This window comes from Jaculus jaculus, chromosome 1 (genome assembly GCF_020740685.1).
Source record: "Jaculus jaculus isolate mJacJac1 chromosome 1, mJacJac1.mat.Y.cur, whole genome shotgun sequence".
NCBI lineage: Eukaryota > Metazoa > Chordata > Mammalia > Rodentia > Dipodidae > Jaculus > Jaculus jaculus.
Genome location: NC_059102.1, coordinates 12,116,189 through 12,404,546, shown reverse-complemented (window position 1 = coordinate 12,404,546; position 288,358 = coordinate 12,116,189). Strand labels below are relative to the sequence as shown.

Here is a 288,358-nt window from a genome sequence, read left to right as displayed (position 1 = left end):
CCTCCTCTCTCTTCTCAGAGTAGAAAGGATGAATGGACCTGAATTGCTATTACAACATCTCAAATAAAAGAGCAGTGCATCTTATTTTTATACAAAACCCAGATGAGTGTGGACATACAGTGCTTTTAAATGTATTTTTTAACAACATTTTATTTATTTATTTGCAAGAAGAGAGAGAGAGAGAGAGAGAGAGAATGGACATGCCAGGGTCTCTAGCCACTGCAAGTGAACACTGGATGCACGTGCCATTTTGTGCATCTGGCTTTATGTGGGTACTGGGGAATCGAACTCAGGTTGTTAGGCTTTGCAGGCAAGCACCTTAGCCACTGAGGCATCTCTCCAACCCTGGTCATATAGTGTTTTTTAAATACTGATGGAACACAGACCACAGTAGTGAAAGGACATCTCCTGATCTCATAGTCCTTGGAGGCAGGGTCAAAAGCAGCCATGTTGGCACCTCATTTATGAGACGACCCAGCCAGCATAGCCGGGCCTCATCCAACCAGTGCAGAGCCGGCTGGCAAATCCAAGCAGGGAGGGGCGGAGAAAGGGGGTGGCACTCCAGCTGAAAGCGGGCTAAAGAGGTAGGGAAGTCATCTCAAGCACCAAGACCATGGCTGTGAGGGTGACAAATGAAATTGAACTTGAGTCCAGCAAACCCTGGCCACCAGCAATGACCACAGTAAGGGCAGCAAAGCCCACGTTCTGCCAAGTGCACAGCCATCTGGGTGATGTCCTGGCTGTATATCCATGCATGAGAGCATGGTTCCTACTCCTTGAAAGACACCGAGAGCCGTCGTGAGAAAATGCAGACCGATGGCCCCAGAAGCTGGGCCATGAGAGGTCATGGTGGGGACTGTAGACAGAAGCAAGAGCGGGCCCTGGGGAGACCCAGAGTCGCTAACTCTTGATATCTCAAGGAGCTAGAAATCCCGACGTTGTCTACTAACATCTCTATACTGTGTTGTTTCTTAAGCCATCGACACACTATGTAACGTAAACACAGCACCCAGGATCCATCCAGGGGAATGGCCACAGCAACAAAAAAGTGTACACGTGTTCACTTTGAACCACTGTTCATCAAAAAATTAAAATAGGGCTGGAGAGATGGCTTAGCAGTTAAGCGCTTGCCTATGGAGCCTAAGGACCCCGGTTCGAGGCTTGGTTCCCCAGGTCCCATGTTAGCCAGATGCACAAGGGGGCGCATGCATCTGGAGTTCATTTGCAGAGGCTGGAAGCCCTGGCGTGTCCATTCTCTCTCTCTCCCTCTATCTGTCTTTCTCTCTTTGTCTGTCGCTCCCAAATAAATAAATAATTTTTTAAAAAATTAAAATAAACATTTAATATTGGCCATCAAGTTCCTCACAGAATTGTCACCGTATAAAGACACAGACAAAACATACTTGACGACTACTGGACTTCTTTTTTAAATATGTTTCAATTTCTTTACTAGTGTGTGTATGTGTGGATCTCTATATGCATGTATGTCTGGGCACGTAAGTGCCAAGGCATGAGTGTGGAGGCCTGAGGAGAGCCTCAAGGTGTCTCTCCTCCAACCTTCTTTGAGGCAGGGTCTCTCTTGTTTAGTGGCAGGGTGCACCCGCCTCCACCAAAACTTCCCCATTCTCCCGGCTCTGCCTCCCAATAACATAGATGCGATGAGATTGCAGAAGCATGTACCTCTTTGTATCTGGCTCTGTGTGGATTTGGGGAAGAAGGAACTCAGGTCCGCAGGCGTACAAGTAAGTGCCGTTAGCTGCTGAGCCACAGCCCCAGTCCTGCACCCATAAGAGCAAAAGCGATATCAGTTTATTTAACTCTCTAATTGGAGACATGCTTGTTTACAGAAAACTTCATGAAGCAAATCAGTATGTCCAGAGAGCGTCATAAAGTTAAACATGATAGGAAACGCCGCACAGTCGATCACTGGGCCCCACCATCGGAATGAGGGTGGTCCTTTCCTTGGCTCCCTCCCGCCCCCACATATTTCGCAAGTATGAGCTGTACTTGAGCAAATGGTTTCTGTTCAGCAGCCCTATTCCAACACCCTCATCAGCCCTGAGGAAGAGCTTTATTTAGAAGTTCCCAGAGAAGGGGAGCGGGAACCTGGGTTCAGAAAGGCAGAGGACATAAAGGGCTCCCTGACCGCAGCTGCCGAGCCTGGAAAGTCAACAAAGCCCGACATTGTGTTTGACTCGGACCTGTTCTCCACCACGCACTGATAAGAAGGTGCTTGAAGCTCAGACGCTCACTGGGCTCCAGCCTTCAGCCCCTTATTGATCCTGAAACAATGCTCCCTTTCAGGTCACACCCACAGAGGGGAGTAAGAACAAGGCAAGACAGGGTGCAGCGGGAACCAGACTGTGCACGTGGAGCCAGCACCCAGGGGCTGAGGTCCAGTGCTACCCACAGTCCTGAGGAGCGGCTGCGGCCAATTCACTGACTCTCGGCCTCCGTGCTGTTTGCACACTAGGGCGGGAGCGCTTGCTGACAGCCATACGACTTGAAAAAAAAAAAAAAAGAATTACTTCATTGATTACGACTGACATAAAAAACTGCACATATATGACATATGCTTCTTAATGAACTCATGGGTAAAAATCCACCATGACTAGATGTCATGGGGCACATCTGTAATCCCAGCATTAGGGAGGCTGGGGCAGGAGAATCTTGTCAAGTTCAAGGCCAATCTTGGCTATATAATGAAACTTTATCTTTAAAAAAAATAAAATTCAAATAGGGCTGGGGAGATGGCTCAGTCAGTAATGAATTTCCTCGTAAGCATGAGGACCCCAGTTCGATCTGGGGAACCCACATAACAAAAGCTGGCCTGGTGGCCCTTGCTTGCAGTCTCAGTGCTGGGGAGGCAGGAGCAGACCACACTAGCTCTCTGGCCAGCCGGACTAGCCTACTGGGTGACCTCCAGTGAGAGACCCTGTCTCACAACACACAGACCGGGCCTGAGGTGAAACAACACCTGAGGTTGACCTCTGGCCTCCACATGCCAAGAACATACACACACGGACACACGTGAACACACGTGCGTGCATACATAAAAATTAGAAAAAGTGAAAATAATGACAAAATACACTGTCAAGTCGTTACACGGTCAAGGCTATCAGTGTATCTACCGCCTCCTGCCACGTCCTCCAGCTCCTTTTTCATAGTCAGCACTGTCCTTCTCCACTCTCTAAAGACATCCGCAGGATGCTTGGTGGCCAGTCTCGACATTGCCTGTGAAGGTAGCAGCCAGAGGCTCAGAGGCAGGTTTGAAAGGGATTGCAGCAGACACCTAAGCCAGCCTTGGAACCCACCCCAGAGCCAGCTCCAGACCCCTCCAGTGGCTTCCACAACCTGCTCCCAACCTCCAAGCACTGCTGCAAAGCGGTCGCCACTTGCCCCGGCCAGCGGGGAGTCGAACAAGGACTCGGGGAGAAGCTAACCTGAATGGGGGGAGGCAAACAGACACAAGAAGGAGACCAAGCTAGGTATTTGTCAAGGTCTCGAAGTTTATTTTTTACACATAGGTTTTTATAGGGTTGTAGGGGGAAGGAGTCATAATCAGGCCAGAGATCACAGGGTTACTGGCTAAATGCAATTTCTTTGTTTCTTCATCAATTACCAGCAGCACCAGGAGAGGCTGTCACCGAGGCGTAACGGCTCCTTCATTTCTGGTAATAGATCATTAGATGAGGAAATAGAAACTTAACTTGCTATATGGCGGTTTCTGTCAACATGGCCGAGGTTTGGTTCATAGCTCCCAACCCCCAAGGACCAGGGCTCTGCTCCCATCTGTTCTCCTGTCTCCTGCTGTGGCCCCACTGGACAGCTGAAGTCCTCTCTCAGCCTCCTCACTGTACTGGTCCACGTGCCTGGAAGGCTACTTGGTTGAAGGTCACAGGCTCAGTTCCAGGAACCCCTCGCTGTGACGGCCTCTCATCACCCTTACCCATTCCCATCTACAGTGCTACCTCCGCATAGTTTCTCTCAGAAATCACCTCAGACACTGTAGAGATTTGGCTTCAGACTTGCCTCCTAGCATGAACCCTTCATGAAAGCCTAATCCTGCCCACGACGACATATCCCCAGTGACGAGAGGATTGCGGTACCTCAGATGTCTTCAGAAGCCAGACAGGTGGCACTGGTAGTGACAATGACTGGGTGTAAGGCCAGGGAAGAGTGTGATAATCTCAGTCCATGCTCCACTGGAAACGTTCCAAGAGTGAGTCCTGAAGCACACTGTCCTAGGTTCAGCTCAGTGAGACTTTGCCCCACATGCAGCTCCTGCCAAGCCAGCCCCAAACTATAAGTCCTGGACGGGCATCTCACCCCAGAACCCAGCATCCTCCTTGTCACTGAGTTCTGAGATCTTGTTTTGTCCCACTCTCTCCATTAGCAAACTAGGTCAAGCAAAGGGCAGGGTTGGTCAAATCTGACCCCAAACATAGCTATCTCCTTTGAGAAAATTCCACTAAAATTATAGCTCAACCAAAAGTAAAACTGCTGGTGGGACAGAGCATGTTACCTGGTTTGCTCCACAACTTGATTCATGCTGAATCCCTCTCCTGTTAGGCTATCAGGAGACAAGATGTCTTTCCTTAAGCTCATGAGCATGCACCCCTGACGTGCTGCCCAGGAGCAGAACATGTGGCTAACACGTCTGCAATGACCCGTCTTGCTGTCGGCCACCACCGTCAGTGCCATCCCCATGGAGGTCTCAGAAACAGACCTTCACATTCACCAGGTGAATGTGGGAATCAGGGAGTGAGGAAGGTGACCTTTAAGCTAAGAACAAAAGGACAAGGTTGGAAAGGTTCCACCAAACACAGGATACACAAATGCAAGCGAAGGTAACGAAACGCAAGCACGGGCCAGCACAGATGGGCCTGTTAAATGCAGCCCAACCCACGTGTTGTTAAGCAACAAATTGGATAATTACCTATAGTTCTACTTTATTTATTTATTTATTTGAGAGAGTGGGAGAGGAAAAGAGGTAGACACACACACACACAGAAAGAGAGAGAGAGAGAGAGAGAGAGAGAGAGAGAGAGAAGGATCACACTGGGGCCTCTAGCCACTGCAGGCAAACTCCAGATGCATGCGCCACCTTGTGCATCTGGCTACGTGAGTCCTGGGGAATCGAACCAAGGTCCTTTGGCATTACAGGCAAACACTTTAGCTGCTAAGCCATCTCTCTAGCCCCTAGTTCTACTTTTGATAACAGCCAGAGTAAGAAATTCATTGGCTTCAAGCATGTCCCTCAAATTTTGAACAGATCTGAATCTAAATATCCTTTTGAGGTTGGAAAATTTGTTCATCTCTCTAGCCTGGAAAAAAAAATAAAAAGTGGAAGTATATGTCATCAGAAAGACTGTTTGCTAAGGTTTTCTGTTCAGTCCAAACCAAAAATCTATGGAAACACATCAGAAGCAGGGCTATCTGTTTCATTCCAGTTTCCACTGTGGTTGGATTCTTTAATGCAGGCACAAACCTTTAAAGTCTTGGGGGTCTGTTGGTGGCTCTTCCACCCACCAATCTCTACAACTCAAGTGGAATTAATCGTTAGTTTCAGCTCTCTGCATTTCTTAAATCAGAAATGAATGTGGAGCGAGAAAAGTTAACTCACCGAAATTGAAAATACTGATAAGCCCATAGGATGTCCTGTCCTCCCAAATTCTTTTGAGGAGAGGGTTGAGTGTGGGCTCTTTAATGAGGATGATCTGGGACTACCACGAGGCCCCTGTCAATGCCGCCAACATTGAGTGAGGACTAAAGGGATTTTTGATCTGCAGACTTCAGTCCGCTTCAAAGCAATGCCTTTCATGGCCTGCCGTGGCCAAGGCCTAAAAGAAAATCAGAAACTCTTAGGATCAGAATCGTTACTCACTGACAAAGCCATCAACCCGTTTCATGAGATGACTCTATGCAGAGACCCCCCCCCCTCCTGCCCCAGCAGCCTCCCTCCATCTGGAAACAAGGCTTTAAGTTACAATGATAAACCCTGGCAGAGCTGCTTAGATGTTGGCATTCCCACAATTTCATTGTTTGGCCCAATTTAGGGAGGTCAGAGGAGAAGACTTGAGAGGGGCACCGGGCTCTGAGTTACAAAGGCTTGAGCCCCATTGTTCGCTGAGCTGGCTCCCTCCCTCCTTGTCCTCCTCTGAAGTGGCCAATCCCCCCCCCACCCCCTCCAGGCCTCCTGCTCTGAGAAGGGCTTAGCATCCATGCCTCATAATGCAGTGGGAGGAATATTTATGTTCCTGGGGACAATCGTCCCAACAGCTCCCCGCCCTCTCCCCAGGGCTGGACACCAGACAAGAACGGGGCCAGCCTGTCCCAAAGCCCTCCTCCCCGCAGAGACTGTTCAATAAAGTTCTCTGGTGTCCCCAGGCCTTTGCGCTGATTTAGGTAAATGGGTTAAACATTCCTGGTGTTTTTATTACTCTCTGATGCTCTCCTGGGCAGCAGCCTGGGGGGACGGGGAAGAATGGGACACGAAACCCCAATTCACTTCACCTCCTAATGGTAGAAAAGACAACTGGAGGGTGCCCGGTGCCCCATTGTCACTGGGAGGTTTATAAGGGGGGCAGGGAGGGGGACTTGAATGGAATGGAGCAGCCAATAGGAAGGGAAGACAAACCAATGTACAGACCTAAGACTTCCCATAGAGGTGCAGACGATAAAAAGAGGACCCTGTTAGGGGTCTTCCTGGGAGGGGCTCTTTGCACGCTAATGTTGAGTTCGAGCCAGATGTTGGAAGCTGGATTGAGTCTTTACAAATTTTTAAATTGGAAATGCAGGCCTGAGGAGGTGACTGGGTGAGTAAAGTCCTTGCCACACGAGCATGAAGCCCTGAGCTTGGAACCCCAACCACCACCACAAAGCCGGATGTGGCTGTGCAGTCCCTGCGCTGGAAAGGTGGAGGAAGAAGGAAGGGCGCCCCAGGACTTGCTGGCTCGCTAGCCTAGCTGAATCAGTGAGTTCCAGTGAGACTCGGTCTCAAAAAACATGAAGTGGAATGATGAAGGAAGACATCTGTTTTGTACCTTTGATCTCTACACACACCCATATATACATGTGGACACATACACTTGCACACACATATATGAGCATGCACGAGCAATGCACACACATACACATGCCAAAAAAGACTAGAAATAGTTACTGGCTTCTGAAAGCACTTTCAACACCCCCCCCCCCATTGCTAACCAGGCACAAATGCATTATTGATTCTCAAACATCATCTTCTGGCAAAGAAGGCATTTTCCCTCTCTCTCTCTCTCTCTCTCTCTCTCTCTCTCTCTCTCTCTCACACACACACACACACACACACACACACACACACAGTCCACAACTGAGGATGGCTCACCAACAGCTTTTCAACCTTGCAACAGTGCCTATCAGTGGTCCCCAGCATGGCGAGGGGACAAAGGCTCTCCGCAGAGTGCTGCCCACTGGTATGGGTGGATTAAGCACATTCTCAGGCCATGGCTTTCCCAGTTTACAATGCTCACCATTTGAATGTCACCCTAATAAACTCATCACAATTTCAAGGTTGTACATCAGGCTGCAGAATCCCTATGAAATAAAAGGCAAGCATTTATGTGGTCATACGGAAAACTGAGGGGTCAGGCTAACTCTCTTGCCAGGTGATCCTCTAAGCATTCCCAAGTCATTTTCCCCTTTATCTGGGGGAGACCCTAAAAAACTGTCCCCTGAGAGAGATTCTGAGGAGGTCTTCTAGGGTATAAATAGACCCTGAGCCTGTGAAAGTCCCCCTGGGCCAGCCATGACAGCCATCGTTAGTTTGAACGACCTGGGTGCCTGGGTGATGACACAAGCCTAAGCAAGCTGTGAAGGAAAGGCTAGTTTGAAGGGACAGGTAGATGCATTCTGCAGTCAGGTCAGAGGCCAGGGCACTGCTAAGCCCGAACCCGGAGCGTGTAAATTAGTTCCAGAGATGCGGTGCAGCGGGAGAAAGTCAGTCACAGTGATCAAAAGCAGGAGGACTCAATGCCAACGGACACTTCGGTAAAACAATCGTAAAATCTGAGCCAGTGCCAGGAGCCCCGAGGTATCTGAGAAGCCAGGCAGACACACGTCCTGCCCGGGAGGGACAGACCGCGAAGACAGCTCAGCTCCTTCGCATGACATCCTCAGCCAGCCAGCGACAACGTTCTTTAGGAAACACTCCACGCTGATCCGTTGCTCGTTTTAAATTTGGGGAGTCATCCGGAGAGTGTGACTACATCAAGCCGCTCCAGGTTGTCCACACTGGTTCCACAGTGTGAATTCAAGATCGTCATGGTGAAGCAGGTATTTGAATGATGGGAGTGGAACCCATGAAACAAAATGCTTATTTGATTTTGAATTATTTGATTCTTCAGTGTTGTCTAGAAAGGAACGGGTATACGTGTAGAAAACCAGAGCCCTCGCCTGCCTGTGACAGTGGGGGCTGACCCTATTGGGAGCCTGGGCAGCCACTTCCGGGGATCGAGTCCACTGAGCCAATGTGAGATGAATTAACTGTTTAAGCCGAAGCAACCTGATACTGTGAGCTACTTCTCACATCGAAGTGGGCTGTCAAACTGGAGTTAAGGGCAAGGCAATGACCCTTATAATTTAGCGATGGGAGGGGCTACACGACTTGGGTATATATTTTATGCCTAACTACCAAACAAAGACGACTGAGCAGGACCACATGTAACAGCTCCAAATTAATGAATGAAGAATGTTCGTTATCCCCTCCTATTCAGAAAGATAATGATGTCTTCAAGGAAAGCATAATCTGCTGATTGTAGACATCAGCACTTGAGAATGTTGACTCAGCCTGCTAATTTTAAGGCTGTAATCCATTTCTGGGAAGACAAATAGGTCTTCCCTTCACTGGGAGCACTGTTGTCCTTAAAAAGAAGCCCAAGGAAAAGTCAGTCATTTCTCAGTTTCGTGGAGACTTTCCCTGGAAACAAAACAAGAGGTATAGGGCTGGGGAAAGGCTCAGCAGCTAGTTAAGGGTGCTTGCTGCTTAAGCACAAGGGCCTCGTGGGCCAGAGCCTATCCTGAACCCAGGAAAAAAGCAGCCAGGACCTGGCCATGCACATACGTGACTCCATTTCGTGGAGGTGGAATTGGGGTGACCAGATAACCACTAGGACTCGCTGAAGGATGGCAGTTCTGGGTGAGGGAGAAACTCCATCCCAAGGCAAGATGTGGATAAGCAGTAAAAGACAGACAGCTGACATTCCCCTCTTAGCTCCACACATGTGTACACATGAGTGTGCAACTCACGTCACACACACACACACACACACACTGACACAGTGACACGTGGACACCACCACCACACACATTCCGCTCATACCCACACGCACCTTCAAAAATATGTGAATTATGTGGGGCACAGGCATCTCGAGCCCCACTACCAGGCATATAAGTTACAGCCATATTTGCTCAGCTATGTATGTGGCTGGTCCTGTGCTGATGAAGACTTTGAGAAAGAGGAGTCAGCTAGAGCCGCTCCTCCGTCTTCTGCCTCTCTGAGGGCTGAGGTCTGGGTGGCTGCTGCAAGTTTCAGGGTCGCTGTCGTTGGAGCACCCTTTTAGACTTGCTCCGTACTTCTGCCCCAACATAGTGAAGCACGCCTTCTCCACACATCCAGCACTTTCGATTACCTCAACTCTCTGGGCTCCAGTTTCTCCATGTGTGGTATGGAGATCTCGCCTTATGAGAACAGTGCAAGGAAAATGTACCACGTGGTAGAGAGCAACCTAATGCCCGGTGGGATTCAATAGCTGAAGTCTCTTCTGCTTGTCTATAGCACTGTCATAGATTGTTTGAGGGGTGGTTCAGGGAGGGAGCAAAAGAGGGAAAGAAAGTCACTACATAGACTAAGCTGACCTTGAACTCATATCCCTCCTGCCTCTTCCTCTCAAGTGCCAGGATTACAGGCATGCAGCACTGTATCTAGCTCAGAATATGTGTGTGTACAGGGGGAGGCGTCTGAGTGCAGCATAATGTGCATATCTGTAGTGTACATTGCACACGCATGTGCAGATGCACACACTTCTTGAGCATGTGCGCAGAGGCCAGAAGAGAACACCACGCATCTCCTCCGCTGTCCTTCTGTTTGTTTCCTTGGAACAAGAGTCATATGGAACCTCGTATGTTTTCAGACCAGAAAGGTACAGAGATTCTCCTGTCCATCACTCAGGACTGGGGTGAGGGGAACGCACTCCTTTTACATAACTGCTGGGGACCGGGCTCAGCCCCTCGTGTTGAGCAGCCAGCGCTCTTGCCCGCTGAGCCATCTCCCCAGGCACACAGTAGGGTTCTGCGATGTTGTTTTTACCTGTACCTCGGTATCGGCCCCTTTCTCCAGGAAACGCCAGAGTCACTTTCGTGTGCACAGAATGTAACAGAAAGCCTCGAATGTATAGGACAGTTTCCAGTTAAGGAGTTGCAAAATGCTAATGAGTTAACAGACTGACGGATATATACCAGGCACTTACTGTGTGTAGCCGCTTGCTCAGGTAGTGTGGATACGGGGCTGAACGGGAACTCTTGGGGAAGTTGTGGTCTAAGGAACGTGGTGACCATAGGCCAGAGCGAGAAAGAAACAAGCCAGCATACCACAGAGCTGTTATTTGGGAAGGCCATCATTACATACAGTGTTCAGAGATGGATGGACAGGTAGATGAATGGGTTAATAGGTAGGTAGCAGATGAGAATTTTCTCTTTATTTTTCTTTTCTTTTAAATTTTTATTTATTTATTTATTTGAGAGTAACAGACAGAGAGAGAAAGAGGCAGACAGAGAGGGAGAGAGAGGGAGAGAGAATGGGTGCACCAGGGCCTCCAGCCACTGCAAATGAACTCCAGACGCGTGCGCCCCCTTGTGCATCTGGCTAACGTGGGTCCTGGGGAATCGAGCCTCGAACCGGGGTCCTCAGGCTTCACAGGCAAGTGCTTAACTGCTAAGCCATCTCTCCAGCCTGAGAATTTTCTTTTTTGAGGCAGAATCTCATGACTCCCAGGCTGGCCTCAAACTCTGCAGCTAAGGATGACCTTGAACCTGTGATCCTCTTGTCTTCACCTCTGAACTGCTGGGGTTACGAGCATGTGCCACGCCACCTGGTTTATGGGGTGCTGGGGGTCAAATACAGGGGTTCGTGCCGCTAGTCAAGCGCTCTCCCCACTGAGCTACATTCCCTGCATCTGATGGGAATTTTGTTGTTGCTGTTGTTTTTCGAGGTAGGGTCTCACTCTAGCTCAGCCTGACCTGGAATTCACTATGTAGTCTCAGGGCAGCCTTGAACTCACGGTGATCCTCCTAGTTCTGCCTAACAAGTGCTGGGATTTAAGGCGTGTGGCACCACGCCTGGCTTTGGTGGGAATTTTTGAATGAAGTTAGAAACAAGCCCACCAGAGATCCCATTTGAAGTAAGTGTTGACTTTTTTCCACAGTTGCCTTTGAAGATTCAAGGTTCCTACAGAAGCTTCTGTGGAACACAGAGGGGCCCGGTGCCAACTGCTGCCTTCCTCACTGCTCTTTTGCTGATACCTATGGGGTCAACTGACTCCCTGCCCTGATTTAAAACGGCCTTCAGGGATGGAGAAATGGTTTAGCCGTTAAGGCATTTGCCTGCAAAGCCAAAGGACCCAGGTTCAATCCCCCAGAACCCATGCAAGCCAGATGCACAAGGTGGCACACACATCTGGAGTTTATTTGCAGCAACAGGAAGTCCTAGTGTGCCCATTCTCTCCCTCCCTCTCTCTCTATTTCTTTCTCTCTCTCTTTCTCATAGATAAGTAAAATTAAAATATTTTAAAAATAAAAATAAAGGGGCCTTCAGCATGTCCCTGTGTCCCTGCTCTTTGCCTAGGACCCTCTCAAGGATCCATGTCAAGTTTAAATATCACCTCCAGCCCCTAAAAAACATGGACCTGGGGACGACGATATAGCTGTCTATTGCATGGCGAGGTCATCAGACACTGGAGGAGAACTCGCTGCCAGAGAACAGCTAGAATCGTTCAGCACACCACGGAATCACGGCCCCAAATCAAATGAGAAGTGATTTGTTTTATTTTTGAATACACAAGGTGCCTTTAGGTCCAAGATTCGTAAGTGCTCTTAGAGCGTGTCATGTTTATCCCTCCATGTAAGGGGTTTTTGTTAGAGGGGAAGGAGAAGCAAGAACAGAGCTGTGGCTTGACAAAGGGAACGGTTGGTGTCCTAGCAGACCTGGGAGAGAGCAGAGCTCCGAATGCCCTGCCCAGCCACGCCACGGCTCGGTCGCTGCCTCGCAGCTCTGCCCTCCCCTTTTTCTCCATGCCCTATCTTGCCCGATCTTGCACTACCTCTGTGGTCTCCTTTCCTACCCTACTCTCTTGGGAACTCAGCTGCAGCCAAGTGAGAGCTGCCTCCAGCAGATCACAGTTCTTGTGCTCACTCAGCACACTTCTGGACTATTCCCCTGAAAAAAAAAAAAAAAAAAAAGTGTCCTTTATCTCTGCCAAATGCTGGTATGCCAGCTACCTTCTGATGCCAAGTCCACAGTCATTTTATTTTTCTATGAAATCTCCCTAGTATACAACCATAGCCCTTCATGTTGAACTCGCTGTGCTAATGATAGGACACTTTTGAATCTGCTCTGTGTCAATACTATTAACCTACATGTCTTGAGTCCTCAGTAATAACACTGTGGTAGTTTGGGTCAAATATCCCGCATAGGCTTATGTGGTTTGAATACTCAATGCCCAGCTGGTAGAGCCTGTGGGAGGTGCAGCCTTGCTGGAGAAAGCATGGCACTGTGGGCAGATCTTGAAGTTTACGTGTCCTACTGGGTAATAGCTAGCTAGCTCACTAAGACTACTTCATTTCTATTGCTGTACACATGTGACCCAGGCTTCCTGCTTAGGCCTATCATGCATCTCCTGTAATGATGAAATTTTCCCTCAAAACTAAGCTGAAATGAACCCTTTCCTCCCATAAAGCTGCTTTTGGTCTGGTGTTTTGTCTCAGCAACCTGAAGGGAACTGTTATAAGCCCTGATGTTAAAAGATCCCCTCTGAGGACTGGAAAGATAGCTCAGTAGTTAAAGGCACTTGCTTGCAATACCTGAACACCTGGGTTTGAATCCCCAGTTCTCATGTAAAGCCAGATGCACAAAATGGTGCATGCATCTGGACTTGGTTTTCAGGGGCAGAAGACCTTGATGCACCCATATGTGCTTGCTCTTGCTCTCTCTCTCTCTTTCTTACTCAAATATGTATACTTTAAAACATCTCATCTAGCCTTTGTGGTAATGGAACATAGAATGATACAAGGCAGGTGGACCATGTGTCATAATGTTACTGAATGAATGAACGAATGGAGGAAAAATCAGTTATTCACTGTTTGGCAAGGGTTCCTCCGTAACAAAAGTTCTCTTCCATCATAACTCTAGTAACTATAAAGATGAGGGAGTTAATTTATTTTTCATCTTTGTGACTTAATTCTAAGTCTCTCAAGCTAGATTTTTCTATTAAAACACCTTTCAAAAGTCCCCTAGGGTTTGTTAATAAGACTAATGGAAACTTCATTTCCTCCATCGCTACCTTCTAATGGAATTTTCTAGAGGTGCTTTTCTTTTCTTCTTCCCTTTTTCAGGTAAAATACTATTTTATTTTATATCAATAACTTTAAACATTCAGAAACACTGGTTTTAATGCATAACCTAAGCCAAAAATGTCATTTAAAAAAACTTAAATCTTGGAGATAGTAAGTGAAAAGGGTTTAGTGCCATATTCCTAGAATTAGGAGATTTCCAATGAATAGGCTGTTTGGCAACGCCTATGGAGATGTGTGGATAGATTTGGCTCCTGAAATCTGGAGCCACGTGAGCAAATTATTAATTGACATTCACGTTTTAATGTCCAGAGACTCTTTCAAGCCAATTTTATAGTCTATAACTTATTTCTTTTTTCATGAAATCGGAAATTAAAGAGCCAGGGAAAAGGTTTTATAAAGATGAACTCCGACCAGTACACCACGCCATGGGCTCCGGGAGCAATCTTATCATTAAACACCATCTCTTCACCATATTGAGACAGAGGTACAACCAGCTACTGTTGTTGTTTTTTATTTTCAAATTATTTTGAGGAAAGTTAAATCTTGTTCTATTAGAAAGTCTCTTGGAGGCAAATGAAATTCCAAGAGAAGTGCGTTACCTCTAAATTTACCTGAAGGCTGGCAAGATAGCTGATTATCAGCTGCTAGAACCAATCTGCAGTTGCCCAAAGGAATGCGCCTGGGTCAGAGATGCCAGGGCAGAGGAAGAGAATGCCATGAGCCCAGCAAGCCTCTGTTCTGGTTCCCTGAGCAACTGTGTATGAAAATTTGTATTTTGTTTGTTTTCTTTTCATTGAAGTAAAATTCACAACCATAAAATTCACCATCTTAACCACCTGGAAACATGGAACTCAATGGTACTTAATGTGTCTCTGCCCATCAACCATTAATCTACTTTCTATCTCCATAGAGTTACCTGTTTTGGTTATTTCAAATAAATGGAATCCTCCATATGTCTCAATATAAATGGCTTGTTTCACTTAGCATGTTTTCAAGTTCAAGCACATTGCAGCATTGTATCAGAACTCCAGTCCGTTCATGACTGAACAAGAATTCCATCATGTGGCTATACCAACATTTATCTGGGTTGGTATAATCTATTAACAGTGAATGCAAAGGAAGCCACATTTGGGGGATAGGAAGGCATTGATATCCATTGCCAGTTCAGAAAATTGTGAGAAGGGCATAAAAACAATAGTGCCTTTATCCTTTATGGAAAAAGCAACTCCTTAAGAAACTTCGTAAGAACCAGGATGACTGCAGGAGCCCTGGAGAGTCAGGAGATGCTCCGAAGGCTGTGGCATGTGTATAATGTTAGTGATCATGTACAATGGTATTCACATGTACGTGACATGACAGGTGAAAAAAAATCTTATATTCTGAGGTATTTAATTCATGGCAGTTTATGCTAAAAACATAAAATAAAATGGGGCTGAAAAGATGGCTTAGCAATTAAGGCGTCTGCCTGCAAAGTCAAAGGACCTCAGTTCAACTCTCCAGGACCCACATAAGCCAGAAGCACAAGGGGGCACATGCATCTGGAGTTTGTTTGCAGTGGCTGGAGTCTCTGAGTGCTCATTCTCTCTCTCTCTCCCTCCCTCCTTCCCTGTCTCAAATAAAACTATTAAAAAAGCTTTAAAAAAAAAAAACAAAATAAAATGTCTTAAAATGAAAATGACTACAGAGATTGTACCATTGTCTTCTTGAGTAAACACTCAACAGCCACTAAATTAGTATCTCAGAAGACATTAAACAGTACTCACAATACATATCAACATCACTCAGCACTAAAATTTGATATTTTTATTTTTTAATAATTTCTATGTAATAGATTTAATAAATTTTACTTTGAAAAATATATTTAATTTAATGTATGTGTGTGTGGAAGGGAGAGGCAGATACAGGTAAATAGGGAGAGAATGGGTGCATCAGGCTCTCCAGCCACTGCAAAGGAACTCCAGATGTATGTATCACCTTGTGCTTCTGGGTTTACGTGGGTACTGGGGAATCGAACCTGGGTCCACTGGCTTTGCAGGCAAGTGCCTTAACCACTAAGCAATCTCTCCAATCCTGAACCTATTTCTTTGTTTAAAAATAAGTAGAGGGCTGGAGAGATGGCTTAGTGGTTAAGCGCTTGCCTGTGAAGCCTAAGGACCCCGGTTCGAGGCTCGGTTCCCCAGGTCCCACGTTAGCCAGATGCACAAGGGGGCACACGCGTCTGGAGTTCGTTTGCAGAGGCTGGAAGCCCTGGCGTGCCCATTCTCTCTCTCTCCCTCTATCTGTCTTTCTCTCTGTGTCTGTCACTCTCAAATAAATAAATAAATAAATTTAAAAAAAAATAAGTAGAAATGCTCTGCTCATATGAAGCATTTCAGAAAAGCACAGGTATGGGATAGTCTCTCTCTCTCTCTCTCTTTTTTTTTTTTTTTTTTTTACAAATTTCTGTGTTTGTGCATGCATGTCTTTCAGGGTTAGACAAAGATCAGTGGATGTGTGTAAAACCAGCAAAGACACAGCTGTCACATGCATTCTTGCCTCCACTTTTTGAAGCCTGAAGCTGTGTTTCTCAATCCCAACAACCTGTTGGTTACATGTATGGCAGTCAAACCTTTATTCTCAAGAAGTCATTTTCCAAATGAAAATGGGCTCTAATCATCCTCATGAAAGAAGGTTGCCTCTTCCCAAGCATCCCCTCCTCCCGCTATAATAGCTCCTTTCTCCACGCGTGACTGTGAACTCTCCCCTGACTTTCCTGACAACCCTTTCTCCCCTCTGCCCCCTCTCCTAGCATCTCTTCAACCTTTGGACCCTGAATCTTTTTTCTGCTGAACATAAACGTGTTTCATGAACACTACCTTTTGTGAAGAAGAACTTGGACATTGCATCCTCATTTGATCATAAGCTCTATAAAGACATGGTGAGATGTTTATTGCCGCTCAATTCATAATAGCTGGGAAATGGAACCAGCCTCGATGTCCCTCAACTGATGCGTGGATAATGAAGATGTGGCACATTTATACAATGTAGTTCTACTCAGTGGTAATGAGAAATGAAGTTATGAGATTTGCAGGAAAATGGATGGAGCTGGAAAGGATTATACTAAGTGAGGTAACCCAGGCCCAGAAAGCCAAGTGCCACATGTTCTCTCTCATATGTGGATCCTAGCTACAGATGATTGGGCTTCAGTGTGAGAAGGAAAAAACTCAGTAGCAGAGGCCAGTAAGTTAAAAAGGAGATATAAAGGGAAGAGAAAGGAAGGGAGGTGGGTACTTAATAGGTTGCTATTATATATATATATAAGTACAATGATTGAGATGGAGAGGAGATATGATGGAGAATGGAATTTCAAAGGGGAAAGTGCGGGAGGGGGGTATTACCATGGGATATTGTTTATAATCATGGAAAATGTTAAAAAAAATTGAAATAAATAAATAAATAACTCAGTAGCAGAGCCCAGTAAGCTAAAAAAGAGATACAAAGGGAAGAGAAAGAAGGGAGGAGGGTACTTAATAGGTTGGTATTGTATATATGTAAGTAGAAGAATAGATTAACGGGGGTGAAAAGGTGAGGTCAGGGGAAGAGATTGAGTAAAGGAAAGGTGGAGGGATGGCTAATCAAAATCTAAAAGGATATAAATAAATCATATGGAATTCTCCAGTTTTGGACAATGGAACACTCAGGAGCCATAGATCATTGCTAGAAAATTTCCAGTGCCAGGGATAGGATACCTTCCAGTGAGTTGTTGGCCAGGGTGGTCCCTGATGCTCCCCAAACATTATAGGCTATTGCCAAGGCCATTGGTTTCCCACCAGAAATAGATGGTAAGCCCCTATTGCTAAAGACTCCACATACTTGGGCTGCAAGGCCACTGAGAAATCCTGCTGGAACTGAGCTGATAACCTCCTCCATGTAGACCAGCTGACAGAAAGCTGGAAGAAGCCATTCTACATGTAGTTCAATGGGAGAAAGAGACACCACCAGTGAAGATACTCAACATTGGGCACTGCAAGCCTTATAATTGGCCAGCCAGGCCAAATGAGCCAATGGGTGCAATAGTGGCACATCTATCATGGTGGAAAACAACTGTCCTCCAATTGGACTGGAGGCCCACTCCATGGTGGGGGGAATACATCCCTGATACTGAAAACTTAAAACAGGCAGTCATGAGCCCTTGGAGTGTAACATCTGCTGATGTCTGAATAAATGTATATACTATGCTTATCAAACTGCCCAGTTAGCACTTCTCTTAATATTCATACCCTTATATTAATGCTACTCTCACTTTGGGTAGAGAATCTTCTCTTTTCAGATGGCAGTGACCTTGGGATGACTCAGAAGGTATCATAGTGCTGGAAAGAAGTGACTAGTGTACTGAGTAACATCTCTATCACACCTTCCAAGGCTCAAAGTCTAATGTGGAAGAGGTGGCGGAAAGAATGTAAGAGCCAAAGGAAGGGTAGGACTCCTTACAACGTGCTCCCTCCAGACATAAAATGGCCTGGATATTCATGACCTCATAGTGCCTGACACTACCTACACAAGACCATCATAATAGGAGGAAAAGATTATGACATCAAAATAAAAGAGAGATTGATTGAGATGGGGAGGGGATATGATGGAGAATGGAATTTCAAAGGAGAAAGTGGGTTGAGGGAGGGTATTACCATGGGATTTTTTTTATAATCTTGGAAAATGTTAATAAAAATTGAGAAAAAAAAAAGACACAGTAGGGTTGGAGAGATGGCTCAACAGTTAAGGCACTTGCCTGCAAAGACTAACACCCCAGGTTCAATTCCCCAGTACCCATGCAAAGCCAGATGCACAAAGTGGCACATGTATATGAAATTTGTTTGCACTGGCAGGAGGACCTGATATCAATTCTTTCTCTCTCCCTCTCTCTGTTGGCAAATAAATGGATAAATAAAATATTAAAATAAAAAGGCAGGGTGGGATCTATTTTTCTGAGGAAAAGGATCTCTTGGAAAATCCAATCCAGTGCATGGTATAAACAAAGTAAATTAGGCTACATTCTTGTCAAATGGACATATTGAAAGAATTTCTTCATGGCCAGTGTTATGTGCTTCTAAAAATCATTTTGATGGGCAGTTTAGCAGAGGAAAACTTTCTTTTTTCTCATCACTCTACAGGCAATGCAGGGGATCACAACCCAGTCTCTACCTCACTCCACTTTACAGTGATTTCTCCTCCCAAGGTGATCTGGCCAAGATCTAGGTGGACCAGGCCAAAACAGTGGAAGTGATGTTTGTGGAGTCATATTTATTTCTTGGTTTCTCACTTTGGGTAAATGTCTCAATGAGAGCCACCACCTAAAAAGTTCAAGGAACATTTCATTGTAAAATCAGAGCAAGAAAAAAATACTATTTCCTTTAATTATGTGTATTGCGAAATAATTAAAGGAATGCCCATATTGATATGATGGTGTGGCAGAGATTTTACTGACATTAGGAAATTCAGCATGAGCAGCTTGAAATGGATTGGTTGTCAATCGTCCCAGAAAACCTCTTCCCACATGCCTTGTTCTTTGTGGAGTTTTTCTCGTACAATCAATGGTAGACACAGGGGTTTTGAAGCAGTGAGATGGACACCCCCACCTACACACTGTGAAAAGTGTTTTATGTGAGCAATCGGCTTAGAATTCCTGTTTGGGTTTCATAAAGAGAGAAAATTTTTTTATTGAATTGCCTGAAGGCTAATTGATTTTCCAAAGTAGAATTGGCGCCCTCAAGGGAACAGAAAGAAGCTGCCATCCTTTTCCTCATGAAGGGTAGAAAATATCTCTTCTCTTTTTTTAATGGATATTTTTATTGACAACTTCTATGCCTACAGACAATAAATCATGATAATTCCCTCCTTTCTCCATTTTCCCCTTCACAACTCCACTCTCCCTCACATCCCCTCCCCCTCTCTGGTAGTGGTAGTCTCTTTTTAGAAAATCTCTCTTCTTTAGGGAGACAGGCTAGCTTCTCACAACAAGCTCCCATTCTCCCTGCCCAGCCCTCCCTGCCTCACCCACCTTCTCCCTTTCCACCTCTGCTCTGAATCCAGCTAAATCCTTCCATAGGCAAAGCTTTTCCCTGCACATACATACACATACACACACATAGGCTGTGCACATACGTCCTCCCCTCTCCCTACAAAGTTCTTCCCTCTCTTTGTCCTGATCCATTTCATCTTCGGTCTCAAGTTCAACATGACTTCCAGGGGTGGAGGTCCTCAACATTCCCCATCTGGTGATCTAAGTCAATTCCTTTAATTCTGCTCCCAAATAGCATCTTGAGCTTAATTTTCATAGCTGTTACCACTGCTTGAAATTAAATGCTCATGTTGGTATTTACCAATAGGACATGAAGGCTGAAAACTCAAGGAGTCTGCTAATTTAGCTCATCCCAGATGACGGCTTAGAAGAACTGCTTAGCAAATATTGCAGGCTGGAAGAACCGGTGACCATCTCCCAAACCTGAACCTGAACCCTGCTCTGAGCTCTGATCCTCTCTCACACATTCTCCAACTGGTTGTTTCTGACCATTTCAATTTCCTAACCAGCACATCTCAAACAAAGACAAACTTAGCCTGCCTTAGGTGGGCACTACAGGGACTCCTTCTTGTTTATGGGGAGAAATTCTGAAACATGCAAAAGAGCTTAGGTACTATTAATGTGCTTTCCAAATTTCCAAGAGAAAAATATGATCATGCAGAGTGGTGTCACACACATGTGTGTGCTGGAGCAGAAATACTCTCCGTGGTATCTGTTTATTTCCTGAATTTTGTGGTTCTTTTGGAAACTCAAATGAGCAGGGGAAATGGCTGGTCCACTGGGTCCCACCACAGGAAAGGAAACACAAGCTGAGTCAATGCCATGATTGTCGCTGTAAGTCCAACATGGCTGCCGCAGGAAGGGCCAGGCTGGAGTTATTGGAAGCCCCATTTAAAATGTGATTACGTTTTGTTGTTTTCCCTACATCTCCAGTAAATAAGCCCTTCACATCTGCTGCTCACAGTTCTCTGTTCCCTCTGATGATAGTCTCAGGTGTCCACAGTTAAAGCGTGGACGCTCCCATCTAGCGTACTGATGATCATTGTCAGCTCCCCACACTTTGTGGAGACATTCCCCTTGGAAACCCATCCGACAAACTGGAACAGTTACAGGTCTAGTGTTTCAAATGTGGTCAGACTCTAAGGCCCCTGCCTAAAAATGAGCCTAAATGGCTTCCATCGAATAATGCCAGATTTCTGACAAAAAAAAAGTAATAATAGCAAGAACCTACCCCTACCTGTTTGTCTCCTTCCCCCCCCAATCTATACTCCCACCCCTACAGAAAAAAAAAAAAAAAAGTTTGCAGCCCTGCCAAGGTCTTTCAAGAACCATTCCAAGGAGCCTCGGACAACCCGGTCTCTCTAAAATGATACCATTGTAAAGGCGAGCGCTCATATTACAGGGACGTACGTATATGTCTCACAGAAACCAAGGTTTATGTGTCTCAGGATTTCTCCTTAGTTAACCACAATTGCAAGGAAATGGCACCACGGCCGTTGAGTTAAATGTGGTAGCAATTACTTTGCTGGCAAAGGAGAAGGAGGGTCTTGATGGCCTGAGTTCTACCAGTCAGGATTAAATAAACGTGTCTTTTAGAGTTATGCAGATAACTTGGACGGCTCCCCCGCACTTGCAACTGCTAAGAAGCCAACATTGCTTGCAGACAAGCCTATGTGGACCTGACCAGGAGACATGTTGGACACCTTAAAAAAGAAATAATACATGAGTTCATGCATGTGAGCATACATACACACACACACACACACACACGCACATTGAGAAGACAGCTCCATAATAGTCTTGAACTGTAAGATTATTAAATGCGTTTAGATGTCAGGAAATAACTTAAAAATTGCTTTCCTGGATCATATTCACTAAAATGGGACTATCGCATGCTTGAGGCAAAGAAAGACAGGGGTCGGGTAACCTGAGCATTGTTTAGTGGTCACTGATTTTGCTAATGGCCAGCCAGTCTTGTGGATTTCATTAGGACACGATAAGGTTTCTGTGAGCTAAACTTACAGGACTGTTTTCACATGCACTGTGGTTTATGTTTAAGGTCCTAGTTCCAGTTGGAACAGAAAATGATTCTCTTTCTCTATCTTTTCCCTAGTGGCTAGAACACCACATACTCATGATTTAGACACACAGCTTTGCAAATCAAAGTAAATATAAACGGAAACATAGTGCCCCCTCCCCCCGCCCTGTCCCTTCTTTTGCCACTTGAATGTGTCGCCTCTTGGACTGGGACACTTAGGTTATACGTGATAGGACAGCTTAGCAACAAGTAAAGAAGGGTGTTTCCAACATTAAAAAAAGAAATGATGAAGTCAAGAAGTTTTCCTCTAAAATGGGAAAGGCACACACATTGAGTTCAGAAATCCAATAATCCCACAAACTCACCAGGGTGTCTAACCACCTGGGCCAGTCAGCCCAGGGTTTAAAAACCATCTCTAAGAAAATCAGATGAGGTGCTTGTAAGGACCTATTGGAGAGTATTTATATGGCAGAATAAGTTTCCTAATGGGAAAAGAAATGTCCTAAAAGAGCAAAGTAGACTTAGATGATAGATAGATGATAGATAGATAGATAGATAGATAGATAGATAGATAGATAGATAGATAGGAATGAAAGAATAATAGATATAGAATAGATAGGTGGGTAAATGGTGAATGGGTGGATGGGTAACACACAGATGAATCATAGGGATAACCCATCACTGAGTTAGTAGAGATAGGTGAATGGGTGGTGGGTGGCAGGAAGGTGGATATTAGGAGAGAACCTATCTACTGATTTCCATAGAAAAAGAAATAGCCAAAGACAAAAACCTAAGTTTGATTCATTTCCATTTTGTGCCATATTCTGAGATGTAGAAATGCGTTTCCTCCCCGTAGGTAGGCTAGCTCTGTGTTCGAAAGAACTCCTTTTCTTTAAATCCCTCTGGAGATCAAGTGGCCATGCTCAAGTCCATTACTTGTGGAGCTTGAAACAAGAGAAACATAGGGACCCACGCCATAAGCCTAAATACTTAAGATATTTACAGTAAAAAGTTGTTAAGTAAAACTCTGCTCTTTCTTCCCTTAACAAATGTACCTCCAGAATGCCTGGGAAGACCAGGGATGAATTTCGAATTCTCAGACTGTCTTTGGGAAGTTGGGGAATCTGTGGCCTGACCCCTCCTCGGCTCACCCGATCATAAGTGTGGCAGGATAGTCCCTGTGAGCACACTTGTGGAGATTCTAGTCTGAGCCTCTCACATCTGCCCAAGCCACAGAACAGACCTAGGTTGACCCACAAAACCATAGCTCGCCCTCAGGAAATCAAAGTTAGAGCTGATGTCACCAGGTCCTGAAAGTAACCTCAGTATCTGTGGGCAGAGATCAGGGAGAGCTGGGTGGTTGCCACGTGGAGGATGTGGAAGGGATGGCTGCAGTCCTTTTACTCCAAGGAAAGAGCCTAGACCACACGGAGGACAGACTAGGCTCACTAAATCACCGGCCCGGGACAAGGCATCTCTTGCCCAAATCTAAGGCCAAGATTTATAACAGACATACTCCTGATTAGCCAGTGTGGGCATTAGAGGAATAGGAATGCGACCAAAGATAGAAGATAGCTTTCATATAAATTATCTATTGCTACATAGCAAACTATCCCACATGTTGGCAGGTTAAAACAGTAAACATTTTTTTTATATCAGATTTTCCTGGGCCAGGAATCTGTAATCAGTTCAGAGAGAGGCTCAGGTCAAACTCTGTCAGGAAGGCAAGCTATTGGCCAGGGCTGTCATCTCATCTAAAGACCCACTGGAGGAAGAAACGAAGAATTCAGCCCCAGGCTCATACATGTGGTTGTTGGCAGACCTTGAACCCTCCCAAGATTTTAGCTGGAACCTCCATTCCTTGCCACATGGCCCTCCTCAAAGAATAGAGGTCCAGAATTAAATTTATTTTTTTAAATGTTTTATATAGGCTTGAACTTTGAATTCTCCCCTATTTCTCTGAATGTTTTTATGACTTGGCAGATGCTCAACCCTCAACCCCCTGCCCCCACCCCAGAAACGGATCTCCGAGAGTAAGAGCACACTCAGGAACTAACCACCATCTTTTTTGTCTGGTTTGGTTTTGTAAAGAAATCTAGCCCAGGCTGACCTACAATTCACTATGTAGTGCCGGGCTGGCCTCGAACTCCCAGGGATTCTCCTGCCTCTGCCACCCAAGTGCTGGGATCAAAGGCGTGCATGCCTGAACCACAAGTTTTTTATGGCCAAAATTTGGAAGTGATATTATGTCACTTCTACCCTGTGCCGTTGGTTGCAACCACTTTGGTACAGAGATAGAGGAGATGACACAGGGCGATGGAGGGTGAGGCTGAGGGGCATGGGTGTTACTTCCTTGCCCGGAGTCTAGTTCTGGTCTTAAAAAGAAGTTTCCTGCAAATCTCATTTGAGATCACCTAACTGGCATGTATAAGGCCTATGACAGGAGGAAAATGGCGGCTCTTGTGCCATGTGCCTTAAACATTTTGGGGACTCAAACACAACACCTCACACTTGCTCTACCGCTGAGCAAGATGACAGCCCTGCAAGTCTGAACGTTTAAGAGTTATACATCATGGAAACAAATGATATATTCTACTCACGTGAAGCAAGCTTGGAACAAACTTACGAGCTTTGGCCTCGGGAAGTTCTCGATAACTACACTGGTAAGAAGGTAAGGGAGCCAGGTGTGGCGGCACACGCCTTCAATCCCAGCACTCAAGGGGCAGAGGTAGGAGGATCTCTGTGAGTTCGAAGCCACCCTGAGACTACATAGTGAATTCCAGGTTAGCCTGAGCTAGAGAGAGACCTTACCTTGAAAAAAAAAAAAAAAATCAAGAAAAAAGGAAGAAGAAGGTAAGGGAGAGGTGACTAAGAAAGGAATAAAGGTAATTTGGGAATTCGGTTGTTCCTTTGTTCACACTCTTCTCAAGCTCTAAAGTTTCTGAAGGACCACATGGCCCTTCCCTCCACCTACTGCAAGAGATCAGTGTCTAGAACTTGGATCTGGAGGTGGGACACTTAATACTATCTCCTCCTTAGCATTCTCCCCACATTCCTTGTGGTAGTTTGATTCAGGTGTCCCCCATTAACTTAGGTGTTCTGAAGGCTAGGTTCCCAGCTGATGGAGATTTGGGAATTAATGCCTCCTGGAGGGAGTGTGTTGTTGGGGTGGGCTTATGGGTGTTATAGCCAGTTTCCCCAGGCCAGTGTTTGGCACACTCCCCTGTTGCTATTGTCCACCTTATGTTGGCCAGGGGGTGATGTCAACCCTCTGCTCATGCCATTGTTTTCCCCTGCCATCGTGGAGCTTCCCCTCGAGCCTGTAAGCCCAAGTAGACCTCTTTCCCACAAGTTGCTCTTGGTTAGGTGATTTCTACCAGCAATGCGAAACTGACTGCAGCATTCATGCATTCTAGCCCCACCATCCCATGACTGTCCATCAGCAAGCATTCCAATTTGTCATTGTCTCCCTAGGTATAGTGCCCCTCTGTGGCCCTTTCATATTCTACTTGTTTTATTCATCTATTTTTATTTCCAATTGTTCACAGAATGTCCAGTACCAAGGCTTAGCTCCTGAGGGACAACGGAGCCCATGCCAACAGGATGATGTCATCACAAATCCTGTTCTCACCACTTAGTATCTTCCACATGGGCAGCTCTGCCACGCACCATCCCCAGCCTCCACTCCTGTGCAAGCCCATCCCCCTGGGGCCCCTTCCTTCCCCATGGCCCATCTTTGAGCCAGGCTTTCCAGAAGTCCAGGTCTTCAAGCTTTTGAGAAATTCCTTTAGAAACAAGCCTACCCCAACCCAATGGCCTGAAGGAGACTTCAAACTAGAAAGAAAATGCTCACGTCCTCTTGTATTCAAATTCTCTTCTCCCTAGTCCCATCTCTCTCTTGAACACAACTTGGAACTTTCTGGAAGTCCCAGGAACATGGCACTATGTATTCTTGAGTTAGAAAAAAAATCTTCCTCTGGATAACTCTTTACTTCAACAATATCATAAAGTTTGCATTAATGCGTAGAAGTAACTTTAAGACACTTTTGTTTTTCATAACAGCCTTCAGAAATGCAATCACTTAAAAGCTTTTTGCCCCCTCTTGAAAGGATAATCTCCCTCCGAGCCCCAGGAAGGCAGCAGGCTGCCCAAGCACAAGAGACCTCTTATGCTGTGTGGGAGAAATGGCTAAAACGTTTATTGATTCTCTACTTATTCCTCATTTCATGATGCTCATAAAATCTGTTTTAATTTTTAATAAATCTCAGACAACTTACAACTATGACTGACTACTTAGCAGTTGGTAAATCATTTCTTATTTCTGTGGACCACTCAAAGTTAAGTGGGAGTGGACCTCTGTAAGCTGAAGCTTACACAAAGGAGAACTGTGGCTGCCTTTCCGGTCCCAGCCCATCAACAGTGGAATGCAGACTTCTAAGAGTCCTGTCACATCTGGTTCAGGTTGCGGATGGTCCACGGTGGCCCACGTTCATTACCGTCTAATAACTGCTTGGCCTCTGTCGAGGCTGTCTTGAGTTAAACCTGCAGCCTGACAGCCACATCTGCTGCGGGTCTCTGAGCCGTTGGGTCCCTGTCCTTATGACCTTGTGTCCTTGTGCTGCCTGACACAGTGTCAAGAACACAGTAAATTCGAGTGGCCAGTATGTGACTTAGAGTTACAGATGTCAGTCCAGCAGGACGTGGTGGCACACGCCTTTAATCCCAGCATTCCCGAGGCGGAGCTAGGAGAATCGCTGTGAGTTCAAGGGCATCCTGAGATGACATAGTGAATTCCAGGTCAGCCTGGGCTACAGCGAGACCCTGCCTTGAAAAACAAAGGAAAACAAAACAAAAATTTCTATGCAGATGTCCATTCTGATGGAGACCTTGTAGGTCACAAAGGAAACCTGCCTCTGGTAGCACACCCTTGTTTGCAAAATGAGAACTCCTGGAGTAAACCTGGGGAGGGCTCCTGAGCTCCTACTGGTGATTCCCTCAGGAGAGAGCCTGGCACCTGAGAAGTCCTCCGCTGAATGTCAAAATGAATAAATAGATGATTCTTTTAACCACAATAGGAACTTGGCACTTTTCTTTGTTAAAGCTGAAGATTCCCATCTCATTTGGTTCTTTTCATTGGTTTTGTTTTGTGTTTTTGTGAGACAAGGTCTCACTCTGTAGCCCCAAGCTGGCCTAACTCATAAGTATCATTCCTCCTGCTTCAGCCTCTAAATAAAATCTTACAACGACTGACTACTTAGCAGTTGGTAAATCATGTCTTATTTCTGTGGACCACTCAAAGATAATGGGAGTGGAGCTCTGTAAGCTGAAGCTGACACAAAGGAGAACTGTGGCTGGAGGGCTGGAGAGGTGACTTAAGCAGTTAAGGTACTTGCCTGCGAAGCCTAAGGACCCAGGTTTGATTCCCCGGTACCCACGATGCACAAAGGGCACATGTGTCTGGAGTTTGTTTACGGGGGCTAGAGGCCCTGGCATACCCATTCTCTCTATCTGTCTCCCTCTCCCTCCCTCTCTCTCTCTCTCATAAGTAAATAAATAAATAAATCTTACACAGAAGCCACATATACACACACACACACACACACACACACACACACACACACACACATTTTAGATACATGTGTATCTTTCCAAATAAACATTCAACGGAAATCTCCACAATTACAAAATGCATGTACATTACTATCTGAACAATTGTATTACCTTGGCTACTGAAAGTCAACTACCTCCAACAACAGCAGCTCTTCAGGGCAGCCTTTGGGCTAAGGCTCACGGCCAAGACACTGGCTTCCTGTCCATCAAATCTTCAAGTGCTGAGGACAAGGACACAGCCTCCAGGCAGAAGGTGGCACGTGGGCTATGGTAAATGTTCACTCGGCCTGGGATCTGGTTGTCTCTGGAATTCCATGACATCAACTAGAAGGATGTGGCTGTGCCTTGGAAAGCTGTAAGTGAATATGGCACAGAGCGAGGAGAGCCTCCGTTTCTTAAAATCCATATCTTGGCTTTCAGTGAGAAGGGGGGCGTGGAGATCGGCGCCGCGAAGAATGTGGGACTCCGCGGATGTCTTGGGCCCTGCCCGCCTTCCCATCTAATAAAATGGCTTGAGCAGGGGAAAAAAAAATCCATGTTTTGGTTCACAGCTGACCACAGCAGGCGTTCAAGAGTTGGTCAGTCACCTCAGTGACAGACGGGATAGTCTCTGGGTTCAAGTAGCAATCATAGAAAGTGTCTGAGGAGGGCTGGGAAAATGGCTTAGCGGTGAAGGTGTTTTCCTGCGCAGCGCAAGGACCCCGGTGCAATTCCCCAGGACCCATGTAGGCCAGATGCACATGGTGGCTCATGCGTCTAGAGTTCATTTGCAGTGGCTGGAAGTCCTGGCACACCCATTCTGTCTTTCTGCCTCTTTCCCCACCCACCTATCTCTCTAAAATAAATAAATAAATAAATATTTTTTTTAAAAAAAAAAAAAAAAAGAAAGAAGAAAAGAAAGTGTCTGAGAAATTTGCCATTAGGCTTAAAAAAACTTCTGGAGGTTGACGTTGGGACTTGACTCCCGGAGCTGAAGGCGCAGCACCTTGAGGAAGCTATACATTCTTTTTTCTGTGTGAATGTGATCAACCAGAGAGAAATGGAAAATTAAATTTTAAGCTAAAAGTTAGGCGTGGTGGCTCACGCCTTTAATCCCAGCCCCTGGGAGGTATAGGTAGAAGGATCAGATCGCTGTGAGCTTTATACCAGCCTGTGAGTTTGAACCAATCCTAAAATGACATAGTGAATGCCAGGTCAGCCTGGGCTAGACGAGAGCCTACCTCAAAAAGAAGAGGGGGGCCGGAGAGATGGCTTAGCAGTTAAGTGCTTGCCTGTGATCCTTAGGACCCCAGTTCAAGGCTCCATTCCCCAGGACCCACGTAAGACAGATGCACAAGGTGGCACATGCATCTGGAGTTGATTTGCAGTGGCTAGAAGCCCTGTTGCACCCATTCTCTCCCTATTTGCCTCTTTCCCTATCTGTCAGTCTCAAATAAATTTAAAAAATAAATAAATAAAATTTAAGCCAGGTATGGTAGCACACGCCTTTAATCACAGCACTGGGGAGGCAGAGGTGGGAGGATCACCATGAAGTCAAGGCCACCCTGAGACTACATAATGAATTCCATGTCAGCCTGGGCTGGAGTGAGACCCTACCTCAAACAACATATGCGTGTGTGTGTGTTAAAAAAATTTTTAAAGAAAAAGGATCCAAGAATTTCCCCTTTTGAAGAGCGTCATGCTCTCTCTGCTCAGCCCTTCCAATTTTGCTTAGAGAGAGTCCACGATAATTCAGATTTCAGCTGCCTGAATTCAGCCGGGGTCACGGGCCGGGAAAAGGAAGACGCAGACGCTGGCCGGGCTTTCCGGTCTGCACCCCACACTGCTGCGGGGGACCCTTGTTGGCTTCACGGGTGGGGCTTTATGGCTTGTGGTGACCCGTGTTGCAAAGCACCCAATATGAAAATAAACCTCTGCTGACTCTTGTAGCCCAGGGCCAAAGGAAAGAAAAGCAAAGGGAGCAGACCACCCTACGCAAGGGGCAGTGGGTGCAGGGACAAAAGAGGTGAGCACGGAGGTCATGTGTGTGTCCCACCGGGGATGGTTTGCACTGCAGGAGACACAGGGGGTCCCGTGGAGGGGCACTTGCACTGCAAGGGGCCGTGGGGTAGGACATCACGGGAGGTTTGTGCTACATGAAGTGTACTGCGGGTCAAAGCTGGGGTCTTCACAAGAGGAAGTATGGTGTTACTGTAACAGGTTAGGGGGAATGGAGGGGTTCTACCCTAGGACGTTGATACTGCAAGAGGAGATGTCTAGGGGTCACCCTGCGTGAGAGACAGGTGGAGACTACCTTCCAACAAGAGGCATTTGGAGGAACACAGTGTGAGTCCTGCTCTGTAAGAGGAGCTTGTTGTGGGATCTAGTGAGGGGTTACACTCGAATGGGTTATGTAGGGATTTCCATAGTAAGAAGTCAGCTGTGTGGGCTGGAGAGATGGCTTAGCGGTTAAGCGCTTGCCTGTGAAGCCTAAGGACCCCGGTTCGAGGCTCGGGTCCCCAGGACCTATGTTAGCCAGATGCACAAGGGGGTGCACGCATCTGGAGTTCGTTTGCAGAGGCTGGAAGCCCTGGCGCGCCCATTCTCTCTCTCTCCCTCTATCTGTCTTTCTCTCTGTGTCTGTCGCTCTCAAATAAATTTAAAAAAAAAAAAAAGGAAGTCAGCTGTGAATGAAGACAGACTCAGGTGGTGGAAAGACTTGGCCTACCAGGTTTAAGCCTTTGTCTCCGATAACAAGATCGGCCTTCATCCCAGACGTGATGCCCCTTCCAATGTGAGAACCTCTGGTACTAAGGTCCTCACAGATACACAGTCGGGCAAGGGGTGTGTGATGCTATCTCCAAGAAGGGATGTCTGATCACCTGGCCTTGGACACAGAAAGAAATTCTGTCAAGGGAGAACATTCCAGAGAGAGGCACAGATTCAGCACTCCTCCCAGGGCGCTGTGGGAGCTGCCACAGAGCGTCACCCAGGAAACAGCCAATTCTCCAATGTGAGAAGATCTGGAACCTTTGCCAAGGATGACCAATCAGTACCTGAGAGACTATGAGCCATTTAAAGGCTCAGCCAAGTGTTTGAAAGCGCTACTAGCTAGACTCCCCTCCCCTCTTGAAGGCCTCTATATCTGGACTGAATATAAATGACCAGAGGTAAGTCAGAACACTTCACAGCCATCAGACAAGCCCCAGCATAAAACACAATGCCGGGCTGGAGGGATGGCTTAGCTGTTAAGGCGTTTGCCTGCAAAGCCAAAGGACCCAGGTTCTATTCCCCAGGACCCATGTTAGCCAGATGCACAAGGGGGTGCACACACCTAGAGTTCATTTGCAGTGGCTGGAGGCGCTGACATGCCCATTCGTTCTCTCTCTGTCTTTCTCTGTCAAATAAATAAAAATAAAACACAATGCCTTCACACTTCCAATAAAGTGTTCCTTTTATTTATTTAAAAAAATGTTTATGTTTGTTTACTTATTTATTTGAGAGTGACAGAGAGAAAGAAGCAGAGAGAGAGAGAGAGAGAGAAAATGGGCGTGCCAAGGCCTCCAGCCACTGCAGGCGAACTCCAGATGCATGTGCCCCCTTGTGCATCTGGCTAACGTGGGTCCTGGGGAATTGAGCCTTAAACTGGAGTCCTTAAGCTTCACAGGCAAGCACTTAACCACTAAGCCATCTCTCCAGGCCAAAGTGTTTCTTTTAGATATACTTGGAAAATATTAAAGTGCACACGCACATACACACACACACACCACGGCTGAGGTATGAAAATACTAAAAGTTCAATTCTGGTGAATTCCAGGCCAGTCTGAACTATAGTGAGAGGCTCTGCCTTAAACAACAACATAATTGTAAGAAATTAATTCAAATAAAAATTGTTAAAGGTACTGATGTGAAGCTATCATAGCAAGTCTAATAGAACATTCTAAGAAAGAATCAAAGGGTCTGAGGGGATAGCACAGTTGTTAAAGGTGCTTGCTTGAAAAGCCTTCTGGCCTAGGTTTGATGCCCAATGCCCTCATAAAGCCATATACACAATGTGGCACACATGTCTGGAGTTTGTTTACACCTGCAAGAGGCCCTAATGTCCCCATTCTCTCTCTCTCTCTCTCTCTCTCTCTCTCTCTCTCTCTCTTTCTCTTTCTTTCTATTGCAAATCAGTCATATATATAATATATACATATATATATATATATATATATATATATATATATATATATATTGGTTTTTTGAGGCAGGGTCTCACTGTAGCCCAGACCGACCTGGAATTCACTCTGTAGTCTCAGGGTGGCCTTGAACTCACGGCAATCCTCTACTTCTGCCTCCCAAGTGCTGGGATTAAAGGCATGCACCACCATGCCCGGCAGTAAAAATATTTCTTAAAGAACTCAAATGACAAAGCAGTTTGTTACTTCACTGAAAGAATGTGTTTCACACAACTGATTTTATAATAATTATATAAGAAAATTATTAGCTCAGGGATTAGAAATCTATCAGTCATGAAGGTCAGCTCTTGTCCCTCAGTGGCGTCATCAAGTGCTCTGTGAAGAGAAAGGGTGCTATGAGGAGTCAATCCCTCCCTGGGGCCAGATGTGTCCAGGATAGTTTCCCTGAAAACCCTCAATGGAGGCCATGAGAGGACTGGGAAACACGAGTTTCTACGAGTGATACTTGAGGTTTTCTTGAGGGCCTGGTGGCTGGACAATGATGCTCAAGCGAGCTCGTGTTTGAAGCACCCATTGCAGGAAGAGTGCCCTCGACGCCTGCAGGAGAAGGTGGGGAGCTCAGCCCCCAGGCATAAGGAGCGCTGGCCTCCCTTTGTGCAGGACAACCTTCCCCTGCTTCTCCCAGCATTTGATATGACTCCAAACAAGTTTGAGGCTGAGAAAGTATCACTTCGTCCTTTCTGTGTGACTCTTCAGTGCTGTGTTCACCATTTCCCTGTTCCGGCCAAACCCTGCCAAGGTACACAGGAGGCCTGTTCTCACGGAAGCTCCGGGAGTGTCTTGTGAAACCAGAGCTCCTCTTGCAACCCTGAGAGGTTCAGATAAAGGCACTCCATCTCCTTCGGGATCCTCCCTAAGCCCCCTCCTTCCTTCTCCTCCATCAGTACCCCGGCGGCTTTGCTCAGGCTTGAGACACTTGGATTCACTAGAACCCATCACCTCAGTGACTCATTAGACCTTTTTCCTGTGCACTACTTTTACTTTGGAGAGGAGTCTGGGGCCAACGTGCTGATATTGTAGGGAAAGATTTGGGAGGGATTAAAAACACTGAGCCCCAGCTGGGCACTGTGGCACACGCCTTTAATCCCAGCACTTGGGAGACAGAGATAGGAGGTTCACTGTGAGTTTGAGGCCACCCTGAGACTACACTGTGAATGGTCAGCCTGAGCTACAATGAAACCTTACCTCGAAAACAAACTAAGTAAAGAGAAAGAGAGAGAGAGAAAGTAACAGGGAAAACACTGAGCCTCTATACAAAGCTCCGGACATAACCACACCACCGTCTTGTGAAGCTAGTATTTTCATTGTCCCATTTTACAGGGAAAGACTCTTGAAGCAGAAAGGGTTACAGATAACTTGCAAAAGACATCCACTTTGCAAGTGGAAGGGCCAGGACTCAGTCTGTTTCTCCAGGCACTGCCTGCTAAGCTCCATGCTGCAGACCCACAGGGCTCTGCAGACTAAAGAAGCAACACCCGGGTTGGCTTGGTCCACACCACACACTGAGCACCACCTACATTAAGTGACATCAAGAATAAGAGTCTGTGTGGTCACCAGGGGACACAACTGCTTAGTAGCCCATGATTGTCATTATTCTGTGTCACTAGGGAAGTGATGAGGTTGCTTATTATTAATTACTGTTATTAATTGGTTGCTGTTTTGAGACAGGGTCTCATGTAGCCCAGCCTGACCTCCAACTCCCTATACACTTCAAGGATGATGCTGAGCTTCTAAACCTCCTGCCTCCACATCCCAAGCCCTGAGATTCCGCGCTAAGGGTGCCAGGAATCAAACCCAGGGCTTCCTTATAGTAGGTAAGTACTCTGCCCACTGAGCTCCATCCCAGACTGAGATACCATAATTACAAAATAATGTTTCAAGGGTGCAATGCCCTTTTATTTTAAGAACGACTTGGGGTAGGCCATGTATGGTGGCGCACACCTTTCATTCCAGCAGGCAGAGGCAGAAGTAGGAGGAGTGCTGTGAGTTCAAGGCCACCCTGAGCCTGCATAGCTGGCAGGAGCTTCAATGCTTCCAAGTACAATCCTAAAACAAACCTTGAGTCCTAGGAGACAAAAATGCTGAGTGGCAGGCTAGACAGATGGCTTAGCACTTAAAGTGGTTGCCTGCAAAGCCAAAGGACCCAGGTTCGATTCCCCAGGACCCACGTTAGCCAGATGCACAAGGTGGTGCATGTGTCTGGAGTGCGTTTGCAGTGGCTGGAGGCCCTGGTGCACTCATTCTCTCCCTCCCCCTTTCTCTCTCTCTCTCCCTCCTTCTCTCTCAAATAAGTAAATAAATAAAATAATTTTAAAAACACTGAGTGGAAAGCGATTTGGGGGAGAGGTATGTTCCAAACTGCTCCCCCTTGGTACTGATAGCAAAGACAGAATGGGCTGGTGTTGGGTAAGAAGCACACATACACACAGTAGTGCTTAGACAGTAAGGGATTTGCCAGGCCCTCCAACCTTTCCAGCTTGCCTCTCTTAGTTTTCTTTTTTCTGTTGGTGTTTATAGGACAGAGATGTTATAGAAGACTCTTTGCCTATCAGAGTATGGAATATCTGGGACGTGAGTGGAGAGATGGCTCAGTGGTTAAGGTGCTTGCCTGGAATATTTGGGAGCTTTCATACATGTGCAAATTGCTAGGATTCTCATTCCTGAAGTTTTTTCCAAGCTGCCGTCTCCAATCCCAAAGCTCCTGAAGTCCTTAAAAATATCTCTAGGGCTGGAGAGATGGCTTAGTGGTTAAGCACTTGCCTGTGAAGCCTAAGGACCCTGATTCGAGGCTCAAATTCCCCAGGTCCCACGTTAGCCAGATGCACAAGGGGGCGCACGCGTCTGGAGTTCGTTTGCAGTGGCTGGAAGCCCTGGTGCCCCCATTCTCTCTGTGTCGGTCACTCTCAAATAAATAAATAAATAATGAACAAAAAAATTATCTCTAATGTTCAACCCAAACACACACACACACACACACACACACAGCACACACAGCTAAATGAACATTGGCTTCCACCTGAGTGCCAGAGGTGACTTCTTCCACCAGAGGCCGGCCCTGAGGGCAGTTCCATCCTTCCTTAGTGGAACTGGTCTCCTAGTAGCTGCTGCCCACTTGTAGTCAGTAGCTGCCACCCACTTTTCTCTTTTATCCTTTGGCACAGCAGTGAATTAAGACATGTGTCTTGATCCTTACCTGCTGTGGTAGAGACCGCCCAGCTGGGTGGAGAAGACAGCTGAGGTTCAGAGGAGATATCTTAGACAGTTTTGCAAATAAACTATTGAGGAAGGAAACCCATTCACTTATCTACCACAGATCTCCAGGTGGAATCCGGAACAGCAAAACGTTTGATAAAGCCTTATCTTCTCCCATATCTAACTGATTAAGGTCTGCTTCAGCCCATCCTATTATTCCTCAGAAATAGGTCCAACCCGACCCGAGAGGTCACCGAGCCCAACACACAGGGAGGAGAGACTGAGGCCTAGATACCAAATCTCTTGCCAATGAGCCAGAGTGAGCTTGGGGAGGTCACGGAGCCCTCTGACACTAGCATTCTTCCGGACAGATCAAATGTGGACTTGCCCTTCGGGATAAGATAATAAAGAGTGTCTTCCTGCATTACCTCAAGGATGGATGTAAGCATAAGAGTTGAGAACTGCAACATGTGCCACCAACAAACTGAGCAGCATCTCCCATGCCTGCCTTGCGTTCCTCTCTGTCCCTTGTCCCCGGAGTGCCCCTGTGCCCTGTCCATGCCACACGTGCAGGCTGGAGGGTGTGGGTCAAATGCTACCAATGAAGCTTTGGGGTCAGTCTCTCTGGGTTCACATCACATTTGAGTGGTCATGTGACTGACAGCAAATTCCCCTCGGAGAACTTGGTTTCTTCATCTCTAAACTGGGTGGCTTACAACTATAAATGCAGCCTTCTTGGTGAGATGGCTTAGTGGTTAAGGCGCTTGCCTCTGAAACCTAGGGACCCAGGTTCGACTCCCCAGAACCCACCTAAAACATGGTAATGGATGCATCTGGAGTTTGCTTGCAGTGGCTAGAGGCCATGACATGCCCATTCTCATTCTCTTCACCTCAAATAAATAAATAAAATACTTTTTCAAAAATACACAGCCCTCAAGAAGCTGAGCAGGATTGCCACCAATTCAAAGCCAGTCTTGGCTACATAGTGAGTTCCAGGCCAACCTGGGTTATGAATGCAAGACCCCACCTCAAGAGTAAAAAGCAATAAATGAATTTACTAAATTTTAAAAATAAACTATCAAATGTAGAATATGCTAAGACCACATCATAAACTGCTTTCAATTAAATTTTTTCTTTATTAGTTAACATACCATGTTAATATTGGCAGCTGCCTTTATTTTCACAGCTCTTTATTTGAAATTTGGATTCAGCTCCCCCCCCCACCATCAGACTTTCTCTTTCCTAGGAAGATAGCTAACCCAGGAAAGATAAGGGGCAGGTAGAAGTAAAACAAGAGAAGAAAAGTCAGCAAAGCATGCTGGTATATACCTGTAATGCCAGCGCTGGGAAGGTGCAGGCATGGGGACCAAAAGTTTACAGCCAGCCTAGGCTACACAAGATGCTGTCAAGAAGAAAAGAGGGAGAAGGAGAAGAAAAAGAAGAGGAGAGGGAAGGGGAGGAGGAGAACAACGGGGAGAAGGAAGAGGAGGAAGAAAAGGGGAGATGGAGGAGGAGCAGAAGGAAGATGAGGAAGAGGAGGAGGAAGAAGAAGACAAGAAAGAGGAGAAAGAAGAGAGCAAGAGGAGGGGGAGGAGGAGAAAGAGGAAAAAATAGTTCGGGAAAATAAATGAGCAAGGAAGTAAATGGGTAAAACCAACGGTGTCCCCCTAATGCCCGGCATGAAGTGCACAGTAATGAGAACTGAAATACAATCATCGTTGTAAATGTGTCGGTGGACTAGGAACTGAATGCTCAATGTGCACAGGAGGAACACGGGAGCCAGAGGAGGGAGGGTGGCAGCCAACACCGGGGAGGGGGTCCGAGCGACGGGATGGCGGTGGAACCAGACACGGCGGGGACAGGTCTCACGACCACGTGGCCCATGCGGTCGCACGAGGTCCAAAGGTGCCGCTCTTGGCTTCGCCTTCGGTCGCTGCCCCATTCAAGTTCTTGCTTCTGTGGCGCAGGAAGAGCCTCATCTGCCTTTTATACTGAGCCCTACAGACAATATGAACGGTTTCAAATCTACAAGGTTGCCTTTCCTCTGCAGGAAAAAAAAAAATCTATTAATTCAAATGCTTGACATATTTACACAGTCTTGTCACCCCTCCCCTCCCCGCCCCGGCTGAGTAACAGGATTGATAACTGTTTAGGACTGAGGCCGTGGGAGCAGAGGGGGCAAGAAGCAGCTCAAAGCAACGTGAATCTGCTGTTCCTGGAGACAGGCCTTTCTGCAGTAAAACACGTCATACCAGGTGACAACGGGGTTTCTTGGCAAAAGCCAGGATAAAGCCAAAATGCCTGTCATGGAATGCAAGCCATGGGGGGTAGCTATTTGGTGACATTCCAACAAAAGAAAGCCCATCCTAACAGGAGCACGCAAGGGGTTAACTTTCTCCCATGCCTAACAGTAGGGTCTCAGAGAGATTTTACATTGCACAAAATGTCTATATACAACCTGACAGCTAGGCGGGCTGGCTTTCAAGTCTGTGTAAACACTGGGGCTGACTTTGGAGTTGGAGAACTCTTTCCCCTGAAAACTTTATATTTTATTTGCAAATGGCAGCCCGCCCCCTCCCCGCCAAGAAGTTACATTTTTTTCCCCCTTCTTTAAATAAGCAGCCAGGGTAATAGCATGATGAACAAATTTCATTTCTTCTGCTCAGCTTTTTCCATCCCGAATGCAGCCTCCTCGAGGCCAGATGGCGGCAGAGCCACCGCTGTAAGTCAATACATCTGGCGACATTCCTGAAAGGACAAATCTGACGGGGCGGCACCCAGCTCGTACACAAAGCCTCCTTTGAGAGCCTCGGCGCTGGGGCTGGTCCGCCATAAGCAGAACCTAATGTGTGAAAACAAAATAACATTGAACTCTTTTCACTACCCCGTGCTGGAGTCTCCTTTCCTTTGCGCTTATGAAGGGGACTCTCTCCCAGCCTTGCTTCTGCACCTTGACCTGAGCCCAGAGAGCATTCTGCCCGGCACCCGGCCGGACCGTGTTGAGTGTTCGAAGCCAGCCACAACCAGCCCTGATGCTCAGCCCCAGCAGACGGGCCATGGGCCCCGTAGAACATGATTTGCAGCAAAGAGAACAGAGCTGAGCCTAGGCTGGCATGGGACTGGCACCCACCCCAAATCTTCCACCAGTGAAGTCTGTGAGTTAGGCCTTGTCAGAACCTCTGACCCCTAAGGACAGAAATCTTTTAGAGAGCCATTGGCGTGGCCACAAAAACTGATGCTTTGCAGCCAGAGGGGACATGGGAAGAAGGATGGGACTGTAAAGGTTTGTGAAAAGTTAGTCCACTTTCCAAAACTTATTAGGGTGGGTGTGGCCCAATCTTACCAGGTACCTACCTTCAGCACCATCTCCCAGGGAAGTGTCTATCTGCCTGTAAGGACTCCGTCTTCTGATCTTGAACTGGAGCCAACTTTTTTTCCCTTTCTTCTTTATTTGTATGAAGTTGAAACTTTGAATGCATACATCATATATTGGTACCATCGTTTCCCTCCTTCCTTCCCCCTCACCCACTCCGCTGAGGGCCCTGTTTAGTGGGATTTCTGTATTCACCATGGAGTTGTGGGTCATGAGCTGTGAAAGCAGCAGTCAATCATTGTGGGACCTCTGGACAGCCCCGCCCACCCTGTGGCCCGTCCATTCTTTCTGCCCCCTCGCCCGCGTGATTCCCTGAGCCTCGGTGGGCGTGCTTTAAGTCTACTTTAATGTGGTGCTTTCAGCAGCTTCTGGATTCCTGTCGGGCTGTGTTGTGAGTGTCCTCCATCACTCTCCATCACTCGGGCACAGGCTCTCCAGTTCCTCTGGTTTCACCGGGGACCTAGCTGCTGTGCTATCAGCTAGTGAGCTCTCTATTCTGTTCTTTTTTTATTCTTTTTGATAGAATTTGCTTGTGCTCCATTCTCTTTGCTTTCTGGAGCACACAGGCACCAAACACACCACACCTCTCTGGTTTGGTCTTTTGAGGTAGGATCTCACTATAGCCCAGGCTGATCTGGAATCCACTATGCAGTCACAGTGATCCTCCTACCTCAGCCTCCCAAGTGCTGGGATTAAAGGCATGGACCACCACTCTTTCAGGACAGAGAGAGAGAGATTGGGCACATCAGGGCCTCCAGCCATTTCAAACGAACTCCACTTTGTGCATCCAGACTTATGTGGGTACTGGGGAGTGGAACTTGGGTCATCAGGCTTTACAGGCAAGCGCCTTAACCACTGAGCCATTTCTCCAGCCCTGTTTTTGGTCTTAATTCTATTCAACTAAAACATATTGACTATTAAGAAGGTATAAGATGTTGAGATATATCAGAGAAAGAGATTATTTCTGTAGTTTGAAGCTTACTTCCATGAAGACTATCACTGACTTCCTCTAGCAAGACAGAGAGATAATAAACAACAACAACAAAAGAGAAAAAAAGGATAGCTATATTATTCCAGTTGGGATGATCATAATGATTACATAAGGAAGAGAAAGTGACTGAAGTAGGAAGGACAGAAAGATGGCCATCCCGGCCTAGCCACAGCAGAGAGCCCTCAGGTGGAGTGTTTGCCCTAAGCAAACCCCGGGGAGGGGATGAGCCTGGATTACAGAACAGCAGATGGAATGAATGGCTGTGGGTGGGGCGAAGAAGCAAGGGGCTCTGTTCTCACCAAAAGGAGTCCAAGTAGTGCTAGAAGTCAGCAGTTCTTAGCAGCAGCATTTTGGGTAGTCAAGCCAGGATGGGGTGATGCCACCAGCATCCTGTGGGTAGAGACCAGAGATGCTGAAAATATCCTGCAGTGCCAGGAGACAGCCCCACAACAGTAAGTCACTGGGCCCATGCTGCCAACAGAACTGGCATTCAGAAACCCCACGGAGGTGGTTTGGAGAAACAGGAGAAACTCAGTCTGAGAAACAACGTGATTGGGAAGAAGGAAAGAAAGAGAGAAGGGAAGGAAGAAAGGAAGGAAGGAAGGAAGGAAGGAGGGGAGGGAGGGAGGGAGGGAAGGAGAGAGGGAAAAGGCGAGCACTGGAAAGCAAGTATGGTGTGAAACGCACCTGCGGTCACTATTGCGTTAGCTCCTCTGGGGACACACCTCTGGGAACACACACCTACTCGGTGCGGATATGCCTCCAACAACGGGAACCATTTTGCCCAAGTCTAGCTTAGAGAGCCCGGGAGCTTACTGGGCCTGCATACAAGAGCCGGGGAGAGGGCTTGCTTCCAGGAGAATGAGTGAGCCTGAAACAGCTGTGCCACCAGTCTCATCCGAGCACAGTCGATGACTTCCCATAGCTGCATAGATAGCATCTCCACGTACTCTAGTACCTTCTGAGACGAATGGCCGCTTGAAGCAGTGGGGGCCGGGGGAGGGGCAGAATTACAGTGGGGGAGGGTGCAGAGAGAGAGAAAGGCCCACATATTAGGTGAGACTCTAATGTGCCTTCCCCCTTCTGTGAGGGAATGTCAACAGGCAGGCTTTTTTTTTTTTTCATTTTTATTTATTTATTTATTTATTTATAGAGGGAGAGACAGATAGAGAGGAAATGGGCGCGCCAGGGTTTCCAGCCTCTGCAAACGAACTCCAGACGCGTGCGCCCCCTTGTGCATCTGGCTAACGTGGGACCTGGGGAACCGAGCCTCGAACCAGGGTCCTTAGGCTTCACAGGCAAGCGCTTAACCGCTAAGCCATCTCTCCAGCCCAACAGGCAGGCTTTTTTAAACCTTTTTTAAATTTTATTTTTATTGACAATTTTAATATATGATCTATTTTGGGCAAAATCTACCCCCCTTACCTTCTCTTGTCCCCTTCTTCCTATCCTTGTTCCACTGAACCCCTTCTTCTTCCTAACTAGTCACACTCCTACTTTGATGCATGTGTGTGAGAGAGTGTGTGAGTGTATATAAGTGTGTGTGTGTGTGTGTTACCTAATGACGGTTGTGAGCACAAACATGAATGGAGGGTGTTTTACCAGCGAACCTGCAACTCACCAGTGGCTACACCACCGAAGAGCGTTTTCTGACCCTCAGTTGTCGTTAGCTGCCCGTCACTCAGGGAGGCGTGGGGATGCCTTCCTCCCTCATTCATGAGATAACATCGATGGGCCCAATATTGTGCAGTGAGGTCATGAATTCCACAGTCAATCATGTAGCGCCTAGAAGATCGCCTTCTAAAGCAGAAATGTCCTCTCCACCCCTCCTTCTATGAGGGAATGAATGGCCACAGGCCAGACATAGCTGAGTAACCCCAGCTGCTCTGGTTAAGATAGTGATGGCTGTTATGCTCAGAGCAGGCCTCAACCATCACCCTTACCATGAACTCGCTGGCAAACCTTTGTTTCCCCTCAGAGGAAGGCATATGAACATGGTCATGCCAGTCCCACTCCTCCAGGAGGGCACCACCAAGGCTCAAACTTCACAGCGCATTTCTTGGTCCCATTGACCATCTTGGCAAAAGGTGACTCTGCTTCCCAATTCTAAGTAACATTTGAGCTGCACGAGCCTTGCTGAAGACTACTGACAACATCCACGGCTGGTCCTGAGGATGGGCAGAAGTCACAAACAGGAAGCTGTCCCCAGGGTAGAAAGGCAAGTAGAGATTTTTGAGCATAGCCAGTGCACCGACTCCACACCGTAAAAGGCAGCGAGAGTCACTCTGACGTGTCTTCTCCACCAAACACCAGTGACGCCCCACTTCCTTTCTTTAGGAACACCAAGCAGGGCTGGGGAGGTGGCTCAATGGTTAAAAGTGTTCCAAAGTGCTGGCTCTACAAGGCTGACAACTGAAGTTCAGGTCTGCAAAACTCACACCAAGCCAGCTGTAAGTGACATAGCATGCCTTGATCCCAAAGAACCAAGGGCAATGACAGGCAGAATCAGGAGAATCCAGAAGCTCTTGGGCCAGCTAGCCTGGTTATCTCAGGGGTGAAGCCACAAGAAAGACCCTGTTTCAAACATGGTGGAAGGCGAAGGCTGACGCCCAGGGTTCTGCCGTGACCTTCTCACACACACACACACACACACACACACACACCCCACACCCCACACACATTTAGAATCATTCAATGGCATTAGGACCTATCAATCAACAGAGGTGAAGATTAAAATGACATTTTCTATGATGCTATTTGAGTTTCTGTCTGTGGCTATTAATTTTATGCAGGTTCCTTCCAAGCTAATTTTACTCTGTTCTCCCTCTCTTAATCCTTGTTTCCTCCTTCATAAAATATAGAAAATGTGTCTTCCATGCACTGGGTAATATGTTGAAAAATGAAGTTGTAGCTAAGTCATTTTATGTGGAATAGCCTAATTCATGACTAGATTATAAATGACTCAACACTATATCGAGCCATCTTTGAAAAGATTTCCATTGTGTTTGGAAGCCCCTTCTGTCCCTCTTCCATTGGTTTTGCTGTAAAGGGTTAAACTCCTTGAAATAGTCCGGATTTGTTTTATTAATATGAAGCCCTTCTCTCTTTGAAGTCAAATGCTGGAAGAATTTAGTAAAGCATGTGGAGCATTTAGTATCTTAGCAAGAAATAAAAAACATATTCAAAAGTCATGCCAACTGGAGATTTAGATTATGGGCCAAGCAAAATTGAAGCTAGGCTATAAAAGATAGGGGCACCTGGCACATTTGGCAATGTTAGGGGCCTATGTGAGAGTCAGAATGCAAAACTTAGAATGTTTCTGTCCAAATTTTACTAAATGTATGTTACAGAAACTCATTTTTCATTTCACAAAAAAATTAAGGTGGCTTTATTCATTTATTTATTTATTTATTTTTGAAGTAGAGTTTCACTCTAGCTCAGATTGACTTAAAAGTCACTATGTGGTCTAAGGCTGGCCACAAACTCACAGCAATCCTCCTACCTCGACCTCCTGAGTACTAGGATTAAAGGTGTATGCCACCATACCCAGCCTCTTAAGGTAGCTTTAGATGGCACTAAACTCTTGGTTTAAATATGGAGAAATTACTGAACAATTTGTCAAAGTCTAATAAAGTAGATGTACTTCCTTAAACATTTTTCACTCCAAGAATTCCACCTCTGTAGTCTCACGCATGGGAACCACCACATGCAGTGCACAAAGATGTTCATTTTTAGCTCTGTACAGATAGATAGAAACAACAGTCCATTGTGTGGGACATGGGTGCCGTGGGTAAGTAACCTTTGCTTCATTCATTTGACAAAATTTCATTTCAGCCGGGCATGGTGGTACACGCCTTTAATCCCAGCACTTGAGAGGCAGAGGTAGGAGGATCGCCATGAGTTCAAGGCCACCCTGAGACTACATAGTGAATTCCAGGTCAGTCTGGGCCAGAGTGAGACCCTACCTCAAAAAAACAAAAAAAAAAAATTCATTTCAGGCGGGCATGGTGGTACACGCCTTTAATCCCAGCACTCGGGAGGCAGAGGCAGGAGGATTGCCATGAGTTCAAGGCCACCCTGAGACTACATAGTGAATTCCAGGTCAGCCTGGACTACAGTGAAACCCTGCCTCGAAAAGAAAAAAAGAAAAGAAAAAGAAGGAAAAAAAATTTCATTTCACAAATACAATAAGCAAACTACAAACATTTACATCATTTCAACTTTCATGGTACATGTTCATGCATGGTTTACGGACACACAGAGGCATGGTTTAACAGATAAAAAACAAGATGCGGGGGGGGGGGGTGGCTGAAGAGATTGCTCAGTAGTTAAGGCAACTGCCTGAGAATCATAACAACCCAAGTTCAATTTCCCAGGACCCACATAAAGCCAGATACACAATGTGGAAAATGCATCTGGCGTTCGTTTGCATTGGCTGGAGGCCCTGGTGTACCCATTCTCTTCCTCTTTCTCTCTCTTTCTCTCTGTCTCTGTCAGCTTGCAAATAAGTTTTGTAAAAAGCACCTGATTTTACCTGGGTGCTAAGAATGGAACTTGGGTCAGTAGGCTTGTCAAGCAAGTGCCTTTAACCACTGAACAATCTTCTCAACCCCAGTTTAGGATTTAAAAACAAAATTATTTATTTGTGTGTATGCCAGGACCTTTTGGTGATAGAAACAAATAGCAGATGTTTGTGCCACTTTTTGTACCCAGCTTTATGGGGTGTCTTAGAAATTGAACCCAAGCCAGCAGGCTTTACATTCAAGTGACTTTAACCTCTGTGCTATCTTTCCAGTCCCCTAGTTTGGATTTTTCAAGATAAGACTTTGCTATGTAGTCTAGGCTAGCCTCAAACTCATGGCAATCCTGCAAAGTACGGGATTATAGGCAAAAGCCGCCCTGCCTGCCTGGAGACACATTTGGAGAGGTAACTGCTACTTCTTTTCCAACTGAGAGCAGACAGCATGTCCCTCCTGACTGTAATTTCTGCTTCCCTGGTCACTTCAGGCCCCGAGGCCACGAAGTGTCAGATCTCTCCCAGCCTTCCACCTCTGTGTCCACGTGTCTCTAGATGGCCCTACTGTCAACTGGGAAGAAACTCAGCTATGAAGCAGATGAGTCTCAGGAAAGACCTTTGGGAAAATACAAAATCTGCTTCTTGGGGCTGGAGAGATGGCTTAGTGGTTAAGGCATTTGCCTGTGAAGTCTAAGGACCCTGGTTCGATTCCCCAGCACCCACATAAGCCAGGTGGTACAGCATCCATCTGGGGTGCATGTGCAGTAGCAGGAGGCCCGGCCATGCCCATTCTCTCTTCTTGTTCCCTCTTTCTCTGTTTTCATCTCTCTCTCTCTCTCTCTCTCTCTCTCTCTGAAATAAATAAATACAAGATTTTTAAAAACATCTGCTTCTCTTTGGGGGTTGACTTATTGAAAGCCAGGAAGAGCAAATACGCCCTCCAAAGATGTGAGCCTGTGCTCCTGACACTGATTGTGATAACAGCGGTACCAAAGTCCACCAGCACGCAGTAAGTCCCGGCTAGTGACCCAGTGCTTCTGCCGCACCAACCATGCGAGCTACACACCAGCTAGGGAAGGTCTTATAAATGCTTTTTTTTATGGGTGGGGAAACTGAGGCACAGGGCAGTCAAGTCACTGATCCAAGTTTTCAGTTGGTGATGCTGGTAAAACCCTATCGATGATCCTCTCAGCATATTGGCTTCAGAATCCCTCACCCCACAGAACACCCTACACTCCAATATTCTACCAGATCACTAAAGATAGCCGGCCCCAACGGAGCACGTGAATTGGGACACACAGACACTCACCTGTGTCTTGCTTCCGGTGTTTGGAACACATGGTTTTTGTCAGTTCATTTGTCAGTGGCCGTCTCTAGGTGTGGGTTCCCCCACCCTGCACAAAGCGTAGGCACTATGGTTTGGGTGCTGCTGCTGAAACTGGGGAAAGATAAAGGTCACCCCCCGTCCCTGAGGCACCAGAGGGAGAGCAATCATGTGTGTGCGTGCATGTTCATACATGTGAACATGTGTGTGTATACATGTGGGTGAACATGTGTGTGCATACATGTGCATATATGCAGGTGAGCATGTATGTGTAAGCCAGAGGAAAACCTTGAGTGTCATCCTTGGGTCCTCCTTTGAGGTGGGGTTTCACATTGGCTTGGAGTTCAACTAAGCTAAACGTTACTAAGAAGTGAGCCCCTGGCATCCTCACCTGCCATGGGGTTAAAAGCATATGCCACCACCCCTGGCATCAGGCATGGGTACTAGGGATTGTGCTCAGGTCCTCAGGCTTACAAGGTGAACATCATACCAACTGAGCCATCTACCCAGATTCAGTCCCAAGTTTTAATCCAGGGAACGCCATGCCAGAATGTTCCAAACAAGTGCCTTCAGCCACTAAGTCATCTCTCCAGCCAAGCTAGAGTGTCTCCTGACACAGTGGAAATGCCCAGGTAGTGATCACATCAAGTCAAAATACAGTCACCACCCAGGAGGGTGCAGAGGAAGGACCAATTCTGTGGTGTCTGGCCTTAAAACTGGTAGTCTGGCTACCACTCATTAGCCCTACTAGGCCCCAGGCAACTGGACAGAAACCATCATCTCCCTTCATCAGACAAAAGCCTGGGAGCTCAGCATCATTATCTTCATGTCACAAATGAAAAAAAAAACCACAGGTGGGCAGGCTGAATAATTTGCAGAGCCTCAGAGTAACAGAGCTGGTATTGATCAGGTGCCCTAATTTCCAGTCAGGCCCCTCCCCTGACACATTATGTCTTTGCTTCATGAGGAACTTCAATAATTTCCCCTAAAAAGATGCCTCAGTCGTGAGTCTGGGGCAATGGCTCGGTGGGTAAAATGTTGTCCAACAAACTTAGGACCTACCTGAGTTTGGATGTCCGGCACCCATGGAAAAGCTCGGTACAGGGGGCCTCCTGAAACCCCAGTGCTGGGGAGGGGAAGACAGGGCATCTCTGAGGCAAGCTGGCTAGCTAGACTAGTCGGAATGTGAACACTAGATTCAAGTTAAAGACATTTAACGAACAAATTGAAGAGCTGAGGAAGACACCAAACACTACACAGAATGCACACACACACACACACACACACACACACACGCACAGTGTTCAAATCTGTCAGTATCTTTGTCTTTTTTTTTTTTTTTGATTTGTCGAGGCAGGGTCTCACTCTAGCTCAGGCTGACCTGGAATTCACTATGTAGTCTCAGGGTGGCCTTGAACTCATGGCAATCCTCCTACCTGTGCCTCCCACATGCTGGGATTAAAGGCGTGCGCCACCACACCCGGCTTGGCAGTCAGTGTCTTTGGAATAACCTTGTTTGGAAACAGGGTCTTTATAGCTATATTTACAAATCTCCACATAAAGTCAACCTGATTTAGGACTAGTCCTATGACCAGTGACAGGTGTCTTTTAATAGGAAGGAAGGAGAGATTTGTCACATAAAGACACAAGAAGGTCACATCAAGAACTGCTTGGACACAGGTAGAGATTACAGCTGAGTTTCCACAGCAGAAGTGCAGAACTCCTGTGTCCTCCAGAAGCTGAGAGAGATGGGGAAGGAACAGGCTCCCTCTGGGCACCTCCAAAGGAAACAGCCTGGGGTCATCTCTAAACTTGTGACCTCCAGAACCGTGAGCACATAATGCTCTGGTGGGGACATTTGACGCAGCAATCCTAGGAGACCAATGCTCCACTGTTACAGAGCCTACTTTATAAAGGTGCACCACAAAATCCTACAGGCAACCTTTGAAAGAAACGCCCAGCCCCACAGTTTAACTCCCAGCTGGGTCTCCGAGAATGCCAACAATTTCACTCATGAGACTCTCAAAGGCGAGTGAACACAATAGAAAGTGTGTGCTTCACAAAGAGCCCGTGATTTCTGCAGCTACAGTTCCGGACGGTTTGCAGCACTGCTTTTCAGGCCTGGACAATGGACGCGTTGGGAGCCTGATTCATGAGGCTGTCTATGAACCGCACAGCCCAGCAAGTGCTGACCCCCGAGCTATCTCCTCTGCAGACAAAAAGGAGGAAGTACAATTATTGGTTAGCACAGTGACACATTTTTTTCACACCACATTCTAAAGTTTTCAGTTGTGGTTGCAAAATTCCACATGGGTTTTTGAATTCCAGCAAATCTAGAGTCTAACATGACTGCTTTGGGCTGAGTGCCATGATGGAAAAGAAAGAAAAGGAGGAGAAAAAGGAGAAGGGGAAGGGGAAAAAGGAGAAGGGAGAGAAGAACTGAGAGGAGGAGGGAGAAGGAAGAAGAGGAGGGAAGGAGGGGAGGAGGAAGGAGAGAAGGAAGAGAAGGAGGGGGGAGGGACAAGAGGAGGGAGGAGGAAGGAGAGGAGGAGGAGGAGGAGGTGTCTCATTTCCGACAGTGTGACCCACCACCTAGAATTCCCCAGGAAGCAGTTAATATCACCCATCACCCCAAAGCTGGGGTCATGTGGGGCCTGGATGAGAAGCAAAATGGCTTCTGTGGCTCTTGGAGGAATGCGGACCTCGTAGGGCCGTCCAGGACAGGAGGGTCCATAGGCACACACTGGTGGTGACCGCTGGCACTCGTCCTAACAGCAGCGATTACAGGTCTACAGTCTAAACTCTGAAATTAGTGTCTCCTTGACATTTTCTCGCGTCCCTGATGAGGTGTTGGGTTATTTGGGCGAGAACATTTTTAGCTACAATTCAAGCAGTGGAGAAAGTTTTTGCACCCAATAGAGCTGGGGGAGGCTTCTGAATGCAAGCCCCGTGGTGGAGAGATGCTTCCCGAAGTGTCTGGGTGCTGCGCTTTTCCTGCAGCCTCCACAGAACTTGCTTCTCTATGGCCAGTGTTAAGGACACCTGGTCACAAACGCGTGGGGCTGATGGAAACAAATCTGTCCTTCCTCCAGAACTGCGCTCCCAGCGTCTAGGAAACCTGCCCAGCTTCGTGAGGTTGAATCCAAACAGAGGCTCTGACTGACCCACAGGAAGAAGAGATAGGACGCAGGAACTGTAGCATTGGGGGTGACACATCCATTCCACCACCCCCACTTGCTTCTCCTCCTGGGGTCACCTTCCCCTCTATGAGACTTTTAAGGAGAGTGCTTTTTTTTTTTTGCCTTCACCCATCACAACCAAATGCAACAACGGTAATATTTCCCAGTGTTGGCAATAACGGAAACTGGCAAAACTTGTCAAAATGACGCTGAGCTCTCTCTAACGGTCTATGAATTGTTTGCCTGTGGTCTAACTTGGAATCTCGCTTACTTCTGAAATGTACCATCCTCTCTCATACTCATTCACTCCTTCCTCTAGACCCTGAGTCCCTAGGGCCCAGGAATGCGTTTACTCAGGCCGGCTCTGAGACCCAGATTGTAATGATACTTCCCAGGGCGTACCTCAACTTAAGCAGAGGAATACAAGATATGATCACTTCCTATTAAATAAACTGTAAGCTCCCTTAAACTTTCTTTTTTTATTTCTGGAGGTGGAATTTCAAGGTAGGGTCTTGCTCTAGCCCAGGCTGATCTGGAAGGCCCCAAACTCACTGCAATCCTCCTACCTCAGCCTCCAAGCGCTAGGATTAATGGCATATGCCACCACACCCAGCTTCTTAACCTTTGTTGTCTGAACAAATATTTGGCATTGAATATATCCCTACCCACAAAATTATTGACCATCCAATGAATACCTCAACTTTCCAAAATTCCCAAATCAAATGTCCTCCCTGGGCTGCCATGCCAAGAATTACACCTTTTCGATAGATGAGTGGCTTGAGCCTAACGCTGATGTTTTGAACTTATTTTCCCTGAGGGTTTCATCCATCTGCCGCCTGCCTTTAAAACAGCATGTACTCCTTTAGTTCAAGCCCCTGGCCTAAGAGAAAAGCAAACCAAATCTCAATAACAATGAAAGGTACACTACATTAATTGCAAGAGGAAATGAGTTTTAAACAAAGTGACCGCTGCAGGCCAATGAGCTGCCCCAGCTGTGGCAGTTTGGAGCATTTCGAAGGACAGAAAAGAAAATTGGAAGAGATCAATATCAAGACAATGGTGATCTGCGATGGTAATAAATAAAGAGGTCCTTCGAGGCCCATTAACCACTGATGGCCTGCTGGATCAAACCAAGCAGAGTGATTCTGTGGCTATGGCTGCCCATGCTGCTTGGGTCATCCTGAAACAGGCTGGCCATCCCTGGGTTTGTTTCAAACCGATCAAACACTCCTTATTGTTACTGACCAGGGAGCGAGGGTCTTGTAGTGATTCTCAGCTTAAAAGTATAAGTGAAGGGGCTGAGGAGATGGCTTGGTGGTTAAGGCGCTTGCCTGCAAAGCCAAAGGACCTCGGTTCAATTCCCCAGGACCCACAAAAACCAGATGCACAAGGGGGCACATGCAACTGGAGTTTGTTTACAGTGGCTGGAAGCCCTGGTGCACCCCTTCTCTTCCTCCCTCTTTCTCTCTCTCCCCCTCTCTCTTTCCCTCTTTCAAATAAATAAATACAAGTAAAAAACAACAACAAAACTGAAGGATAAGCCAGGCAGGGATGATTCAGCAGAGAATCACAGCAAAGGGAAGGGGTCACATCATTCCTGAGGGGTGACCAGCCACAGCAGCATCCCTCAGGGTGGATCACACCCCCGTGGCGTGCCTTTCTAATGCCAACCTGGTTTGTAAGGACTGTCGCCACTACCCCAGGCCTCCAAGGTCTTCTCTAGACCCCAGGTCTGCTCTTGCAAAAGAAATGCATGACTTTAAGGAAGGGTCCCCCAGCATTGGGATTACCATATTCAGGGGGTCCTAACAGGTGATGTTGTTTGACCAACACATCCCCAAACTTGCTTTGAGAGATGACCCTGCCCTGATGCTCAGTGTGGTCCATGGATTTCCATCATCGACCTTACCTGGAAGCCTATTAGATAGAGCATCACCTAGCTGGGCATGGCGGTGCCAGCACTCAGGAGGCAAAGGAAGGAGGACCACCATGAGCTCAAGGCCATCCTGGGATGGTAGTTACAGAAGTGTAAATGTGTGTGTACATATGGACATGGGTCAGGTACATACTGACTCCCAGTTTCAGCTGCTAAGAGTCTGGAAGCAAAGATACACCTAGCAGCCACCAGCACACTTAGGCACAGATAGTGGTTTCTACACTATTGCATGGAGAAATGATGGATCCCAGAGCTGAGGGCAAGAAAATGTGAACTGAGCCTACAATGCCTTGTGGCATAAAGTAGGGAAGGACTTGCAACTGATACGCCCACAGGAAAGAGTTGTCAAAGAGTTGTTGTTTTTTACTTGTATTTATTTATTTGAAAGAGGGAAAGAGAGAGGGGGAGAGAGAGAAAGAGGGAGGAAGAGAAGGGGTGCACCAGGGCTTCCAGCCACTGTAAACAAACTCCAGTTGCATGTGCCCCCTTGTGCATCTGGTTTTTGTGGGTCATGGGGAATTGAACCGAGGTCCTTTGGCTTTGCAGGCAAGCGCCTTAACCACCAAGCCATCTCCTCAGCCCCTTCACTTATACTTTTAAGCTGAGAATCACTACAAGACCCTCGCTCCCTGGTCAGTAACAATAAGGAGTGTTTGATCGGAAGGGCTGGAGGGAGGAAGGAAGAGAGGGCTGGAGAGACGGCTCACTGGTAAGAGAATTTGCTGCACAACATGAGGACCCAAGTTTGGACCCCCAGCACTCACATAAAACCCAGACACATGGCCACACATGCCTGTCAGCTAAGGAGGACAGACACAGAGGCTCCACAGGACTCCTTGGTTACCCCGTCCACGTGGAACACAAGGAGCTCCAGGTTCAGTGAGACCCAGGGAAGAAAAGGGGTACAGCAACAGGGCAGCGTACCTCGTGTTGACCCCTGGCCTCTGCACACCACGCACGGGGCATGCATATGTCCATACACCACGCATGTACACACACCACACGTACTACACACACACACACACAAAAAAAAAAAAAAGCTGGAGAGATGGCTCAGTGGTTAAGGTTCTTGGCTGCAAAACCTGGGCTTGTATCCCCAGTACCCACATAAAGCCATATGCACAAGGTGGCACATGCATCTGGAGTTCATTTGCAGCAGCCAGAAACCCTGGTGGGCCCATTCTCTCTGTCTCTGTCTCTCTCTCTCTCTCTCTGCCTGTCTCTCTGTGTATCCAAATGAATAAATATAATAATAATAAATTTATAAAAGAATGAGGAGGAAGGGAAGGAAGGAGGGAGGGAGGGACAAGGATGAAAGGTAAACACAGGAGACAGCCTGGAGATCCTGATGTCTAGAGCTGGTATCTCTGAGCAAAACTTTTAAATCACAGTGCTGGATCTTAATCCATTAGACTGACACCTACATGTCGATAATAAATGAGCACTTATTGGCCTTTTAGCCAAAATCAAGAGGATTGCAGGGCTGGAGAGATGGCTTAGTGATTAAGGTACTTGCCTGTGAAGCTTAAGGACCCAGGTTCAATTCCCCAGTACCCACGGAAGCCAGATGAACAAGGTGGCGCAGGTACCTGGAGTTTGTTTCTGGTGGTTAGAGGCCCTAGTGTACCATTTTCTTTCTCTCTCTCTCCCTCTCCCCCCCCCCAAATAAATAAAATATTTTTAAAGGAATATTGCCTGTAATGATTAAAGACTCAAATGGATACATCACAGGAGAAAGGATGTCTTCTCCTGCAGCAGAATTCTAACTGATGCATGAAGAAAGAGTGGAAGCCAGAACACCACCACTGGACAAATACCACAGTGAAATCATCCTCGTCACGGTGCCCTGATGGAGGCTAAAATTAATGGGTGAGAGGTTAAGGAGAAGCATTGTTCAGTACAGTCGAGTCACAGAGGGGAAGCAGAGCTGTGGGTCTCAGGGGACAGAGGTCGTGGTTTGCTATGTAATGGACACAGGCTTTTGGATGGAGAAGATTGGAGATGGATGGTGGTAATGATTATACAATAATACAAATGTACTAATTAATGTTACATGTCTGTACTTCAAAAATGGTAAACTTGGGCTGAAGAGATGGCTTAGCGGTTAAGTGCTTGCCTGTGAAGCCTAAGTACCCCGGTTCGAGGCTTGGTTCCCCAGGTCCCACGTTAGCCAGATGCACAAGGGAACACCTGCGTCTGGAGTTTGTTTGCAGTGGCTGGAGGCCCTGGCGCACCCATTCTCTCTCTCTCCCTCTATCTGTATTTCTCTGTGTCTGTTGCTCTCAAATAAATAAATGAACAAAAAAATTTACAAAAATGGTAAACTTGATTTTATATATAACAATTTTAAAAGTCAATTGACCATTCATAAAAGCACAAAAGCTAACGGAGGTAGGATCATCCCTTCAGTTCAATTAGAACGCGCGTCAAGCTTCTGTATCTGTTGTCTAGATGATTCTGCCTACCACCGACTTTCCTACAGCCTTATTCTTCACTCCGCCCCCAAAGGAAGCTTCCAAAAGAATAAACGTGGCTGAGGCTGGAGACATGGCTCAGTGGTGAAAGTGCTTGCTTGCAAAGCCTGAGGGCCTAGGGTTTGATTCCCCAGTACCCACATAGAGTCAAATGCATAAAATGTTGCATGCATCTGGAATTTGTTTGCAGTTACAGGAGGCCCTGGTGTACCCATTCTCTCTCCCTATCTCCCTCTCTTTCTCTCCCTCTCCCTCTCTTTGCAAATAAATTTTTAAAAATATTTTGGAAAGAAAAGAATAAACATGGCCAACATCCCAATTCAACGCAAAAGCTTTTTGATGTTGGGTTCTGGTCATAGTGTTTCCCACATGACTTCTCTGAACAAATATAACTTTATCACTCAAGTTCATCCCCCTCAGGATCTCCCATAGGGTAGAAAAATACATGAGTTCCTAAATGGACAAATTCAGTATAACCGTGGTAACATCTCACCCCTGGAAGCGCATCCCATCAGTTAAGCTTGGTTTCTAACCACTGCTCGCTGGGCTCTGCCCACACTTGCCTCCTCCCATGCCTTTGAAGCATCTTTTCTTCTCACTTGCTCTTTCAATCGCTGGGAAATTTCTTATGAAAACCTTCCCCAACAATTCGAGGTGGAGTTCACCTTGTCAGATTCTGCTCTCCCACAGTTCTCAGCATTTGAGGAGGTCTGGTAACATTTAACTATGTTGGACTTCCAATGTCTTTTTAAAAATATTTTATTTTTATTTATTCACTTGAAACAGAGAGAGAAAGAATGGGTGCATCAGGGTCTCCAGCAACTGCAAACAAACTCCAGATGCATGTTTTGTAAGCAAGCACCTTCACCACTAAGCCATTTCTCCAGCCCCAAATGCCTTTTTTTTTAAGATTTTTTTTTACATTTTATTAATTTATTTGAGAGACAAGGAGAGAGAGAGAGAGAGAGAGAATGGGTGCACCAGGGCATCCAGCTACTGCAAACAAACTCCAGACACATGTGCCACCTTATGCATCTGGCTTACGTGGGTCCAGAGGAATTGAACCTGGGTCCTTAGGGCTTCACAGGCAAGCACCTCAACAGCTAAGCCATCTCTCCAGCCTTCCAAATGTCTTTTTGCTGGCTTCTCAAAGACCAAGCCGTGTGCACACTTATCAAGCATACCTGAGCTGCGATGGGAAATTCCTGTGTTTTCTGGCCAGGAACACGCAAGTGCTTAGCATCAGGCCAGGCTTACCATGGGGCTGGCTGGGCATGTGGACCTGGGCCACGGCTTGCCTTGCGGTAGCCTTGCTCCTATTCCCTTCATGGCTTCTCCATTCTAACCATGCTCTCCTTTTGTCTTAGCCAAAGTTGCATCACATTTGCAGGCCTTTTATTTCAATCATACCAGTCTATGTTCACACTAGCCCCTGTCGAAGGATTGGAATCCCACCTCTAAGCCCTCGGTGACAACTCTATATCTGTTTTCTTAGAGGCAAGATGTCCAAGTATCCTCACCTCTTAGGACCAGAGGCGGCACAACAAGCCCATCCCAATCCTGCTGCCTTCCCTGCCAGCCGCTCCCCTTCTTTATTTCCCTGAAGTAAACTCTGTCCAGAAACTAGACTTTATCACCCCAGCGTGGCTGGTTCACTCTTTCCATAGAATAAGGAAGGAGCTTCAGAAACCTTCTAAATGTGTAAAATTATCATCATCATTAACATAATTATTTAATAATGCAATCCACAGCCATCCTTCAGTACTGACTCATGTGATTGTGAATGATTATTAATTGTCCCCTTCAACCAATAAGGACATCCTTGACTTACAAATTATCTTATGAAAAATTTTGAAGGGGCTACAGCAATGACCCAGCAGCTCAGAGCACTTGCTGCACAGGCAAGAGGACCTAAGTTCAATCCCCAGTGCCCACATAAAAAGCTATGCATGACCACACACACCCAGAACCCCAGTGCTGAGGTGGGAGGAGACAGAAGAATCGCTGGGGCTCACTGGTCAGCCAGTCTAATGAAAACGTGGGAAGCTCTAGGTTCAGTGACAGACTCAGCGTCAGAGAAATAAGGCAGAAGAGTAATACAGGACACCTGTGATCGTCCTCTGGCTTTCACACACGTGCTTCCACGTGTGAGGCTCCTAAAACCAGACATGACAATGTAGTGTCCTCTTATAATCTCAGCACTTGGGAAGTGGAGGCAGGAAGATCAGAAGTTCAAGGTCATCTTCAGCTACATAGTGAGTTCAAAATAAACAAACAGAATAGCTTCTCCGTCTTTCCATCTGGACTCCGTAGCTGTTATTTCATCTGTGCAAACTCCCCGTGTTTTGAAGAACTAGGCGGGAGGAGCCAGGGAGGGGAACCATGACTGCTGTCAGGGGAGCCGGTCTCTGATGGGCTCCCAGTCATTCAGGATGAATTAATTAAGCCTCGTAGCACGCCTCCTGAGCCCTCACTAATTGAGATCGCCTGCCCCAGGGGAACTAGAATTTCGAGACGAGCTGAGAAATGAGTGTAATAACTTTGGTTCTGAGATCACTTCGGAGACCGGGGCAGGCTGGGTAAAATGCTGCCAATGAGGAGACAGGCAATAGTCACAGCTGAGTGGATAGGCAAAATACCTATGGGCGTTCAAAAGCTCATTGGGAGGTTGAACAAAGCCCCCAGTGCCTGATCCATTGACTTAATGAAGATCCTCAGAGTATCTGGGAAGACCCTCAGCTTAAAAGCCATGAAACTGCCGGGCGTGGTGGCGCATGCCTTTAATCCCAGCACTCGGGAGGCAGAGGTAGGAGGATTGCCGTGAGTTCGAGGCCACCCTGAGATGACAGAGTGAATTCCAGGTCAGCCTGGACCAGAGTGAGACCCTATCTCGAAAACAAACAAACAAAAAAAATAAAATAAAAAATAAAAGCCATGAAACTATTCACGAAATCCGTGCTCATCCACAAGCCAGATTCATAGGCACCCAAAGGCCTAACCCAAAGGTCTCAGAATCATTGAGTCTGAGGCACATGCGCACATAGGTGTATGAGTAGTGTGCATGCATGAGTGTCCATAAGTATGTGTGTATGTGTGTGCAGATGCGCATGTGTACGCATGCATGCAGAGGGCAAAGGTCAACACCAGGTGTCTTCCTCAGTCATTCTTCTCTTTATTCTTTGGGACAGGGTCTCTTGCTAAACCTGGAACTCACAGGTTTGGGTAGGCTAGCTAGCCAGTGTGCCTCAGCAATACCCTATCTCTGTCTCCCAAATCCCAAGCACTAGGGCTACAGGGTAAATGCCACCAAGCCATGTATTTTTACGTGGGTTCTGGGAATCTGAACTCAGGTTTTTACACTTCCCCAATAAGCGCCTTAACCATTGATCCATCTCCCCAGCCCCAAGGAGTTTTAGTGTCAGGAAACTCCACAAATCTCCTTCATAATATTATCTCTTGATTCCAAATAATGAAATACAAAAATGAAATACTGCTACTAACTCAGAAACTGAACTGGTTCATGCTTTCAATTCTGAACTCATCTGTATGCTGGCTGTATGGGAGCCTTGGTGTACGTGTGAAATCAAAGGCTTTCTTTTACTCCAAACACTCTCCACCATCGCCTCTAGGACGTCGTACACCTACTAACCACTCGTGGGGGAATTTTTCTTCCCCGTGAGTTTGGGAAAGGTGTTATGCTCACACCAATGCATCTGTGGTCCCGCTTATGATGCCAGCAGGGAATTAACTTTGGAGAGAAACAAAAACATAGATGCTGAGATGTGCCCTCTGTGAGAGAGAGGTGGATGGCAAAGGGGAGTTGTGCTTAGGCCTGTCACAGGGCTGAGAGGAACCTAATGTGCCTCCTTCTTAAGCCGCCGACAGGCACATAGACGTTCTTTACTTTTTACTCATGTGAACTTTTATACTTATGACTTGATTTTTTCCATTTTTTTTCTTTAAAAGGACTAAAAGAGCAACAAAAATATCATCACAAAGAAGCCTCTCAAAGCTCACATAACTGCACAAGGGCACAGTTAGTAAATCATACTGTGGGCAAATGAACCTGAAAGTAACCGGCTGCTTTGTTCAAGCGCCCACGCATGCGTGCCTTGCCCAGAGTCATACTTTGAACTCGGTGACAATACTTCAGCAGGGCCGGGAAATGGCCTGAGGTGACTAAAAGGCTAGATTTGTGTTCTTCTCCTGAATCTCAATTTCCTCTTCTGTGATATGCTGATAAGAATACCTTCGCTAGTGACTTGTTCCAAAATGCAATTATATAAAGCATGAAAAATAGCAAGTGTGCAAGGGAAATATGTACTGAAGGATATCTTATTACCAGGTGACAGGCAAGGGTTCCCAGGGGAAGGGCTGGTCGAGGCATGAGGGTTGCCAATGCTAGGATGGCATTTAGCATGTTTTTAAGGCAGGGTCTTAAGTCTGTAGGCCTGGAACTCACTAGTAGTCCAAGTTGTCTCAGAATGGAAGCAAGCCTCCTGCCTCAGCCTCCAGAGTGCAGGAATTTCTTGCCAGACATAACTATAGCCTCCAGTGAGTCATGATTCCTAGAGTTAGGAGCTGACTGTGTACATTACTTAGAGCTGTTCAGCCTTTTTTTATGTTTTATTTTTTAATTTGTTTAATTATTTTATTTATTGGAAAGAGAGAGAGAGAAAAGCAGATAGACACAAAGAATGGGCACACTAGGACCTTCAGCAGTTGTAAACGAACTCCAGGCATGCATCACCTTGTGCATCTGGCTTATGTGGGTCCTGGGGAATCGAACCTGGCCCATTGGTTTCGCAGGCAAGCACCTTAACCACTAAGCTATGTCTCCAGCCCCATCTACAGCTTTTTTTTTTTTTTAACAACACTAGAATAGATGTACCCTCTCATCTGGAATAGGCAAAACATTTGAAATAACCATTATCATAATACAAGGCATCAGGGGATGAATAACCCTGGTCCCCGCAAGGTAGAAATCAAACCAAGATGATCTCTACAGCTGCCTGCAGAGAATTTGCAGGATGTGGCGACAAAGATGGGAAACTGAGGCAGTGCTTGCTTCACAGACTCCCTACGCTGAAGATACAGAGCGTAATAAGGGTCTAGGCAAAACTAGGGCAGCTAGAGTTCACAGAACTGAACCCCAGAGACGGGTGACTGTCACAGAGAGATGGCTGAGGAGGGGTAACAAAGAGTTCTCCAGAGTCTGCAGGGTCAGCAGAGCACTCATGGAGATGGGCAGAGCACTAAGCGAGGCCAGGGAAAGCTCACAGAAGGATTCAGGCAAAGATGCCAGTGTTCACCCAGGGCCGGCAAGGGTTCTAGTTCCCATCAGCCAGCCTGGAAAATAAATAAATAAAAATAAAAACCCTCAAAATTCATGAGGCATTGTGTAGAGTCCTCGAGAAGGTCTTGCTTCAGTGGTGGGGAATAATTAGCCCTAGAAAGGGCCCCAGTTTGGCCCAGCCTAACAAACCATGCACATAAGACTCAAAGAAGGACACGGTTTCCCAGTAACTTAACTGAGCCCTGGAACAAAGCTAGAGAGGTTCATAGTAACACAGAAACACCCACACCTACCACGCTCAAGTCACAGTGTGTGGCTTCCAGCCAGAGATTGCCAGGCATGCAAAGATCAAAAAACAAAAGAATAATCAATCAATAAAAACCAACCCCAAACTGACTCAAATGCTAAAATTAGCAGACTCGGACGTTAAATCAGTTAGAGCTTTGTGAACATACCATTAAAGAGAGTCATGCAAGATATTTTTGAATTCCAAATTGAATGCATGACTCTCTGTAGGTCAAATCTGCTCGATGGGACACTAGAAATTAGACAAAGCAAATGAACAATGAGTAAACTTGAAGGCAGAATGTATGCAAAATGAAACACTGTAAAAAAATTAAATAAATAAGTAGTACATCAGTATTCAGTTCAAATCACCCAGAAAAATAATTGAGAAAGTAACAACTGAAGTTTATTGATTTAACAAAAATTATAAACCAATAATCCAAGACATTCAACAAATACCAAGTAGATGAAACATGAAAAAAGCTACAGTAAGACCGTAAGACACATCCTAGTAAAATTGGTAAGTGATGAAGGGATAAATCCTAAAAGCAGAGAGAGAGAGAGAGAGAAAAGATCTGCTTTGTGCAGAGGAATTAAAAACTAAGAAAGTCAGAGGATTTGAACCAGGTGTGATGGCTCACACCTTTAATTCCAGTACGTGGGAGGTAGAGGTCAGAAGATTGCTGTGAGTTTGAGGCTAGCCTGAGACTACATAATGTATTCAAGGTCAGCCTGGGCTAGAGTGAGATCCTACCTCAAAAACAAAAGGAAGTCAGTGGATTTGTAACTAGAAATAATACAGACAGGACAGTGAAGCAGTCTTTAAAATACTAAGAAAATACCTGTCAATATAGATTTCTTTTCTAAAAAACTATTTTCATTTACATATTTGAGATAGAGCGAAAAAGGCAGATACACAGAGAAAGAGAGAGAATAGGCATGCCAGGGCCTCCTGTCACTGCAAACAAACTCCAGGCACATGTGCCATTTTGTGCATCTGGCTTTATGTTGGTACTGAAGAATCAAACCCTGGCCATCAGGCTTTATAAGAAAGTACCTTTGCCCCTGAGCCATCTCTCCAGCCCTCTATGTCAGGGAAAAATATCTTTCAAAAATGAAGCTAGCAACAAAATACTATAGATCAGGTTTTAATTTCAAGCATAATCTAAATATCTTGAAGCCATCCTGGTATAAATGGATAGTCAAATAAATAAGCAAATTTCCCATATGAGAAAATTCCAAATAAAGTATGTAGGGGCTACATGTGGCAGATAGCTTCAGGATCACTGAGATGAACTTTCAAATCAGGCATAGTTATGGAGAAAGATATGTTTATAAAAGCTTACAGAGGGAATTACCATGGGATATATTTTATAATCATGGAAAATGTTAATAAATTTTTTTTTAAAAAAAGCTTACAAATCCAGGGGAAGTTCCATAATGGCAGAAGAAGCTGGCCTGCTTTCACAGGACCAAGCATAGAGAAAGGCCACAAGCCCAAAGTCACACCACATTGCACACTTCAGGAACTCCAGGAGGAACTAGGCACTTTGCATATCTTTAGATTGGAATTTCAAACCCACCAGCACATCTTAAGGTTCACCCAGTGATACCTCCTCCAGCCAGGCAGCTGCAGATGCAAACTACAAACTAATAAAACACTGACTATATTGGGAGCCATCTATTCAAACTACCACACTGCACCATCAAATAGATGAAACACGACTCTCTGTCTACACTGAGGAACTTTCTTCTAAACACCAGAGTGTAGAAGGGGCAGTGGAGCTGTCACAGCCACTAGGAGCTAAGGAACATAGGATGCCACAGTGGTACCTGCATGGGATTCTAGAATGCCAAAAGGATATTGAGGGTAACAAAAATAAAGTTAAGGAGCCGGGCATGATGGTGCATGCCTTTCATCCTAGCACTCAGGAGGCAAAGGTAGGAGGGGGGCTGTTAGTTCAAGGCCAGCCTGGTACAGAGTGATTTCCAGGTTAACTTCAAAAAAAAAAAAGTTAGGCTGGAGAGATGGTTTAGTGGTTAAGGTGCTTGCCTGTGAAGCCTCAGGATCAATTTTTCAGAACCCACATAAATCAGATGTACAAAGTGGCTCATGTATCTGGAGTTCATTTGCAGTGGGTGAAGGCCCTAGCATTCCCATTCTCTCTCTCTTTCTCTCTCTCTCTCTCTCAAATAAATAAATAAAATATTTAAAAACCAATATATAAAGTTAAGGGAATACAAATGAAGTTTAAAATCCTTTTAATATGGCTCATTAGTTTTAACAAACATACTCTAACAATGTAAGAACTCAACCAAGATGAAACAGACAACCAGAATAAGTCACTGACAAGTTAAACCAGAGTAAGGCATCACTACGCATCTATCAGAATGGTTGAGATAGAAAATAGTGACAACATCAAAAATAAAATTTAGTGGCTGGAGAGATGGCACTGATGAAGGCACTTGCTTGCAAAGCCTGATGGTCTGGGTTACATTTCCCAGTGCTCATGCAGAGCCAGATGCACATGTGGTACACGCAGCAGGAGGTCCTGGCACACCTACTCAACCACAGTCATTCTCTCTCTCCCTCCTTGAAAATTACCAACTAATTGGTTAATAATTAATAAAATAATAAATTGGAAATAATTAATAAATAACATTAATTAATAAGATATTTTAAAACATATCGATTGCAGAGGGCTGGAGAGATGATTCAGTGGTTAAAGGCACGTTTTCCGTAAAGCCTGACAGCCCAGGTTTGACTTTCAAGTGCCCATGTAGAGCCAGATGCACCAGTGCACTAGCATCTGGACCTTGTTTGTAGTGGCAAGATGCCCTGATGCACCTATTCTCATTCTCTCTCATTCTCTCACTCTCCCTCTCCTTGCAAATAAATAATAAATTTATAAATAAATAAAATTTGGGCCGGGCATGGTGGCGCACGCCTTTAATCCCAGCACTCGGGAGGCAGAGGTAGGAGGATCGCCGTGAGTTCAAGGCCGCCCTGAGACTACAGAGTGATTTCCAGGTCAGCCTGAGCTAGAGTGAGACCCTACCTCGAAAAACCGAAAAACCAAAAAAAAAAAAAAAAAAATTGGGGGGACCACGGAGATGGCTCAGTGGGTAAGACTGCTTATGGCACAAGCATAAGGGCCTGAGCTGGCATGAATTTGATCCCCAAAACCCACACATGAAGCTGGACGTGGGCACACACGCCTGTAAGACCAGTCCTGTGGGAGTCAGAGACCGGAGAATCACTGGGGCTCCCTGGTTAGCCAGTCTGACTGAAAACAGGAGTTCCAGATTCAGTGAGAGAACGCATCTCAAGGAAATAAAATTTAAGAGCAATAGGGGAGGTAATATCCTCTTATGGCCTCCATGCCTGTATGCAAGGGCATGTGCATCTATATACAGGTACATATACTAAATGCACATTAAACACAGCATGCCACAAGTGTTACATACACATGCAAAAATGCCAACTCCTCATAAAATGAAAGATAAGTACATATGTGATAAGGATATACATTCAGTAGTTAGATAGATAGATAGATAGATAGATAGATAGATAGATAGATAGATAAATGTAATACATATTTGCATATGTATGTATTTGAAAAGAAACCCTAATTTATTTAAATGGCCAAAAGATTTAAAGATACTTGGTCAAAGGTGATAGACATGAAATTCACACAAAAGATGCACAATATCACTACTTATTACATAATAGTAAATCCCACAAGATACAATTACCCGGTATATGGCTAAATTAAAAAGGTTGACCATACCAAGTGTTGGCAAGGATACAGGAAAACTGGAACTCTCATGCTGCTAATGGAAATGTGAGTCGGTGCAATTACTTTAGAAAACAGTGTGGCCATTTCATAAGAAGCTAAACACATGCCTACAATATGCAAAACAATTCCACCTCCAGATATTTATCCAGAAGAAAAGGAAGTATTTGTCTATACCAAGACTTGCTTATGAATATTTATGAAAAGCCTTAAATTGGGAGTGGCCTAACGTCCTTGCACAGACAAATAAATAAACCATGGTTATCCATAACATGCGAGATGGCTCCACAATAAAAAGAAAGGAATTACTGCTTCTATTGGCTACTTTCTCATCACTGTGACCAAATACCTGACCAGAAGCAACTTAAGGAAGACAAGCTCATGTCGGCTCACAGCTCCAGCTTACTGCCCATCACGTCAGGTAAGGCGTGGTGCAGGAGCTCAAAGCTAGAGTTCGCACTCAGCCCCGTGAGGATGCAGAGGGTGGTGGACGCTGCTGCTCAGCCCTTTGCCACTTCTTCACAGTCCAGACCCTTAGCCCCTGGGATGGCGCCACCCACGGTTAGGGTGGGGGGTCTCCCCCCCTCCACCAAGTTCATCTACAGAATTCCTCACAGGCATGCCCAGAGATTTGTTTCCATGGTGACTCTAAATCCTGTCAAGCTGACAACCAGGGTTTGACCATCACATGGACACCCAGTAACATGGATGAGTCTCGGAATAACCGTACAGCATGAAAAGAGGCAGCAGTCAAAAAGAGAGAGAGAGAGAGAGAGAGAGAGAGAGAGAGAATGTGCCATATTACTCCATGCAAATGAAACCTTACCCAGTGGCAATGAAAGCAGAATAATGGGTATCCGTGGGATGTGATGGCAAAGAGAGATTGAGCAGGGAGTTAGAAAGGGGTACAGAGAAATGTCAAGAATGGATGGGTAAATTGTGGTGGTGGTTTCAAGGGTGTACTTACAAACTTCTCAAAGTATGTGTGATAATTTGGGTAACTTTGACATTAATTATCACTCAGGCAGTTATAAAATTGTTCAGAAAAGAGAAAATAAGAGAATCCAATTGAAGTTCATATTCGTTGGACATTGCTATTATTATTATTATTATTATTATTATTATTATTATTATTATTATCATTTATTATTATGTTAGTGGATTCGTGGATATATTTTGCTCTTTAGCCCAGGCTAGCCTCAAATTTACAACTGTCCTGCCTCGGCCTCTCAAGTGTTAGAAATCCAGGCAGGAACCACCAAAACAAATCTCAAAACATGAAATCCTCATCCATTTTGATTTGTATTTTAGAAAAAAAAATGTTAAGGTGTAGAGAGCCTTTATTAGATTCAGAGAAGGAAAGAGGAGGATGTGCAGAGAGCACCTTCCTTCCAGAGGTTTCCTTCCTTCGCCCTGCTTCCCTCCTACCGTCATGTCATATATATGAATGGTTTTATGAATTATATAAACCCTGGGATCCGCAAGTGAGAGCAAATGAGATACTTTCTTTCTGAGGCTGGCTTATTTCACTCATTATTGTGAGCTCCCAGGGCATACATTTCCCAAGCAAAGACATTGTTTCACTCTTTCTGGCTGACTAAAACTCCATCGTGCACAAACGTCACATTCTCTTTATCCATTCACCTTTTGGCAGACATGTAGGCAGATTCCACAACTTGGTTACTGTGGCATACTGATTTAGCAGCCCTCATGGATAGATCCAGGAGGGATACTGTCGGATTATGTCATAGTTCGATATTGTAGTTGTTTGAGGAAACTCCATGCTGGTTTCCATAATGGCAAGACTAATTTACATTCCTATAAGCAGTGTATGAGGGTTCCCTTCCCAGGCACATCCAACCTTCCAGCATTTATGGCTATCTTCTTTTTTTTTTTTTTTTAAAGGGTTTTTTTTTATTTTTTTAATTATGTTTATTTGTTTATTTATTTGAGAGCGACAGACAGAGAAAGAGGCAGGTAGAGAGAGAGCGAGAATGGGCGCGCCAGGGCCTCCAGCCACTGCAGACGAACTCCAGATGCGTGCGCCCCCTTGTGCATCTGGCTAACATGGGTCCTGGGGAGTTGAGCCTCGAACCGGGGTCCTTAGGCTTCACAGGCAAGTGCTTAACCGCTAAGCCATCTCTCCAGCCCTATGGCTATCTTCTTAGTTGTAGTCTGACTGAGAGATAGTTGGACTCTCAACATAGTTTTAATTGTCATTGCCCTAATGTCTAAAGATGGTGTACATTTTTCATATGCCTATTGGCAATTTCTACTTCTCCTATCTGTTCATTTATTGATTGGGCTTGGTTTTGTGGTGTTTATTTGTTGAGTGCCTTATATCTTCCAGATAGTATTCCTCTTTCTGATGGTTTTTCTCCTGTTGTGTAGGGCATCTTGTCACATTTTAGTGCATTTTAGTGCCTTAAAATGAGAATGCTTGCCCTCTCTGCTTTGTGGAATAGTTTGAAGAGCAGTACTGTTTGCTCTTTAAAGGCCAGCTAAAATCTAGGAGTGACTCCATCAGGGCCTGGATTTTATTTATTTATTTAGTTAGTTAGTTAGTTAGTTATTTGAGAATGACAGACACAGAGAGAATGACAGGCTGACAGAGAGAGGGAGAGGGAGAGAGAGAATGGGTGCTCCAGGGCCTCCAGCCACTGCAAACGAACTCCAGATACATGTGCCCCTTGTGCATCTGGCTAACGTGGGTCCTGGGCAATCGAGCCTCAAACCGAGGTCCTTAGGCTTCATAGGCAAGCGCTTAACCACTAAGCCATCTCTCTAGCCCAGAGCCTAGAATTTTGTTCACGGAGAGATTTTTATTATTGCTTCAATCTCATTGTTTGTTATATATCTGTGTACATCACTTTATATTCTCTTGATTTAATTTTGGTAGGGCTTATGTGTCTAGAAACTTATCTGTTTCATCTAGATTTCTGCACATAATAGAATATAGGTTTTCAAAGTATGCCATAGTGATCTGCTGAGTTTCAGCAGTGTCTATAATGTCTCTCTTTTCATTCCTAATTTTATTTTTAGATCTCTCTCGGTTACTTTGGCTAAGTGATTGTTAATCTTGTTTAACTTTTTGAAAAATCAACTCTTTGTTTTATCGATTCTTTGACTATTGCTTGTTTCATTTCTACTTCATTAGATTTTGCCCCAATGCTTATTATTTCTTTCCATTGATTGCCTCTGGGTTTGGCTTATTCTCATGTTTCTAAGACTTTGAGGTGCATCATTCAGTGATTAAGTTGAGATTTGTCTTATGTTTAATATCGCACTTATTGCTACAATTTTAATTTTCATTTGATTCCAGTTCTCTTGCTGTTGATTTCTAGTTTCATTCCACAGTGATCGGATGGAATACATCATCTTATTTTGTTTTACATTTGTTAAGACTTGGTCTGTGTCCTAAACTGTGGTCAGAGGAAGGTCCATGGGCTGCTGAGAAGAATGTATATTCTGAAGGTCACCATTCAGCTGCAAGAGATACTGAGACCCCAAAATAAAAGAAGCCATGATTAAATGTCTTGTGGCTGGGGTCCTGCAGCATCTCTAGTGTCCTTTCTGCTATCCTTGGGGAAGGCCCCTCCTCTATGGCTGCTCTCCATCAGGGCCAGGCTTCCAAACAGATAACAAGAGAGCTCAAGACTCCTGTTCACCTGACCCAAGGAAAATAGGCTGACCCAGTGAGCATGTTGCCTCATATCATAAAGTACTCACGGATAAGCCAAGACCTAACAAAGAGGCTATCTGTTCCCTTGGGAGAGCAACCTCTGACATTCTCTGCTTTTGTGCCACAGGCTCAAAGTGGGTTGTATGCTAGAAACCTCTAGGATTACTACAAGATTGTGTCCTTTAAGCCAAGTGGCTCTTGGGCCAGTGATCAGAGGGTAAATTGTCTGCTATGCATAACCGCTTAGCCCTGGGCTGAAACAGATGGGGTGGGGGGACTTCTCCCCATGGCACTCAAACTGACATACCATCACTATGACCGCTTAAAACTGGAAGAAAACAGCTGATGCTGGGCTTCTGCACTGACTCCCCCAGAGCCCCAAGTCTATGGAGCCTAAAGCTACCTCTTCTGCTGCCACCTCCCCCTGGTCCCCATAAGTCCCACCCCACCCCCCACCCCGGCTGCTGCAGACAAAGCTCTGCTTTGAGGCACACGCCTCCACCTCCACGCCTCCCAGAGCTACGCTGAGAGATGGCTGCCGTGAGTCTGGGGACCGTGCCAGCCTCACCTAGCCATCTGTGGGAGGAGAAATTTGGCTTTATGAAAACTCACTATACCCATACCCAGGGTGATAATGAAAGAAAAGAAAGCCAAAAGTGAGCTGCTCAATGAAAGCATGTTTGTCTGCCTTGAGGGATTCCATGTACACATCCTCTTTCATTCCGATGCTAGCAGCAGTAGGAGGCTCAGCGGAAACACCCGGGCCCAGGAAACTAAGAACAAATGTCGCACGTCCATGTTTCAGAGGCTGGGGTGAAGAGAGGGGTTGGGGAGGGGGGAACTGTACCTACCTGAAGAAATTGACAGTGGAAGGTTGGTGGGGCCGTGTCTTGGCTTGAGGGTCATGGTTCCCAAAGGATGGTTTTATCAGATGGCACATTAGAAATGCCAGTCATTGCCGCTCACTGAAGACCTGCTGGATTGAGTACAAGGAGAGGTCTTCCATGAGAACCTAAGCAGCTCTCCAGCTCCAGGGAAAGTGTGGGCAGGGGGTCCCAGCCTCGGCTACGTGTCACATTCACCTGGGAAACATTAGAATCTAACCTGGGGGCTGGAGAGATGGCTCAGCACTTAAGGTGCTTGCCTGTGAAACCTAAGGACCCAGGTTAGATTCTCCAGTACCCACGTAAGCCAGATGCTCAGGGTGGCTCATGTGTCTGGAGTTTGTTTGCAGTGGCTAAAGGCCTTGACATGCCCATTCTCTCCCTCTCCCTCTCTCATAAATAAGTAAAACATGTTTTAAAATCCCAAGATGGTGATGGCATCACCTCAGAGATCTTGATTTCATGGATTGACTCAGTTGGTCTGGGATGATGCCAAGAAGCCACGCTGTATGCCAGGCACCTGGGACCACCCAAGAAGTACCATTTCTGGGTGCCTCATTCCAGGACCCAGAATCACCAGACCTGAGTATTCTTCTTTCTTTCTTGTTTTTGATTGACGACTTCTGTACTTGCAGACAGCAAACCATGGTAACCCCTCCCTTCCCCCACCTTCCTAATCCCTCTCCCCCTCTTATTTCTAACAAGCCTATTCTACCATGTGATCCCAAGACACTTGCAGATTTTGAGAACCACTACATCAGGAATCTGTTAGGTGACTAGCTAACGCCAGCCTTGCCCAAGAAGCCCAAGCTTCTAAGTCTGCACCCACTCAACCATCACCACATTCACTCAGACACTCAACACGCATTCATTTTGCATGCCACCTCCACTCCATGTGTTCAGCTCTTAAAATCTATAAAATGGGGCTCAAGGGCTGGAGGGATGGCTTAGCAATTAAGACATTTGCCTGCAAAGCCAAAGGACCCAGGTTTGATTCCCCAGGACCCACGTTAGCCAGATGCACAAGGGGTCGCATGCTTCTGGAGTCCATCTGCAGTGGCTGGAGGCCCTGGTGCACCCATTCTCTCTCTCTCTCCCCCTCTTTCTCTGTCAAATAAGTAAATAAGTAAAAATATTTAAAATGTGCTAGAGAATTGGCTCAGTTAGTAAATCATTTGCTGCTCAAACATAAGAACCTACGTATGGGTCCCACAGGCCCATGTAAATGTTCAGCGATCCACCTATACCCCAGGACATAGGAGACAGAGACAAGGAATCCCCAAGACATACTGCCTAGCTAGCCTAGCCGCATTGGTAAGCTCTGGGTTCAAGTAAGAAACCCTGTCTCAATAGATAAGAGGAAGGGATGGAGCGATGGCTCAGCAATTAAGGTGCTTGCCTTCAAAGCCTAAGGACCCAGGTTCAATTCCCCAAGTACCCAAGTAATGCCAGATATACGAGGTGGGGCATTTGTCTGGAGGTTGCTTGCAGTGGCTAGAGGTTCTGGAGCACCCATTCTCTCTCTCTCTCCTCACTCACTCTCTCTCTCTCTCTCTCTCTCAAATAAATAAATAATAAAATATTTTAAAATAAATGAATAAGATACACAGTGATCAAGGAAAACACCCACTGTCAACCTCTTCCCAGCACGCACACACACACACACACACACACACACACACACATGCACACATGCACACCATAAGCACATGTACAACTGAAACAAAAGTCCAAAATGAAGCCATGGGAACCCATACGTTGGCCACAGTTAATCACAAGAGAGTGAGGATAGTAATATTGTTGAGATGAGAGATGCCAAAGGGGAGGAAAAAAAAACACAGAAAGTTAGCTACTTTTATTAGAATGGTAAAATAAGGTGAGTCAGTCAGGAATCTCTTTGGAAATACCCAGGACGGTCTACACACAGGACAGTAAACAGGTTTCCCTTCCCACGCCACTCCTGGCCCACTCATTCATGGGGAGATTAAACAAATAATTTGTTTTGTCTTTTGAAAAGGAGTGTAGAAATCCATCACCAAGGGGGAAAAAAATTAACTAGCAGTAAGCCAGCTGAGGTGTTTCCAAGAAAGATAAAGGGCAGAAGAAGAGCGCAGACACGGATGGGTGGGGGGGCGATGAGCGAGATTAACCCGTGATCAACCCACCAGCTCCAGCTGTCTACGGGGCCAACGGGGTGAGGCCCATGGGCAGCAGTTGGGGCCAGGGCCGAGCTGGCTCTCAGAGCACTAAGTCAACAGTGTCTAAGCATTGTGCTGGATGCAGCCCGGGGCTCTCATCAGCCCCATAAATACATGTATTGTGATTACTTATTTACCCATCACTCTCCTCTGCTAGACAAGATGCCTGAGGAGCCAGGCTGATTATCACCCTAGCCCCTGGCTCCCTAAATCTGGCACAGATATCCTGGCAGGAATTGCCTGGCAAGTGACCCTATGAGATGTTTTCTGAGGCCTTACATAAATAGCCTATTCTTTAGAGCGGATGGCGAGCTTTATGTAAGATCCCTAGGGTTCACAGGGCCATGGATGGCACCAGTGGCAAGGGGAACTTCATTACCTGACAGGCCAGCACTGCCCTCTGAGCTGGGCAGTGGGTTGAATGGTGCCCCCCTTACACCAATTCATGTTCACATGGGCCTCAGAATGTGACCTTGTTTGGAACTAGGGTCCTTGCAGATGTTATTAAAGTAAGGGCGTTGATGAGAGCATTCTGGGATACAACGGACCCAAGAGATCCCATGAGACTGTCAGAGAAGTCACACACAGACATAGAGGGAAGTATATACCACCTCAGGGCTACAGAAGCTGAAAGAGACAAGGACCCCTCCCTCTTGCCTTTAGAGGGACCGTGGCTTGAGTGACACCTTGATTTCAGACTTCAAAGCCTCCAAAGCTGTGGAACAACAAATTTTTGTTGTTTGAGGCCAGAACAAGTCTGTGACAGTTGACGATGGAGGTGCACGGGCTGGAATCCAAGCCACAAGTGCATTGGGAATTTGGTCTTCACATCACCTTGAAGGGAGGTGGCCGTACTCATGACTTGTAGGAGAAGCTAACGGTGCCGCTCAAGGGGAGATGATCAGGAACAGAAATCAAAGAGCTACCACTTTTCCTCCCCAGTAGTGAACATCTCCAAAGGAAGGATAGAACAGTACAGGGGACACAGCTAGGATGGATGGATGGATGGATAAAAGTCACTACATGCAGGCGTGGTGGCACACACGTTTCATCCCAGCACTCAGGAGGCAGAGGTAGGAGAATCACCATGAGTTCAAGGCCACCCTGAGACTACAGAGTGAAGTCCAGATCAGCCTGGGCTAGAGCGAGACCCTGCCTCAAAAAAACAAGAACAAAAACAACAAAAGAAAAGAAGTCACCACAAGATAGGAGCCAAGTGTACGCCACCTGGATCTGTGTCCTTTCTAGACCACGGAACTCGGCCCTGTTCCCAGGGGTAACGCCACCCCAGGAATCTGCAGGACTGGAGTTTATGAAGAAAGGTTCACCTTTTCAACTACAAAGACCCAGACAGACAGGTCGCCTAATGCAAAGGAGCACATGAAAGCGCTGAGCAGAATGTGTGACTTCTCGGTGAGAAAGAGAACCAGTGGGCGGGCTCCGGAGCCGGACTGCGGCCTGCGCTTAAAGATGTTAAGTGAGACACTGCCTGCTTCTGACATGGGCACGGGGAGATCTTAAGAAGGCAAGGGCAAAATAAGAGAGACAGGAATTAAAAAAAAAATAACTCCTCTTCACTCTCATTATTCTTGGCTCTTTCATGGAAGGGCATTTAAAGCAGCTGGAGCGTGGAAACACGGTCTTCCATATTTTTATCTCTTCCTTTTCCCCTATACAAGAGAAAAAGATGCTGAAAACCAAGAGTTACATCCCTACTCGCCCCTGAGGTTGTCTTGATTTTAGGGCTCCTAAAATATAACAGGTGGAAAAAGACCAAAGAGCCCCAGTATCAAAAGCTGCTCCCTGCCTCCTCCTCTGCGGCTGCAGTTGGAGAACCTTCCCTTTGGCAGCCTGAATGTCACGGATCACTGGTGAGGCATAGAATGGGTTACTTCAGATCCCAGCTCAGTGCGTGGAGGTCAAAGGACACTCTCCAGGTTTGAGTCCTCTCCTTCCATCTTAGTTTAGACAGGACCTCTTTTTGTTTTGTTTTGTTTTTGTTTTTGAAGGTAGGGTTTCACTCTAGTCCAAGCTGACCTGGAATTCACTATGAAGTCTCAGGGTGGCCTCAAACTCATGGTTGATCCTTCTACCTCTGCCTCCCAAATGCTGGGATTAAAGGCGTGCGCCACCACGCCCAGCTAAGACTTTTATTTATCCATCTGTGGGAGAGAGGGAAATGGGGAGCATTGGAACACCAAGGCCTGCTGCCTCTGCAAGCACACTTCAGACGCATGCACCACTTTGTACATCTGGCTTTACATGGGTACTGGGAAATCGAACCTATGCCATCAGGCTTTGCAAGCAAGTACCTTTAAGTCCTGTGCCATCTCTCCAGCTCCCCCAAAATACTTATTTTTAAAATAACAGTTTGTATCTGTTTCAATTGCAGCTCTGTGTATTCTAAACATTCCTCTTCCTGGACAACTGCCTCTCCAATAATGCCAACTCCTGCCTCTGCAGTGAAGCCTGCCTTAGAGGGAAGCTCGGCAGGGGAAGTGGACTGTCCTGAAGCGGGCAGGGAAGGAGCAGAAGTTCAGGGGAAGACTTGCCACCTTCAGCAGATAGAAAAACCAGGAGCCTACTTAAACTTGAATTTCACATACTATATGACAACTATTTGTAAGTATACCTATGTCCCAAAGAGTGCTTCAGAAATACTTGTACACCAAAAAATGATATATAATATATCATTGGTCTGAAATGCAGTTTTAACTGGGCATTGGTCTTTACATTTGGTAAATTTGTAATCCTCCTTGTTGGGCAGCCAGGCCTGGCTTTGCAAGTAATGTGACTTCTCATTAACAATCCACAAGATACCCAGTCACCAAAACAGGGTTTCTAGCACCCTCCTGACTAGGCTTTCCTGATGCATCTTTTATACCCCTCTGACAATGGCAAAGAAAACGACGGAGCCTCATAGGCACCAGGTTCTTCCTTGTCTTCTGTTTGTGGTTATGCAGTCACAGTTGCCTAAAATAGTTTCCTACCTACAGCACTCGTGTGCACGCACACACACACACACACACACACACACACACCACTTGTAGACATTCACCACCCTCATGCACATTCACACACATCTCTGTTCCTGGGTGAAGCTCCATTAATCCTCCTTAAGATTGTCTGTGGCATCGATTCCTCCAGAATTCTCCACCCCAGCCTCACTCCCTGTTTACACAGAGCGGTTCGAGATGGTCCTCCACACTCCCATCACTCCTGCCCTTACCCCTTTGGTCTGTACACCGCACGTCTCCTTAGGAACAGCTTGCCCACTGGTTGGTCTGTGGGAGTTGTGATCTTTCTCAACTCCTTGCCCCCCACACACACACACACCACCACCAATACTGTCTGGTACACAGTGACATCTCACTGGGGCTTCTTTGGCTTCCTTCAAATCAGTAGACCTGGGCAGGAGCTCTATGACTCTGCCCACAAAACTACCAAGGTTTCTGCTGGTGCAGGTAGGCTGCCAGCCTACAGGTAGCGGGAAGCCATGCAATGCAATGCCCTCTTTCAATCACAGTGTTCGCCTGAATCTTATCAGCTACCAAATAAGACTCCTGATGTGAAATTAAAATGCAAGAGTCCCTTATCAAGAATTGCAAGATAATATCAGCAGAGAAATAAATCAGGAGAAGGCCTTTGCTAAGTAGAGGGCCCTGGACAGATGTTTGGCTTACAGGTCCCTGAAGCTACCCTAATGCTACATTTTCTGTCCTGCCCATGAGCTGTGTGACTACCTTGCATGTAATGTCTCAGCTTCCATCCCACAGCTGACTCCAAGGGTGTTCACCAAGAAAATTCTGGGCCTGATTGCTCCTATGGCTTCTAGGTCATTCTGAAAACATTAAAATAGTGGTTTTAAAAAACTGGGGGCTAACTCCACAATGCACGACCCATTTTCATTAACAAGGAGGGTCTAATGGGAGGGGGTAGATCACAGATGAGCCTAAATAATGGTACCAAACTGCCTGTATTCACTGAAATGAAAACTAATAAATTAAATTTAAAAATATATATATATTTTTATTATTTATTTAGTTGCAAGCAGAAGGAGAGGGACAGAGGCAGAAAGAGGGAGAAAATGGGTGTATCAGGGCCTCCAGCTACTGCAGACCAACTCCAAAAGCATGCATGCACTGTACCACTTTGTGCACCTGGCTTTACATAGGTACTCAGGAATTGAACCCGGGTTGTTAGGCTTTGCAGGCAAGTGCCTTAACTGCTGAGTCATTTCTCCAACCCTAAAATAGCATTTGATGGGTGTTTGCATAGAGACACAAGCATTTTGGGCAACAATTTCAGGTTCAAGTTCACAGTCATGGTTACAGACAGCTACTACAACCCCAGGCCCCAAGTCCCCACATGCCAGTGTCCCTTCCAAGCAGAAAGGAGGAGAATGGGAGCTGACAGGGTTTTTTTTTTTTTTTTTCCCCTTAGACTGTTCTCTACCTTTTTATTTAATCAGAAAATATAAAGTCTTACCCCAATTTTCCAACCATTCCACATTGGCTAGGACTGTTATAGGTCCCTCATAAACCACTCCCCAGCAAGAAATGGATGGAATTAAGGTGACTGGCCTAGATCAACTAAGGCTAAGGCTTTCTCAAGGAGAATAGCTCTGGGGAGGTGACTGTCACAAAGGTTTCATTAACCTACCTTCTTGGAACCAGGACTTACATGAACTAAAATTTGCCAGGCTGGTGAACCCCAGTTTTATCCAAGTCACACACAGCCTTCTTTGATCTTTTTCTTTATTTTTTAATTTTTTTTTATTTATTTATTTGAGAGCAACAGACAGAGAAAGAAAGAGGCAGATAGAGAGAGAGAGAGAGAGAGAGAGAGAGAGAGAGAGAGAATGGGTGCGCCAGGGCCTCCAGCCACTGCAAACAAACTCCAGATGCATGCACCCTCTTCTGCATCTGGCTAACGTGGGTCCTGGGGAACCAAGCCTCGAACCAGGGTTCTTAGGCTTCACAGGCAAGTGCTTAACCGCTAAGCCATCTCTCCAGCCCCTTCTTTGATCTTAAAGTAAGATCACAATAAGCCAGAGGCACTGCTGTGAAAAAACTATATCTGGATCCCCTGGAGCTGGAAGAGATGAGCAGCGAAAGCCAGAGGACTGGCCCAGGTCTATGCACAATTTCATCTGCCTTTGGCAATGAATTCTAAAAATATAGGCCTTTGACAGGCACCTGTTTTGAAAAGCAGATCCCATATGTAGAACCTCCACTCCTTCCTAGCTACATATTCATTTTTTATGACAAAGGGTGACAGATATAGTTTGCTTTAGCAGAACAAGTAAAGGTTTTTTTTTTTTTTTTTTGAGGTAGGGTTTCACTCTAGCTCAGGCTGACCTGGAATTCACTATGTAGTGTCACAGTGGCCTCAAACTCACAGTGATCCTCCTACTTCTGCCTCCCAAGTGCTGGGATTAAAGGAGTGTGCCACCACACCTGGCCGAAGGTGATATTTTGAATCTTGGAGCCACATCTCCTGGCTTTGTGGCCTTGGGGGAGCTGGCACTGTTATCTGGACATCCGGGTTCTTACTTGTGGCATAGAGACAGCCATGCCATCCACATCATAGGTACCAGTTGCAGATGCAAACCTATCTGATTTACTCCCAATTAGTGAGTTCTCAGAGTAACTGTCAGAATCTCCAAAACTGAGTTATTTTGGGACTCAGCTCTCTTCTCCTCATGTCGTCACTTCAAAATTATGATGAAAGCCACTCTCGACCTGGATTTTACCCGAGAATTGAACATTGACTAGCAAGCTGGCAGAAAAACAGTCACCCGTGTTTTCTTCAGTGGTGTAGGCACTGGCAAGTGGTCCACGCGCCTATAAATAATGCCCTCATTCATGCTCATGCAAGGAACCCTAATTAAGTTCAGTACATCACCAACAGAAAGAAAGAAAGAGAGAAAGAAAGAAGGAAAGAAAGGAAGGAAGGAAGGAAGGAAGAAGAGAAAGGGGGAAGGAAGGAAGGAAGGAAGGGAGGGAGGGAGGGATAGAGGGAGGGAGGAAAGAAAATAACATCAAAGTACAAAGGGGGTTAACTGGAGTGTAAAGGGGGAGAGAATGTAAGGGAGGGAAGTGTGATCAAAATACATTAATGGGCATGGTGACACATGACTTTCATCCCAGCACTCAGGAGGCTGAGGTAGGAGGATCACTGTGAGTTCAAGGCCACCTGAGACTACATAGTGAATTCCATCCAAGTTAGCCTGGACTACAGCAAGACCCTACCTGAAAAAAAAAAAAAAATGTTACATACACAAGTATAAAACTGTCAAAATACAAGTTAATTAAAAAAAAAAAAGTAGAACAGTTTAACTTCTGTTAAAGTTCCATAAAAGGGTCACTCAGGGTCAACATTACCATAGCCAATCTTTGGATGTAGGCATCAAAGATGCTTTCAAATACTGGCTGGACTGCACCAGTCTAGGATCAAGCTTGGGGTCATTAACCCAAGGAGTACAAACTATTATGCTCTCTAAGGGTTCTCCTATTTGGTTGTGAAATGGGGAGATGCCTATAAAATACCAATCCAGAGCTAGAGAGATGGCTTAGTGGTGAAGGCATTTACCTACAAAGCCAAAGGACCCAGGTTCAATTCCCCAGGACCCACATAAGCCAGATGCACAAGGTGGCGCTTGAGTCTGGAGTTTACGGTGGCTGGAGGCCCTGATGTGCCCATTCTCTCTCTTTTTCTCTTTGTCTCGCTCTGCCTCTCTGTCTCTCTCAAATAAATAAATACAAATACAAAAAAAAAAAAAAATCCATGCTCAGAGAGCACAGGGTTCATAGATGGAGAATCAGTTCTCCCATCTGTTAAGCTACTCATAAAGCCTCTGAGTTTGATTGTAGGTAGAGGCGCTTCCTTAGAGAATTCTCTCTGGAACATGGCGTGTGGGGTACTGTACTGTCAACTTGACAGGACCAAGATTCACCTGTGCACAGTTATCTTATTTTGATTGAGGTGGGAAGACCCACCTTACCTGCAGGTGACATATCCCAGGGCTGGGGTCCTTGACTGTATAAAAAGGAGAGCGCTGGCTAAGCAACATTGTTCATCACTCTCTGCTTCCTTCCTGCTGTTATAATGATGTGAGCCAGCTTCCTGATCCTGTCAAGCCTTCCCTCAAAACTGCAAGATGGAAGAGACCCTTTCCTTCCTTACGCTGCTTCTGGTCAGGTATTTTGTCCCAGCGATGAAAAGGTAACTACTCCATGGGGTGATTGGTGATGCTACTTATGAGGTAACATATGTGCAAACTTATAATAGTCACAAGTAAATAGTAGTAGCTCTGTGCAAAGCAAGCTGTACTCACATACTGAGAGCAAACGTGGGCACCTCTTCCTTATCCCTTAAGGGCATGTCCTCACTGGCCTGTGTTTCTGACCTCAGGTTTAAGAAAGTTGAAAGAAGGGCTGGAGAAATGGCTTAGTGCTTAAGGCACTTGCCTGCAACACCTAAGGACCCAGGTTCAATTCCCCAGGACCCACGTAAGCCAGATGCACAAGGTTGGCACATACTTCTGGAGTTCATTTACAATGGCTAGAGACCCTGGAGTGCCTACATTCTCCCTCCCTCCCTCTCTCTCTCCCTCTCCTTCTTTATCTCTTTCAAATAAATTTTTTAAAAGTTAAAAAAAAAAAAAAGAATGTTTGAAGAAGACATGAGATTCTTGGATCAGAGGCAGAAGATGTTATTTCTCATAGCATCCAGGCAGCATGAGATTATTTTCATAATGGGCTTCAAGCAAACCTGACTGTTGAGCTAGACAATAGAAAGCCGACTTTGTGAACCAGAAGAAAATACAGTCTTCCAGTGCCGTTCACTAGACACACACCCCTGGAATACAACGTGGACATGGGGCTCAGGTGCCTTTGCTTGTGAGATGTGCTGGGAGCTGGTGACCTAAGGAGATGGATCCATTTCTCCTTGTCGCCTCTCAAGCTTAACAGTTCATCCGGGCTTGTCGTCCTGTTCTCAAAACAATGTCCCTTAACACTCACTGTGTCTCTTCAGAACTCTACACTCCACACCCACCCATCCATCTCCTCTCTTCCCTTCCTGCCATCTCCATGTGCATGGGCCATTGCTCCCTGTATCCTGAAAGCTTGCTCTATATTCCTTCTGGTCTCTTCCCAATCCACCTTTTCCACACTACCTTCTGAGAACACAGCTTGGACTATTGTTTCCCCCTAATCAAAAGCTAATCTGAAGTAAGTTTTTTGTTGTTGTTTTGTTTTGTTTTGTTTTCCCAAGGTAGGGTCTCACTCTAGCTCAGGCTGACCTGGAATTCACTATGTAGTCTCAGGCTGGCCTCGAACTCACGGTGATCCTCCTACCTCTGCCTCCCGAGTGCTAGGATTAAAGGCGTGCGCCACCACGCCTGGCCTGAACTAAGTTTTAACCAAAGCCTTGCATTCCATAGGAGGCTACGTGCATCGCAAGGAGGCAGAAGCTAAGTCCCTACCCATCTCTCCAGCTGATAAATACACAGGTTAATTTGCAAAATGGGCTTCAGAGCTATCCGGGTTTTACATGTAAAAGACACGAGTCCACTAATCTTGAGATAAGTTAGAGCAGGGAAGGGCAAGCAGGAACAAGCCATTGACAGGTGGGGCTGCCTCTTGGAGAAGCCACAGGATGTCATTGGCACCCCCTTTCCCATATCTTCTAGGAAGGGGAGTGGCCTGCCTCGTAGTAGTCATGGAGCCAAAACATGGAAATCTGGTACTCAGAGCCAGGCATGGTGGCACACGCCTTTAATCCCAGCACAGAGGTGGGAGGATCACCGTGAGTTTGAGGCCACCCTGAGACCACATAGTGAATTCCAGATTCCAGATCAGCCTGGGCTAGAGTGAGACCATACCTCGAAAACCTGAAAAGAAAGAAGAAAGAAAGAAAGAAAGAAAGAAAGAAAGAAAGAAAGAAAGAAAGAAAGAAAGAAAGAAAGAAAGAGAGAGAGAAAGAAAGAAAGGGAGAGAAGGAAGGAAGGAAGGAAAGAAAGAAGGAAGGAAGGAAGGAAGAAAGGAAAGAGGGAGGGAGGGAGGAAGAAAGGAAGGAACAAGAAAAACCTGTACTCTAAGCAAAGGTGCCTGGTGAGGGAGATGACTTCCCCACTGGCAAGTGTAGATGTGTTTTCAAGGCTAAGATTATAAGTTGGATCTAGTCTTTTTTTCTTTGTAATGCAAGACATATGGAGTATATATGGAGTTCCAAAGGAACAAACACAGCTTTTTTTTTTTTTTTAACTAATCTTCACCAGCAACTAAACGGATGACCCTGTGACCCCTGTTGATCCTGTTACCCAAGGTCAGCTCACACATCATTAAAAAGAGTCAGTTCGAGCCATGGGCACTTTCCCCTGAAGACCCAATATTATTTTGCTGTTAACATGGTGTGTTGTTCAAAATCCTCTGGGTTTACTGGAATTTCTCCAAAGCATTTGATTCCTCAGGAATAATTTTCAAGGAGTAGACTTTTAAATAACAGCTTCAGGAGGCAGTGACCTGTGTGTTACTCCCTTCCCCCAGCCCAAGTCATGACCACCTCAAGCAGCCTGGCCTGCCATCTTGAAGCAGGCTGTCAACTCCCATCTGAAGAAGGGCAACCAGATCAGGGGCTCCCCTGCCCCCTCACCCCACATCAACCAGATCAGGGGCTTCTCTGCCCCAGCTCACCCCACATCAACCAGATCAGGGGCTTCTCTGCCCCCGCTCACCCCACATCAACCAGATCAGGGGCTTCTCTGCCCCCGCTCACCCCACATCAACCAGATCAGGGGCTGCCCTGCCCCCACTCACCCCACATCAACCAGATCAGGGGCTCCCATACCCCTGTCCACTCCACATCAAAGCCAGAGCTATTCGCTGGGGCATTCACGCATTGCTGCGCCCAAGCTGGCTGCCAGCAGCTCTGAGAACGTATTGTAGCGATCCCTGCCCAGCTCTGGGGCTGGTGGTGGGACTTTTCATAGCTTGAAGTCAGCCCTGGAGGGCGTATTTACAGGAGTTAGCACTTGCCAGCACACCCCTGCTTTGTGCGTGCGTTATGCTTTCTTCAGCTGCCTCGTCAACACGAATAAACAGAAAGCTCTAGAGCCCACGATTTTGCTTTGTTGCAATTATCGCAAAACGTGCCTGAATTCCAACAAATTAAAACAGCATGACCCCTCTTGGTGAGAGATCGGGGCCCCCTTCTCTTTATCGAACTGTCTTCTAGAATCATCTCTCATTTCATCCATTACAGCCCTTCCTAAGCCTTTCCTTCAAAACGTGTCATAAAACAAACCGGGCCTCATGGCTGGCCTTCTCCGGGCCTCCCCAAAATTTCATTTTCCACTCTCCAGCCATCTCCTCCACCCCGAGGAAGACTTCAAGAAGGGTGCCAGGTTTGCTCGGGTTTCACTCCGTGTTTTCATTTGCAGCCTTGCATGGACTCACATTCAAGAACGACTTTGCTCCACGTCTCTTGAAAAGCTTCAGGCTCTTAAAAGGGTTTGCAATGGGCCCAGCAAGAGGTCACATTGCCTGATACATTCCCAACCTGTGTGTCTGTCCCGGGTAAAAAGCAAGGGCACTGGAGAGACTCCAGGTGTGCCTAAACCCGTGGTTTGCACCCAGCGCTAAGCTGCTGAGCAACTGTGGAGCTTCCTTCCTGCCACCGAAACAGAAGCACCGAGTGTAGTCGGCAGGAGAGAAGTCGGACCTGGGCGGGGCTCTGAACGTTCATATTAGTGGCAGTTGACCAGAGGCCCCAATCATCTCCACCCATGAACATGCACGCTCTCAGTCTGTTGAAAAATCACTTCAGGGCTTGGTTGCAATGTCTGACAGCCTAGGTTCGAGTCCTCAGTACCTATAAAGCCAGGCACACAAAGAGGAACATGCATCTGGAGTTCGTTTGCAGTAGCAGGAGATCCTGGAGTTCGTAATCTTCCTCTCTCTCCCTCTCTCTCTCCCTCTCTCTCTAAATAAATTTTTAAAAATATTTTATTTATTTATCTGAGAGAGAGAGAGAGAAGGGGCATAGCAGAGCCTCTAGCCACTACAAACTCCAAACACATGTGCCACCATGTGCATCTGGATTATGTGGGTTCTAGATGGTTGAACTTGGGTCCTTGGGATTCATAGGCAAGCACCTCAACCACTAAGCCATCTCTTTAGCCCAGTAAAATAATTTTTAAAAGAAGAAGAAGAAGAATCGTTTTGCTTTGTAACCGTGCTTAGCTGGAAGCTGAGTGCTCCCTTTGCCCTGCTGTAGGGTCCACACGAGAGGAGAAGCAAAGAACAGCAGGGAAAGGTCTACAGTCCAGGGCATACTCACCACCCAAGCCTGTGCACCTGGCTGTGGAGCACCGCCATGCCGAGCCGTGTGGAAGTCTGATGTGTGTAATCTTGGTGCCGGGAAGGCAGAGATAAGAGCTGCCAGGAACTTGCTGGCTACTCCAGCCAGATCAGTGAGCTCTAGGCCCAGGGAGATAGTCTACCTCAAAACGTCAGATGGAGCTGGGTGTGATGGGGCACACCTTTAATCCCAGCACTCGGGAGGCAGAGGTAGGAGGATCGCCGTGAGTTCAAGGCCAGCCTGGGACTATAGAGAGAGGTCAGCCTGGTCTCTGGTAAGACCTGCCTTAAAACCCTCCCCAATCCCCACGAAAGAAAGAAAGAAAGAGAGAGAGAGAGAGAGAGAGAGAGAGAGAGAGAGAGAGAGAAAGGAAAGAAAGAAAGAAAGAAAGAAAGAAAGAAAGAAAGAAAGAAAGAAAGAAAGAAAGAAAGAAAGGAAGGGAGGAAGGAAGGAGGAAAGAAAATGCAAAATGGAAAATGACTGAGGAGGATAAAATATGTGGACCTCTGGCCTCCACCATACATGAGCACACTTGTGCAAATGTGCACACACACAAGCACATCACACACACACACACACACACACACACACAGCAGCAGCAGCAGCAGCAGCACCTAAATGAAGGTGGCCTCTGCATGCCCCACCCTCTTTGAGTCCTTCCTTCTCCCCTATTCTGCCCCCTGCGACCCTCTTCCACAGGCTCCTCACTGGTCATCCGATCATCACTAAGCATCAGTCCTGGAAGATGCAAGCAATGGCTTTTTCATAAGAAATTGCTCACGACCAAAGATCCTTTACAGCGTCAGAGCAGAGCTCAGCAGATGGCCTGTGCTCATGAGACAGGCAGGTGGGCAGAGAAAAGGAGCCAAGTTCAGGAAGCAAAGACCTCCTCACACCTAACCTGTGCCCCTCAGTAATCTCCTGCTCGGCCTCCACCCAGGATTTGCCCCATGGAAGAGGCTCTGTGGGGAGATTCGGTCATTCAAATCCTAGCAGGGAGGAGACAGTGTCGCCTCAGCTCATCAGACCCCAACCCAATATGCTCCAGCCAGTAGGTTGCAGGCCATTTTGATCTGGTTTTCAACCAATAGGTAGAAATAGCAGTAGCCAGGGGAAACAGTGAAGGAGACTGGGTGCATGTGTAAGCATGCATATGTATTGTCTATACATGTGTGTACACAGGCATGTGTACATGTGTGTATGCATGCATGTGTATTGTGTGTACATGTGTGTATGACCACCTATGTATTGCACGTACATGTGTGGACAACTGCATATGTATTTTCTACATGTGTATACACATGCATGCATATCATGCATACATGTGTGTATGCATGCATATGTATCATGTAAACATGTGTGTGTATGTGCACATGTATCATGTATACATTCGTATGCATATGTATCATGTATTCCTGTGTGTATGCATGCATATGTATCGTGTATACATGTGTGCATGCATGCATATATATCATATAAACATGCATATGCATGCATATGTATCATATAAACATGTGTGTATGCATCATGTAGACATGCATGTATGTTTATACATATGTGTGTGCACACGTGTACCTGATACATATGTATGCGCACACATGTATACATGATACACACACATGCATATGTATCATGTAAGCATGTGTGTATGCATGCATATGTATTGTGTATACGTGTGTCAACGCGTGCATTGGTAGGTATATACACGTGGGAGGGGCACGTGGATGTGCTTGTGCCCTCCGGCAGGAGCATAAGAGCAGGCGTGACCCGACAGGGCCTGAGCTGGTGGCTGCATGAAAAGACAAAGAAGGACGCTCACTCCCCAGTGAGTCATTAAAAGTGGTTCCAACTGCGTCACCGACTGAGAGAGGCGAGAGGCTAGAAACCTCTAATGCACTGGAAGCCACAGCAAGATGACCCTGGGCCTGCTTGACACCAGCTTTTCAGTAAAACCTCCTGTGTTCATGTGTCTTTGAACAAACTCCAGACCCATTTTTTCCATTCAAAGAATTCTCAAATGCATTTCCTTTGGCAAACATCATTTGAATGGGTGCATCGTGTGAGCATTACTCAGTGCAGGGCCTGGTGGGCAGTGCTTTCTGAGTGTGTGTGTGTGTGAGTGTGTGTGAGTGAGTGTGTGTGTGTGTGTGTGTGTGTGTGTGTGACATCAGGATAGGATGCCTGGCCTTTTTCTATGCTTGAAGCCACCTTTTACGGGCATAAGTTCATATGCCAAGTCCCAATTTGGCAGCCCCAGGGAACAGCTTTGCACCATGTTGTACCCACCCAGCTCAATTTTGTACCAGCAGAAGAAAAAAAGAAAAAGAAAAACAGCTCTGTGGCTCTGACTGGGCTTTGGGGATAAAAGCAGGAATTTTCTGACACACAGTACAACCTCAAGACCACAGCGGCAAGTACCCAGGGAGAGGACCGATACAGAACGGGGGTTGGTCAACCTCAGTGGTTAAAATAAAATAAAGCTCTGATAGCCAGAAGAACAATCCAGGCCTAAAATAACGCCTGTGTTTGGGTCCCCAGAACCCACCTAAAGCTGGACTCAGCAGCGCTGGTGGCTGTAATTCTAACGGAGCTTAAAGTCAGAAGGGAGGGAGACATGGGCGCTTTTACCAGACGCTTGCGGGCCAGCCGGTCTGGCAAATGCAGCGGTGAACAATGAGAGGCCCGGCTTCGAACGAGGTAGAAGGTGCGGGTGAATTCCTTGTCGGACAAAGAGAGAGAGAGGGGGGAAGGAAGGAAGGAAGAAGAAAAGGAGGGAGGAAACTGTTTAGTACCATCCGTCCCTTCTGTCATGGAACCATGTTCCTCCACTGAAAAGTCAGCCACGGTGCTGCTGTGACTCTGTTCGTAGCTCAGGCCTTATCTTGGGCCATTTGGGTTCATCTAACAAAAGACCATGGACCAGGTGACTTTAAAAGAAATCTGGGCTGGAAGAGGGCTCAGAGGCTAATGGCACCTTTTTTTGTTTGTTTTTGTTTTCAAAGCCTGATGGTCTGGGTTTGACTCCCTAGTACCCACACAAAGCCAGATGCACAAAGTGGTGCATGCATCTGGAGTTTGTTTCGGTGGCAAGAGACCTGGTATGCCCATTTTATCTCTCCCTACCTCTCTCTTTCTGATTTCAAATAAATTAATATATCTAGATCTATATAGATACATAAATATCTCTTAAGAGTGAAATTCAGAGTGGCTAGGAATATCCTAAGGCATGGCTCCGTCCACCACTCCCCCACAGGGACTGACTGAGGCCTTCATGACCCCACAGTGAATACCATAACCCCACTGAGGAGGGCCCCCAGGTAATAGGAGCTGGGGCTAGGGGATGAAAAAGCATAACCTGTTAAAAATATTCTTTTTAAATAACTAAACTAAAAATGAGAAACCAGCTTAGAATCAGTAAGAACTGTGGTTTAAATAAAATTTAGATTTATATGCCCTCCCACCCCACAAAAAAAATAAGAGAGAAATTTGTTGCTCACAGCTCAGAAAGCTGGCATCAAGTGATTCAGTGTCTAACCAAGGCTCACTTTCTGCTTCGTGGACACCCGCTTCTTGCTGTGCCCTCATGTTGTGGAGGGAGCAAACAGGCTTCTTTTATAAGAGCACTAATCCCATTCATGAGTCCTCAGCCTCATGACCTAATTACCTCCTGAAGGCCCCACCTCTTAATACTATTACATGTGGGGTTAGACCTCAAGTTTTGGAATTTGGGGAAACACACACGTTCAGACCATGACAGACCTTCAGGAGGTAGTTACGGTTGAGTGAGAATGGTCCTGATCCTAGAGACTGAGTGTTCCCCTGAGAGGGCTCAGCTCGGAGAAGGTTCTCTCTGCACATGCTCCGAGGAAAGGACAGAGGGGAGGCTCTGCTCAAGCTGAGGCCTCACCAGAAACCAAGGCTAGCCAGTGCCTTGACCTCAGAATTTACAGAACTATGAGAACATAAATGTCTGCTGCCTAAGCTGATCAGCCCATAGGATTTCACTCTCGCAGCCCACACAGATTCAAACGCCTTTACTTATAAATGGCAATTGACAGTACCGAGCTGAAGGAGTAGAGAATTAACACTGGATACTTTTGTTAACTGTCTGCCATAGCACCTGGAGTTACAGAATATTTCCAAATAAATTTTAAAAATCAGTATTTCATGATTTTTTTAATTTTTATTTATTTGTTTACTTGAGAGAGAGAGACAGAATTGGACACAGATAGAAAAAATGGGCACTCCAGGGCCTCCAGCCACCGCAAACGAACTCCAGAGTCATGCACTGCCTTGTGCATCTGGCTTCAAGTGGGTCCTGGGGAATCGAACCTGAGTTCTTGGGCTTTGCAGGCAAACACCTTAACCGTTAAGCCATCCCTCCAGCCCCATTTCACATTTCTTACTACTTAAGGGTATGTTTACACACACACACCATGATCAGGTAGACACTGGCCAATAAGCCAAGCTGACCACCCCACACTCACTGAGGTTAGTGCACAGAGGACCCAGGCACGGAGAAAGGCCCTGGGCTGCTCTTAAGCTTCCTGTCTTCTTGTTGCTTTCACATCTCGTGCGTGTCATCTGCCGGTGGTTCCTTTGGTTTGGGGTCTTCAGCTGTCTGCTTGGCTCCACTCCCCACGGAATCCTCTCAGCTTGCTTGCTGCCCTCGTTGGAAACTGTTCACCCTGGTCCCCACAGACTCCCCACGCCAGCCAAGGCCCCGTTCATTTCCAGGAGTCGGTGAAATGAGGGTGTTGGGAAGGAAAGAAGGGCGGGGTGGAGGTGAGTGATGAATCAAGTAACTGAGGGCTGAGAAGACGTGACGGTCAAGGCAAATGGACAATATCCAAGCTCCCTGGGGGGCTGCCTAAGATACTGGCCAACTGGGACTCTTCTCAGAATGCTATCCGACAGTGGCTTTACCTCACTCTTGCCTTCTCGTGGACAGAAGCTGTTTATACTCTCTCCTCCTCCCTCTGAATCTAATATTCTGAGGGCTGGAGGGATGGCTTAGCGGTTAAGGAGTTTGCCTGCAAAGCCAAGGGACCCAGTTTGATTTCCCAGGACCCACGTTAAGCCACATACACAAGGGGGCGCACGCATCTGGAGTTCGATTGCAGTGGCTGGAGGCCCTGACGTGCCCATTCTCTCTCTCTCTCTCTCTCCCTTGTTCTCTGTCAAATAAATAAATAAATAAAAATAAAATATTTTTTAAAAAAGAATTATACCAGATACATGAATAAGGAGGCACAATTACAGATTGTTTAAGAAAGCAAGAAAAGAGGGGGAAAAAAGAAAAAACTGATAAAATAAAAAAATAAAGAAAGAAAGAAAATTGGAGGACAGTGGAGCAAGGTGGGCAAAGAAAAGAATTTTAGGAAATGAAGACAGAGAGGTATCAGGGAGTCAGATGCCCTAGGTCTTATAAGATTTTAAAAATTGCTGTCTGAGAGCTGGAGGGATGGATTGGTGGTTAAGGCACTTGCCTGCAAAGCCAAAGGACCCAGGTTTGATTCCCCAGGATCCACATTAACCGGAAGAAAAGGGAGTGCAAGCATCTGAAGTTTGTTTGCAAATGGCAGGAGGCCCTAGAGTGCCCATTCTCTCCATCTTCCCCCCTCCCTCCCTCCCTCTTTCCCTCCCTCCCTCTTTCTCTGTCAAATAAATAAGTAAATAGACTTATTGAAAAAAAAAAAAAGAAAGAAAGAAAAGTGGGAGATGTGGAGGACTTGGTTGATCCACGGAACCCCAGTGCTGAGACAGAGGAGAACTGGCTCTACCATTGGCTGAGGGAAGCAGAGGAGGTCAAACAGGATTAATAGTCAGGGGACAGTCAGGATCCTCTCCCTGACCTTGGCGTTTTTAAGTCATTTCCCAGTGTCTCTCCCATGGAAGAGGAGTTGGACTGGATGAACTTAAAGGTCCCTCCATCCCTGGAATCTTCTTTACACCAACTATGATTATAATGGGTGTGGTGGTTTGATTCAGGTGCCCCCCATAAACTTATGTGTTGAGAATTCTAGGTCCCCAGCTGGAGGAAATTTGGGAACTGGAGCCTCCTAGAGGTGGTGTATTGTTGGGGGCAGACTTATGGGTGTTACAGCCAGCTTCCCCTTGCCAGTGTTTGGCACACTCTCCTGTTGCTATTGTCCACCTGACGTTGGCCAGGAGGTGATGTCCACCCTCTGCTCATGCCATCGTTTTCCCTGCCACCGTGGAGCGTCCCCTCAAGTCTGTCAGCCAAAATAAACCTTTTCCTCCAACAAGCTGTTCTTGGTCGGGTTCTTCGTGCAACAACTAGAAACTGTCCAAAACCATGGGCAGAAGTGAAGCTGCCTTCTTAGAGAAGAGCCGTGGCCTATTACAGGAACTTCCTGCCCGTGAAGGGTGTATCCCTGTAAAGCCAAGAGAGGCTTAGTCATGCGAGATACAGAAGGAAGCTAGCGATTATGACACTCGAGATTTTACCAGGTACACAGTCTGAATTTTTACATCTGGGCTTTCTGAAACAATGATGGCACATGATGGGGTAAGGAATGTCACCCAGGCTATTAGGAGTTCTTAACAAAGTCTAAATGTCGGAATTTGCACACTGGCCTCCACGTGCACAGCAAGGGAAATGGCTCTAGTCCCTTGAAATGTCAGGATGATAGAATCCAGAAATTCAAATTTGACCTCCACAGAGCCAAAGACCAAGGACCCAATTTTGGTCTGGGTTCCAACAGTGAAATTCAGTTGGCATTTTTAACATCCTAGATTGCCACTTCTGCCTTCTGTTTTCCAAGCAAGAACTCTACAAACTATCCATTTGTAAACCTTTACCCATTGTAGGGAGCTGAGCCATCAGCCTGAACTTGATCTTCTGAGGACGAGAAGATCTGAATGCAAACACAGCAGTCCTATATACCTAGAAAGATTTATTATCTATTTATGTCCACGTTTGCAAGGACAGAGGTTTAACAGCCTCTGTTTTACCAGAAACCATGCAGCTCCAGCCACTGTGGTTTTGACAATGTTGATATTGAAAAAGAAATATGTTATTTCTTCATCGTTGCTCTGGAACGAAGAGGCCACATGTAAATGTGTTTCTCGTCAGCCTAGAGGTTTCTAAGTGTGACGGGGGGCTCCTCCAGCATCTTGGTTGACAAATGGAGAATCAGACTGAGGCTGCACCTAGTCAGTAGCCAAGGGTAGCTGGAACCTTGGTCCAGAGCACCTTTTGTACTCCTGCCCATTATGCTGAGGGCAGAAAATACAGAAGAGGATGTGTCCAGAGCATGTCACACAACAGCCACGCTCACAGTTGGTACAGGCAGAGCTGGCTTGTGGGATTTGGTTTCCCTCCATGCCCACATCCTGAACACTTGGAAACTTCACAGGGGACATCACTACCTCTACCCTGGAGCACCATTCAGCACCCTACAGATTATCCTATGAGGCAACCCTAGCAAGATGGATCGGTACCCAGTGCCGTTCTACCTTACCTCTTACATGCCTACTTGAGTTGCAGGGGCTAGAAAGCCAAAAACTACACTTCCCAGACGCCTCTGCTACAAAGATTTCAGTCTTAGCCAATCAGGTGTGGGCATGATGGTTAAGAAAGAGAAGGACCACTTCCGTGGACTCCTCTAGACTGGGCCTTAGCATTCTGCTTCTCGGTGGCCTTGGCGGTGTCTCTGGCTTCCTGGTTGTCAGGAAAAGGACCCGCCCATTCTGCTGGTGAGGCTCCCAGCAGGTGCGGCCCTGCTACAGAGCTGGCAGGAGCAGTGGATTCTGGGTAGGAGGAGGCCCTGGCTTCCTTTCTGCACTGTAGATTTGGGACTCCTCAAATGGCCAACCAACAGTCTGTTTCTCTAGCCTCCTCAGTTATTCTCTAAACCATTTAGCACTTGGAAGGAGAGAATAAATAAATCCCTACTCACTGAAGCAGGTTGGGTGATTCTGTCCCATATGAATGAAAGTTGAATGATAACTTGGGGAGGAAGCCCAGACTAGAGAAACTCACTTTTATTGATCATTCATCATGAGTAAGCAGCTAAAATTGGAAATCTATGTAATCCTCGCACTAAGCCATACAGATGGAGGAGGGGAAGGTAAAAGAGGTGAATCAGTTTCCCAGGTCCCACAGCAGTGAGCAGCAAGTTCAGAAGAGAGCCTCCTTCCGTGTCTGACCTCATTAAATGCTCCCAAGGGATGGAGTGGACAGACAGAGCAAACAGCCTGGGCTCTCAATCCCAGCCTGCTGCTTTTATTGCCAACAGCTTTCTATCCTGGTACCTTGGTTATCCTTGGTACCTTGTACCAAGAATGATACAGGCTAACATAGGTAAACACAGACACATGGTGCATGTAAGAGAACCATTAGCTGCCATTCAAGACTTTGCTGTCCAAAGGAAGAAACAGCCTTAAAGTCAATATCAGGGGCTGGAGAGGTGGCTCAGCAGTTAAGGCACTTGCCTGCAATACCTAACTAAGGACCTGGGTTTGATTCCCCAGTATCCACTTAAAGCTATATGCACAAAATGAGACACGTGTCTGGAGTTTGTTTGCAGTGGCTAGAGGCCCTGAAGTGTCCACTTTCTTCCTCTCTATCTGCCTCTCTTTCTGGCAAATTAATTCATTCATTAATTAAAATTTTTTTTAAAAAAAGAAGTGACTATCAGGTGATTCACCAACACGTTTCAGAATAAGATGTCAAGCTAAGAAATACCTTGCTGGTGTTAATACATTCAAATAACAGCCACAGGGACAGTGTGACATTAAGACTCTCAACTTTGGGGCTGGAGAGATTGCTCAGTGGTTAATGCGCTTACCTGTAAAGCCTAATGACCCGAGATCAGATGCACAAAGGAGCGCGTGCCTCTGGAGTCCATTTGCAGTGGCTGGAGGCCCTGGTGGGCCTGTTTTCTCTGTGTGTCTCTCCTCTATCTCTTTCCACTTGCAAATGAACAAAAAAATATATTGTTTTAAAAAATTAACAGCAGCAACAAAAAAAGACTCTCAACTTTGATTCTCTAGGCCTGGGAGTCACTCCCAGTTCTCTATCTATCTAGTTTGGGAACACTGACCTTGTTTTTCTTTTTATCTCAAAATTTTCTTTTTAACCTCTTCCTCATCATAGGACTTCATACTTCTGCAGCTTGCAATGTGTTGCTAGATTAAATGAGAAAGAAGAAAGGACCCAGCATGTCTCTGAGATGAACCTTCTGCGCATCAGACATAACACAAGGCGCACTGGGCAGTGGGCTTTAAAGGAAAGGGGGCAAATTCAGCTGCAGCCCTCATGGTGCAGAACAGTGTGCGCTTCTACAGATGCCGGCATGCCCGAGTGGCTGTGCAGAGCCTGGCCCTGCTGCCTCCATATAAGCTTGGTGCCTCATGGCTCTGGGAAAGAGGTGTCCCCTCAATGGATGCAGACATGTTTTCTGCCGTTCGAGATTCCAAATACACTGACAACATGGCTACGTAAAGGAATTGTCATTTTAAAAAATATTTCATTTATTTATTTGACAGAGAAAGAGGGATCGAGAGAGAGAGAGAGAACGGGCATGCCAGGGCCTCCAGCCACTGCAAACGAACTCCAGACACGTGTGCCACCTTGTGCAGCTGGCTTATGTGGGTCCTGGGGAATCGAACCTGGGTCCTTTGGCCTTGCAGGCAAGTGCCTTAACCGCTAAGCCATCCCTCCAGCCCAAGAATTGTCTTTTTTGACCCTGGAGTCGATGAGCCAGTACACAGAGGACTGAAACGACACCCAGAGGACAGACAAAGGACAAGGACACCAGTCTGCGCTGGCCCGTACCTCATTGGTGACTCAGAGCCAGAACGTCACGTGTTGTGGAGAAAATGCACTATAGCCTGAAAGCTTTGGGGATGGACAATGCTTATCACTTGCCAAGTCAGGTTTCCGACTGGATCTGTACCAGGGCAGCACACGGCTAGGATTAGACGCCGTGCGTGGGAAAGCGGAGCCTCGAGGGGTGGGGAAGGAAGTGGCCTCCATGGTCTGCCCTGGCCTTAACCACAGCAGCCAGAGTGCTACGTCTGGCTATGCCCCCAGCCAGAAGGCACCCTCGCCTCTGTGCTATAGCCAGTCTGAGAACAGAGCATCATGTAAAAGGTGAGCCCGACACACTGGCCACAAGTACAGTAGGCTGGCCCAGCCATTGCCAGTAGTAGTAGGGGCAAGTCATCCCGCCTCCCTTTGCTTTGGGAACACTGCTGAGTTGGGGAAGTCAGGGAGATGTTGGGAATGGTCAGTGTGGTTCCGTGGCGGATACTCTGGTTTATCTCACACACATTTACTCAAGCTTCCGTGGAGAAGAGGTTCGTGGACTCAAACATGTCCTTCCTACCCCGTTCCAGATCCAGTGCTCCAAGCTTCTTGTTACACACAGCGTTGCTGCCTTGGGTGCTGTGTCTGTTTTTCCTAGTCTTCATTGTCAAACACCTACACTGGGCAGAGCAAACTCTAAATATCTTTTCTGAAAAATAGCATTGATGAAAAGGTCTCTTCTTTCTGTGAGAGCAGGTGTGGAGGTGTGACACAACCCTTGGAAATGGACAGTTGACCAAAATAATACACAATCCGAGCTGTGTAGTCCCAATTGAGGAAAACAATTCCCTCTGGTGAACTGTTTCCTTTTTTCTGTTGGGAGACAGCGGCCAGGCACCATAAATCTATACTCAGGGCCCTGGGAAACCATTAGCTATACCCGCAGAGCCCAAAGCTCTCCTACTCTTCAAAGTCAATAAGGAATCAAGAGTTGAGCTACAAGGCCACCTTGGTAAAGAGAGAAGTATCAGTGAGGCATATCGGGCCCCAAACACAATCCTCATTCTAACCACAAACTCAGCACTAGACAAGACACTTCGAGAGGCTTCCTTCTCTCTCGTCCCTCCCTCCCTCCCTCTCTGTCTCTTTAATTTTATTTATTTATTTGAGAGTGACCGAGAGAGAACGGGCACACCAGGGCCTTCAGCCACTGCAAACAAATTACAGATGCATGCGCCACCTTGTGCATCTGGCTTCCATGGGTACTGGGGAATTGATCCTTAGGCTTCACAGGCAAGCACTTAACTGCTAAGCCATCTCTCCAGCCTTCTCTCTCTTTTTTAAGATTTTTAAAAATAACTTTATGCTATTGCATTTGGAATTTTTGTTCCAAGTATGGTTCGGAAATTTTTTTTCTATCTTTCAGGCAGCAACTGTAACAAAACATCACGCCAGCTCAGGGTTCCTCTTTTGGCAAGACAATGTCATCTTCCATTCTAATTGACTCAGTCTACTGAAGTTGATATCTGAAACGGTCTAACACCCTCTTCATTAACATGAAGGCTAATTTCTTTTGAAGGGAGTTTAAAGCAGCCAGGCCTTAGATTCAGGGGTTAATTGGTCTGTTTGCCACTGTTTGTCAGAACAGTCTTTTAAGAACATCTTCAAAGACTAGCTCTGATACTGGCTCCCACATGGTCTGAAATGCCTCAGATGTCTTTATCAATGCCAAAAAATGCAATGAGTGAAAGGCCTTTCTACTTAATTATTTCTGAAAAGCAAAAGAGGGGAATCCATGTAGACAGATAATGAGAATTGACACAAAGAAATTAAAATGCATGTTCAGGCAAGGAAAGCCAGCGAGTTCACCTTCTAACTACAGCAACAATGGGTTACTCAGACCTGCCCCAGCCCGCCGCTCCACACAGTCAGGGACGCTTCTCATTTTCTTGTCTTTTGGAATAGTTTCCATCAGAAAACCACATCTGATTGGATTGCACCAGTTGCTTAGCAACCCACAGACCAATTGGATTTGGTTGTAAAATGTCAACATCTGCACAGTCTTCAAAGTATATTTTTTAATTTAAAAACTTATGTCTGCAGACAGGGAAGAAAATACATCTTTAAAATATAAGACAAAATCATATTTCTGTACACAATTCCTCTGACCGCCTGTCCCTAAGCAGTTTCGTGGACTGTGTAGCTGCTTTTCATAACTCCACATCAGCATTCTTCGTTCCCAATTCTTTGGGGAGTAGAGAGGAGTAGAAGAAAGGGAAATAAACTGGCACACTTCTTCAGATGTCCATCAGAGAAGTAAAATGCCAATGGATTTCAATGCAACTAGAAACTCTTCAGAACAAGACAGAGGAAAATACCATGGCCTCCTTTTAATTATAAATTCTGGCAGTTGTGGAATTGCATCAGAGAGGATTCAGAAGTCTGTGGATCACCACTCTCCACGTGCAGAACTATACGCCCCCGCACCAGAATCGGGGACGCTAACCAATACAGGAATGGTCTAACACACCTACCTAGGAGTTAGCTTCCTGCTCTCTAAATACAGCTCACCGCAGAGCCCTTAGTCTCCGCCACGTGAAACCCCTACATCCCTGAGGTGCTGTTTTCGGCTTACTGTGACTTGGAAATCACAACTTTCCAGTCCTTGCCACTGTTGAAATTCCTAGGTACCAATCTATTTGCATGTTGTTTTGGGTTAAAATGCAACAGAAACCTCCACAGGGAAATCAGATTTGGAAAGAGCAGGGGCAAGTCGAGAATAACACCTTTCTTTTAAAGAATCCAAATGGCAGCTGCAAACTGATGTTATCGCCACCGTTGGCCTCAGCTGCAGGGAATGCACCACCTCTGCTTCTTCCAATCCGGAGGTCAAGTTACCTGCTGGAAAGGAAAGGAGCCCCCGAAATCAGTTGGTGCAACCAAAGCTAGCCAGGAGAACTTGAGCAAGGGGGAGACAGAGACTCTCCCTAGAAGGCAGGGAGCCCCCCCCCTTTCCTGGACGCTAATGAAGGGCTTTAACCAGAAGAAACTTCTACAGGGGGGAAAAGAAAAAAAAGACAAAAGGGCCCGAGGCTTGGATAAAACAGACGCATAGAAGCACTTTTCCCTCCTCGCTCCAACCCACTGTGAGGTGTGGGCCATTCCATCTTGCCCAGAGCGCAGATCTGATTACTGCTATCTCCGCTAATGTTATCATTACTCCTCCACTGATAGGCTCTGTTTTACCTACACAATGGAAGACTGTATGCACACTTGCCCTCTCACCAGAAGGGCTGGTTTTAAAGAAAGAAAGGGGTGGAGGAGAGAAAGAGAAAAGAAGGGTGGGTCAGAACGCCTGGGAAGGGTCTGGCTGCTGAATGGACCTTTCAGAAAGAGGCTGTGATAGCTCGTGTGTGTGTGTGTGTGTGTGTGTGTGTGTGTGTGTGTGTGTTCATTTAAAATGTTGCTATTAAAGCTAAATATTAAATAGGAATCAGTTCAGAAACAATGATTCTTTTGTGTGTGTGTGTGCATTCATTTTTAAGCAAGTACTTTCTCCTTTTTCCCTGAAATGTGTTTTGGGCTCAAATATTCAAAGTGTGAGGAACAGAAGTTATACAGAGTGTCGGGTCTGATTCAAGATAAACATGAATTAGTTACAAAGATGATAGTGGCATATCCCTGGCCTCCAGAAAGCCCCGTCTGTTTGCCCAGACTGAAGGCACTTTCTCCATCCAACAAAACGCACAGGACTGGAAGTGGGGTCCCTGCCGCCTGCCCGCCTTGCTTCTCTGCGACCTGCAGGGGCAGAAGGCCTGATTGAGGTACTTGGACATGCACTAGCTTGTGGGTCATTGAGGGCAGACCTCCACAGATTTAACAATACTTCCTCAAAGTTGCCAGGTCCCCTCAACTTCTGTGCGAGTTCTTGTTGGCACCCTCTCCCCAGGTCACAGGCCACGCAGAGTCCCTCTGCAAGACCTAGCTGAGACCTCCCCATGCCCCAAACCTTAGCGAGTCGGGGACCCTACCACTATCTCTTCGTCTAGTTCGCCTTTTAAATTCAAAAGGGAGGGCTGGAAAGATAGCTTAGCAGTTAAGGTGCATGCCTGCGAAGCCTAAGGACCCAGGTTTGATTCTCCAGGTCCCACGTTAGCCAAAGCACAAGGTGGTGCATGCATTTGGAATTCGTTTGCAGTGGCTAGAAGTCCTGGCGTGCCCATTCTCACACATTCTCTATTTCTCTCTCCCTCTTTGTCTCAAATAAATAGATAAAAATAAATATTAAAAAAAATTCAAAAGGAAAGAGTCTGACTCTTCTGTTCACTGAATTGTGTCATTCTTCCCTGAGACTGGGAAGAAAAAAAAAAAGGTGGTTAATTGTCAAAGATCACAGAGTGAAAGAATTGGCTGGGCATGGTAGCACAACTTCAATCCCAGCGCCTTGGAAGCAGAGATAAGAGGATCACTGTGAGTTCAAGGCCACCCTGAGACTACATAGTGAATTCTAGTTCAGAGTGAGACCTTACCTCAAAAAATCAAACAAAAATTATTTCTCTGGATGTCTATATTTTTATAGCCAGCCTCAGTTTACCTCTTCAAAATGACAAGCAAATTCAAAGTGACCAGGGTGTTGACCCTTTTATGAGATCTTAACTCCCTTCAGGGGTACACTCAACTTGCTTTGTTTCATCTAATTAAAAAGACTGAAGGCTGGAGAGATGCTTCAGTGGTTAAAGGCACTTGGCTTGCAAAATCTGACAGCTTGGATTCAATTCCCCAGTATCCAGGCAAAGTCAGATGCACAAAGTGACCCATGTGTCTGAAGTTGGTTTGCAATGGAAGAGGCCCTCGTGTGCCCAATCTCTCTCTTACTCTCTCTCTCTCTCCTTCTCTGTCTCCTTGAAAATAAATATTTTTTAAAAAATCAAACATTAGGTAAAACACGAGAAATTACAAAATCCCCTACAAGAAGCTAGGCCAAACACATGAGCTTATTTGCTCCTCAAAAGAAAACTGGATACATAAAAGGGCCAGTCCAGGTGTAAGAGCCCAAGGTCAGCTCTCTACCCACAGAAGGAAGAAAAGAAGCCAGCACATTCTAGTCTTTTCTACGCCAAAAGGCAGAGCTGAGGTTGGAGCCATCAGCAAATAGCCAGATGCTGGCGATGCTGGTGACTATGGTAACAGTGATGATGGTATCTGGTCCTCTGTGCTTACTGTCTGACATCACCATATTGAGAGGCTTACATGCAACATGCTGCTTTCTTCTCACGGCCATTCTGTGAGGACAGTACTTGTTCCCTTCAGCAGATGAGGTAAAACTCCTTTAAAGAAGTTCAAGGATTTCATTGGAACCATGTAACTAGATAGCAAGAGAGGAGAATTACCACCCTGCTTGTCTGCCTCTGCATTCTGCTTTCTCGTGCAGGTAAAGCCAAAAATAGACCACTTGCACAGAGGTGCCCTCCCCAGCCTGGGAAAAACCTGAGGTGGGTTTTGGCTTAACTCAGCAGAACTCAACTTGACCTTCTTTGTTTGCTGTGGAAATGGGTTATCTGACCTCAAAACAGCTATTTCAGTGGGATATGGTGTGTCTCTCCTCTATCTCAATACTTCACTTGGGAGGCAAGAGGATCACTGCAAACTGGGGGCCAACCAATCTGGGTTACACATAGGTTCCGGGCTAGCCTGAGCTATAGTGTGAGACTCTGTCTCAAAAACAAACAGAAGCAACTACTTCAATTATCTAGGGAAGAAAAGTGTGTCCCTGCCTCATACCATACAATCAAACTTAACTCCAGCTGTATCAGAGGTTAAATAATGCACCAAAAACATTAAAATGAAAGATCGAAATGCAACAGTACTGTAAGATTAGAACAGGGAATGATAGAAGTAGCTTCTTTAAAGTTTTAAAACATTGAAACATTTTTATGACTATTTTTGTTGGTGAAGAAAAAGAACACTATTAATACATCATAAAATGCAAATGAAAAACATATCACAGATGCAGACCTGCTTTGCTTCATAAATCCCTCCTTTGACACAAAGACCAATAATCCAATAGAAAATATAGATTAGAGGTTGTGGAGGTGGCTCAGCAGTTAAGGTGCCTGCTTGACAAGACTAACAACCGAAGTTCAAGTCCCTAGTTTCCAGATGCACACATGGCGCATGCGTCTGGAGTCTCTTTTCAGCGGCTGGAGGCCCGGGCACGCCCATTCTTGCTGTCTGTCACTCTTCTATGTCTCTCTCTGCTTGCAAATCAATAAAAATAATTTTAAAAAAGAAAATACAGGTTACAGCTATGAAAAGTTCACAGCAACGTAATGGTCGCAAGATACTGAAATGTATGAAGAGGTATACAACTTTGTTCATGACAAGAAACTCCCAAAGGAAAACTAACCAACCATCTAGTTGGCAAAGGTCTACAAGGATTAGCAAGAGTGTGGGCAAACACACCCTTAATCACTGCCAGAGGGTATATCCTCAGCCTCCAGCAAGAGCAGTTAGGCAAGCAGCATTTGATCCTGCACTTCCACTTCCAAATTTACTACACATGCACTCAGGTATGTAGGAAGTGGTTATATACAACAATATTTATTGTCTTGTTGTTTAGTGGTAAAAGATTGGAAGTAGCCCAAATGGTACTGTAGAGTAGAAAACCGGCTAAATAAACTATGGAACACAATGCTGTGCTTTATGTAGATAGACAGCATCCACACCAAAGAAGGTGACCCTTGCTTCACTGCATCTGCATTATAAAATATCCTCTCACAAGTAACGTTGACATGACGCTTCACAACCTGCATTTAACCGCGGAGTTTAGATACGCAAGAAATTTGTAAAAGTGAAAACCTTGACGGGCCAAAGAATAGTTCAAGGAAAGTGCAAAGACAAAGCTGGGCATCATGGCACAAGCTTGTTGCCAACCTTGGGAGGCTGAGGTAGGAGGTTTATGAGTTCAAGGCCTGCCTGGGCTAAATAACCAGTCCTGTCTGTCTCAGTAGAGGGGGGAAAAAAAAAAGGTAAAAATCTGAACAGATGTTTCTCTGAAAAGAGATTTAGCTAATAAGCACACGAAACCATGCTCAACATGATTAGTCATTATGGAAATGCAAGTGAACACCCCTGGGAGTGACTGCAAGTAACAGGGGCCTTCCTTCGGAGATGATTAAAATGTTCTCAATTAGATGCTAGTGATGCTTGCCTAACACTGTCAATGTGCCTGAGCCGCTGACTGAATTATATACAAAAGCACTTGAGATGGGGGCTGGAGAGAGAGCCCAGTGGTTAAGGTGCTCCCCGCAAAGCCTAACAATCCACATAAAATTTGATGCACAAAGTGGTGCATGCACTTGGAGTTCATTTTCAGTGGCAGAAGGCCCTGACAGGCCCATATTCTCTCTTTCTCTCTCTCTCCCTCCCTCCCTCCCTCTCTCTCTCTCTCTCTCTCTCTCTCTCTCTCTCTATGCATGTGTGTGTGTGTCTGCCTTTTTCTCTCTGCCTCAAATAAATGAATAATATTTTTAAGAAAACCCCTGAGGGCTGGAGAAATTGCTCAGTAGCAATGACCCAGGGCCCTTGTAAAGTCATATGCACGCATCTAGAGTCCATTTGCAGTGGTTCGAGGCCCTGGTGCGCCCATGGTCTTTCTCTCTCTATCTGCCCCTTTCTCTCTCCCTCAGATAAATGAATAAACAAATAAAATAGTCTTACACATTTACTAAAAATGGTTGAAATGGGTTAGAAATGTAGCGCAGTGGGTAGAGTCCTTGCCTAGCATGCGTAGGGCCCTAGGTTTGATCCCCAGCACCACAGAAAACCAAGCCTAGTGGCATATACATGCCTGTAATCCTCAGCGTGCGAAGGCAGGAAGATCAGAAGTTCAAGGTTATCCTCAACCACATAGGGAGTTTGAGCCCAGCCTGGGATACATGATATCCTGTTTCAAAAACAGACCAAACAAACAATGAACTAAGCTGGACATGATGGCTCATATCTTCAAGCCTAGTACTCAAGAAGCCATGGCTTCCAGGCCAGGTTGGGCTAGAGTGATACCTTGCCTCAAAAAAAAAAAAAAAAAAAAAACCACTAAATAAGCAGGGATAGAGAGAGATGGTAAGGAAGGAAGGTTAATCAAAATTAATGAAGTTATGAATAAGACATATGGAAACCTCCTTCTTCTCTAGCTAAGTAACGATGTTAAAGAAGAAAGGGTTTGGGCAGAAGTACCCTGTGGGGGTAGATAATGCTGTACCCAGAAGCCATGCACTGATACAACAAAATTTCGGTGCCAGGCGTGGGATACCTTCTAGTAAACTGTTGGTCAGGGAGGTCCACGGCACTCCTAAAACACTAAAGACTGTTGCCAAAGCTCTTGGTTGTCAATAGAACTGGATGGTAAGGGCCTGTTTCTGAAGACATCGCATGCTTGGTCTGCGGGACGCTGTGAAACCAATCTGGAGCTGAGCTGAAAGCCTCCTCCCTGTTGACTAGCTGGCCTGATGCTGGAAAGAGCTGTGCAGACTGTTGGGGAAGGAAGGTCATCAATAGCTTAGCCAGCAGTGGACCCTGCAAGCTTTATGGCTGGACAGTCAGGCCAAATGTGCCAACTGTCGCAATGGTGGTGGCATGTCTGTTATGGGGGGAAACAACTGCTGTCTGATTGGACTTGAAGCCTTCTCCTTGACAAGCACTGACAACCTAATGAAAAGCCTAGGGCTGGGGTGCTCATAGGCCCTAGGAGGAAACTACTTCTGTTGTCTGGCTAAATGGATATATTAACCTCCACCCCAAAAAAAACTTACTTTCTATATACTTATGTTTATGCCCATATATTACTCATGTCTGGTTAGAGAAGCTTCTCTTTTCAGATGGCAGTGACCTCAGGGGTGACTCAGAACTTACCATAGTGCTGAGAAGTGACAGGGGAGTGTTCAACACTAAGTGAGACATATTTGTCACACCCACCAAAAGCCTTAAAAAAAAAAAACCAGGAGGAATGCTTTGCAATAATGCCTTCCAGACACAAGGTAGCCATGGCACTCATCCTCACAGTGGCTGATGCTACATATAAGATATGTATAATACAAGGACAAAAAAAAGATGACATTAGAATTGAAGAGGAACTAGTTTGAAAGATGAAAGGATTCAGTGGAGGAAAGATTTGGGAGAGGGAAAAGAAGTTGGTAGGAGGGAATTATTACCACGTTATATTGTCTGTATATTGTCTACAAAAAGTTTTAGGGTGCTGCAGAGATTGTTTAGTGGTTAAGGAGCTTGCCTGTGAAGGCTAAGGACCCAGGTTCAATTCCCCAGTACCCACATAATACACAAGTATACACAGTACCCACAGATACACAAGGTGGCTCATTCATCTGGAGTTTGTTTACAGTGGCAAGTCTGTCTGTCTCTCTCAAATAAATAAATAAAAAGTATTTTTAAAGCTTTAGAAAACTTTACAGTATGTCTTAGGCACACGTCTCTCATTTCTCATATCTTGTCATTGCACAATATTCCTCAGTATTGATGTACCTTAATTTTCAGCCTGGGTTTTAGACATTAAGGTGGTCTCTAGAGTTCTTTGTAACAAACACACCTACAGTAAACACTATCACACTTTTAAAGAACAAAATAAATTGTTGAAATGGTGAATTATGTAAATTTTACCTTAATAACACAAAACTTTCTTTATGGACCAATAAGTCTGATCCCCAAGATACTTTTTAGTTTATTTATTTATTTGAGAATGAGAGATTGAGAATGGGCATGCCAGGGCCTCTAGCCACTGCAAACAAAATCCAGATGTATGTGCCACCTTGTGCATTTGGCTTACATGAGTACTGAGGAATCGAACCTGGGTCCTTAAACTTTGCAGGCAAGTACCATCACTCCAGCCTCCAAGATAGTTTCTTTTTCTTTTTATTACTTAGAAAGATGTATGGACATATCATATGTTACCAAGATACTTTTTTTTTTTTTTTGGTGTGTTTGTTTGTTTTTGAGGCAGGGTCTCACTGTAGCCAGGCTGACCTGGAAATCACAATGTAGTCTCAGGGTGGCCTTGAACTCATGGTGATCCTCCTATCTCTGCTTCCCAGTGCTGGGATTAAAGGCATGTGCCACATGGCCTGGGCCAAGCACATTTTAAAGAAAAATTCAAGCACATCTGACTGCAGAACAGTGAATGCATATTCTATCATTTATGTATTATTTATTGTAATGCAAGTATGAATCTGACCTAGTTTCTTGGAAGGAGGAGCAGAGAGGCAGGCCCACACCTGAGCGGCCCCTGGCTCCTGGTGGGAGATGGCTTTGGTTGCCCACCCTACACTGATCCTGGGCTGCATGCGGGCAGCGGGGGTGGAGGCTTTGTGTCCCATGTCACGCACAGCCACATCTTTTGTGCCTGGTCACCACTGCCGAGCAAGACCCCAAGGCCAGCGGACAGTACAGAACTCCACCGCGCGTCCTGCAGGGCTATGACTGCATTTTCTCCAGAACCAGAGCTGAGCCTCAGGCCCTTCCAGCCACTTTCAGCCTCCTCAGTTACTTCCACTCCAAGAAGTTCCCCAGTTCCATTCTGTAAAGGACAACTCTTTTCAAATGTCGCAGCCCTAACCCCAGTGACATTAAGAGATGGGACCGTTGAGGTTTAAATGAGGCCTTGAGGGAGAGTATCCCCAGTGGGCTTCCAAAGAGACTAGAGCTGGCCCCCTGCCCTGTGAGGACACAGCTATCTGCGAATCGGGAAGAGCTCTTACGACACACACAGTCTGTAATGCCTGTCCCTTGATTCCTAGCATCCCAAACTATGAAAAAACGTCTGTCGTTTAAGTCACCCTGTGTGTGTCAGTCAGTTTTGCATTTCTATGACAACATATCTGAAATAAACAACTCATGGCTGGACTCACGGTTTCAGCACACTCGGTTCCGCTGCTCCGGGCTTGGGTCAAACAACTTGATGAGATCCGAACAGAACAAACTGCTTATCTCACAGTCTCTAGAAACAGAGATAGAAGGAGGGAAGGTTCTCTTTCAGAGGAACACCCCTGATAATCTGCCTTCTTTCCACAAAGTTCTACTTCTTAAAGGTTCTGCTGCCTCCCAGGAGCACCCCAGGCTGACCACAAAACCTGCAACACCCAGGGAACACTTAAATCTTAGCACTGTCCATGCGCATGCATCCAACCTGTGGCTCTCAGGCCACTGCATGCCCAGACAGCTGCAGATGTGGCCCATCACCTTTGTAGATGACACCCTCATGTCTTGATGTCAAGAGGTTGGATGCCCCTGAGTGATATCTTGTAATAGTCACCCTAACTGTCTAAGAGAACAAAAGGTTCTTGGTTCTCTCCTAGCACAGGGAGACAGTCAGAAGAAATTGGGCATCCCAGGCCTGCCCTTAGTTCTAAGGTACCCGATCCTCTCCTGCTGGAAACCTTCCACTGCGCCAACAGAGACAATTGTATCAATCCAAACCCAATGTTTCCCCAAACATTCTCTCAGCTTCTCCTCCCCAGAGCCTGTGCCCATCACTTCCCTGACATGGGTACTCAAGGAAGGTGCACGTGCCCCAAGGGCGAACCACACATATGCCTATCCAAGCTTACGGTGTCTACAGAAGGTAACTTTGTCCCCGTTTTATTTGTGGAAGGGACACAAAGGCTCAGAAAGGCCACATCCTGCCCAATCAAGAGGCAGATATACCGGTAGCCGCACACTGGGATCTGAAAGCCAAGTTCTACCTATTTGACCATCTGCCTTCCAGTTCTGGCCAACTCACTCATATCCGCTCTATTCACTTGGTTTTTATTTTTATTTTTCCTTCTACTAATTTATGTCTTTAGTTTGGGTCCAGTTTAGTTCCTTCTACTCAGGCCAAGTCCTTGCCTGCAAATCCCTGCCGGGGAGACCTTTCAATGATGCCCACTCAGAAAGTGTGCTGTTTTCAGCTCGAGCAGACATGCCCATGACACTCTGCTGGGGCCTGAACCCACACCACAGCCTTGCCTTGCTTCGCCAGTAGCTCCTTCACCACCCCACTGACATCTCCAGTCTCATTTCTAACCCCTTGGTTATACAAATACAGCGTGCCCCCACGGCTAGCTGCCTCTCTTGTTATTTTCCTGTCATTGATTTCGTGCTGGGGTTTCTAACCACCCAACCCAGCTCCCATGCTTTCGCTTCTTTTTCTGTCCTTGGAATCCGAAGCATCTCCCAATTTACTACCATCTGCTACCTTAATTAATAGGCTGTTTACCTCCCCTGTAAGACCTTGCAGAGAGTCGCTTGGACTGGGTCCCTAAGTCTGTGCGCATTGCAGGCTCTCATTAGTCTTGGTCTATAATCCAGCTTTCAATCTATTTGACAGCTCCCATCTCCAAGCCAATTTGAATTACAGTTTTTTTCTCATAGGATTTCATAATACACAAATGTGCTTTATTCAAGCCTGGAACAAATTACAGCTACAACATTCCCTCTGTCCACTTCTTTTATAACTTGAAGGGAACAAAATAAAAGGAAGAAGAAAAGAATATTACTCTGGTTGGACATAAATTCACTGGTTTCTTCTCTACCTTGAAGTCTTGGAATTATCTGCAAGGAATTCTCCTTCTACAGAATGTGGCCTGGTGCCTCTTTCCTCCCTCAACCACTCCACCCTCACCAGCCAACTTACATTATAGCCAGTGCAATCACACAAAAATCTATGGCCAAAAAAAGTAAGTGAAGAAAGAGATTGGTTTCATAACCTGAACTGCCAACGCCCCTTACAGCGGTGACTGATTCGGTACTTGGAATGGAAAACAACCTGCTATGGAACCCTCTGTTGTTGTTAGGTGCTGGGCACTGTGGCAAAGGTACCTTAACATGCAAGCGCAGCACTTTGTCCTTTTGTGCAGGCAAAGTAGGAGACGCGGAAAGAGGGAGAGTCCAGCATTGGTCAATCTTCTTCACGCAGCAGACCCAGATCCCGGCTGCTGGGTGATCTCTTACACTTGATCTCAATGATGAACTCGAATCTGCTACGTCCGTGTCACCTAAGCATCTGGACAAAAGGGCTCTGGGGAGATGACATGAGGACCTGAGTTCAGATCCCCAGCACCCACTGAAGATGCTGGGTGTGGGTGGCATGGACTTGCAATCCAAGCACTGGAGGAGACAGACACAAGGATCCCCAGGACTTGTTGGCTAGCTGAATTGGTGAGCTCTGGGTTCAATGAGAGATTCTCTCTCTCTCTCTCTCTCTCTCTCTCTCTCTCTCTCTCTGTCTGTCTGTCTTACACACACACACACACACACACACACACAAAATAGGTGGAGAGGGACTAAGGAAAATACCAGACGTCAACCTCTCGCCTCCACCTGCATTTGCACACACATGGGTACCCCCCCACATACATGGCTTGTACATCACACATGTCAATAAAAAGATATTTAACAATGCAGATTCCTCAGGCCTCGCTACTTTAAGCTAGGAACTTGGGAATGAGGCTTAACTATCTGGCTTTTCCCAAAGCCCTACAGGGTATTTGTCTGATGGCTAAGTGAAATTGGAAAGCACCAGAATTTCCAATCAACCCAAATATGCCAATTTCAACATTTTTTTGTCAGCCATTTGTCAGATTTTTAAAAAAGTCTAAAGTTCAGAAAGTTTAAATAATTTTCCCAGCATCCCTAAACAAGGAAATCATAAACCCAGAATTCAGGTAAAATTATAGGTTTTTGAATCCAGGCCTTTTCCATGATTCCACAAAGCCCTCATTGTAATGTGAAGCTTCATTTTTTTTTTAAGGGTCTTTGGAGATACCTCAACATCATTTCATTTTTTCTTTCTTTCTTTCTTTCTTTTTTTTTTTTTTTTTTTTTTTTTTTTTTTTTTTTTGAGATAGGGTCCCGCTATAGCCCGAGCTGACCTGGAATTCACTATGTAGTCTCAGGTCTCAGGGTGACCTCAAATTCACAGTGATCCTCCTACCTCTGCCTCCCAGGTGCTGGGATTAAAGGTGTCCACCACCAGTTCTGGCTACATCATCACTTTTATAAAATGACAATGCCTTCAGAAGATATGGGTGCATGCCAATGTTCACAGCAATAAAAGGTAGAAATGCCCACGTGTTGACACAAAAGAATGAGTAAACGAAACATGGTATGTCCATTGGGTAGAATATTATGTACCCATGAAAATGAGTGAGCTTCCATTTAAGAAGACAATGCACCAGTGAGGATGAGAAGATAGACATGGATAATGACCTTGATACTTCCAAAACAAAGAGATCTGATACAAAAGGATTAAGGGATGTTCTTGAGAAAATTAGTAATGTCTTCAAATATGTTTGCAAAACATGGTGCTCCAAGCCAAACTTGGTGGCACATACCTTGGATTCCAGCACTTGGGCGGGGGGCGGGGGGCAGGAGGTTTGGAAGTTAAAAAAAAAAAAGAGGAGTGACCTTCTTACACATGTCACAACATGTATGAACGTTGACAACACACTGCTAAGTAAAGTGAGTCAGATGTAGATGATCAAATATTGAATAATTCCATGTCCATGAGAAACCCGGCACAATCAAATCCATAGAAACCAACAGCACAGTCAGGTTGCCAGGGACTGTGGGGCGAGGAAATGGAATCCTTGTTTAATGGGGGCAGGAGTTTCTCTTCAGGATGAGGGAAAAGTTCTGGAAGTAGATTGTAGTCCTCCTTGGATTCTGGGGTCACTCCTGATCAGATGTAAGGCCGTGTCCTCGAGCAGTCCCTGACCACCCCAACACAAGAAACCCTGATATGAAGGGATGAGGCTAATTAAATGATTGCTGAGACATCTTGACATTATTGTTGTCGTTTGGACTTGGGTTTTGAAGACAGGGTCTTACTACGTAGCCCAGGCTGGCCTCAAACTTGTAGTGTTTGTCCAAGTGTTAGGATTACAAGCATGACCCTTTGCCTGCCTCCTTCTGTTTTTTTTTAATATAAAAACAAATGTTGACCCTATAACCTTGAGCACATCATTCCACACCAGTTGGACCAAATGAAAAATTTCCTCTTGTGAACAGTGTCTCTTCTGATAAATGTGGAGCTGGCCAGAGAGAAGACACTAAACCCATTTATGGTTGTAGAATCCTCCCATTCAAAGAGCAGATGAGAAGGAGAGATAGAAGAGGAAGACTCATGGAAAATTTGAAATAATTAATGAATGCTTTCAGTTTGGCTTGAGGAATTAAGAGCATTTCTGCCTCCTCTGTGCTTTTTGACATGATCAGTATCTTCAAGGAAAGTAAGATTGCACCTTCCAGATGAAAGATGCTGGGGCAGGAGGCCTGGGAAAGATGACTGTAGGCACACAGAGGTCACAGCATGTGTGTATCCACAGCAAGAGCTGAGGTCTGTCTGCTCTGGCTGGCTGGGAAGGAAAAGGAGAGACCCTTGCATGGAGCCAGGCACTGGGTTGTAGCAAAGGGTCTTACACTTTGGAGAAAGATCACGAAGCCTTGCCTGTCCTTGCCCTATGGCTACAAGTTTCTGGGCCACAGAAAATACTTCCCCGCATGGTAGAAAGTGAGGCCAATCTCTTAGCACCACCAGGGAGAAAAACGCCATCCATTGGCCAGGAATAAATCCACAATAGATCTTCCCAGAGCTAGGAACAGGACTTAAAGGGGGATCTGTGGGAGGAAGCCTTAAATAAACTGCAGGTTTTGCTAGACATACTTTCTGTCTACTTTTAATAGCTAACCTGACCCCTACTCAAGAATCCAAGATAGTAAAGAGTCTATTGTGCACCTGGAGAAAAAGCTATTGCAAACTGGAATGCCTCACAGTCTTGGCTGTGGTCATTGTCTCAGCGATGTTGGTTTGGCCCTCCTCTAGGGCAACTTGCAATCCTTCAGACCCACACAGAGCTTATCTCCAGCAGGAGACTCGAGGGTTTATGGTTTTAAAACATAGCTTGAGCAAGTCTCCGTCTTATCTCAAAGCAGAAGTGCTGTCCCTTGCCAGCGCAAATATTCTGGTAAGAATTTCCCTCTCACTCAGCGTCCCAGCTGCTTCTCGCCGCCCCGCCAGGCTCCTGCGGAGATAAAAATACAGCTCACTCAAGTCAATGATTAAGTTGAAAGTTATAATATTACCAATTAGGTTTGAGCAAAGTGTGGGGGGGGCGAGAAAGCAAATTCTTTGAGAGGGTCACTAGAATGTCTGTCTTCTCCAACTATCTCCAAGTTCCACCCATCCTGAATGTGGAAAGGTCTCATGAAAATGCTTGGGGAGACCTCCCCCACATCTTGTCCCTAGGGTCTCCGCTTTCAGTCTTAGAACAATTACTTATTGTCTCCTAAGCATTTTTTTTTTTTTTTAATCTGAGAGTCTGTGTGTTCACTGGGCTGTGGAAGGAACCTTCCAGAGTTAGGCACGTTTCTTGAAGCCATCCAACCTCGAGTCAGCTAAGGAAGAAGATGTGGGCTGTGTGGAAAAACCAGAGAGCTAAACATGTGGAGAATTATTTACAATGTGTAAAACTCAGGTGTGATGACCACAGGTAACAGGTAAAAGTAAAATAGCCACCAAGATAAGGGTGTGGAAAGAGGGACCCTGGAGCCCAACAATGTCAATGTTGGTGGACGGCCCCACAGTGCACAAGCCCAGGGGTCAGCGTCCCCTACCACAGTTCTTCCAGGTACATCTTGCTACACCTGCATCCCAGCTGTGGCAGTCAGGTTCTCATTGCTGGTAGAAATCACCCAACTAAGAGCAGTTTGTGGGATAAAAGAGGTTTATTTTGGCTTACAGGCTCGAGGGGGAAGCTCCATGATGGCAGGGAAAACGATGGCATGAGCAGAGGGTGGACATCACCCCCTGGCCAACATAAGGTGGACAATAGCAACAGGAGAGTGTGCCAAACACCGGCATGGGGAAACTGGCTATAACACCCATAAGCTCTCCCCCAACAATATACTGCCTCCAGGAGGCTTCAATTTCCAATTGCCATCAGCTGGGGAGACTAGCATTCATAATACGTAAGTTTATGGGGATCACCTGAATCAAACCACCACACCAGCTCTGAGGCTTAAGGATCCTCAAGGAGAGCAATGGGCAGATTGCGTTCCCTCAGCTGAGATTCACACATGGCTGGAGATGGAGAAGCAGATAAGCAAGTGAAAAGTTCTCTAGCCACCTTGGCCAGTAAGGAACAATCGCCACATCTTCTAGCCCACCACACCTTCCTGTTGAATTCTGTCCACAAGAAGTCCAACAGCTGAGCAGAAGAGTTAGGGCTCTTTTTTTTTTTTTTTTTTTGGTTTTTCCAGGTAGGTCTCACTCTGGCCCAGGCTGACCTGGAATTAACTATGTAGTCTCAGAGTGACCTCGAACCCACGGCGATCCTCCTACCTCTGCCTCCCGATTGCTGGAATTAAAGGTGTGCGCCACCATGGCTGGAGAGTTGGGGTTCTTTCCAGGACTCTCTGGGAAGATGACAAGCCACGGGAAGTTGACACCCATTCCTTGCTTTGCTGTGCGATAGAGCCTATTGTCCCTGTGATACCCATAATAATTTTGGGGGGGCTGGATTCATTCATTTCACAAAAAAATCCTCTCGTGAGCAGTCATACCACAGAAGTTACACCGCTGTAGACGTTGGGAAGCTCATGTGATGCATCTAAGGGAATCGTGTGTGAAGGGAGCAGTCTGAGAGAGCAATTATGTATAAGAGAGCAATTTCTTTGTGTGGTGGCTCAAACAGAACACTGACTCAGAGGTTTCCACTGGACCCTGTGAGCCCCCAGACCACACAAAATCTCTAACAAGGATACAACTTGACCTTGGTCTTGTGGTTTTTGTTTTATGTTTTTTATTAACACACTTTTTCTAAGGACCATCTTTAGTATACATAAAAATAATCAGAAAATACCTAATACCTCACTATCCATGTCCCTTTATGATTAAATATTTTTTTGTTTGTTTCCTAGATAGGGTCTATCAATTTAGATCCATAACTACTTGAGTCTATTGTTTACATTAGGGGTCTATCCTTGGTCTGGTACATTCTACGGGTTTCCACAATATATAATGACATCGGTATACCATTCCAGTGTCATGCAGAGCAGACATTAACAGCCTACTATCTCTAACCTTGTCATCTGTCCGCCCTTAAATTAATAGAGGCATGTTTTTGTCTCCAACTGCTGGAAACATTTGTACAGCTTTCTTGTCCCCTCCCCCCATTTAAGTGGTTTTGGTTGATTCAGGTCATAGGATCATCACAGAGCTGAGCTCACAGTCCCATGAATCCTGGTCAGGAACATCCAGACCCACAAGCCCCTATATAATGTAGAAAATGGCATTTACCAGTACTGCAGCACCCTCTAGGATCCCAGCAACGGAGCCGAGGCCAGCGCCCGCTCCACTCTGGCTAACACAGATAAGGGTGGAGTGAGGACGCGTCAACTTCTACCCTTGCATGGGAGCTAGTGGAATGAACATGGATGGCATCCAAGTTGTGCCAAACAGCATGGGCAAGAAGTATTGGGGAAATGGTGAGAGCCCAAGAGAAGCCAGAGCTTAAGCAACACAGAGCAGTGCTTCTTAAAATGTTACCCCAGCGCCCATGAGAACTCTGGGGACCTTTTCCAGGGATCATTCATTTGCAGTATGATTTTCATTGCAGTGCCATGAAATTCCATTCCATTTTATCAAAAGGGTGCCACCAAGGGGCTGAACAGGTGGCTTAGCAGGTAAGAGCACTTGCCCCAAAAGTCAGAGAGCCTGAGAGGGCCTGATTCACCCTGAGTTCAATTCCTTAGCACCCATATAACCAGCCAGGTGTGACCATGTACACCTATAAGTCCAGTTCTGTGGGGAGCAGACACCAGAGAAATGCTGGAGCTCACTGGTCAGCTGGTATGACCAAGATCCGTAACTCTGGGTTCAATGAGAGATCCCATCTCAAGAAGCAACAGGTGAGTGGTGAAGGACACCCCAACTTCTCCTCCGGCTTCTACATGTACATGCACTGTTCCCCACACGCCACGCATACTATGCACAAAACAATGCAGCCACGTGTACAACCGAGTTTTCTAGTCAGTCACATATGATCTCACAACAGATTAAATGCACAAGAGACGTAACAACCCAGCTGTCTTCCGTTAAGGCGGACAGTGCAGAATTTCTCAATATGCAAAAAAAAAAAAAAAAAAGTAATTTCCGTTTTTGTTGTTTTGGAAGACATAGTTAATTTAATTTTCCTAAACATTTTATGTTATTCTTTGCAAGCAGAGCAAGACAGAGAGAGAGAGAGAATGGGCACACCAGGGCCTTCAGCCACTGCCAACAAACTCCAGGCACATGCACCACTTTGTGCATCTGACCTTACATGGGTACTGGGAAATCAAACCCAGGTCATTAGACCTTGTAAGCAAGCACCTTAACCACTGCACCATCTCCTAGCCCTGGTTAATTTTTATTTCAATAGTCACATGTACTAATGTGTGAAGGGCTCACGATTGTTACCTTTTTTGGAATAAGTACTTCAAGCGTTTCCCCTTTTTTTTCAGTTTTTCAAGGCACAGTCTCGTTCTAGCCCAGGCTGACCTGGAATTCACCATGTAGTCTCAGGTTGGCCTCAAACTCATGAAGGTCCTTTTACTTCTGCTTCCCAAGTGCTGGGATTAAAGGCATGTGCCACCATGCCTGGCTTTTTTTTTTTTTTTTTTCAAGGCAAGGTCTTCATCTAGCTAAGGCTGACCTGGAACTCATTCTGCAGCCCCAAATTGGACTCAAACACAGTAATCCTCCTGCCTCAGTCTCCTGGATTCTGTGTATAAAGGTATGCACCACCACATCTGACTTTGATTTGAACTTCTAAGTATTAATAGGTATAAATCCTCACAACAAAAGTTTAGGGATTTGTCAGTAATTTGGAAGGGTGGGAAGAAGTCCTGAGACCAAAGAGTTTAAGAACTGACATACAGGGGGAATTTACATGAGCAGAAGGGAACGGTGTTCCTCTTTCTTTCTTTCTTTCTTTCTTTTTTGTTGTTGTTTTGTTTTTTCGAGGTAGGGTCTCACTCTAGCTCAGGCTAGCCTGGAATTCACTATGTAGTCTCGGGCTAGCCTCGAACTTATGGCAATCCTCCTACCTCTGCCTCTGAGTGCTGGGATTAAAGGCGTGCGCCACCATGCCCGGTTTCCTTTCCTCTTTTTTTTTTAAATTTTTTATTTATTTATTTGAGAGTGACAGACACAGAGAGAAAGACAGATAGAGGGAGAGAGAGAGAATGGGCATGCCAGGGCTTCCAGCCTCTGCAAACGAACTCCAGACGCATGCGCCCCCTTGTGCATCTGGCTAAGGTGGGACCTGGGGAACCGAGCCTAGAACCGGGGTCCTTAGGCTTCACAGGCAAGCGCTTAACCGCTAAGCTATCTCTCCAGCCCTCCTTTCCTCTTTTTGAATGAAGGCTGAGAAGACACAGTGAGCAGTCTCTGTATGGGATGGGCTGCCCAGCCTGCTCACGTGCTCCCTCCGGCACACCGTGTGCAAATCCACAGAACGACGGAGTATTCACAGACAGGCATGCTCTCCCAATCCACATGAGTGAAAATATCCAAAATCCAGCTTCGGAAGGCACCGCTGTATAATCAGCTGGACCTGGACACATCACACAGACACGTGGTTACCAAGCATCGTCAGGGGCGCTTCTGGGTTCTTGTCTGAGGCTGCACCCGGAGATCCAGACCCAGAACAGGTCCTGGGAGGCTGTCTGCAGTGACAAAAACTCTGGCAGTACAATGAGAGAAGAGCCCTCCAGGACCCTCGGGTTTGGAGCCCAAGGGTAAAGAGTGAGTGGGGCTGCTTTTAGGAGTTTCCCTGCCACAGAACCAGGGAGCTGAGGCATTGGGCCCAAGGGAGCCAGACAGAGCAGAGGAGGCACAAGAGAGGAGGTGGGGGGGCTGAGCATCACCAGGACCCCAGCAGGGACAGGATAGCACAGCTGAGATAATTCTAGAACATGCTGGCCTGCAGGAGGCAAGGCACAGGGTAGCGCGGGAACACCATCTTGGCAGCAGGACACCCTTCATCTCGAGGTCAAGGGCACGGAGAGGGTGCAATTACAGTTCGTGGACCGAGACCCTCTTGAGAGGAGCAGGGACTACCTATCAAGTGTCACCAGCTTAAGGCGACCCCACAGCAAGGAAAACCTAGGAACAAAGTGAAAAGCATAAATGCCCCCAAACCCCCTCTCTCCTTCCTCTGGTCCCACGTCCAAAAGAATCCAGTGGTCTGCTCGGGTCCACACAGGCAGAAAGATGAGTGAGAAATGGTAGAGACTGGTCTGAGATGAAATGAGAGCCACCCAGCTCGGCCAAGATCACTGCCTTGTCAGGCCTGGGAGAGGTGACACACCACAGCCCACAGCGCGGGGTCTCCCTGAGCAGCCCTGATCCAGCAAGTGTGAGCGGAACACAACGCAGGCGGCGTCGGATCCCCTCCCCCAGGACAGCGCAGGCTGTGTCCCAAGGACACCGAGGCCTGAGCTAAGCCGCCTGCCCTGGCACTCAGGCATAGAGAGACCCATACCCAAGTCTATGGCAGGATAATCTGGGCTCAGACCATTCTACAGCATAGCTTCATCCTGGAAAAGCAAGTAGTGGATCTGGCATTGTGGTGGTTTGATTCAGGTGTCCCCCATAAACTTAGGTGTTGTGAATGCTAGCTCCCCAGCTGATGGAGATTTGGGAATTAATGCCTCCTGGAAGGGGTGTATTGTTGGGGTGGGCTTATGGGCTTTATAGCCAGTTTCCCCATGCCAGTGTTTGGCACACTCTCGTGTTGCTGTGGTCCATCTTCTGTTGGCCAGGGGGTGATGTCCACCCTCTGCTCATGCCATCGTTTTCCCCTGCCATCGTGGAGCTTCCCCTCGAGCCTGTAAGCCAAATAAACCTCTTTTTCCCAGAAGCTGCTCTTGGTTGGGTGATTTCTACCAGCAATGCGAACCGGACTGCAACAGGCATGAAGGGATGTTTGCTAGAATATCTGCATTTTAACACTGCAATAGTTACCAATGAAATGAGGTGGTGGAAGCCAGGCGTGGTGGCACACGCCTTTAATCCCAGCACTCGGGAGGCAGAGGTAGGAGGATCGCCGTGAGTTCGAGGCCACCCTGAGACTCCATAGTGAATCCCAGGTCAGCCTGGGCTAGAGTGAGACCCTACCTTGAAAAAAAAAAAAAAAATCACAGGTGGTCGTATCAGTCGAGAGAAGCTGGTCTGTGAGACAGTCATAGACCATGCATTTTAAGGACTTAACCGCCCCCCTCCAGGTTGATTCCTTACTCCTATCATATGTCTGCTGCAGAAGGCTGGAGGACTGCTGTGGACCCAGGGCTATCGCCACTCTCATTTCCACAGACACTGCAGCAGGTAGAGGAAGACAGCCAAGACGCACCACATGGCTCCGTACTGTCCGGAATGGGTCCCGTTGCCCCACCGACCTTCACGGGAGTGGGGATGAGCAACTGTCCGGGTATCACATCGTCACGCTCTTCCGCCCAGCAGTCGGAAGGGTTGGGTTAAGGCACAGTTGAGATTTCATCCCTACACGTCAAATGTGGGGAAGCTATAAGGGAAGACTGCATGGCCCCTCTGCTTCATCTTTGTGCCATTTTTAAAAAATTATTTACTTATTTATTTGGGAGAGGGATGGAGAGAAAGAGACAGAGGCAGACAGAATGAGAGAGAGATGTGGGCACACCAGATCCTCCTAGCCGCTGCAAACGAACTCCAGACACATGCATCACCTTGTGCATCTGGCTTTATGTGGGTGCTGGGGAATTGAACCTGGACCTTTTGGCTTTGTTGGCAAGTGCCTTAACCTCAAAAGCCATCTCTCCAGGCTCTTGGTGCCATTTCAATGTGTGGCATACCTCTCCCCTGGTAGGCTCCTGGGCAATCCCTCTCATTCTCCCTGGGCCAGCTCTACCGGTCAGAACTCTTCCCCTAGTTGCTGACCCTGGCTGGGCCAGAGAATTGGGGTGACCCTCCTCCTCTTCATTTCATTTCCCTTTCACGTATTTGAAAGCATCATCCCATCTCTAGAGAAAAGTCAGACTGGGGACAATTTCTCGAGTGCCTCATCCTCCTCTGAGGACAGGAACTTCTTTGGGGAAAGGAGAAGCTCGTGGGGCTCCCCTGGCCTGCCTGCCTGCATGCTGCTGTCTCGGAGCAGACCCCAGCTCCTCCCTCTGCAGTGGGCACCCCGAGACTCCCACGACCTCCGACCCCTGCAGCCCAGCTTCTCTGTGGGTGGGGGGCACGCTTTGAGAGGTCAACGTGGCTTTGTGGGAGAGTCCTGATAACCCCTCCCGACCTGGGATCATCCGCGTTATCTAATCAGTTCAGGTTCCCACGCCTCTCTCTGGGACACATCGACATCTGTAAGAGAAAACAGCCGGAGACCACGCTTCCTAGATTTTCTTCTCTGCTTTCTTTTTCTTTTTCCTTTTCTTCTGTTTATCAAACAGATTAGGCCCAGGCATTCTGATGTGAATCATCCTTTTCTTTTTTATTTTCAAATGGATCCTATCAGAGGTCTTTAGTGCATGCATAGTGGCCCGTGATGAGCCCCAGGCCACACTGGAGTCTACCTGCTGCAGGGGCTTTGGGGACAGTGTGAGAAATCCTGCCAAAGTGGGTGAGGCAGACCTCTGGAGCTGGGGTGTGGAGGAGGATGGAGGAGGGAGGGAACATGACAGGGGACAATTGTACAAAGAAAGCAGACAGATTTGGTGGACAGCAAGGCCAGGGAGGGTCCAGATAGGAAAGCCACTGGTAGGGAATTTTAAAATCCTTCATTCCTAAAACCTACGGCCAAGCCAAAGACATGAGAACACACGTGACCTCCGTGCAGCATGCATTCTGCTGACAACCAGATCCTAGACTTGCCTTCCAGGGAGGAAGAAAGGCGAAGGGGCTGATTGCAGACCTCAGCCATTCCTACACGCACGCACGCATGCATGTACGCACATACCTGCAACACCTTCCTGCATGAATATGTGTAATATAAACACACATGCGCACATGCATGCACCCCAATGCCCCTCGGCCCTCTGTCTTTCAAATCCTCTGGGGGTTTTATTCTGTTCTCATCCCTTAGTCTCAGGACACAGAGGCAAGCTTGGCTCCATCTAAAGACAGCGAGGTAAAGTGTGACCTGTCTGCCTCCCCCAAGTACAGGCCTCCATCGGCAGCCTTTGGCTGCGCTGCTTCTCTCGTCTTCCCTGGTATCTGTACACTCCTTCAGGGTGGATTTCCCAAGTCCATTTGTTCCCGCAGACTCACGTACACAGTAAGTGCTTAGTAAATGAGGCTTGCGGGCTGGTGCGATGGCTTAGCGGCTAAGCGTTTGCCTGTGAAGCCTAAGGACCCCGGTTCGAGGCTCGGTTCCCCAGGACCCACGTTAGCCAGATGCACAAGGGGGCGCACGCGTCTGGAGTTCATTTGCAGTGGCTGGAGGCCCTGGCACGCCCGTTCTCTCTGCCTCTTTACTCTGTCACTCTCAAATAAATAAGAATAAACAAAAAAATTTAAAGTAAATGAGGCTTGCTGGACTGAATGCAAGGATGGCTGGGGGAGCAGTGGCGGGGGAGAGCCTGAGTCAGCGGTTGACACATCCCAGGGGCCCTCGAACTGGGTCATCAGCTGATGGTACAACCTTTCCGGCCTCAGTTTCCCTCTGTAAAGGAGCACAGTTTGCTTGGGGCTAAGACGCCGGCTTTCCTCTTCGGCCTCTTCTTATCCTAGGGTGTTTCCCGGCAGCTTCAAAGCGGAGTTTGTCCCACTGTCTATCAGCTAAGCCTTGCCTGGCCCAGAGCATCACAGTGTGGAGGTAGAAGGGGGCTTCTCGTAACTGGTGCCCATGGCTCGGCCGGGGTGAGTGGGACTGCAGTGTCAGAGGCCTGGGTCTCGAGCCCAAGCTGACTGTGATCTGGACGAAGAACCAGAGCTCTGTGCAGTTTTCAGTTCCCTTGTCAGAACTGCTGCTCTAAGCCACCTACCAGGACCGAGCTATCAGCTCTGAACAGAACGATGCTTTCAGGCCTGCGTCACTCAACACCACATCCCTGGCTCTCGGGGGTCCAAGACAGGAATGCCACAAGCAGATGATCGGTGGCCGGGTTCCCATCCAACCCCAAGACCATGGGCACTTCTGGGCCCCTCAACCCACCTCCGCTCTCCTCCCTCTCTTAAATGGAGGCACCCTGATCTCTTCTTGGGAAACAACCTCTTTGCCACTTGGACAGTCTGATGGGATCATCATTCAAGACACCGGTCCTGCTTTGGCCAAACCACAAACACCTGGGCCCCCAGCAGAGCTGGCCAAGCATGGTTTTCCTTGGAATCTGCACCATGGGCAAAGCCAAGGCCAGAAGTAGTGGCTGCCCCCATTCCAGCAGCAGCACTTCTATGTGCTTCAGCCAAGAGACCCTCAGGGCACCCCAGCTCCGTGCAATGGATCTAACTTTCCCTTTGATCCTTCCAGTTGCACCCCTTCCCATTATTTTTTAGCTTTCTGTCCACTTCCCACAACCGGTAAGCCTTGAGTCATTCTCCCATCCCAGGGCAAAGGCCAGGAGACCACACGTCTTCAGCCATATTAAGCCAGCCAAGCAAGCCCACCCTCGCCCCTACCTGAGGCTCAGAGCCACCAAGGCAGTGTAGGCACCATGAGGATGGAGCCTGAGGTCCAGTAATACAACCTGCATTGAGCTGCACGGCCTTCGTCTCAGCCTGTTTCCTCCCTGGCTGGATGGGCGTGGGGTGGGGTACTAATGAAACGAAGAACATGCAGTGCTCATGGGTGGAGATGGGTGGGTGTCCTCCTTGCTCGCTCCAAGGAGGAATCTGAGAATCCCAGTCTACTTCCTGCTGATCCGACACATCAAAATCAGCTTGCTCGCTTGCTCTCGTGGGCTCTCTCTCTCTCTGTATGTGTAAAAGCAACAACAACAACAAAACCCATCAGGTGCGCTCCATTACTCTTCCATTTTAGTTCTCTGAGACAGCGTTTCTCTCTCAACCTGGAGCTCCCGTTTTCCAGCTAGACTGGCTGACCAGTGAGCCCCAGGGCTCCTCCGTCCTCAGCGCTGGGGTCACAGGCGTGCAAGGACATGCCCAGGTAAGCAGCAAGCACTTTGCCCCCTCAACCATGTCCCCAGCCCTGCGTGCATTGCGCTCTGGCTATGAAAACATCAGGTTGCCAAGCGCAGCCTTTCCAAAGCCCCCTTTCAGGAAAGGCCTGGCCGGACTTGAAACAAGAAGAGGTCGGTTGCCAAACTGAAATAGCACGTAAACCTTAGAAGCCATAGATTTGAGAGAATTCTAATCTTGGCCCAAACTGGCAGGGACGAGGGGGGCTGGGGGAGGGGAGGATGAGTCAGAGATTCCACCCTTCCGAGGGGGCAGCCTAATATGGCGTTGGGGAGCCACAAGAGACGACTTAGGTATGCCTGGACTTTCAGACTGGAGCCATGACTCTGGCTGGGGACCAGCTGTGCCCCACCTCCACACACACACACACACACACACACCTACTATCCCAGACACACCAAGCAGAACTTGGGGTAGCAAACCTCAACTGGGGCTCAGGTCACATTGAAAGGAGCCAGCTGTCAGCCACACAACCAGATTCACAAGGTGATGGCAGCCAGTCTTTTCCCAGCATGTCCTGACAATGTGCCCCTAGGTCACCCTGTTTCTTCAGGCACAGTGTGGTCCTGGCTGATGCCAAGGTCTTCTAAATGCCATCTTTGAGTCTGTGGTGTAACAGGCAAGGGCATGAGTAATGGGCCAGCTTCACCCTGTAGGACCTCCCCAGCATATGAACTTCAACCATGGAAGGCAAGGAGCTTCAAAAGGTGAGATCTCTGCTACTATTCTAGGTGTACAGCTTATAAAAACACAAGCTGAAGGGCTGGAGAGATGGCTTAGCAGTTAAGGCATTTGCCTGCAAAGCCAAAGGACCCAGGTTCGATTCCCCAGGACCCACATTATTAGTCAGATGCACAAGAGGGCACATGCATCTGGAGTTCATTTGCAGTGGCTGGAGGCCCTGGCGCATCCATTCTCTCTCTCTCTCTTGCTCTCCTCTCTCTCCCCCTCTTTCTCTGTTAAATACATAAAAATAAATAAATAAATAAATAAAAGATTCAAAAGTTTTTTTTAAAAATCCACAAGCTGAAGACTGCTCTTGAAGGGTGGAGGAAAGCTTTGTCCTGGTCCCAGCAGGGCTGCTCGTGAGCCATGTGACTGCCCTGGTCACTTGTAAGCTAAGGGAAGCGGAGAAGTGCTCATGGCCAGTGGTACTCAGACTCATCCAAAGGCCAGGCTTGCTGGGCACCACATCAGACATTCTAAGTAGTCAACCAGCGTGGGGGGCTCATTCGCATCTACAATCAGGCCACAGGGTTACATTGAGAAGGCCATTATCTTGCATCTGTAGCCCAAGTCCTCTTATTGGATCAACTTAGGTCACAGTGCCCACTTCTGACCAATGGCCACCTGCCCCACTGTGTGCTGATTGGCCAGCAGGGTTTCTGGGCTCCATCCCCGGAGCCAGGCGGTGAATCAGCTTGCCAGGAACCACATCAAAAGCTGAGCGGGGGCTGCTGGGATGACTCAGGGGAGGGAGTTACACTGGATAGGCAAGCCACGATTGCCTGTCTCCAGGACAGAGCCACACTGGAGCCAGGTGAGGCTCTGTCCTCTCCAGCACACCTATTTCCATTTAGCCTTTCTGTTGCGCATCAGACTCGGTGATGTTGGCCACAGCCAGGCTCCCGTGGAGGGTCGAAGTGCTCCGGGGAGGAATCTCCTTCGGGAAGGACCTGCTTCTAGTGGGGAGTCTAACCATCCCAGACGCGCGTGCATTGCATTCAAATCCTTCCAGGAAGGAGGTAATTACCTGAGCTCTTCTGAACAGTGTTCCTGCAAAAAGAAATCTTAGTAATACCAACCTGTGAATTGCAACAAAGGTACAGATGTACAGAGAGCCGTAACTCAGTCTTGGGCTCTGAACAATGATGGCAAAGGAGATTGTGTGTCTACCCCTTTGTCCTTGGGGCTTTGACACTTCTTCTGAGGTCTCTGTCTGGATGGGGGTTCTGATTTGGGGTCATTTGCGCCCTAAGACAGGTCAGCAATGGACACTCCTTTCTGCCTGGGCCTCTGCTGGCTCACCCAGGTCTACTAGCTGCAAGGGGCGGGGAGGACACAGGGACTGAGTGTCTGCTCCACGGTCTGAGATGCAGAGCTCAGGCCAGGAGTAGATCCTGGGTTTAAGTCTCTCCTATGACTCACAACTTAAATCCAACCGTAGATTGTCGGGGCACTTTACTGGACACTCATTTGCTGGAAAATGCCAGGATTTGGCCATGGAGCAGGCTGTGTGGTCAAGTAGCCTGAATCCAGCCCCACCTGGGCGATCTTAGATAATTTCCAGTGCCTGTTTGTGCCTCCATTTTCTCATCAGCAAATGGAATTTTAAGGGTATCTAGGAGCTTAGCAGTTAAGGCACTCGCTTGTGAAGCCTAAGGACCCAGGTCTGATTCCTCAGTACCCATGTAAACCGTATGCACAAGTTGGTGCATGCATCTGGAGTTTGTGTGCAGTGGCTGGAGGCCCTGGTGTGTTCTCTCACTCTCTCTCAAATAAATAAAATAAAGAGTATCTATACTTCACAGGTAGGTGTGAAAATCAAAGTGGATCAAGCTCTTGAACTGTGCCCAGTGCCTAACAAGCACTAAGAAATGTGCACCCTGGATTACTCAATTCACAAGACATGACAAAGCATCTCTTGCCCCAGATGCTATCTGGGGACAGAACTTCAGACCAGTCAAGATCTAGAACCTTGATCTCATAGAGATCAGGGTCTTGGAGAAGATAAGACTCAGAAAAAGATAAGTCACAATATATAATGATAAATGCTATCTCTGAGCCTTGCATAAAATGAGAACTCCCCTTGGAAGAAAGAGACCAGGAAAGGCTTCCTGTTGGGAGAAGGGTTGAATGGAGAGCATCTTATGGTTAGTAGGCGGGGGGGGGGGGGGGGGGGGGCTTGACTGAGTTGGCTAAAGAAAGATGTCTGAGCGGGGGAGGGGAGGGGGTACTATTTGGAGTGAATAGAATGTGTGTGTGTGATGAACAGACCTGGTTGTCCACAGGACAACGGCTTCAGAGAAATAAGTTCCAAAGGAGAGGAAGGGTACGGCCAGCTTGGAAGACTGGTTGCATGTCAAGCTACAATTAGACTTTGCCCCAAGGCAGCAAGCGCCAACAGAAGTTCTAAGCAAGAGAATGGAATGGGATAAAGGTAGGATTTTAAAATTTTTTTGAGGTGGGGGGGACTGACAGAGTGGAAGGTGGGCCAGAAGCAGAGAGACAGGGACAGCCAGACAAGGCGTGACATGTATGCACAGGCAGTGACTCGCTGATAGAGATGGAAAGGGGGTGGTGGGTCCAGGCTGCTTCGTTAGGATTATAGACATTAACAAGAAGAGAGAGAGAGAGAGAGAGAGGGCGAGAGGGAGGGAGAGAGAACTCAAGGCCAACATCAGTCCGTGGCTTGGGAGGCTAGGTAGAATTCTTGACTAAGGTAGGACGTACTCACAAGGAGCCAATTGCAGTAGAGACGCGTGATTTGAGCCAGTGGGTGTGTGGGGGGAACACTTATATTTCCTGTAGGCCACTTCTTCACACCTACAGTGACGTCTCCTTTATCTTGAAAAAAAAAAAGTGAATAGAGGATGCTGTATTGATTTTCAAAATTTCCCCTGAGAATCCTCCTATCAGGCCTGGAGCTCTGTGTCCTGAACATTCAAACAACCAAGATCATTACAAATTCCTACCAAGGCAGACAAGACTCAAAGCAAGAGTAGCAAGCAAAATCTGGCCAGAAATGCAAAACCGCCCTCATTTATAACTGAATCACGTCCAGTGTGACTTTCATCAGCTAACATCAATTAGCACCGCACTTAGGAGACAGGCATCCACTTTAGGATTCCCCCAAAGCCCATGTCTCCTGCAACCTAAGTGGGAATGATGCACAAAGTCCCCCTTTATGTAACTCTTTCCTCAGAGAAAAAAGAAACACCAAGCTTAACCAAGGAATAAATATAGGAGATGATGGCTTTAAAATTGAAGGCTGAAAAAAATGTCATACAGTGAAACCCAAAACCTCAGGCAAGGTCTAGTGAGCCGCAAACCACACATATTTGTACTTTAGGAGCAGATGATCTTTTGAAAGGGTTGGAAATAAAGAGTCCCAGGTTCGGCTGGAGAAGGAGTCGTTTTCATCCAAAACACATCTTTGTGGCTAGGTTTTCAAGCCTGGAAAGTGTTCCTCATGGAAATGTTGAGCCGTCTCTCCACTTCCTCCACCCGTGCGGTCTCGGCTCCCAGAAAATCAGACTTTCCCCTGCAACTAGGTCAACCAGGACAGCGGACAGCGGTCGCTCGGGGAAGTTTGCGTTTTCCAGGGACAGCAGGGGAAGCATTCCATGCTGGACAGAGATGTCTTGACTGATTTTGTGTCCATCTAAATAAAGCCCAGTGAGCTGGTAAGAATGAGGAGGCAACCAAAAAAGAGCCACCTGTTGTCCCCAGAAATGTTACCCATGAGCCTGAGAGAATTAAAGACTGTGGACCACCAAGCACTACCCAGGTACCAGGTACCTGGCACACATCAAGGGGTGATGCAGGTTGGTCAGATGGGCACTGACCAAAAGAGTTCATTTGCTCAACTACAAGGAACAAGCTCTAATTGGCCACGGGGAAATTGAGCCAATGTCACCAATGTCTGGATTTCTAAGAGATACATAGAAACATGCGGAATCCTTTCAATTTTTCTTTTTCAAGACAGGGTCTCTCTCTAGCCCAGGCTGACCTGGAATTCACCATGTAGTCTCAGGGTGGCCTCGAACTCATGGCGATCCTCCTACCTCTGCCTCCTGAGTTGATGGGATTAAAGGTGTTCCCCACCACGCCCGACTCAATTTTAACATCAAGAATTCATTCTGCCGTGCCTTAGAAACAACACGGGCCACATAAGGTTGGACCCCTTGGTGCCCTTTGAGATCTGTGTCCTGTTGCTTCTCCCCACATTATCAAGGCAGAATTCCAGTATGTCGGTGGAAGAAGAAGGCGAGGCCTTGCAGCGTGCAGAAGAACAGGTCAGCAAGTCCCTAGCCTGGGCTCCTGTCTGAGCTCTTCCACCACCTGGCAGGTAGTCACTGGTTTCAGTTCCCCCTCTGTGAGAAGAGCACACTCGGACGCAGAGGTAGGTGGATCGCCATGTGTTCAAGGTCACCCTGAGAAGACATAGTGAATTCCAAGTCAGCCTGGGCTAGAGTGGGACTTTACCTCAAAAAAACAAACAAACAAACAAACAAAGGCAGAAAGTGAGTGAATTCACGGGGCCGGTCCACAACCCAGGACTCCACATTTGAGGTCATTGATGCCAGTTCCCCCAGTAACCTTCTTTTCTGGGAAGCAGGGGAGCCCCCTCAGGCCGTGGTGACTCAGGAATTCAGGGGAGTGGTGGAGGGTGAACATAACTCCCACACTCCAGACCCCAGCTGATGACTAGCCCTAAACTCTGGCAAGAAAGGGGCAGAGGAGGGGAAGCCACACCGCCACTTTGCAGACATGGTGGCCGCGTCCGCTCAGCTCTGTCCTAACCCATCTTCCCAAGAGGTCTGGAGGACATGGACCTTGTCAGTGACTTTGTCTGAATTTCAAAGATGAGGAAGTGAGGCCCAGAGACGTTGACATCTTCCCTCAAAGTCACTGGCAAAGAAAGAGACCAGGAGAAGGCCATGGTAAACTGAGGCTGGTCTCTGTGAAGAAAACCCACCATTTCTGGGCATTGAGCTCCCAGGTCCTACAACAAGAGCGAGGTTCATTGTAAAGATGGCTCATCCTGATGGCCAGGGAGAGGCTCACTTGTCAAGGTACTTACCAGTTCAGGTTGCACACCCGTAATCCTAGTACCGGGAGGCACAGAGGGCATTCCCAGGGGCTTGCGGCCCACCATCTCCAGAGTCACTGAGAGACCCCGTCTCAACCAATAAGGCAAGAGCAGCTAAAAACAACGTGACACCTGATACCCACTCCTGCCTCCACACCCACACCCCCACCCACGCATCCACATGCATCCAAACACATAACCACATGCCACACACACATACACATGCACATATCAAGAAAAGACCGTTCTCAGCCTTTTCTATGATTCTCCAGAGAAGATATAAGAAGTTCTGACTTCCCATCCTAGACCCCATTTCTGCTTTTGAAAGAATTTCTTCAACCATATGGCACTTCTATATAACTGAGTTTTGAAAGGAATCAGAGGCCTCTCTCAAATGAAAGAGGGTGACTTCTCTTCCTTTAATAATGTTTTCTTTCTTTCTTGTTTTTTTTTTTTGTTTGTTTGTTTGTTGTTTTTGTTATTGAGGTAGGGTCTCATTCTAGCCCAGACTGGCCTGAGTTGGAACTCACTCTATAGTCTCAGGCTGGCCTCGAACTCACAACGATCCTCCTATCTCTGCCTCTCAAGTGCTGGGATTAAAGGCGTGTGCCACCAAGCCTAGCTGCTAGTGTTTTCTTTCTCATCCCCAGATGTGGAAAAGATGGAGCTCTGTTGATATCTATTTGATATTTGTGGGGACAGGTCTGCTGGGCCACCCTCATGCCTAAGATGCTGACATCAAGACATGCCTATTTCTTTCCTTAAAAAAAATGTCTTTTATTGAGGTAGAGTCTTACTGTAGCCCAGGCTGACCTATAGTTCACTATGTGGTCTCAGGCTGGCCTTGAACTCACAGCAATCATCTTACTTCTGCTTCCAGATTGCTGGGATTAAAGGTGGGTGCCGCCACACCCTGCTAAAAGTTTTTTGCTTGTTTGTTTGTTTTTAATTAATTTGGGGTGTGTGTGTATATGTATGTGTGTGTGTGTGAAGGTCAGAGGACAATTTTCTGGACAGTCCTCACATCCCACCCCATTTGAGGCAGGCTCTGTCATTGTTCACTCCTTTCTGTCCATGAGTTTCCTCTGGGACTTCCCCTGTCTCTGCCTCCCTTCTCCCCATTGACGTTACCCTAAAGAAATCTGCGCTTGCCGGGCCTGGGTGGTTTGCCCATGACCGTCCAGCTGCTGAGGTCTGAGCTGGCTTTGAAGTCCAGCTTCTGAGCCACACCGAGCGGGGCCGCCTGGCAGTGCTATCTGCCCTTCTCGGCCTGTGCTCCACATGGCAAGTGGCGAGCTGGGGAGACAGGTACCAGGACTTGAAGCCAACATTCACTCAGAAGCCACCCACTGGTCTACAGAGCAAAGCTGGGGTACCCACGGCCACTGGCTTGGTTTCTGGGGAAATCCAACCCTTGCATCTCCAGCAGATCATGTATAGGAAGATGTGTAACACCTGGATGAAAACAGGGCCGTTACATATGGACCTGAGTCCCACCCATCCCCTATCAGCACCAAATTCACGCAGTGAAACCTTAGTCCCAAATGTGATTGGCTGAACAATCAGACTTTCAGAATACACTAAGGTTTAACAGGACTGTAAGAGTGGGCCCTTATCCAGTAGGATAAACTCGTCTTATTGGGAGAAAATATCTCCCCACCCTCATCCCTCCTCCCCCCCTCACACACACACCACATATGAACTAACGTTATGAGGGAGAAAGCTTTAAGTGTGGTCTGCTGTGGTTTCGAGGTAGGAGCCAGAGCTGAGACCTTCTGTGACAAATCTAGGAGATCAGGGAGAAAGAAAAGGCTAACGGAGCCATCACACAGGGCTTCTTCTGCCCAGCACCCTCCCCCTCCCAATATATCTTCTCTGTTCATTCTCCCCAAACCTCCTCTGCCCTATAGAAACAGGCTACAAGTGCATGCCTAGCATCTACCACAGCCTTTGGCTCTGGCAAGTATCAAAGCGTCTACCTTGTGGGAACTAAATCAAACCCACACCCAGGTCTCCCTGTGCCTCAGCCTGAGAACATTTTGGCTTTGCAAGACACTTGCTGCCTGATGTTCCTCCCATAGAGCTCTGTGGATCAGCGTGGCCTTCCAAGGACCTCGACAGTCTTCAAGGGACAACAATCGTTAGGACAGGGAGTGGGGGAGGGGGGTGATCAGAACTTCCATCTGCCTGACTGCCTGGGAAAAGGGCTGAGCAGCAAAATTGCTCTAATGAGACCTTCTGGGGCTAGAGAGATGGTTCAGCGGGTGAGAAGGTTGCTGCACAAGCCTGAGAGCCTGACAGAGCCTGAGACTGTCTGAGCTCCATCCCTCAACACTCAAGTAAAAAAGCTGGGTATGGCCATGCACCCCTATACCCCAGCCCTGTGCCAGTGAGGGGCCAGAGGAGAATCACTGGGGCTCCCCAAATCTGCAGCTGCAGCCCTGGGTTCAGAATGAGACTCTACCTCAAGAAAATACGTATATGAACAATAGAAAAGTAATGTAGCCGTGCATGGTGGCGCATGCCTTTAATCCCATCACTTGGGAGGCAGAGGTAGGAGGATCACCATGAGTTCGACGCCACCCTGAGACTCTACAGTGAATTCCAGGTCAGCCTGGGCTAGAGTGAGACCCTACCTTGAAAAAAGACAACAGAAAGAAAGAAAGAAAGAGAGAGAGAGAGAGAGAGAAAGAAAGAAAGAAAGAAAGAAAGAAAGAAAGAAAGAAAGAAAGAAAGAAAGAAAGAAAGAAAGAAAGAAAGAAAGGTGTGTCTAACATTCCCCCTGGCCTCCGCATGCAAGTGCCTGGTACTTGAGCATCTGCCCACACACATGCATGCCACATGTGGCGTACCACACCTACTACACACGACATGAAAAGCGATCAGAGAGAGAATGGGAATGGGCACACTGGGTCTCCTGCCACTTCAAACGAGCTCTAGATGCTTGTGCCACTTTGCGCAACTGGCTTTTGGTGGGTACTGGGGAATCGAACCCTGGCTACAAATAAACTACAGATGCGTGATCCACTTTGTGCATCTGGTTTCATGTAGGTACTGGGGAACCAAGCCCGCAGCCCACACAACTCCAGCCCCTCACATTCTACCCCCTCAAATCACTTGGTTTACATAAAAGAAGTGTGATTGCTGTGTAAAGTAGCTGGGCCAAGTCCCCAAACTCCCTTCCATGAAGGCTCCGGTCCCTCAACTCACCCTTAAAGAAATTCTAGAACCATCCATGACTCCCCAGCTCCTACACACACCACCCTTTTGCACTAACACCCGTGCTCTCCCACAGATATGGAGTCTATCTGAGCCCTCCTGTTAGGATGTCCCTGGACCCTGTTGGAGTTCTTAAATCAACAACCAACCTTATATGGCAGCGCCCTGAATGTTCTCATTGTTCTAAGTGGCGGTAAACGCCCAGTGGACAAGGTTGAATTGTGCATGCACCCAAACACACGACAACAAATGTCCTTCTTAGGTTCTTCCTGGGTCCCCAGGTGACATGCAAATGAGGGGAAGCCTTCACCGCTCTCCCTACATCCTTGCCCTCTACCTCACACCTGCCCCTTCTTCGAAAAGGGTCTAAGCTTTCACCCTGGAGATCTGCCCAGAGCTCAGCTTCCTCAGAGCAGCTGTGCATCCCGGATTCCTGTGTTAGGGGGTCTCCCTTCATCTCCTATGTCCTGTACTGGACTAAACTCACCTGCCTTCAGGTCAGAGAAGCAAGAGCTTAGTGCTTAATTTGCTTTCAGCCTAATGTGGGGAAAGCCGAAACAAGACCCCAGCACCTGTATTACCGGCCTCCGTAAGCCGTGCACATTTGTGGCATATGTAGATGATTCTCAGGATCTGTTCACGTGGGGGCCGGCGGGGGGGGGGGGGGGGCGCGGCATTGCATGCTGAGTTACAGGCAAATAGCTCTTGGGCCATGTCAAGCTTCCAGCAGCTAGAGTTTTGCAGATGCTTTTTTTAAAAAAAAATTTTTTTGTTTATTCTTATTTATTTGAGAGCGACAGACAGAGAGAGAAACAGGCAGAGAGAAAGAGAAAATGGGCATGCTAGGGTCTCCAGCCACTGCAAATGAATTCCAGACGCGTGCACCTCCTTGTGCATCTGGCTAACTTGGGTCCTGGGGAATCGAGCCTCGAACCGGGGTCCTTAGGCTTCACAGGCAAGCGCTTAACTGCTAAGCCATCTCTCCAGCCCTCCAGATGTTTTTAACTGAAAGACATGAGACACAAAAAGAAGTCACACCTAGTTACATGTCCAGGTGAACTAGAGAGACTTTGACACAAGTATGTCCTGGGATGGCCTTGTGTTCCGAGAGGGAAGTGGTGAAGGGCATGTGTACCCAACCTCTTGGTCATAGAAGTCGTAATGCATGCAAGAGCACCGGACCAGGAGGATGGAAAACCCAACCCATCCAGCAAGACCATGCAGGGGCCTCCTGCACCCCCCACCACCCCCGTGTGCTGGCCCAGCACAGAGGATGCAGCGTTATGGTGGTACAGATGCTCCTTCACTGAAGAGGTCTAGTTTACTTCCTGCCAAACACACCTCAGTCACCTCTGAATGTCAGCCTCTCACCTTCCCTCCTTCTGGAAAAGCCACATTATTTATTTAGCCTTTGGTTTGTGGATCTCTGTGGCAACCCTGTTGGGAAGGGCATGTTGCTACACGGTGCTCTGGGACAGAAACGGTGCCAGGAGTTCTGGCTTAGACACACACACGGGCCACTGAAGATCTCCAAAGCACCTCAAAACATCCCACTTGGGAGCTGGGAAGATGGCTCAGTGGATAAAGATCAGAATGAATGCCTGAGGTGAGTTCCCCAGAGCCCACATACAAGCCCAAAGCTGTGGTGAGTTTCAACCCTCCTAGTGTGCCCGCATAGAGAAGGGAGGTGAAAAGGGGAGAATCTTCTGGAAGCTTACAAGGCCGGCTATCCTGGTGAATGGACTGGTGAGAAATAAAAGATCCTGCTTGAAAACCAGGTGGAAATGGAGGGCTGGCCCTTGACCTCCACACACACAGTAGCATACACGTGATCACACACACACATGCACACACCACAAAACAAGTAAAAAAACACAAAAGAAGAGCAGAAGGAAGGAAGGGGGTAAGGAAGGGGTGGGGGAGGGAAGGAGGGAGGAAGGAAGAAATAAAAGTACTTAGCTGAGTTAATCCCAGATAAGGTAGGAGGATAGCTCTTAATTGAAGGCCAGGCTGGGCTATAGAGAGAGCTCCTGATCAGTCTGGGCTAGGGTGAGACACTTCCTCAAAACTAAGAAAAAAAAAAAAGAAAGAAAGAAAGAAAGAGAACAAAGAAAGCTTCAAGTGGAGTCACTTTAATATGTCCCACTTAGCTGGGCCATGTTTATGACTTTTATGCTCACCCTCAGCTCTTGCAAGCAAGACCCATTCTTTTTTTTTTAAATATGTTATTTATTTGAGAGAGAGAGAATGGGTACACCAGGGCGTCTTGCTGTTAAAAACAAACTCCAAACACGTGCACCACTTTGTGCATCTGGCTTTATATGGGTACTAGAGAATTGAGCCCAGGCTGGCAGGCTTTGCAAGCAAGCACCTTTAACCACCGAGCAATCTTCCCAGCCCCCAGATCTCATTCTTGAAAACATCACCAGTTTCAATACCTTCTTACCTGCTATTGTCATTGCCCACAGATCACCTGCAGGGGCCCAGCATCCACCAAGTATGTCCTTTTCTGAGCCAGGGATCACCAAAGTTGTGTTTTGTCTGTTTTGCACAAAGAAAAATGGATGAATGGGTGGCATTCTCAGCTCCGAAGGCTGATTCTGTTGCAGCAGTTCATTTCTGCTGTCGTCCACGAAATCCACCATAGACATTATAGAAAAGAGGGACCAAACACGTTCTTCCTTAGCTAGGCTGGAATAGCAGGTACAGTGAGTATGATAACTCCATCCATAAACTTTATTTATGAGCACTATATGTATGTATATATATGTGTGTGTGTGTGTGTGTTTGTGTGTGTGTATAATTTGTATATGGAACAAAATATATTTTTTTTAACCATTTAAAAAATATAAAAATAAGCCAGGCATGGTGGTGTATGCCTTTAATCCCAGCATTCTGGAGGCAGAGGTAGGAGGATCACCATGAGTTCAAGGCCACCCTGAGACTACATAGTGAATTCCAGGTCAGCCAGAACTAGAGTGAGACCCACCTTGAAAAATAAAAATAAACTGGGTATGGTGGTTCCCAGCATTCAGGAGGCAGAGGTAGAAAGATTGCTGAGAGTTCGAGGCTAACCCGAGACTACATAGTGAATTCCAGGTCAGCCTGGGATACAGTGAGACCCTACCTCGAAAAACCAAAATAAATAAATATATTTATTAACTCCCAGGCAGTACACAAGCGGGCACTGGGCCCTATTGGATCCAAAGACTTATTTTGTCATTCTTGATTTCAGCATAGCATAAAAAGCTTTCCCCCCCAACCACGCCAGTGATGTGTACGGCAGGTTTTGTGGTTCAGCAATTTGATTTTTTTTCTGTTTGCAGCTCTGGCTACATCTGGGCAATGGCCAGCAATGAACAAGAAATGTCTACATCTCTGCTTAAACCTAGCTCCAGCAAGAGGTAACCAAAGAGCTGCTCTCATGGGGTTGAAAAAGATCCATACCAGAAAAGAGAGCAGGTTTCTGGTTTTCCCCTCTGCTGTGATAACGTGAGCGAGGACACACAGGGACTTTCCAGAAGAGATGGCCAGGCACAGCACCCTGTGAAAGCACCACCCCAAATCTTCACCTGGTCCAGAGCTTTTTTCCTGTTTAAAGCTCCTCAGGGGAAATGGAGAACTGAGGGCATAGTTCAATGGGCAGAGTATGTGCCTAGCATGGACAAGGTCCTGGGTTTGATCACCACCACCACATAACAAAGTGTCTTATTACCAGCCTACAAAGCCAGCACTCTGGAGGTCGAGGCAGCAGGAGCAGAAGTTCAGGGTCACCCTTGGCCATATGGGATGTTCAAGGTCAGTTTGAGCTAGAGTTCCTGCCTTGAGACAAAACGAACAAAATCTACGGAACAGTGAGATACCCTACCAGTAGTCAAATAGAACCAGACATAACTTCCCTTGGGATAGACTTACTCCAGCCTGTCCGGCCCAGCCTAACATGGGGCGGTTGACCCACACCACCTGAAGAGCACCGTGCAGGATCTCCTGGTTCTGTGTGGCACTCCCCTTTGTCTCGGTATTGACTTTGATCGGCTTGCCACACAGCCCCAACATATCTGTGGTCCTAGACTTGCCCTGGCAAAATTCCCTGAAGCTTTAGCTCCTGTCTAGTCATCAGCATGGTCTGTTCTATTCTCAAAGCACTTGTGACCCGAAGCTCAGGTGAAGGCCAAGCTAAAGCCCAATGGCAGAGTACTTGCTCGTCACACAGGGTCCCTGGGTTTGATCCCCAGAACCACGTCAACCAGGCATGGCGACACAGGACTATGATGCTATCACCTGGGCAGAGACCCAGAAGTTCAAAGTCATCCTCAGCTACATAGCAAGTTTTTTTTTTTTGTTCATTTTATTGATTTATTTATTTGAGAGTGACAGACACAGAGAGAAAGACAGATAGAGGGAAAGAGAATGGGTGCGCCAGGGCTTCCAGCCGCTGCAAATGAACTCCAGATGCATGCGCCCCCTTGTGCATCTGGCTAATGTGGGACCTGAGGAACCGAGCCTCGAACCGGGTCCATAGGCTTCACAGGCAAGCACTTAACCACTAAGCCATCTCTCCAGCCCTACATAGCAAGTTTAAAACAGCCAGAAATACTACGCAAGAGACCCTGTCTCAAAAAAATAAACAGGAAAGGTCAGATGGAGCATTCATTGTTTGGCTGGTTGTAGAGTGAATGCTTTGTATGGACAACCAATTAGCAACAATAACGATAATTATATTTATGTACATATGTGGTTTTGTTTATTTTATGTTTGTATCAATGCCTTCATTTAGATCTATGTTGAGAGAGAGATTCTTGGGTGTCATGTATTGAGCACTGACTGGACCTTCTTAGAGAAAAGTTCCTTTAACTCAACAATCATTTGACACAGAGATCATTTAGCACTCCATTTACCCATCAAGAGAGTGAATCTTTTATTTATTTAAGAAAGTGTCTCTGTATCTCAGGCTGGCCTTCAACTGGTGATCCTGCCTCAGCCTCCTGAATGCTGGGATTACTCGGATGCAGCGCCATGCCTGGATTTTCCTTTATTTTTAATTTATCCAATCTGCAAAGCGTCCTGTCCCTTTCCAAGCACATCGCATTCTGGGTTTTGGCTTGTAAATGATGCAAACAAAGTTCACCTAAGTGCCTCCACCAAAGGATGGCATGACAAGAGGACCAAGAACCTGAAAAGACATAGCCCAGGAGTTGCCAGTGTCCTGAGCACTGAAGGAAAAAAAGTCTCTCACCCATGTATGCACTTGAAACTGAATTATGTCCCTGAACTGCTTCGTGGCCTGAGGCTCCACTTAAGGAGCCGGCAGGAAGCCTCTGTCTTTGATTTCAAATGTGCCGAAAGCTTGGCATTTCCCAGCAGTTGACACTTACTGTCTACCTGTCCACAGTGTGCACGGCACCAGGCAGGGCCCTTGGAGTCAGGGCTGCGAGGTGATTTTGAGGAGCCTATTCAAAACCCCCACAACCCCGGAAGAACAGAAGCAAAAAGGACCCTATTCACAGTGGCATTTAAGATGTCGAAGACTTCTGCTGTCCCTGCCCAGAGAAGTCCGCCAAGTCACTTCAAGGCTTCTAGGATGAAATGTGAGAGAAGATAAACTTGGCTTTCATCTTTGAAAAACATCAAAAAATAAACAACATCAAAACGCAGGCTGGATAAGAAGATTGCAATGTGCATACATAAATAATGGTGCATTAATCAGTCCCCAGGGACCGCAAGCGCTCGCTGGGCTGTTTTTGGAAGAAAACTAAGGGCGTAAGGTAAGCTGCACTCAGAGGCAATCCGCCTCCCACATCATGTGCAAAGGTTCCTTTCTCACCCAGCTGAGGGGAAAGAGATGGAATTGCTTAATATCTGCGCTGTGTAAACTTACCCCAAGGAGTCATGAACGAATGCCTACCACCGCAGATAGGACACTGATGGCCCACCAAAGGATCCACTCCACCCTTGCCAACTTAGTGAACTAACGAGTTCATAGGCCATCCCTACGTGAGTGTGGATGAGGGGTTACTTACAGAAGTATGGGAAACCCCCAAACAGAAATGTCACTGAAAAGTCTCTCTAGCATGGACAGCCCCCTTTTGTTAATTTTCCACTTCCTGTGTACTATAGCAATTCCTGATTTGCTGGGGCAGCATTAGGGGGGGGGGCACAGGAGAGAGTGACTGGAATGTCAGGTGAGGATTGCTCTCAGGTAAATCACAACTACTTTGATGATGACGGTCATAGACATTGTACTTGGAGGACAGTGTCCTCATTCCAAGAGGACGCACCAGGCCTCTGAGTTATCAAAGCCACTTTGTAAGTGTGAAAGCAAAGCCGACTCAAGAAAGAGAAGCATCTTTCTGAAAGTCCAGTAAGGTGTTTTGTGTCTTTGAACCATGACCTGAGTGCCCCTTCCTCAGCTATCAAGTCCTTAGGAAGGTCCAACATATCCACAACGGTGCTGTGCGAACAATATGGTCAATGGCAAGTGCTGGCAAAGAGGAAATGGGAACATTGCTAGTGGGAAGATAAAATAGTGAGACTGGGCTGGAGAGATGGCTTACGGTTAAGATGCTTGTCTTCAAAGCCTAACAACCCAGGTTCAATTCCCAAGTACCCACGTAAAGCCAGATGCACAAAGTGGTGCATGCATCTGGAGTTTGATTGCAGTGGCTAGAGGCCCGAGTATACTCATTCTCTCTTTCTCTGCTTGTAAATAAGTAAATAAGATATTAAAACATACAAGAACATATGGCCACACAAAAATCCACACATGCACATTGATAGCAGCACTATTCATAACAGACTAAAAAAACCTCAGTATTTGGATAACAAGATGCAGTTATCCACACAACAGAACATGACTTAGAAACAAAAAGGGATGAGATACTAACACATGCCTCGATATGGATGAACTTTATGTTAAGTGAAGGAAACCAGACATAAAAGGTGACCTAGCGCATGAGTCCATTTACATGCAATGTCTAGACAGCGAGCCGACGAAGGATAGTAGGAAGAGAGAGAAATGGAGATTGACTGCTAATGGGTACCACATTTCTTTTTGGAAATTTGAAATTGAAATTTGAAAATGTTCTGGAATTAGATGGCAGTGATGACTGTACGACATTGTAAGTATACTCATAAAAAGTCATCAAAATGTACGAAGAACTCTCAAGAAGGGCCATCTGCTGGAGCTAAACTACAGGTAGTTCTTATGCAGGAACGGAGGGCTGGTGGAGGCTGGGACTACAGTGGAGGAAATCGTGGTACGTATAGCGTCTCTAACTTGCCCATCACGCAGCTGTAAGAACTACACCAGGGAATGCTGAGGCACGCAAGCAGAGGGAAAGCTTATGAATTCCTCTTGGCTTGAGCTGCAGACAGACCCCTTCCCTAACAATGCACTTAGCTCCCTGGGACCCCCTGCCTGGATCAAGCTCTACAAACACCCCCTTCAACAACTGCAGTAGATTTCTCCAGCCTAGCAACACCTTGATGACTCTGCTTTTGTGGTTAGTTTCCACTTGAACACATCCTGGAACTAGAGGCAGGGGGTCTGGACTGGTTTGGGGTATGTGCACAGTAGGGCAAATTGTATTTTCTGAGTGAGCTTTTGGGGAAAACTCTCCCATTTGCCATCTTATACCTATGCATGATTGGGTGTGTCTATGATTAAAATCAGATGCTTTCATGGGAAAGTACGTGTGCAGTGAACTAAGGCTTACATAAAACTCAAACCTATCAATCAGAACCTAAAGACCTGGGCTGGGGAGATGGCTCAGAGGAGAAAGGCACTTGCATGCAAAGCCTGCTGGCCTGAGTTCGATTCCCCAGGACCCACGTAGAGCCAGAGGCATGAAGTGGGACATGTTCTGGAGTTTGTTTGCGGTGGCAAGAGGTCCTGGCACACACATTCTCATTCTCTCCCTGATAAATAATAATATTAAAAAACAAAAGACCACCTATTCCTTTCCCCTAGCAACCAACTTCACTTTCTATAGTCCATAAAAGGAAGTCCTGGGCAGTAAGTAGCAGACTGCTCCCTTGCAGCCTATCTTTTCTGTAGTATCACTCTCTTTGTGATTAAAACCTCTTATTTGTGTATTCAATTCTTTGAACAGAATGCCAAGACTCCGGAAGCCCCTAGTCCAGATAAAGACCTCCAGCAATACTTCTGCCCCAGGCCACCAGCCAGCATCTCTCTCATGAATGGAACAAGGCTACAATCCTGACTGCTTAGACCATGTCTCAGCTGGGGACCCTCAGAAGCTTTCAGATGAGGCTCAAGTTTCCATTCTGTACTAGCTAAGACAGTCATATCTGACCCTTCCAGAGCCATGTTAGCTGGTAAACCAAACTCCAGTCTCTCAGAATGGTGGTTGGGTCCTCAATTCATAGCCACTCACTTCTTGAGCGTGGGGTTCAGGAACTTCCCACAACAGCAGATGGAGGAAGAAAGGAGAAGCTGAGCAATGGGAGAGGTGTCCCCTGTGTGCCAGAGCCCAAAGAACTCTCCTGAAGACGCTGCTTCTCTGTTTCGGCTCTCCATCATCCCTATCTTGTCAGAGGCAGTGATCAACCCGCCTTCAGCCAGTCTCTTGAATATGCCCAGAACTTACCCAGGGTACCTTGGAATCTTTTGTTTCTTTAGAAATGATCTTGCTGTCCAATGACAATCACCTAATTATCTTCTAAAGCACTCCCTAAGTCTATGGGGAGACACCTTGAGCTCTGGGATTCTTATTAAGCTCTCCTGTTTCTTTGGGGCAGGTGGAAAGAAAGAAAGAAAGAAAGAAAGAAAGAAAGAAAGAAAGAAAGAAAGAAAGAAAGAAAGGAAGGAAGGAAGGAAGGAAGGAAGGAAGGAAGGAAGGAAGGAAGGAAGGAAGGAAGGGAGGAAGGAAAGAAAGGAGAGTGGGTGGGAGGGAGGGAGAAGGAAGAAGAGGAAGGAAAGAAATGAGAAGGAAAGCATTTCCTATCTTTTTCATGGATCTTCTTTTCCTCCATGACAAATATATTTCAAAATAACTCTAAAATTGCCAATAATAGGTCTAAGACTTCTCATCCACCCATCTCTCTGAAATAGGCAAGAAGTATAGCAATTCTTGTTTCCATTATAACCTACATGTCTCAAGCCATCAACTGCCTGTTTAGTCTCAAGAATATGGGACATGATGGAGAATGGAATTTCAAAGGAGAAAGCGTGGGGGAGGGAGGGTGGGAATTAACATGGGATTTTTTTTTATAATCATGGTAAATGCTAATAAAAATTAAAAGAAAAAATATGGGACATGGGCCTGGGGAAATGGCTTGGTTGGTGAAGCACTTGCAAAGTAAGGACCTGAGTTCAATCTCCAGAATCCATGCGGAAACCAGGCACATTGGCACCCACCTACAATGTCACCGCAGAGGGTGGGGGCCGTGGAGACACGTGGGTCCCTGTGGCTTGCTGGCCAGTCAGCGTAGCCAATGAAAGACTGTCTTGAGAAAGGTAAATGGTCAGGCTGGATTAGAGTGAAACCCTGCCTTGAAAAAATAAAGTAAAAAGTAGATGGAGACTGAGAAAAAGATACTTGGGGTCCTCTGGGATTAAAGGCATGCGCCACCACGCCCGGCATGCTCTCACTTTGTTAACGGCCTCAGACCCGACAGGGACACAAGAGGAGTGACCGCTGACAAGGGGCTGGCAGCCATCGAGGCTCTCCAAGTAAAGCTGAAGTTCAGGAGAAGCTCAGCCCATTTCCACCTTGGTCTTGGTGCAGAAGAGGCCGCCCAGCAGATACCGTGGAAGCTTACAGGTCATGGACCCGCACGAGCTAACAGACAGGCCAACTCCACTGCTCCCCCTGGATTCTTGGTGCTATGGAGGGAACGTGTTTCACAAGTAGTCCATGTTTCCTTTTGAAAACGTCGGTGGACTCTACCTCCATGCCATTCAGGGTAAGCAGCCCCAAAGGCTTCAGGTCTCTGGGAGCCACATATCCTGAACATCTCTTTACTACCTTCCCACCCTAAAGCCTCCTTCAAACTCTCTCCCATGATGTTCCTCTTTGTTCCTCTGGGGACTAGTAAGGATTCAAGAAGGAGCAATGTCTCCCTTCCCTGAGGCATTAAGTAACCCAGCCAGGACTTGAAAAAAACTTTTTATTTTGGGGGTTTTTGAGGTAGGGTCTCGCTCTAGCCCAGGCTGACCTGGAATTCACTATGTAGTCTCAGGGTGGCCTCGAACTCACAGCGATCCTACCTTTGCCTCCCAGAGTGCTGTGGTTAAAGGGATGCACTGCCATGCTTGGCTGAAAAAACTTTGTTTTTTTCCCCCCAAGGTAGGATCTCAACTCTATCCCAGGCAGACCTGGAATTCACTATGTAATCTCAGGCTGATCTTGAACTCACAGCAGTCACCCTACCTCTGCCTCCCGGAGTGCTGGGATTAAACGCGTGTGCCATCATACCCAGCTTATAAAAAAGATTTTAAATTTGTGTGAGAGAGTACAGGAGCCCCTTTGGAGGTCAGAAGAGAGCCTCCTTCTCAAAGGTAGCCTTCCGCCTTGGTTGAGCCAGTCTCCTCTTGTTCATCCCGGTGTCGTGGGCCAGGCTGCTGGCCCATGAGGTTTTGAGGATTTGTCTCGGCCTCCTGTTTCAACACAGGCATGCATTGGAATGACAGTGGGTTTCTGGGGACCCAAACTCAGGTCAGGAGGAACTTTTACCCACTAAGCCATCTCCCCAGCTCCTTGAACCGACTTCTGATTTTTCCCTTGGATCAACCTGTCCCAGCCAACACCTCTGGCAAGTCACCTCGACATCTCCCCCGTGGCTATCCACCCACGCCACCAAGCATTCCCTCGGCACCTCCCCTCACAGGAAACCATTTGGTAAGACACAGGTATTAAAAAAATAAGCTGCGTGACATTTATTTTGTCTTGTTAACATTAATATCTGTAGAAACATTTTATTGTCAGTATAAAAATTAACAGGTTTTATTAAATACTTTCTCCAATTCTGTAATAGCACATAAAATCAGTGTCATCTGCATTCATGTTGCATGGCTATTAGCAAGGTGAGCGGGTGCTTCCAAAGCAAAACACGATGCCTGAACACGGAGCCAACAATACGGTGACATTCTGCCTGGGGCAGCTGCTGGACCAGATCTACGGGGTGGTCTTGTCAGAAATAGGCAGCCCCTCAGGTGATGGAAATTTCCCCCAAACTCTCAGCAGAAGAATGCTGGGTTTGGGTTTTCTAGGATGGCATGAACCTTCCCCAAAGGGCTTGCCGAGGACAAAGAACCCAGAAGCCGTGGTCAAAATCCACTGAGGAGAATCCAAGCTCATCTGACGGACGCGCAACTCGGGGCAGAGGCCAGCTGCCGGGGAGAAGCCATCCTGCGGTTGTGCCAACTGCGGTCTGTCCTCAGAGAGGGAACTAAGGCATCGTGGAACGAGGCTGCTGGGAACATTCGTCTTGGGAAGCCTGGTTAAGGGCGGGACAGATTGGATGGCAGAGCTGACCGCCAAAGCACACCTTCCTGGGAGCGGGCTCTTGCGATGTGGCCATCTAGGTGGATACAGCGGTCGTTTGACAGCAGAGTTTAAACACAGATTAAACACTTTTCCCCCAAGTTAGTCATATACTGTAAATAATTCTCTTCTCAGAGGATCTGGTAACTAGTTAAGTCCAAGCAATAGATTAACTAGTCCGCTGTGCTGCCTGCATAGAAATGCCACTTAAATTACCAAAAAAAAAAAAAAACTATAAAATGATTAATCGTTTTTGTATATTACCAATTCATTAATAAATTAATGTTATAACCATTTTCCCTGAAAGCAAAAGTATTTTCACCTCTGCTTGGTGAAAATTAAGAAATTCTGTCTAAGAACAGCATTTAGCAAGTATCTATTTAAAGACAGAGAGAGAGAGAGACCAATTTTTCTAGGTGCATCGGGACATCCATTTAAAATCAATACAAAAAATAATTCCTTGTAAATATATAATATATATTTATACATAATTTGAATATATTTACATACATCCAGCACCTATATACTGCATTTGTGCTCTGTAAGTGTGTGCTGACATATATTTTCTCCAATTATTACAAAATTAACAAGGAAGGCAGACCACGTCTGCCTTGAGTCCAACTGGGGCACCGCCTGTACCCACGGTGGGTCAGTGGGTGAAATGGCGGCTCGTGGCTGTCGCTGCTCCCAAAACATTCTTTTCCTGGCGAAGGTGACACATTTTCATCTGCATAAATCTTTACATGTGTGCCACGTCTGTTTCCAATTATTTACTCCTCTGAATCCATATATACACGTGACGGCGACAAGCTCGCAGAGGAGGCATGGCCTCCCTGTTCAGTGTAGGTAGATTCCAGGCACTGTCCTGTTTGGGGACAGGAAGACACTTTTCGCTCATGTTTTAACACTGCCGTTTATATGAGGGTACTGAGGCAGGCAGGGTTCGTAAGGCATGGGGTCCGGAGAGAACACAGAGTCATCTCCTGAAGAGCAAGAACTCCTTGTGTCTGGGTAACTAGGTGAATACTGTTCGAGAGGCTGAGAGAGGTCCAAGTATTCCTGAAAGAAGGGAAGAGAGACGTTTTATTTCATCTTGGATCAGGATAACAAGGTGAATATGGTTCGAGAGGCTGAGAGAGGTCCAAGTATTCCTGAAAGAAGGGAAGAGAGACGTTTTACTTCAAACACACACTCCTGATATGTCAATATCACAGGTGGGACAGGCCTGGGGCACCCCTGCAAGGTACAGAGGCCCAGCCCACCCTGACCCGAAGACCCCAACTTCATTTACTTTAGGCAGCCCCTAACATTTCACTTACAGCCCCTCATTAATAAGCCCCTGGCAAGAGGAAAATGATAAAGCCATGTTGACCTGTAGGCAACAGGTATCTCTGTACCCACAGGGAACTAATCACCTTCTCACTGGCACTCATGGCTCAAGTCCCAGCAAGCAGAAACACACAGCAGGCCCCCTTTAGCCAGACCATGAACACTTATTTTCTGAATTACATTCTAATGACGTCTTGTGGATAATTTAAGGGGGATACTGTACTCGGTACATAATTTAACAGACGTAATTCATTACTCTCTAGCTCTCTGGGTTAAAAAATGTAAACAGGTTTGAAAAAGGCTTGGATGCACTCATGTATGTTAAATCTGTAGCAGGATATTACGGGAACACTCAGGGATCTAGAAGTTTGGAGTTCTGAAAGCTTGAAATTCAGAAAGTGTCTTTGTTCCCTAATGCATCCACTGATGTCGCTACCACTGGGTCACCCAGAATTATACCTCCTTCATGTAGGGACGCAGTTGCCTGTTTTTTGTAGGGTCCATGACCTAAGGCTCTTTTTTATTACTTGCATTTATTTTTGTAGCTTTTTTTTTTTCTTTTAATTTTTTAAGGTAGAGTCTCACTCTAGCACAGGCTGACCTGGAATTCCCTGTGTAGTCTCAAGGTGGCCTCAAACTCACAGGGATCCCCCTGCCTCAGCCTCCCAAGTGCTGGGATCAAAGGTGAGTGTTGGCACACTTGGCCCCCTTTTCTTATAACTGACAATTTTTATACATACATATAGTACATTTTGATCATAAGCTCCCTCCCATTACCTTCTCGTCCCTTCCCTTCTCCCCATTTCCTTCCCATCTAGTCCTTCTACTTTGATGCTATTTTTTTTTCTTGTGTGTATATGTGACCCCCTGAGTTTAATCAGGGTTGTCTGCATGAGCATGGGTCCAGGGTTATTTACCCCAGCACATGCAACTCGCCAGTGGCTACACTACTGAAAAATTCTCTCCCTCCCACAGCAACCATTAACTGTCAATAACTCCTCAGGGAGAGATGGGGGCCTCTTGTTCTAAAGAATACTTTAACATTTGTAAATGCATGGGGAAAAATCAAAATAAGAGTCCTATCTTACGGCATCCAAATGACATGATATTCATGTAAAACTGTAAAAAATTCCCAATTTCAGGGTCCATAAAGCTTTAGCGACGCACAGACACTCATTTATTTACACACAGTCTGGGGCTGTTTTCATGCTATGGCGGCAGAGTTTCGACAGCGACCATATGGCCCTGGAAGCTGAGAATGTTTACTCTCTGGCCATTTACAGAAAGCGCTGGCTGACTCTGGTTTGAAATTTTGGAAAGACTCGGAATGGGGACTTCTCGGTCTTACTGCCTCTACTGCGCTGGCTCCGAGGGGTGGCTCTGCTTGCCTACGCAGAAGCCAGCAGCTCTTCCGTGGAAGTTTTGCTGAGAGGGGCAGAATCACAGACCACAGCATCAACCACCTCAGCGTTATCAGGAAAGAGCCCTTGGAATGTTGGCGACTGTGCGGATTTAAGACAAAACCCACTATAATTCATCACCAGGGTTGGCAAGCGACAGGGTCCCCATCCCAGGAGGGGGACGTGTCGGTTCCAACAACACCAGCATTAGCCGCACACCCCAGAAACAAACACGCCTGCCACATCAAAAGACAATTTTTTTTTTTTTTTTTTTTTTGCTTACAATGATAAAAATGAAATTTTGTCCTAAATGGAACCATTTTTCTCAGGCATATGGTAATGATTTTCAGAAGGAAAGAACCTTCGATTTTTATATCTGTTAGACAATATGGCCTTCTGCTTTCTTATTTTAGGATGCTATATATACATTTCAGCATGAACGGATACTGTAAATATATAAATATGTAACACTGAACACAGACAAGTACTCATTAACAGAGAACACTGGTGGGTTTTTTTCCCAGTTTTCCTCCCCACCCCAGCTTTTAAATGAAGCCATAACTTTCAGATCTGATAGGGGGAAAAATAGAATATCATTGGATTCCAAGCCTAGGGTTAAAGGAACTTATGCTAGAAACAACAATTTTGGCAGAAGAAGAAAGTTGCCTTTTTTTCTCCCCTTGAACTATTCCTTTTCTTTCAACGTCTGAAGGTCAGCTGTGTTCATTTAAAGCAAGCTCCCTTTATCTAAGACATCCACAGTCAGACACACAAGATAAAGTTGGGAAGACCTATATCACTACCTTTGACGTTTTTTTAATCACTCAAACTACTTTCTAAATCTGAAATTAAGTGTATTCTTTTCCTTCTGAAACATTTGGGAGGTTTTTAACTGTTTTGTCGTCGCAAAGACAGCTGTGTGTATCTTTTTATTTTCCTGTGTCAAGAAATATCATCCTCAGTGAATATCCCAATATCTACTAACAATCTCTAGTACGGGGACTTCACCAGTTTATCAGCTTTCAACCTTAAAGCCAAGACATGTCTGAATTTGGGCATTCACAGAATTAATCTTTCTTTGGTTGGTATTCATCAAATTTTATAGAAAATAATATTGTAATTATAGGTACCAGTTGTCACTGAAAAATTCTGCAAGTCACTCATTACTAGAAGGTGTGTGTGTGTGTGTGTGTGTGACCCTACAGGCACACTCGCCTGCTCACAGAAAGATGCAAGCCACAGGCTTTGCCAGACACACAAGTTGGAATTACAGGACCTCAGTGCCTTCTATCAAGATCATCAGCCCTCAGGGCACCAGCAGCTCTCCCATTATCTACCAGGGCACATAATGCACATCCCAGCTCCTTTCCACACACGGAAATGCTGCAGCCCAACGCTCCCCCACCCTTCCCTGCCCTCCTCCACCCACAGCCTGGGCCACACTATCTGTCAGCCATGAGGAGGGCTGTTCAGGAAGACCTCAGCTTCTGGTCATAGAACTCAGAATTTGCAAAAATGTAATCCTTTAAAAAAAAAAAAAAGTCAGGTCTGGAAAGAAGCATACGGTTTAGCTCTGACCCCTGTCGTGGGAAGGGTGGGGGGAATGATAAACTCTACCCCAGACTCCAACAGGGGAGCCTCCTGTATATAAAAACTTCAGCTGGTCTCCTAAGCCAGGCAAGGTCCCCAGGCTTCTGGAAGGAGGCTTTTACCTCGTTGGCTGTCAGAGTTAGAATCCGATCCAAATCCTCCACCAGCTGCTTGAACGTGGGTCTCTGTGAGGGCACCGCATGCCAGCAGTCTCTCATCATCATATACCTGGAAGAAAGGATGTCCCCAGTGAATTAACCTCGTTGAGCACTCGTTGCATAGCCACGGCCAGTTTAAACGGACAACAGGGAGATGTGTCCTAAATAATGAAATAGTACTAAATGAACACATCCATTACAAAACATCCCTGCACCTAGGATGCTTTAGGAAGGCAGCAATATCCAGGAATTAAAACAAAATAAAGATCTCTGTGGGTTGTTTTTTCTTCCCCCTACTATCTTCTGACACACACAAGAGCATCACACTCAGCAGGCACCTTGAGGACAAAAGAGGAGAGACATATGTTTGCAATGGGTCTCTTCTAACCTCAAACACTCCTCCTGCCCTGGTCACATTTGGGGTTTTGTCTTAAAGAGCCTGCTGACAAAGGTTCCTCAGTTTCGAGAAGCAGAGTTTATAAACCGCAACGTTAAGGTGAGGTTTATACAAGTCACCAGAGAGCTTCACCCAAACTTCCTGACTAACTCTCGGATGGGCCAAAGCTTCCCAGCCTTATCTTGATTATGAGTTTCGACAGACCCTCTGCGTTAGAAGCGAGCAGCACAATCAATGCCTTTATGTAATATGCTATAAAATGTGACCATTCATCAGACCTCCACTGTGCATGCACCAGGAGCACTCACGGGATTACTGATATCAAATCCCCGCGCAGAGACTTACACAATAGGCTGCAGTCTCTGGGACAATTACTTTCTTAGTCCACAGTGGCGGTGGGGGGCGGGGGGAGCCTCCCTTTCAAAGCACTGGTGCCATTGCACAAGGCACACATCACTAACAAACATAGCTCCACTTACCAAGTGACGTTGGCTTTTCTGAAAACCAACTTTACAGTCAGACATGATAACCCTAATGATGATACCATGGCAGACTTTTTGTTCTCTGCCCTACAAACTGGGCAAAATATGGGTAACCAGACACAAGACCATCCACCCTGAGGGAATACATTTGATTGGCAATGGCAATTCATTCTATCTATCTATATGCACGCACACACACACAGTCTCACTCTGTAGCCCAGGCTAGCCTCAAGCTCATGTGGCCATCCTACTACTGCCTCAGGATCCGAGTGCCAGAAGTATAGAGATGACTCACCACAGCTGGCTATAATGACAGCTGTCAATGGCCAGAGGTGATCTTGGAGGCCCTCCTCCTCCACTCGCCATGCTGGGGCTATGAACAGCCCTGTACCCTCTGCAAGTGTGGCCCTATGACATCCTAGCTTGGTGCCGATCTCTATGCATTTCTGTCACTCTGGGGCACAGCATGGTAGCCCAGGAGGAATCCCTGGTGGGCTCTACCTTTCCCTGGCAGCCAGACACTCTGTGACTTCAAGCTCACCCCACCCCCCCCACACCCGTTCTTTTGGACAAGCTGTGGTTGTCGGGGTAGCTGTGTATCTCAATTCTCAGCCAGCTTCAGCAATTCTTCTTCGAGCGTGTTTAGAAAACGGAGGCCTTGGGAAACCGAGATAAGTCAGACGTGGCCAGCCCGCTGCCTGGCCAGCAGGGGAGGCGACAGCCCTTACAGCTCATTGGTGCAGTTGGCCGGTTTGTCCATCCTGTGTCCTTCCTTGAGCAGCTTAAAAAGTTCCTCCACGGGAATCCCTGGGTAGGGCGAGCCTCCTAATGTGAAGATCTCCCACATTAACACCCCAAAGGACCAGCTGCAAAGAAGCAAGCAAGCAAAGCATTACTAATGCACCCACGCTGTAGAAACCTAAACCTGCTAGTTGAAAAAAAATAAACACCCACTCACTTCTTCAGTGCGTAGATAAACGAGCCCTCTTGCAATCCATGCCCCATGCCCTGCCCTGACCTCCCTAAACGATGAGATGAAGACACTCAGATGGAATTTTCCATCGGCAGACAAAAAAGACACAGACCATCGCTCTTAAAGTTTGTCTTACACACAGTGCTGGTGAGGTGAGGCGCCGAACCCCTTGACCTCAAGCTCTTTATGCTGCCATTTAGATACCCGTGTCCCTGTGTGCCTGACACTGGCATGTACAGCTGACAGACAAGGCCACAGAGACGACTCTGTAAGGGCACCTACCACAGGTGGCTGGGGCAGACCTCACAGGCCAAAGATCTTGTGACTCAGTATAACGGTGAAGGGAGCCAACACGGGGCAGGATGGAAGCATGAGAGAATGCCATGCCCCAGACAAGGCTCACATAGCAGAAAGAAAGTGAAAACACCTCTGGGGTGTCACGACACTTCACCGTTCAGAGAAACACTGTTAAGTCTAGTTCAGAGGACTTGGCCTCTGGGATGATCAGGCAAAGAGTTCCAGGTAACCCTATGAGAACTCACTCTAAAAGTGGGGCTTTTTTTATTTATTTTTTTTTTTTGAGGTAGAGTCTCACTCTAGCCCAGGCTGACCTGAAATTCCTGGAATTCACTATGTAGTCTCAGGGTGGCCTTGAACTCATTGCGATCCTCCTATCTCTGCCTCCCAAGTGTTGGGATTAAAGGTGTGCACCACGACACCAAGCTTAAAAGTGTTTTTTAATATATATTTTATTTATCTTTCTTTATTTGAGAGACAGCAATAGGCAGGGAAAGGAGAGAGAAAGAGAGAGAGAGAGAGAATGGGTGTGCCAGGTCCTCTAGCTGTTGCAAACAAACTCCAGATGTGTGCACCCCCTTGTGTATCTGGCTTACATGGGTCCTGGGGAATTGAACCTGGGTCCTTTGGTTTTGCAGGCAAGTGCCTTAAACACTAAGCCATCCCTCCAGCCCTGGGAACTCACTCTAGAGGTCAGCTTCGTCATCAAAATTGTACCCAGATTTTCTTTTGGGCAAAAACAGGAGCCTAATACAGGCACAGCCTGGGGCCTCAGCTTGTTCACCGAACAAATGAAAATGGTGCCTTTTCCTTCCAAGACCATGGATAGGACCAAGCAGGCTGGAGCAAAATCAGCGTCTGCCCCAGAAATCCTCCTGCTCACGCTACTAAAAAACATGCATCCGTTTTTTTTTGGTTGTTGCTGCTGTTAAAAAAAAAAAAAAAAATTCCCTTTGGAATAATTAATAGACCCACAGGAACTTGCAAAAATAGTACCTTTTACCCAATGACAACATCTTCCAACTGAATTTCCAAATCTACAATATCAGCTGGAGCCTGGCTCTAACAGCATTCTGTGTGTCATCACAAAAATATTATGTAATTTTGACTATATTTCTAGAATGCTATCAAAAGCTATCAGAAGACCTTTCTTTAAAAAAAAAAAAGGCCGAGTGGGGCGACGTGCTCCTTTAATCCAAGCACTCAGGAGGCTGAGGTAGGAAGGAGGGGTGCAGTGAGTTAGAAGACAGCCTGGGACTACAGAGTGAGTGCCAAAGTCGGCTTGGGCTAGAGTGGGACCCTACCTCGAAAAATTAATAATAATAGTAATAATAGTAATAATAATAATAACCCCTACAGCAAATAGGCACAGTAGAGATCCTGAGGTGACCCTATGTTGTTATTTGAATATGAACCGGGCCCCTGTAGGACTGTGTTTTTGAATACTTGGTCCCAGGTGACGACACTGTTCGGGAAGGTTCTGGAACCTTCAGGTGGAGCGTGAGGTTTGACAGCCTGGCCTCACTTCCTGTTTGCAGACTCTGGCTGCCTCCCGCTCCTGCCTCCATAGTTCTCCCCAACCCAGATTGACTGCATCTGTTCTTGAAGCGCAAGCCAATGGGAACCCTTCCTTCCTCCAGCTACTTCTTTTCTTGTTATTTGGTCATAACCATGAGAGAAGCATCACTCTATGATGAGCCTGAGTCAGGAGAAGGACCTGTACCTAAATATGCAGGAGTTTGGGAGTTTTTATTTTCATTTTTCTTCTATTTAAAGACAGTAGCTCGGGCTGGAGAGATGGCTTAGCAGTTAAGGAGCATGTCTGCAAAGCCAATGGACCTCGGTTCCATTCCCCAGGACCCACAAAAGCCAGATGCACACGCATCTGGAGTTTGTTTGCAGTGGCTGGAGGCCCTAGCGTGCCCATTCTCTCCCCGCAATCCGTATGTGCCTCCCTCTTTCCCTCTCACAAAGAAATTAATTAATTCAAAGAAATCAGTATGTAGCTGCATATCTTTGGTTGGCCTTGACCCTGTGATCCTCTTGCCTCACACTGCAATCTTAGGCTTATTTCACGGCAGCATCCAACTAGGAGTATTTTCTTTTTTGGGGGGGGGGGGATTTCAAGGTAGGGTCTCACTCTAGCTCAGGCTGACCTGGAATTCACTATGGAGTCTCAGGGTGGCCTCAAACTCATGGCAATCCTCATACCTCTGCCTCCCAAGTTCTGGGATTCAAGGCGTGCGCCCCCAAGCCCGGCTAGGAGTATCTCTTTAAGGGAGTGAAGAGTGTACCACCAGCTTGGCAAATGAGGCAGAGTTTTGTAGATACATATGTGTCACCTATGACCTTCGGAGCGTGCTTCCTTTATGGCAGGAAGCGGGTGGCCCCACTACCTGAATGCAGGCATATTAATGACCAAGAGCCAGGTTCCAATCCCCCATGGGCTTATCTTGTCTGCGCACCCTGACTGACACCTGTGTCTCCTATGAGTGTGAGGAACACGGGAGCCACCCAAGAGCATGTGACATTCCCAGGACTCAACCCCGTGGAGAAATCAGAGAGAAGGGAGTCACTTACACGTCACTCTGATGGGTGTAGACTCTATCAAAAAGGGCTTCGGGAGCCATCCACTTCACAGGAAGTCGGCCCTGCAAACACGAAGGAGAGGCGCAAACGCACAGGTTAAAACAAGACTTTTCGGGGAGGGACTCACAAGCCCCACCCCCAACTCCTAAAGGAGCTTGGGCAGTTAATGGTTGCTGGGGAGAGGAGAAATCCTGTCCTTTAGTGGTGTCCCCACGGGCATTTTACCCATGCTCCATTAAATAACCCCCGACCCACGCTCATGCAAGCCACCCTGACTTAACTCAATGGGTCACACACGGTCTGCACGCATTAAAAGACAGGAAGGCCTGAAAGGCGCTATCAGGGAAGAAGGAATTTAGCAGCAGTGGGAAGAGATAAGAATGTAATAAGGGGTGAAGGTGATGAAAATAATTATATAAATAGATGAAACTGTCCAACAGTAAATTAAGAAAAAAGTTTAAAAATTATAGCTAGCTCAGAAAAGTTGACTTTCTAATGGATTTCATCAGCCCACCACTAAGAAATAAACTCCAACCAGCACTGCCCAAATGCCCAAGAACACACCTAGGTCCGTGATAAAGGGCCACGTCCTCAGAGTTCACTGCTCTCGGCCTCCCCAGCACACACACATGACCAATGTGGAGGTCAACACTGAACCCAGTAAACTTCTAGGCCCTTGACTTTGCTAAGAAGGGTCTTGAAAAGAGCCAGACAAAACCCTAGGGGCTATAGATGACTCTATGTACAAGAGTGCTCCACGTTGATTAAACCCATCTCAGCCCAACTGTGCTTACACAGAGTTAAGCCAAAACCAGGATGAAGTACAGAAATGAGTCCCCGGAACCTGCATCTCGGTGCCCCGACCCCAACCCACATCCAGCTACGATACGCCACAGACTTACATTCGTGGTCTTTTTGTAATAGTCTATATTGTTGATATCCCTGGCCAGTCCGAAGTCTGCTATTTTCATCACGTTGTTTTCTGTTACCAACACATTTCTGGCTGCTAAATCTCGATGGATGCACTGCAGTGGAGAAAGATGAGAAGGAAATACTTTCAAAATGTTTCAAGAACCAAAAGAAAATAGATTATTTATTATTATTTTTTGAAAGACAGAAAACACACCTCAAGTACAAGCCTACTGTTACTGTACTGGAAAAGCCAGCCTGGGGCTGTAAGATCCAGATGCTTGAGAAGAACCAGCATGAGTCTCGAACAAGACACTGGCCTTTATTTTCTGATTCAACTAAACGAAAACCAAGGTCTCTGCCCTGTCAGAGAGCACAGAGCACAGGAGGGCTATAGGACCACACTGCTTTTTCCTGCAAGTGTCCACAACAGCGGTGTCCCCTCTCCCAGCTCCACACTGGACTGGTATTTGGTCATCCTAAAATCTCAGCTCAGTGCATGCTGTCTCCTCTCTACGGCTCAATTTTCAGATGCGTGGGTTAAGCACAGGGCTCTCATCGTCTGCTTCTCCTGATCACATCTCTACCCATTCAGACCTCATGTGCTACGAACAGTATGGTATCAGAAAGTCCTAGCTCTATTAAGTTCTGTATTTCTTTTTTCTGTAAACAGCGTCTTTTTTTTTTTTTAACCACACCCTCTCCTAACATAGAAGACATTTCACTGTTAGGTTCTGAAGACTTAACATCCCAAATTTTCTCTGCTGTTTTGGAAACTGTAGATGTCTTAATTATTTTTGATAACTGTCCCTTCACTGCTCCCCAGTACCCCTTCCCTTGGCCCAATCTTATGTTTCGTATCCTCACAGACTCTTGGGCTGGCTCCTCTGTTCTTCTGTCCCTCAAAAGTAGAGAAACTGTGTCTTTGGGTTCGTGTGTTTCTGTCTATCTTCACACCAGTTCTTAGGTACACAAAAGAGTTGCAGACTCCCACCTCCATGCTGGGCTCTCTGCTTATGCTCAGTCCCATGGTAACACACGTCACCACGGACAATGGCATGCTCTGGACATCTCAGAGTCAAGGTTTCTGCTCCTCTGGTTCCTGCCCTTTTCGTGTCTATCTTTTTTGAACAAAAAATATATCTTGGGCTGCAGAGAGGACTTAGCAGTTAAGGCACTTGCCTGCAAAGCCAAAGGACCTATAAGCCTAATGTTCTGGGTTCAATTCCCCAGGATCCACGTAAGCCAGATGCACAAGGTGGTACAAGCATCTGGAGTTCATTTTCAGTGGCTGGAAGCCCTGGCATGCTCTCTCTCTCTCCCTCCCTCCCTCTCTCAGATAAATAAATAAATATTTAAAAAATATTTTATTTGTTTGCAAGCAGAGAGATACATACAGAGAGAAAGAGAGAATGGGCACACCAGGGCCTCCAGCCACTGCAAACAAACTCCAGACACATGTGCCACTTTATACATCTGGCTTATGTGGGTCCTGGGGAATCAAACTCAGGACATTAGGCTTACAGGAAAGTACTTTAACCACTGATCCATCATCTGTCCAGTCCTCTCCTTGTCTCTTCATCAGCATGTTTTAACTCCAAAAGGTCTCTCTGGTCTGTCCCCGCTGTCAGTCCCTCAGGCCAGGCAGTGGTCCTTGTGTGCCCTCTCCCCACCCCCATGGCCTGCTAGACCGTCTACCTCGCAGGCCTCCACGCATCCAAAGCCAGCCCGATTCCCCTTCTACACCTCACTGAATTGTGTTTCAGAAAGACATCGACCACGTCAAAGCTGCAGGGAGGAGGAGACTGGAGACGCTGTGCCATTCAGGCCTAACAGAGAAAGTGCTTCTCAGACAACAGGAGGGGCAGGGGTGAAAGATGCCGTTTTCAGAAAGGAAATACAGGAGTGGTGGAAAGAGGCTTTAGGGAGCACAATGTGTCCCTTCCTGGCTCATCTCCTGACTGATGCTCATATCTCCTCTCTCTCAGTCTCGTCCATCACAGCACACGACCCACGCAGGGCCCGAGCTGTGTCTGCCCCACTACTGGACTGAGTGCCGTGATATCTGCCGTAGCAGAGCCGATGGCAAATGTGTCGTCCTGATAGTAACTCTGGTCTCAGAAAGGTCAAGTGAGTACAGCATCCCTGTTTGCTGTCTATAATTGATATGCTCTTAAGCCGCTGTGTTTTGACTATTCCGTGATGTTATTTAGATTCATGGCAATTAAGGCCCCTTTCAAATCAAATCCCTCTACATTTGGAAGGAGTATAGTATAAAGAAGCAATCACCACCAAATACTTATTTAGGGCTGGAGAAATGGCTGAGCAGTTAAGGCGCATGACTGAGAAGCCTAAGGACCCAGGTTCAATTCTCCAGGTCCCACGTGAGCCAGATGCACATGGTGGCGCATGTGTCTGGAGTTCATTTGCAGTGGCTGGAGGCCCTGGTGCACCCTTTCTCTCTCTCTCTCTCTCTTTCTATATCCCTCTCTCTCTCCCTTTCTCTCTGTCTCTAATAAATAAACAAATAAATAAATCTTTAAAAAAAAAAAAAAAGATTGTTGGGGCTGGAAAAATGGCTTAGCAGTTAAGGCACTTGCCTGCAAAGCCAAAGGACCTTCGTTTGATTCCCCAGGACCCACGTTAGCCAGATGCACAAAGTGGCACATGCGTCTGGAGTTCGTTTGCAGTGGCTGGAGGCCCTGGTAAGCCCATTCTCTCTCTTTCCCTCTCTCAAATAAATAAAAATATTTTTTAGAAAAAGCTTATTTACACTGGTTATGGGCAAAAGTTAACTATCACAAGAGGCACAAGTGTGCGTGTGTGTGTGTGCGTGCGTGCGTGTGTGTGTATGTGGGGTGCACAAATTCATGTATCGCATGTACACACATGTCAAAGCCAGAGAAAGACATGGGTCTCCCCTAGCTCTCTTCTATCTTATTTCCCTAACCCTCCTGGCTTCCTGGAGCTTGCTCTTTTTCAGTTTGATTAGCTATCAAAGAAGTCCAAATGATCTTCGGGTTTCTGTCCTCTTCGGTGCTAGCATGCACAGGCATGCACAGTCACGCGCAGCTTTTTACGCGGGTGCAGGGAATCACACTCAGGCCCCCGTGCACGCACGGCCAGCGCTCCTCCCTGCCAAGCCACCTTGCCAGCCCCCAAACCAGAGGCTCTAATCCCACTGGGCAGGTGGAGCTAGGACCCGCCTCTGACAGGCACTCCACGAACAAGCGCTGAAAACGGAGCAGGGCCAGCAAGCTCAGACGTACCAGCGAGGAGTCGCTGGGCGCTGCCCCCACTCCCAAGCTCCTCCGTGCTCACCGGCTTCTGGGCTCAGGCTGAGGCAGAGATGGGGCAGCAGGCAAGCCACCCAGGTCTGCCTGTTCCTGGCCAGACCCGGAGTGGGAAACATGAGAGCTCCCAGGGCCGCCTGCCGCTGTGCCTGGCCTGGAGGGTGTGCCCAGTCTAGAGGCCTCTTTCAGTTGAACTTCCAAACCCAGGGCCAAGCAATCCTGGTGGCATGCTCCCACCAACATGCGCTCTGTGTGTCTGGCTTCCCCTGCACTCAGCTCCGACCACACATCAGGGCTCAACGGGAGGTTACTGCCATCATCTTGATCACCCTGCATCCCAGGGTGCGGGGGAATACCAAGGGCCCCCTCTGGGCGGAACAGAAGACTTGGAATCAGCACCCAAGGAAAAGAAAATAACTAAAGGGAAGCCAAAACCTCACGATGCACAGAAATCTGAGTTGTTCTCCAGCCCGGAATGCTGACTGTTTATATAATGAAGGCCCAGGGACAGTTCGCTATTCCTTTTTGCTATAGGTGAAGGGTCACTAAGGGAAGAAAGACCAACGTCCCTGTGATATGGACTATGCTGAGCCATGGCTGAGCAAATGTGATTCCCCTGACAACCTGTGAGATGGGAAGGATTATAATCATTTCATAGATGGGGATGATGGGGGTTGTTTTAAACAAACAAACAAACAAAAAAACCAGGGCTGAGGAGATGACTCAGTGGTTAAAGGCATGTCTGCAAAGCCTGGTGGCCTGGGTTCAATTCCCCAGTGTCCACATAAAGCCAGACACACACAGTGGTACAAGTGTCTGGAGTTTGTTTGCAGAGAGACAGGAGGCCCTGGTGTACCTATTCTCTCTCTCTCAAGTAAATAAATAAAAATAATTTAAAAGGCCAAACAATTTTAAAACTGCTCAGGCTTAAACTTTGAAAGTTTAAATGGGTTTGGAATTTGGGTAGAAACTGAAAAAAAAAAATCAGTATGCAGTTGTGGTGGTTTGATTGAGGTGTCCCCCATAAAGTTAGGTGTTCTGGATGTTAGGTTCCCCAGTTGATGGCAATTGGAAATTAAAGTCTCCTGGAAGGAGGGTATTGTTGGGGGTGGGCTTATGGGTATTATAGCCAATTTCCCCATGCCCATGTTTGGCACACACTCCTGTTCCTGTTGTCCACCTTATTTTGGACAGGGGGTGATGTCCACCCTCTGCTTATGCCATCGTTTTCTCTGCCATCATGGAGCTTCCCCCTTGAGCCTATAAAACCAAAATAAACCTCTTTATTTCCCACTAGCTGCTTTGGGTTGGGTGATTTCTACCAGCAATGCAAACCTGACTGCAACAGCAATGAAATAAGAAATAGCAAGGGTTTTTCCAAACGGCGTAAGATTCAAATGCACATTACTGGCTGAACGAGTCTACGTTGCTTGTCTGGCTCCGGGCCCTTACTCAGCAGAGGCACGTACACAGGTGAAGGTATGTGAGGCCAGGAAACTGTCCACTCAGGTACAGAACTCCAGCAGTCCTCCTTTCACAAGCCCACTGCTCCCCTCCGTGAGGAGAAGGCTGACACTTCCCTGACTCCTGACCCTCCACCTTCTAGAAGCTGTCCTCCGTTTCTAGAAGACAGGGCCTCTTTAAGGAAGTGTTCTTCGGATCTTCATGGACCACCAGTCAAAGCCGCTCCAGGCCCTTCACTGCAGGTGCACCTGAGCAAGAGGCGCTGGGACCAGGGAAACATTACTGTCCCTCCACCCCGGGCTCTTCGGAAAAACAGTGAACAAACCATACAGGGCTCTAATGAAAGCCTGGCACAGGAGCACAGCTGGTCCGGATTGAACCCTGGTCTGGGCCCGGCCCCTTCACTCTGGGAACCTACAAGTCTCATTCCAGAAGAAAGAACAGGCATTCTGCCTGCCTGGACTCAAATATTCCTGCTGCATCCTTAGCACTCAGTGATCCTAACCCCACTAATGGCAGATGGCTTTGAGGGTTCATATGGACTTTATGTGAAATACTGCCATTGCGTCTGGTCTACATAGGATCTCAAAAGGTGCCTGATGGTTAGCCATGACAGTAACTACCATCATCACAATGTTATTCACAGGGTACTTCCCTACTCCATTCTGCCATCCGAAAATGTATTCACTCCCCTACTTTGCAAAGTTCGTATGACTCAGTGTTCTCTCCACTGGAGCCAGCAGCTACAAACCCAGAAAGGCCTCAGACTACAGCTCTGTGACCAGAATGGCAAGCACGCTACTGTCCCTTTTCGGAGGAGGGACTTACCGCTGACTCCAGCCCCCTTTCAGAAGCCCTCCTCAGTGAGCCATATCCTGGCTTTTCTCCTAAATGGCACCCAGAGCCTCCTTGGCCTTATAATTTCTTCCATTTCTCAAGTCCCTCGTGTAAGCATCTTCCCGGGTGACAGTTCTGCACCAGAAGCTGCACCCGCCTGCGCAGCCCCGTGCCCTGCCGACCACGAAGCTGGGCTTCAGCCCGTGGGGTGCTCGCTGGTCTCGCCCCTCTACCGGCTCTCAATCATGTTCAGTGCAAACTCTGCATTTTCCACCAAAATCCAGTCCCTGCCTGCTCTCCCCCAGACACTTCCCAAGTGTCGCTGCATAGCAGGGTCGTCCTTGACAGCTCCTTTCCCCTCCCTCACCCACCCAAGATCTTGACTGGCAAAATGTGTTAAAAGCCCTGAGGGCCAAGTCCAGGTTTCCAGCCTCTGGAGCTTTATGGCCCTGGGTGAGGAGGACGAATCACAATGTTTGTTTCCAAGTTTTTATGCACTTTTTTTTTTTTATTACATGTTGATTGGCAATCTGTCACTCACGATTCCCCTTCCAAGAAGAGAGGAGAAAGAGCACTACGGAGTATTTGTTCAATGACTGAAGAAAATGACAAGGCCAGTGCCCCCACCGTGTCTTGTATCAGCAGCAGGCCTCTGCTGGACACAGACCCACTTCCCCATCTCCCATGCAAGGAACGCTCCCAGTGACCAAGCCCAGAGCGACCGCATGGACCACCTATGTCTGCCTGCTCCTACCCGATGTGATGGCTCTGCGTGTCTGCCAGATTTGCCTCTGAGCTTTACTCACCGGTGCTCTGGGCTCTCCCCGCCTCCCACCATGCACTAGAAAAGTCCATGGCAGGGCTGGACAGATGGCTCAGCGGTTAAGGTGCTTTTACCTGTGAAGCCTAAACACCCAGGTTCCATTACCCAGAACCCATGTAAGCTGGATGCACATGGTGGCACATGCGTCTGTAGTTTGTTTGCAATGGCTAGAGGCTCTGTCTGGCACGTCCATTCTCTCTCTCCCTCTAAATAAGTAAATAAATTAAATATTTGAAAAAAAGTGAGAGGCAGACATGGAAGACACTTCACACGTCTGAATGCTCCCAGCATTCAATGGTGGAACATCACTAATCTAAAAATCCCAAACATGTTCAATGTCAACATATCATAAGTCAAAAATTCCAGACCTCAAGACTGTTTCATGTGCTATATGGATGTATGTCTCATGTGTTTATGTATGTATGTATGTGTATATGTATGTATAAAATATAAAGTGAGTTTTTGTTTAAATTTGGGTTATATCCCCAAGATACTTCATTTTGTAAACAAGTGTCTTTAACTGCTAAGCCATCTCCCCAGCAGGATATTTGAAGTTCAACAGTCTAAATATTAAAATGCTAATATTCTAAAATCTGAAATATTGAAATGCAAATATTCTAGAATCCAAAGGAAACACTTCTGGCCTCAAGCAATTTAGATAAGAGGTATTATCCCATCTATAGCTCCTCATCTTAACACAATGTCATCACCACCCCCTTGATGATGGCAATATCATTTAAGATACAATCCACATTCAGGTTTAAGTGGTTACAACAGCCTTGGAGAAGGCGGCCACCCATCTAACCTCCCACTGTAAAGCATAAGCCAGGGGCTGGGGGCAGCCTACCTTGCCTTCTGACTCTCTTTTAATCTGCAAACCATCTCTCCCCAGATTTTTTTTCCTTTCCTTTCCTTTCCTTTTTCTTTTTCTATTTTTTTTTTCCTGTGAGACCAAATCTCATGCACCTCACGTTGGCCTTGCACTAGCTGACAATGACCTTGAATTTCTGATCGTCTTGCTGTTAGCTCCCCCCTCCCCTGTGTCCCCCCTCCCCTGTGTCCCCCCTCCCCTGTGTCCCCCCTCCCCTGTGCTGGGGTTACAGGGGTGTGCTGCCAAACCCAGTTTTCCTTCAGCACGAGGAATTGCACCTTTTTAAGTATTTTGTTTATTTATTTGAGAGAGAGAGAGAGAATGGGCACACCAGCGCCTCAAGCCACTGCAAACTCCAGATGCATGTGCTCCCTTGAGCATCTGGCCTATGTGGATCTTGGGGAATCAAACCAGGCTCCTTTGGCTTTGCAGGCAAATGCCTTAACTGTTAAGCCATCTCCCCAGCCCTGAACCTAGGACTTTTTGTGTGTGCTAGGCAAGCAGTCTACGAGCTGAGCTACATCTGTAGCCTACCCCAGCATTTTTTTTTTCTTTTGCCTTTTGTGACACAGATATTCTGAAGCTGTCTCTCTCCCATGTCCCACTTCCTGGATCTTTCTGGCTGTTTCCTGATACCAAAGATCTTTTGAATGGCAAACTCCCCTGCAAATATGCACATGCACAAAATCAGACCTCAAAGCTGCTCAGATTGGTTTCTTAAAAGCCCCTATGTTGGGAGGTTTCTTAGGGGTTAAAATTTTTTAGAAAAGTTCTACGCTGTGGACTCTCTAGAAAACCCAGCAACACACGGTGACTCTGCGTCATGTTCCTACATGACAGAAAGCAGGGGTGAGGAGCAGCTGTCCCCTGAGTCTCTACCCACTATATATTCTGACAAAGGCCACCTCATGGCACTAGGAAGGCCCCTGAGGATCCAGGTGACAAGGGCTCTCCTCTCTTTGGGGACCCGAGGAATTCGAGGAAGTGCCAGGCCAGGGAGGAGCCCAGCCCACCTTGGCTCACAGAGGACCCTCTGGTCCCCAACCCAGAGTGCATGCAGAGGAGGGGTCCCTTGAGTCCTTCCAAATGCCCAGGAGGACTCGGGGCACCTGCCTAACTGTTCCAGGATAACTGGAATGTTTAGAGTTCCACTGTAAATGGCATGCTTGGAATGCCAGCAATTCACCTCAGGGGACCTGGCCAACTCTGACCACAGTCATCACCTGAAGGAAACAAAATAAACTCAGATATCCAGGACTCAGTGTTTCCAAAATACCGGCGCTTGATCTTTCTTCTTAGACTGCTTGAGCTCAAAATCCTAAACCTAACACCTGAAGTCTCCATCCCCAAACCAGGAATCATGAAAGCGGGACTCAAAAAGAACAACAGCCCGGCCCCTCCCGCCTCCGGGAGCATCCCGCCAGCCCCCATTCTCAGAGCCGAGTTTATGAGGCTGCTGCGGCCTTTTCAAGAGTTCATTAAACTCCAACGTGAATAACTCCAAAGCAATTTTCCAGGATGTACAAGACATGCAAGGACTCGATCAAGTGAACGAGCATGTCTAAACTGCCGGCCTTCTTCAAAGACACTTTTAATTGGCTTAAGCCCAGTCAAGTAGAATGTGGACGACTCACTTTTTGTGAAGCCAAGTACTCCATGCCTCTGGCCAGCTGGTAAGTGGAGGACACCAAGTCCTTAAAGGTCATCTGCTCCTCAGGAACGCGGTTAATGTCATAAGAGTACTCCATTCCAGGTGGCCTCCTGGCTCGGAGGTATTCGCGGAGATTGCCTTTCGAGGCATACTCCACTATGACATAGAGTGGCCCTGGTGACAGAGAAAAGCAGCTCCCTTAGGGCAATGAAGGCAGGGCCCACCCTTCGGTGACTCAGCAAGAAGTTTGTAGTCAGTATAACTCAACGGTGTGGAGGTGCTGAGGACCAGACTGGGGACCTCGGCATACTAGACAAACACTAGGCAAGCACCCTCGCCCAGAGCTGCATCTCCAGCCCTATCCTTTTTTTTTTTTAAGTGGGTGCATGCAGAAATAGTATGTAAAGTCGACAGCACCTACATTCTAATTGCTCCAAAATGATAGCCACCTTTGTATCATGATACCCCTTCCCAAGGTTTAAAGAAATAAAAGGAAGGCCCACTGTATTAACCTTCCCTATTTTTGCCTCCTCTTCTCGGGCCCCACTGGAGAGCAGCAGCCATTAGACGCCTGCTCCCTCTGGTTCACTTGAAGCTCTCATGTGCATTGTACGTTAAATACATTACAATTACTTGTGATCCTCCTGCCTCAGCCTCCCATACACTGGGATTACAAGTGTGCACAACCATGCCTGGCTTAAAATGTATTATTTTAAACTTCATGAATGAACAGCAAAGGTAGAAGACTACACCATTTACATTTAGGGATTATCTCTATGGAATCCAGTTAGGTTGACAAAACAATACATGTACATCTACCCATATTCTATCTGTCCTGTGAACACACCACATGGTGTCTACACCCATGGGCATTTAGGGTATCTCCACATTTCTGCCTTAGCCAAGAGTGGGTGAGAACACTGCTATACATGCTCCCTTATACACACATACAGGTGCTATGATCTCTCATGTTATAGATTTGCAAGTTAGCAAGCAATGGTCCAACAGGCCAGATCCTGCCCACCGCCTGTCTGGCTCACATTGCCTGGCACATAGCCAGACCAGTTCACTTCTGTATTATTTGAGGCTCCTTCCTCAGTACACTGTCAGTGAAGAGTATTTGCAACAGCGAGCCAAGATCCACAAAAGCCTAAAATATCTACAATTGCCCTTTACGGAAAAAGGTTACAGATCCTCATATAGGCTGAAAGGAGAAACTGCTCAGTCAAACCCAGGCATTTTCAAGTCCACTAATTACTGTCAAGTTGATTCCCCAAGGGCCAGTAGGCACTCTCTGGAAGCGATGGGGGGGGGGGCATCCCTTCCCTGGGGGAAGTGTGCTCCTTCGTTCCACTTTCTCTCTATGCAGCTATTCTTGACAGCCCAGCCATCTGCTGCCCACAGCAAGATAGGATTCCTCAGCCCCCATTTTAAGGAAAGTTCTTGGCCAGGACAACGTTCTTACTGAGAAATCTCTTGGCCCATACAGGACAGAACCACCAGAAGAATGTCTTTTCTACACAGCAGGTCCCTGCCCCCAACTTCCCATGTCCCCCCAGGGGCTGATACATGTCCCCTTTGTGTTCATGTCTGATAACATGTTCCTAAGTGACTTCATTACTTTTATTTATTTTTTTTATTTTTGAGACAGAGTCTCACAATGTACCCCAGACTAGCCTCAAGCTTAGAACCCTCTTCCTCTCCTAGGTGCTGGAAGAAGACGGTGCTATGCTTCTGGCCAGGTTAGACGCAAAAATACGCCCTTGAGGTATCCTGGGAGCAGAACCCAACAGCTCAGCTGTTTCTCTACCGGTTCTGACAGCCAGCACTGTAGTTTATGGACAGACAGGGCGCTCCATCCCACTCACCGTCCTGGGTACAGGCCCCCAGGAGATTGATGATGTTCTTGTGCCTGCCGATCATCTTCATCATCTCCATCTCTGACACCAGATCAGAAAGGTCTTTCTCTGTGGCATCGTCTATGGGCAGTAAGTAGGTGAACAGCAAAATCAGTTCATTTCTTCCAGTTCCCAGGCACTGCCAAACTCTTAGTTAGAACTGCATGAAGCTGGATGTGAATACTTCCTGATCATCTCCCTTGTTTGATTGGTGAAGGACCAGGCAGGGGACTATCCTGCTCTGGGTCCAAGAGGTCACTGGAGGTCACATGGCCAACAGGCAGGATCAGACCCTCCAACACTAAGGTCAAGTATTTTGCAGCAAACCTTTTTTTTTTTTTTTTTTTTTTTGGTTTTTCGAGGTAGGGTCTCACTCTGGCCCAGACTGACCTGGAATTCACTATGGAGTCTCAGGGTGGCCTTGAACTCATGGCGATCCTCCTACCTCTGCCTCCCGAGTGCTGGTGCAGCAAACCTTTTTGATGGTGAAATAATTCCATCCTCTGCCATAGCTAACCCGCCTTATAGAAAATATACCAAGCGTCCTGCTGCCCCCCACCAAAACAAAACAAAACAAAAAAACTGGGCTAAGAGTGTCCTTTATTCATCCTTCTCCCTAAGGTCACCACAACAGAATTTATCAGGTGACTGCTCCCTATGCTTCCACAGCTAGGTCAGCAGGGTCACTCAGGGATGTTCAGACTCCCATGAACACAACTGGGCATTTACATCCCCTGGGTCACTGCTTTCCTGTCCCCAGGCTCCACACCAGCCCCAGTCCCATGAGCTCCTTTTTAGCTTCTAAGAGACTCTCCAGGGCTGAATTGGCCTCATCTTCGCTTTATCCAAAACTGAAGGCGTCCTATTCCCCGAGCCGTCTGCTCCCATCAGAAATACCCATTTCCCCTTAGGTTGAAGTGGAAATCCAGGTCCTGAATTTGACATACTCACACCTCTCTAAACCCACAAGTGGACGGCTTCTTCCCAAGCCCGTGTGAAGAGTGAGAGAGCAACTTGACCTGGTTAGGAGTCTCCGGCTGGCGAGCACACTGGTCTTGCTTTCTCCAAGTACACACGGCTCAGGATCAACACTCTGCCCAAGATGCCGACTTATCCTGAAAACCTCTCCACCCCTACGTCAACTATGTGCTCTCTGACCCCCTGCCACGCCACCACAGAGTTCACATGTCTCCGACGGAACATTCTAGATAAGATCTTCTATCTCCCATCCCCCACTCACCCTTCAACATCTTCACAGCCACAGTGACAGCTTCCTTGGGCTTGTCTTTGTCAATGCCCACTGCTTCTGCCATGACCACTTGCCCGAAGCAACCTTCCCCCAGAGGTTTGCCCAGCGTCAGCCTAAGTGTGTAAATAGGGGATTAGTGCAAGGCACCTAGCGGAGGGGCACAGGGAGGGAAATTCCAGAACTAAATATAAAAATCATTCAGTGGCTTGCAAAAGCAGAGTGTATTTATCATATGGAACCAATGAGACTTAGGGTCCACACGCGCTGCAGTATTTTCTTAGTGACGTTTTAGAGAATGTCAATTACTGTTAGAACAGCTATTAAATTTCCCATTTGTCCTCTCGATTTATTTTCTTTATGGAAGAAATCCTTGCGAGCAAGGTGGTCAGCCTCCCCGTGTGCCAACAAGGACCTTCTGATCTTAGCCCAATTAAATATTTGTTATTTAGAATGTCTCAAAGAAAAATGTTAAGGCTGGTCTTATTTTCTGTAAAGTGGCAGCTTTAAAAACAGTATTACTCAAATACCAGTGGATTTTATGGCTATCCTGCTTGCCAAGCTACTTACCATGAATCTGAAACAAATTTCAAAGAAACTCTAGAAACATGAGCAGACTATTTTCTGACATGTTTCAGAAATCCTTATGACTACCCAAAATTAACAATGAAGAAAAATGTAAAAAGAACACCCCAAATTACACGTTTAAGCTTAGAAGTTCTATACATGTCACATAAGCAGTCATATATTGTCTTGAATCGTCCAGAATGGACAAGTCTCTGGCATACTTATGAATGAAGATTTTTTAACGTAAGCTCAGCACAGCAAAACACTAAGCTGCCACTAGTAAACAGCATTTACAGTAAGAACACATAGTTTGCAAAGGTTCAGAGGAAAAAAAAAATGAGGGCAGTGTGTGCTATGCTGAGGTCATCCCCTTTCCATCCAGAACTAAAATTAAATTTAACATCTTGGCAGAAAATAAACATTTGCGTTGGAAAAATGGCTAATTTATGTCCTACTGCCCTGCTACTACAAGGATAACAATCCTCTCTTTGTATAACTTCTGCCTCCAATCTAATAAACTGCTTCTAAATAGCCTTCATTCATTGGAAATCCACTCCACCTACGTTGTGCAAAACTGTGTTTGGAAATGCATAGCGCTCAGATTTTCCACACTTGGGGTACCCCGGGTGGAAGCTGGCAGCCCAGCACATACAGGCTCCTACTGTTGACTGCGCTGTCACAGGTGGCAAAAAGTCCACACTCAACATATGATTGCAACTCCCCAGTTCAGTCCCGAATACCTAGGAATGTGCATAGGAACCCAGCTATTTATATAATCACACATAGCTCGGGGGCTGGCAGGGATCGCCAGAAACACCCCCCGTTTCTCTCTCCACTTTTGCAGGCAAAGAAACCATTCTTTGTGCTTTCTCTGGTACCTCTTCAGAAAAGGTCCCATAAATGTGTTCTGAATGAACGAATGAACAACTGAATGATGAAACTTTGCACCGTAGTTCACAAGTGAACTGGAGATGACTTCCATTAGCATCAGCTGAATGCTGCCTAAACCATTACTCAGCTCTAGCTTATGGTAACAGTTAGGATTTCTAGATCAGTAAACAAGTCACGTGAATCCAGTGCTATGTGTGGAGTGGGTGACCACTCTCTCTTCCAACCAGAACTTGCCATATCTAGACTCTGGAAGAGCTTATCTTCATGTTTCCAAATCTGTGTGTATTTACAAGATGTGTGTGTTAAACCCATAATCTCATGGAGATAGTGACCATGAGCAAATTGAGAACTTTTTTCAAATTATTGTATTTAGTTATTTGAGAGACAGAGAGGCAGACAAAGAGAGAGAAAGAGAATGTGCATGCTAGGGCTAGCCACTGCAAACAAATTGAAAAAAAAAAAAAACCACCCTCCAGACACATGTGCCATCTTGTGCCTCTGGCTTTATGTGGGCCTTTGGCTTTGCAGGCAAGCAAGCACCTTAACCTCTAAGCCATCTCTCCAGCCCTAGTTGAGAACTTTTGCCAGTGCATTTGATGCAGAAAGACTGAGCATCCCCACATTCCATTATTCTCAAGCCCTTTGGGCTTCTAACACAAAGGATCTTGGACAGATCTGCCAGCTCTTCAGGAGGTACGGTTGGAGTTGGTTACTACCTTGAGGGCACGGCCTAGCCACCTCCCCCCCCCAACCACCACTGGCTCTCTGGCTCACGCTCTCTCTCTCTCTCTCTCTCTCTCTCTCTCTCTCTCAGCACATCATTCTGCTGAGGGTTGCAATGCTGATGACCCTTGACTTGAGTGAAAGGGAGGGATTCCCACACAAAGAATTGTGCTCCGCCTCGGGAGGCATGTGCCATGACTTTCATTTTACAGGAATGAAGTTCAGACAACCAAATGAGTCACCTCACGTTGTCTAGCCACTGGCTGGCACAGCCAGGATTCAAACCCAGCCCAACAGTAGCCCCAAAGTACATGGATTGGTTTGAATCAGTCAAAGAGACACACAGCTTCCAGGGATGCCTTAGTCAAGGCCTGGATGCCAACCCTGTAGCTATCCATCAACCAATAAGATGCCAGAAGTCAGGTGCCATATTTGAAGATTTAAACCCAATACTGCATTAATGAACATTAAAAACAGCAATATTGGGTAAAGATAATGTATGTTCTGCAACTAAGCTCTCCATATAAATAAACTACAGAACAGCCAAGTTCTCCTCACCAGAAGTTGGAATGTCCAATCTATTTTAGAGATTGGATGACACTTTTATTCCATTTGACTAGGTTTGAATTGTCTAGCAACTTAAAAAAAAAAAATGATAAGCAGATGCCATCTTGTTTAGGAGGCCAGCCAGGACTTTGTAGCTCTGCTTTAATAAAGGAGTTAATAATAATTTTTTTTTTAAAAATGCACACTTTTCCAGGAGTTGGTTATTTGGAAAAGCAATCTCACTCCTGTTGACGCAAGTCAAAAGCAAGACCTTTGCAGATAAAGGTCATGAAGAGAAAATGTCAATCCAATATTCCCACTGATACCCAAGTTTCCATGGAGAAGTACTCACTTATCTCGTGGGAACTCCCATTTTGGGTCCTCTGGCAGTTCGTACTCTGAGACCCCCGCCAGCATTGGGGTGTCTGCTGTGGAGGACAGACGCGTCGTTATCCTCACCAGTGGGGTGTTGGAATTCATGGAGGAGCTGGACTCAGCCGAAACCTGTATACAAGATGCAAAGACCCACATGTAATCCTGGCCCCACCTGAGAAGGCCGAAAGTGAGCCGGGGCCCAGCCAGAATATCCATCCTTAGCAAGACAGGAGGAGAGAAACAGACAAAACTGTGAGCCTCAATGGAAAACCACAAGGTCCTGTGTCCTTTACCCTCTCATCTAGGCCATGCTGGATTTCACCTAAGCTATATGTTCCTAAGACATGAATTTCAAATGAAAATTCTTACGGGGGCTGGAGAGATGGTTTAGCAGTTAAGTGCTTGCCTTTGAAGCCTAAGGACCCTGGTTCGAGGCTCAATTCCCCAGGACCCAAATAAGCCAGATGCACAAGGTGGCACATGCATCTGGAATCCGTTTGCAGTAGCTTGAGCCCCTGGTGTGCCCATTATCACTCACTCACTCTCTCTTTCGCTATCGCTGTCAAATAAATAAATAAAATTTTTTAAAAATTTTATAGAACTTTGATCAAAATATGCCTTCTTTCCATCTTAGTTCTTCAGGAAGACACTACAGAGTGTGAAAACAGACCCCAATGGCTTCATCGTTGCCTTTTGGCCTGCACTGGATTCAGAGCTAAAGATGGCCAAACTCCTATTAGCCCTGTTCAGACCACGGATCCATGCTGGGCTGATGAAATTCCCAAACACTAAACACTAGGGATGTTCCCAAGTGGCAGGGTGCTTGCCTTGCTGTGCAAGACCCTGGGTTCAATTTTCTTTTCTTTTCAAAAAATATATTTTTATTTACTTGAGAGCGAGAAAGAGGCAGAGAGAGAGAAGGGTGGGGGACAGAAAGAATGGGAATGCTAGGGCCTCCAACTGCTGCAAATGAACTCCAGACGCATGTGCCACCTTGTGCATCTAGCTTTCATGGGTACTGGGGAATTGAACTTGGGTCCTTTGGCTTTATAAACAAGCACCTTAATCACTAAGCCGTGTCTCTAGCCCTGGGATCCATTTTCAGCACCACAAAACAAATAAACAAAACACATCAGTAGGAGGTTTACAAAGATTTAGAAAAGGGACTCCTGCCACATTGCCTGTCTCCAGAAATACAAAAGCAGGAAAAAGTTCTAAGCTCTGTATTCAAAGGAAGATTCAAGCCTGGGCACTGGGGGTCATGCTCAGTTTCTCCCTAGTCCTTCTGGAAACTTGTTGGCACCCATTCTGCATGACGCAACCCTCTTGCCACCTGCGGTGCACCGGGCATGTGAGGTGGAGAGAGAGGGGGGCAAACACACCTCTATTCCGAACCTCACGGAAGGCTCCTGTCCTGTCTGGCTGCATACAGAGCGTCACTGAGTTCTTTTCTCATTTGTCCTTATCCATTTCAGCCTGTGTCCGAGCTGATAACTATTTCTTACACACTGTCATCATCACTGTCATTGTCCCCACACCCCCTGGCTGGTTCCATGAGGGAAAACTCATGCAGAGCCACATTAAGGCCACATGACTCCAGACCCAGGATCAGGCTTTCTCCCATGGCAGTTGCAATGTGAGCTCAAACATTAACCATCCAAGCCATACAACAATCCACCTTGGTTTCTGTCACTTGCATGGGAGACAGAATCCCCAGCTTAGGACACAAACACCTTTGCAATCCAGCTGGCAAAGACAGAGAATTAAACTCAGTAGGTTTTGTAAGCAAGAAACTTAGCTGTGATAAAATTTCTCAAGGTGGGTCTTGGGCTCTTCCCCACAAGGACATGCACTCCTCCCCAGACCATCTGCGGTGGTTTGAATAGATGGCCCCCAATATATTCAGTTTTTTATTTGTTTGTGGTTTGCATCTGCAGCCACCAGGCTGGAGGCGCTGTCACTGGGCGGTCCTTAAGGTGTGATGGTGGGTTTCAGATTTCAATCTAAAGATATGCAAAGTGTGCCTAGCTGGAGTTCCTGAAGTGTGCTGTGGCTTTTAGCTTTAGACTTGAGCTTTTCTCCCTCCCCCCTCCCTCTCTCTCCCTCTCTCTCTCTCTCTCCCTCCCCCCCCCCCTCTCTCTCTCTCGGTTTGGTCCTGTGAAGGCAGGCCAACTTCTTCTGCATTATGGAACTTCCCCTGGGTTTGTGAGCTTCAATAAATATCCCTTCCTCCATAACTGTGCCCAGTCTGGAAGTTCATCTCAGCGAACCTGAAGCTGTCTGCTACACTGTCCTACTGAGAAAGTCCTGCCGTCAATCATCCTAGTTCCTCTTAATGCAGACTAGACACTGAAGGTGTCCAAGAGTAAACTGGAGACAGAATGAGGATAGGAAATGGCTTTATGTATTAAGACCAACAGAAGTTTGAAGTCATCCTCAACTCAGTAAGTTTGAAGCCAACCTGGTCTACATGAGATACTACTTTAAAAACAAAGTTGCCGGGGGCATGGTGGCGCACAAGGATAGGAGGATCACTATGAGTCTGAGGCCACCCAAGATTCCAGGTCAGCCTGGGCTTGAGTGAAACACTACCTAAAAAAAAAAAAAAATTAAAATCCAGAAGTTGGTCATTTTAACATGTAATTCCAATTATCACTTAAAATTTGTGTTGGTATTTTTCAAGTGTTCCGCATATACTTAGGGCAAGGAGGAACTCTTCTTCAATTTTACTACTCAGAGGTACAAGCAGCATTTATTCACTGTGGCAAAATGAAAATTAATTTTTAAAGAAGAGGGGATACTAGGGAAGTCGTCCAGTGAACAACGTGTTTGCTGCACATGTATGAGGACCTGAATTTGGATCCCCAGCAGCCACAGAATGGCCACGAGTGTGGCACCTGCCTGCAATCCCAGTACCAGGAGGCAGAGACAGGAAGATTGCCAGTGCTTTCTGATGAGCTGGTCAAACTGGTGAGTCTCGGGTTCAGTGATAGATCTTGTCTCAAAAAAAAAAAAAAGGTAGAAAGTGACTAAGACACCTGATACTGATCTCTGATACACACACACATGCACACAACACATACAGATGTATGTATACACACACACACACACTCAAAGAAAGGAAATTTGGCTATGGAAATGGCTCAGCAATTAAAGGTTCTGGCTTACAAAGCCTACTGGCTAGAGAATTCTCCAGCACCCATATAAAGCCAGCCACGACGTAGAGCTGACATCTATGATCCTAATGTGCACAGGACAACGGGAGGCAGAGCAGGAGAATTCAAAGCTCGCAGGACAGCTAGTCTGCCATTGGCTGGCAACCTGACAGGTTGTCGGGAGGGGCTCTCAAGAGACCCTGTCTCAAAGAACACACAACACACACACACAAACACTTGCCCTCTCCTCTACACACACACACTTAACATTTGTCCTCTCCTCTATACACACACGTGCACATGCATACATATACACGATTTCTTAAAAAAGAAAAAGGAGGACCAAAGTGTTGATAATTTTGTGACGGAGCATCTCACACACCCAAGGGTCCACATGGCAAAAGCAAGTGGCGGAAGCCCGTGGGAGAACGTGTGAGCTCCTCGAGAACCCATTCTTCTCTCCATTAAAGTCACCATGTAGCAGCAGCCTGGGGACCGCACAGGGTGAATTCCTCGTCCCTGTCAAAGTCCACGTGGTGGCCAGCATTGCCATAGCCTCCTGTTCAGGATGCACCGGAAGCTCTCAGATAACATGCAGATTTCCAATTTCCACTGACCCCCAAAACATCATGAGCTTCATCACAGGGAAGAGGCTCAGAAGATTCTGGAATGGGTTTGGCCCTAGGTGCTTCCTTGAGTCTACCCTACTTGACTCATTCTGCGTCAGAATCATGGGTCAGGTGGGCAAAACGTTAGCAGTGGTTAAAAAAGAAAAGAAAAAGATCATCCTGGAAGTCTTTCCACATGAACAGGCAAAATCCACTGAAGATCAGAGGCAAGAAGTCCAGCCAGACAAGTAAAAGTAGGCTTATCAGAGAGACAAGACATGCCCCAAATAGCCAAGGTCCAAGAGAGGCTATAGCCAGGACGCTGTTTGCAGAGACACCAGCATGGTCCCTCACCTCCAGACCCCTAGATCCAGAACCTGCTGTCAGGGTGCGTGGTGTGCTAGGGTCAGTGGAGGAGGGTGAATGGGAAACCACCAGAACCTCAAAGCTGGGAGACGTTAATGTCCAGAAAGCAGATGCTTCCTTCTCTCCTCCCAGACTGCTACCGCTGGCCTCAGGGAGGCTTCTGGCATTCTATGCAGAGAAAGCAGCTCTCCCACAGGCACTGACAAGGCACTAAGAACCTAGCGGTGATCGTCTTTGGGCAGAGATCAAGACCTGGGGAAGAAGGTAGAAGACACGTCTCATTCACGGACTTGCTGCGTCAGTTAGATTTTATTCCCACGGATGTGTATTTATACTTTTGGAATACTCACTTTCTATTTTATGTTTTTAAAAAATATTTTAATATCAAAAATATTTATTTTGATGAAAAAAATATTTATTTTATTATTAAAACCGGATGCACAAGGTGGGGCATGCATCTGGAGTTCGTTTGCAGTAGCTAGAGGCCCTGGCAGGCCCATTCTCTGTCTCGAATAAATAAAATATTAAAAATTATATTATTTATTTGAGAAAGGATGAGGAAGGGAGACAGAGAGAGGAAGGGGGAGAGAGAGAAAGAGCGGGAAAAAGTATGAGCAAGCCAGGGTCTCTTGCCGCATCTGGCTTCACGTGGATACTGGGGAATCAAGCACTGGGCTGATAGGTTTTGCAAGCAAGCAGCTTTAACCACGGAACCATCTTCAGTCCAAGAATCACTTTCTTCAACAAAAATACTGTTTGGTGTAATAAGGGTGTGAATACAGGAAAACGCAAGGTTATGCCTGAACCAGACGGGCTTCTAACAGCAGCGGAAGCAGCACAGCACCTGTCTTCATGGCCATCACGAGCCAACAGGCTGTCTTGTGGGGTCCTGGTACCTTCAAGGTGGGTGCTCCCGTCACTGTCCGGGGCCAAGAAATCTTAGTTGTCGCCCTCAGTCAGAAGAGACTGTGTTCTGACCAACTGCGTGGAGGCGTTTCTGCCCAACTACACCTCCGCTCCACCACACACTAAGGGTGGGCATCACAAAGGCTTCCTTCCTTCCTGAGCCCAGGCTTCCTACCTGTTGAGCGGCAGGAGGACGAGGTCTCAGGCTCGCAGAGTGAACTGAGAAGAAACTGAAGTCACCGCCAGGTTAAGGGCTTACTGCTGAGCTGGGCCCGAGCTCGGGGGAGGGAGGGGCACTGCCGCATCTGATTTATAAGATGAAACCCACCGCTGCCAGCCCAGATGGCCTCAGGCTCCATCAAACCACAAAGAAAGAGTCCAGGTGTCAGAGGACAGTCCCCAAGGCATAAGGAGGGAAGGTGGGAAAAGTCCTAGGAGATACCTGGGATGCTGGGGCCACCTCAGACGGGAAAACTTTAACATCTAGTTTGATGTCCACTGTGCTGTGTTGAACCTCTGCCAGGGAATGGGCACCCACAACCTCGTGCCAAAGGTCGCGTGTAGAGGAGCACCACCCCCCAACCACCCAAAGAGCACCTCCACAAGATTTTAATGTGAATGCTTTCAAAATGGAAAACCAAAAAAAAAAAAGAAAAAAAAAACAAACAAAAAAACTAAAATAACATGGAAAACCTTGACAGACTTTGCTGTCGTCATTGCCATTAAAATATGAAACTGTGTTTACTTGTGGGAACTTTACTCAGATGAATTGTAGAGATTCTGATTAAATATCCAAGTCTGGAAAATACTTTTGTTAAACACACACACACATACGCACACAAAGCAGGGTAGGGTGTAAGAGACTACCAAAAAGTATCTGAAAATACAGAATTCGGCTGCTGTCTGCAGAGAAATATCTTAATTCTACCTCCATGCCTTTTTACTATGCTTTTAAAATCCCCTCCGGGACTGTAAAATACAAATGGCTTTCCCGTCGCTCCCTCTTTTCTGAAAGAGAGCCGGTGTGGAGAGCCTGGCTGATTCCCAACTGAAGGCCCCCAAGGGACCCAATGTTCTGGGACCCTTTCCTCCAAATCAAGGCTCTAGTGCCCACCTTGGAAATCTTTCTCCTCAGCACCATTAGATTATTACTCTTTTTTTTTTTTTCTTTTTCTCTCTTAAAAAAAAAAAAATCACAACTTTCCCTTACAGATAGTCTTGCAATTCCTAGCCTGGAAACTTCAATTCTGGAGGCTCCTTTTGAACTAACTTAAAACTTTTCCCATGTGTGAAAAGTGAGTTACTTATAAACAATAAATGCTAACACTCTAGTAAACTGTTTCCCCACCCACCCAAATCTTGGCAGCTATAAAAAAAAAAAAAGCGCCATGTACATCCACAGCCTCCAATTTGGCTTCCTTACTTTCTGGAATCTCTTCACCACGTGCCATAAATCAACCTTTGAACTAAATGTGCTTTTTGTGTATTTCCACAGTACATATGGGGGATTAAGTGAGGAAGTGGGCTTTTTTTTTTTTCTTTTCTTTTTAAAGGGCCACCAAGAAACTGTGGTATCTCTTCATTCCCTGTTACATTTAACATCTTGAGGGTACCTCACAGAAAAGATGTGGGGTGAGTGAGTCATATGTGTGCGTTCCTGATGACTACACATACCCTTGGATCACAACTTTCTAGAAGCATCCCCTGACTCCTGGATGACAGTAGAAAGGCCAAGGACCCTGGACTTCTGTCCCAAGCCTTGCCAGCCAAACAGAAGGCTTACAGCATGCCAGTGGAGGGGGGAAATGCTTCAAGGGGCTCCTGAGGATGGAGTCACCCCCACCATGACCAAAATGTAGGCAATTAGGCTCAACAGCTTGTCAGACACTCAGGCTCCCACTTAACAAGCCTCTGCCTCCCCCACATGTGTGAGTAACTTGTCAGAGGAGTGACACACCGTCCCGGGCAGCCTGGTTCTACTTTAGAAGATTTGATCAGCCCAAGTCCCAGGCAAAGTCAAACTGGCGTGTCTTTCAGAGGCTGAGAGAAAAATAAATAAATAGATAAAACAGGCCACTTTAGGGGTTCGTGGGGGGGGGGTGAGGCATCCCCACAAAAGGGCAGACTCTAGTTAGGTCATTGGTGACTATCTACTTGCCCAAGCACTTTCTATGATCAGTACAACACTGGATCAACAACACTTACTGAGAATATTCCAGATCATAGGTTCTCAGTCACTATGGAGTAAGCAAGTTAGAACCTCCTTTTGCAGAGTTTGGTATAGTGAAGGACCATAAAAAAGTAGGCCTGAGGGGCTGGAGAGATGGCTTAGTGGTTAAGCGCTTGCCTGTGAAGCCTAAGGATCCCGGTTCAAGGCTCGATTCCCCAGGACCCACGTACGCCAGATGCACAAGGGGACACATGTATCTGGAGTTCGTTTGCATTGGCTGGAGGCCCTGATGCACCCATTCTCTCTCTCTCCCTCTCTCTCTCTCTCTGCCTGTTGCTCACAAATAAATAAATAAAATAAACAAAAAAAATTTTAGAAAAAGTAGGCCTGAGAACTGGCCTCCTATCTGCATTCCCACAACCACTTGCCTCAAAGGTATCATTATAGATGCCTTGACAGGTTATGTTGGTTTTTATGCTATCTGCATGAAAAGAAGGAGAGCCAGAGGTTGAGAACAAATACTCCAGGGGCCCCTTTGACTACGGGAGCCAGGGAGGGCATGGATTCAACTGCCGTCAGGCAGCCAAGGCCCGATCCTGCCCTACAGAAGCCTGTAGCTCCGCAAAAGGAACTGACACCGTTAAACCGACTCAACAAGCCCAGAACCGTCCAGGAAAGGCATCCTCTGTATCTCCTCTGTCTCCATGTCTCAGCCGACAATGGGATTTGTGGAAAAAAAATCACAGAAAACAAAGCCCTCCCTTCAACTCCCAAGATATGTATAAGTCATATCCCAATGGACACTCACTGCTCAGCACCTCACAAGATACCCTCCTCTGGGTTGGCTGCTGCTGGTCCCATTTAACACACTAGATACCCAAGGAGTAGTGGCAGATAAGCAGGTGCCTACAGGACCTGGTCTTGACTGGGCGGGGGGTGGGGGAAAGAAGGAATGCCCTATTATATAGGGACATGCCACAGGCTACCTGTATAGCTCCACCAAAAAGCTGCTTCTCTTCCCCAAGAATCAAAACACCTAAAGGTCCTGAGTTCCATCATTAGAACCCATATAAAGATGCTGCCACTACAGCTTGCATCTGCAATCCCAGCAGCAGAGAAGCTCGCTGGCCAGTGAGAGATCCTGTCTAAAAACAGGTAGTGGGCTAGAGAAATGTCTTAGCTGTTAATGCACTTGCCTGCAAAGCCAAGGGACCCAGGTTCAATTCCCTAGGACCCATGTAAGCCCAGAAGTCTGAGGCAGGAGAATCATAATGAATATAAGGCTACATAGTGAAATCCTATCTCAAAAAAAGCGGGGGCTAGAGAGATGGCTTAGCGGTTAAGCTCTTGCTAGTGAAGCCTAAGGATGCTGGTTCGAGGCTCGTTTCTTCTGGACCCATGTAAGCCAGATGCACAAGGAGGTGCATACGTCTGGAGTTTGTTTGCAGTGGCTGGAGGCCCTGGTGCACTCATTCCCTCTCTCTTTCTCTTTCAAATAAATAAAATAAAACAAAATAAACAGGTTATTTCCTGAAGATGACTCAAAAAGGTACAAACTAGCCAACAATTCACCATCTAAAAAGAGAGTGATGCTGGGTGAGGTGGAGAGGAGGGGACACGCCGGGGACAGGGGTAGAGTCAGGGCCAAGAAGATGCAACGTAAACTCTACCACGCGCGCGCTGCAGGCTACCAATGTCACACGCAGGAGCCTGGGCCGCTGCAGCATTGTGGTGGTTTGATTCAGGTGTCCCCCATAAACTTAGGTGTTCTGAATGCTAGGTTTCCAGCTGATGGAGATTTGGGAATTAATGCCTCCTGGAGGGAGTGTATTGTTGGGGGCGGGCTGATGGGTATTAAAGCCAGTTTTCCCTTGCCACTGTTTGGCACACCCTCCTGTTGCTGTAGCCAGGGGGTGATGTCCACCCTCTGCTCATGCCATCGTTTTCCCCTGCCATCATGGAGCTTCCCCTCAAGCCTGTAAGCCAAAATAAATCTCTTTTTCCCAGAAGCTGCTCTTGGTTGGGTGATTTCTACCAGCAATGCGAACCGGACTGCAACAAGCATAAAGCCTGGTTTGCACATGGGTGGGTGTGCCCTTGTCCTCCAGACACCTGACTGAGGAAGAGCCAGCGTGTCACCAGGTAAAGGCACGCTTGGCATCCCAGTGGCATTCACTCTGTCATTACCCTCTCTGCAGGCTTTTGTGAGGCTTTTTCTTTCAGACACAGCCCTCTCTTACCCAGATAGCTGATAGGCATCTCCTCCTCCCCTACGGGCTGAGCTTAGGGAGGAAAAGAACCAGCAACACCTCCTATTTTACATCTATGAGGAGCTGAGATGTCTAACAGCCCCCAAGTCAATTAATGTCCCAGAGATTATTGATCTAGAGGGTCCAGTCCTTGCCCACTTTTCTCATACCACTTGACCCCGTTGAAACATTTCAAATAAAGACCCCTTTTTAGGCAATGGCAAATGTGACAGCTTTGTCTCACATATAACTGTCTGAATTCTTTTTCCTTCGATAGTGCAGGGGAATGGAATCCGCAGCCTTGCTAGGTGACTACTGAATTATAGCCCCAGCCGAAGGAACCTAGTTTAGGCCGTGTACTTGGTAAATTACAATGATGAAAGAAAGAATATGGAAAGTAAAAGAGAGAAGGGAAGGAAATGAGGAAGGAACTATAGTTTTCCCTTCGCTTATGGAGCTAATATTGAGAAAAATAGCAAACTCCAGGACAGCCTGGACTAGAGTAAACCTACCTTGAAAAGAAAAAGAGAGAGAGAGAGAGAGAGAAAACACTGGGCTGGAAAGATGGCTTAGCAGTTAAGTGCCTGCCTGTGAAGCCTAAGGACCCCGGTTCAAGGCTTGATTCCCCAGGACCCATGTTAGTCAGATGCACAAGGGGGCGCACACGTCTGGAATTCATCTGCCGTGGCTGGAAGCCCTGGCGCACTCATTCTCTCTCTCTCTCTGCCTCTTTCTCTGTCTGTCGCTCTCAAATAAATAAATAAAAATAAACCAAAAAAAGTTTAAAAAAAAGAGAGAGAACATTGTAAGACAGTTTCAAAAACATTTTTTTTTTAAAGATGAAATAGGGTTTGGAGAGATGGCTCAGAGAATAAAGGTGTCTGCTTGCAAAGCCAGATGGCCTGGGTTAGATTCCACAGTACCCATGGAAAGCCAGATACACATAGTGGTGCATGCATCTCAGGAAGCACTGGCACACGCGTGTGCGTGCACACACACATTCATTCTCTTTCTCTCTGTCTCTGTCAAATAAATGAAAATTTTAAAAGGGGCTGGAGATATGGCTTAGCGGCTAAGGCATTTGCCTGCAAAGCCAAAGGATCTTGGTTCAATTCCCTAGGACCCATGTAAGCCAGATGCACAAGGGGGTGCATGCATCTGGAGTTCATTTGCAGTGGCTGGAGGTCCTTGGCAAGCCCATCCTCTCTCTCCCTCTTTCTGCCTCTTTCCCTTTCAAATAAATAAATAACAATGTTAAAAAAATTTTTAAAGATGATTAAATAATTATGGGACAATGGCTTAGCTAAACCAAATTACAGGTTTCATATTTTCTACTATTAGAAAAGCAAACAGCAAAGATGGGAATAACACTTCTTTTATTTAAACTTCCTGTGCCAGATTCCCAATGTGGCGTCTATAACTGGCCCAGAGGTAACCTGTGAGCAGAGAGGCCGGGAGAGGGGTGGTTGACCAGGTAAGAGTCACTGTAGGATTTAATTCTTTCAGAAACTGGCCAGGCAACCGGCTCCAACAGTGCTTCTCTGGCCCCACAAATGACAGTGGTATCACTCCGGGTAACCACATTTTGGGGAGCCAGAACAAGCCTGCTGGGCCTCCCTCTCGCCCATGCTCTTAGCACACACTGGTCACTGGCCTCCACTTGACATGCACTCCAGAGTCTATCCTCAGCCTCCTCAAAGAAAAGACCTGCCAGAAATGTGGTTCCAAGGAAGAGAACAAGGGCCCATTCAGCCTGGAGTGTGCATCTGCTTGAGGACGGCTCGACGTGTGCTCAAACTGCTGCTGCCAGCTGGATCCCAATCATTCCCAGCGACTCATCCACACAAAGGGCATTGCTACCTGCAGTCCCAGGAGAGGCAGAGCTGGGATGAACGCAAACATTCACAAAGTGCTTTGTACAATTCCCTGTGGTGGGGGCGGGGGGCGCACGTAAAATGCTGAGTCACAGTCCCATCCATGCTCCAGTGACTAAAAAGCTCTGGAGGGAAGGTGGGGGAGGGGAGGGACAACAGACTGGTGAACCTGCAGTTTTGACAAATGCCTTGAACTTCCACTGTAATACACACAGAAACGGGGCCTGTGGGCTGGTCATTAAACTTGCTATTTCAAATACAATACTACTAATACTTTATGGAAACCAAGTTCCAAATCCTGTCATAAAGACTGTGTTTTCATACACCTGCCCCTTACAGTGGTATCAACAAATAAGGACGACCTTGGGTGGGGCGTGGGGCTTGGTTTATGGCACAGCCAAAGTTCTATCTTGTTCCATCTCCCCCCAAAATCAATCAGGAGGTACATCCAAGCAAAGTAGCTACCACAAACCAAGCTCAAAAAACCACCAGCAATCCTCTACCTATTCCATATAAAATCCTCTCCCTATTCCATATAAAATCCTCTCCCTATTCCATAAAAAATCCTCTACCTATTCCATATAAAATCCTCTACCTATTCCATATAAAATCCTCTACCTATTCCATATTAAAATCCTCTACCTATTCCATATTAAAATCCTCTACCTATTCCATATTAAAATCCTCTGCCTATTCCCTATAAAATCCTCTACCTATTCCATATAAAATCCTCTGCCTATTCCCTATAAAATCCTCTACCTATTCCCTATAAAATCCTCTACCTATTCCACATTAAAATCCTCTACCTATTCCATATAAAATCCTCTACCTATTCCACATTAAAATCCTCTACCTATTCCATATAAAATCCTCTACCTATTCCATATAAATCCTCTACCTATTCCATATAAAATCCTCTACCTATTCCACATTAAAATCCTCTACCTATTCCATATAAAATCCTCTGCCTATTCCCTATAAAATCCTCTACCTATTCCACATTAAAATCCTCTACCTATTCCCTATAAAATCCTCTACCTATTCCACATTAAAATCCTCTACCTATTCCACATTAAAATCCTCTACCTATTCCATATAAAATCCTCTACCTATTCCACATTAAAATCCTCTACCTATTCCTTATAAAATCCTCTACCTATTTCTTATAAAATCCTCTACCTGTTCCATATAAATCCTCTACCTATTCCATATAAATCCTCTACCTATTCCATATAAATCCTCTACCTATTCCATATAAAATCCTCTACCTATTCCATATAAAATCCTCTACCTATTCCATATAAAATCCTCTACCTATTCCACATTAAAATCCTCTACCTATTCCATATATAATCCTCTACCTATTCCATATTAAAATCCTCTACCTATTCCATATAAAATCCTCTACCTATTCCATATTAAAATCCTCTACCTATTCCATATAAAATCCTCTACCTATTCCATATAAATCCTCTACCTATCCCATATTAAAATCCTCTACCTATCCCATATTAAAATCCTCTACCTATTCCATATAAATCCTCTACCTATCCCATATTAAAATCCTCTACCTATTCCATATGAAAATCATGCTAAGACCTGAGGGGTAGCTCGGTGGATAAAGTGCTTGTCCTGTAGTCATAAGGACCTGTGTTAAGATCCCTGTACTCACATAAAGGCCAGGCACAGCAGCACATGCCTATAATGCCTCTAAGGAGGCAGAGACAGAAGGACTACCAAGGCTTGCTGCCAGCTAGTGTAGCCAGACCACAGTGCTCTAGGTTCAGCAAGAGACACTATGAAGAGTCACTGAAAAAATTCCAACATCAACCTCTGGCCTTCATACAACACAAGTATGACCCCCCCACACACACACATACACAACTACATTTACACAAACATGTGCACACACACACACATGAACAACACACACAAAAACACACAAAATGATCCTGCCACTGAATCCTTGGCCATACTATACTCTATCAAACAAAATATTCATGTAATGCTATTTTAAAAATTAGAGAAATTCAGCAAAAATCCAATTTAGAAAGAAATCAGTTCAGATGTGCCATCTGAGTGGAGGTTTCTGATCTTGACTTAAAATGAGAGGAGAACTGGGTCTCTTTCCTACGAGTGGTATAACCCTATCCCTCCCATGAGAGACACAATTGCCCTATGCTTCTGAGAGACCACTATACTTGAGTCTTCCCACATGGCGGGAGTTGTCTCCTGAGTTGCTTTTGGTCCCTCTGATTCTCACACCAGCCGTCCTTTCTTGCCCTTAGAAACTGGTCCCCATGAACGGAGCCCATCACAGCACCATGACTGCCTCTGCGCCGCAAGTGCTTCAAGGGACAGCCAAGATGAGGCAGATTGAAACCAGCTGCACGCTGAAGTCCACGCAAGTGGACAGCAGCATCAGGGCAGAGGGAAAGATGGAGCACATGGCTGGTGACGGGGAGGAGTAAGGCTCTTCAAACTCTCTATCTACTTTCTGTTACCTGTCTCCTCAGAGGAATGCGCTTGGTCAGCTTGTGCACAGCTGGCTGGCTGCTGAAGTCAGGCTTCTTGGTCGTGGTCTTCATTCGGCAGAGGATGACTGTCACCACCATACAGGCAATTAGGAAGACCCCTATGCAGTAAATGGCTATCTCCAGGTAATCTGGGGAAGCTGTGATCTCCTTTTCTCTCACGGGTGCTAGATTGTGGATCACAGGGGAAGAACAGATAAGCAGGCCACAGAGTTAGGACACCGCAGGGGACGTCAGAGCATATTATTCAAGGGATCAAAAAGCAACAAGCATTCCAAAGCAAACCAGTAATCAAGGGTTCCTCCCTTTACCGCCAGGGCGCATGCCACCATCTCCAGCCTCACCGGGCATCTGACATCAAGTTACCAAGGAGATGGTAAGGCCACGTTCCGTTAGAAACCGGGGTGGAGCAGGACTACCTGCTGCACCCATCTCAGAAGAACTGCCTTTCATAATGGGCTGTGAGCAGAAACCAAGCAGAAAATGCTTAATTAGAACAGGCCAGGTTGGTTTCTAAGGAAATCTGACAATGCTTCAGTCTTCCTGGAATAGGCTTTTCCACAGGAAAGCTTAGCAGGGCCCCAGAGAAACAGGGTTCTGTGTGACGTTCACATTCATCTAGTAGGTTGGCCCAGAAAAGGCTTAGCCAATCTCTTCTAACAGTCCTGCATGCTATTCAATTAAATCAGTACATTACTATGATATATGACCATTAATATCCACGTAAAGTTTATAATATTCCTTAATAACCACTAAAATGCTCATGTACCTGCTTATAGTGATATACCACTACAACTTACAAGAAAAAATATAATTGGCACTGCACGTGGGGATACACGTAACTAATTTGGCACTTTCTGATATCAACTTCTTAGTCCTCAATGGTCAATCTACAAGTAATGTACTCCCAAGCAGTATTTCTTCCCAACCTGCATTCTGAGTTAATAGGCTAGTACTGTCAGGCAAATAAATGGGTTAAGAAGTGCCACTTGGGCACTTAGGAGACTTTAGTGTGGCAAGTAAAAGCGAGCTTAACAGGGAAGGCATCTCATTGTCTCATAGCAGATATTCATAGGGCAGACTTACAACAAAGGGAAAATGGATGCAACAATGTTATTTAAAGCTTCATACATTTTAATCAGACAAAAAAATTACTTGCAAGATAGTCAAAACTATCAGCAGCACAGCACGAGACGGAACGCTTGGTTTACAATTTACGAGATACAAAAACCAGCATGCAGGTAAGCATGGTGCTCTAAAATGAGGAACTAATAACTGCAATGCAATATCATGAGCTAGCAAAACCACTGTCCATGTGGTCTTCCAAAGGAAACGACAGGCAACCCACCAGAGGACAGCACTTCGCAAAGCAACAGATCAGACACATCGGTTAGGCTTAGACAGCAGCAATGCTTAGGCATCGGGCTCCAGTGATGTGTATTTCTCTGCAGGGCGGAAATAACATCGAGCCCAAGATGGCATGGACATGCTTTGTAGTGAAAGCCAACTGACAGTCGCTCTATCGCAGCATGCAACAAACAAGCCACCCAGTTCCCAAGGTAGAAACACACTGCTTCTGCACACCCATGTTCAGAGGGGCTTTTCCCCTGGGCAGGCACCCCAATCCATACGTATCTCTTCACATCTGAATGAGATGTAGGCAAAGTGGAACTAAGGGAATTAAACCACATATGGGATTTCAGTAAAATGGAATTTGAAGGGGGAAAAAAATTTACTTTGAATTTGGCAAAGTAATTTTGACTCTTTTCTTAAGAGCAAGGGGGGATGGGTTAATTTGTTCATTGGCTCAATGACTCCCTAAAAAAAATGTAAGATTCCCTTTGGGTTCTAAGGGTAAAATTTTACTTGATCATAAATGCAAGTATGGGATCTCCTCGTAAGTGAATTTTCTGAGGCAACTTTCTGATCCCCGGGGGATCATTTTGAACCTTTTTCCTTTTTTTTTTTTTGCATCTTTATGCAAGAATCAGAGGGGCCATTTCTGAGAACAGAAGCTGTGTTAATTTTATAGCAATCAACCAAGGAAAGGGAAAAAACCCACGGAGAGGAAGAACAGTAGATACCTGGAAGGACTGTCAACCATGCAGAGTGAAAGGATATCCCAATAGAATTACCCGCCAAGCACGTATACTCCCCAGCATCCTCAAAAGTTACATTCCGAATATAGAGAACCTCAATCTCTTTGTCCGTGGTGTTAACACCGGCAGCCTAGAAAACAAAGGAAGCAAGAAAAAGGCTAGACGACACAGGAATGATTGTGGAGGGGGCCTTGGAACCACGAGGCCTCGCACCAGCGGCTCCAGGGGTGCTGGCCATCAGGAGATTCCGACTGCAGCCCATCCACAAAGCCCACAACCGAGAGACATTGAACGACACTGGCCAGCTCACCTCTGCAGGCCCGTCACCACACCGACGTCACCACCTAGACATGCATGCAATCAAACACATGGAAAAATCAGCCCACAGGTCCATTCTCTTGGCTTTGGCTTTGATTTGGATTTGAGGGGAATTTCTCCAAAGTTCAGGGCACCGAGGGCTAATTTGGGATCTGGTCCTGTTGGCTGCAGGCTCCCTTCTTGACAGAAGGATGTTTCTTCCTTCCAAACTGTCATGTGATCAAATGAACACGCTGCAGATGTAAACATCTGACCGGGACTCCTGATAAACGAGGCAGTGCAACCTTCTGCCCCCTGTACCATCTGGGGGTACATCCATGAGGTGTGATGTACTATCCCCGAGTATGGAATAGGATCAACTATGGGGCAATAAATAAATACAATTTAAAAGATACTTTGTTGGACAAATTAAATCACACTGCTATTTCTCTTAAAACACCTGGGGTAGAAAGTAATGGGACTGCTGTTAATATGTGAATGTTACAATTTGAACAGGCACATAAGCATGAGTTTTACATGAAACTCAAGTACGGTGGCCATGGCAAGCCTGCAGCCCAAACAAGACAGACCAGAAAGAATGACTTTAAAACTGGGGACGGGTGAAGGGTAATCTTTACCAGAAGTTTCGAGCAAGCACTTGGAACACTGTGGGACATTTTTCCATGGCTGCTGGTATCATACCAGCCGCATCACCAAAGAGAGAGATCATTATAAATATACCAAGACCACAAGAGTTATTTTCTAGAAGCTACCTGCAGCCTCCCAAAGCACCAAGTCTTTTCAGCTTCTATATCCAGTTTTTTGTTGTTTTTTTTTTTTTTTTAAACAAACACAAAAATGTTGTTACCTTGCTGTTTGGGCAGGACTGTGAGCCAGGCAGACTGGTTAGCCTGCCCTATATAATTGGAGACCTTACATATATATTCCCCAGCATCCGCCTCAGTCACATTGAACAGAGCCAGCACTTCTGCATTGGAACTATTTATCCCCGAGTGCTAGAACAGACATAGGAGAACAATATAACGGGCAACCAGGAAGGACTTGTGCCGTCTATGGTCCCACCACCACCACAGTGCAAGAAAACCACCTCTGTCCATTACGCCTAAAGAGCCATGGGCCGAGGAGGAACAAAATAAGTCAAGTGGAGGGGAACGGAAACGACCTGTTGGAGCAGGTGGAAAGGGTGGGATGGCTAAGTGGTCCTCGGGAATGGATACCTTTCTCCAACACTTTGAATCTTAAATATGGTTGGCTAAAGAGAACACTTCATTGGCTGAGAGTTCTTAGTTAGCCATTGGTAGTGCAATGGGAAGAGGTCTTTTCAAGGACGTCTTCTAGGAGCTACTCAGCGTAGGTGGCACTGCCAGCAGTAAGCTGGGCAAGCAGTAGAGACTGAGCTGCCACATGCTGTCACCGTCCTGAAGAGAGAGCTAACCCTAAAAACCAACCATGCTATGAAAATGGGACCCTGAAGAGAGAGAGAGAGAAATACACAGAGAGAGGAAGTTTCCACATCCATTATTTCATGGGTGCAGAAACATGCCCCAAAATTTACTGTGGGGACCCTACATGAGAATGCATTATGGTGGACGTTATTGAAAAAGAAAAGCCAAATTATTTTCAAAAGGTGGCTACCAAAATTTGATTCTAACGTTGTATCAGTAGAAAACAATATCAGAATAATTAACATTAGCAATAGTACCTGCAGCATTCCTTTTTTTTGTAGGTAGCCAATCCCATTTACTCTGCGCACACCCCATTAAATAGCACCACAATCCCCCTTGTAAAGATCTGCAGGTTAGACTCTCCTGCCATAGCTTATGTAAACCCCAGGGCTGATAAACGGCTGAGCTATGCCAACTCTATTGAGCGGGTCTTCCTCTACCCCACAGCTCCCACATTAGCAAGAACAATGCCCGCTCATTCCTCAACATACTCTGCTGGCCATCTCGGAAATCTAACAGGCAATCAAGAGCCTGGCCAAACTCCCCAAGGGGACTCCAGCAGCAGGCCCCTGGGGATTCAGAAAGTTCTCACCTTCAGGACTTTGAGGTAAGGCAGCCCATCGGGTCCATATTTACTGCCGTTCTTTTCAACGTGTTTGATCCACTGGATGTGGGGCTGGGCGTCGCTGTAAACTTTGCAGACAAACTCCACATCTCCTCCAACCACCGTAGAAGTGTTTGCAGGTAGCCCAGCCTGGAGGATGGGCCGGTGTGGAGATCGCTCTGATGGAGAAAGAGAAGAATGGGGTGGGAGAGAGCAATAAAGAAGTTGTATTGTCCAGAAGGCTGCTGGGGAACTCAAGCCAAAAAGGCCTCCCCTCTCCCGTCTGCTCGCTGACTCCTCTGGAATAACATGGGGCCCCATGCACAACACAAACAACTTCAAAGCAGAATGCTGGAGCACATACATCCCTTGTTTAAAAAAAAAAAAAAGATACTTATTATAAAAACCCGAAAAGTAAGAAGGGCATGGTGGCACACGCCTTTAATCCTAGCATTCTGGAGGCAGAGGTAGGTGGATCGCCGTGAGCTCAAAGCTGCCCTGATACTACATAGTGAATTCCAGGTCCACCTGGGCTAGAGTGAGACCCTACCTCGAAAAAGCAAAAAAATAAAAATAAAATAAAAAACCCAGAAAAGAACTTATAGCCCAAAGCTATTGGTTACTTCATGAATAAGAGAAAAGGTTTTGACACTCTAAAAGACAAGCTGGGAGGAAGATGACCTCCAAATTCACTTTCACCATAAGCTGAGCTTTACCGGTAAGTGACCAGGCAAACTTCAAAGTCATCCAGAACGCTGAAAGGGGCTGTCTCTTGAATTCATTTCTAAGATGCTCTGGTAAGATTTTTGTCCCTTGTTTAAAAACAGAAAACTAGAAAATAAAGGCCCAGGTGATGTTTAAACCAACTGCTTGATTCTTTTCTTTTTCACAGAACTGATTCTACTCATTGGTTCTTTAGTCACCCATTCATGCGGTAAGTCACGAAGAGTCACTGTGTGCCGGGCGTAGACCTCAGGTGGACATGCCTTGCTTATTTAGACAGAGCACCAAAGATACACAGTGGGGTGCCCGCCCCCAAATCTGGGCTCAGTTTTACAGTCTCAGAGGAGGTTCCAAAGAAGGGGCGCTATGCTCACCATTCAGTTCTAGCCCCCCTTTTCTCTCCCTCCCCCCTCCTCGATCCCCTTTCAGCCATTAGGTTCTCAACAGAGTCCCCCCCCTCCCTTCTTGTCTTCTGTCTGGAAAAGTTCCTCTCCAGTTGAGAGGTGATCTCTGCACCGACCAGATCAAGGCATGCTAACAACTATACGGAGGTCCTTCAAGAACTAAGTAGATACCCCTGGTGCTTTGCATGTGAAATGCACCCCCGTGGCCTCATGTGTTTGCGACGGAGCTTCACACTCAATCTCCAACTGCTCGTACCTTTGAGAGGCAGAGCCTTGCTGAAAGAGGTGTGTCACTTTGGGGGGCCCTGGCAACACAAGCTCCCCTTGCTCTAACTCCGCTTGCCCACTCTTCCTGCTACCTCCAAGCCACGGTGACAAGGCATGGCGCTCAACCTCTGCTCTGCATGCTTTCACAAACTGCCCCTTGAGACTGTAAGCAGAAGTAAACCCTTTGCTATCATCAGAAGCTTTTGGTTAAGTGGCTCATCCCAGCAACATAAAGCAACTGTGGTGATACCTGATTCAAAATGGGCTAAGTGCTATAAGAGATATTTCTCCAAAGAAGACATACATGTGGCCAACAGATGTGTGAGAAGATGCTCAGCACCTGTCACCATCAGGAAAATGCCAGTCAAAAACACAATGAGCTGTCACCTCATGCCTGTCAGAACGATTGACTTTTAAAAGGTAACACGAACACATCAAGGACGTATTGATTGATTGGTAGGATTACAAAATGGTAGAGTCAATATGAAAACCTTAAGAAAACAAGGCCAGACAGATCATGTGATCTGGCAATCCCCACTTACATTTCTTTACTTATTTAGTACGTTTGCATGTGGATGGCTGTGTCCCACAGCACATGTGTGGAGGTGAGCAGGCAACTTTGGGCATTGGTCCCTGCCATCCACCTCGACTGAGGCAGGGTGTCTCATTGTTCTCCGCTCTGTCTGCCAGTCTAGCTGGTCTGTGAACTTCTAGGCAATGTTCCTGTCTCGGCCTTGCTATCGGCATGCTGGGATGACAGAAGCCTGCCATGGCGTCCAGCTTCTAGATGGGGCCTGGGAATCTGAGCTCAGGTGTTCACGCTTGTGCAGAAAGCAATTTGTCCACTGAACCACTTCCCTGCCCCCTAGATACATACCTAAAGGAACATAAATCAAGATTCGTGATGCTATATCTATCCCAGCACTAGTGACAACAGCCAAGGTTTTGATTTTACCAACACCTTCAATGTCCATCAATAGAATAAAGGATAAAATCAAACCTATGGTCACTATACAAAATGGAAAACAACTCAGCTTTAAGAAAAAGGAAATCTTGTGATGAACGACAGTGGGAATGGACCTGGAAGACATAATGCTGGGTGATACAGGACAGCCATGAGGACAAGTACTGCGTGATTCCATTTATATGAGGAATCTAAATTAGTTACTTTCATATGTTCAAAGAGTAGAATAGTATTTGGCTGGGGCCACAGTGCAGGAGGCAGAACTCTTAGCCAAGCAGGATGAATACATTCTAGGCATCTGTTGTACCTATGCTTCACTGATAAGGTTTTATACACCTAAAACTCTGCTGAGACAGTATCTCACATATTAAGTGTTCCTACAGCAGCAAAATGAATGGATGAATAAATGAGTAAATGAGAAAACTGGCTAGGTGTGTGGCACCCACCTTATCCCAGCATTTGGGAAGCTGAGGTAAGAGGAAGGAAGTTTGATGGAGGCAAGCCTGGGCTAGAATGAGACCCTGCCTTAGAAAGGAAGGAAGGAAGACAAAAGAAAGTAAAGGAAGAAGGTACAGGGAGGAAGGGAGAAAGAGAGAAAAAGAAATAAAGAGAAAGGAAGGAAGGAAGGAAGGAAGGAAGGAAGGAAGGAAGGAAGGAAGGAAGGAAGGAAGGAAAAAGGATGCATGCAGACTGTTGTGTGTGATCTGCTCACAGAAGCACTTTAATTATAAATTTGTGAGAATCTTCCTGCACAGTAGCTGTTAGTGGCTACATAAAACCCAGTCTTCAGTCCATTCACAAGTATAATTCTATGCCCACAAGCTTACATATGCCAATCCTCCACTCCTTCTTCCTCCCCTAAGTGCAGATAGCACTCTAGCTTGAAAAATAGTCAAGGGAAATGAAGAGATAGGCCCACCAGCCCAACACAACCAGGTCCCCAGAACACGCCTCAGGATCCCTGTGTACTGTGCTGGAAGCAGTAAGTTAGAATGACAGATCTGATAGAATGATAGATTAGAATGATATCTAAGTCCTTCTACATTGAGGCCTTTCAGATTAAACTATCATTCAACGGAATTTCTTGAACAAGAGCCAAACCACGTGCAAATCGATTTTACTGCACGAGCCCGTTGCTGGCCCTTAAGAATCTTTCTGAAAAGAAAGAAAAGAGCACTAGTGGTTACCCTTAGCACATTTTATTCTGGAATGTCTCATCAGTTCACAGACACCTAGATTTCCACACAATAAAGATAAGGATTTCAGAGCTCCAAAGAAGTCATCCATCTGCTCCAGTGTCATCCATGTAAGGCCGAGCAAAGAACCAGGCAGAAGCAGCTACTGATTTTTGTGAATAGAACATCTCAAAGCTTGGCTTCTTCAGACGTCATGGGGGAACTCTTACCATGTGGCTGGCATGTTATCTCACAGACAGGTGATGAGGACCTGTGTGCCCACAGCAGTGGCTGAGGTACTTTATTCCAGCTGACCCCATCCATGAGGGACGGGCAGAGTTAAGTCCACTTAGACATGTCTTCTCCTCCGCCATTGCCAGGCCTTCTACCAGGAGACGTAAAGGCAGGATGGAGGCTTGCCTCTGGGCCAGATGTTACCAGCCAAGGTCACAAAGGAGGCTCCTTTGTACCTGTCAAATATTAAGGAGGTAAACTCCTTTCCACAGAAGAGGGGAGTGTAGGTAATGGTTCATTCTCTTCCTTCATTGTGCAATTTTGTACTCACACACACACAACTGTGTTTGTAAGATAAATATTGATGGTGGGCCTAAAATGTCTTTTCTTAGAAACAAAAGTGCCATAAAATCTCCAAGATTATGAGCCAGATCTATGGAATTTCATAGTGAGTCCTCTTTCTTAAACACACTTGTAAATTATCCTGCAAACAGACACTTGTGCATAACACCAAGTAACAATGCCACAGACAGCAAGCGCTTTCAGACGGCGATATCTCCAGCCTACGCCAGCCTTCCACAGGGAAGCAGTCACTGGGCAACCCTGGCAAGGCCCAGCCCAGAACTGCAGTCTTATTTTCCTTGTGGTCGAAGTGCTGCTGAGCTGCCATTATTAAGTTATTCCACTGCCATCTGAGCTATTTTCACTCAAAGAGAAAGAGACCTTTGCGATGGTTTCATGTTATTGTATTTGCAAATTACTGCACGCCGACTGTTACAGCTTACAGCCTTGAATTCATCTTTTCAAATTTTCTCACCTTATACAAAATAACCTCTTAACCACCCTGTCTCCCCCCCCCCACACACACACCCTGGCTCTTTCTCACTTTGGGCATTAAAATTGCAAGCAGGATTGCTCCGTAATAGAAACCTTACACCGTCTTCCAAAACTTATTACAGCTGCATTCTGTATAAAATGAAACCTCAGAGAATGTTATTTAAAATGTTTTTAGAAAGTCAGTAGGCCTCATGTTTCATTTCTCCACATCAGGCTCTGATTTCCTTCGCAACCTTAGTCTCTGCCCTTAAACAAGCCAGAGGAGGAGGCCTGGAACGTCTTGGAAAAAGTCCCAGCATGCTGGCATCTGCCAGGACCAGGCTCCTCTTCTAGTCCCCCTCAGCCACTGGTGTCACCAGGCCCATAACAGCAGCCATTGGCAGGTGTGGTGATGCACACCTGTGACCCTGGCTCTAAGGAGGCCGAGAAAAAGAGGAGAACAAATGAAAGGCTAGCCTGGGCTACACAGTGAGGCTCTGACTCAAAAAAGACATATAAAAGATGGCTCAGAGAGTAAAAGCATTTGCTGTGCAAGGACAACGAACTGAGTTCTGCCCTTCGCACCCTGTAAAAGTCCAAGCAAGACTTTGCATCTGGTAACCCTAGTGCCAAAGGCGCTTCAAGAGGCTCACCGGGGCTCACAGTCAGCCAGTCTAATGGGAACATGGTGTAAGTGCCAGCTTCGGCCAGAGCCCTCCATTGAAGGAGCAGGGTGAAGGGTGCTGGGGGATGCCAAGTACCCTCCTCTTACCTTCATACAAGTGCACATGTGACACATGCATCCGTGCACGCATGTATAAACACCATACACACACAGCATCCCAAAGTAGGTGGACTCCTGTCCTAACCTCTGAAAAGGTGGGGGTAAAGCAAGACAGACAGACGGCCGTTGAGGAAGCACGCCTGGCAGAGTAGGTGACCCCCATGTGGCCTTTCCAGTGGACATAAGTGGACACCACCCCCTACAGCTCACCTGCTCCCCAGAATCCCTTGGGTCTGCAACATTTCACAGCAAGTTGAATAAAAGGGATTAGTCCAGGAATTATTTCTGGATGAGAGACTAAAGCCTGGTGCTGGCTCAGCTCTTCCATGGGACAACGAAATCCCATCTTCTCCAACAGGCAGGATTGACCACGTCAGGCCAACTTCTCTTACAGCGTGTTTAACTCTGACATTACACAAAACACACTCTTCTCTTTCACAGGCGAGTGAAATGCGCCCATGGAAAACAGGAAGGCTGAATGGAGAATAGCTCACCTCTGTGCCATGACTGCAGCCTACAAACCGCTAAGATGCTGATGTGTAGGGCGCCTACCGACAGCCATTTGGACCCCAGACAGAAGGGGAGCCTTTCAAAGCAATCTGAAGGCTCGGTGTGAATTCCAAATTAAGACACAATGGAAAGCTATCCAAAGGGTGCGGCCCTTGCCAATGGGACAGTTGGCTGCACTGGTGGAATGAAGTCCTACCAAATAAATGTGTAGTAAACACAGACTGGAGTGCTTTAAAAAACTACACTCCCTCCCTGCTCACTCACACTCGCTCTCTCCTCTCTCTCTCTCTCTCTCTCTCTCTCTCTCTCTCTCTCTCTCTCTCTCTCTCTCTCTCTCCCCTGTGCTTCAAGTATCCACTTCATTCTAGCAGAAAGCGCAGCTGCTGAGAATCTAAATACTCACAGTGGCTCTCTTAAGCCCTGCTCCTGTATATGGGAGCCAGAACCCAGCCTAGGAGGGCAGAGCGACAACAGCCTGCTTCATTCCAAGAGGTAATTACGAAGCAAGGGGGGGAAAAATCTGAGTGACAAAGAATAAATCTTTGTTAATTGACCATTGAAACTTTATAACATGCCAGTCCTCCTCTGGACATAATGATATGTTTGCTTATAAGAGATCTACAGCTTTTGCTGTGACATAGCAAAGGCCATAAAAAACGTCCATGGAGCAGAGAGGCCTCGTGTCTACGGAACTCGGTAAACAGGCATCTCAGGGATCAGAGGAGGACCAGACTCTTAAATTACACCTATAAATTAATCAAGGCCAGAGCCTCTGGTTTTCTAGCATACCCCCATCTCTTGAGTTTTCCTTCTCAAAAGTTTGCTTGCCACAAAGAACCAGTTGAAAGTTACTTTCTGTGGAAGCAAATGACTCAAATCACACTGAGTCCCCAGGATAGTTCTGGAAGCTGAAGGTACCCTGCTCTCTGACACCCATGCACTGAAGAGGCATGGATAACCTTGCCTGTTCTGTCTTTAAATTGAAACCAAAGTGTAATTGCCCTTTAGCCAAAATGGCAGTTTCTTAGCAACTGCAAGGGGCTGAATAGAGAGAACATTCTGCCATTTGGAAGACAGGTGAGAAATGAGAGAGAAGTCTTTTTTCTACAGCCAACCTGGCTTTCTTCTAAAGAATAGGCGGTGGTTGCTTTTGCTCCATGAGAACGCACTAAACCAGTTAGTGTGAGCCACGGTTATTAGGAGGCGGCCTTCAAAGCCTGCTGCAGTTTGAGGTGCTCAGTCACCTGCTAGAAGCCTCAAGCTCATTACAATTAGCAGAATGAGTTCATTGCCTGGTCAAGACTCTGCCCAATGCGCTCACAGCAGACAGGCTCAATCCAGTGAGGTCCTGAGTTCTGTTTTGTTTTTGCTCAGCTTTCTCCAGTCTCTGGAGATCTACACCAACGATGGTCAGAACTAAAATTCCTCAGCAGAAGAAAAGGTAGGGCAGGGATGGGCGAGGGTGGCCCACATTCAGAAAGAATCTTTGATATGGGGGGGAGGGCAAGACATTAGCTTGTCATCTTCCGAAACAGTTGAGAAAATGAAGGGACTGGGACAATGGTACTCTGCACAACTTTTTATTTCTCTGTTTTATTTTGAAGATAGGGTCTTACCATGTAGCCCAGCCTAGTCTTGCATTCATGATCATCTAGCCTTGACCTTCTAAGTACTGGAATTATAGGCATGTTCCACCAAGTCTGGCTACCCCATATTACTTTTAAAAAAGAACTTGCACTTTGGAGAAGGTGCATGGCTTGCTGCCTTTTCCCTCCCCCCGCGCCCCCCCCCCCCCCCGCCCAAGGTAGAGTCCCACTCCAGCCCAGGTTGACCTGGAAGTCTCAGGGTGGCCTCAAACTCACAGAGATCCTCCTACCTCTGCCTCCTGAGTGCTGGGATTAAAGGTGTATGCCACCACATCCAGATTGTTTTTCCCCTTCTAATCTTGTTCTCCTCCCTGCTGTTGGTTCTACAGGTGTGTATCCATACCTTCTGCCCAAACATCTGCCAGTGCAAAGTCCTACAGAACCAGACTGGGGATTCAGCAGACAGATAGACTCTCTTCTCTCTCTCTCTCTTCTGCAGAGACAGCAGAGTCTGGGGAACAAGCCTGTTTTGGGAAGGATGAAGTGTCTTCCGTCTGGCACTGAAGTCACAAAGTGACTTATGGCAGCCACACCATGTGAAACGCTAGAAGCAAAACACCACTAATTCCTTTGTGCTTGCTCGGTGGCCTATCCAGGCTGGGAACAGCACACAGCTTTGCCGGCCTGGGGCTGAGTGAGGCCTGGGAAGTCCCAAGCAGGCGGAAGCAGAGCACCTTTTCTAATGACTGTCACAGAGTGATTTCACTTGAAGCCGAGTGGTTTCTACCAGCTGGGTATCAATTTGAATTCCTTGGGCAAATGACAGAAGCTAGGTAGGCTGTGTGTTATTTATACCCCAAATGTTTCAGATGCCCTGAACTCTATGCCTTCAGGAAGGTCAGCCAGAGCTGACAACTCTTTGGTGACCACAAAGTCACACCAAGTTTGGGTTCAAAATGCATAGTCTTTTGTTAAAAAAGGAGTCATGGCACTGGGATGATGAAAATGTTCTGTAGCTGAATGGTGAATGTACAACTCAAAAATGGCTAAAGTGGTCAATTTTAGAAAGCATATATTTATTTCCTTATTTACAAGCAGAGAAAGGAGGTAGATAGAGAGAATGGGTGTGCCGGGGCTCCAGCCGCTGCAAACAAACTCCAGATGCATGTGCCACTGTGCATCTGGCTTTATGTGGATATTGGGGAAATTGAACTCAAGTCATTAGGCTTTGCAGGCAAATGCCTTAGCCACTGAGCCATCTCTTCAGCCCCTTAAAATGGTCAACTCTATGTTATGGATCTATAAGGACAATTTTTTTTTTGAGAAAGTGTTTCATGTAGCCCAGGATACCTAACTATGTAACCGAGGGTGACCCTGAACTTCTGATTCTCCTACCTGTGCCTCCTAAATCCTGGGATTACAAGCGTACAACATCCCACCTAGCAAATGTGGTGCTGGGGTGGAACCCAGGGCTTCATACATGCCAGGGAAACACTGGAACAACCACATTTTTCTCTTTAAAGGAGGCAAAGCAAAGGTGACAGTATTATGGAATCAATAAGGTTCATTTCTAGGGTCGCAGAAACCTTCATTCTCAGTGAGCAAAGTCTATTTATCTTGCCCAGTTTACTAAATGAGAGCTTTTCTCTCTCTCAACACAAGTCTGCATGAGGTCCCTCCTTACGCTGGGCTTAGGCATGGGTGCTGAGGTAAGCTCAGACGTCACATGCCCTGCAGGCTCCCTCCTGAGGAGCTGAGGTAAACACAGCTGACAGCAATCCTGCGGGGCGCCTAGGAAGCCTGCCTGTTTGATTCAGGAATGTGGGCTCCTCAGCTGGAGTCTCCAGCACTGGGTGGGTTTCATGGGAAGGGCATACTGGAAAAGGCCTTTTTTTTTTTTTTTAAGTAAATTGTGCAGACATTAAATATACCCTCTTGTAAGAATGGCTAAAGTCTAAATTGGTGCATCTTTCAACTCAAACAATTTGCAAAGAAGTAAACAACCAAATCTCTGGAAAACCTTCAAAGCCACAGTGTGATTCAAGTGTTACCCAAGTATCCATCCAAAAGGACCGAGTGAGCCCACCTTCAGAAATCTTTCCTAGAAAACAATATTCATAGAAGTGCCCAATAAATGGTTGCACACAAGGCTGGACACCATGGTCCTGCTGGGAATGGGAAGGAAAGAAAAGGCACTCACATACACCTAGGGTGGGGCACAGTGGTGGGGGGACTGAATCGATCAGCAAGTACAGACCTGGAGGATACGCAAGGTACAACTCAATTTTCATCATCGACTTTCACCCTCTGAAGAGCCTCCTGAAGGAAGTCGGAAGATCTGTGCTAATCTCCCAGATGCCTCGCTTTGTTCCCGCGGTGGATCAGACAGAAGGAAAAGCTTTCAGCACATCTGAGCAAACAAGAAATGCCTCCCTTCGAGACTCAGAACGATAAACCTCATTTGTTTCCTCGGAGCCAAGTATGGCTCTGGATGGGCTACAGTAGCTAAGAGACTTCAAAATCATCGCCCAGATCCCAAAGCACAGCGCTGACAGGCAAGAGACACAGATGGCCCCAGACATGGCAAATTCGATTCTCTCCCTCTCCAAACCAGGCCACGGACACTCTTGCGCTTGCCTCTCTCTTCCCCAGTGAAATTGAACAACGCCCCACAGCCATCCCCCCATCCCCACTCCAGCGCCTGACCAGCTAAGGTAAAAACTACAATCGGAACTCCCCCAGCCTCCCTTCCGGATGAACTCTGCTCTCCGGGTCGGAAGGACATCTTGGACACGTCCCCTCTTCTCTTTCTCCGTGAACATAAGCCAAATGGGAAGATGGTGAATATGACAGCAAGGTGTCACTCAAAGGAGGAAGACCATGATGGCATGGACATACTCAATCTGAAGGCGACTCAGCATAAAACTTGCCAACAGAGATTTGTCACTAAAAGCAGCTGTTGATGAAACTAGAAATAAGAGTGTCGAGAGAAAAATTCCGCCATTTTCTGTTTCAGAACTTGAAATACACCAAGAGCCACCCTCCCTCCACAAAAAAAAAAAAAAAAATGCAAATAGAAACAATTCCTCCATTATGGGTTTTACGTGTGCCTTATCGGAAATGCCTGGAACCAGAAATGTTTCGGATCTCGAGATCTATTTGTATCAAGTTCCCTGGCTGTGCCTCCCTAACTCCTACCAAGCTAAAATCCTCAATTCTCTAAGATCTGAAACTTTTATGGAGTGTCAGCCTGACAGTCTTTGGCCATGTAATCAGCGAGACACTTTTAAAAAGATGTGGATTTTGCAGATTTGCAGATTAGGGACGTTCAACCTGTATTTCAACTTGGCACACAGAACCCTCGTTGAGCTCCCCTGCGTGAGTGCCACAGAGAAGCATACATCTTCGTGCCAGACCCCCTCCCGAGCTCTCACGGCTTAGCTTTCTCTCCTCACTCACCACTGCCACCTGCACTTCCACTGTCTGGCCCAGGTGAGAGACCTGTTTCACACATCAAACTGTAAGATATTAACCTAGCCTTAACACTTTGACATCCTCTTCACCCATGCCAAAGATCAAAAAGCCAACCAAATATGAGCCAGTGACCTCAGCCAGGCCTCCTGCCAGCACCGAAAGCAATCAATACCTTCCTTCCTCACCGACAGGCCAAAGGATGTTGAAGGGCTGCAGACGGTATAGCAGAAACAGACATGAGCACAAGTGTTAACATGAGCCACCCACAGACCACTGCCTGCTCTCGAAGCCTGCCAAGAGAGAGACCTTGTAGGGCAAGTGTTCATTGCAAGTCAGTGCAAATGTGCTGCCCACTGAGCAGCCTTGGTCCCCCCAGAAGCCCTACTGTGAGGCAGAAAGGTGGAGCCACTCTGAAGCAATGGAAGCTCTCGTTCAACAGTATTGACCGCAGGGAGTTGTGAAATCTGAGTGTGTGACTCAGCCCGGAGAAAGGAGCGGAGCTATAGCTGTCCAGCAAGAGTGACGAGTGGTCACCTAGTGCTGATCGATAGCAATCCCTTCCCAGTGCCTCTTTCTGCCATGGGTGCCCAAGTACAGCTGGTGACCACCCACCACTCTTTGAATGTGGACTGTCCCCCACAGGCTCACGTTTTGAGTGCTTGGTCCTCAGCCTGTAGAGCTAGTTTAAAGGTGGTGGGGCCTTTGGGAGGTAAGGCCTGGTTGGCAACAGTAAGTCCCCAGTAAGTAAAGCTATTTCAGACCATTTTCTCTCTGCTCCCTGGTGCACTGTGACACTGTGACCAGTCACTCCTCCTCACCCTCCCAGCAACACAGAACGAGCCACACTCTGCCCTTCCTCTGTGGTGATGGACTGAAATCCTTCTGAATCCACGGGGCAATTGAGACCTTCCCCCCTAAAGTGGCTTCCGTCAGGTCACAGCCCCACGCAAAGAAGCAAAAACACCCACGCTGCACAACTGAAGAGCCATGGTTTAAAGTGCTCTGACCTCCCAAAGCTACACAGCTAGCGAGGGCAGAAATGGGGGTTGAATTCTCCCCTCCTCCACAATCCCCACTTGAACTCCCACAGGCTCTCACCGCCTGCCCCGCAGACTCTCGGCGGCTAACCGTGGTAGGAAGGAAGGCAAAGATGGCTGGAGAGCCACACAAACAATAGGAACGTGCTTTCTATTCAGTCACCACTCTGGTGTCGTGATACCATGTTCTCTCACAAAGGCTCTCGCTGTGACCTAAGACCTGGCACCCTGTTTTCGGCAGGGGGCTTGCTTTCTCCACTCCCCCCCACCCAGCTAAGTTTGGCAACCCCAAAGCTGGCACACAGAGCCAGCACCAGCACAAAACACCAGCTATTCACCTAGCGCGAGAAATGGAAAAGGATTAGTTGGCAGGAAGATTATGGATGCAGAAGATCCAGTGGAGTGTGGTCAGGTGGGCAGCCAGTCATGTTGAAGCCCCTCAGGGCTCCAGTGCTGAGGCCTGGATAGTGTCGGAGGTGCACAAGCCTTATAGCTGAGAATGGGGTGGGGGGGGGGCAGAATTCAGTGCTTAAAACGTCCAGAACTTGGCTCAGCGTTGTTTTAATGCTCTAGCCAATATCCTTCCTTGTCACATGAAGGAGAAACAGCTCTGTCTAGAAGCCACAGTTAGATGCAAGCCAGTAATCAGGTGACAATGAGGTCTTCCTGAACAGAAAGCAAGCAAGAGCCACCCTGAAGAGGACAGTTTCTATAATGAACTAATTGGTTCAGGAAATTTACTACCAAACTTACTATTGCCATTCCTCCGATGGCATGACCCCATGACAGACCCACAGGCGCGTCTCAAATTCACTCCCCAGATGTGGACTGAAGAACGGACTTATAGATGTCTCCATTTCTGCCCTGGGATCACCCTGGGAGCTCTGTCTTCCCCAGCAGAGGCCGCCGCAGCGGCAAACCCTCTGTGCAACGTCTCCTCCCTTCTCCTGCTGGGGACATTGCCAAAGGCTCAGGGACAGGGGTCAGCGGCTCCACAAGAGGGCTTGACAGTCGATGCCTAGAGAAAGCAACTCCTCGTTCTCTTAGCACATACCTGAGGGGGGTTAGCACACGCTACTAGGCTGTCCCCCATCATGATGGTATCCCATCATGTAGAGCCAAGCCACAGAGGACTGATGTCAAGTGTTAGCAGACAGAGGACTGATGTCAAGTGTTAGCAGACAACGACATCCCAGCCTGCCTCTGTCATCTCAGGGCTGGAGGTAAAGCTTTTACCATCTCCACCTGGCCAGAAGCGAGGACAGCGCCGGAGAGCCCCAACCATCCACAGAGACAGACAGCACTGCTTACAGCTTCCGCTGCAAGAGGGAAGCGAGTTTCTCCAGAGATAAACTGATGAGATAAGACATAGCTACCTCAGCAGACCCAGAGGCCCCATTCCTGCCTCTACTGCACTCGGCGACCCCCCCCTCCACCCACCGCCCTCACTGCTAAATGCCAGGTCACCAACTAGCCACCTATTGTCACTGGGAATGGAGAATTAAGAGCACCCAACTGAAAGACAGACTCATAATTTGAAACCAAAGAGTTGACATGAGTGAGGAAGGACAGTCAGGGATTGGAGTTGGGGCTCAAGTTGAGGTGGAATGAGACCCCCACTCTGGTGCCCTCCCCTGCACAAATTACAGTCACAACCCACAACATACCCAGACTTCCCCAGCTGTACAATGTGGTGAGGGCGGGTGAACTTACGAACTACAAGCACTTAACTCTGAAATCTTCTTCTACAAGCCCAAGAAGCAAACCAGTCTAGCATGACCATGGTAACATCATGAGTCCACGGTGGGAACCTGAGCAGGAAACAGGGCACCAGTCATTGGTCCCAAAATGGAGCTCTGCTGGTATAGTGAGATTTCTGACTGAGACCAGCAAAAGCCATTTAAGAATAATCCTCGGGGCTGGAGAGATGGCTTAGTGGTTAAGCGCTTACCTGTGAAGCCTAAGGACCCTGGTTCGAGGCTCGATTCCCCAGGACCCACATTAGTCAGATGCACAAGGGGGCGCATGCATCTGGAATTCGTCTGCAGTAGCTGGAAGCCCTGGTGCGCCCATTCTCTCTCTCTCTATCTCTCTGACTCTTTCTCTGTCTGTCGCTCTCAAATAAATAAATAAAAATAAACCCAAAAAAAATTTTTTTTAAAATTTTTTTAAAAAGAATAATCCTCGGCGGGGTGGGGGGACCTTTTGGGGTTATTTGTTATAGCAGCTGTAGGACACTAATACAACCTTCCTAGAAAATGAAGGAATCTCCTCGTTCCAAGTTTTATTGAGGATATAACAGGCTTAGAAGAGTTTAGTCGCCTTTCACAATCCATTTGGTGCCCAGGTATGGTCAGACTCGCTGCTCTCATCACAACAGCCAGCGGCGTTTGTTTCCACACACACACACACACACACACACACACACACACACACACACACGGACATGGACAGATCCAAGAGAGGTGAGAAGAGTTGACGGCAGGCTGGGTAGAGGATCCAGTGCCTATGGTGCGTGGCACGCAGCATGAGGACTAGAGTGTGGATGCCCAGCACCCACGTGAATCCCGGATAGGAGCAGCAGTGCACACCAAACTGTATACTTGGGAGCCACAGACAGGGTCCCCATGGCAAGCCGGCGAGCTAGAGCTCAACCGGCTGAATCAGCGAGCTGAGCTCTAGGTTCAAAATGAGAGACACTCTCAAAAAAATACGGTCGGGCTAGAGAGACCACTTAGTGGTTAAGGCAGTTGCCTGTGAAGCCTAAGAACTCATGTTCAAATCTCCGGGTCCCACGTAAGTCAGCACAGTGACAAAGCACATGGTACACCTGTCTGGAGTGCGCAGCGGCTGAAGGCTCTGGACACCCATTCTCTCTCTCTCTCCCTCAAAATAAATTTAAAAAAATCAAAAACTGGGCTGGAGAGATGGCTTAGCGGTTAAGCGCTTGCCTGTGAAGCCTAAGGACCCTGGTTCGAGGCTCGGTTCCCCAGGTCCCACGTTAGCCAGATGCACAAGGGGGTGCATGCGACTGGAGTTTGTTTGCAGAGGCTGGAAGCCCTGGCGCGCCCATTCTCTCTCTCTCCCTCTATCTGTCTTTCTCTCTGTGTCTGTAGCTCTCAAATAAATAAATAAATAAATAATTTAAAAATATAACTAAGGTTGATAGCAATCAAGGAAGACATCTGTCAACCTCTAACCTCCACATACATGCATATACATGTGAACGCACAGACATACATGAATACACACCACAAGCACATACATATAAAAAGAAAAAAAACAGTTAATGGCTCCTCCCGAATGTCACTTGGTGGCAGGGCCTCGGTCAGCTCCATGGCTGTGACGGCGCTGCCCGCTCAGGAGCCGGGGCGAAGGCTGCCTGGCGGTCAGTTACCTAGCCGCCTGCTGCACTCTTGTGGCAATTGCTGCGTCATGGAACCTCACGCTAATGCTCCCTTGCAGCAAATGGATGAAAAGTAATGGTGTCAATTTTAATGAGGATCAAGCAAGGCTCCCACAGACACGAAAGCAACTCCTTCACACACGACAATGGCTTGCTGCTTAATTCCAGAACACAAGACTGTCGCCTAAATTACGCGGCTTTTACATGAAAGTGCGCGTGGGTGTGTCCTCCCAAGGAAAACTTTCAGTAGAAAGATCGCCTAATCTATGCTTTCTAACATCCAAGCCACAAATCCAGGTGTCACGGCAACAAAAACAAAACCTTGAAGAATGCGCACAAGTGTAAAGCTCCATCTTCAACGGGAAAGATTTTCGGGTTTTTTGAGGTGGCTGAGACCCCATCTGCACGCAACAGTGGCTTGAAGTCAGGCTGATAGGCCACCAGGAATATGTTGCTTCAGCCTGAATCCTTTGTTTCCCCGCACTGGGATGTTCACAGTGACGGCCAACGCTGTCAGGCTACAGGACTCCAGCTGACTCTGCCCTTACTTTTCCAGTGCCTCTCCAAGCAATTACTGGGGTTTTGAGCAAAGAGGAGAGTATTTCACACCTCCATCTTTTACTGCATGTCTTAGGCTCCGCTGACTTTTGGCTTCCATTTAGAAAGAAGGTTCATGGCTAAGAAAATCACTGGAGTTGTGCTTTAGTGGACATTCCCAGCCAGCATTGTGTCATTATTGGCCTGCATTGAGCTGGGCAAGCTCCCAAACCTGTGACATAACCAGGCCTCTCTCTGCATTACTCCATACGCTCCTCACTCCCTCCGCGTAGCACCTCTGAATCATATGCTCTTTTCAGCAAGACCGATTGCCAGGGGATTAACATTAGACAGCACAATTCCATCATTCAGCAGCCCAATTCAAATCCCAACCCTAAACTCTAAGAGAGATTTCAGAGCTTCACAGGGATGAGCTGCCAGAAAACTCAAAGGGGAGGTGGGGCGAGGGGCTCTGAATGCCTTACACAACATCTCAACCAAAACTCTGCCACAAGCAAAAGCTGGGATGGCCCTGACGTGACTCCGCTATTTCTGGAATGGCCCCAACCAATGGTTATGAATAATTAGTATGCCTAAACAAGGTCACTATCCCAGGGGACTTCTATAGCACAGTGATTTTTTTTCCCCCCACAGTAAGTCACATAGTTTCAAATTTTAGGTATTCAGAATGCTTAGCCTCTTAACTTGGTTTTCTTAATGGGAAACACTTCATGTCAGATCAGGTCCACACAGCCCAAAGTAAGTACTCTTTGATGAATGGACTTATAGCACATCTATGACAGAAGACATGCTCCCATGAGTGACACTTCTCTGTGTGTGTTCTGTAAAATATCTGAACACAGCAAATCACATGAAAAAGCATCCTGCAAATACTGCCATGAGAAAAGAGGGTCTCTCGCTGGGCCTGGTGACACAGGTCTGTCACCCCAGCTACTTGGGAGGTTGAGGCAGGAGGACTGACAGTTCAAGGGCAGTCTAGGCTGCAGAGAGTTCACGGACCACTTGGGGAACTTACATTCTGACTCAATATAAAAAGTTAAAAACAAGCGGGCACTCGGGAGGCAGAGGTAGGAGGGTCACCATGAGTTGGAGGCCACCCTGAGACTACAGAGTGAATTCCAGGTCAGCCTTGGCTAGAGTGAGACCCTATCTTAAAAAACAAAAAAAAGGGGGGAGGGGCTGGGGATAGGGCTATAGTTCAGTGACAGAGCACTTGCCTAGCATATGGGAGGAGCTGGGTTCGATTCCTAGTAGCAGAGGGAAAAGAAAGACAAGAGAGAAGGAGAAAGAGCAGAAGAAAGAAACCAAGCCAGCCATGACGGCAGGAGGATCAGGAGTGTGCGGATCTTCAACCACATAGCAAGTTTAGGACTAGCCTGGGCTACATGAGACCTTGCCTCAAAATAACTAACTGAAAGAGGGACTCTGACATTTCTTTTATGAACAGCCATGGGACAGACCTTACACAAAGGCCTAGCAAGGCTTCTGAGTAGCTCAGCTGTTCCATCTCACCACTGACCGCCTATACCCAAGCAGAAGTAAAAACGGCCTCGGGCCTTTAGCCTCATTCATCTAGACAGAACACTCAAATGGCTTTCTGCTTAATTTTCAGTTAACCAAAATCTTTAATTAACCAAATCTATGTAATTTAGTTAATCCTGCTTTGGGAAAAGGTTTTTTTGGTTTTTCGAGGTAGGGTCTCACTCTGCTCCAGGCTGACCTGGAATTAACTCTGTCATCTCAGGGTCTCAGGGTGACCTTGAACTCATGGCAATCCTCCTACCTCTGCCTCCCAAGTGCTGGGATTAAAGGCGTGTGCCACCACGCCCAGCTCGAGGGAAAAGGTTATTTAAGGGCTCTTTGGGCAATTCAAATATCAGTGGAAAGAAACACCACGAATGAGATAATCCCAGAGGACCGTGTACGGGAAATCAAGCAGGGGAGACTGTCTACGGAGCGCCATGGGTGGGCATGTGTGCCCACGAAGCTACCAACGCCCACGTAAAACTGCACACAGAAATGTGTGCATCAACTAGGTAACCCAAAGGAAGTGTCCAAGGACAGGGGACATGTTGACAGTCATGATGACAAGAGAGAGAAGAGACAACTCCCACAGCAAAGAGATCTCAGGTGTATCCACGTCAGCGATCACGCAGAACACAGAGCCCCCTCCCCTCATCAGTTACCCACAAAAAAACATCATCACCAGGCAAACTTGGGAAGAAATTTGAGCTTCCAAGACTACACACTCAATAATTCTTAGCTGTATCATAAAAATGGCCTATTTGTGAGCTGTGATAAAAAGGTATTTATAAACTCATCAACATAGGCGGTTCCCAGCTGGGCATGGTGGCACGTGGCACACACCTTTAATCCCAGCACTGAGGAGGCAGACTAGGCACACTAGGAGGATCGCTGTGAGTTCAAGGCCATCCTGAGACCACATAGTGAATTCCAGGTCAGCCTGGACTAGAGCAAAACCCTACCTCAAAAAAAAAAAAGAAAAGAAAAAAGAAAAAGAAAAAGAAAAAGAAAGAAATACATAGGCAGTTGCAAGGACTGTCTTCTAGAGCGGGCACTGAACTGCCCGTAGCCAGTGACTGTCCCTCACACTGACCTTCTGCTCACCAAGCCAGCTATAGTCTCAATCATCATAATTCAGCTCCTTTTTACTTTTCAGCCCATGAGATAAGTTGTCCTGCTTTAGATAGGTTGCCTCTCTTTTAAAAACAAAATTCCACGGCAGCATATGTGACTCCTTGTCCCTGCACTCACTAACACTGTTCAAAGTAATAACAGCTTTCAGCACATCAGAAGTTTTAAACCAAGGCCACCTTAAAAAGGAAAAAAACTAGGCTAACTAGTAAACTGTCAGAATTCGGTCACTGACAGAAGTTTCCTTCTTGAATGACAGCTAATGTCAAGATCTCCCCCTCCCCCCAAAAATGAAGACAAGCTAATACTCCTTAAATTTGAGGAGAAACCACACTCATTTTCAGGGTTTCAAACGAGTCAAATGAGACCAGGCTGGTGACCCAGTGCTGCCAGTGAGCAAAAGCAAACTCACCAACGACGTCAAGGTGGTAGGTGTGATTGATGGACCCGTATTCGTTCTCCACCACGCAGGTATAATTTCCTTTATCAGATGGGACCACACTTTCCATAATAAGGCTCCAGTGCTGGTTTCGTACCTGAAAGATCAAAGCAAGTGGCAGGGAGGTTGTTATTCAACAATCCTAGCAGAGAATGCTGGGCACTATGCTTTCTTAAAGCGAAGTTGTTTGGGATTAGGGGATATGGCATATGTAAGGCCTTAGGTTCAATCCAGCAACAACAAGAAACAAGGAAACAAGAAAGGTAGATAAATACAAATTGCCCTCTTAGATCTCAAAATGACAATACAAACTGGGTCCTCCTAAGACAGCCAATCATGCAGGTACTAACACACTTAGATACACAGGAATATTGAAGCTATGAAAAAAAGGTCTGTCTGCTTCTATCTTAGATTTGAGGGCTCCCTAAGGAGAACCCATCTGGCCAGGAAGCCTGAATGCTACTCAACGCAGTGTCCAAGTTCACGGGCAGGTGAGCTCATAGGTTTCTACCTACTGGGGAACCACAGTCCCCAGGGCACAAAAGAACCATCTAAAACTGACACTAGTGGTCACTGACTATATGCTAGGCACTTCCCTGAAGCCCCCTCCCCCTTTGCCTTAGCTAGTTTAATTTCCCAAGGAGCCCTCGAGATGGAGGTTGTTTCCGTTCCTGGGGCTTTCTTCCTCAAAAGTTCCTCATTTCTTTCTGAGACACCAGATGTCTAGAAGTCTCAAAAAGTTTCAACTAGGACCACAGATCTACCCTGCCCCTCACTGTGGTGGCTGAAAAGATGGTCTTCGCTCTTGATAGACCCAGAATCCCAAACATGACAGTAGTGAGTACTTAGGAAACCAAAGTGAAAAGTGCACTTGTTTGCAACTCCTTGAGACTCTGCAAAGGTGAGCAACAACTTAAAACTAAGGCACCATGAGCCCGGCCATCTCTCTGTCCACATGCAAACACACTACATTCTAATGTTCTCACCTTGCTTTTACAACACTTCCCACAGGCTCCTATTTTATTTTTTTAATGTATTTTTAGTTATTTACAAATGAAAAACAGAGAGAGAGAAAAAAATGGGTGTGTCAGGACCTGTCAATGCTGCAAACAAACTCCAGACACATGTGCCACTTTGTGCATCTGGCTATATGCGGGTACTGGGGAAATCAAGCCCCAGTCATTAGGCTTTACCGGTAAGTCCCTTAACCACTGAGCAATCTCTCTAACCCATGGACTCCTATTTTTAAATGAGAATGAATTCCCTTACCAGGACAAAATGCAAATTTCACTATCTCTAAGGTTCAAGGCCTTCACATGTCTATCCAAACCAAGTCATTCTTAGGTCTTTTGGACGAGATACTCCATACAAATAGAACAAAAGAAAAATCCAGGCTCTGCTCATCTCAACCATCACATCAAGAATCAACTGACTTTCTGAGTGACACCTTCACCATTCCAACTGTTCACACAGGCAGAGCCTTGAGGACCATCGGTGATTCAAGGAACTAAACCAGACAGTTAAGAAAACCATCTCATAACCACTGCCTTATACGAACAGCGGACATGGACTGGGGAGATGGTTCACTGGGTAAAGTGCTTACCTTGCAAGCTTGAGGACCTGAGTTCACTGCCTAGTCCCCACATAAAAACGCCAGGGATGGTGGCACTCACATGCAATCCTAGTGCTGGGGAGGCAGAGACAAGGGGATCTCTGGGGATCACTGGTCAGCCAGTCTAGCCTAATTGGTGAACTCCAGGACAATAAGAGACCCTATCTCAAAACAAAACAAAAGGACAGTCTTCCTGATGTCCAAGGCTGTCCTCTGCCCTCCACACACATTATGTCCCAAGATGCATCTGCCAACAGAGGAACACCTGGCAGCGCTGGAGAATGGGTGGGTGGTGGCCACTGCCTTCTGTACAAGCCATGGTAACAAAGCAGAGCGGAGTCCAAAGCCAAGACCGCTGCTCCCAGCCCCTGGGCTCACGCAGATCTGCTGCTGGGTTGAGGGCCAGACTCCTCACAACACAAACAGAAGATCAGCAGGGAGTCTCATCTATCACCTTGCTCCCGGATCACCCCAACTCTTGCGCAATCGTGGAGTCCTCTCAGAGTCCAGCACATAGAGCTGGTGACCGGACTCTGTTACAAGATAGACACTCAGGGACTGAGGGCATCGGAAGCAACAACAGGAGGCTTGTCCTCTGCTCAGAAGAGTCGCTCCTGGCACAGCAGTCACCTGCGAGAGAGATGCTCCAGAGACCAGGCCTCCCCTTATCAGGGAGACGTACCTGTAACGAGGTGCTAAGGGTCCAGGAAAGTCTGTGCACTCCAAACCCTAGGCTCATTTCTAATTTTAGTCAAGGAATTGAATAAAAAAGACAACTGAGAATGATATTATTAAATGATTATATTTACTGAGAGAAGCAGAGCCAAGGAAAGGCATCCATGTGGCTAGAGATCCCACATGGGGGGGTCTGGGGGAAAAAGCGTGGAAAGAAAAGAGAAAAGAAAGTTCAAGGAGCTCCTGCCATGTGGGGAGCTGGAGGGGACAATGAACCCATGTGGAGAGTAAGGGCTCGGGGCTCTCCTGGTTGGGCCTGGTGGAGCCAGCCCAGCCAAGGGAAAAACTCCCCCACAGCTGGAAGTTCCCAGTGATCAGAGAGCCTGCCCTCCCCCTGCAAAGCGTTTATAACCTTAGGGTGGTGGGCTGTCTTCTGACCCAAGTGAACCAGTGTGGCTAGCTGGTTGGTTAGGGCTGTCTCAAAAAGAGGTTAGCTCTGGCACCAAGTGCTGAGGTAGCTGAACTTGACCAGCCACAATGTTTAAATCCTGCAAAAGACCTCCCTCCCAGGAGGGGTCCTGATTGTGGGGGAGGAGGGAACAGGTCCCTAGGGAACTGGGCAAAAGCTAAGAAGTCAGCCTGCACTTTTTACCTTCAGGGGTCCAGCCACCCTAACTCTTCCCCTCTCATACCGATGCTACGTGGAATGGATTGGCTGAAGAAGAAAATGCCAAATTTCCCAGAAGGCTTAGCTGGACCCCAGTCTCAGGATGCTACATGATGTAACTCTGGGGGAGGCAAGAGTCTTACTCCTTCACTGACCCCCGAGGCAGAGGTAGCCGAGGGAGACCCTCCACACCCAGGTTCTCGAGAAAAATCAAAAATGGTTCTCTCCTTGTCTGAGGAACCAGCCACATGGAAAGTAACTTAGAGATATAGCCACAGACCTCAGTGTCACCAAGCCCCATAATCCAATATTGAGCCTTGCTATAAAAGATTCAGTCCTTTGAGCCCCCGCTCAAATGCCATCCCTCTAAGCCCTTAATCACAGCAGTACCTGCCTCTGGGCCCCATCCAAACTGTCGATGTCTTTCTTGTGCCTGGATCCACATTTTGGCACGTGGCGTATTCCAAAGGATACCGACTCTGAACGCTGCAGAGGAGATCACAATTTCCTAGGCCCTATATATTAAATATTGGTGCAAGGCAGCCCTGCCTGGTAGCTGCCATTTTGTAACCTCCAGGGCTCATGGTCATCTTGGGCTCTGGTTGGACCTATGGCATCCCAGGCAAGAGCCCTTCCAAGGGCCTGTGTGTCCTTTACTTCCCGGAGGCACACTACCAATATCAATAAGTGAACACTGATAAAATGCTTTCACACTGAGAATCCTATCGACCAAACAGGGCATTTCTGCCCTTCTAGAACCTTGGTACTGGATCAATACCACCCCATACAGGGCTGTAAATATTTACTTTCTTACACCACTATGCCCCTGCTGGATTTCTTGACATACTACTAATCCCAAACTGGACAAACAATCATACAAATGAACGTCCTGAAAAGCTGCCAATGGTGGGACTTGTGACCCGTCAGTAGGGATGCCTACCACCGGAGTGACAGCTGCTGCTGAACCACGACAGTGAGAACCCTATCAGGATGGAAAGCGATGTCATCTGGGGGTTCATGAGTCACTGTGTTCACAAAAGCTGACCGGAAGCAGCTTATGGCAAGACAAGGGTTCAGTTCAGGTTATAGCTCTAAAAGGTGGAGCCCGTCAAGACAGGGAAGACACAGCAGAAGCAAGAAGCTGGAGTCGCATGGTCACATCACCAGGGAGGAAGGGAAGCGAACAATGCCAGCTCTCTCTTTCTGAGATGAGATTGGGAATATTCAGGGTGGTATGGCCATAGACTATCTCTTTGTTATACAGTCCAGGATGAGGGCCATGAAATGGTGCCACCAACAGCTAAGATGGCTTTCCCCACCCCAATTAATACAATCAAGACAATCCCTCACAGGCCTGGAGAGAGATGGCTTAGCAGTTCAGGCAATTGCCTGCAAAGCCTAAGGACCCAGGTCCAATTCCCCAGAACCCACACAAGCCAGATGCACATGGTGGCACATGTGTCTGGAGTTGGTTTGCAGTGGTTACAGGCCCTGGCATGCCCATTCTCTATTTCTCTTTCTCTCTCTCTTTCCCTCTCTCCCTCTCTCTGTCTCAGATAAACAAACAACAAATAATTTTTTTTTTAAAAAAAAGAAGAAAATCAAAATAAATAAAATAATCTCTTATAGACATGCCCAGAGGCCAACCTAATCTAGATGGTTCCTCACAGGTGATTCTAGGTCCTGCCAGCTTCACAATCAATGTCAACCAGCACAGTTTCAAACCAAGCTTCAATGAGTGCAAACATGCCGAGCTGCTCCCCGAAACACGCGGGGACGCCTGCCCCTCTCCATCCCGCAGATCGGCAGTGCTGCGGTCATTTCAAGTATCTGTACTCTCTTTCTTTGCTTTCACAGAGCAGGGAATGTAAATACTCTATAAACATCTGAAAAGGTGCTTAGCCTCATTAACAATCAGGGAAATGCAAATTAAAACAATAATGAGACCCTTCGTCACCAGCTGATTAACAAAAATTGAGATCACTGTCACTTCAGAACCTGGAGAGTGGAGGGGGTTGGAGCACAGACTCACGGAGAACAGGCACCTGGACAGAAAAAGCTTTTCATGAAGTAACTTGGTGACACCTAAGGGAATTATCAACACCTATTTTTTTTTTCCAACCTAGTTAATGACACTCCTAGAAATCTCATCCACAAAAAATAGCAGGATTCCTTCAAGGTACAGGAACAAATGTGTTATACCCAGTCATCTTTCCAGTAAAATATGAGAACCCATCAAGAAGGGAGTCATTGATAATATACAGTTCATGCTGGGCATGGTGGTTTGGGAGGCTGAGGTAGGAGGAGTCCACTGAGTTCAAGGCCAAGCAGGACTAGAGTGAGACCACAACCTTAATAAAATAAAATAGGGCTGGGGAGATGGTTGAGTAGATTAAAAGCACTTGCTGGCAAAGTCTGCCATCCTGGGTTTGATTCCCCAGTACCCACATGAAGCCAGGTGCACAAAGTGGTTCATGCGTCTGGAATTCATCTGCAGCAACAAAAAGCCCTGGTGTGGTATCTCTGTCTTTCTTCCTCTCTGATTCTAAAAATGATTAAAATATAGTTCATCCTATATGAAGCAAGCTATAGTCCCTTCCAACAGAATAGCGTGCTGTCACTAAAAGTAGAGTATTTTAGCACCACAGAGATGGTTCAGTCAGTAAAGTGCTTGCTACACAGCGCCAGAACCTGTTTGGACCCTCAGCACCCACAGGAAATGCCAGGCACAGCAATAGGCCTGTAATTCCAGCTCTGAGGAGGCAAAGACAGAGGACCCCCAGGGCCCACTGGTTAGCTTGGCTAACCTAACTGGGGTGCTCTGGGCTCAAAGACCCCATATGCAAAATAAAGTGAGAGTGACTGAGGAATATATGTGATATCGATCTTTGGCTTTCACGTGCATACGCATGCACTCCCACACATATAAACCTGATAAAAATCATGGGATAGTAACTGATCAATGAAATCAAGAGCTTAAAATAGAAGTATATATGTGAGCCACTTTATGAAAAACACAAACACATGTGGTATAGCCTTGCAGGTGCACACAGGCGTCACACTGCAAGTATGACTGTGGGAAGAAGGCTACAATCATTGTTAGCAATGCTCTTTTGGTTTTGTTTTGTTTTGTTTTGTTTTCTTGAGGTACGGTCTCACTCTAGCCTAGGCTGACCTAGAATTCACTATGTAGTCTTGGGGTGGCCTCTAAATAACAGTGATCTTCCTACCTCTACCTCCCACGTGCTGGGAGTCAAGACATATGCCACCATTCCCGGCTGTCTTTTTTACTTATTTATTTATTTTTAAAATTTTATTTGCGCCGGGCGTGGTGGCACACGCCTTTAATCCCAGCACTCGGGAGGCAGAGGTAGGAGGATTGCCATGAGTTCAAGGCCACCCTGAGATGACAGAGTTAATTCCAGGCCAGCCTGGACCAGTGAGACTCTACCTTGAAAAACCAAAAAAAAAAAAAAAATTATTTGCAAGAATATATATAGAGAGAATGGGCACGTCAGGGTCTCTTGTCACTGCAAATGAACTCTAGATGCATGTGCTACTTTGTGCATCTGGTTTCACGTGGGGACTGGGGAAATGAACCCAGGCCATCAGGCTTTGGAAGAAACTTAACCACTAAGCCACCTCCCTAGCCCCAGCAATGTTCTCTCTATTCTTAATTCAGTGGTGAGATTATGAATGTTGCTTATTTTTCTCACTTTCATTTTTCAGACTTAACAGACATCTCTCGCATACAACAGAAACTGAAACAGAACAGCTCACTCTTGGGCCACTCATTTGGACCCAAATCCTGTGCTTGGAGAAATGTCCTCAGTTGGAATGCTCTAGACAACCAAACCCCAAAAGACAAATCAGGCCACACTCCAAAGCTACGGGTGAGCGAGATCCTACACCAGGAAACCAACTCGTGCAGAACTTTCCCTCCATTCTTGCCCAGGGCCAACTTTCTGTAGAATCCTTTGTTATTTTCTATCTTCCAGGTAACAGAATTTGAGAGCACAGAACCCCAAAACTATGCTCGTTAAATTCTTACTGAAGTAACAGTTCAATACTTGAAACAAAGCACATTGACAACTCAGGGGCTTGCTGGGAGCACAGAAAGCAGGATTCTACAAACATTCCATGCCCTGTCGATGCCAAGACAAAAGGTGGCCCAGACAGGATTTTTCAAAATTCTTCTCCTCCCCAGATCTCCCAGGGTGCCTGTCAGATTTCCAGCTGCCTTCAGGTGACAACGGGGAGTGCAGACTTAGCACGTGACTGCACCAAAATGCAAGGCCGAAAAGTCACAGGTCAACAATCCAGGCCGTCACCCACATATTTAGTTTCAACATTGTAAAATGTGTACTTGTACGTAGGCATTTCCCAATACTCAAGTGTTGCCTATAAACAGAAGCTGTGCTCAGTGCCGGGTCACACACGGTGTCCATGTGGTAAATGCTCCTAGGACCTTCTTCTACCTGTGTGAATCAGGGTCCGGTTCACCCAGGAGAACAACAGCCGTGGCCTTCAGGAAGTTGCCTGATGAAGTCCAGTTGGACAAAGACCAGCTACACCCCGTTCCCAGGAAACTCTTGGGGGTCCTTCACCCCTTCTGATATATACACACTGGGCTCACAGGTGCCAAGGACCCTGGCACCTGCAGCGGCTTATCAGCACAAGATGTGAAGGCAAACACTTGTTAATGCTTAAGCCCAACATGGGAGGAGATAACGGTGTGTTTTGCCAGGGGTGTCCAGGAACCAGGGCTGGGCCCTCCGGTCCTCTGCCAACGCTGCGGGGAAACCTTTCCCACTGGTCAGTAAACAACTTCTGCAGGAGGTGGGAAGAGAACTGCAAAATGCAGTGATGTTCTCCTGGCTTCCTGTTGCCTGAAGGAGCTCACAAGGGGAGAGGACAACAAGACATCAGCACCTTTTGCACTTAGCTCTTTAACAACATAGGTGTCCTTCAAACAACCTAAACAGGGAAAAAGAGGAACCCTTCTACACTGCTGGTGAGAATGCAATCTGGTCCAGCCATTGTGGAAATCAGTGTGGAGGTTCCTAAAACAGCTAGAGATTGATCTGCCATATGACCCAGTATAGCACTCCTAGGCATATATCCTAAGGACTCGTCTCATTTCCTTAGAAGTACGTGCTCAACCATGTTTATTGCTGCTCAATTTATAATATCTGGGAAATGGAACCAGCCTAGATGTCCCTCAACTGATAAGTGGATAATGAAGATGTGGCACATTTATACAATGGAGTTCTACTCAGCGGTAAAGAACAATGAAGTCATGAAATTTACAGAAAAATGGATGGACCTGGAAAGGATCATACTAAGTGAGGTAACCCAGGCCCAGAAAGCCAAGCACCACATGTTCTCCCTCATATGTGGATCCTAGCTACAGATGATTGGGCTTCTACATAGAAGGAAAATACTTAGTAGCAGAGGCCAGTAAGTTAAAAAGGAGATATAAAGGGAACAGAAAGGAAGGGAGGAGGGTACTTAATAGGTTGGTATTGTATATATGTAAGTACAATGATTGAGATGGGGAGGTAATATGATGGAGAATGGAATTTCAAAGGGGAAAGTGCGGGGGGCGAGGGTATTACCATGGGATATTTTTTATAATCATGGAAAATGTTAATAAAACTTGTGGAAAAAAAAAAACATGGGAAGGGAAAGGAGCCCTCAAAAAAAAAAAAAAAAACCTAAACAGAATTGTCATATGATCCAAAGCAATATATATTGTATAAATATATATTTATTCTTTAAATTATATACACGTGTGTATGTATGTATATATATTTATGTGTGTGTATGTATATATATATATACACACACACATCTCAAAGCAATTGAAACCAAGAGCCCAGATACTTGTATACCAATTATCACACTATCCACAATAGCCAAGAAGCAGAAATAACAAGGGTCTATCTGCAGAAGAATGCGTCAATAAAATGTGATCTACCCAGTCAATGGAATATTATTCAGTCCTAAAAGTGAATTAAGGTTTTCAAAAATATTTTATTTTTATTTATTTATGAAAGAGAGAGAGAAGAGGCACACCAGGGCCTCCAGCCACTGCAAATAAACTCCAGACACATGTGCCACCATGTGCATCTGGCTTATGTGGGTACTGGGGAAATCAAACCTGGGGTCCTTAGGCTTCTCAGGCAAGCACCTTAACTGCTAAGCCATCTCTTCAGCACTGAATTAAGTTTTGATCCATGCTACAACATAGATGAGTCTTTAAAACATCAAGTAATTCACACATGAAATGATAGATATCCTATGATTCCATTTCTTTGAAGTAACTACAATAGAAAAATTCATAGACAAAAAAATAGGCTTGGGCGAGGTGTGGTGGTGTGTGCCTTTAATCCCAGCATTGGTGAGGTGGGAGGACATGGTGAGTTCAAGGCCACCCCGAGGATACATAGCAAATTCCAGGTCAACCTGGGCTACCTTGAAAAACAAACAAAAAATAGACTTAAAGATTACAAGGGCTAGGGAGAGAAATGGGGAATTGTTACTGAATGGCTACAGTATTTCTATTGGGGCTGAAGAAAAAGTTTAGGAAATAGTAGAAATGGTTAAACAACAATGTCAATAATTAAAGTGTCTAGGGAACTTAAAAATGATTAAATCATAAGTTCTCTGTTACAGTTATTTTAGTACAATCTCTCTTTTTTAAGTATTTTATATTAATTTATTGACAGAGAGAGTGGGGAGAGAGAATGGGCATGTCAGGGGCTCCAAGCACTGCAAACAAACTCCAAGTGTGTGTGCCCCTTGTGCATCTGGCTAATGTGGGTCCTGGGGAATCGAACCTGGGTCCTTTGGCTTTGTAGGCAAATGCCTTAACCACAAAACCTCATTGGAAGGAGACAGTTTGGCCAAAGTATGGACGAGAGTAAATGGACTCGGGTCAAGCAGCTGCTCTATCACCCATGGGGCACATGATGGGCCTTGATTGAGACACAGCCAGAGAACGTCATACCTCAGAGGAGCTAAGCTCCATCGTGCCCGGGAGGCACTCGGCGAGGTCAGGACACAGCAGACAGCCCTTCAATACTGGCTGCTACTAACATGCCTGTGTCCCTGTCATAGACGGCCGCATCCAGGCTTCGAGCTGAAGTGTGTCAGCTGGGGGAACACCCGATGTACTACAAATACAGGCAGAGTAGCTCTTTGAATGCTCAGGACTGTATGTGTTTTGGGTTTGGGTTTTTTGTTAGTGAATGTGTTTAATTTCAGATTTATATATGTATATATTATATATATAATTATATACGTGTATGTGTGTGTGCACATATATGTGTGTGTGTGTGTATATATATATGTATGTGTGTATATATATATATATATATATATAATTTTTTAAACTTTCAAACAGAAAAAGGAAGAGAGAGTCAGAGAAAAGAGCATACCAGGTCCTCTAGTCACTGTAAATGAACTCCAGATGCATGTGCCACTTTGGGCATCTAGGGTCATTAGGCTTTGCAGGCAAGTGCCTTAATCTCTGAATTATCTCCCCAGCCCTGTTTCAGATTTCTTAATAGTTGATACACATGGCAAGGTATTTTATAGATGAGAGCTGCATCCAAACATAAAATTCACTTGTTTTATATATGCCATACATATATAAATAAGTTTAAGCACTTAAAAAAAAAAGAGTATTTGTTGTGCTCTTACATTGGGAGGAGTGTGTTGTTTTTGAGAAAGGATCTTGCTAAATAGCTCAAGCTAGACTGGAACTTCCAATCCTCTTGCCTTAGCCTCCCAAAAGCTGGGGTTATAGCCATGAACCCCAATGCCAGGGAAGTCCTGTGTTTGCATTTGGATTAAATACATTTTGTGAAGTACGGTGTAGAATTTCCCATGTATTGTGTCATTTTGGCACTCAAGAGTTTCAAAGTTTAGGGGGCTGGAGACATGGCTTAGCAGTTAAGGCCAATGCCTGCAAAGCCAAAGGATCCCAGTTCGACTCTCCAAGACCCATGTAAGCCAGATGCACAAGGGGGCTCCATGTGTATGGAGTTCATTTGCAGTGGCTGGAGGCCCTGGCATGCCCATTCATATTGTCTCTCTCTCTCTCTCTCTCTCTCTCTCTCTCCCTCTCTCTCTCTTTCTCTCAAATACATAAATAAATATATATTTTTTTAAAAAAAGAGTTTCAAAGTTTAAGGCATTGTGGATTGTGGATTCTTGGATTAGGGATGCTAGACTTGTAAGTACATTCACCTTAAATTTCCTCTGTAAGTACACTTGCCATGCAGGGACACAGCAAAGCTCTTCATTGCCAAACTTGTTTGAAGCCCTGGGTTCAATCCCCAGCACTGCAGACATACACACGTTATGTATAAAATAACGTTTAAGTGAATCCTGACATCTCCATTGAAAAAGTCTTTCCAAAAAAGAAAGAAAGAAAAAGTATTTCAAATGGTATCTGACCTAGAAAATATGAATCTAATTAACTTACGTATCAAAGCATTTAGTTTAGTAGTTGTCATAATGAATCCTGTTTTTGCAGGGTGGGGGGAGATGTCTCTTCCTATGAAATACAATTGGAACAAAGAGTCTATACTAGTTTGTGCTTTGTTCTCTGCTGAGGGTCTGTCTGGAAATTTCAGCCCTAGGATTTCTGGGCCCACACCATGGCCACGTAGAGGGAGCCTTTATCCTGGGATCTCTGGATCTGTTTCTGTCCACTGAGAAGGGGCAGGCATCCCCTATGCCTGAGTCAGTAAGAAAGAATGAACTGAGAAGTGAGCTCTGCTAATTAGCTCAGCCCTCTCCTTGCTTCTCTGCATTACATAGCAAGAGCTGCTCTGAGCTCTTTGAGATATCAAGATATGAAGATAACCTCTTCATTAAGGAACAAAAACACTGTGCCATATAGTCTAATGACAAATAGCTGATGCCACATGATGGTTCAGTAATGAGATCACGGCTCTTAACGCTTGGAGGAAGCAGGCATCCAAGGGGACGTGTCCCTCACTCTGTCTCCTAATGTACAGGGTCCGAGGTACGGGTCATGAATGACACAAAAGTCAAGAAGTCCACAGAGAGGGGGAGAGAGAGGCCAAAGTCAAGATTCACACGTAGAGACATCCAACTAGCCTCTCCACTTGCGAAACATACATAACATAGCTGCATGTGGTGGCTCATGCTTATAATCCCAGCACTAGAAGGTCGAGGCAAGAAGATTGAGTTCAAGCCTGGGCTACAAAGTATGTCAGTGGTGGCCAGTTTGAGCTCTGCAGCATGCCTCAAATTAATTAACAAGACTGAGGTGCAGAATACTAAATATTTCGACTAGTATTTATATTTATATTAAAACAAGCTTTAGGCCTATTAATTCCCTTTGGTTTCATTTATTTCATGCGGCCCTTCTGCTTTGACTGGCCCCATGCATGTGCCATTCAAAAGCAAGCTGGGGCAACCTCATGAAGGTCCATGGAGCCCCAAACAGGTAGGAAGTGCTGGAGGGATGACCGGACCATCAGGACATGCCGACAGGTCCCAGAATGACTAAGTGATGAAGGAAAAACAAATTGCATAAATAGCAAATGCTTGTGTACAGATGTTTTCAGGCCTTTGCTTTCAGGGAAAACAAAAAAAAATGTACCTAGGAAAACTTGGCACTTTGCCTCGCTAAGTGAAGTGGCAAAGTGGAGCAGAGTCAGAGGAGCGGGTGGAGGCCTCCGAGGGGCTGAAGCCAGGCACTGAGGGCTAGAAATCCGACCTGTACTGCGTGAAACCCTGCAGTCAGACTGTGGAGGCCCATTTATTTGGAAGGGTTTTTTTTTTTTTTTTATTTTGTTTATTTTTATTTATTTGAGAATGACAGAGAGAGAAAGAAGCAAATACAGAGAGAGAGAGAGAGAATGGGCGCGCCAGGGCCTCCAGCCACTGCAAACGAACTCCAGATGCATGCACTGCCTTGTATATTTGGCTTTCGTGGGTCTTGGGGAATCAAGCCTCAAACCTGGGTCCTTAGGCTTCACAGGCAAGCGCTTAACCACTAAGCCATCTCTCCAGCCCTATTTGGAAAATTTTTTTTTAATATTTTATTTTAGAGAGAGAGAGGCTGATAGAGAAACAGAATGGATATACCAGGGCCTCTAGCCATTACAAATGAACTCCAGACACATGTCCCACCTTGTGCATCTGGCCTGCACGGATACTAAGGAATTGAACCTGGGTCCTTAGGCTTTGCAGGCAAGTGTCTTAACTGCTAAGCCATCTCTTCAGCCCTTGGTAAGTTTTCGTAGGCAATGAAGAAAATCAGAAGAGCAACCCTACATGAGGTCCATGTTCCCCTAACCCAGGTAAGACCTACGGCCTTGGGCCTAAAGCAGACAAAACTAAGCAAGCAGGCGGACAGCTCAGAAGTGGGGGGCTGTGCTGGGGGCCTCCCATGACCTCATAACCTGGGAATCAGGGTGTGGTCTCGTGCGCCTTCCACGGGGATTATGATTTAGGTAGCCATGTTTGTCCAGGTAAGAGGTTCGTCTTTCCTAAGCCTCAGGAGCCCCGGCACTCCATGTAATCCTAACTTTCCAGTACCCTCAAAACGCCTGTCCGCTGCCACCCCTGTTGTGCAAAGCCCGGTTGCACAATCATTTGCATTTGACAGGTCACTTTCATGAGCCAGTGTCCCTCTGTCCCAACCTCCTTCTGCACCTGGAAAGTCCAGAACCCCAAAAGGCAAGCCCAAGCCACCACCAGCCAAGACATTGCATTCCAAAGTCAACTACAATTCTTGCTTTTGCCCTTTTTAATATGGAAAATACATTTTAGGTTTTTTTTTTTCTCACATTCACTCAAGTTTCACTTCTCTTTCCCTACTCCCCCCACCCCAGAGCTTGCATTGTGTCCTCATAGGCCAGTGACAGGAGGGTCCATTGTTATTTTGCTCTTAGAACATAGGTGCTCTTCATTTAACAGTATGTTGACACGGGTAATTAAAACAGAACAGCACCTGTTAAGAATCAAGTCTCACCCCCTCATTAAGCCCTTCGGTTCAGCGTATCTGTAATCACTCATTCGCACTGGCAAAAAGCTCCTTATCCATAATGATCATGTGGGGCCCATTTATTTTGAGACTAGGAATCCCTGGAGGCTCAGGGACTGTTTTGTACCTAGTAAGATGGGATTAGTTAACTAGGATTCTGACCACCAGTCTTACAGTAAAATTGTACTTAAGTTGTTGAAATTGCATCAATTATGTGAGTTTTCAGCAAGTCTGTGGCAGTCAAGCCAAACACACGGACCAGAGTTTCAGTGATTTGACCCTCCCTTTTCAACCAGCATCACCTAATGAAATCGCCATTTATTGGGCTGGAGAGATGGCATAGTGGTTAAGGTGCTTGCCTGCTGAAGCCTAAGGATCCAGGTTCAATTCCCCAGTACCCACTTAAGCCAGATACACAAGGTGGTACATGTGTTTGGAGTCTGTTTGTAGTGGCTAGAGGCCCTGGTGTGCTCATTCTCTCTCTAATAAATAAAATATTTTTAAAACTTAAAAAAAAAAATCTCCATTTACGAGATGTCTTAGCGGTTAAGGCACTTGCCTGCAAAGCCAAAGGACTCAGGTTCGGCTCTACAGGACCCACGTAAGCCAGATGTACATGCATCTGGAGTTCGTCTGCAGTGGCTGGAGGCCCTGGCACACTCATTCTCTCTCCCTCCCTCCCTCTCTCTCTCTCTCTCCCGACCTGCCTGTTTCTGTATCTCTCTCTCACTCTCTCAAATAAATAAAAATAAAATATTTTAAAATGTGCATCACCCCCCACATGCCAATGAACTTTAAAAAAAAAAAAACAACTCCATTTACTAGTTACTGTGTATACATCGGGGGAGGGGGGTGCATGTATGTTCGTATGTGTATGTGTAATCATGCACGTAGAGGACAGAGGTCAATGTCAAGGGTCATCCTCAGTCATCCTCCACCCTACTCTTCTCTCCTAGAGCTCACCAGTTCAGTCCCACTAGCTAGCCAGTGAGGACCAGGGATCCTCTGCCGCCTCCTCTCTCTCCAGCATGGGATTACAGGTGCATGCCACAGTCACCACCCAGCATTGGACAGGGGTGCTGGGGATCTTAACTCAGGTACTAATGTTTACATGACAAGCATTTCACCCCCTGAGCCAGCTCCGCAGCCTCTGTTGCTTTTGGTCCTCGCCCCCCCCCCCCCTGTTTTTAAAGGTCAGCTTTCCAATATCATTGTCTGGGGTCCATCAGTCACCTGCCTCTACCAACAGGTGGAGATTGCGGGGAATGACCGAGTGTCTCCACGAACAAGCTTTCAAGGCATTCCTGCGGCCCTGCCTTCCTCCGACGCCACACTCAAAGGCATTTTCCTCTGGCCTCTAGATGTTATTTTTTAAATGTTAAAACAAAAAGGCAAACCTGTTGCAGAAGGAAATAACCCTTGAAAGATGGAACCCTGCGTGTGGAAGTTCAAAGAAAGGCGGAGGGAGGCTAATGTAAGTGTAGTGGGGTAGCCTCAGAGCGCGGTTAAACACGAGGAAGAGACGGGTGTCCTTCCATGGGTCCCACTGCCACAAATAAGAACTCTTCTACCACCTGGATTTTAAGGGTGTGGCATATAAGCATCGGGGTCTTTTAATTTACACATGTTGGAAGTTTCTTGGATAGTCTCAGTGATGCCCACCACTCTTGGCATACATGTTCTTGGGCCATCTCCTCCCCTGTAACTTGTTTGGTTACAAAAAAATGGAGCCAAGTGTGGTGCCACAATGCCTTTAATCCCAGCACCCTAAGAGGCTTTGTGAGTTCAAAGCCAGCCTGGGCTACAGAGTGTGTTTCAGGTCAGCATGGGCTAAGGTGAGACCCTCAAAAACAAACACCAAAGTTCTGGAAAGTCATTTCAGTGACCAGATTACAGAAGGCTGTGTCTTCATTTGCTCACCCCAAAGATGACACTTGTCACGTTGTCAGCTGTCCTACAGAGGCCTATGTGTCAAGGAGCTTCAGGCAGCTTCGAGCCAACAGCTTGCAAGGAAGTGAGTCGTAATGACAACATGAACAGTCTCCTTCCCCCACGGAACTGGAGAGAACCAGCCCTTGACAGTCCCAGGAAAGACCCAGAGGCAGAAGACCCCCCGCTAGGCCATTCCAGGAGTCCTGACCCATGAAAACCATGAGATACTAAATATTTAAAGCCACTACATCCTGGAGGAACTGCTAACTGATAAGTAAAACACTCATATTATGTACTGCAGGGACGGCTTCAGCAGTTAAGGCATTTGCCTGCAAAGCCAAAGGGTCCCAGTTTGATTCCCCAGGACCCACATAAGCCAGATGCACAAGGGGGTGCATGCATCTGGAGTTCATTTGCAGTAGCTGGAGGCCCTGACATGCCCATTCTGTCTCCCTCTCTCCCTCTCCCTCTCCCTCTCCCTCTCCCTCTCCCTCTCCCTCTCCCTCTCCCTCTCCCTCTCCCTCTCCCTCTCTCTCTCTCCCTCTCTCTGTGTGTGTGTGTGTGTGTGTGTGTGTATGTGTGTGTGTGTGTGTTTGTGTGTGTGTGTCTGCCTCTTTCCCCCTCTGTCTCAAATAAACAAATAAAAGTATATTTTTTAAAGGAGGCTGGTATTGTATATATGTAAGTAGAAGAATAGATTAATGAGGGTGAAAAGGCCCAAGTGAAGTCGGGGAAGAGATTGAGTAAAGGAAAGGTAGAGGGAGGGCTAATCAAAATCTAAGAGGATATAAATAAATCATATGGAAACCAACTTTTTGGACAAGGGAACAGTCAGGAGCCGTAGATTGTTGCTAGAAAATTTTCAGTGCCAGGGATGGGATACCTCCCAGCAAGTTGTTGGCCAGGGAGAGGGAGGGCCCTGATGTCCCCAAAACATTACAGGCCATTGCTGAGGCCCTTGGTTTCCCACCAGGAATAGATGGTAAGACCCTATTGCTGAAGACTCCACATACTTGGGCTGCAAGGCCACTGAGAAATCCTGCTGGAACTGAGCTGATAACCTCCTCCATATAGACCAGCTGACAGAAAGCTGGAAGAAGCCATTCTGCATGCACTTCAATGGGAGAGAGAAATCACCAGTGAAGATACTCAGCAGTGGACACTGCAAGCCTTATAATTGGCCAGCCAGGCCAAATGAGCCAATGGGTGCAATAGTGGCACATCTATCATGGTGGAAAACAACTGCCCTCAAATGGACTTGAGGCCTGCTCCATGGGAGGAATACATCCGTGATACTGAAAACCTACAACAGGGGTAGTCATGAGCCCTAGGGATGTAACGTCTGCTGCTGTCTGGCTAAATGTATATACTATGCTCATCAAACTGCCCAGTAAACACTTTTCTTAATGTTCATACCCTTATATGAATGCTACTCTCATTTTTGGTAGAGAATCTTCTCTTTTCAGATGGCAGTGACCTTGGGATGACTCAGAAGGCATCACAGAGCTGAAAAGAAGTGACAGGAGTGTTCAGCACTGCTATGTCTCTATCACTCCTTCCAAGGCTCAGGGTCCATTGCAGAAGAGGTGGCAGAAAGAATGTAAGAGCCAAAAGAAGGGTAGGACTCCTTATAACATGCACCCCCAGACACAAAATGGCATGGATATCCATGATCTCACAGTGCCTGACACTACCTACACAAGACCATCATAAGAGGAGGAAAAGATCATGACATCAAAATAAAAGAGAGACTGATTAAGAGGGGGAGGGGATATGATGGAGAGTGGAGTTTCAAAGGGGAAAGTGGGGGGAGGGAGGGCATTACCATGGGATATTTTTTTATAATCATGGAAGTTGTTCAAAAATATTTGAAAAGAAAAAAAGGATTATTAAAGTAAGAAAGCTTCAAAAAACCTCTCATATTACAAATGCACCACTGATTTTCATAATAAGGAGTCTTTAAATCCCCTTCCTATGCAAAATGCTTCAAGTTCTCGCCATACTAAATAATTTGGAGGTCCCATCTCTCCAAGAATTCCTTCCAACTCAGGCTCACATGGTTCCTTGGTCTTGTTGCTCTCCCAAAGGGCTCCAGACACCTCCTCGCATGTGCACGGGATGGAGCCCACATTTGGGAATTCATCTTCACCAGTGCCCCACAGCTGTCAGGACTGTTGGCTGCCCTGCCTACCCAGGCCATGCCCTGCCCTCTTTAGCTTTCTCAGAGCCTAAGACGGGCCCCTGTCACAGGGGTGCTCCATCAGAGTAACTGGATAGATGACAAAGCTATCCAGAGCTCTCGCTCTCACGGGGGACTTCATGCGTCACTTCAAACTTCGCCACGAGTGATGAGACCACGTTTGGCAGCACTCTCGAAGGGGGCTCTGAGCATCCCTGACAATGGCCAGAGGCCTGCCTCATCCGGGCCTCTTTCCTACTAACAAAGCCCGATTCCTACCCTGCCTCTAACCCAAGCCCGTTCACTTCGAACGCAACCCCCGCTCTCACAGGGCAAGTGCGCTGAGCCTTCTCAAATTCTGCGCCAGTTTAAGTTTTACAGACCATAAAAGCATATAGAAAACAGACTCTCAACTTTCGACCCTTTGGTTATTAAACTCTCCTTGTATAAAGAACAATGCAAAGGGGAGGGGGTGCTGTACCTCAAAATTACATGCAAGCCCAGAGTCATTTTTTAAAACAAATCAGTGACAGGATCAATTATGGTTAACTGTTGATTTCTTAAAAAAAAAAAAAAATGCTTCTAGCTCTGCCAACTTCAGAGGACTTTACAAAATAAACAGCATTTAAGTGGCAGAATGTTTAGAGAGCTTAATCCTACCTTGTAGCCGCCAATGCGATGCTCCTGCTTAAACTCCTTGCCATTCTTCAGCCACCGCATGGTGGGGGTCGGGCTCCCCCCAGCTGGACAGCGGAACTTCACGGTGTTGGCCGCGGGGACCGCGTGCAGCCGTTTCTCCATCTTGTCCGTGTTGGTCCAGTACGGCGCCCCTGCGTTGGAAGACAATGGTAAAACATCTGCAAATCGGATGAATCACTTCACCTCTGTGAGTGACCTCCGAGAAGGTAAGAGTGTTTTATTGTATGAAAAGGATCTGATTTAAAAAGAAAAAAAAAACCTTTGGATAATATTTACATTAAGAAAATATTCTCAGGAGTCCAGTCCAGCTGACATGGCAGCGTGTCACCGGAAGAGCTGCTTAACTGGTTTATGTCTATTAACAGTGGTCAGGGTGGGGAGAACATTTGAGGCACCTTCTCTCTCTTGTGTATGTGGTGCCAAAAAATAACCTCATGTCAAGTCAGGTTTGAAAATGCTACTTTATACTCATAGGAACAACCCACGCAGTAACAGCTTATTCTTCCAAAAGCACGTCATTTTAGATCAGCAAGCCCATTAAACGATCACATATACACACTAGGAAAATAAGGTGTCCTCTAAGGCCACGCCGGCATAGCCACCAGAGCAACAGCATGAAGGAGCACCCTAACAGGAGGCCACGATCCAAGGAGGCGTCCTTAACAGCACTTTGTAGCATAAGCCAAAATACCACATCACTCAACATATCTCAATTTGTCTGCATATGTGCGGAATGTGTGCATGTGCGTGTGTTCCTAGGTGTGTGGGTACAGTGAGTGTGAGCACACAAGCCAGAGGATGCCTCAGAGGTTATCCCCAGGGCACCATCCACTTCTTTTTGAGACAGGGTCTCTCCCTGGTCTAGTGCTCACCAATCAGGTTAGACTAACTGGCCCGAGGAACCCCCCCCAATCTCCACCTCCCCAGGGCTGGAATTAGAGGCACGTGCCAGCCACCATGCCCAGAATTTTACATGGGTGCTGAGGTCCACACTCGGGTCCTCATGCTTACCCAAGGCAAGCAAGCACTTTATTCAGCAAGCTATCTCCTTAGCCCCATCTTATTTTATTTTTTAATAAAAGCAACCTTTTTTCTTTCCCAAAAGTGGCTGTGAACACCACAATCCTAACACCATGCCCAAGCTGAAAATTCTTTTTTTTTTTTTTTGTTTGTTTTTTGGTTTTTTTTGTTTTTCGAGGTACAGTCTCACTCTAGTCCAGGCTGACCTGGAATTCACTATGTGGTCTCAGGGTGGCTTCGAACTCACGGCGATCCCCCTACCTCTGCCTCCCTCCCAAGTGCTGGGATTAAAGGCGTGTGCCACCACACCCGGCCAAGCTGACAATTTAATAGGAAGCTACTAACTAGATGCTATGCCAAGTCCTAAGTAGCCCTCACACTCATAAGTAAAAGTGATGTTGAAAGCCAAGAAAGGAGATAAGCTTTTCAATCACCAAGTGAAGTGGATTTTATAAACAGGTGTTACACCGCCATTGACTCCTCATGCCTGCCACTGATGGCTGGTGACTCCCATTGGCCAAGCATTGTTCTAAGAGCTCTTGCATGCTGTGCACATTAATCCTCACAACCACCGAATGATAGAGGGACTAATATAATCCATTACATGTGGGTGAACTGAGGCGCTGAGAAGTCATCGATCAACAGCCGCAGTGCTAAAAGAGGTGCAGTCAGGATTTGAACCCAATCAGAATGAGGGCAGAGCCCACTGGTTTTAGCTAGCACGAGTCTACACTGCTAATAGGAATGAGCCTTGCCAAGGACCCCCTCACCCCCCGCAACTGCCGTAACACTTAGGACTAGCGCCCTGGACAGCCAGTCTGGACTAAGAAAACACCTCAACATCTCTTATTGCCCCGGGCTTCCCCTACAGTCTTGAACAAATCATTAACCCAAATCCTTGTATCCCCACCCTACTTCCTTAAAGGATCTCCATCAGTGGGGCTTTGAACATTCTAGAAGGATGACTGAGGGTCAGATTACAGTGGCATACTTATGCCACAAATCTGAGGCAAAATAGTCCTGGCATGGGTTTGGGCTCGGAGGCCTGTGTGGAAGTCTCCATCCTGGTGCACATGGAGAAGGACAGACCTTGGCAGTCAGACGCTCCCATCACGACTGGAATAACTACACCTGCCCCTCTATGTCTCACACTTATTCTTGGGCCCTTTTTAAAAAAAAATTTGTTTATTTTTATTTATTTATTTGAGAGCGACAGACAGAGAGAAAAAGGGGCACAGAGAGAGAATGGGCGCGCCAGGGCCTCCAACCACTGCAAACAATCTCCAGATGTGTGCACCACCTTGTGCATCTGGCTTATGTGGGTCCCGGAGAATCGAGCCTCAAACCAGGGTCCTTAGGCTTCACAGGCAAGTGCTTCACTGCTAAACCATCTCTCCAGTCCCTTCTTGGTCACTTTCTACAAGAGACAGAGCTGAGATTTCTCATCAAGGGCACACTATCTTCTTTGTTCTTTTGTAATCCCAAGTGTCAAGGTGGTGGGATTTAGGTAGCAAGTGCGTGACAGCAAGGCACTTCATCTACCCTGTACAGGGAAAGAAGGAGAGAGAAGGGGACAGAGGGAGGGCAAAGGAGAAAAGAAGCTGCCCTCTTCCCTTCAATCCAGTTTCATTTGCAGTGAACGCGCAGCTTAGGGACCATGTGGCTCTGGGTGTCAAATGCCCGTAAACACACCTATTCTTTCGAGGGGTCACTGGGGAGTACTGGACTCCCATTCATCACAAGACCCCTGGGGCCTGGCGTGCACTGATACAATTTCGATAATCTTTCATTTTAAAAGCGTCTACTTAGAAAAATCCATCCAAAGCCACTGAAAAGCGGCCATTGAGAGCCCAAAATAAATAATGAGCTTTGTGGCTACACAAAGGCTTTCACAAATCTGACCTAAATGGAAAGCACGCCTCATGCTGTCAGGTGTCTGCGCTCATGTCGTTTGTTTAAGTAAACACAATGGCCCATTCACATGAATTAGCTAAATATGAACCCCTAACTCAGAGAGCATCAATTACCACTGAGCTGATTTTCGGAATGTCTTTTCTTTTTAACAACGACAACAACAACAACAAAATCAACAGATATGTGCTTACAAACCATTAGGCAAGATTCTTTCATACTGCCCAGGAGTCAAAAGGCAGGATTTGGCTTAAGGAACTAGGAATGTCATTCTTTCCCACTCTCATGGGACTAAGCCATCGGTGGAACTCGACCAGTACAGGGGACTGTCCCCAACCTGCACTGAGCAGGTCAACGGTACACTGGTAACTGCTTCTGACCCAATGTCTAAGGAATGACTTAAAAACCAAGAAGACTGTTGCTGGAATCTCTGGCAGGTGGACATTTTCCTGGAATGAAACTTGAATCAATAAACTCCACCTACAGACTTTGCTCGTGCAAATCAGACACCAGCTGTGGGTCAGGGTATGGGCACACCTTCTAGTCTCTGTCTCCAAGACCCAATGGTGGATGAAGGCACCATGAAATACCATCACAAGAGTGGGAACAGATCACCTGGGAGGGTGTAGCTTGAGTGTCCCAACAATGCCCTGAGAACCAAAAGGACTGTCAGGCCAAGTGGTTCAAGGTGTGCTGTGTGCCAGGGAGGGGCCATCCAATGCTCTACCTGGCTCCTGTTTGACCTGCACTGTTCTGTTGGGTACTAAACCAACTTCCCTATCAGGTGGCAAATGCACACATCTTTAAAACTCACATGATGCTAGAAAGAAAGAAGCAGCTTTATGATTCTTTTACAGTGACCTAAACATAAAGGATCTGATTGAGCTGGAAAAATAACACCTCTGCACCACCACCACGCTCTACAGTGGCAGCCTGATGCCCTTCATAGATTTTTTTTTTAAGATAGGATCTTGCTAAGTACTTCAGGCTAGCCTCAAACTTGCAATCCCCCTGCCTCAGACATCCAACTGATGGGATTACAAGTGTTTATCAATCAGCACGCCTGATTATCTATAGACTCTGCCCTCTAGAATATTTCCTGCCATGGGCCTGGTAGCATGTAATCCAGACACTCAGAAGGCAGAGACAAGAGAATCTTGAGTTTGAAGCCAAGTCTGGGGGATATATTGAGTTCCAGTCTAACCTGAAACCTGGGCTACATGTGGAGACTGTCTTTAAAAAAAAAACAACACAAAAATGTATGTATGTATAGATGGATGGATGGACGGACAGATGGACAGATAGATGGATTCCCTGCCACTTTCACAGTCTAACCATGTGAAAATGCCAGGACAACCAAAGAACTGCAACACACCTCCAGAGAAATGGGGGACAGACACCATGGCCAACCAGAACCCAAAGAGGCTTTGTTCCCAGCAAGGCTTAGGAGCAGCTTCCCAAATTTCACACGCAGAAGGAAGTGCTCTAAGGAATTAAAGGTGTGCAGAAGCAGAGCTAATCCTGGCAGGCAGTGGATGGTTCTTTGGTCAACAACCTTAACAGAAGTGAAACTACAAGCCAAGGACGGATCAGGTCACGTGAACTCGGGTTATATGATCATCTACTCTCCTTACTTCTCTTTGTATAACCTTAGGGATATATAAAGAGCACATGAGAAGTCACTTAACCAATAGAGGGAGGACGGCTGGCACAGACCTGCAAAGACTTATAAACTGAAATGTTAAGTCGCAGTCAACTCTGAAGTAAACGAGTAGATCTCCCTTTAAGTCTGAGAAAATCCCATTATGAAGATACAGCGCGCCGGCTCATGGCCAGCCTCGCCACAGATGCTTACGGCCTGCTGCTGGCGGTCACGTGAAGTGGAATTTTGCTTTAAGATGCGCCTGGTGGAAGAGAGATCCTAACCCCACCAGATCCCTCCTAGTACTGGGTGAACTTTCTTAACCACCCATCCTAGTGTGAAGTGACGGATGCCAGCTTAGAGGTCAGGGTACCTCTGTCCCAGAAAGTATCCTGTGGGCACCTGCTGAACAAGAACGGAGCAAAAGAGGTTGACACTTAAGTTGCCTTAAAGGTGCTCAAAGGTGGGGGGGGGGGTGACCAGTAAAGGTTTAGCTAGAAAAGAAGAGTTGCTCTGATAGGATCCCTCCCTCCTGTCATAACCTTCCCAGACATATGCATGCCAGGGTAGGTACTGATTGTCAACAAGCAGTAGCGTCATAAGGGATTTTGACCCTGCCATTTAGACTTAATGATACACAGGCTGCTCAACTTGATGCCGCAAACACTCTTCCACATGGAAGGCTTACCGTTGGCTCTCCCCAGTAACAAAAGAAAAGCGCAGCCCAATGCTTTGAAAGTAAAATATGGAATCATATTACCAGGCTGTACCAAGAGACCTCAGTAACCATCTGGCCCAATGGCTGACGGGATCAATGTCACCCACAAAGGTTAAGTGATTTGATCAAGGTCATGCAACCAGAGGCCAGGTCGAGGCTAGCCCAGAGTCTCCAGCTCCCTGAGCAGTACTCCTACAACGGCTGCAGGGTGCCCTGTGAACTCTCCCATGGCAATTAAGTCAGAAGTTCAAGATTTATGTGAGGCGTGTATGCTGATGGCTGCCAACTGTATTTTTATTGATGCAAAAATAAAAATAAAGCAGCCTGTTTCAGCTCCTAGATTAAGTCCCACCAACTCCCCAAAGCCTCACTAAGGCCTCTGTCTTAAGTCTATAATTAGAGCTTTTAAAAATACCACTAATCAGGACATTTAAATGCTCTGACCCCTGAGGTGGGGGGGGGCTGTCACTATCCCTGCAATCGTCTGCAGTTCATCTGTTTTTGGTTTGGCAGAAACTGAGAGAAAGCAAATCTAACAGAGTATGTGCCTGTGAGGGTGTGACTAGGAAGGGGTGTCTGTCTGGCTTCACTTGAGAAACCTCATCCAAACAGTCCACTGACCAGAGAGGTGTTCAATCAGAAACGCATTTAAAACACACACCCACACACACACAGGCAAGTGAGCCACAAGAGAAATGACTTGAGTCCTCTGGGAGGCCAGTGCCCTGTGAAATTCTCAGGATCTGCCTGCAAAGCAAAACCCTCCAGCCAATGACAGGGATGTGGCGGGGGGGGGGGGAGGGGGGGTTGAGAAGGGAAGACCACTTGACCAGCGGCTTTTGTGAGAAATTGCCAGAAGTGACTTGTGTATGGAAAAGGAGGAACTTCCAGAATCCGAGGAGGCCTTTGTGATTCTCTTGTTATTCTTTTCATTAAAATGTTAGAAATGTCACTGTAGCTAAGAAATCTGCCTATATCACCAGCTTAGATATAAGTTATTAAAAAAGAACAAGTGGTCAGGACTTTTATTAAAGAGTTTGAGATCTCAGACCAGAGACCTTGTCTTCCCTAGTTACTGCACCACCACCCCCCCAAAAAAACTTTCAGTCCAACAAGGAGTATGGCATTTGCAGGAGTCAACAGGAATGGAACACAATGGAAAATTCCCTGGTCTCTTTCTTCCCTCAAAACACCCAGTGATAGCTGTGTTGCTATCATTTCCCTCCAGTCGAGCACCAGACCCGAACTCCTTGTCCGTCACAATCTGCCCAAGAGCTCTGCTCACAAGACCTCGCTTTCTGCGCTACCAGACACCCCATTGTGGTACCTACTTCCTGGGGAAGGCAAGGGCTAGCTAAACTGCACTTGGCTATGCTGATGCACAGGTTCGGAACCTTGCAAAGCCCTCAACCTGGATGCATTTCAAATCTTAGCAATTGAAACTGAAGCTTTCTGCCCAGAGAAAACGTGTTTCGCTGAGGGGCGTGTGTAGCCGCATTATTTCCTGGCAGCTGGGCTTGTGATGGCAATGACGTCACAGGTTTGCTCTGCTGGGGGAGACATCTAGTACTGGCAAGGCGTGAGGTCATCAGCCACGCAGCTGGTGAAGAATAATGACCAGGAGATGCCCTCACATCTGTGCAGGGAGAACTTAATGTAAAGGGGGTCGGGGGGGGGGGGGGAGCGGTCAGATCCATCCATCAGCCCATGCAGGGAACTGCAGTGTGTGTGTAATAGCACATTAATAGTTAGAAAGTTGTGGAGCCGGGCGTGGTGGCTCATGCTTTTAATCCCAGCACTCAGAAGGCAGAGGTAGGAGGATCGCCGTGAGTTCAAGGCCACCCTGAGACTCCATAGTGAATTCCAGTCAGCCTGGGCTAGAGTGAGACCCTACCTCGAAAAACAAAAAAAAATTAAATTTAAAAAAAGTTAGAAAGTTTTTAAAAGGGTCTCGTGGGGAGTGGGGTGGCTGAAGAGATGGCTTAGCAGTTAAGGCACTTGTCTCAAAGCCAAAGGACCCATGTTCGATTCTCCAAGACCCAAGTAAGCCAGATGCACAAGGTGGCACTTGCATCTGGAGGTAGTTTGCAGTGGCTGGAGGCCCTGGCATGTTCATCCTCCCTCTCTCTATCTGCCTTTCTCTCTCTCTCTCCCTCTCTCTCAAATACATAAATAAAAATAAAAGGGTTTCATGGTTAATAAGTTTGGAAAATCCTAGAAAAGGACAAAATTAAACCTATGCTTTACTACAGAGGTTCTCAGCACGTGAATTATGCTATTGGACACCGTCCATCTCCAAGCAAAGATCACAGCATGTAGTATTTCCTAAAATTAAAGCAAGATACAACTCACTTTTCACAGAGAATTGTTCTGAACTAGGGTTCTCATGAATATTCTTTGAGACATGAACACAGCACTGCTTCAAATGAGACCCAGAAGAGAGAGGCAGGGGACTTGCAAGTGCTTGAAACAGTCATTTCACACTCAGCCTGGTTCTTGACCCCAGAAGGGCAGGACTGAGACACGAGGCCAGACTGTGAACAATGCCATGAAACAGAACCCATGAACTCACGCTCGGCCCAGACGAACGAGGAAGCCCTCCACACAGCTGCGACGGTTGTGCTACATCGGGCAAGGGGACTTCAGAATTAGGGGCAAAATGAGTACTGTAATCAGGGTCAAATAAGACCTTGGGGCTGAAGAGATGGCTTAGCAGCTAAGCGCTTCCCTGTGAAGCCTAAGGACCCCCGTTTGAGGCTTGATTCCCCAGGACCCACGTAAGGCAGATGCACAAGGGGGCATGCGTGTCTGGAGTTCATTGTGGTTGGAGACCCTGGCGCCCCCATTCTCTCTCTCTCTGTCTCTCCCTCCCTCTTTCTCTATCACTTTCAAATAAATAATAAAAATAAAGCAAAACAACAACAACAAAAAGACTCTGACATTAAATAGCACAAATTTCCTGAGTGTCTAATTTCTTACAGTCCCTCCCCCTACCCCATGACTATAATACGGGGGACTAAACCCAGGGTCTCCTCTTATTTCTGCTCTCTTTTTTAATATTTTTATTTGTTATTTATTTATTTGAGAGAGAAAGACAGAGAGAGAGAGAGAGAGAGAGAGAGAGAGAGAATGGATGCACCAGGGACTCCAGCCACTGAAAACCAACCCCAGACACAGGAGCCACCTTGTGTGTCTGGCTTATGTGAGTCCTGGGGAAACATGGCTTTGCGGACAAGCACTTTAACCACTAAGCCATCTCTCCAGCCTCTCCTCTTATTTCTTTTTTTTTTTTTTTTTTTTTTGGTTTTTCGAGGTAGGGTTTCAGTCTAGCACAGGCTAACCTGGAATTCACTATATAGTCTCAGGGTGGCCTTGAGCTCACGGCAATCCTCCTACCTCTGCCTCCCGAGTACTGGGATTAAAGGTGTGTGCCACCAGGCCCAGCTCCTCTTATTTCTTTATTGTTCCTTTTCCCCTTGGATACAGCTACCATGCTATCTGCACACTATCGATTGAATACCTCTGGCCCTGGCAAGTACACTTGCCTTTGTCTATCGAGCCACCCACCCGAATTAGACAGACAGTAACTCCAGCCTGCCGGCAAAAGGAATCACCTGCACTAGATCTTCCAAGCTGCTAAATATAGAACTAAACACACAATGTCCTAAGCCAGAAACAGAAGAAAACAAAAATCTCCCCCACAAACCCCCCAAAATTTCACTGTCAGCACTGGACCACAAGAGCGCCATTGGTCAGCTCCACTCAAAACAAACATTCGAGCATCTCCCAGTGGCCTTTCCAGACAGTGGATGAGAGGAAGCCATGTGGATGCACCGTTGTTTCCATGTGGCTGAAAATGCCAAGAATTTGGGGCTTCGGCAATTTTCCCTAGTAATCGGGTCAGGCATTTGACACTTGAGGTGGCAGAAAAATTGTGTGAATGGTGACATCCCCTCTCCCGCCTTGCCAATTACGCCAGCCATGGCATTCCTTAGTCCGCACAGGCCACAGCTGCTTAATCTCAGCTGCCCCGGGCTGCACCTGTGAATGCAACCGGCATAATCACACTAACAGATGGCAGAGGCCAAGTAGCCAGCTACGAAGCCCGATCACTTTAAATAGCATCTAATGTTTCACAGGCACCAAACCAGGGCCCCTCCCGACAGCAGAATCTCCCTGGTACAGCTAACACCAGCCCTTAATCGCCACCGAGCACCCATTGAGGGCCAGAGCTGGTGTCATTCGAGAGCTAATTACCAAAAGCCCTGGTTGCAAGGTGAAAGCAAGGCAAGCGCTCCGCTGCTTGCTGCCCGTTAGACACTGCGCTCTACGGCCTCGGGCCCTTCTGCCCAGGCAGTCAGACCAATAGTGGCCACAGCAGGCCGACTCTGATGCCAGCAGGAGAGTCTGCTCACTCGGCTGGGTTGGGACGTGATTTCCATCAGCAGTTGCATGTAATGAGGTCACATGGGCTTCTAGTAATGTGCCATGAGGTGGGACACTCAGTCATCCTTTCAAAACAGTTACCAGGCATGCCAGAGAAAATCAAGCTATGGAAGCCGATGTCCCCGTCGGCATTGGAGGCACACAAACGTCTCTCTCCACCCTCGTGGAGACCAGACATGACCACAGGTGACAGGCACCCACCCTCTGCTCCCTGAGTCGGTGCTCAGATCAATTCAAGGATCACCACTCCCCAACTAACTGGGCTACCAGAGGTGACTGAGCCAGCAGCTAGCCCCGCGGTCACCAGAGAGGGAGGGTTGTGGGCTCCTCTACCCCCAAGCTTCACGCAGAGCCAGCTATCAGCAGTGAGCAGCACACACTTAGCTAATCTGTTTATCACTGGGGAACAGGAAGAATAATGACAGCCTTGGGAAGGCTGGTGCAGATCACAGGAGAAGACGCTTTCACTTTATTACCCAGTCTTACGAACAAGATGGCAATGGCAGATGACTATTCAGGGCAGATCTCTCTGTGCCTGTCCCTAAGCCAGTGTGGAGCAGTTTGCCTCCAGTCTCTAACCCACTGGGTCTGAGGGGGAGCCTGGGAATGTACATTTCTAGCAAGTTCTCAGAGGCTGCTAATGCTGGTCCAAGGACAGCAGTTTGAGAACCAGAAGCAAACACTACATAAACCAAACTATTTACGTTTGTGCCCAAACTGCTGAGATACTCGGGGACAATGCCAAATCTATCCTGAAGTAACACATTCATCTGGATGCCGAATGTCACTTCCTCTCTTTCTTGAAAATGCCCTAAGCTAAAGACAAGCCTTTTCAGCAAGTGGTACAGGGGCAACTACATAATCACAGGCAAAAGAAATTAAATCTAGACAGACCTTACAAAAATCCACTTCAAATACACCACAGTGGTGACGTAAATGTAAAATACACAAACATAACACCCCTAGGAGCTAAGCAGAGAGACATCCCTTGGGTTTGCCGATGATGGTTCAGATGCAGCCCGAAGACGGGATCTGTAGAGAGCGGTGAGCCGGACTTCATAAGAATCAAAGCAGGGTTGCTCTATGAGACATCATCACAGCAATGAAGAGAGAGGTATGCCACAGGCTGAGAGAAAGCACTTTTTAAAAAAAGGTAGAGGAGGGCTGGAGAGATGGCTTAGTGGTTAAGGGCTTGCCTGTGAAGCCTAAGGAGCCCGGTTTGAAGCTCGGTTTCCCAGGTCCCACGTTAGCCAGATGCACAAGGGGGCGCACGCGTCTGGAGTTCGTTTGCAGAGGCTGGAAGCCCTGGCGCGCCCATTCTCTCTCTCTCCCTCTATCTGTCTTTCTCTCTGTGTCTGTCGCTCTCAAATAAATAAATTAATTAATTTTAAAAAAAAGGTAGAGGAGGACTGTTATCCAAAATATACAAAGAAGTCTTAAAACTCAACAATAAGAAAACAAACAACCCAATTAAAAAGTGAGCCAGAAGTTTTAACAGGCAGCCTACCATACAGAGATGCAAACAAGCCTAGAAAACGATGTGTCACATCTCACGTCATGAGGGCACTGCAAATTACAGCAAGACACCACACACACCTCACTACAAGAGCCTGACTCCAGAACACTAAGATAAAGGCTCTGGAGAGCGTACGGAGCGTCAGACTCTCCTCAGGGCTGGTGGGATTCAAAGTGGTCATGTGCTTTGGAAGGCAGTTGGGCAGTTTCCTACAGAATTGGAACTTAACCCATCTTCTAACAGTCACATTGCACAAAATTTACCCAGGAAAGGTGAAGACTGATTAGATAGACAGATATGTCGTCTCACAGAGGTTTGGAGCTGCCTTGCTCATAATCCCCAAACCTCAGAAACAACCAAGAGGTCTTGTAGTGAGGAGTGGGTAAGTAAGCCACAGGTGCGCACTAACTATGGGATTTTATGTGGTAAAATATCATGGAAGACCTCGAAGAAGCTGAAATGCATATAGCTAGGGGGAGAAAGTCAACTCAACAAGGCTCCACAGCATACATATAATTCTAACTCTAGGACAGTCTGGGAAAACCAAAGCTATGGAGTCATTGAAGATCAGTGGTTGCCAAGGGCCAGGGGGAGGGAAGGAAAGTAAGTGGCACCCAGGAGATATTTAGGCCAATGAAGTGACTCTGTATGATGCTACGTGATAGAGACGCATCATTATTCATCCGTCCCAAGGCACAGCACCTCCCGCGAGCTCTCATGGTGTGACGGTTGCGAGCTGTAACAAACAAGCCACACACCCAGGGCTCTGACTACGGCTGGGGCTGGACTTTGGGGGCAAGGGAAGTAGATGGGGAATCTCTGCACAGTCCTCTACGTGTTGCTATGAAACTGAAGTTGTTCCCAAAATAAGGCATTTGTGAAGCCACAGGCCTATTGTAATAACTAATTATTATTACGTAGGCCTCATTTAAATTCACGATTGAGAGCCTGAGCTGCTGGAGCCTATCCCCATGACTTCATGGCTTAATCGACGCCATAAATAAATAAAAACCTAGATTATAGGGCTGGAGAAATGGATTAGTGGTTAAGCGTTTGCCTGTGAAGCCGAAGGACCCCAGTTCAAGGCTCAGTTCTCCAGGACCCGCATAAGCCAGATGCACAAGATGGCGCATGCATCTGGAGTTCATTGGCAGTGGCTAGAGACCATGGTGCGCTCATTCTCTATCTGCCTCTTTCTTTCTCTGTCTGTGGCTTTCAAATAAATAAAAATAAACAAAAATAAATTTTTTAAAACCCTAGATTACAAAAAGATAAGTTGATATAATTGATAAAAAAAAATCATTTTAGGAAGACATAGAACATATCATGTAAGAAAAGTCTCCAAGCCAGGCGTGGCGGCACACACCTTTAATCCCAGCACTTAAGAGGCAAAGGTAGGGGGAATCACTGTGAGTTCAAGGCCAGCCTGGGACTACAGAGTGAGTTTCAGGTCAGTCGGCGCTACAGTGAGACTGTACCTCAGGGGGTTAAAATATATATATATATATATATATATATATATATATATATATATATATATATACACACACGCATATATGTATGTGTATGTATATGTATATGTGTATATATATATATATATATATATATACACACAAATATGTATATATATATATATATATATATATATATATATATATATACACACACACACACACATATAAAAAGAAAAATTCTCCAGTGCTATTTCATTGTAGAGATGGGATTTGGGATTCTCCCTGGACTTGGCATCACAGACCAAGTGCTTGCTCGTCCCAAGTTCATTAACGGGGGCAAGGAGAAAAATGTTGCCCCTTTTCCACAGCATGAGGTTTGGGGGAACAAGATAGGTGCATCTCTGACGTCAACTATTACTACATCCATGGGCTTGGAGAATATAGATTAAGGCAGCATTTTTCTGACTATTGAAAAATAAACTTAGCTATAGTCATTTGGCCCTACTATAGTAAATAGCATTAAGTATATATAAGGCTTAATGAACATAAAAAACTTAAACGCTTGTTTTGGTTTTGATTTTGTTTTATTTTTGAGGTAGGGTCTCACTGTAGCCCAAGATGACCTGAAACTCACTCTGTAGTCCCAGACTGACCTCAAACTAACAGCAATCCTCCTACCTTTGCCTCCTGAGCGCTGAGATTAAAGGTGTGTATCACCATGCCTGGCCAACACATTTCTTTTGTTTAAATATATATATATATATAAGTTTCTGCAGAGATAAAAGTAAAACAAAAACCCAATGACCAATGTACCATGGCTTTGGGAACATGCCAGCCACATCTGGAGAACGCCACTAATGCTGTATTTCTTTTTCTTCACACAGCAAACGTCCGCAAGCACTGACTGCTAGACACTGCACAACCAGGCACTCATTTACTCCCCGGAACCTGCCAAAAGATGCTGCTGTTTAAGGTCACAATGACAACTGAGGCACAGAGGCTGGGAGGGACTGAAGCAAGCTGAGACCCAGGCTGTCCAGCTCCAAGAGACCAGCTGCGACCTTACCCCGCGAGTCAACAGCTTCAAGTGTTAATCCACTGCCTTCCACGAGCAAGCAATGTCCAGTGCCCTCTCCCGTCACTGCCTTCAAATAAGCCACTCGGCTCCTTTCCTTCTCAGCACGAGGCCCGGGTTACAGAGGCCAGGCTATCTCTCTGTCAATCTGCACACTGAGCTTACAGGGACTCTCCATGGCCTCCGCCCAGGAGAGACCACTAGTCCCCCTTCCGCTGGCGCAACGCCCAAATATTGCCAGGGACAGGCGATCGCCCTCAAGTCAAGAATGCCTGGGTTAGGCAAGGCACGACGCGGGATTACAGAGAAAAACCAGGAAGGCACACACGCAGTTCTATGGGTGTCGTGTCTCCAAGGAGTGCGAGACCAAAGGGCAAAAGGAGAACCATGGACGGAGAGGAGAAGCTGCCGAGACAAGAGCTGCTGACACGAGAAGAAAGGACAGGGGACAGAAGGAGGTGGACAGCAACACTGTTTATTCTCAGATTGGAAAGCAGGACAGCAGACACAGTGAGGGGACAGTGAGGGGCCGGGGCACAGTACTGAGGAGGCGTCGACAGTAGGACCGGTCAGGATGCCCCCGCTCGGGCCCCTCTTGGGGACCTTCCGAGGCAAGGGGCTACTTACTCTTGTTGTTACTGCTCTCACTGACAAAATCTTCGGAGCCATCTGTGTCGTCCTCATCATCTCCAGAAGAGATGGCATCTGCAGTCAAAAGAACATAGCCGTGGGTGTGCTTGCAAAACCTGGAGCCCAGCAGTCTGGGGCAGAGCCCTCCTCCAGCTCGGCCTAGAGGAGAGCGAGGGTGCCCTTCGACAGCTTAAAGCACCTCCCCGTCATGACGGTCCCTGGCGTACTTCTCAATGCTTTCTGCTTTGCCACTATGTAAACATGCTATACGCCTGGAACTGAACTTTAGGCTTCAAACAGTATTATGGTTCCCAACAAATTTAGTGATTCTGTGATTGCCAAAGGATCCCCCACCCCCACCCCTGAACATAACTTTGCAGCATTTGGGATTTTCTTCCAGAAGGGAATGAGTCTCTGGCAGAACACTAAGCTAATCACCAAAAAAGGACCTGCTGATGCCCTAAGCCCTGTAACTGCAAGGAAAAGTCAAAGGGGGGGAAAAAAAAGACCCTCAAATTTTCAAAAAGGAATTAGAAATCTGGAGTTTGGAAATTTCAATTCTATATTCTAAGAATATTGGACCTGTGGCCCATAGCTAAGGTCTCAGCCCACTGGAAGCTGATAGGAAGATTGTACAAACCCACCCTGGGCAACCAACTGAGACCTTGCCTCAAAAAAAAATAATAAATGAATGAAGCCGGGCATGGTGGCACACGCCTTTAATCCCAGCACTCAGTAGGCAGAGGCAGGAGGATCACTGAGTTCAAGGCCACCCTGAGACTACACAGTGAGTTCCAGGTCAGCTTGGACTACAGCAAGACCCTACCTCAAAAAGAAAAAAAAAAAGAATGAATGAACACTGACACTAGAAAATTACATGTGCCGGATAGCCAATAGTCTATTGGTAGATTCCACCATGATTTCACTTGGAGAAATCTATATGTATATATACACACATATATACACATACATACATATACGTATGAATATCTTAACCAGAAAACAACCACAGAGGAGAGAGAGCAGAGCATCCCGCTCGCAAACCAACTCACCTGTGACATTCACCATGTAGTACAAAGTTTCACTGTCTACCGTCCTAGCTGCAGTACAAGCATAGAGGCCGGAGTCTCTAGGCGTGGCGCCTTTAATCTGCAAGTACTCCCCAATAAGCACTGTCCTATTGTTGGGCCCCAAGTGTACCCCATCCTTAGTCCAACTGATCACGGCGGCATCTTTCAACAGGCAACGCAACTCTAGCGGCTCCCCTGGCGCGGCCACGTACACTTCTGGTTGGGAGATTTGGTATTTGGTTGGTGGCTCTGCAGAAAGGTGGGAGAGAAGACAGAGGCAGATGGGAAGGAAGGAGAGGAGAGAAGGTCCAACAAAGGTCAGTGGAGGCCCAGTTCTTTCTCAGGAGAAACTGTTCTTGTTTTGCAAATGGACCCGGGGGGCATCCATCTCTCCCCACGCCCCCGGAACCAGCCCTCACTCGGGCTGCACCGACAGCGAAGCACCCAGCAGAAGCTGTCCTGCCTCAGTTTCCACATACTGCACGTAGGGCTTTAAGGCCAACCAAAGCCCAGTGTGGAAGGCGATTCCACAAACAAAACTCTACGTGGATTGCCAATCTAAAGTGCCCACTTGCACTGTGACACTCGGCAAGTCACTGACTGCGGTACTCTTTATTTGTAAGAAGGTAGAGTTGAGTGAGTCTGTTCACTTGACCTGACTGCGTGGGTGTGTGTGTGTGTGTGTGTGTGTGTCACACACGCATGTACATCCTCTCACTCCTACCTATCTACTTATCATGTTACACTTGGCCCGTTGTTATGAAACTAAACTTCTTAAAATGTCTCAAACTCAAAGGAAACAGATGGGCCCATCGACACAGCTCTTGGCCGTCTGGGAAGCAGGAACTATTGGCCTGCTCATTTTCATGGTCTGATCAGTGCCGTGCTGGGGACAGACTTGGTTCTGTGCTGGGTGAGCTATGACATGCTATGTGGCCTCAGAACAACAGAATCCAGGAGGACTTAAACATCAAAATCAAAAAGAACAGAATGTGCCACCCCCTCCCCCACTGAAAGCTGAGGGGCCTCCTCTGTGCGTATGCTCTTGGGCATGAATGCTGCCCACTCTTGGCCCGTCACTCCACTCATGAGGCCAGATCTGCCCACCAACCTCACCACACGCTCAAGGGCATCCATCCCCTCAGCCTTCTCATCTTTATGGATAACATTTCCTCCCTCTCATCTCCATTCAACCCAACCCATCCTTTGCAATCTGGTCATCTGCCCTCGTGACAAGCCACCTGCATCACCCACAGGGAAGTGAAGTGGGCCTCTCCTCTTCCACTGTGCGCCTACCCCCCTCCCCGGTTCCTAAGTAGACACATGGCTTGTGAACGGGTCCTTTTTCCCTCCCTGTGGAGACCTTCAACTCCTAGACTGAGGGCTCAGTTCTTATAAGTTTTTGTGTCCCACCTCCACCTCCGCTTGGGCACACTTGGCAGAGACTGTGTCAGAGGAGGCATCATTGCAGTCCCCAGATGGGCAGGAGAAGATGGAACCCCAGAGGATCCAATTCTCACAACCTCTCCCAAAAGAGATGGGAGGAGGCCACTGGCATTTTCAGAGCACGGCCGCGCACTGGTCCGCAGTGGCCACAGGGTTCGTGAATCAGGCTTTCATCCCCAGAGAGAGAGCTGTGAATGGTACGTGGAGTCCCAGGCTGAGAGCTCAGCTTCCGTCCCAGTACTGGGATGATTCCGGATCTGGGCGGCAGCATCACGAGGCAATTGTTCTGCCTGGAGCCCACTCGCAAGAGCAAATGTCCCATGTGACTGAAGTCAAGGCAATTCGTGTTTCAGTCTCACTATTTAATAAACATCTGGCCCAAGAAATCCCACCACCACCACTAACGGCCAACCTGGGGGCCTCGGAGCTTTCCACTGGAGCCCCTCCCCAAAGGCACCAAGCCAAAAGGGGCCCAGATGTTGAACAAGGCATGAATGCAAAGAGATAACCCCACATCAGGAACAAAACAGGAATTCAACTGAGCCTGGACAAGCATGTCCCCAAAGCAAGGGCTAAAAATAAGGCCCCCACTGACAACCAGTCCGTTTTGCTCACCCGCCCACTGCTTATTGAACACGTACCATAAGTCAAGCTTTGTTCTGCTCAGGAAGCAACAGAAGGTCCTGCTCTGGTGGCGCTTACATTGCGGTGGGGCAGAGGGTAAACGTAAAAGTCACTGAGAACATAAGATGTATAAGGCTGAAGGTAGCCCAATCCCCACAGAGACGGTGGGCGATGGCTCCATGGGCAGCAGGAGCTGGCAAACCCTGACCTAAGGGCCAAGCCAGCCAGTGACTCACTTTTGTAAACAAAGCTTTCTTGGAGCAGTGCCATCCTCAATGCTTAGGTGTTGTCTGGGGCTGCGAGGGAGCCTGCAGCAACCCTTGCACCAGAGACCCCCGTGGCCTGCAAACCCCAAACATTTCTAATGCTGCCTTCACAGAGAGAGGTCAGAGGACGCCTCCCCAAAGAGCAGCCAAGTGCGCTGAGAAGCGAAGCACACAGCCCAGGTTGAAAGATGTTGGGGATTCAGTTGGAAGAGTCTCAGATTCTGTCTCCTAAGCCTGCTTCAGTTAAAAGGCAGCAGAATTGAGCGACTAATAGAATGTCTGGACTCTGGCTCCTGAACACCAGGGAAAAAAGAGAGAGAGAGGAGAGAGAAAAGGGGATTCCGCTAGGCCTCAAATCTCAGACCATCTGCCGCTCTATTCTCAGTATCCTAGAGCCACAGATGAAGACAACATCAGGAGAGATGGGGCCCTAATGGCAGCCTATGCAACCCCTTCTACAGCTAGTTAAAGCAAAGAGCCAGTGGGTTCCATGTCCTCGGGACTGAAGTCGCATTCACAGTGTTGAAATGAATTTACACTGGATTAGCCTCGACCATAAACCAGACACTATTATGACCACACTGCATGATCAACCAGCCATCAAGAATGAGTGAGAATATGCTTTCTCCTGAGCCAGACCCGGCTCTGTAGAACTGTTGAGTGGGGAGGCAGCCTGGCAGAGAGGCAAAGCTTCTGCGACTGGGACCCTGTTCGCCATCTGCTTCTGAAGCCATGTCCCTGGGCCACCCAGCAGGAAGTTCGCGGACTGTATTGTTAATGGACAAGAAAGGCATTTGCAACTACCGGGCAGCAATCTCTATTCTGACACAGACAGATCTAGGATTTCAGGTTTTAAAGATTTTTTCCACTGATTCAAAGATCTTCTTCCATGCATTACCAAGGAACCACAAGGACTTGCTAAACACCGGGTTGAATGAGCAACTGGACCAATGTGGTCAGCAATACACCATCACCTGTGGCTATACCAGGAGGGACATGAGACAAGCTCACAAGTGCAAGTCACATCTTGTTGAGGACCAGACACAAAAGGGTGCCACCTGGGTGAGAAAAAAAACATGCCACCTAAGCTTATTTCTCTACCCTGCATAAACCTCTCAGCCACAGGTTACCCAACTACTGAGATGTGGGAATCCCCAAATGCCCAATTATTATGTGTGAGACTTCAACAAATGTGAACTTGACTTTCCAGCTAAAACCCCACTGAGCAGATGACAGACATTATCACATTTATTCTCCAAAGCTAAAGATGTTCACTGTGACTTTGAATACTACCTTGTTCACAGGATAAGCCAAATAACAACTGGGTTTTGTTGTGTTGTGATTTGTTTTATGAGCTTGGGTTTCACTATAGCCCAGGTTGACCTGGAATTCACTATGTAGTCTCAGGGTGGCCTTGAACTCACGGCAATCCTCCTACCTCTACCTCCCAAGTGCTGGGATTAAAGGCATGCACCACCTCACCCAGTTTACAGCTGGGTTTTATCTTAAGACTTCACTGATGGGTTCTCAATGCATAGTGAAGATGGCTTGATATACTAAAAATGAATCTTATTTCCATAAAAACCTGGTGAAAACTGCCAATGAGATTACTTACTTCTAGGATAGGAAAGTACCTTCTCCATATACATCCATAAGCTAAAGCTGTCTTGGGCTGGAGAGATGGCTTACCAGTTAAGGCACTTGCCTGTGAAGCCCAAGGACCCAGGTTCAATTTCCCAGTACCCACGGAAGCCAGATGCACAAGAGAGCACATATGTCTGAAGTTCCTTTACAATGGCTGGAGGCCCTTGCACACCATTCTCTCTCTCTCTCTCTCTCTGCCCTCTTCCCCTGCCCCTCAAATAAACAAATTTAAAGAAAAAGTAAGGTTCACCATTCATAAAAATCAAGTCATCACTAAAAAGCCTCCAGCCACTGGTGACTGTGAGAAGTGGGAGCAAAACAGAAAACACCTCTTCTCTTTCTCCCCAAGTGGTCACTTCACAAAGGCCCCACATGGGGGTCAGCAAGTATCTGTATTAAGCCATGCAGCCTCCCCTCCAGGGTGTCCTAGGAAAGGCAGCACAAGCTAGGGAGGAGGGATCATGGCTAAGTACAAGCAAAAGAAAGAGAGGACCCTTTCAAAGGCAGTGCAAAGTGAGAAAAAAGGATGCTCAGAGAGGGGCAGGACCATAAAGACGAGTGACAGAAAGGCATACAATCCCCTCCCAGGCCACCCAGTGTCCCCACAGACCCAGCTAACAGGTCCTTCCTTGTAGGTGGAGCACCCAAGAGACACTTTGGACCAGGGAGACAAGAACCTGGAACCCAAACAGCTCTCTCAGAAACCTCGGCCCCTGCCCAGCCCTGGAGGCCCCTTGCTGACTTTAGGGCTTAGACCTCTTTTTGTGTCAGCCTCCTCAGGGGACTTCGGAGCCAGCTCCCTGCAGGCATGGCTGACTCCCAGAGTCCCGTGATGTAAGCCTACGTTGTAATCACCTCAACCTGTCCTGAGAGAGGGGCCAAGACCAGCTATTAATCCCCTATACTCTCTTACTCTCACTGGATGAACATCTGCAACAAAGGCCACTCCTTCCCTAACTCCACTGAGCTGCTTGGGGAAACACAATTGACCCAAGTCAAGAAAGGAGTCCCCTGGAAAATCAAAGGAGCGCCTTTTCTAGCAACACAATGGTTCCCGGATTTAACCCTTCCCATGCTGTGCCCACGGTTCCCTTATTCAGGAAGCACTGGGCCCTCAGACCCTCTGTCTGCCACAGCACAATGGGAAGATGTTCCCAAAGCCCTTTTGCTCCATACCAAGTGTTCTTCCAGAGGGTTCCGCAGGCAGAAAGATACTTTTTACAGTATAACCTGAAGTTCAGAAAGAAGCAAGCAAGCAGGGACACACACGCACTAATGCTGGGAATTCTTTGCCACTGTTACCTAAAGCTGCAGGACAAACAAGGTGACAAGTTTACTTTCTGGGAGGACTCCACTCATTGTTCCTACAACTACATGGTGACGGGCCAGAGGCGCTATGCACATAAGCGGCCTCGTGTGTGCTTCTCCCAAAAGGCCCAACCCCAGAGATGTGACATTCAGGAAATAAAAGAGCGCGGTCCTTCCACAGCTACCGGAAGTCAACAAGCAGCAAATACCGGGCAGGCATGGTGGTCCTTGGTGGCCTGTAATCCCAGCACTTAAAAGGCTGAAGAAGGTACATCACAAGTTCAAGGCCTGCCTGGGTTACAGAGTGAATTCAAGATCAGTCTGGGCTGGGTAGTGAGACTCTCTAAAAAGGGAGGGAGGGAAGGAAGGGAGGAAGGAAGGATAGGAGGGAGGAAAGTCAGGAAGAAGGAAGGGAGAGGGAGGGAGGGAGAAAGAGAGGGGAAGGGAAGGGAAGGGAAGGGAAGGGAAGGGAAGGGAAGGGAAGGGAAGGGAAGGGAAGGGAAGGGAAGGGAAGGGAAGGGAAGGGAAGGGAAGGGAAGGGAAGGGAAGGGAAGGGAAGGGAAGGGAAGGGAAGGGAAGGGAAGGGAAGGGAAGGGAAGGGAAGGGAAGGGAAGGGAAGGGAAGGGAAGGGAAGGGAAGGGAAGGGAAGGGAAGGGAAGGGAAGGAAAGGAAAGGAAAGGAAAGGAAGAGGAAAAAGAAGGAGGGGGGGAGTGATTCAGGCGTGGTGGTACACACCATGAATCCCAGCACTCAGGAGGCAGAGGGTAGGAAGATTCTGTGAGTTTGAGGCCAGCCTGAGACTACATAGTAAATTCCAGGCCAGCCTGGGCTACAGTGAGACCCTACCTCGAAAAAGGAAAACAACAAAAAAGGAAGAAAGAGAGAGAGAGAGAGAGAGAGAGAGAGAGAGAGAGAACACCCACAGTCATATGCACACGTGACACTCAGTCCTTCCTTCTCAAGAAACCACACACCACTATTCCTTGGAAGTCAACAGGGATTTGAAGTGGGGGGGGGTAACTTCTGGGACAGGACAGAAGGAAACTGAGGCAGAGCCTGCCAGACTCTCCAATCCCTCCGAAGACCCAGGCACAGGTCATGCTGGATGGGAGGCCATCCCATGGAGGTCACAGTGACAATCTGCTATTGTTTACCTGTCAATAAGTGAGCAGAGGGGCCCGGGCCTTGCTGTAGGTGAATTCCCTCGGGAGGGATCCTACAGGAGAGGGGCTGTGGCTCGACGTCTGGGGTCCCCAGGCAGACTTCTTCCCCAGGACCTTGGGGAAGGCTGTCCGGCCCAGGCTCCGAAACTGCTCAGTCTGGAAATGGGAAGCTTCTTCAGGTAACACGTTCTGCTGCCAAGCCGGCGATAGCAGCACTTCAGACTGTCACTTTTTATAATGTTTGCCTATAAACTTTTCCCGTGTGGTTTCTGAAAAGGCGCCGGAGCGCAAACAGAGAACAGATGGGAGCCCGCGTCTTGCCCAGGCCCATCGTCTCCTGGAGAACACGGCAGGCACTCCGCCACTGCGGGAAGGCTCCTGCCAACTGCATTTGGGGCAACTAACTTCACTGCATTTCACATGTCAAGTGGCTTGTGGGGAGCCCCCAGGATGGCGCCTGTTCAAATGTCTAAAGGATCCCAATTTCAAGGACACAGTAGGGTGGCCCCAAATACCCTCATGGAGGGTTCTGCCAAATTTGGGGTATCCAATTCCTAACCACATTCCTCTGGAAAGAGAAAAAATAAAGGAGAGAGAAATCTCTGTAATGATTTCTCCCAAAGAGGAAGAGGGGGGGAAGGGAGAAGGAGGAGAAACAGTGAGGAGAAGAAAGGACAGGAAGGGTGGAGAACAAACAGGGAGAAGAGGGGATAGGGAAGGGAAGGGAAGGGAAGGGAAGGGAAGGGAAGGGAAGGGAAGGGAAGGGAAGGGAAGGGAAGGGAAGGGAAGGGAAGGGAAGGGAAGGGAAGGGAAGGGAAGGGAAGGGAAGGGAAGGGAAGGGAAGGGAAGGGAAGGCAAGGGAAGGCAAGGGAAGGCAAGGGAAGGCAAGGGAAGGGAAGGGAAGGGAAGGGAAGGGAAGGGAAGGGAAGGGAAGGGAAGGGAAGGGAAGGGAAGGGAAGGCTGGATGGAGAGAAGGAAGAGGAGGAGACAGTGAAGGAATGCATGGAGAACAAAGAGGAGAAAGAGCAGAGAGGACAGAGATGAAGAGGCCAGAGAGGGAGGAGAGGCAGGCCCAGGAGGCAGGCATGTAAGGTCAGGGGCATGTGCCACAGGGCTAACCCATCCCCACTCTTGGCATAGCTCAGGCCCCATGAGACTGCCACCAGGAGGGCCGGGACAAGGACAATAAGAGGGCCTCAGGTTCCTGGTGTCCTCCCAGACAGCCTGCCATCTAGTACAAGACAAATAAACACCGCAGCCACAGGACGGCCAAAAGTCTTCACAAAGAAACAAGGGTCAATGCAAAAGTCCCAGCAGAGTCACTGCGCAGAAGGGCGCATTAGCCGCGGTGGCGTCTCCTGTTACTAGCCCGTGCCACCCTCCAGGACGTTAAGCCCACCCCACGGATCTTGCCCTGGTTGATAACCTACCCAAGAACCGAATACACACGCAACAGTGCTGAAATGCTTTGTTTTAATTTTCCAGCTGGCATTAGAAAGAGTCCAGACAGATACACAGACAAGCAGCAGCCCAGCCTTTGGAGACCTATGACATTTCACAAGATGTTCAGCCCAGCCTAGCCTGTTAGAAATCTATGACATTTAGTAGGGCAGGGGCTTTGGAAGAGCACAGCTCCCTCTTTTCTTCTGAAACAGTATCCCATGTCGTCCAAACTGGCCTCAAACTGGGTCGATAAAGCCAAGGATGACTTTAGACTTCTAATCCCACTGTACCTCCCGAGTGTGGGGATGACAAATGTGCGCCATCACGCCCTTTTAATGGATTATGAGGACTGAAGCCAGGGCTTTGGGCATCGTAGACAAGCACTCTATCACGCGAGCCGCATCCCCAGCCTCGACTTTCGATTTCTGTCTGCCACGGTCATGGGGGTGCTATCACCCGAACTCGGCACACACACAATGACGCTGCGAGGCCCCCTGACGAAGTCCCAAACCTCTGATGATCTTCTCCAGGGGCTGGATGCTCTCAAACCCAAGGATGGCATCCCGAGTTAGCTGGCTGTCACACAGCTCCCACACCTCCAAAGCTTACCCTTTACAAGAGCTGACTTGCAGGCAATCGTGAGTCCTGCCATCAAGCCAAGGCCTTATAAGGCATAGGTGAGACTCTTAAAGGGGGAAGGGAACACCGCATAGGACAAAGATGGAAGTTCTCCACCTCAAGATATACTGCCACATAAAAACCAGGGGAGGGAGGGGAGATGGGAGGCAGGGGATAAGTCAACCCGCTGGAAAGGGGTAAGTGAGAAGGCCGCCAGGCGCTCTCCTTGCAACCAACTGCTAGGACATCATGTAGTCACGCATCCAGACTGCAAGCACCCGGTGTCGGCGTCCTGGGGGGAGGGGGACATCACCCCCACTAATAGCTACCTCGGAGGCAACAGCCTGACAGCCCCAGAAACGCTAGGCTGGCTCAGGCCGCCAGATCAGATGACTAGAGGTAAATATTTCCAATATGGTAACCATTACATAGTATGTACATAGGCATGCCCCTCATAATTTAGACATGTCTTTGAAAAACAGGATGAATGTTTGAAAGGAATTATGCAGGGGCCCAAGAGGAAATAAAAATGTAGAAAGACCTAAGAATGCACTTGCTGGGAAGTGAGTCTATAAGCCTCAGATGGGTACTTCTTGTCTTTGTACTGTCTCTCCCTTCAGGTCCTGACAAGTAAGGAGACCGTTTTCCCTCCTGGTCTTAAGACGTGCCCTCAACTGGGATATTCACAAGAGTGAAATCCCTACTGGGCCACCAAGACATAGGTATCAAACCAGTATTGTCTGCATAAAACCCCCAGATTACCAGGCTGCTTTGCTTGAGCAAGAACTGTAAAATGGGGCCTTTTGTTCAGAGAGTATGTCCCAGAGAACTTGGTCATTCAACTCCATAGCGCCCAGGAAGTAGAAACTGGCGCTACAAGTTATGTCAAAGTGCCGGGTGCTCGGAGCTCATTGGTACAAAGAGGAGTCTGTGTCCACGCTGCCTGGCCAGCCAGGCGTGGGCCCTCTGCCTCTTGAAGACACCCTTGCAGGCACAGCCACCACTTCCTAAGGTGTGCGGGGCTCCTGAGGACATGGTGTTCTGCAAATCTTGCCACCTGAGGCCGGCCCCACAAACCATCCTGTGGGACCTCAGCAGTGGGGCCACCTCTGTGCACCCCACGTCACTATAGCAGGAAGGGCATGTAGGGGCTCTAAGGAGCTGCAGGAGTGAATGGGATGGGTCCAACCTATAGTGAGTTACACAATCTTCATGTTTCCTGAGGTGTTGCCCTGGAAAATAAACCCAGGCCAATGCCTCAGGTCGCAGACCCTCCCTCATTCTCTTTGACATAGTGGTTTGTAATCCAAAGGGGACTGGTTCACTGATCCAACATGCCCTGTGCCTCACGGGCTCCTTCCTTCAGCCTTCAAAGCCCAGCCCAAGTTATCTCCTCTATGAGGCTTCCTCTCACTCCTATTAAGACAGATGCGTGGCTCACATCCCCAAGACATCACAGCCTTTGTTTAGACACACAGTGTATGCAAGGGGCAAGCTGTCTGTGTCCTGAACCCATGTCATCCTCCCAACAGCCCCATGGGATGGGGGGACTTCCGTAGGCGGGGATCAATGTGGTGATTCTCAGAATTTATCATACTTAAGGCCCCACAGGCTCTCCGGGAGAAGGGTCATGCTGTCCAGGTACTCAATGTCATGGGAATGGAACTTGCCTTGGCCAAGAGTGAACTGGGTCAGCTTGGAAAGCCCCTCTGACTCACTAGGACACAAGCAAGGTCAGCCTAGGATCAATGCAGCAAAAGGACCCCAGGTTTCCTGGAAACACCTCTGTACCCTCAAAAGCAGCAAACAGAAAACACTATGCCCACGGGGAGGTGGGGGCAGCAGGGTAGCCTGCCTGCAGCTTCTCACCAGCCAGGGCCCACACAACCACACACCCCCCCCCCCCCCGGCTCCAGTTTCTGGGTCACAACCTGGTTCAAACAGGTCAGTAGGAGCTGGCTTTTCCTGGCCCCGTGAGCTCCTCCATCTGCGTTCGTCTACTTTAAAGCACAGTTTCCTTTCTTTCTTTATTCCTTTTGTTGTTGTTGTTGGTAATTTTATTTATTTATTTGAGCGAGAGCATGAAGGAAGGTGCCAGGACCTCTAGCCACTGCAAACGAACTCCAGATACATACATGCGCCACCTTGTGCATCTGGCTTACATAGGCACTGGAGAATAGAGCCTGGGTCCTTAGGCTTTGCAAGCAAGTGCCTTAACCACAAAGCCATCTCTCCAGCCTGGAGTTTTCTTGCAAATGAACAAATCTGCCGCACTGTATAGACACTACTTCTCTAAGCAGGGATTCCTGCCACGTTTCCAAGTGGAACTAAACATCTGAAGACCTCCAGCTTGCTTGTGTCCAGCCCATGTCCAGCACCTGCTTCATGAAGTCAGGGACGGAAGAAGCCTGTGGCTCATTAAAATCACACCTACTCTTCATCCATACAGCCAATCTAAGGGGCTGCTATTTATATGTGGGAACCCACAGCAGACTCAATCGTGGAATAAAATAGCGTAACCCCACAGCCTGCTGGGACTGAGCCTCCAACTTCAAACCATAAGCAAAGGCCCAAGAATTGTAGTCTCTTGACGCAGCCACGGCTCGAGGGCCTGCCTTACAGTGACTGGGGTGGTCAGCCCGTGTTCCACAGAGCATGCCCCCAGGCTGGCAGCCAGACTGCATTCCAGAAGCAACTTTGCAGGGACAGTCATCTCTCCCTTCTTGGAGTTACCTGTGGCTCCTAGAAGCTCCCTCTGGGACAGGCTTGCCTCCCTGACACTGAGCTAAATACTCAATAAATGGCACCAAGTCAGGTGGAGGTATTTACCCTATCTCAGCCCCTTAAAGGGCAGATCGATGGCAGAAGCCTATGTGACATTCTCCTGCTAGCACAGAGCAGGCCCTGCCTGGCTCAGTGAGCACTTTGTGAACAAAGGAATACTCTTAAAGCAGCCCAGCTATAAAAGGCACAGTTAAGAGTCTGCCCAAGAGGGCAGGGTTCCCCCCCCGCCCCCCGCTTCTTCAACTCTAGACCTTGTCGGGGGGTATTGTTCAAGTTTATTTAAAGGGTTTGGCCCCTGTTCTCTCAGCAGGACCCCAGCTCCAACACCCACTCAGAGGCTGCAGATGTGTCCATGGACTGGTCCGCTCAGCGGCATCCCAGCCACTTGCAAATGAAGGGCCAGCAGCTGCAGACTGGGCACCAGAAGGCTCTGCTCCTTCGAACGGGTCTGATAGGCTCAGCTAGCCCAGGACAAGCCAGCGGGAGGCTGGGGTTGGAAACTCAACCTAAGGATAGTCAGCGAGTGGCAAGATGAGAATGAACGCAAAAAGGGGTCTCCTGAAGGCTTTCTGGAGAGGGCAGGAGCATCCTGGGGGTGTAATAAATACCATGCCTGCTGGTGCTCTGAGCCATGGGACCAAGAAAGGCAGGTGACAGCCGCAAGGATCACGCCTCTGTGGTGTTTTGCTAAGGAAAGCAAAGCCTTTTGGGGGTGCTGTCCCAGAGGACTACAACCCACCTTTGCTTTGCTCCACAAGTTCTAAATGAAGATAGCACCACCATGGTTGTTGACCTTCCACCCCTACCCTACGCCACATATTTACATAGAGATGGAAGCTTCTAGAAAATAAATCTGAGAGTAAGTAGCTACCTCTCCCCACTGGGTCTGGGAAGGGCTGGAAAAGGCCTCAAACACTGGCAAGGTGTCCCAGGGCACCCAGTGTGGAAGAAGTGTACTCTTGATTCTGTCCAAGCATGATGGGACTTCTCTGGCCTTCCAGCCTGGTCCTCAGACTGCCTCCGTGATGACCTGGTAAGAAAGTCTACCAATGAGAAGGTTGAAGTGGTAGGAGAGGGTGAAATGACCAGCCTCGCCAGCTACCCATTCAAGGGTGGGTACCTTTCTACAAAAAAAGGTGGCGCAGAAACTGAGAGCCATGGTACATGTCACTAATCCCAGCCCTCGGGTGGGGCAAGACAAGGGGATCAAAAGTTCAAGATTATCCTCAGCTACACAGCAAGACAGAGGCCAGCCTGGGCTAGAGTGAGATGCTGCCGGGAGGGAGGGAAGGAGAGAGGGAAGACAGGGAAGAAGGGAGGGAGGAAGAGAGGAAAGAAGGGAGGGAAAGAGGGAGGGAGGAAGAGAGGGAAGGAGGGAGAGAGGGAGGAAGGGAGAGAGGGAGGGAAGGAAGGAAGGGGGATAAAACTCAACTACTGCCAGGGCTGGGGGAGATGCTCAGTGGTAAAGAGCTTGATGTACAAGCACAAGGCCCTCAGCGTGGATCTCCAGCACCATGTAAAATGGAGCGTGGTGGCACGCACCTGTAGTCCCAGCACTGAGGAAGTAGAGATGAGATCCCTGAGTGTACCCGGATAGCTACACCATGGCAGAATCACTGAGTTCCAAAACTAAGGTGGGCTGGGGAGATGACCCAGCAGTTGAAGGAACCTGCTTGCAAAGCCTGCTGGCCCAGGCTGGATTCCCCAACCACTGGCTTCACAGTACCCACACAAAGCCAGGTGCACAAAGTGGTACAGGCAACAAGAATCTGTCTGCAGCAGCAAGAGGCTCTGGCCATGCATACTCTGCCTTATCTGCATATGTATGTATCTATCTACCTACCTACCTATCCAACTATCTATCATCTTTGCACCTATTTATCTACCTATCTCTGCTTGCAAATAAATATTTTTTTAAAAATCTAAGGTGAAAAGTGTTAGAGGTGAACCCAGTGTTGACCTCTGGCCTACACACACACACGCACGCACGCACGCACGCACGCACGCACGCATCCACACATATACCAACAAACACATTCACACACACAGCAATAAAAAGAAAGCAGCCGCAGCAGCGGCCACTGCTGGGTGCCACCACTGCAGTTCCCCCAAGACCTGGAAGGCACGTTTTCCCGCAAGCTCTGAAAGCAGCCAGGGCAGCCGGGGTGGCACAGTAATCAGGGGAGGCTGCCATGGTCCCTTCTGGTTAACTATGAGCCTCATTCATTCGTTTCTCCATGCCTGTGGGCCCTGTGGATCTCCATTCACTGTGCAAGTGACCGCTGTTTGCTAACTAGCCCCACCCACTTCCACACCTGGCTGGGACCAATCAGAATTCATCTTCACACACACACACACACACACACACACACACACACACACACACACACAATTGAACTTTTCTTGCTTAAAAAATGGCCTCTTCTACCTCTAGGGACATACTTCCTGGCCACAGCTGGAAGAGGAGTGGGTGTCTTGGCTTCTGTCCTTTCATTCTTTGAATTTTTTCTTCTTCTTTTTTTTTTTTTGGTAGGGGCAGTGTTAAGAACGTGGAGCTCCTGTTCTTTATTTCAATCTATGTGAGAAAATGAAATTGGAAGGGCCTAGGTGCCTACCATATCCGTAGCTGCAGGTTGAAGGAGTGCCAGGTAGAGGGGTCTGTGCCAATGGGCTTGGATTTCCCACCCACCTACAAAGCAGGAATGCCAGGAAGAAAAGATGGAGATGCTATAAAGACAGCAACCAAGGAAAAGCTAGTAATGGATGGTAGGATCCAGGGCAAACCACCAGAGATGTGGGAACAGGAAAGATCCCAGCATGGCTGAAGAGTGAATGGGACCAGCAGGCCAGTCCTTCTTGCCCTGAACTCCTGCATGTGATTCAGCCTGGGTCACAACCAGGACCCAACACAGCCTCCCACATGTCTCCAGGGAAGCAGAGGGGAAACATTTCTCACTGATAACCTGCACAGCGCAAGGTGATTCTAGAAGAATCCTAGAGTGGAAGGGACTGGAATATTTCTATTGCCTTGGACTCTTCGGATGACTTCAGGGAATAGGCACAGATACATGAGAGAAGCAGCTAGCTGCGTCCTTGTAAGCTTAATTGTCAAGGTGGGGATAGAGAAGAAGGAGAAGGCTACCATCGTTCTGACAAAGACCCTCCTACTAGGGGAGGAGTCAGCTGTGTGAGCTCTGTTATATCAGTCAATTCATACAAAGGCTGGTGCAGGGAGCTGCTAAGAATCCCTTCATCACAAAGGTCTCAGTCACTTCCCATGAACTGGGCTAGCTGGGGTCTGCAGGGAACATGCCCAAACAGCCAGTCCAGCATCCAGCAGGCATGTGACAGGAGGTGACTGCCACTCTCCCCCCACCCTCACCACCGTTCTGAGGAAATGAACTGAAGAGGCGTGACCTCAGGACTGCGCAAGTGACTCCTCAGCTGTCACCTCTTCTTTCCACACAGACTGGAAGCCCAGCACCTGGGAGCCACAGCAGGCTGATGGAGGAAGACATTACGGGCTAGGATGTGATCACCATGCACTAGGGGTCTCCCTCCCCGGCTTGGACACCTCAGCCAACCCCCTAACAAACTTCTAATCACCCCTTACCAGGCTTTTGGGGACTTCAAAACAGAAAATTCTTTTAACAAAACACACTGCGGGGCTCAGCAGTTAAAACACCTGCCTGAGAAGCTTAAGGAACCAGGTTTGATTCCCCAGGACCCACATAAGCCAAATGCACAAGGTGGCACATGCCTCTGGAGTTCATTTACATTGGCTAGAAGCCTTGGAGTGCCTATTTTTCTCTCTCTTTCCCTCATTCTCTCCCATTTTCACATAAACAAATAAAATATGTTTAAAACATTGTGCCTCATGACATATGCCCTCACTATTCACTGTGAAGCTGCAATTGACTATTTTCAACAAGTAAAAAAAAAAAAAAAGTCAACCCTGAGCCACTTGGACAACAAGCAGCGAGAGGATCACATTTCTAAAATCCATGGGACTTGCAAAAGACCAAGATAACAAAAATGGGTTGGACATACAAAAGCCTACAGCCCGTGTTCTATTTAAGTGACTGTAAGTGCCTCATATCAGAAGATGCATCACTACAGATTATCAAGCAAACACCTTATCAGCCCTAGAAATACTAGGGTTAAATTCACTTTGAAAAGGAGGTGGGGTGGGGTGGGATGGGTACAGAAACCAGCATTTATGAGCACCAGCATTTCCTGAGCCAGGAAATGAGGAGGAGTTGTACCCCATTCACATTTAATCTGTACAGTCACTCTACAGATATCAGCCTGGAGATGCAGAGAGGTCATCTACCTTATCCGAGGTCAAAGCCCCAAGAGATAATGGAGACATCCAAACCCAGCTCCCAAGGCCAAGTTCCCTCAGTGGGTCTCCGGAAAGCATATTATATACTATTAAAAACAACTTTAGTCATTTCAACTAAAGACTCACTGAGGGCTGGAGTCATGGCTCAGCGGTCAAACGCCCTTGTTTGCAATGCCTGCCAACCAAGGTTCAATACCCCGATGCCCACATAAAGCCAGATACACAATGTGTACATACATCTGGGGTACATTTACAGTGGCAAGAGGTTCTTGGAATGACCTTCCTTCCTTCCTTTCTTTCTCTCTCTATCTCTCTCTCTCTCTCTCTCTCAAATAAATTAAAAAAAAATTTAATTACTCATTGTTCTGAACATTTATAATGTGTTACTATGTATTAAATAGTGTGCCTGCTATGGCCAGCCAAGAAGGCAGTATTACCTTGGTGGAAACCAGAGGTGGATCAGGAAAGAGGTTCTTTGAAAGTAGCACATGACTTTGGGGCAATCCCACTGTCAACTGATAATGTGAACTTGCAGGATGTTCCAAGAGACTAAACTCTAAACTTGACCTCTACCAAGACCTCTACCTTCAATTTCTAACAAACACCCTTGGTCCCACTAACACACCCACTTTCAATTTCTGGATTCTTTTTAAAATGTCGCAGCTGGTCACATATGGAAAAAAAAAAAGTTAACAGTAAGCCGTCGTGTTTGAAAACAGCTTGGTGTAGTCACAGAGAGATTCTAGGGTTGAAAGCAACTGTAGCAATTTATACCGTTTATTATATTAATGTTAGAGCTCAGGAATGGGCTGTTTCAGAAAAGGTGTTACATAAATTCTACAAATAAATACGTCACCCGTTCTCATTTCTGAACCTATCAGCATTTTCCTTGTGAGCTATTTTTAGCCTCCTCATAAAACATGTTCACCACAACCTGAAATTCTATATGTGCGCCCTCTGTTCCAAAATGACTTGGAATTTACAATTCTTCAGTTGGACAAGAGGTTAAAAGAAAGAGTATGCCACAGCTGAGCTCCTTCGCTCAGTCCTGTCGAAAGAATCAGATTTCTCATTCTCATCATGGAGTAAAGGTCCAAAATAGGCGTAATTACTTAAGACAGTCCCAAGTGGGACAAACAATACAGCCCACATTTAATGCTCCTGTCTTGCTGCATGTTTTCCAAAACCATAAGTGTTGACAATCTAGAACATGCCTACTTCACTTGACACACACTCACTCTTCAAATGTGACAGATGTGGAGGCTGAAAAAGATAGAAAGTTTCAGGCCAGGCTAGGCTACCCAGTGAGATCCTCTTAAAAAAAAAAAAATCACACAAAAAGAATGGTCAGCGGGTTCGAGGCTCGGCTCCACAGGTCCCACGTTAGCCAGACGCACAAGGGGGCGCATGCGTCTGGAGTTCGTTTGCAGAGGCTGGAAGCCCTGGCGCACCCATTCTCTCTCTCTCCCTCTATCTGTCTTTCTCTCTGTGTCTGTCGCTCTCAAATAAATAAATAAAAATTAAAAAAAGAAAAGAATGGTCAGTTTGTCTGATGGTTAAATCCACCTTAGCAAACACACACACACACACGCACACGCACACACATGCACGCACAGGTGCATATATGGCTATTAATACCTCTGGCCACCCGTGATGAGCCTATCATCTTAGATTTTCAATTATTCCTCAGAAAGCAATAGTGACCATAAGAAGGCAGATAAGGAAAAGCAACATGTTAAAATGGGGGATTTCTGATCATTTCAGGGGACATCTCCAAGACATGAAGTCTCATCAAGGTGACTATCCAGTTCAATGAATGTGATCTTGAGTCCCCTTCCTCACATTCCCTAATCCAAGGACAGGGATATCCCCTGACTGGGTCACATCAGTTCTATCTGGGTTAAGGTAGGAGAAAGTGGGCAGTTTCTGGAGAACTTAGCATTGCCTGAAAGCCTTAAGGCTTTCCATAATAGTCATTATTTGCCTCCAAACAGACCCTGGGCCATACACAGCTTCAAAACTCCTGTTCACGAGCCGCAGGTCTAAGCTGAGATTTTAGGGTCTGCACGTCCTTGACAAAACCACGGTGGATGTAATGATGCTGGAGCCCAGTTGCTCGGAAGCCACCGCTTCGGCTGAGGCTGCCCTGTCAGCCCCACACCAGATCAGCCACGAGTGGCCTTCAAGGAGGTCACTGTCAGCTAAAGGGAACTACAGAGAGGAGGCCAGTGTGCAAAGGTGGCCCAGTGAGGGACACCAAGCCTTCGCAAGCTCTCCTGCTAGGACAGCCCAGAGAGTAGCCTCCTCTCTGTGTCACTTGGGACACAGCCTCAAGTCATTCCTCAAGAAAATGAACGAATGTAGCCTTGGACAGTCATCTCTGCATTGCCACAGACCACCTAGTGGACCACACTAATCCACAGAGGAGCCTGCAAACAGCCTCTCCCTCCCCCCCCCCCAGCCCCCCAAACATCATTTCTGACTCCTACCAGGGCACAGCACCCTGCTGGGTCAAACTGTGTGTGGGAAGCAGCCCTTTCAAAGGTATTTTCTGACTTGGATAACACACTGGCACCCCAAAACCAACTTGTACATTTTCCTTTAAAGACCAACACTAGGAGCTGGAACGATTGCTGAACATGTAAGAGTGCCCATCGAGCAAACTGTGAAGATGTGAGTTCAGCCTTCAGTGCTTGCTGGCAACCCCAACACCGCACCGAGGGGGCTGGAGACAAGAGAATCACGGGCCAGCCAATCTCACGGAAAACAGGGAGCTCCGGATTCGGTGAAGAACAGCAATAGAGGAAGACACGGGACATCATCCCTTAGCTGCACGTGTATGTGCCCAGGGCGCACGTCATCTGTACACACGTGCAGACACCACATGCATGCAAACACATACCAGGAAACAAAGAAGGATAAAACGGGCTTCAAGCAGAAACAGAAAAAGAAAGATGGCCTCTGAGGAAAGTGGGGGGGGGGAGTTGGTCAGCAGCCATTCTGGCTGAGCAAACAGCCAAACAAACAAGTCTGCAAGTGTGAAGGCTACCCCATGCGTGCCACTGCGAACGTGAACATTAAACAGCCTCTTCCTGTTTAAACACTACCCCAGCCATTTCATAACCATGTAATTGCTCATTACGTCTGATATTGGAAACATCTCCAATTGGAATGCTCGGGCTGTCTGAATTCTCTTCTTCAGTGAGGCTGGGAAGAACTGAAAGGTCTTCAGGAAAGGGTAGGGTCCTTATACATAAGTAGGGGTTCAGTCTGTAAACCGGTTGAAATAGACAAGCAACACACACACACACACACACACACACACACACACACACAAACTGAATTTAGTTCACAGAGCCAGCAGAGAAATTTATACAAATGCCAATTTTCTGGTCTTGCCAGATCCGTGCTCTAAAAGTAATGTTCAACACAGCGCTTTGTCTACGAGTTGTGAAATACTTTATATACTAATAAAGAATGTGTACTTCGTTGTGTGTTTAACTGCATATGCCTGCATTTGGTTCAATTGCCCAAGAATAAGTCCTTGTTCCTCTACTGACTATCAGATTACAGTCAACTCTTAAATATTAACACTCCCACCGAGGAACAAAGATGCGGATAATACAAAACAGAACATTGTTTTAAAGCATTTAACTCTGGTATGCAGATAGAGTTCACTTCATTTCTCTTATTCTAATGTGCAATTAAATGGGGACGGCTGAGAGAATAGCATTTGTTAGTCTTCCAGAGAAGGTCAACCTACTGGGAAAACCCTATTTGGGGGGGGGAACTGCAAATCCCATGTTCACTTTCTCTGCTATTCAGTTTTGCACCAAATCAAGTTGACCCAGGGCAGCACCAGCATCATTCACCCCAACCTACCTCCAGAAGACTGCCAAAAAATTTGGTTAAAAAATAATAAGCAGAGCCGGGCATGGTGGCGCATGCCTTTAATCCCAGCACTCTCGGGAGGCAGAGGTAGGAGGATCACTATGAGTTCAAGGCCACCCTGAGACTCCATAGTGAATTCCAGGTCAGCCTGGGCTACAGTGAGACCCTACCTTAAAAAAAAAAATTTAACTCAAAAAAAAATAATAATAATAAGCATGCAAACTCCATTCCTCCCCTACCCAGGTAGTTTTGTTTTGCTTTTTGCACTCCCCCCCCACCCAGCCACCCACCCCCACCCACGCCCCCACTTTGTGGAAGGTGAGAAAGTAATTAAGGGTTTGGGATTGGAAAAGCTCTTTTATTTCAGCTCCTACTGGGCTGGTGTAAACAAAGCTTCCCTTAATGTCAACAATGACTTAATTAACCCGAGGAGGTGACAATGTCAGGAAGAATCTGAAAGTAAGAGTCCCCTCCCCTCTGAAATAAAGCTTGACTATACACTGAGATATTCAGAATCTGAATTGACAGAAAGGTACTTGGCATGGAGGACCATCTCCCCTATGAGTCAGTAACTGTAGATAGCCTTCCGCTATCCTCTGTAAGTAACAATGAATAACCAATTGGAAATAACTGTGCCTACCCTGAAACAGTGAATAGAATCTAGAGATGGTTTTTTGCTTAGGTCAACTGACTTGACCCAAACTCACTGATACCCCTCGAGCAAGTGTCCAGAAGCACACACTACGGGATGGATGACATGCACAGCATGATGACCTATGATACCATATGCCAGGCGGGATTAGACATAACCTGTCTCTGAAGGGCCAAAAGAAGAGAATTTTCTAGTGTGGGGCCCAAACTCCTTCTAGAAACCTCTTGGTCGTATTTTTCCTCTCATCCACACCATTCTAAAGGGTGCTTCCAGATTGACAAACCAAACACTTCCACAATGAGGCTTCAGAAAGTCAGTGATGTCACAGCCGAGCCTACACTTAACCAAAGCTACATAGTCCCGCCAACCACGGCAGACAGGTGGCTGGACAGACGCGCGCGCACTCACAGTCCGGTTCGGCAGCCTGACCTCATCTGCACCCCAGTCACCCCGGGATCACTTCTGACATCAAAGCAAAACCCAGCAGATGAACCGCTCCTAAGGCTCAAACCAGATGGCAGCGTTGGGCTGACAAGGGGAGCGTGGACCCTCAGGGGACAAGCACAGCTGCCTCCTCCATCCAGGACCCTGTTTCTTGTCACTCATCTGTGCCTGACACTGAGCAAACTGGCCCAGCCAGCCCGCGGGACTAGGAAGATCCTCGTTCCCAGCCTGCTGGGGACGGTAATGGTGAGGACTGGTATCCATGCCAGGCACAATACTATCTGCTCTTTGTGTTCAGGTCAAGGTGAAATCGAGCAACCTCTTGAAGCAAGTCATCAGCCAGAAAGCATGTTCCTGTTCACTGAATATTAATAAAGATCAACCATCCTTATAAAACCCAGAGATGACAGAAAGGGAAACTGAGGCCCAGGGGTTGCTCTGCTTTTCCAGTCTATTCTTGTGCAACCTCGCACCTTCCTCCGAACCATTTTTATTCTTAATGTCTCTCAACTCTGGATGCAAGCCTCCGAGTAACTATGAACCCAAAATAGTGCACCAGAGGACATGGGCAAGGTATGACCTCCAATTTCAGGGAGCAGGTGGCCCTCCTCCCTGACCCTAGGTGCACGGAACAGGTCCCCAGGCAAGGAGATCTGCTTTCAACAATGCCCACATTGTGGGATATCAATCCTTACACAAAGAGCCATTTGGGGGACTCCATCACCATTCCTCCTCTCCCTCACCTGTCTCCGTGCACGTACACATGTCTTAAGCTTCCCTGGATAATTAAATGCACTGAAAGAGATCCTCCAGGACCTTTTTATAGTTGGGGCTAACGTCAACTCGCAGTAACACGGCCCTGAAAACCTGAAATGAAAAACGACAGCTCCTTCCTAACCTGGGCCGCTCCTGAAGCCCACACCGTAGGAAATCCCAGCTCAGCCTCCTCAGCTGTGCGGAGCCGCACTCTCAGGGGGAAACCAGCAATTAGGCGAACATCCATTTTAATTATTAACAAAATTAAAGAAGTACAGGCCTGACTCTCGGAAGCTTTTTTTCCTTCGCATGAAGCCTTTTAAAAATGCATCGCAGTTGCAAGTTACAGTGGCCCTTGATGTCACAGCACAAGTCACAATGAGGTGGTTCCAAAAATGGCTTGTGGTGCAACAAACCTCAGACACAAACTCCTACCACATTCTCTTTCTGGAGACATGATAGGCGCCACAATGTCACACCTAGTAATTAGAACACCGCCCTGCCTCTGTGTGGCCCAAAGTTTCCCATTCACACGCTCCTAGTGACAGGTGCCTGGGTAGCTCTTACTGAAGCCCAACCTTTCTGGCTCTCTTGTTGGATGGGAACACAGCCCTCTCTACGGAGGTTTTGCTGGGCTAAGGAGACTCCCCTCCCAGCCTTTCTCTTGGGCGAGTATACTGCCCCTAAGCCACCTGCCAATGATCCACTCCCAGGGCAGCGTGGCTGCCCCGCCAGCACTCGGGGCTCCGAAGCCCAGCCGGCACCAGGTGGGCCCTCTGCAAACACGTTCATTAAGTGGTGATGAGTGCTGGGATCTGCCGTGTTACGCTCGGATTACCACTCGAAAAATAACTCGTCTACCAATATTCCCTCCTGATGACAGATTTCAATGCTGCACCAAGAAGACACTTAGCTAAGACCAGCATCTGTGAAGGACCTGGGAAAAGGACCAGATCCTGCCCAGCTGAGGATTTCAGCTCAGTATCTTCCTCACAGCTGGCTTTCTGCCCTTCGCCCAAACACACCGGTGCGTGTCCTGTGAGACCTGACGTTCTCACAGACAGGGGAGACCCCTAGGCATATGGACTCTCAAGTCTCCCTAAAATAGAATCTGTCCTCCCCATGATGCAGGGATTACACTGTGACTTACAATGGCTTAACAGCAGCCTAACATGGCAAGGCTCAACTCCAGAACCTTTTCTCTTAAACAATAAAAAATAAAATGTCAGCATTTCAGAGGCTGGCCATTTCCCCTGGAGATTCCTTCTGTCAGAAGACAAATTCTTTACATTGTAAGCGAGGTTCTCCCTCCAGCAGGAAAGCCTCTGCAGAAAGCCATAGATGACAGTCACGGTGCCAAGGCACGTCCCCCCGCAGAGTGCTATGGGGCACTGGCTAAAGGGAAGCTGCTATCGTGTCCCTCACCCAGCACAGAGAGCACAGCAAACTACACCACTCCTCTTGCAGCCTGGAGCAAAGAACCTCCTCTCACAAGCTCCAGGGTGAAGGTCTGTGGACAGGGCCACCGTCCCTGGATACAATGCAACGGTAGCTGATTGTGAAACAGGCCTTTCCCTAAAGTGCCCACTTTCCCCCGGAAAGAAAAAAAAAAAAAACATTTTTAAATGCCCCAAGCAAACTTGGTATCCTGAAAGCACCATAAAAGAACTTACCTTCGGGTTCTAGTGTGGTATCTTCAACTAAACTGAAGGAGGGCCTGGCCAGGGACAAGGTTGCCATGGTGACCAAGACCAGGCAGATGAAGCGCCCCCAGCTGACCATGGTCACAGTGCCAATCCCCGGTCCTCTTCCATATCTCCATGTGGACGGTAATCCCATCTGCACCCTTCCTCTAGGGGCATGGGCTGTGTGCAATGCCTTCGGCCCGCTGGGGGCTCAGGAGCCAGGGCGATGCTGCGGGAACAGGGCTCAGCTCGCGGCCGCTCCAAGGACTGCTTCCAGGGCAGCGGCCGCCGCCACCTCTGAAAGAGAAGCGGACAGTCAGTGCAACCTTCAGCGACGCCACCTCACTGAAATCCACACGGGATAACACCATCTCTCAGCTTCGCCAGTGTGTGCAAACACATTCGCTTTTCATTATCACCCGAAGCTTTCCAGCCTCACCTGGGAGCCCCAGGTGTTACCACGAGCCTGGTCCACTTACTTTGAAGAAACACAGAGGTGGGACCCACCCACCTCTGTTAGGCAATGTGCCTCCTAACCACTATTGCCTCTACCAGTTTGCAGACAAAAACCTGACCTTAGTTCCAAGGGCAACTGCAAAAGCGAGTTAAAAAGCGCTCTGGCTGGCACCATCAGCCTCGTTAAGTTCTCTCAGTCAGCTGGGCTTTAAGAAGCTGACTGATCGCTTGCAGAACCGCGCTGCAGCTGGGCCGGAGCTGAGCAGCGAGTCCCCCTCCACTGTGGGGTCCCCTTTCACTGTGGGGTCCCCCTTCACTGCGGTTCTCACGGAGAGGAGATCACAGAATCAAAAGAATCCCAGGAAGGCTACGAAAAATTCCCACCAGTTTACACTTGTCAGGATTCATTTTCAAATGCAGGCATGTATTTCAATCTTTCGCCAAGCAGTCACTTACAAAGAATGAACAGAACTGCAATACGGTCAACAGCAGCCGATCCAAAAAGGGACTCAAAGCCTGAGTCCCCTCCCTCTGAACTACAAGGCATACTAAATGTCTTCAACCTATGTCAAGGGGGTTAAGAAAGAGAACAGATGCAAACCTTGATGAATAATGCACGGCTTTATTAGTAATGGTGATGTGCGTCAGTTGTTGTGGTACGTGATTGGCCTGGCGACTTTCATTAGACTAACCTATTGGCTAAACTAAAGAAGCAGTTACAAGGGACACTCAACTTACTTGATCCAAGGCAGAGAGAATTTCCTAAGAAGGTTTAGAACAAGCCAAATCACTTTAAATTCATTCTGTATCCCCCGTGACTAAGCATTGAGTCAAAACGAACACACTTTAGCAAATTTGGTTAAAACAGTCATAGGAAAAAAAAAAAAATACGCCGACCTTAGGGTTTGAGTTCTGTGAACCACATGAACTGACGGCATTTTGTAAGACCCAGGGTGAGGTGAGTGTTAATACAAAAGTCTTTACTCCCATGTCTTTGATGTTTCTAATTATGACATTAGATCACGATTGCTGGGGCCTCCTTAACACTCTATTCTTAAAAACTGTTCTTTTTCCCCTTGAGCGACGATTAAAAGGCTTGCAGGCAAAGAGGACACACCATTTTCAAGAAAGAAATAGCAAAAAGCTCGACTTTAAACAAATCACAGGGAAAAGGTGTGACAAACAGCAAAAGCCAGGAGAGAGCGAGGTGTGTGTGTGTGTGTGTGTGTGTGTGTGTGTGTGTGTGTGTACACGCATGCGTACACGCGCCCAGTGCTTTTAGATGGCTTGAAGGATTTCCAACCCCCCCTCCAACTTTTCCTTGTAGAAGTCAAGAGCCTCAGAAGATTGTTCCCTGTCTATTTCTACATACATGTGGGAGGAGAGTACACAAACATTCTCATTGGTTTACTAAGCATTTTCCAGAATGCTGGGGAATTCTCAGCCTCTCAGAACACTTTTGCAAACAATGTTACATCCTGGCAGATAGTGCTACAGGCTGCTTCTGGGCCACCTTGTCCACCACTCCCTGGACACAGAAGTCTCCTGAGGTCAAGGCAGATAAAAGGTGAGCAGTGCCTTGGGCTGAATCTCTAGCCATTCACTAGCTGAAGGACAGTTCACCGTAGAAACCTGAGTCTCAGCCCTTTGCAAGGGAGTCTGTCCTCATACAGGCGTACCCTCCTCAAACCTCCCCTGAAGGCGGGGATGGAAGGCAGCAGGTCGGCCCGGCTCCTCACTGAAGTGGACAAATGTAAGGTTGGACCTCATAGGCAGGATAATTAGGTCCCAAGGCTCGGTGTTGGGAACACAGGCCCAGCATGCTGCAGGCCGCCACAATCCCAGCTTCCTGCCTTCAATACCATAATCCTTCCTGGAGTCTGAGCCCCGCTGAAAGCCCCAGCATGTTTATTTTTCCCCCTGAAAGGGAACTCTTCTCTGCCTGCACGGGAGGAACCCTCTCTCTCTCTCCCTCTTTCTCTCTCTCCCTCCCCCCCTTCACGGCCACTCACCCCTGACGTCCATTTCCACCTGGGTTACAAGCCAGTTCCCAAAGACAAGCAAAATGACCCTGGGGAAAGAACCGGACTGGGGAGTGGTCCTCGGTAACCTTTCCAAATCCTACCCTGCCGGCACAGGGGTAGCCTGACCCCCGCTACTATCTAAGAGGTTCTCTGGGTTATCCTCTGAGCATTCTGTTCCCAGGACCACTTCACATCCAAAAGCTCTGAATGCTGGACCTAAGTGCAGAGCCACCTCCTGGCTCAAGGTCTCCCTACTTCTCCCCAGGGCTGTGTCTAGAAGGGAGCTGTCAGGGGATCAAGACTAAAAGACAAAATTCCTCAACATACTGAAACAAAAAATACAAGCTGATCACAGAGCCAGAACCCTCCACTAGGGTTTACAACTGGGGAGCACACGGGAGCCACTTGCGGGGGCTCACCACCCAGCTTCATTGTAGCATTTCTTTCATTGGTCAGCCTAGTATATGCAGTTTTCTCCTCCTTTTCGGGGCGCTAAAGAGTTCAGAGAAATCTGCATTTTAATTGGCATTCCAGCGAGAGGGAGAGGGGCGCCTGATTGCTTTTCTATTCAAACTAAACAGGCTTTTCAGATGAAAATGAGTCCAGGCTAGTGGAAGATTTACAGGGATTTGGGACCAGGGGCACAATGGAGGTTTAAATGTTGATAGCGTTTCACACCAAACACATAATGGGTGCCCTGAGTTTGAAAGCAGGTCTGCCTTTAAGGGTAGTTTTTATTGAACTGGGGGGAGAGCAAGGAAGGTCTTGGAGAAGGGTTCGCAGCAGCGAGGGGCGCGGGCTGCAGGCTCCGGGATCGGTGCCGCGGCGCCGGCCTCCCGCGCCTGCCCCCTGGCCGCGAGGGTGGGAGCCAGCGCCACGCAGGGCCCTCGGCGGGTTCCCCGGCCGGTGCCGAAAGAATGAGCGCGCAAGTTAGAACTCGCCGGCGCTTTCGACACCCGGATGGCTACGGGCAGAGCAGGCAGGAGAACTAGGCAAAGTCGGTCCAGCTCGCCCCCTCGCCCTGGGTGCTCGGCGCTCTCTCCGGCGCCCAAGGCATCCGCGGGCGATGGGGTGGGGGGGTGGTCACCAGCACCAAAATCGGGGACCCGAGCCGCCGCCTCCCCAAAGGTACCACCCATACCCGGCCATCTCCATCCCTTTGGGGATGTGTGCGGCCACACGCCAACAGCTCCATCCCGGGAAGAGGTTCCCCCTCCTAAGGCCAGCGTGGAACGAAGCTGGAGGTCCCCGGGCCTAGGGACGAAGCACCCCGGAGATGCCCTTCCCGATCCCCGCCTGCGGGCTGTGCCACTGGCTGGCAGGCCCGCGGCGCGCCCGCTCTGATCTCAGAGGAACGCGCCCAGTCGGCAGGACGGTGCCCGCCAGAGTTTGACAAGGGAGGGGTGGGTTAGCAGAGGCAGATGTCAGAGTCTGCAAGGGGGTGTCCTGGGCAGAAGTCCCCAGAGCCAGCCGTCAGTTGGTCCTCATCACCTCCCCATCACCTATCAAGCCAAGGAGGGGGAGGCCAGAGAGCGCCCCCCAAGCCACCTCTCCCGCGCCCTCCGCGGGGGGCACCGTGCGCCCTGCGTCCCCGATTCCCACGGCGCCCACAGTCTCTGCTGGCGAGGCTCCCTCCCGTAGGCGTCCGGCACGGCGATTACCTTGAATGGCAACGCTCCTCGGCGATCCGTGCGGCGCCGGCGTCCGGAGTGGGTCGGGATGGAGCCAGCGACGAGCCGGGGAGGCAAACTCCGAAAAGAGAGGAGCAAGGTCCGGGGACCGTGGCCGCGCGGGGGCTGCCAGGCTTCACGCGCGCCCCGGGCTGCGGAGGATCGCGGGCATGACGCCGGGGCAGCGCTCGGGTTTGGGGGGGCGACGGGAAGAAAGGACTCGGGCTCCGCGTTGCCTCCTCCAAACTTTGCCGGGGAGAGGCGAAGGCTCGGAGCGCGCGCAGGAACGCGGCGGCCTCGGGGACCCGGGGTCCCCGCCAGCCCGGAGAGCAGTCACCGCGCCGCGCCGGGCCAGGGACGCGCAGGAGCCCGCGGCGCCGGAGCTGGTGCGGCCCGCGCTCGTCCGTCCTCCGCCCGCTCCGCGCCCGCCACTCGCTCGCTCGCTCTCCGGCTCTCCCTGCGCCGCCCGCGCCGCCGCCGCCGCCGCCGCCGCCTCCTCCTCCTCGGGCCGGTCACGCCCCCGCTGAAACCCGAGCCGTTTCCTGGACGGCGGCGCCCGCTCTGCCAATCAGCGCCGTGCGCCCCGGCCGCCCCGAGCCCCGCGCAGCTCCCACCGCCGTGCCACCGCCCCCGAGACACCCGCACCCCGAGAGAGGGGCCCCAGGCGCGGTGGGGTGCAAGGGGGTGCCGAGGCTGATCGTGGGCCCCGCGCCACGACCCCCGTCTCGGGCCAGCCTCCGGGCACTGGATGGCTGCGTTACGATGTTCCAAGGCAAGTTTGGGGAGCAAAAGACAAAATACTCACCGCTTAAGAAATCTTGAAATACATCTCGCCGGTATCGGGCAAAGACATTTCGTGCCGTTCAGAGAGGAAGCGAGTTGGAAATGTTTGCAGGACGATGTTGCGTTACTCTGTCCTTACACAATAGACGGGAGAGGGGGGAAATGAGTGCCCTCGGAAGCCTTTGTAAGGAGAGAGCACAGGGAATAAATTATTCTACTTAATCCTCACGGCTCCCCTGCAGAGTAATAATCCCAGAGTCCCGATCGGGAGACTGGGAATCAGAGATGTCAAGCACTTTGCTCAGGAATGCACAGTTACCCTTGTCCTTGTAAAAGACAAAATCTACAACAGAAAAAAAAAGGTCTTATTTAATAATATCCATTTAGATTGGCATAAAGAAATCCAAGGGCTGGAGAGAGAGCGGTTAAGGCACTTGCCTGCTATGCCTAACGACCCAGGTTCAATTCCTCAGTACCCATGTAACGCTAGATGCACAAAGTGGCACATATATCTGGAGTTTGTTTGCAGTGATGGAGGCCCTGGCATACCCATTCCCCCCTCTCCTTGCAAGTAAATAAAATACTTAAAAATAAAAGAAACCTAGCCAGGTGTGGTGGCTCACACCTTTAATCCCAGCACTCGGGAGGCAGAGGTAGGAGGATCGCCTAGAGTTCAAGGCCACCCTGAGACTACATAGTGAATTCCAGGTCAGCCTGGACCAGAGTGAGACCCTACCTCAAAAAAACAAAAAAAGAAAAAAGAAAAGAAAAGAAACCCAAAATAGTACCTGTTCTTGACAGGGAGGGTAGCACCTAGCATTGCGAGGCCCAAGGTTTGACACCCCACACAGAAACAAAAAGAAAGAAGGAAGAGAGAAAGTGAGCCCAAATGCTCAACTGCACCATTCAGCAGTTGCATAACCTTGAACAACATTTCTTACTGTGTGTCTTCGCTTCTGCCACTGCAAAGCCTGGTTCTTTAACTAAAGGAGAGAATGGGCGGGCAGGGGCCTCCAGCCACTGCAAACCAACTCCAGACACGTGCGCCCCCTTGTGCATCTGGCTAACTTGGGTCCTGGGGAACTGAACCTGGGTGCTTTGGCTTTGCAGGCAAGCGCCTTAACCACTAAGCCATTCCTCCAGCCCCGGATAATTTACCTTTGAATCTACTTTTCCTCCTCACTCAACCAGCCCCTGAGCAGTTGCGCTTCAATGGAAAATAATCATATGGCTTGTAATCTCAGCTCCAGGGAGGCAGAAGCAGGAAGATCACTTTAAGCCCAAGGCCAGCTCCAGCCTGGACTATATGAGTTAAAGACCAGCCTGGGCTATTCAGTGAGGCCTTGTCTGGAAAAAAAAAAAAAAAGTAGCTTAAAAATATCCTTTGCCCCCCCCCCACCTTAGTAAATGTTACTAAACACAGAAGAGCTGTAGTATCCTTCCAAGGCCCAAGGCAGATGGGTCAGGAAGGAAAAGCACTGGGTTCGTACCTGAGTCACCAGCGCTGAGATCTTCTCATCTTCTACACAGTGTCTTATACTTGATTACAGCATCATTTTTATTCACTACACAGCTTGGAGAACTTTTATGCAAATCACTTAAGAGCCAAGAGTAACAAATCCATTTTCAATGCCTCTCAGACAAATGATTCAATGATTCTTAGACAAAATTATCTGTCTCTATGCTTAGTGAAAAGGGGTTAAGTTTTGGATGAGTCTTGTAACCTGGGTTAGTCTCAGAACCTTGTATGTAAAGGACAACTCATCCAGGTGCCACTGGGCCATGCACTGGCCGTGCCAGTGTGTGTTCACCTCGGGCCTGAGATCACCCTTATCCTGCTGCAGGCTGGCACTTCTGTCTTTATGTTTCCCACTGGTGGGAAACATTAGTGTCTTGGGACAGAGTCCTTTCCCATTCTGCAGTGGTCCCATGGGCCATTGAGAAACACGGCGAACACATTCTCACATAAATTAATGGCACAGGAAGCCCGCTGTCCCTGTCCCCCATTCATCCATAGCTTTACGGATGGTGAATGGGAGGGGAGCCTTCCGCTGCAAACAAGACACCTGCTTGAAAGTCAGATGCTTGCGTGTGGGGCTTGTTCTTTGCGGGGCTGAAAAGATGGCCATCCATCCAAAGCCCTGAAGAGCACTTGTTATTTTGTGGGAGTGGGGTTTTATTTTTTTTTTTTATTCAGTTTTAAGTAAGCAACATCCACAACAGCAAACTCTTCAGTTTTGAAAAATGTAAAAAAATAAAAAAGAAATAGAGGGGATTGGAATTTTGAAAACATCAATTCTGGCGTCATATTTAGACTTCAAGTGACATCTCGGGTCCAGAAAAGCTTTCACACCAGTGAGGCTTCTGAATGAGAAAATAATCTCCTCACAAGTTTTTTTCCCCCCTCCCCTCTTCAAGTGGCTGGAACCCTTTTTTGTCAATGGCCTCCCATGAATGGTGTTGCTAATAAGCCTATTAATGAGTTTCCACGGCTGAGTGTGAATAGGTAAATAAGCCCCAATCTGTTGAGGTTCTGGGGCGAGGGCAGAAAAGCCAGCAAGAACTAAAGGTGACAGTTTGAACTCAAGGAGGCTCGCCAGCGGCAGGTTTCAGCTGAAAGACACACCAGACAAGGGCACATTCACCACCTCCCCGCCCCCTAAGGGCCCCTTTCTTTCCAATTTTCCCCTTTACAAAATGTCTTGAGTAGTCACCCTTTTTTTTTTTTTCAAAAGCCCTTGAGACACTTCCCCCTCCCCTCCTTTTTCACTCCAGCAATGATACATCAATGGGAAGGAAGAAGAAATGAGGACACCAGAACTCGGATGCCCCAGACATTTCAAGAAACAAATTGCGCTGCTGCTAGCCCGTTGGCTATAGGAGAAGAGAGAGGGGACAGACCTCTGGCCGGGATTTGTAGGTTTCCTTTCATAAATTTGGTTTTTCGTGGGTTCCTTCACTGTCTGGAAAAGGTGGGCGAAGGAAAAGAAAGCTGCGTGGCATTTGAGGGCCTGGGCGGGGTTTCAGTCTTCAGGTCACATCTCAGTAAGGTCTAGAAATGAAAGGTCAGGCAAGTACAGACCCACGGTCCAAGCAGCTTGCTCCTAGCCCAGGGAGCAGGCTCCTTCCCAGCTCTGCCCGTCCTCTGTCCTGATTCTAAAGTTGGAACTGGGCCTGCTTCTCGAAGCCAAAGCTTCCCAGGGAACACAGTCCTTGTGGAAGCCAGGCTCATGGTGGCACACACCTGTAATCGCAGCATTTGGAAGGCTGAGACAGGGCAGGAAGGTCAGGAGTTCCAACAGCAGCCTTGGCTACACAGTGAATTTGAGGCCAGTCTGAGCTACACAAAACTCTGACCCCCCCCCAAAAAAAAGGTCTTTCTCAAAGATCTCCCTTACTTTCATGTTAAGGGACACTACCTTCTAAAAACAATAGGGCTTCCTGACAGCTCCTCTCATCGCTTGGTAGCTTTGTGACCCAGAACTACTTACTGGAGTCCCCTGAACCTTCTGTTTTCCCAGCATCATCGTGTGTATGTGTGCTGTGTGTGTGGGGGGGGGGGGGGGCTATAGTTCCTGTGTCATGGCAGTTTTGTGGGATATTTAAAGGGATGGCGGACTGGGATGCAACGACATTGGAGTGCTCCTCGTGGCTTTGAGAAACTTTGACACGTAAAGACACGCTGCATTTCCCGTGATAATCTGGAGCACCTCACTTCCTGGGACTATTGAGAGGTGGATGTGATTCTGCGAACCGCCTAGAGTCCTGCTGGTGCTGACCGGCCGCTGTTGTGTTAGCAAGGATCGCTACAGACTGGCCGTTAACAAGGTCTGGAGCCATTATTGCTGGCAGCCCTGGCCACCCCAGCCTGACGAGACCCAGCTGAGGGGTGGAATGGCGTGGGTGATGAGAAGACACCCAGGTTGCTCCAGCAACCGCTCAGCAGAAGGCAGAAGGCGCTTTAGTGCTGGGAATGCCCCCCTTCTCCCACTCAGCGGCCCCCCAGGCTGGGGAGGGAGGCATCTGGGTGCCTCTAAGTAGAAGACACTTTTCATACTGGAGGGCATATTGGACCCAAAGATATACTCCAAAGGAACAGGGTCACAAACCCAACTGCCAAGCAAATGTGACAGGATGTAACATTTCTAACTAGACAATGGATTGTCACCTTGACAGGATCTAGAATCATTTAGGCAACAAACCTCTGGTTGGGTCTGTGAAAGCATCTCTAAATGCGATTAACTGAGGTGGGCGGCACTATCTCACGGGCTTGGGTCCTCAAATAAATAAAAGAGGGAAAGTGAGCTTCGTGCCAGCGTCCATCACCTTTCTGCCTCCTGACCACATATGCAAAGCGCCCAGCTGCCTCAGGCTCTGCCACCGTGCCCTCTCCACCGTGATGCCCCAACCTTGAACTGTGAGCCAAAACTAGCCTCTCCCTTCCTTCTGTTGCTTTTGTCTGGCAGCTTGTCATGGCAACAAGGAAAGGAATTCTGAGGCCAGGCATGATGCCACACGCCTTTACCCCCAGCAGTTGGGAGGCTGAGGTAGGAGGATCACCATGAGTTTGAAGCCAGCCAGAGACTCCATAGTGAATTCCAGATCAGCCTGGGGGACAGCAAGACCTTACCTCAAAAAAAAAAAAAAACCATAAAAAAGAAACTCTTACAGCAATGTTGCATTTTTTTCCCCATGATAAAAACTTGGGGAGGGTGTTACAGACAACAGTCTCAACACTGCCCCCTTCTGCCAGAAGCCCTCATGGGCAGCGTAGGAAGCGAAACCCATTGGCCAATAACTAGTGGGCCAAACCAGCCACAGATCATATCCACCATGCATCAACATCTTCATGGAAGATCAGCAAGGTAAGACAACAGAAGAACTGGGCCCAGGCACCCAAAGTTTGACTTCCACCCCACTGCTGTCCAAAGGGCTAACCCTGTGATTCTGGGAGTCACTGAACATGCCTGACCACCCTCCCCCACACCTCCCTCTCCCTTGAGACTTTGAGCTAACCCTTGTGTAGCCCAAAGGACAAGCTCCAATCTCTAAGCTTGCCCTACTGAGGTCCGCCCAAGCCTCCAGCCCCTGTCACGATGGTCACGATCAGCTACCTGAAAGGCCTCCGATTCCCGCCCACTAGTGCTTAAGAGAAATGGATGGCATATCATCCCTTGTCTGCAAGCCTACAGGCCTTGCCATCACCACCCACCCAGGGCACCACAACAGTGGCCCCCGCCACTCCCAACCGACTATGGAGAAGCTATGCATGTGCTTATAGCAGAGCCAGGAATCTATGCCTTAGGCTTCCACGACACTTTCCCACGGGAGCCACTAGCCACCGCCATCATTTAAAGTTACACTCGCGAGGATTGCACAAAACACAAACTTGAGCCCATCGGTGGCACCAGCTATATTTTGAGCAACCCCCTCCCCCAGGCCGTGTTGGGCACTGAAAACACCCGAGCAGATATTCCCGCCATGGAAGACGCGGCTAGACTCTGCAAGCGATGACCCAGCTTACCACTTCCTCCTCGAGCCTCGGACATGGATATCTTGCTTTGCCAGTGGGGCTTGGGGGACAAGGACTCTACTGCTGACAATGCTGACTGACGGTGACCATATGAAAAGGCTTTGGCCTGCAGCAATCCTGTGCCCCCTTGAAGCAGCCCCTGGTCTCTGAGTGAGTTGTGGGGAGGGGGAAGGGAGGAGGAAGGGATTGCATGTGGAGGCCAGAGGTCAATAGAAGGTGGGTGCTGCGGATTTAAACTCAGGTCCACCTGCGTAGCAAGCACTTTACCCATTGAGCAATCTCCCCAGACCTCTAGGGGGAATTTTTCTCTGTGAATATCTCTGCTCCCTCAAATCCTCATAAATTCATGGCAGGGTCCTATGAACTGTGATGTGGAGCTAAGTAAGATGGCCATGCCCTCGGGGAAAGTCCAGTAGAAACTGACCTTACCCAACAGTCCTGGAGGTAGGGAGGGTCATTGGGGACAGCTGAACGGTCACACTTGGAACAGCACAGCCTCTTCAGTCCTGGGCTCCCAGGGCCTGGCCCTGCCTGGCAAGTTGGGGCTGTTGGGTGGGCTTAGCTTATACCTCACAGGCCCTCCAATAGGTTAATGCTGAATGATGCTAATGGAAACTCACGGTCCCGGAGTGTCCTAATCAAGCCCCTGGGAAGCACATTGTCACAGGGTTTTCCACACGGTCCGTGAGGTTTGCCCTGGAAGTTAGGAAGCAAACGGCACTGTAAGGCAAGGACGATTTGGCTGTGTGGAAAGTTACCTTTGCTTGCATTGACCTGATTTTTTTCAATGCTGCCTTCCTCAGCCTTTTTCTGCCGATTTCTGCTCCTCCCCCCCCCCCCGTTACGGTTTCCGGAGATCTATCCTGCCCGATTGTGAAGAACTTTCCTTTTAATAAACCAAAAGGGAGAAAAAATGACGCTGCCAGGGTCCTGGGAGGAGGCGGGGAACGCTGAACAGAAGTAAAATCACAAGCCCAGCAAGCCTGTTCGAATCCCACAGCTCTAGTATTCCGTCCCCCAGGCTGGGGAGGAAGGCCGCCAAGGAGAGAGATCTCTCCAACAGGTCCCTAACGGCAGCGCTGAGTGAGAATTAACTCTTTCGTGGGGTGTGGCTTGGCTGGCGCTGAGGCCCCCGCCTGGGAAGCAGGTGCCAGGTGAGCCAGGCCGCCGGGCTCTGCCAGGGATGCTGGTGCGGCGGACGTCGGCGCCCCCGTGTGGCCGAGGGCGTCTCTGCGGGCAAAGGGAGGGAGGACGTGCCCGAGGGCGGTGCTGGGGCGCTGGGGGGCGGGGAGGGGGGGGGAGGAGGGTGCCAGGGCCAAGCACAGGACAGGCGTATCCAGGATGCCAGGAGCTCAAGCCCCTGCACACCCATGGCGGTCCCCAGTTGTTTTGGCTGTGCAACGGCTGAATGTCGAGGTGTGCCCGCGGCAAGAAGCCAGGTTCTTGCCCTAGCCCAGCTGAGATACAACATCTAGCCTCGCCATAGCTGGAGCGTGGCATCCCCTAGGGATGGGAAAGGACAGCAACCTGGGGTGTTGCCACTTCCAGCTGCTTCTCTGTCCTCAGCGTGGCTTAGTTTCAGGATGGTGGCCCCACATTTCCAGCTCATGGCGCGATCTCTCCACCTGGATGCTGAGGCCCTCTTGCCTTAAACTGGGTTCTGCTTCTCCTCCTTAGCACATTTGGCCAGCGTCTGCCTGGGATGCCAGCCTCCAGGCGGTCACATCCCTTCGGCCAGGGCAGTCATTGCCTGCTCTGGGCTGTGTGTCCTCTTGTGGAAGTCACCACGCTTCTATCTTTCTGGCATCACCACACACGTGACCTGGGTAGGGCCCTCGGCATCTTCTTCTCAAGCCACTTTGCCCAGACATAGGGATCGCCCCACCCTCCATGCCCAGAAGGCCACTTGGAGCTTTGTGGCCACAGCCCTCTTGGCACAGGGAGACTCTGGCTAGCAGACACTTAATGATGACCGTGACCATAGCGTTTAAGGAGCGGTCACACTTCAATCACAAGGACCCTGGGAGGCATCTCCAGGTGACCTGGTAAGATGTCCAGCTCTGACACTGAGAGCTCCACAGAGCTTGCTGCCTTGGGCCAGGAGCTGGCTTGTGAGGTGCCAGCTCCTTTTCCAGCCGGCCTGTGGGTCTGCAGGCTGCTCCATTGACTGATTAGTGGTTGTGAACATGGGATCTGGAGTCCAGCTGTCTTCACTGGCCCTGTGTCTGGTCCTTGCCCCTTACTCATCAGTAAAATTAAGTGCTGTCGTCTCTCTGAATCCACAGGTCCTGTGTCCACAGGGACAACCAACAGACTAAAAATATTTGGGAAAAATTGCTTTTGCACCGATCCATACAGACCTTGTATATCTATGTCAGCATTCCCTAAGCAATACAGCAGAGCAACTCTTTAGATCACGTTACCATTGCATTAGATATTGTAAGTAATTTAGAGGTGATTACTAGAGGGCTGGTGAAATGGCTTAGCAGTCAAGACACTTGTCTGCAAAGCCAAAGGACCCATATAAGCCAGATGCACAAGGGGGCACACATGTCTGGAGTTCATTTGCAGTGGGTGGAAGCCCTGGCGCACCCATTCTCTCTCTCTCCCTCTCTCCCTCTCGCTCGCTCACTCGCTCACTCACTCTCACTTTCTCTCTCTCTCTATCTCTCTCTGCCTTTTTTTCCCTCTCTCTCTCTCAAATAAATCAATACATTTAAAATATATTTTTTAAGCCGGGCATAGTGGTGCATGTCTTTAATCCCAGCACTTGGGAGGCAGAGGTAGGAGGATCACCATGAGTTCAAGGCTACCCTGAGACTACATAGTGAATTCTAGGTGAGCCTGCACTAGAGGAAGACCCTACCTTGGGAAAACAAAAAAAGTTTACTGGAGCTGTGGTGGTTTATATGCAATTACTATGCCATTTGGAATGTAAGCCTTAGGCATGCACAGAGTATCTGCGGTTGTCACAGAACCAACTCCCCTCCCCTGTGCTCAGCAAGGACAGCTTTACAGCACCTGCCTAGAGAGTGTGGTCGAAAGGACCACTTCAGGTAGAGAGTATGGTGCAAGGTGAACGACTAAGGGTTCCAGACTACAGGCTAGAGCGCCGTCCAAGCATCATCTCACTTCCTGCGATTTCTCTGGGCTCTGTAACCTTGGACAGGCTGTTCATGCTCCTTAGGTCCTCTATCCTGGTTTATAGTCTGTGGCCATGGGATCCAGCTGTCTTCAAGACTTGTCTTCACTAGAACCGACTCTGGTAGCAGCTTACATTGTTCAGGGCAGAACGCTTGGTCACCCTGAGCCCTCCCCTCCCCAGAAAGCCAATCAGGTTTTAGTTTATCTCCACAGTCAGTAGACCCATCATTGTTTTGTTTGGTTGTTTTTATTTATTTATTTGAGAGCAACAGACAGAGAGAGAAAGAAAGAAAATGGGCACTCCAGGGCATCCAGCCTCTACAAATGAACTCCTGATGCATGCACCACCTTATGCATCTGGCTAACGTGAGTCCTGTGGAATCGAGCCTCAAACTGGGTCCTTAGGTTTCACAGGCAAGCGCTTAACCACTAAGCCATCTCTCCAGCCTGAGCCATCTTTTTTTCTTTTTCCCAATGGAAGCACTATTTGCTTTATATTCCCATTTGTCCCATCTTCTGTGGATGAGGAAAAGGATTGTTTTCTCTAAAAAAAAAAAAAAAAAATCTGGGCTGGAGAGATGGCTTAGCGGTTAAGCGCTTGCCTGTGAAGCCTAAGGACCCCGGTTCGAGGCTCGGTTCCCCAGGTCCCACGTTAGCCAGATGCACAAGGGGGCGCACGCGTCTGGAGTTCGTTTGCAGAGGCTGGAGGCCCTGGCGCGCCCATTCTCTCTCTCTCCCTCTATCTGTCTTTCTCTCTGTGTCTGTCGCTCTCAAATAAATAAATAAATAATTTTTAAAAAACCTGAAGTGAGGACATGATGAAGATGCCTGACACCAGCCTCTGACCTCCACGTGCACGCAGGCACACACACACACACACACACACACACACACACAAATGTGCACACATACACAAAAGCAGGATAGCCTGTGGAGGCTCAAATGTGAAATGTCCCTCAAAGCCTCATGTGTTTGTAATTAAGCCTCATACTTAACCCCTGGATGGTGGAGCCTTTAGGAGGTGAAGCCTTGCTGGAGGAAGTGTGGGGCTGGGGGTGGGCTTTGGGGCATTATAGCTCAGCGCCCCCTTTGCTGCACTTAGGGGAGTTCTCTAGTTCTTCCCTGCTGCTGTGGAGATATGATGAATGACTGTCTTTTTTTTTTTTTTTTTGCCATGTCTTTCCCACCATGATTGAACTTCGTTGTAAGTCAGAAATAAACTCTTTCCTTCCATAAGCTTTTACAGGGTGTTGTCTCCCAGCCACAAGAAGGCCTTTGCTACATACACTAAAATTACATCTCAGATTAACAACAAATACTTTTTATAAGCATGTTCTCCATATCACAGAAGCAAACATTGCTTGTAGCATTTAGTCATTAAAACGTTATTCATCACTGACTTGAAGTTCAGACTGAATGGTCTGTGTTACATCTAGAGGCCCTAGTCTGGACAGGAGCCAGGGTCACAGGTGGACAAGCTGGGACATGTGCCAGGGAGGCAGGCAACTAACCACCTTCTCCCAGCCTGGACCCATCTGGGAAAAGCCCCATCAGTATGGAGAGGGTCAACCAGAAGCTGTGATGTCTTTCTTGGGTTTGGTTTCCTGAGCCACTGCCTGGCAGCCCAAGCCCACTTCTAGATGATATTCAAGGTATCTGTCTGGTAGGATCATTTCATAAACTCATGTTTCGTCTTGATTGAGCTCATAGGGGCCTCCTTCTCCTGCTCTTCTAGATGTTGCTGGCCATGCTGGACCACCGAGGCTTCGCTTGAAGCCCCTTGTCTTACACCTCAGCCCTTCAACCGCTGTCTCTGGCGTCACCTGACATCCTCTTTGTACGTCCACATCCATCTTCGTGGAAGAACACTGGTGATACTGAATGTGGGCCAACCTTAATAAACTCTGGAAATGAACTTGGTGACATCTGCAAAGATCCTATTGGCAAAGAGGGTCACACTCACAGACACTTCCACATGTATATTACAGTGTCACATTTCAGTCCCAAACAAGTTACAATGCTGGGAAAGCACTTCTCACATAGCTCGGCCTCCCGGCTGCCTTAATAACTAGGAGCAGTTGGCTAGACCCAAGTTGAATCCCCTCCCGGTCACTGTGCACACAGACCACGGTGTGATCAGACCTAGAGCCTTCCTCTGGTCTTCCACCCTTGCCCATCCCAAGCTCAGCTTCTTCCTGGCCCTTGGCTGGGCCTACCGCCCGTCTGGGGTGACCTTTTGACTCCCCGGACCATCCAGGTCCACAACTTGGCTATTTCTCGGGTTCCACTGCTCTGGGGGTTGCTGCCCCTCTCCCTAGGGTGCTGCTCCCACTGATAGAGCTGGCTGGGTGCCACCTTCAACATCCTGCTGTCCAGCTGTCCAGATGACCAGTGAGCCAGGCTTTTAGGAAAGGTGAAGACTCCACAGTACCAGGGGATGAAAGCCCAGGAAGGTGCGTCCCCAAAGGCTGAAGCATTGAGAAGACTAAATTTCAGGCACGATATCCCAGCAATCCATGTTCTTCTCTTCCTAGAAAGAAAAGCAGTAACATCTGAATCCTCTTGCCCATGTCGCCTGCCAGGGGCCCCCACACTTTGGGAGTCTACACAACAGACAAGACGCTGAACACTGGCTGGTCTCCACCCTCGCTCATTTATGATCCTATGCTGGTCTTCCCTGAGCTGCTGAGGAGGGGTCCCCTCAGTATGCATTCCCCCAGCAGTCCAGGAATCCCGCTCCGTGTCTTTAGGACAACCACGTTTAATAAAGTAGAGCACGTGCAGATGCTGAGTTGTCTTCAGTCACAGCAGAGTTGGGTGGAGAGCAAAGAGCGACTTCCAAACCTTTCAGCATCCTGACCTTCATTTCCGAAAGCTTTCTGAAACTCGCTCTCCAGGCACATGCGGGAACAGAGCTGGAGGATGACAAGGGACAGCTGTTACTGCTGGGGGAACAGAAGAGACAGGCAGCCCCTCATCCCAGGGCATTGTTCCTCCCTGGAGGGGATCAGTCTCATCACCTTGGCCTCAGCATAGTCTAATATGGCCCAGAAATGAATAATAGTCTGTTGAATGAACAAATCAGTGAAGTGACTCAAGGCTGCCAGAGAAGATTCTGGAAGTCACCCCACTATTGCAAGTAGAAATTTCATCTCAAACCCTGGTTGTGCCACAGGCAGGCTTTCTGCCTCACGTAGCTCATAACTCATCCACGGGCTGGCTGAGGGCGGCAGTGGGTCAGAGCTGAAAGCTGCAGTCACATGGGGGGCAAATCCATTTTCAGCTGTTTATGGGATGGGTATCTGGTGAATAAATAAACTTCACTTTCCAGGGCTGCCAAACTCTAAACATACAGAAATATACATTCACTCAGAAACTTTAAAATAAATAAATAAAGAAACAAATGTGGTGACATTCAACTGAATCTCCCTAGCACCATAGCCCCGACCCTGCTTCTTGCCTCTTAGCTGGTTAATAAACCTGGTTTATGAATCCCTCCTATGGGCCTGTGTGTAAAAGTTCCACTCTGAGGAAGTGCTCCTTGTTAGGCTGTGGGGGAGGGGAGCCCAGGCAGAAGACCTTTCTAGTATAGCACTGGCTCCATCCAAGAAAATGGGGATACAGGGCAGAGATGTCCATGTGGTCCAGAGGGTGACCCAGTAGCTGCTGTTGCCAACTGCAGCTGGGAATAAAGTGAGAAGTCAGGCCAGCCAGGAGAGGGAAACCTGAGGTGGCATGTGGGACTGCCCCTAAGGTGCCTTAGATAGGCACCTGCCACTTCCCATGCCTGTCCCTTTGCAGGACGCACAGACTTGGGGAAGGGAGGACAAGAGTTTGGCTATAGTCTTCACCTTTTCTCTAGATCCAGCTGAAACCCGGTGCCAGGAAACATCCCACTTCACCCATCGACCACAGTAGCTATGTAGTGATATGTTTACTCCAGTCATGTGGTGCTTCCACAGTGTTCCTATTCATTCATTCATTCCCTGAGATTCCATGTGATCCTGTTCTTGATGAACAACACTGTGGCTCCCTGTAAGAAGTTACAGACCAGGCACACAAAAGCCAACCTCAGGAGCTGGATGCCCAGACATATCTGGGGGTTGGCCAATGTCTTACCCCATAGATGCCAGGAGAAAAAAGCCTAGAGCCTGGGTCTAATTTCTTGATGGAGGGGCCCTCTAATCGGACTCAGCTTTTCTTCTTGTTCTTGAGTATTTTGTGGCCATGGGGACCAACACTGAACTTTGAAAACATAAGATATTGCTGGCAGATTGGAGGCGGGAGTGGGAAGATATGCAGCTGGCATGATATCCATAGGAAACTCACCTTCTCTACCTACAGGTGTTAGGAATTGAGTTCAGGGCCTTTCACATGCTAGACTAGTGCTCTACCACTGAGCTAACCTGCCAGTCCTGTACTACAGATTACAAAACTGATTTGAGAAGATCATAAACAGAAGGGTTCTCCATGCCAGAGTAAGGGCAAGGATAGTCAAATGACTTTGGTACATGGAAGGTCATCTGATGGTTAAATGAAAGATGGGTAAGGTGCTCTGCAAGGATTTCTTTGGCTCTGATGTTAGCAAAGTCACCAAGTAGGTCATGTTCCTTAGGAATTTACAACTGGCCATATGCCATAGTTTGTATTAAATGAGGAAAAATGTGATGTAAGCCTTCCAAAATCTTGTTAGCAAACTCATATCTGGGGTTCTCAGTTATCCACTGTTGCATAACAAATGATTTAAACCATACTGAAAGGGCTGGAGAGATGGCTTAGCAGTTAAGGCACTTGCCTGTGAAGCCTAAGGATGTAGGTATGATTCCCCAGATCCCACATAAGCCAGATGCACAAGGTGGCACATGCATCTGGAGTTCATTTGCAGTGGTTGGAGGCCTCAGCATGCCTATTCTCTCTTTCTCTCTCTCTGTCTGTCTACCTCCTCCTCACTCTCTCTAGCTACCTCTCTCAAATATATATATATGACATAGTGGCAAAATGACAACCATTCATTATCACAATGCTTCTGTTGACTGGGCTCTGCAGGTTGGTTCTTCTGTTCTAGGGTGGTGGGCCTCAGGAGCTACAACCATCATGAAGCACATCTGTCTGGAAGAACCCCTTACTTCATCACTCACATGGCTGGCTGTCAGCAGAAATACCTCAGTTTCCCTCTATGTCCCTCCCCACAGGGTTGAGCTCCTCATAGTGTGGTACTGAGTTCCAATCAGGTGTGTTCCAAGTAACAGAAGAGCTGCAGATCTCTAAGGGCAGCACAGCATCATTTTGCCATGTCCTGTGAGCAAAGCAGATGAGAGGCTGGCTCAGATTCAAAGGAAGTGATGAGTCCTCACCATTGATGGGAGGTGTGACAGGAAACTTAGTTGTCACTCCTCCCCAGGCGGTTACCACGTAGGCATAGAAAACATTTCCACTTTGGGTTTTCCATATGGTGCTACAGGCACCAGTCTTCAGGTGCTGGCTGTCCTGGGTAAAACAGTTAGCCACCACAGGAAGGATGGGCAAAGTCTGGAAGCCAGAAGCATCTGTAATTTTCTCCTCACATGTGAGACAAGGGTAAAGGGGCTTTAGTTCTTAAGCCCCGTTGACCTGATCTAGCCACCTTTTTCTCCTTTCCTCTTGAGTTTGTAGGTTCTGGATGCAAACAGGAAGCCTTCATTGATTGCGAATGTCTTCTCCAGATCTATGGGCGAGATAAGACTAGGAAACTCACTTCCTTTCTGCACTTCTCAATCTCAAACTCTGAACAAACTGCCAAGCACCTGTTTTCCACAAGCAACAGTGCTATAAACTAAACAGAGTTGAGCCTAATCCTGAGGCTTCATTCACGTGTGAGAAGTTACGACTCCATAGACACAGCACACAGGAAAAAGCAGCTCATGCTTGCTCCTGGTTTTTAAGTCATTTTCTTATCCATGGCTGATTTCATGTATACAGATCCCAGATGTTACATCCTCATCCCAATAGGGATCTCTGAGCTGGGCCCTCAGGACCCCTTGCACACCCAGAAGGCAAGTTCTATTAATTCCTGGGCTAGTGGGGGAAGGAGGTGTCAGAAATAGCTTTAGATGCCTCCACAAAGAGTAATGTGAAAAGCACACCAGGTTTCCAGAAAATGATTTCTCACCCCCAAGAGCACATGAAGGCCAAGCCATCACCTGCAGCTCAGCTCAGCAGCTTGGATGGGGACAGCCCTCACACATCTCTGCTCCCCACTGGGCTGAAATGAACTTGCTATGGCCTATCAGCATTTACCACATTTTTCCTACTTTCTTTTGCAAGGCTTTCCTGAAGAAAATTTGAAATTGAACATAACAAAACAGAAAAGATGGTTGGCCCCCACCTCAAAGCATGGGCTAGGAGATTTTGATTTTAAAAGATGCTCTATAGACAAACCCGAGACGAACAACCAAGAAACTTCAGACAAGTTCCACTGAATCATAGACTTGTTTATTTACTCACTCACTCAACATTTATGCGGGATGTGGTACGCCAGAACCCGGCCCTAAGGCAAAAGATGTCCCTGTGGCCTGGAAGAATGCAGTCAAGTGGGAGCATGGGTGCTGAACAAGCAATTACAAGGGTAAAATGGCCATGGGACAGGAGGGATTAGTGTCCTGTGGGAAGAGGTTCCTTAACTGCAAAAATGAATGTTAACCATTGTATGTGTCAATGAAAGGTCACAATAGGGGCTGGGGAGATGGCTCAGTGGGTAAAGTGCTTGTCACGCAAGCATGAAGACCCAAGTTCAGACCCCTAATGTCCACATAAGAACACTGAGTGTAGTGGCTTGCATCTGAGGTGGAGACAGGAGGATTCCCTAGGACTTGCTGGCTAGGTAGTTTAGCCAGCTCATGAGCTCTCTGTTCAGTGTGAGAGGTTATCTTTAAAAAGTAGGGTGGGGGCCTGGAGAGATGGCTTAGTGGTTAAGGGCTTGCTTGTGAAGTTTAAGAACCCTGGTTCAAGGCTCAATTTCCCAGGACCCACCTAAGCCAGATGCACAAGGTGGCACATGCATCTGGAGTTCATTTGCAGTGGCTGGAGGCCCTAGTGTACCAATTCTCTCTCTCTCTCTCTCTCTCTCTCTCTCTCTCTCTCTCTCTCTCTGCCTCTTTCTCTCTCTCTGTCTCTTGCTCTCACATAAATAAATAAACAAAAATTTTTAAAAAGTAGGGTAGAAAGTGAATGAGGACACTGACACTGACCTCTGGCCTCCACACTTATACAGTGGGCACACCCCCACGCACACTCATGGCCATACATGTATACAATTCCACAAACATGAAAGTCACTACAATTTTGGCTTGGAAGCTATAAGACAGAAGTCCTTTCTGAAAATGTAACACACATGGGCTGGAGGGATGGCTTATCAGTTAAGGCATTTGCCTGCAAAGCCAAAGGATCCTGGTTTGATTTCCCAGGACCCATGTAAAGCCAGATGCACAAGGGGTAGTATGCGTCTGGAGTTCATTTGCAGTGGCTGGAGGCCCTGGTGCGCCCATTCTCTCTCTCCCCCCATTCTCGGTCAAATAAATAAAATACATTTTTTTAAAAGTAACATACATAATTGCCCACTCCCCCACATTTGTGAGGGTAACCTTGCCACCAAATGTGCACAGGTGTGTCTAAATTACACATCAGTAGGAGGAGCCCCAGAGTGCATCAGCCTAGTGTCTCATTTTGTTGTTGTTTACTTCTTTTTTATTTTCAAAAGGCATCCTGGAGTCCATTCCCTCAGGGGGATGTCACCCCAGCTGGGACCTGTGAAGGACAACAGATGAGTCACTGTCCTCTCTAGGTTCATATTTCCCATCTGTGGATTGGGTGAAAAATTCTGGGTGACCCAGCTCTGTCCCTGACTAGTACAGAAGTGCCTGGGTGGGGGGTACTCAGGGAGCTGATGCTGGCGCCCCAGCTGCGGTTTTACAGGCCTTCTGCTAACATTGATTCCACAGGGTCAGAAGTTCACCTTATACAGGCTGGGCAAGGTAGCTGGGCTCTGAGGAAGGCTCAGGCTACTGCCGTATTACTGGAGTCTGGCTCTGTGGAGAGGTATGAATGACTTTGGCCTCATTCCCATGAGCTACTGAGGCCCATCTTGAACCTATAGATGCAAAGGAGATTTGTGTGTGTGTGTGTGTGTGTGTGTGTTCCAAAGATATACGGCAAGGATCCAAATGAAACGGGTACAGTTTAATGCTCTCCCAGGACTAGTCCCCAGAGTGGTTCCAGGGGGATGATGACTTCCTTCCATGTAGGGCACTGGGGAACCCAGAGCTAGGCATGTCAGTGTCCCTTCCTCTGAAACTCCAAGACATGGACCAGGTCTGTTACACATGCAATCTAGGTTGGATTGCTGCAGTCCATTCCTGTTAAAATCAGTGTGTGAACTCAGTTCTACCAGGCACATTTCCATGAATGACAACTGTGCACCTGGGATGAACTGTGAACTTGAGGAAGGCCAGCTTGTCATCAACTCACCTGCCTCTTCCTCTCTTAGTCACTTCCTTCATCTTTGTTCCTTCCTTCTTTTACTCGTTCATCCACACATCCGTCCAACCCACCAGCCAACCTACTGAGAAGTCTTGAACCTTACCTTGTGGCACAAGCCTTGTTCAAGGAACTAGAGGTCCACAACTGAATAAGATCATATCTTGTTTTTGCATGTGTTTAAGGCATATTGACGTGCATGCACGTATGTGTGTGCCGGAGGTTGATGTTGAATACTTCCTCAATTGCTCATCCCTTTATTTATTGAGACGAGGTCTCTCACTTGAACCCAGAGTTCAATGATTCAGGTAATGTAGCCAACCATCTTAACCCGGGGATCTCCTCTGTTTCTGCCTCTCTCATGCTAGGATTATAACCTGGCTGCCATGCCCACCCACAATTCACATGGGTGCTAAGAATCCAAACTAAGATCCTCGTGCTTGCCCAGCAAGCACTTGGCCAACAGAGCCATGTCCCCAGCTCTGAGACAATCCCTTCGCACCCATGAAGTACATTCTGGGGGAAGCAGCCCGTATACAAGCGGGTAAGAACCAACACGATACAGACAGCCTGAGGACAAAAGAGGAAAGAAGGCGATGAAAGCTGGCTTGGGCTCCAACTCTGCAGCTAGGCAGCCATGCCATAAAGCCGGTGCCCACTTGAAGTTCAGTGTTTAAATAGGATACTTGGAGACCTTGTGGAAATACAGAGTCACTGAGGACAGGGGTCACACTTCGTGTTGTGAGGCACCACTGAACCGAACGAATGCTCTGTGCTGATTCCCAAATGATAAATTTTCTTTTCCCTACAGAAGGCACCTGAGAGAAGCTGGAGGCAGAGCCTGCAAAGACCTGCAGAACACCGGGGTGGTGCAAGTTGTGCCAGGTCTGGGGTAGATCTAAACTGCAACCCCGAGAAACCTAGGAGCTCCAGGAGAACCCCAGGGTATAAGGATCATTTGCCAGGGGCTTCCAGGAAGCTTAGGTAATCCTGCCCCTCAGCTCTCTTCCAGTGGGCATGTGGCACAGCAGAGATGACGTGTCTAAGACCCATCGCAGCTGGGCCTGAGGTAGACTTGATCTGAGGTCACACAATGTAACTTTGTTCCCACCTAGAGAGGCTAAACCAGCCTGGCCCATCTCTTCATTCCAAGGTTCCCACTGCAGGGTATGATGGGAAGTGCCCACACTGGCATGCAATGGAACTGGAGCCCCGCTCTACTCCTAACAAGCACCCAGCCACCCAGCCCTGGTGGCCTCACCCATGTGTAATCAACGTCACCCAAAAAAGTTAAAAAAAAAAAAAAAGAAAACTGGTTCCATCACAAGGGTGAAGGAGAGAGACACAGAGAATACTCAACTCCCACCAAGCCAGAGATCCAGAGACACAGAGGCTCCCAAGACCTCATCACTGAAGCAGACCTAAAACAACCCAACATGGCTCAGGGAAATTTGTGGAAGAGGGGGGGTAGAAAGATTGTTAGAGCCACAAGTTGGGACATTATGCACAGAGACATTGCCTCTTCCCCATAACTGAAGGCTACCCCCACAATGCACGACCCACAATCCCCAACAAGGACAGGGAGAAGGCTAACGATGGTACCAACATGACTGTATACACGCTGCGTACATAGCTAATAAAAAACAAGTCAAAAAAAAAAAATCAATGTCACCTATCCCACTCCCTTTGTAGTGTCCTGGTGCAGAGCAGAGCAGCCAGACATCATTGATGTTCTGAGCGTGTCAGTTCTAGAAGCCTGGATGCAGGCACGCAGCCTTGAAACAGACCCGCCAGCGCACTTACTTGAAGTTTGGAGGACACGGGCTGAGTTGGCCGAGGCCTGGAGTTCAAGGGGTTGGAGCAGCATCGGCGAAAACACAGTGATAGCAACGTCAGAAGCCTTCGAGAGCATCACTCCGAACTGGAGACTCGCCTGAAACAATGGGAAACACTGGCTCTGCAACCGCCCTATCTTCCATTCACTCCCTAAGCCTTTATCCCCCCCACCCCATCCCCACCCCCACTGATTCGAAGTCCCTGATTGAAGCAAACCAGCAGCCCCGGGAAAATGATGCTGTCTCTTTAAGGCTCTCGTAGATCTGCCCAGTTTTCTTTGGCATCAGGGTTGGGCATCTCTGGGAATCTGACCCACATCTGCTACAGGATAAAGAACAATTAACAAGCCGAAACATGCTCTGCACCCAGCACACCTACTTAATTGGTGCCGTACTTAAGCTAATGTTTCAGATTATGTGGGCCTCCCCAGAGCCAGGCTGAAAGGCACAACCCGTTTGCTGAACATCTCTTGATGCCCAGTGCCTCCCATGCACTTAGGCGTACAAGCCTGCCAGCGTGTGCCCTGGGTCCCAGCCTAATGAGTGATGTTCTTAGCTTACTAGCAATAACCAGCTTCATTTGCTGAGCTTTTCTGAACTTGTCTCTGGAAACTTCTTCTGAACCACAGGACTAGAATAGAACAGTAGACGCTCCATAAATATTTGTAGAGGCAGAGTTGCCAACGGCCAAGAGAGGTGAGATGTTAGCTTCAGGTAGCCAGGATTTCGACCCTCGTGTCTGCTCTGGCAGCGTGACCTGTGGTGGTCTTGACCTTCATCTTCTTGGGGTGCAACAAAGTCATGAACTCATATTTATAAAGTATACTCAAAAGTGTTAGATACCGGGACTGGGAAGATGGCTCAATGGGTGGGTTCTTGGCGCACAAACCTGAGGACCCAAGTTTGATTCCCAGCACCCATTGTAAAAAGCCAGGATGCCTTTACATGTCTGTAAGCCCTTAGATCCCAGAGAACATCTGGCATCCTCTTCTGGCCCTTACACACGGCACACACATTTATATACACTCATGCATACACCACACACACATTCACCAAAAAAAACAAAAAAAGTGTCAGTCACTGTGATTTACATACCACTGTCCAGCAAGGACACTTGTGATAGTGAATAGGAAGATGTAGATGTACCAGAACATTAGGCCACCCAGGATTGTCCCAGAGAGTTAGCCATGTGGTCACCTTCACCACTATAACTTACTAGAAGAGAGCCTTAGAGATCGTTGGACACATGAAGCTAGTGGGCCCAGAACAGGCTCTAGGCTCACCCGATGGGCAATGAATTGACCGCTACTATTTCCACGGGCACCGCTGAGAGATGCTATCAGAAGTCACCTCCAACCCTACCACAGTTAGGCAAGGGCTGAATTTACAAAGAAGGATCGTGAACTTCTGAGAAGCCAAGAACTTGAACTTCTGAGAAGTCTAGAAACTCTCAGGGCCTCCCAGCAGCAAGTGTGGTTGCCAGCACTAGAGTGCTCCAGCTCCTTCTGGCTTGGCCTGTGTTGCACTAAAGCTTAAGACAGCCCATCTAGATGCTTCCATTCAGCCACGAGTGGTGGCTGGCATCCGATGTCAGTGATACCAATGACTTGCTTGCAGTCTCCCTCTCTCTCTCTCTCTCTCTTTCTCGTGTGTGTGTGTGTGTGTGTGTGTTTGTATGTGTGTGTGTTTCAGAGGTCCTTGGTCAATCCTGACAATTGGTCATTGATGCTGGTTCCCCAGGATCCTCTCCTGCATGCATATCACTGTCACAGTGTGACTCCTTATTTATGTCTGCTTCTAGGGACAGATTCCCTAGAGAGAGAGCCTGTGCCTGGCACGGGGGAAGGTATACCATGGCTCACAAATAAACTCTGTGAATGTGTCTGCTCTCAAAATCTGTCACATGGCCAATAGTCCAACAGGAACCAGCATCCTCCCACAAGACATGAAAACTCCCCCCCAAAGGGCCCAGAACGTGGCTGTTAAATGAATTGGACTGTTCCAGTGAAAGGGGCATTCTTCTTAGGAGCTGAGCACCTTAATACCTTCTAGGTGTCCCCCCCTCAGGGCACCACCCTGAGCTCCTCCCCAGCTCCCCTTTCAACCCAGGAGGATCATGGTCTATCTCATATGCGCTGCAGCTGGCTCCCTCTGGCTCCACCCATCCCCTGGCAAGGCCACATCTGGGGAAGCCACATAGATAGTTTGACATTGGCCATGGTGGCGGAATTCACAGCATGGCCGTCAGCAAGGGCTCCAAATCAAAGCTTTTCCTTTCTCTCTAGAGAAGCAGCGGTTAGCCGCTGACCATGCGATCCAAACTTCCTTCTGCACGCTGTCACAGTGTTTCCCACCCACCGCTCTGTCCACCCCAGTTTCTATCACTTCATTCCTTCTCTGCAGAGACCTACCGGAGCCTCTCAATTGCCCTTCTTGACTCTGACAATAGCTGGCAGTCAGCATTCCACATGGTAAGGGCACATTACCTTGGTCAACCAACTCTCTTCCCCCCACCCCCAAATGAGTCACTTAGGTGCACTACTTGTAAAAAATGTGTTTACAGAATGTCTCTCAGATCTATGCCTTTACTTGCTCTAAAAAAAAAAAAAAAAAATACCCAGTTTCCTTCCATTCGCTCCTCCCATGTCCCAAACAAGTGTGATCACCACATTTTTTAATCTCCAGCACGCCCTGGGTCTTGTCAGGCGCCCACATATGGACTGAATTTCTTTTAAACCAGCTAAAGTTTCTCATCTCTCCATTTAGCCTTTAGAGATCTGACTAGGGCGAAAGGCACTCACCACTTCCAATCCAGGCTGCCAAGAAAAGGCATGGCAAAGTCCCCCTCTGCCCCACCCCCTCCAAAACACAAGCCTCCTTTGGTTCAAGGAGCGCTGATTTACAGAATTAAGCTCCAGCCAGGCTGCGAAGAGAGGCTCCCACACTGTGGCAACATGGAGCTGAAATCTGAGCCGCTCCTCCGCAGCGGACCAGGGGAGTCCTGCGAAGCCAGCTCGTGCTGTGAAATCATCTTTGCACTTCCTTTGCATACTGTCAGATTCTGCCCACTTGGGCTCTTTTCTTGGGGGCAGATACGCCAAGGCTGGGGGGTTTCTGTGGGAGTTCTTCATCCACAGTTCTTTATGATGGCTTTAAAACACAGAGGTCAATTCCGGCCTTGAAGAGAGGCCTTCTGCAATGCAATTGGTCTGTTGGCGTGTTCTCACCCGGCGACATGGACTGGTTTGTATCATGCCTGTTTCCATGAGAAGACGCAGGCCTGAGCACCATGAAATAATCGCTCCTTATTCATCTAGCTGTGCCTCAATTATTTTGGAAACAAAACAAAGAGACTGTGGAAAAAAAAAATCTTGTTGAAAATAGTTAATCGCTGAAGTGGAAATAGATGGTTTTAAGTCTGTTAATACGCAGCAGTAATGGTCTTAATTATCTCTGAAGGAAACTTTGCTCATAGTACCAGGAGACATCAAACCAGACCTAGGCAGTAGCCCCCACTGCTAAGCTCACGGTGTGGCCGCTCTGAGGTTGTTGTGATTTTTTTTAAACTGATGCTACCACCAGCGTACATGAAGTGGGGAGGGGTTGGGAGAATGGAGGGCCAGTTCGGAGCTGGAGCCATGTTTTAAGCCCCTTGGATATCATCTGGTAGGAAGAATTCAAGTAAGTTCCTTAAGTCGGCAGCTCCCTTCAGGGGGAAGGAAACCCAAGCTTACTTCATCCGATGGCCCCTACTTATTCCTGTGCAAAATCCCTGTGCTCAAATACAGCAGCAGTCAGACAGCTTTTGGCCACTGCTAAGTGTCTGATCATTAGGAACCCACAGTGCCTGCGGCTACTCAGAGCATAGTGCCACCACAGACCCTCACTGCCCTCCGGTTCCAACTCTGTGACGTTGGCAGCTTGTGCTTACGAAGGGCCTGCTCTATGCCAGGTTCTAAGCCCTGTGCTTCCCTCTTCTGATCCTTGCAGCAAAATGGACACCGCATGGGCTCCACCGAATCAGTCACGCTAGGTGTGTGACTCACTCACACGACTGTGTAACCATCACCACCACCCATCTCCGACTTCCCAAACAGACACTCTAGCCCCATTAGATTGGAACTCCTCAACTCCCCTGCAGCTCTGGAAACCACCCTTCCATTCCTGTCTCTATGAGAGAGACTACCTCACACACCTCACGTAGGTGGGATCAGGCCATGATTACCCTTCTGGGTCCAGCTTATTCCACTCAGGACGCTGTGGATTTCATATCATTATTGTGTGTCTGATTTTTATTTTTTTCAGTGACTTAAAGAAACACAAAAACCTGTCTTACCTCCCTGTCAAGCTTTATGAAAGCCAACAGTAAACTCCATTTGGCCTGGGGCCAAAGTTTGCCAATCCCTTAGCTAAAAGTTTTTACAGACGTTAAGTCTAATCTTCTGCCTTTGGGTGTGTGTATATGTGGGGGGGGGGGGTACGTGTGTGCATGAGTGTTCACATGCAAGCTCCCATTCAGGTGTACACATGCCACGGGGCATCTGCAGAGGTCAGAGGGCACCCTCGCATGTCGGTCCTCTCCTACCCTGTTTGGAGGCAGGGCCTGTCGTGTTGTTCATGACTGCGTTCACCAGGATTGCTGGCCCACGGGCTTCAAGATCTCCCTTTCTGGAGGCACACTGGGATGACAGATGCTCCTTCTCCACATCTGGCTTGACATTGGTTCTGGGGATTCGAAATTGAGTGGCCAAACGTGCACAGCAAATGCCTTGCCCACTAAACAATCTCTTCAGTCCCTGACCTGCTTTTTAAGACAGGATTTTGAGTTATTGGTGTGCGTTGGGGAAGAGGGAAGAGTGCATGCATGTGTGCCACACGCCACAGCACCTACGTGGAGGTCAGAGGACGGCTGCTAGGTGTCTGTGCCCTGCCTTCTTTGAGACAGGGTCTCTTGCTGCTGCAAATGAACTGCCAGACTATACACCAACATCAGACTCCCTGGCCCGCAAGCTTCCCATTCTCCTGGTTCTGCCTCTCATTGTCATGGGCAATGTTAGGATCACAGATGCCTGCGCCACTGTGCACCCGGCTTTATGTGCATGCTGGGGAATTGAACCCAGACCAGCAAGCAGGGTTTGCAAGCAAGTGCCTTTCTTTAACTGGTGAGAAATCTCCCCAGCCGTACATTTTTAATTTATTTATTTGAGAGCGACAGACACAGAGAGAAAGACAGATAGAGGGAGAGAGAATGGGTGCGCCAGGGCCTCCAGCCACTGCAAACGAACTCCAGACACGTAAGCCCCCTTGTGCATCTGGCTAACGTGGGTCCTCGGGAATCGAGCCTTGAACCGTGGTCCTTAGGCTTCACAGGCAAGCGCTTAACCACCAAACCATCTCTCTAGCCCCAACCCTACATTTTGATAAGTGCTTCAAACAAGGCTCAGATAAGTCAAGAGACTTATCTACAGCAACAGTTCTACAGCGGCTACACCTAAACCAGAAACAGACATTTGCACCCAATTTAGTTGGGTAACAAAGGAGTCAAGTTCCAAGCCTGTTCTTTTGGCAAAAGTGGCTCCATGCTGGGTGATGTGTTTAGGAGTCACTGTTCCTGCTTGCTGGGCACACACAGGAGAGATCTCCCCAATCTCCCAGTCTGCAGGTGGGATTGGCAGAGCTCTGCCATGGAAGAAACATCAAGGGTGTGCTTGTCCTCTGGCTGTCGAACAAGCCAGGCCCCACAGTGAGAACCTGAGTTCACCCAAAAGAACCCACTTTTCATTGGAGCACGAGTCACTTTTACATGCATGGAAAAAAAGGTGAAAGAATGTAGGAAAGACATCTTAAAGAATACTGACAAGGCTCTTGTCCTTTCTGGTGGCCAAGGGGAACATGGGTTTTCTTCGTGAGACTGAGCAAAAGTCCCGCCATCTTCAGCCGCTCTTCTCCCCAGGAAGTCGGAACTCACGCACCGGGGCGTCTCTGCGGAACGGCACACAGAATGCATGGGGCGGGGGATCTAAAGCAGCTTCGCCCCAGAAGCTGCCCTGGTCTTCGATGCACCGTCAAGGGCAGGCTCATGGCCAGGGCCGGGCTTGAATGAAGCCACCATGCTGCACTGGTAGACAGTGTCATTGACAAGGGCAGTCAGGACAAGATGAGGGCCAGTTCAGGCTGATTGTCAACGGTGGTCCTTCAAAAGCTAGAAACAGACACCACTACATGTCTCCTGACATGTCCTTTAGGTGACCTCACCACTTCCTCTCATAGCCTCTGTGGTGGTTTGATTCAGGTGTCCCCCATAAACTTATGAACACTAGGTTCCCAGCTGTTGGAGATTTGGAATTAACACCTCCAGGAGGCGGTGTATTGTTGGGGGCGGGCTTATGGGCTTTATAGCCAGTGTCCCCTTGCCAGTGTTCAGCACTCTCTCCTGTCCCTGTTGTCCACCTGATATTGGCCAGGGGGAGATGTCCACCCTCTGCTCATGCCATCATTTTCCCTGCCATCATGGAGCTCCCCCTCAAGCCTGTAAGTCAAAATAAATCTCTTTTTTCCCACAAGCTGCTCCTGGTTGGGTGATTTCTACCAGCAATGCGAACCGGACTCAACACCCGCCCATCCCGGAAGGCCGGCAATGCAGTCTCATCTGAATGGAGGGTGCCGGTGCCTGGGGTCCTCTGTGACCTCTGACTTAGGGGGAACCTTCTCTCTGGAATGATATCAAATGGGATCTAGCACTAAGAAGCTTACCTGAACTCCACTCAGACAGAGCCTGGAACATTCATCACCTTTCTCTGACAGAAGTCAGATTAGCCAGGCTAATCAGGTTCACACCTTTAATCCCAGCACTCAGGATTGCCATGAGTTTGAGGCCACCCTGAGACTCCATAGTGAATTCCAGGTCAGCTGGGCTACATGTAGCAAGCCCCTACCTTAAAAAACAAATTTTTGTAATACAGCTTTAGATCAGGTATGGTGATGCCTCCAGAGGTATTTCCTTTGCTGAGGATATGCTTGGATATCCGAGGCCTTCTGCCTTTCCATATGAAACTTGAGATCATTTTTCTATCTCTGTGAAGAACACTGTTGGGATTTTAATTGGAATTGCATTAAATCAGTATATTGCCTTTGGTAGGATTGCCATCTTCACAATGTTAATTCTGCCTATCCAGGAGCAAGGGAGGTCATTTCATTTTCTCAAGTCCTCCTCAATTTCTTTTTTGGGTGTTTTTATGTTTTCATTGTATAGATCGTTCACTTCCTTGGTTAACGTTATTCCAAGGTATTTTATTTTACTTTGTTGTTATTGAAAATGGGACCATGTCCCTTATTTCTTTCTCTGTATCTTTGTCATTTGCATATAGAAAGGCTACAGATTTTTGTGCATTAATTTTGTATCCTGCTACTTTGCTATAGAAGTTAATCACCTTCAGGAGTTTTGAGATGGAGTCTCTAGGATCTTTTACATATACAATCATGTCATCAGCAAATAGAGCTAACTTAACTTCTTCCTTTCCAAATTGTATCCCTTTTATTTCCTTCTCCTGTCTTATTGCTTGAGCTAGGACTTCCAGTACTACATTGAATAGCAGAGGTGAGAGAGGGCAGCCTTGTCTTGTTCCTGATCTTAATAGGAATTCCTCCAGTCTCTCTCCATTAAGTATTATTTGGGCCTTAGGAGCTTTGTATATTGCCTTTATGATGTTACGATATGTAACTGATCCCCTCAGTGGTATGGGACCCATAGCTGGGGCTGGGAAACAAGTCAGAACCATATTCAAACATGAGCCCGCTCTCCATTATCAAGCACCCACCAATCATGGGCTATAAGTGGCCC

The 288,358-nt window shown here is 47.4% G+C and overlaps 1 protein-coding gene across 11 annotated transcripts; it reads right to left on the bottom strand.

Annotated features, from left to right (window-relative positions):
• Nucleotides 1-135,915: 135,915 nt before the first annotated feature.
• Nucleotides 135,916-261,006, bottom strand: Fgfr2 (fibroblast growth factor receptor 2). 11 transcript variants are annotated; one of them, XM_045145066.1, is made up of 18 exons: nt 260,704-261,005; nt 256,551-256,859; nt 233,476-233,742; nt 232,421-232,498; nt 217,973-218,142; nt 199,189-199,312; nt 180,172-180,362; nt 178,982-179,129; nt 175,682-175,884; nt 161,833-161,984; nt 158,748-158,869; nt 157,478-157,588; nt 155,593-155,783; nt 146,664-146,786; nt 145,753-145,823; nt 142,631-142,768; nt 140,988-141,093; nt 135,916-137,605 (listed from the first exon to the last, which is right to left on the bottom strand). In XM_045145066.1, the coding sequence occupies exons 2-18, from the start codon at nt 256,714-256,716 to the stop codon at nt 137,441-137,443; spliced, it is 2,526 nt and encodes an 841-aa protein (XP_045001001.1). In that variant the 5' UTR covers nt 256,717-256,859; nt 260,704-261,005; the 3' UTR covers nt 135,916-137,440. The 11 variants fall into 11 exon arrangements, with proteins under 11 accessions (XP_045001001.1, XP_004659339.2, XP_045001008.1 ...); XM_004659282.2 differs by having other exon boundaries at nt 175,688-175,884; XM_045145073.1 differs by lacking the exon at nt 178,982-179,129 and adding an exon at nt 177,802-177,946 and having other exon boundaries at nt 260,704-261,003.
• Nucleotides 261,007-288,358: the final 27,352 nt, after the last annotated feature.

Coding starts and splice junctions, on each gene's coding strand:
- Fgfr2 (XM_045145066.1), bottom strand. CDS start 256,716: ATGGGATTACCGTCCACATGGAGATATGGAAGAGGACCGGGGATTGGC. Junction 158,870..161,832: donor TGGGAGTTCCCACGAGATAA/GTGAGTACTTCT, acceptor TTACACACTTAG/GCTGACGCTGGGCAAACCTC. Junction 137,606..140,987: donor TAACTCTGACAGCCAACGAG/GTAAAAGCCTCC, acceptor CCCTTCTTTCAG/GAATACTTGGACCTCTCTCA.